The sequence below is a fragment of the Enoplosus armatus genome, chromosome 9, assembly GCF_043641665.1.
Source record: "Enoplosus armatus isolate fEnoArm2 chromosome 9, fEnoArm2.hap1, whole genome shotgun sequence".
Taxonomy (NCBI): Eukaryota; Metazoa; Chordata; class Actinopteri; order Centrarchiformes; family Enoplosidae; genus Enoplosus; species Enoplosus armatus.
The window spans coordinates 17,053,460-17,341,817 of NC_092188.1; the positions used below are offsets into that span (position 1 = coordinate 17,053,460).

At 40.3% G+C, this 288,358-nt stretch overlaps 5 protein-coding genes and 1 non-coding gene across 10 annotated transcripts in view; 4 read left to right on the forward strand and 2 right to left on the reverse strand.

Moving 5' to 3' along the window:
* Positions 1–2,935: 2,935 nt before the first annotated feature.
* trnae-cuc (transfer RNA glutamic acid (anticodon CUC)) lies at positions 2,936–3,007 on the reverse strand. The gene has a single exon. It is a non-coding gene; the product is annotated as a tRNA-Glu (tRNA).
* A 642-nt stretch (positions 3,008–3,649) lies between these two features.
* ice1 (KIAA0947-like (H. sapiens)) lies at positions 3,650–12,534 on the forward strand. The gene is given in 15 exon segments (XM_070911895.1): positions 3,650–3,740; positions 3,932–4,026; positions 4,420–4,531; positions 4,672–4,748; positions 4,846–4,883; positions 6,388–6,471; positions 6,554–6,912; positions 7,232–7,375; positions 8,492–9,763; positions 10,441–10,603; positions 10,799–10,959; positions 11,210–11,400; positions 11,572–11,672; positions 11,785–11,883; positions 12,270–12,534. Coding segments are annotated over 15 exon segments (3,168 nt in total). The 5' UTR covers position 3,650; the 3' UTR covers positions 12,452–12,534.
* A 1,617-nt stretch (positions 12,535–14,151) lies between these two features.
* LOC139290383 (terminal nucleotidyltransferase 4A-like) lies at positions 14,152–22,034 on the forward strand. Its single transcript, XM_070912152.1, has 12 exons — positions 14,152–14,855; positions 15,438–15,561; positions 17,764–17,810; positions 18,459–18,579; positions 18,731–18,838; positions 18,920–19,048; positions 19,529–19,742; positions 20,392–20,518; positions 20,611–20,714; positions 20,815–21,005; positions 21,250–21,387; positions 21,588–22,034. The coding sequence occupies exons 1-12, from the start codon at positions 14,158–14,160 to the stop codon at positions 22,032–22,034; spliced, it is 2,448 nt and encodes an 815-aa protein (XP_070768253.1). The 5' UTR covers positions 14,152–14,157.
* A 21,665-nt stretch (positions 22,035–43,699) lies between these two features.
* Positions 43,700–98,668, forward strand: adcy2a (adenylate cyclase 2a). Its single transcript, XM_070911314.1, has 25 exons — positions 43,700–43,948; positions 47,824–48,021; positions 62,975–63,136; positions 74,353–74,502; positions 77,127–77,275; positions 77,505–77,616; positions 78,195–78,322; positions 79,077–79,235; positions 79,422–79,554; positions 79,645–79,821; positions 79,919–79,962; positions 80,154–80,234; positions 80,523–80,592; positions 80,844–80,941; positions 81,181–81,265; positions 83,958–84,095; positions 85,210–85,329; positions 85,449–85,633; positions 90,915–90,999; positions 93,259–93,417; positions 94,545–94,691; positions 94,951–95,061; positions 95,211–95,325; positions 96,749–96,873; positions 98,262–98,668. The coding sequence occupies exons 1-25, from the start codon at positions 43,715–43,717 to the stop codon at positions 98,412–98,414; spliced, it is 3,318 nt and encodes a 1,105-aa protein (XP_070767415.1). The 5' UTR covers positions 43,700–43,714; the 3' UTR covers positions 98,415–98,668.
* A 1,976-nt stretch (positions 98,669–100,644) lies between these two features.
* On the reverse strand, positions 100,645–189,460 carry dnah5 (dynein, axonemal, heavy chain 5). 5 transcript variants are annotated; one of them, XM_070911247.1, is made up of 88 exons: positions 189,371–189,460; positions 180,271–180,405; positions 179,908–179,992; positions 179,486–179,649; positions 177,331–177,549; positions 176,697–176,834; positions 176,024–176,200; positions 175,704–175,817; positions 175,375–175,482; positions 174,775–174,897; positions 174,461–174,676; positions 174,247–174,273; positions 173,627–173,734; positions 173,091–173,176; positions 172,488–172,695; positions 172,268–172,381; positions 171,858–172,064; positions 171,449–171,529; positions 170,585–170,675; positions 170,201–170,346; positions 169,439–169,616; positions 168,806–169,060; positions 168,317–168,513; positions 168,146–168,239; positions 167,231–167,373; positions 166,815–166,891; positions 166,551–166,675; positions 166,124–166,359; positions 165,558–165,776; positions 164,855–164,917; positions 164,315–164,553; positions 163,058–163,205; positions 162,774–162,866; positions 162,020–162,219; positions 161,668–161,821; positions 161,417–161,580; positions 161,038–161,194; positions 160,512–160,724; positions 160,085–160,309; positions 158,908–159,080; positions 157,121–157,191; positions 156,757–156,864; positions 156,363–156,550; positions 155,172–155,366; positions 153,974–154,108; positions 153,735–153,842; positions 153,026–153,179; positions 152,643–152,789; positions 151,189–151,430; positions 150,625–150,801; positions 149,780–149,984; positions 149,379–149,521; positions 147,863–147,997; positions 147,488–147,610; positions 147,019–147,232; positions 146,418–146,641; positions 145,442–145,640; positions 145,162–145,334; positions 144,459–144,589; positions 142,110–142,263; positions 137,722–137,989; positions 136,741–136,864; positions 136,392–136,499; positions 135,471–135,585; positions 135,183–135,359; positions 131,562–131,765; positions 130,529–130,708; positions 128,051–128,188; positions 126,145–126,280; positions 125,556–125,737; positions 124,887–125,021; positions 123,597–123,752; positions 120,687–120,869; positions 118,640–118,744; positions 118,065–118,203; positions 117,563–117,677; positions 115,582–115,772; positions 114,660–114,781; positions 112,762–112,911; positions 111,765–112,010; positions 111,289–111,508; positions 109,644–109,849; positions 108,974–109,177; positions 106,165–106,380; positions 105,079–105,291; positions 103,900–104,052; positions 101,865–102,096; positions 100,645–100,796 (listed from the first exon to the last, which is right to left on the reverse strand). In XM_070911247.1, the coding sequence occupies exons 1-88, from the start codon at positions 189,458–189,460 to the stop codon at positions 100,645–100,647; spliced, it is 13,986 nt and encodes a 4,661-aa protein (XP_070767348.1). The 5 variants fall into 5 exon arrangements, with proteins under 5 accessions (XP_070767348.1, XP_070767350.1, XP_070767347.1 ...); XM_070911249.1 differs by having other exon boundaries at positions 168,806–169,064; positions 169,479–169,616; positions 179,486–179,652; XM_070911246.1 differs by having other exon boundaries at positions 179,486–179,652.
* A 12,314-nt stretch (positions 189,461–201,774) lies between these two features.
* Positions 201,775–288,358, forward strand: part of triob (trio Rho guanine nucleotide exchange factor b) — an 88,520-nt gene continuing 1,936 nt past the window's right edge. The window contains exons 1-56 of the mRNA XM_070911896.1: positions 201,775–201,796; positions 228,357–228,431; positions 229,397–229,511; positions 231,634–231,826; positions 232,855–232,959; positions 233,158–233,628; positions 234,665–234,787; positions 241,256–241,447; positions 242,985–243,116; positions 243,579–243,809; positions 245,102–245,224; positions 245,480–245,671; positions 247,894–248,063; positions 248,436–248,610; positions 253,671–253,866; positions 255,010–255,176; positions 257,654–257,773; positions 258,626–258,724; positions 258,805–258,897; positions 259,060–259,209; positions 259,359–259,473; positions 259,707–259,822; positions 261,245–261,367; positions 261,746–261,940; positions 262,425–262,540; positions 263,467–263,533; positions 263,925–264,034; positions 264,179–264,248; positions 264,509–264,598; positions 264,732–264,824; positions 264,992–265,103; positions 265,383–265,573; positions 265,840–265,941; positions 267,000–267,139; positions 267,440–267,539; positions 270,616–270,868; positions 279,533–279,819; positions 279,932–280,102; positions 281,189–281,284; positions 281,786–281,934; positions 282,113–282,179; positions 282,274–282,377; positions 282,566–282,635; positions 282,810–282,899; positions 283,007–283,099; positions 283,224–283,274; positions 283,446–283,523; positions 283,869–284,060; positions 284,295–284,472; positions 284,701–285,587; positions 286,598–286,848; positions 286,971–287,100; positions 287,216–287,243; positions 287,452–287,614; positions 287,972–288,112; positions 288,305–288,358. The exon at positions 288,305–288,358 is cut by the window's right edge and continues 6 nt beyond it. Coding sequence (XP_070767997.1) covers positions 228,377–228,431; positions 229,397–229,511; positions 231,634–231,826; positions 232,855–232,959; positions 233,158–233,628; positions 234,665–234,787; positions 241,256–241,447; positions 242,985–243,116; positions 243,579–243,809; positions 245,102–245,224; positions 245,480–245,671; positions 247,894–248,063; positions 248,436–248,610; positions 253,671–253,866; positions 255,010–255,176; positions 257,654–257,773; positions 258,626–258,724; positions 258,805–258,897; positions 259,060–259,209; positions 259,359–259,473; positions 259,707–259,822; positions 261,245–261,367; positions 261,746–261,940; positions 262,425–262,540; positions 263,467–263,533; positions 263,925–264,034; positions 264,179–264,248; positions 264,509–264,598; positions 264,732–264,824; positions 264,992–265,103; positions 265,383–265,573; positions 265,840–265,941; positions 267,000–267,139; positions 267,440–267,539; positions 270,616–270,868; positions 279,533–279,819; positions 279,932–280,102; positions 281,189–281,284; positions 281,786–281,934; positions 282,113–282,179; positions 282,274–282,377; positions 282,566–282,635; positions 282,810–282,899; positions 283,007–283,099; positions 283,224–283,274; positions 283,446–283,523; positions 283,869–284,060; positions 284,295–284,472; positions 284,701–285,587; positions 286,598–286,848; positions 286,971–287,100; positions 287,216–287,243; positions 287,452–287,614; positions 287,972–288,112; positions 288,305–288,358 — 8,375 coding nt within the window. The 5' untranslated portion in view covers positions 201,775–201,796; positions 228,357–228,376. The remainder of the gene's footprint in view (positions 201,797–228,356; positions 228,432–229,396; positions 229,512–231,633; positions 231,827–232,854; positions 232,960–233,157; positions 233,629–234,664; positions 234,788–241,255; positions 241,448–242,984; positions 243,117–243,578; positions 243,810–245,101; positions 245,225–245,479; positions 245,672–247,893; positions 248,064–248,435; positions 248,611–253,670; positions 253,867–255,009; positions 255,177–257,653; positions 257,774–258,625; positions 258,725–258,804; positions 258,898–259,059; positions 259,210–259,358; positions 259,474–259,706; positions 259,823–261,244; positions 261,368–261,745; positions 261,941–262,424; positions 262,541–263,466; positions 263,534–263,924; positions 264,035–264,178; positions 264,249–264,508; positions 264,599–264,731; positions 264,825–264,991; positions 265,104–265,382; positions 265,574–265,839; positions 265,942–266,999; positions 267,140–267,439; positions 267,540–270,615; positions 270,869–279,532; positions 279,820–279,931; positions 280,103–281,188; positions 281,285–281,785; positions 281,935–282,112; positions 282,180–282,273; positions 282,378–282,565; positions 282,636–282,809; positions 282,900–283,006; positions 283,100–283,223; positions 283,275–283,445; positions 283,524–283,868; positions 284,061–284,294; positions 284,473–284,700; positions 285,588–286,597; positions 286,849–286,970; positions 287,101–287,215; positions 287,244–287,451; positions 287,615–287,971; positions 288,113–288,304) is intronic.

Below are 288,358 nucleotides of genomic sequence, written 5' to 3' on the forward strand. Positions count from 1 at the left end.
AGGTGAACTTACTCTCATGCTCAGTGGTGCTACAACATTGTCTTCTGTCACCAAATCAATGTGAAGTCCTCAAGTTTCAGGAAAGAACAAATGAATTGTGTGACCCGTGTACAGTATTGTTTGTTTTATTTATTGGCTTTACAATACAGCATTGCTGGAAGACTGTATTCACAAGCAGTATAAATGTCCTTTTATTACTCTACCCTAAGCCCATTACCTTTATATTTTGTATCATGTTTCATAGGATTTCATGCTGACAAAATGCACCTTTTTCATTCAAAACATGTATCTTATTTTGAAAGAAAAAATATGTGATTTCAAAAGCCTAATTCAGCAATGTCAACGATTGGTGATGTCGAGAGGAAATAACAAAACGTATGAGCGTGCTGTTTGGAGAGTCACTGCTCCATTTCTCCATCACATTGCCCTACATTATTACACAAGTCATGTATTGCATGCATTGATATGGCACAAAAAGAACACATTATATGTTGGTTACAGTTTAAAAGCAATGACAGATGATGACTAATGCTATTTCAATGTGAGTTTTATAAGTGTAAATGAAATGAAACAATAAACAAATGTGTGTCATGTCAGCATCTCAGCTGTGGCATGAGCCCTGATTTAATTCTTTACAGCTGCCATGTGTTCTTGCAAAGAGGGGGAAAAAAGCTCAGGAAGGGAACTCACACTTTTTGGGCTGAAGTCCTCATCTGGGCATAATATTGTCAGCATGCCCTGACAAAGGATTTGTCTTTCAACAAACTGTGACTGGGGAACTTAATCTCCAATGCAAAATAGTTGAGCAGTTTAGGCTTGGTGCAGACTTAGCTAGATTGACCTCAGGCTTAGTCAATTGCTAGTTTTGAAATTGTTAAACCTGCATTAATTAAATTGTTTTGGCCACTTGGGGGCAGCGCAATTTTGACGTATGATCTTTAATTGATATTCATTCATTTGAAGCCCTTTAACTGTGTGGCTGATGCAACACCACCACACTACAGATTAGTATTATATATCATATTATAACATAATGAAACAAAAATAAATATGATTTGGTGTTTAAGAAATGATCTTGTAGCTTAATTCTAGGCTCTTGTCCTCAGTCTGAAATGGAGTGCTCCACATAAGCCAGCGCCCTGGCTAACAGTAATGCCAATTTTAAGCCATTTCAACACCTATGACATATTGTGTCTGGGCTTTACTCTTTAGTCATTTCTCAACAAGTCCAGGAGACCCAGATGCTCAAAACAAAATCCCCATTGTCACAATCCCCGTGGCACATCCCTGAGGCCTTCAGAGAGAGAGAGTGAAGGAGGAGAGAAGAAGAGTGCAAGAAGACAGAGAGAAATAAAGTAGAAAGAAAAAAGGGAGGAGGGAAGGCATCTATGTATTTGGTGCTGTCATAGAAAAATGCTGTGAGAAAAAGAGGGAGTGAGCCAGAGGGAGAAATGGGTAAAGAGAGAAAAGGGGTTTTCCTCCTTGTCAACCACCTCTCTGTAGTTGATTTATAGTTGGTCAGCTGTGGGCACTGTGTTACTGTGTCTCTGTGCGTTTGTGTGTGTAGACACTGTATTACTGAAAAGAATAAATGTAGGCCAGGGAAGCAGTGTGTTTTTTTCTGGGGAGGCAGGGGTGGTTCAGATGCAAAACTGTTTTATTAATTAATGCCAGTGTGCTGACAAAAGCAACACCACACACACACACACACACAGTCAGATTACTCTAACCCTCCGAGTTTCAGGAATGCACTGTCATCAGCCACTTTGCACCCCTGTCAAGTCAAAACTCAATCTTATGTTGAAGAGAGGAGAAGAGAAGAGACGCAAATAAAGTATAAAGTCTGTTCAAAATGTTTAAATCAATCAACTGAACCCTGACAACAATCAGTGGGTTTCACAAAGACAAAAAGAAGAGGAGGAAATCCAACCACACAAGAAGAAAGGGATTCAGAGGATTAAGGATTTTTGTTTATACAAAGATAGTGATCAGACGAAGGCTTCCTGTAGATAACAGAGGTGATCAAGACATATCTGGCAACATCCAAAGTGTTACCTAAACCCATGTCAGGTAACAGAGATTATCTGTCAGAGAGAGACAGGAAGAGAGAAATCATGCCCAACATTCCCCTTTCCACTTTAAAGAAACTATGCTATCTCATGCTGTATCTGTTCAGAGAGAGTTGGCTCTTTAGCCTCGAGGCTACACTCAGGAGGTTCATCTGAAGTTACAGGGTTATTATCTTTCCATCAGGATGCACCTACAGCAATCTCCCAGCACCTTTAATTGCTTCCTCTCAGCTATTGGAATCACCGGGCTGGAGACGACCTGCTGCCACAGTAATAAGGACCATTTGGAAGCAAAACAAACTAATCTCAAAAGAAGTCTCTGTTGATTTTTTATTTCTTTTAAAAGCTTTTCAAATTCAGATATAATGACCTCCAAAGTGTCAATTTGAGAACTGTCTCTCTTTTTGTAGAATCTCATTGATAACTGGACCTTGACTTTCTCAATTTATAAGTTTGTACTTTTCTTGTACTCCAGCGGAGTAGTTGTGCTGTGTGTGTGTGTGTGTGTGTGTGTGTGTGTGAGAAGGAGAGAGAGAGGAAAGCTATACTGTAGAAGAGGAACACTGTTGTCTGTACAATAGCACCCTCTGCTGAGTATATAGAAATTTAACAACACATTGAAGCAAAGTAATAAGAAAGGCTTGCTACAAATCCACTTCAAGCAATGGTCACACACTCTTGTATCACTGGCGTAGGACAGGTAATGTTGTTGGGATAGCTTACCTTGTCCATTTCAGCATTTTACATTTGGAGACGACAATCTGCAACGACTGACTGCTAAGTGGTAAGAGAAGTGAAGGTGAATACAGTTCCAGAGAACATATTCTTTTATTATATCAACATCACTTTCGAGATTCAAAAGCAAGTTCCCTGACCGGGAATCGAACCCGGGCCGCGGCGGTGAGAGCGCCGAATCCTAACCACTAGACCACCAGGGACTGCAAAACGAATTGTTACGTAATCCCCTAAATGCAGCGACTCAGACCTTAACATTGTGGTTGTGAATATACCGTCAGAAAGCTGGTTGGATCAATATTGAAATGTGTTTAACTCTCTGAGGTATGCTATGCCGACTACTTGCGGGGTTGCCCTATTAACAATAAAAAATCTAACTGTAAACTATCAGTGAGTCAGTGTAAACTAGACGGCCACACTCAAAGACATGTATAATCACACTACACCTACTGGCCGGTACATGCTGTAGCGCAGTTGTATCAGTAACACCCCCATATGCCTGAAGCAAAATCCTAATGACCGCAAACATCATATTTCGCCAGAAGAAAGAAATATACAAAGATAAAAATACAACTCAACTCTTATTTTATACATATTTAACTGAATACACACCAAACATGTTAATGTGCTTACAACAACAGCGAGAATTATTTAACTTTATGTGAACCGGCATTTCACGAGGCTTCCCTGTGGGGTCCTGGCTTGGGTCCTTGGTCAACGTGCGAGATGCGAAAATGTGAAGTTGTTTTGAACTTACCTGGAATTTGTGTCACCGGGACATGGTCGTCAATTAATGTTAGCGTTATATAAAATAAAGGCTGTAAGGGTCTCGGGATTTGTCTTACCATGATGCCAGGGGACAGTCAGTCCAAAACGGCAGCAATCGCCGCGGACGCGACGGTTGGAAACTGTCAAAACTGCTCTCTTTTGCACCAGGTCAGATCATCTTTCTATGACAGCAAAAATAAATTAAAATTTGATTTTCATTTTGGTAAACTGAATACAAATAGTCTCAAATGATTGTGCCACGATTCGTGTCTTTTTATCTTATCAGTACAAGTGAACTGTTGGTAATTATGAATTTCCCTGTTTGTTTTTGTTTTGTTTCTTTCCGTCTCTCATTACAGAGCCTGAACGAATATGTGTCGTCGTTCCTGGCATTGAAACAGAAGATAACGATTTCGGAGTGAGTGTTAACGAATGATAATTGCCATGGTGACGCGTCTCATCATAAATAAATACGGTTAGCTAGCCAAGACATTAAGTTGGACACTATCAATACTAAAAATTTGTCTTTTGAAATAACGTTATCTAACACCAGGCAGTATTCAGGAAACACATTTTGTAACGTCACTGAGATTTCTACGGAGTCCGGCCAGGTATCTGGTGTAAGCTAGCTAAGTTTAACACTAATAATTTGTGCGCCTAGCTAGCTAATTTATTAATTTTGTTCCCTAGCGTTAACGTTAACTAGGTGTTGTCTATGGGAATTTGTCCTGGTAAAACATTAAAAATTCATTGACATATGGGATAAACGCGAGTTTTAACAGTTGTTAAGTCTGTCTTGCATGCATGTGGTTTCAACACATTCATGTCCTAAACATGTTTTACACAGTGACACAATCAGGCTTCAACAACAGCTGGAAGAGCTGCAGATCAGATTGGTTTCTCTGGAGAAAAAGACAGAAGATTATGAATCTGTGCAAGCAGAACTGGAGGAAAAGAAGGTATGCCCTTTCTCTGTAGATCCCATTTGTTTCTTAATATGAGTACTACAACACAAAATCTACCCTTCGCTGAATAACCTTCCCCAACTTTTTGTTGTTTTCTGTTGTCATGCTGATATTCACACTTTATTTTGTTATAGGGTGCTCTTAAGGCCTATGGACAGATGTCTGAAGAGATGGAAAAACTGAAGCTGGAAAACAGCAAGACAACGGCAGAGTAAGGAATAGTTATGCCATAACTGTGACAGATAATGATATTATAGTGGTATTATCTCTGTGGTAAAATGTTAACTTGTCTTTTTCATACCCCTCAGGAATAAGAAGCTTGAAGACCAGCTGAAGGATGTGAAAGGTACTTTGCATTCACATGCTGTTACTTTTACCAGTGAAGTGTTGCATAATTTTTAAATAATTTGTTAAAAATGTGTGCACCCCTGATATTTTACAAAGTTGTCTTTCAAACTCTTAGAACTGACAGAAACACAGTCACTTGAAAATGCACAGCTGAAGAGGGAAAAGGCCGTAGTAGAAAATGATTTGCTGAAAACACAGGTAAGCAAAAAAGGTGCTCTCCAAATACACTTGGGTCATTTGAATTTGCTGTAACTCATAACAGACAAAGAATGGACCATTGTTCTCAGCAGCTTTATACATATCTGATAAAAATGTAGCTCAGGAAACTTCATAATCTTTGACAATTTAAATTTTCACCTGTTTAGACATCTTTGAAGAAATCTCAGGCACAAGCAGATCAAGTTGACAGATTGATTGAGGAGAACGCCAAGACAACAAGCATGTAAGAACTTACAGGTGCTTTAGAGATGTGGTTTCTTAAATTGGACATTAATGAGTGTAATGTCTTTCTCTCTCTTGGTGTGTCATTTGTGTAATTTGTTATGAGACTTGATTTGACTTTGTGCTACATTATGATTATTCATGGTTTGTTGTTTATGTTTTGTTTGTGAGAAAATCTTAAAACAAATTATACCAAAAGGTTCCATGTTGTTTTCTCATCAACAGAAAGGACAAACTTGACAATAAAGTTAGACTGCTCGAAGGTTGGTATTGAAAACTGGATTTCACACAATCTTGGAGCTGTGTTTATATGACATTTGTTTTGTGGTTTAGGGATACAAACAGTATTTTTGTCCTTATTTCAGACTCAGTTTGGAAACAGAATCATCAAATATCCCATCTGACCAAAGAGAAGATCACGCTTGAGAGAAATATTGATGACCTCCAGGTGCAGTAATGAGCTTTTATAAATGGCATGGTGAAATAACAATTGGTGAAAATGTTTTTTAATGCTATTGAATTGAAATTTTCTTTGTATTATATTTATAATTTCAATTCATTTGCAGGTGAGACTGAGGAAACTGGAAAGAGAAAGGAGTAAAGGTAAACAGCTCCATTTACAAATACAGTGTTACAATGAATTCTTATTCTGTCGTGGTCAGATCTTGTTTCTTCAAGAAGTTAGCTTTTCAATAAGCAAGAGAAATAGCTAAAATGACAAAACATATTTTTTTCATTGGGTTTCAGATGCCCAAATATAAAGGCTAAAATGTTTTACCACATAACCTAGTTCATTTGATCTATGAAATGTTTATTTTTTCCAATAACAGCAATGTCCTTTTCTGACTTGAAATTAAATTTAAACTTTAAGTTCAAATTTAAACAATATCAGTTATTTCTCAACAGAATATAGGAGCACATCAACTCAAGCAAGTGCACCCAAGGAGCATAAAGTTGACAAAGGTGTGCAGTTGGCTTCAATTATCATTAATTAAATTCATTTGACGACCTAATCACCTGCCTTAACCTTAAGCATGTGATTGTTTGTGTCTGGTTTTCAGAAAAGGTCCGGATGCTGCTAGAGAATATGTGGGCATGTGTCGAACCCCAGCAGCAGCACTCAGCAAACCTGTTGCACTTACCTGGTGAGGCATCATTAAGCCCTCTTGTATATCTGTGTATTATCACTGACATGACTCAACCTCTCTTTTATTCTTGTCATTTCAGAGTCCAGTTCCAAGCTAATTCTACCCGCCTCTCCACAAAACAGACTGCGCTCTCATCTGAGTAACACGACCCAGTCTGCTTCTCATAAGATCAGTGAATCTGACAGTTACCCCACGCAGACAAAAGCCACTTATGCACAGTTAAATCCCTCTCCTCATAAGCAGAAAGCCACCAAGCATCAGGCATCTCTGCAGTCAACAAGTGCCAAGAAGCAAACAGACACTCCCAGGAAGAGTAAGCGATTGTCCAAGGAACACAAAACTGAGGAGGCATCGGCTGACTTGGGCAAATCCGAAGTTGAGGAGATAATGGCATTGTTCAAACCAATGCTTCCCTGCATATCACCACTACTAGATTTGGTGAGAATCCAGTTATGTTTCATGCAAATGTGTTTTTTTAAAGCTTCCCCTGTTCTTATTTATGATGTTAAGATGCTGTGTTGCAATCTCTTTATATAAAATTCTTATTATAATCACAACGAATGAACAAGCAATTTAAAATGAAGTTAGAATGTAAAATAATTATCCAAAATATAGGTTTGTGTCAACTACTAGCTCAACTTAGTTTATCCTAAACTTATTTGATGGTATTTTTGAATTCAAAACTGAACAACATACTGGCCTGGTGGTTGTATCTTTCTGCAAAGGACATCCTTGTTTTCTTTTTTCTTACTCTCAGGACACAGAGATGGAATCCATGGAGACAGATGGTGGAGAAAAGGAAAATCATCCCAAACCCTCTGATGACTCTGTTCCTCTTCAACAAGAAGAGTCTTTAGTCATCACAACATCAGTGTCAAGCCACTGTCCAAAATCGTCTGCGGTACCAACAGAGGGTAATGTGGACTTACCAGTGGAAGTGGAACACATTTCTAATGAAAATTACTCCTTGGGACAAAATGAGTTGAGTGGCATTACTATAATGAAGGACAAAAGCAGGACAGATGGTGAAGAAATGCATCTTCAAAAAGACATGCAGACTGACCAGGAGCCAGCAACTCTGCATTTAGTATCTACGTCCTCATCATCTTCATCTTCCACATCAGACATAACAATTTTGGTTGAGGTTGTGTCGTTAACCACTGAAAGTCAAGAGCCATCCTGCAGTGTCAATCCTAATAGCAGTGGTGCCAATAGCATCTCTGAAACTGAAAATGTTTTAGGAAAGATGATGGAAGATCAGTCAGAGACTATTACAAAGATGGATGTAGACGCAAGCCCTAGTGATGTAACTGGTGCCAAAACAGTCACTCCGGATGGTGCAGAGTCACCCAGAAGAAGTGATACAACGGTAATCTCTGAGGAAGCAAGAGATGTACAGCTAGTTTCTTCCTCAACATTCATTGACTCTGTGAGAGACACTGAGGTTACAAATACAGAAGATGGTTCAGAAATGGGAAAACGTCATCAGGACTCTTGTGGTTTGGGACAGGGCAGTCAAGATGCCACAGTTTTTAAGCCCCAGGAGAACAAAGGGCGTCTTGGCGAGGACACAGACGTGCCAGAAGATAACCCCTGTTTGTCAAGCAGCAGTGATGACATCAGTTGTGTCTCAAATATAAATGTCGAAGAGAGGCTTGAAAATGATGCTTCCATAAAACTTCTTGGGCAGGCAGATGGGAATGAAGTTGTAACAGCGTCTCCCTCAGAGTCGAATGCTGATAATAGACTTCCATCTCCTCTTAAGTCTCCACTGTTGAAGATGGAAGATGACAAGTCACATGCTGACCGGGAATCTGGTCGAGCAAATGTTAAAACTCCTTCAAAAAAGAAGGTTGACATAGAGACATTGAACAATGGAATACCAGCTGATCATGGGCCTTCTCTTTCTAACTCCCAAGAGACAAAAACTGTTAACTGTGAATCTTTGAAAGAAAATACACATTCTCTGTGCAGGCAGTTGAGTCCTACATGTCTGTTTCCCACTGTAAACTTGCAGGCTTTGGAAACTCACCCAAACCCAGAAAAACTGAATGTAAGTGTTAACATTGAAAACATTTCAAAGACCCAAAAAACCCTACAGCCTGTGCCCAATTTAGAGGAAGAAGGTGTCATTGAAAAGGCCATTGGCAAAGAATTGCCTCAGGACAGCGTAGGCACAAGCAACCATAAAGTAAGCAAATGTAAATTGGGCACTGTTGGTTCTACTATCTCATTAAAGCAGAGTGTTGCTGCCACAAATGGACAAACTAAATGTTTAGCCTCACGTACAGACGTGCTTGAAAAACAAAGCCCACATATGATCAGAGAGGAAGAACCTAGCTCAGTGGCAGGTTCAACTGCAGCTCAACCACCAGAATGCATAGGCCAAGTTCGCTCTGAAATGGGCCCCCCACTTCCTCGTCTCCTAACCCCACTGAGCACACCTCCAAAGGCGGGCAAATCAATTAATCCAAGGCAGGCTATTGGGAAACTCTTATTTCCCTCGCCCTTGGCTTCGCCTACCACTCCTGTCCAGGCCCACTTGACACCCAACAGTCATCAGCTAAGTTCCTCATCTCTAAACAGTCCACTTCCAAACAGAGTCCCGTCATCACCACTTCAGTTCGGCTCTGCCACTCCAAAACATGCCTTGCCTGTCCCAGGCCGCCTGCCCTTGACAATAATGAATTCTTCCCCGTCGTCTTCCTCCAGTCCGTCTCAGGAAAACTCCATGAGGATTCTCGACACCATGTACCCAGAGCTCTCTGCCCACGCCCGAACTCTGAGCATTCTCAGAGGAAATGTGAGTCTCAGCATTTGTTCATCTGAGAGTGGAACGTTACCTACAACAACCGTCAGTCAGATGTCTGGCTTTAAAACCATTAACTCCACATCAACGGCCTTCACCAAGACTGAGAGGAGAGGAGAAAAAAGACTGGCTATCTGTTTGTCTCAACTTAAAAGCAGCAAATGTCTCAGGCTAGAAGACTGCTCTCCCACTGTCAGTCGCGAGCAGGTGCCTTCTTCCTCCTCAAACAGTGGAGAGGAGACCACCTCACCCCAGACTCTGATACTCAAACAGCTCAAAAATGAGGCAACCTCTCCCTCCATGGAAAGTGGAGAACCTGCTGAGCAAATTACACTGAACTTTTTAAAGAAAATTGAAAACCAGTGTTTTGATCTATTGCCTGTGATCCAGAGCCACCTGTATGTTGGTAACCTGCCCAAAAAGCCTGTCTTGAGAGACGAGGAGAAGGAGGTTATCTCTGAGATTTGCCACAGCAGCTTGGTGAGTATACTGCTTTATTGGATGTATTGTATTGAATTATTTCACCCTTGCCATTCATCTGCTGACCAAATTTGCATTGTTTTTTCAGTATGAGTAACAGTATATTCTTGAGAGAACCTTGCATCTTCAGATTTGGTACACGCCTGCTTTCAAATGTCATAATTCTTATCTGCATAACTGAATGAAACTAAAGGGGTGAACATATGTTCAACTACTGCAAATACTCTGGGTACTAAGGTAACTCATGGGTGTCTATCCAGATTCCTATTGATTCTTACTCAAATTATGACAGCATTTTGTATTCACCAGCCCTCAAAATTACAGGAATATGTTCATGCCATGTGAGAGAAGATCTTAACGTGCACATTGTATTGCAACAACAAATTTTTAGCTAAAACAAATTGTATTCTCATTAACAGAATTGGCTCTTTCCCATTAGTACTTTTGTTGTTGCAAAAGTGAATCCCTTCTCCCCCTCTTGGATAACTTGCTTATGGTTTAATAAAGAAAAAAAAAAGACCTAGATATCAGTATGCACAGTTTTTGTATGAAGTAAAAATAAAGCAAACAAGTGGTTCTTGTGTAGCTTCCTGACAACAAAAAAGTGGATATATGTAAAGACAAATACCTGTGTCCATGTGACGTGAACTTAAAGTCCTTGTTTGATTCCGCTTAAGGCAGATGATATGATTGTGGCCATCCTGAACAAACTGAAAGCAGAGAAAAGAGACCTCAGCAGAAACAGCATGCAGGCCCTCTGCAGAGTCTACACAGGGATCTGCAGACAGAAGAGAGACTGGGAGAAGGCTCACATCCTGGCCTACAGCATTCTCACAGAAGGTTAGCTATTTGTGTCATACTGCATTTCTTAAAGCTCTCACACAACCTTGATAGGGTCAAGTTCAGTTGTTTTTTATAGTGTGTTTGAATTTTAACTGGAAGCCATTGAACACTCTAAATACTGTTCTCTTAATGCCACATTAGGCACCATTTGATTAACGCTTTTTCTTTCTCTTTGTGTCTTCCCGACTGCAGATTTCCCAGACTCTGCTAAGCTAATTTTGTTCATGGTGACAACATGGCCCAATGTTCTTTCACACAGTAGTTCTCTGTGCCAGGCAATACATGCTGTCACCAAACTGAAAGCACAAGAAAACCTCCTCAGCTGCCTTTCAGCATTCCTTGGTTGGGAGAAGGTGAAGTATTTGTAGAGCTGGGGTTCTACGTTTGTCATGTCATTTGTCTGACATATATCCTCTGACTTTCGAATTGAATGACTTGAGTCACTTTTGAGGGCATTTTTGCTTTATACACTGTTTGATTTCTAACCCGAGTCAGTTAATTGTCTTTATCACATCATCTCTTCCTTCCCTGCTTTCCCATCTGTATCCTCTCAAATTAAGTAGAATGAGCCCTCTAAAACCTAATCTCCCTGTATTGCTGCAGAGCCCTCCCTGTGACATTGACAAGCTGATCTCCAGAACACTCTCCGATATTCGGTCAGGGTCAAGCCTGTCTTTCACGCAACACAGTCGGTACGGGGACGGCCTGGGGACGGAGGCTTGGGAACATGTCTTCACACTGAGCCTCCTTTGTATACACAGGAAGTGGAAATGGATCTATGAAAATGTATTGGGGTGTGTTCTTTTTTTCTGACTTGAACATACGCTTCATAATGATGTAATTTAATTCACAGTTGTCTTCCAAACAAATCATAAATGATCATGTACAACGTGGTTAAAGAAGTTATCAATTTTCTGAACAAGCACCCTGTGTTATCTGTTCATTTTGCTTTGCATTTTTGACAGCAAGGAGTTGTGGCCATTAATGAACACTTGGGTGGCACAGCCCAGAGATCAACAAGCACCCGTCTCTGATGTGACTGTCGCCACTGTACTCCGACTTATAGGTCCGTTGCTTTGTTAATATACCTGGGTATTAACCATAACCTGAAGTGGTGTGTAATTTAATGATCACCTGGGGACAGTTAAGAATTTCATTGTCTTTTTGTTTTTAAATAGGACGCCTCGGTCAACAGGGGATCAAAGAGAGGTGTGTTTCCTCTGTGGTAACTGTCGCCAACGTCATCAACACGTTTGGTAGGCACGGACAGACTGAAGGTATGAAATATGAGAAACCTTGGTGAATACAGAATGATTCAGTTTTCCTGTAACTAATACACAGCCTCTATTGTGTGCTGAGAGTGCTGCCAATTTCGCCCCACACCTGCCTTTCATTGATCAGGGTTGTTGAAACACAAATCTAATGATTATCTTTTCCACACAATTACTTACCTGTGTGTACTTGTGTGTGCAGATTCCAGTATTTGTATCTCACCCTGGTGTGTTAAAGTATATTTGCATGTTTGTATTTATTTGTCATAATTGTGCCAAATAAACTAAAAAAAATGTAGTGCTCTGATGTGAAAGCGAAAAAGGCCGTCCAGCGGATGTACTTGCGTTAAGAATTCTAATGTTGTAATGTTGTCATGTCATTCTCTCCCAAGGTGTGCCATGGGAGGTCCAGTTAGCAGCCATATACTGCATCTACGACCTGTCTCCCTGCAACCCCAAACATGCCCTGGATGCCCTTGCAGGATGGAGAGGAGAAACGTCTCGGAGCGTCCCCCCTGCTGTAACTAGCTGCATTAACCAGTTAGCCTCTGTCTGCAGACAGGTTAAGAGCTGAGAGAGACGCACATACTGTACAAAGCCACATAGACATGCATGTCAGTCTGTGCCTATTTTAAAGACAGTGAATGAAATTCCCACCATGCACCTCCAAGTTCATTTTAAGTTGCTGACTGGCAGCCTGTGATAGAGCTGCAAATGGGCTTGGTGCTTTTCCTAATACAGGGTGTCTGAAATTTATTATCAAAGACAGTTTCAGACAACATTTGTTTGTTTGTTTTGTTTGTTTTTTATGTGCACTTCTACTTTAAAATTAACATGTCATTTAAATGTAGCAAATGTTTCCTCAATTTTTTATGTTACAGACATGTAAAATTTGGTTTCCTAACATTTTTAACTGTCCACACCCTGTAATAAATATACTGGCATGACTCCCTGCCTATTTGCTGTACTCAGGTAATGTTCTAAAATATTGTAAAACTTGTACATGTGTGTTCTGGTTTAGCTGTGGCGCTGCTGTAAATGTTTCTTGTAGTGTTTTGTAAATATGAGGTATCAATGTTTGTATGAATGAAAAATAAGTTTGCCACAGTAAATATTTTGTACAGTTTAAAGTTTCAGAGGTTATTTAAGTTTTTCTAATTAAAATTTCTTCATATTGAACCAAATCATGTCTGTTTTGGTGCATTCTCACCTGCCTCAATGCAATATATTATAATGCCATGAAACTAACCTCTGGAAGTCATATAATGACCTATATGCGTCTTTCAGCTGTGTGAGAATAAGTAATTTAAATTTTGAATTCCTGAAAAAACACGGCTGTTTGCACCTTAACCTCACAGTTACTTCAACAGCCACAGAAAAAAATGGTGATAAGGGCGGTGACTAATGATCCAGGGAAATTACTACTACTATCACGTTGTATCTTGCCCGGTCTGATCTGTGTAAAGTGGTAAAACAGAAAAGCTACCATTTCCGGGGCTTGCCTTCAAAATAACAGGCCAGACCACATTTGAAACATTAAATTTTAAGTATTCTACCTAATAACAATGTCAAGAAAACATGTATTTTAAGATCATATTACTGAAATATAAGATCAAATAAAACGGGCATTATTTTGACTTCATAAACTAAGATTCTAAAGAGATCCTGAATAGGCAGAATCGGCATTCAGACAGAAGTTTGTACCAAATTATACGATGCCATATCATTAGTCGTTATTAGTGAGATGTTTGTAAAGATGCAGGAGGTAATCCCTGTTTATGGCAACAGTTTTACAAGTGGACATAAATTAACACACATTGAGAAAAATGTGCAAGAAATGTGGAAATAAATAAAAACTATTTATATTTTGTGACTAATGTAAGTATATTTGTACAAACATATTTGTAGTCCTTTGTAATTTTGCCTTTGGTGTGTTGTTTGATATTATTTTTCGGTAAAAAGGAAATCGTTTAGCTTCCGGTTTTTGTGAGTGGCTTGACGTATCTCGGTCCTGAGGGGTGTGTTCAAAGATTTAAATCCCTCGGACATGCGTAGACGCTGATCCGTGCTGCTGGGTGCGCCATATTGGCTTGCTTACATGGGGAGTGGAGTTAGGTAAGCCGCTTGAAAAACCAAACCAATTTCCAGACATGAAGCGTTTCGAGGATAACAAGTAAATCAACGCGGTAGGATTTGTTTGTTTCCTTGAGTGCAAAGTGTTTAATCTGCCAAATTGCTCGCCATTTTCCCGTGAAGAGGCTCTCGACGAACTCGAGTCCAATGGATCCCAGGACCGCTTGGATCCAGCCGGAGCAGAAGGGACCTGCCAATTCCCTGTGGATGCACATTTGGGAAACCTCTCTGGGATTTGGAGCAAACTCCGGCATCGACAACCACCTCCACCACCAACGCAACTTTGCAGCGCAAAATGCTAACTCCACGGTCTCAAACGGCGAGTATTGCAGAAATGTAGCGCCGCCGCCGGGGGGTGTGTTTGGGAAACTGCCGAAGCGAGACGGCGGCGGAGAGAGGGGAAGTGTCCGGAGGAAGGGCTCGTTGTCACCGTCTTCCTCCTCTCTGGACTCGGAGGCCGAGAGCTCCTCGCCTTCCGGCTCCTCTCTGCAAATCGACAATTTGAACGTCGCAGAAGAGGCCAGCCGGTTTTTACACTACGGCGAGCACGAGTTGAACGAGAACAATCTCAGACGGCAACATCCCCCTCCGCCGTTCCACACTGTTCAGCAACACTGTCGCAGCATGCAACAATCTGGCGGCCACACCCCCACTGGCATGAAAAATCAGCATGGGAACAAGCACCTCCACCATCAGTCACATTCATCCGGCCGCAGGAGGCATCTGAACAGGGCCAACACTTTCCACGGCATCAACCCGCTGCTGTCGTACGGCTGCAATGGACACTATGTAGACTCTTCCTGTAGCCTGTGGAAAACCAGGCGGTACAGCCCGGGTATTAATGGGTAAGGAGATGTGGACATTTTCTTTACCCTCATTGAAGGGTTCTCAAAGTGACCTCTGGAGTTCAGAAAGGAACTCCACCAGGTCACCCAACAAAATGAGCAGTGTTTAAAATACACTGTTTTGGGGGCTTATGTACAAAGTTAATGAAAAATATTCACAATTAAGCTTTTTCTCTCCACACATAAAAGTACATCTAGTTCTTAACAAGCAACAAAAAACTGCTAAAATGATCAGTTGTTGCCCCTCCAACTAAACCTATGGATGTATCTGACCTAATGAATCTACTTGGATTAATTTAATGTTCATGTCAGATTTACTTTTTTTTTTCTTCTTCACCAATTTAACATATTTGATGCACAACTCCATTTTGACAGTGTATTTTCAGGGCGTCAAACACTTCCTTTCATCTATTACCACCAGTATAGTCTTCGGTAGGCCCAGGCCTAATACTTATCACCTCCACCACCAACTATCAAATACATCCAGCATTACTGTCCATAGTCATACATTGCTCACCTTGTTTTCCCTCTTGTATAGCAGTCCATGATTCCAGGTGTCCTGTTTCCCTTCATTCCTTACAGTCTTCATGAAGAAATCGTGGACTTTTTCAACTTCATGTCACCACGACCAGAGGAAGAGGCCATGAGGAGAGATGTTGTGAACAGAATAGAAACTGTCATAAAGGACTTGTGGCCCACAGCGAGGGTGAGTGTCTGTAGGATAGACATGTGCCTGTGCAGAGGCTTGGAGAGGTAACTCAAACCTGTGATTCCTATCTGTGGGAGCTGTACTCCACTTAGGCCACCTGACCTGATTTTTCTAGTTGGGTACTTCAGGTGTCACACAATGCTCACTTCTTGAGGCCTTTGCCCTATTCAGTACCATTTCAAACAATCTCAGTAAGTTTCAGCTTCCTGCTGCATCAAGTATTTCACTTCTTTACAAAAGTCAGACATGGCTGAGGTCAATGATCACATCTTTAGACATATTTGACTGGGTCATGTGTCAAAGTCATGAGTTCTCTACAACAACACTAGTTCTCTTGAGTTTCTATTTCTGTTGATGTTGTGTCAGAGAGGTGATGATTCAACTCTGGTCACTTTTAGGTGGAGGTAAGTGGTGGCATTGCAGTGGACTGCTTTATGTTGATGTATGTGTCCATTTCAATACATGAGGGAGACAGAATATTAACATTGAGTTGAATTGCCACTTCTCTGACACACTGCCTAAACAGACTGAGCAGTACAAGCTTTAGAAAGAGTGGGACTCATTGCAGGGTTATTGGATTGGATTGCTTTAGATTGTACAGGTGTACCTGATAAACCGGCACCAAAGGAACATGGTGTGTAAATCCATTTCAAATAAAAAATGCACAGAGTTACCATTTTTTTTTAATAAGTGAGATTTTCCAGATTACCTCTGGGTTTGGCTTATATCAGATGTTTAAACTCCTTATGCGCCTGCGTGTACCAAGACACACATGAGCAGGCTTCTACTGCCTTGGTCCCCACCCAGGACTCACATTTTTGTGCCTGGAATACATTTCTATATCAGGATTTGTGATTATGTTTTATTTACTATTAGCATATTCTCTTTGATTTGTAGGTGTTTGTCATTATGTAACCTTGGTTTTTAATGACATTTTATTTCTTGTATCGACTATTGTTTATTGCTCTGCATATTACTTTGCCAAGCTGTTATATGCTGTGTAAATCAATGTTATTCTCTTATATACTTAGCAGTCAGTGTGTCTGGAGGTTTACTGCACTTTACATATCTTGTTTGGCCACACTGTAGGCAGTCAACAGCTTCGTTTACACTGCACATCCATACAGAGTTGGCCAGATGTAATCATTATTCAATGTCTCTTGCATTCCCAAAGTAACACTGGTGAATTATTTTCCATTGTATGTTGCCAACAGAATGTTAGACAGTGCACTTTGTCACAAATAGCTTCTTTTTTTTTTTTTTTTTATAAACATTTTGAGCTAATCATGGGCTGGAAGTCCCACTGGGCCTCACTGTGAGTTAGATTTTCTTTCCTCTTTCCACAGTATAATGTTCAATTTTTGTAGCAAGCTTATGGTCAGGAATGATAGCCAAATAATTCTTACACAGAAAATAAATAACACTACCTGTTTTCCTCAGATCAGTGTGTCATATTTGACCTAGCATTAGGCTTTTCAAAGTATTTCAGGGACTTCAAACTGACATGTACAGAATTAAATTCCACAGAAAGACTTGCACACCCATCCAAACTATGATGGACCATGGCAAAGTCAATTTTCAGTACAACATAAAAAATATGTTTAATTCATACGTTTCCCATGTTATGCCTCTTGTAGCCATCCGCAGTATTTAATCTGTAGATTTATATTCTATTTGTATATATTTTTAGAAGTATTTTAGGAAGTTGGTAACGGTTAGTTAGCCTAGTAACACCATCTCAAGCTATTTGCATAGTGCTAGCAAGCAAGGCAGTCCTGCTTTTTTTTCATTGGGCTAATCGTATGTGAGCACTTTTAGACATATTTTAGTAGAATGAATATTGGCTTTATTACTATGCAAGTGAAGTTTATCTGAACATGTTATACGCATGGTTAGCCTACAAGTTTTACAAGAATTATAGCATGAAAGGACAACTGAACACTTCAAATATTTGTGCTTTCTCATATCAAAGCAACAGGCCAGGAGAGAATGAAGGCAGCTAAACAGACTTTTTTTTAAAAATTTAACACAAATGTGTATCGGGAAACAAATTCAGGAGTGGAGCAGTATAGCCAAACCCTTAAGTGTCCAAACTGCCAACACACAAAGGTCAAACTTTCTAAAGACATGAGGTATCAAATTGGTTACAATGTGTACAGCATCGATCAGGCTTGTATTAATTTGTCTTGCACTCTGCAGGTGGAGATATTTGGAAGCTTCAGCACAGGACTTTATCTTCCAACAAGGTAATATTTGTTGTGTATCTTTTGTGTACATTTTGACCTTTACATGGGCCTCTTTTTGAAATGTTTTATTAACTTGTGAGTTTTTAGGAAGTGGGAGCACTATTTTCAGTAGGGTATGTTTTATGTTCATTTTTGTCAGAGAACTTCAGTAAAATGATACCATTCAGTATTGCTGGTCAGTAGCACAACTACATTGCTGGAAATTCAGACTGTACTTGGAACTTTTTTTTTGAATTGACATGTTAACATTTGTTGTGCAAATAAACAACAAAAAAAACCATAATTTATCAGTCTAGTAGTAATTACAGTGTTAGTCACCATTTCTTCTTTTTTATGGGTTATGGGTCAAATTGTTACACTGTGCTTGCACAACCACCACTGCCCCTGCACGCGCACACACACCCACACACACACACACACACACACACCCACACACCCCCCCCCCCCCCCCCCCCTTAGGACCAGTAGCATGGGCTCTGAGTATACAAAACAGGATTGCGCACTTTTCCAAACAACTCACCAGTGTTTCCTGTTTTAGGTGAACAGCATTTAAGTAGGCCCTGACGTTGTCTTTTCAATGACCTGTGTGTAGACAGAATACTTTGAACATTTTTTAAGGTACAAAGTACTTTGTGTTTTTGTTCTTAGTGACATTGACCTGGTGGTGTTTGGAAAGTGGGACCACCCCCCACTGCAGGAACTGGAACAAGCCCTCAAGAAACACAATGTGGCCGGCCCATATCCCATCAAGGTCCTCGACAAAGCTACAGTAAGTCACCAGGAGCTGAGTGTCTTTTTTGTTTTTTTTTGTTTTTTTTACTTTGGGGACCCACACAGTTTAAAAAAAAAAAAAAAAAAAAAGAGGTTGTATCAGTTAGTTCATTATGAATCATGAAATGTTGACTCTGACCTGTCCTCAGGTGCCCATCATCAAGCTTACTGACCATGAAACAGAAGTGAAAGTGGACATCAGCTTCAATGTAGAGACTGCTGTTAAAGCAGCACAGTTCATCAAGAGCTATCTTAAGGTAAGCCTTTTTAATATTTGACATTTTCAACACATGGCCTTATTTTGGGTTGTTTCTTATGTTTGTCTTTCTGTCTTGTAGAAGTACACTGTTCTGCCGCCTCTGATCTTCGTTCTGAAGCAGTTCCTACTGCAGAGGGATCTGAATGAAGTCTTCACTGGAGGCATCAGCTCTTACAGCCTCATATTAATGGCCATCAGCTTTCTGCAGGTACACACATGTATCCATGCTACTACAAAAAAATGCTTTCCTGTCTATTCAAAACGGATAAACTGAAAAGCTCTCAATTTTCGCAATGTGATACTTTGCCACCTCAATTTGTTGCTTCTGTGCACAAGATGAGAGGACAGTGTTCATAAGTTTATAAATGCAAGTTTGTACTTTAAATTGTATTGAAATCATCGTAATTAAAAAAAGCAGATAATAGACTTTGTGCTGTCTTGATATGTAAATATGCCTAACTAAACTAAACATTCCTGTAACATTTGTTGAGTTCATCTCGCACAGTATGAGTTGTTTATTTTTGTTGTTGCCAACATGTTGCTTAATACACGAGCAAAACATTGCATTAAAGTATAATATTTTCCTGCTGTGCTGTCCATCAGGGAACTGATTCAAACTGGTAGGATTTGGTTACAAACTCTGTTACAAAATGTTGGTAATGAGTTCTCCTTGTCCTGCTGATCACAGTTACACCCTCGGATCGACACACGGCGTGCCAACATCAACCTGGGCATCCTACTGATCGAGTTCTTTGAGCTGTACGGCCGCGACTTCAACTACATGAAGACCGGCATCAGGGTGAAAAATGGAGGGGCTTACCTGTCCAAGGAGGAAATGCTCAAAGCCATGGGGAGCGGAAACAGGCCATCCATGCTCTGCATAGAAGATCCAATACAGCCAGGTGAGGTTGGGATTTGAATTGATGAATAAATGGAGTGACATGATCAGTTAACCCATCCATATAGAGGGTATAGAGGTGACATCGGTGTAGTAGCAAACATTTAGCATCTGCCAGCTGTGCATTTACATGGGTAAAACATGACATGAATTGGTGTTATCAGTTGTAAAGAGCTGTTATTCAATCAACTGCAAAAACAAATTCAGACTAAACTAACTGGAAAAAAGAAGCAAATGGTTCGATAAACGGTTCTGGTTTCAAAACGTAGTTGGCAGTGTCAAGTAATTTACATTTGTGAGTAAAATTATACCTTTCAGTAACTTCAGTCATACAGAGTACAAGACTTCAAGATGAAGTCCTTGTGAAATTGATTTGGCGGGCAAACCCTCCTCCAGATAGGATCAGGCTCCTCTTATACCTACATAGCAAGTACTGTTACACATTTCATTGGATAGCAGACAGGAAACGGGGGAGAAAGAGGGGTACGACATGCAACAAAGGTCACCTGTGACGCTGCAGTGGCCATGCGACTTGCACTGTAACCATTCAGCTACCAAGGCGCACCATGTCACTGGAGTTTCGTGCGTGCGTGCGTGCGTGTGTGTGTGTGTGTTGTCCAAATCTGCTATTTTTCATTGCGTGATCTTCACAGGGAACGACGTGGGCAGGAGCTCATATGGCGTCCTGCAAGTCAAGCAGGTGTTTGACTTTGCCTACATGGTGCTGAGTCATGGTGTGTCTCCTCTTGCGCGTGCTTACCCAAACAAAGAGTATGACAGGTTGGTTTCCAAATCATGTCTTAACTTTTGAAATGTTTTTATCACTAGTTTTGAGTTTGTCCTGATGGCATTGTGGACTACCTATGTTGCAGTACTTTAGGACGCATCATCAAAGTCAGCCCTGAGGTGTTGGCCTACAGGGACTGGACAATCAAGAAGTGGGGGGCCAAGCAGTATGCCAAGCTGGAGAACCATGGTATGGCAACCTTTGGTTTGCATCTACTCAGATTTGTGCTGAATATACCTGATGAAACTGTAAAATCAGTTTTCAACAGTAGTGTTCTGTTTGGTCCTAGATGTAGAGACCTGTGAGCAGGACCTTGCCAGGCTGATGCTGGTTTCTCTGGAGGATCAGAGAGATACTTCTTCCCCTCTCAGTGCTGACTCCCCCTCACCCTCTCCGGTCTTCCTCCCCAGCCCTCAGCACCATTCTTCATCATCATCATCATCTGCATGCTCGCTGTCGTCCTCTTCCGGAAGTGACATAGTAAGACCAAAGGATATTTTGTCTGTTCAAACATTTACTAGATCAGTGAATCATTATTTCACAGGCAACGCATGGTGTTAAATCAGTAGCTGTGTATTGAATTTGTTTTCATGTATTTACAAAGATCATTGTCAAAACAATGTGATCATAGCAACAATAATACCCTCTGCCATCATGTGTCCATAGTTCAGCTGCTGAAGTTTTTTTTTGTGCCTTGTTTAACTGTGTGTACGTCTTTTTCCAGGAGTCTGATTCTCCCCCTAACAGTAATGCTGCTATCCAACTCCACCCCCTCACCCTGGCCTCAGTCCATTCAGTAATCCAGATGGCTACTGACCTGAGGGCCACACATCCAGCAGGCTTTATCCACGCCACGCCTCAGGTCATTTAACATTTTTTTCAGGTTTCAGAAAAAACACGATCCTCAACTAACATTTCTCAATGCAGGCTGTGTGAAGCCTATTAACCCTGTTCGATAATGTACTTGTTTTAATGTGTGTGTGTGTTTTTTTTAACAATGCAAAAGCTCACTCCTGGCAGATTTCTCATTGCATTTCTGCTTCTTTTTTTTTCTTTTCCTAGGTCCAGATGTCTCTCCCAGAAAACCTAACCATCCCCTCGCTCTCTGATTGCCAGTTCTACCATGAGAATCCACCTTCAATCAGTGTTGTGCACCGTCACACGTCACAAGCTGCACAAGTCTCCCAGCACACTAACTCCACGAGCCCTCTCCCCAGCCCCCTCCACCAGCTCCACCATCCTCAGGTAGGAGGGCAGCAGAGCCACACTTATGCCATGAGATCCAATTCCCATGGCTCACTTGAGCCGCACAAATTTGCCTTCAAGCACAACCAAGGTGGCAGCCTCCGAGGTCAAAATCACTCTCAAGGTAACTTCAGTCCCCAGCGGCGGTTTGTTCCCCAGGGTCATAACGCGGCACCAGGTTTCAGGAACCAGCAGCAGTATAACCGTAACACCTGGCGCCGCAGAAAGCGGGAAAATCTTCCTGCTCTTAACCAGAGCAGATGAAGGACAGAAGATGCATCACTTGACTTGACTGGCATTGATTTTTGAAGGCCTCACTTAGCCCATCATGAGTCTTGGTGTTGAAGTCCTACCCGTGCTCATTTTGTTACATTGGTCTGATGGTAGTCAGAAGCCCTTCCTCTAAATTTGATGCACACCAGCACATAATTTGAGTTGATTGAGGAATTACTGATTCCCAGACTGGGTCTTCTCACCAGTGTCGGCCACTAAAAACTGTTCGGTCAAGTATTGAGTCTCCATGCAACTTGGAACATCTTAGAAAGCAAAATTATGTGCCATAGTACTGAACTGGTGTATCAAACCTGGTGTTTCTTGAAGTTTTGACTCTTATCGAGCATTTTTCGATCAGGTTTTGGGCTCATTTGGTCTTCTGAATGCAACTCCCTATTGGCTACACTCTTGATTCAGAGCTCTTACAGCTTGGACTATCATCTACAAATTGTACTCTGAACTGAAGCGAAGCACTACCTTTCTACCTATGCAGCGCAACGCTGGCTTGATGTTTTTGGTGTGACGGCACAAACGGACCTTGTCTCAAGTGCTTAAACTGTGATGACTTGTTTGAATGTACCAAGTGTTTCTTTTTTTGTGTGTCGGTCATTATCTCTTGTTCTCCTGTTTTTGTCACTGAGGGATATTTTTCTTTTGGTCACTTTGGCACTATTATGTTGTGTTTTTGTATTGTAAACATTGCCACCTTTATTTTATGTTTGTTGCGTTTATGTGCAATACTGACTTGCTTTTATTTAATTTATTTCACATTTTAGTTTTATTTTAGGGGTTCTCCCCACTACAAGTTTTTTTTTTTTTTTATTTCTAGACTACATTGATCTGTGCAATAGATGGATTTAAGGGCCTTGAAGGAATGTGTTTGTGTGTGTGTATGTACAGCTTTCCAGCAGAAGGGGGAGCTATCGTATAGCAACATGAGAAATGTGCCAAAAATCCATGATGCCAACATTTTACTCCTGTTTAATTTACCATTGCATTACGATCACTTGAAATTTTGCCAACTGCCTGTCCAAATGTTTTTCCACCACTAGTTCTCATTTTAAACATATCACTCGATTTAGTAGTTTGACTTGTATTTGGGTGTATTTCCTCTTGATAGACTGTCGGCTATAGAAAAACATTGCTAAAGGAAATGCACCTTTTGCAGTGTTTACTCTTGTCATTTCAAAAATAGTTGGTGCTACTTATTACCAGCAAAGTGCTTGTGTTTTGCCTTATCTCCTTTGATTCTGTTACAGCAACAGGTTAACTGCCTTCTTAAATGACCAAATTTGCCCTTTTTCCTGTCCATAGCCAGCTTTCTGTATTACCCATTTGTTTTCTATAAGCACTGCCAGGTTTACTTGGCTTTTATTTTTACATGCAGCTTCTAGGTGTATGCTCCAGGAGTAGACTCCTACTGCAGTCGATGATTGTTAGCCTTAGCATCATGTCACACCATTTTTCTTTCTTAATTCAAGGGTGATGATTATGAACCAGTTGAGAAATAAGAGGTCCTTTCATCTAACAGGGATTTTCATCTCCCATATTTAAAGTCAAGACGAGGTGTCAAAGCTACAAGATTTACACAGCAATCCGTAAGAGGACTTGAGCTTGGGATGTCACAGATTCACCATTACAGTTTTAACAAAACCAAAATTTGGTGAAGTTGTATTTTTCAAAAGTCTGTGATTATTGGACCACCCCGGATGCCAAACTAATGGACTCCACATGATACTATTAGCATTATCCCCATGTTTTCAGTGCGGCTTTTATTTAGCCGCCCTGAGGATAATCGATGGGTTGTTATCATTTTGCCACGAACCAAATCCCCAGCTCATATGTGTGTAATTAAGGATGGGTTGTAATGTGTAAATGACTGACCATATAGATGTATACCTTGTTTTTTATGTAAGTTTTTCTATTTTTTTAATAAACATTTTAAAACTCCATTTCCAGTTTAGTATGTACATTTTGTGTATGTTTGATGTGTTGTGCTGAATGGTGAAAAGGATATTTTTATATGGTGAAATGCAAAAGAGGTATTGATATACCTCTTTTTTGAGATGGGAACTTTCTGCTTTTGATTATGGTTTCCAGTTGATTGTCTCTTACTAACTTGTTTACACCATGATAAGTTTTTCTTTTTAACTTTACCCTGGAGTAGTGCCATATAGTTACCCACATGGAGGACCTCCATTCTTAGTCATGATGTACATTTGGTTCAACACAGATGGTGACTCTGAGAAACACCCATCTGGTGTAATTCCTCATGATCTCTGATGGTGGCACTGGTGGATCATTGCTTGGTTTAGCCGTATCTAATCCATTACCTCTCAGATTGTCAGCAGGGTGCTGGGAAGTGGAACGTGACAGAGAAGAGGGCTTAAACAAAATCGCTCCTCTGAAGGTTCAATCATCGGAGGGTTAGTGGCCAGAACCATTGTCATTTTATTCCAATTAAAACCAAGGGAAAAAAGTGTACTCACTGAGACCCCTTTTACCCTTTCCTGACTCAAACTAGCTGACTAAGGTACTCTGAAATTAGATCCTGCTTCCTTGTCGTCATCCACTTTCTTGGATCGGTCTTAATTTATGATTAAATAGTAGTGATACTTTGGCACAGACTATAGTTCGTAATCTTGTTAAAAGCTGGCTCTTTGTTCCTGAGGGATATATTAATCAGATTAGATGGGCAGGGCTGCATTGATCCTGTAATGAAAATCTGCAGACACAAATGCGCATGTCACAGCATTGTCAGTGTTCAGATGAGCAATCCAGTTGCCTCTGTACAATCATTAGTGTTGCAACATGGTGTGCATGTCCATCTCCACTGGATGAAGCACACAGAGTCCTCGAGGTGGGGGCGGGGCTCTTGTCGAGATCTGTAGTTAATAAAGAGGACACTTCTCTGTACAAAATGCTCACATCAGGGCTTGGTTTGCGCCAGAAACGAAAAATCACAATCAAGTATTGAAAATGACACCATTTAAAAATCAGAACTTTTTATTGTGTTGTGAAGTATCCTCTCTTAAACAAGTCTCCCTGTAGTTTACTCTTCTCCTAACCAAGCTGCCGAGGGCCCAAATGTAAACGTTTTATATAACTTTTTTCCATGTGAATCGATACAATATAAGTGTGCGCGAACCAGAAATAAACAGAGAAAGTTCTTCAAAAGACCTTCCTTTCAAATCCCACTGGCATGAAAAATAAAGTTCTCCTAAGCAAAGGTCAGCACTTCTACCTTCAGGCTATTTGTGGCTGTCACTGTCTTGACAGTAGGAAATTTGCATCTCTGCATATTCAAGTCCCACGCACAGGCCCTCCACAGCGCGATGCGAATCGGTATGTGGATGTCATCGGTGTTTGCAAACAACATTGTTCAAATGACAGTCAGGGAATGCCAGGACAAAGGAGATTTCAGTGAAGTCTGAAGTGTCATGTTGTCAGGAGACTCAATTAATGCATTCAGACTGACACTCTCGTAAATAAATGTCATTTCTGAGTTTCTTCCTCAGGCCATGACAGGATTTGTCTGCAATAATTTAATTCTCTGGTATTTCTCAAGGTATATGTTAGTTTATGTTACCCCCAGAGTCCAACAATTAGTAGGTTTTTTTTTCTATTGTTACTGCACATATTGCAGTTCATTTAGCGCAGGATTTAGGAAAAACTTTTTTTTTTTCAAAATCTAACATTGTAACCTTTCCTTCTTTCTGCCAATTACTCTTCAGTTCTGCCTGTCGCTCTTGCTCTCCCTTGTGTCTTTCTCAAATACAGAAAGAGAGTAATGTGATCAAAGGCTCTGCCTTAACTACTGACAGGTTTTGTTTGTTGTGCTCTTAGGATGTATGGAAGAGACATTTCTCCTATTATGCTATTTACAGCATGGAGCCACCTAGAGACAGATGATGAGATCACAAAGTGTACAAAATGGAGGTGACAATGACAGGCATGCTTTTGGTATCAATAGAGTGAAGAGGCAAGAATCAATGATGTGATGGAAATAAAAGTAAAATACAGTCCAGGAATGGAAGAAAAAGTCTTCCTCACAATGTGATTCCAGTCTCATGGACATTTTCATCATCTATGTTCATACAGTACATGGAACATGTTCATTATTCTAACACCTACACATAGTATCACTGGTAACTCCTACACCCGTAAAATAATGAAGGCATCTGCAACATCTGTCACACTTATTCCATTTCTTTCTTTGGTGCCTCATAACAACATGCCTGTCAGGCTAATGATGTATGCTACCTGTCACATGTCATGCATCCTCTTGCTTTGCATGATCAAAGTAAATATCTAACCTCATGTCAAGTATGTAGACACAAACAATTATATATCAACATTATCTCTGATTTACTTTATGTCCATCAATCTACAAATAACACCTACAGGAGAGTACTCCTCAGAGGGCGATGTGACACATTATGCAGCATCCCTCCAACATTTCTGAAACAGATAAATAGGACATTTCACAGACTTTTTAAATTGGTGATTTGATTGGTACAATTTCTGACATGCACATGTCATTAGATGTAGGTTATGTTGATTTTATTCCACTTTAACACATTTTTACATCTGACCTACCTTAATATGTGACCAGTGTATCATCAGTGTAAGCCTGCATTTTAATTTGGCTTAGTGTAGTTCAGACCATTGATCTGTTTTTGAGACACCAGAGCTTAATGCTGAGCCCCTTGGATAAGCCAACCATCCTTCTCTTCTACTAAAATAAAACATAGACTGTAGGTCTAGCTAGCTTCCAATGTGTCCTCATGGAACCATGTTCATTCATGTTTCATCCACATTGCAATAATCATAAAGATTATCTCCCTTATTTGTCTCTGAAGTCAAAGCATATCACTCTGTTAGCTAAAATCCATAGCCTCTTGGCCTAGGTATCTTCACTTACCTTGATTTCATGCTCATTCACAGTTCGATCCAGAGTGTGTTCACTTGAGATATCCTTTCTTCTCTGACTCAAAGGGGCCTGATGGATTCTGTATTCTGTATTCGGCCTGGGAAAATAGCTCCATTCAGCCTCCCTCCAGTATAAAGATCACTAATAACCCATAGACACCAGTATTCAGGTGCTTCTCACAAAACCTATTTTTCTGTGAATAATGGCCCTCTCTCTTTCTGCAGCTTTAAGAAACATGCTTTGCCTCTAAAGACCCTTGCAGCAGAGTGGAGCACACACTGGTTACATCTGTATTTGCAGCTCATTACTTCCATTTTTGATATTTCTTCCAGTGGCTTGGTCTGAGGCAGTGTTTGCTTTTCATCTTTTACAGGGAAAATATGAACGCCATGGGTGTCAATAAACACTGTGTGAACAGAAAAACCACTGAGGCTTGACCGTCATCAACCAGCAACAACCTAAGCCCGCTTGGTGACGGATGTTGGTCAAGAATTTTCGAAGGGGGTTAGTAACAGAAATATTTAGTTAATTCACAACTTGAATCTATATAAGATGTCATTTGGCTTCAGATCTTGTAAGATTTGATTTTCAAGAAAAAAATATCTGTAAGTGCTCAGCTGAACTGTTAATAAATAAAAGACTCACTTAAATCAGCTACAGAAACCCCTATAAAAGTAATACTTTTGTAATCAGTTAATTTTACCCAGCATAAATATTGTGACCTTGTGTGTGGAAGAAGCTGCAAACACATGTTATCAGCTTATAAAGTTGCTAAGGCAAACATGTTTGCAAACAGCTGCCCATACACTCATCCAGCAGACATGGAGCAACATTAGCATTCATTTGGAGTTGTGGAATCCAATATTCACTCTCCTTTTAGCTCTAAATGTTCTAAATGTCTATTTGCTGAGTGAACCAAAACAGTCTCTGTCGGAAAACCAAAACAATGCGCTGAAAGACACTAAAACATTCGGTAGAGTTCATGGGACCTGCAGAATAGGCTGATAATTCTTTGTGGGCTTATCACTATGAGCAACCCCTTTCACATTACACATAGTCATTTGATCTATTGTTAATTTGAACATGTTAATTTTTAAACATTTAAACATGTCACGTGTAAGTGAACTAGATCGTGAAAAACATAAACTAATGAATATTTTGCATAACATGAAGACAGCTGGAAGATGAAAAATATTTATTGAAGCTTCTGGTGCTTGTTACATTACAGACACAGTTACTTTGTGTTACTTTTCTTGCGCTTTGTGTGCTTTTGTTAGTTTGTGAATGTCAGAAGCTTCAATACACATTTTCTTTTTTTTTCATTCCACCTGTCTTCATGATGCTTCTTTTCTCAACATCTTTAGAAGCTGTTTTGATGTTTCTGTCATTAGTATGCATGACAATAAAGCCAACATACTTCATACAGGTATGTATATATCTCGTGCATGGGCCATACATTTCAGAGTGTGTGTATACACACATTTCACATCTCACCAACACTCCGCAACAGTCCCTGGTTCCTGACAAAACAAATAAATGGCAGGGGGCTCGGTTTTGTATGAATAAACTTTATAAATATATTGACTTTTTATTCAGACAGAAAAAAAATGTGTTTTCCCAAAGTGGGGTTCTTTGAAAGTTAACACTGGAAATAAACTTAGAGAGCAAGTGTGTGTTTCAGACTAGATTAAACGATGATAAGTGTATCCTTGGTGTATTCACTATTCCTCAATTTAGGGCTGTTCTTTAACAGCAGTATAGATTTAGAAACCCAAACACTTTTCAGTGTAGCTTGCACCCTGCCTAAGAGTAGCACTGGACTCACGTTGTTCATTTTTATCCAGGTCATTCAGCCTGTTACTGCTGACTCTATGTAGCTCTTCAAATGGAGACACCTTAGCTGCTTGTCCATTCAGTTTCATCGAACAGAATATACCTCTATTCAATTCTATTTCAACACTATCTTAATATTGTCCTTATATGTGAATAGGTCACAATAGTCAACAGCGTAAATACTTTGATCATTAGCATGTATAGATGTGTGTGAGTATGTGCATTTGTTTATGTTTGTGTGTTTGCTTCTATTGCTCCTCTTTGAAACTCATTGTACTTTGGTTGCAATGAAATGTTCTACACAAGTGAGACATGAGTGAGAAAAAACACATCCTACAATCACAGAGCGGTGATTGTTGCAGCTTAGCAAGTGCAAGGATGCACAAGCCCACCAAATTGAGCAAATGTTTTTTTTTTAATTGGCAGACATGCTAACATTGGCTGGCATCTGTCAAGTGACAGCTTACACTGACAACAAATGGCATACGCTCATATCTGGAGTGAATTAAAAGGCTGCTCATTATTCATGACTAAAACAACTATGTCGTCAACATTTTGTCAACATTGTGAACATTCATGCAGCAACAAGCTACAGGGGATGCTCTGGAACAGACTTCCATTGACACTTAACTTGTCAATGTCCACTCTGAGACTAAAGAGGTACCTCTGGACAGCCATGCTTAGATCAAAAAATGAAAAGATTGAAAGGAATTAAAGACACTAGTTTCTTTGGGCCACAGAAAACAGAAACATCATACTCCTATTTATTTGTGTCGATTGTTACAATTAAAACTGCTCTAATCAGTATTTTTATATTAACAATGGATCATATGACTGTGTATGTGACAGGGGTCGCTCATGGAAATATCACTCAGCTTTGCCACCTCAGCTCTACAGAGCGTTTTAGCATCTTTTAACTCCTTGTTTTGGTTTTGGTTCTCTCTCATCAGCAGCAGCTGGCAGCTGTTTTCAGCAAAAAAAAAACTTTACCAATGTACGCTACCAGCCCAGCATCAAATGGCATGCAAACTTAGCAACTAGCTGGTAGACTCAGTGGAGCATTTAGCAGCTAAAGACACACACATTTTCCTCCCAAAACGGAGCTAGAAGGAAAGTGAATATTGGACTTACATTCGCCAGGAGGCCAGAAACATGACTCCAAATGAATGCTATTGTTGCTCTGTATCTGCTGGATGTGTCCATAAGTCGTTGTTTGCTAGCACATATAGCAAATCAACTTTATAAGGTGATAAAATGTCAATGTTGTGTTTGCAGCTTATTGCCCTGCCCCCAAGTGGCCAGTAATCAATGAATGCAGATATAGTCATACTAAAAATGGGATTTATACTATAGCATTGTTGTACAGTGCACTCCACAATGGGTCATGTGTTGCCACCAAAGGAGTGCTGTTTCATTTTCATTTTGTGGCACAGAAGCAATCTGTATTCTTTTTCTGATATACACTGCACATGTATTAGAACTTTAATGGTCTTGCGGGCATATACCAGTGCTGTCCACATCAGCATTAAACTGTATAAACAATCAACTCAGATTTGTTTGTTGCAACTAGCTCCGACCTCATCTAAATGCAAGGTCTTGGATGAGATTAAAAGCATCATAGTGTGAAATAGAAGCAGTTCCGAGACGATATTTCAGTTTGACAACTGGATTGAATATAACCCGCAGTGTTGGGGTACTGGAAGAGAGTGACAGGTAAATTGACTGTTGGATGATTAATTTTCCCTGGCAAAGATCCAGATCTTCCTCAAGTGTCACTGGAAAGAAGGTTTTTTTGACAGCAGTGGAAGACTTTTAATTGCTTCATTTTCATCTCTGCCTCACTCACTACAAGGCAACAGATTAAAAGATAAAATAAATATATGGAAATGCTCATCAAACTACTGCACTGTGGATGGTAAGAGAGGGCAGTCTGGAGGACAACAGGGAAAAAAGTGATTAGGACTTTGTAAATCTTTTGGCACACAGCTTCACATTTAATACACCAATATTATGGTACAATAGCTGCAATTTTGTAGAAGGATTGAGTGTGTCATATAGACTAGGGTAACTGCGAAATTACATGTATTTTCCATTACTTGTGATAAGTTGCTGGCTCTAAATAAATTAGACAGAGATAGTGATTACAATGACTGTGTTACACATTAGCTAATGACCTATTATGGACACAGTTATATTTAGTATTCCACTGTTGGCTTCTTAAATATCTGTGTTTTTGAAAACAGATAAAATAGAACAGATTAAAACAAAAGATAGACATATTTATCTTAATCAACTTCAAAATTGTGTTATTTGAAGTGTTTAAAAGCTGGATTAGATGGATGGATGCCTGAAAAGTTGGACGAACAGATGGTCTCACCTAAACTCAATTTGTTCCCCCATTTCACTTCCTGCCGTCACGAGGGCTGGAGGCTTTTTCTGAACACCTCCTGAACATCTCCAGCCTGGTTGTCACGTCTATCAACATAAACCCGAGCCCCTTAAATGACGACCAGGCTTTAATTACAGACCTTGTTCATTAACACATTCCGCTTTCGCATGCTAGCCAGTCAGCTGTGGGAAGTATTTTAGGATATGTCAAATTGTGTGTGCGTGCGTCACTGCTCTGTCACACTCTCATTATTGCTGTGATCCACGTGGCATTGGAAGGTATGGTGTCATGCCACTCGCAGACGCGCACAGATGTTGAAGTAGAAGTGTGCCTCGCTATTTCACTGCTGCACGTTTATTGAATTTATTCAACATGGGGCTATACTGTATTGTAACTGCACTGATTATGCCTTTGACTAATCATTCATTTGTCTGTTTAAAGAGGTTTAATTCATTTTATTCCATTTTAATTTTGTATGATCCTTTTCTTTCTTTCTTTTTATGCCTTACGTAATGCATCTCTTTAAAAGGTGCTGTATAAATGAACTTGCCTTGCAAGTGTTTTCATTGATCTCCTGCTGTGTGTCTGCTTACAAGCAATCATGTGATATGAAGACTGTACTCAAGAGTCAGTTTGACCACATTAGACTCAATATTAATAGAGAGGTTAATAGACTGTGGTTGATTTTCCTCCTGACAGCAGGCTTAATTTCCATGTTGTTTGCTGTAATATGTTTGTATATGGAAAAGATAATCACCTTTACTTCTAAATCATAGTGGCATATGTGTTGCTATCTACAATTGGCTTGCCAGATACCACATCATGACTCACAAAGCCTGAACCCCTATTTTGAGGGAACATTCTTGTGTCTGAATGTATGATAACACATTTAATGCCCGTACCCTTTCCTTGAAATGTTAGCAATGGGCAACACAACATACCACAGCTCATCTCTGGCATTGTTAAATACAAGAAAAGCTCACAGCATAGAACTAGTTCATGGGTCCGAGCTTGGACTGGCATGAATCTGGTTAATGCGCCATTTTGGAGGTCATTCTATACTCTTTAATAATGTAGAAATGCCATGAAAGGCGTTTCATAAAGACCCTTGTTCTATTGTGTTTGTACTGGCTGTCAGTTTATAGCAAATAAAAAATGGTTGGGCTGCTGAGACATTGGGTCACAACTGTCAAACTGACATTGCAAGAAAATTGCTTTGAGCTGATGGTGGGAAAACAGTGATGTCAGAAAACGATGTTGCTATAGTGCCGCACTGTTCCTAAAAAATCTCTTTTTCATTATCTATTGTCTTTTCTTTTCATTATGCAAAACAATACAGCAACATTTTACTGTCACATTTATGAGAAAGGTGAGAAATATGAATAAATCTCAGTGGTAGACAATTTATTGCCTTGTCTGTGAGACATGGCATCTAGCCACAGCAGGTGGTGCGTAATTTAAGAAATATTTATTAGAATGGGTACTGCAATAATTGATATCTTTATGTTAACAATGGATCAAATGACTATGTGTAATGTAGAAAAGGTTGTTCATAGTGAGGATGAAAGGAGATTGAATATTGGACTTACATTTGGGTGGCCAGAAACATGATTAAATTAATGCTAATGTTGCTCCCTACCTGCTGGATGTGTTAATAGCAACTGTTTCATAACAAGTTTGTCATATCAACTTTATGATGAAATGTCAATGTTGTATTTACAGCTTGTTGCACTTCAATCAGAAATGAATCAGTGAAGGTTTAAATATACAAAAAGAAATGCTAGTAAGAAGACTGACTTTTTTTTTTTTTTTTAAAGAGAGACATGTATTGGAGAATGTATTAATTAACATGCAATTTGTTTTGTGACTTTCAAACTAGGTCTACTAAATGACGCTGAAAGCATTATTACAGCTTTTACATTTTCTTCACCCTCCAGAGCAGATTTAATGTGGAAAATATTACTAATGGAGGACTGTTTTGATTTACATTTCCCTATTATCCACTCTAATGGTTTTGCTGTTGAAACTGATTTACAATTCAAACATGGCTATAATTTAACTCCGTGAAGGAACATTTCATGGCTTCAGAATATTCTGTGGGGGAAATGTAGTTCAGGTATACATTTAAAAAGACCCTAATAAAATGCAACATACTCTACTTGATAGAAAAACTAAAAAAGCCTTGATCATTCCTGGCTAATTCTGCTATACAGATGTTGAAAAGCACACATTGAGTTGGGGCCTTTCTCAGGCAAGGCCAGGGTGCACATTACAATGAGCAGTACAGATCGTGTACAGATACTGATGTATTTAATTGAGTGGCAAGTTTTGTACCGCTTACATTGTCCATTGTAGTCTTCAGTCTATGAGTAAGCTTTGAAGGCAGAAATGTTGTGTCTAATGAGCCTCTCAATTAAATGCAACTGTATCTGTAGCCTTCCTTATGTGTATCATGGAAAGTGCCTTTTATGTCTACATTAAACATTGATAGAGTTGATTTCCTGCTACCTTCTTGTGCTCACGTGTGTGCAGTCACATACTCAAGAGGATGCATCTATGTGAGAAGAAGGCTACTTGAGAGGAGTTTTTACTCTCATGCCAGAGGGCACACGTTGGATATTTTGGTAAGAAAGGACAACTGGGAAGAGACACTAAAAAGGCTCATAAGTTTGACATGGTGAATTTGCTATAGTCACAGAGTGTACATATACCCTGCCACACATACTTAAGGCCTTTGATGGAAAACAGGCCCTTTGAGCCTTTTAACACCGTATTGTTGACCTAATGAGTCCGATTCTTTACAAATGTGATTTCTATGCTGATTGGATTCTCATGTTGTTTTGTCCATTCCCCTGAGTGTACCTCCTGCAGGACCTTCAGTTGTATTCATTGACGTTGCTTAGATTCAAACAAGAACACCTGACGTTTGATTTTCTGCACATGTTGACACGTGTTTCTTGCCCTGCAAGGTGGTCATGTAGCAAAAACATCAAATACTATAAATAAACGTTGCCAAGGTAACTTGCATATCAGGGGTGAGAGGCATATTGTATGTGTGCACTGCTAAGCGTTGCCTATAAACAAGCCTTTTTTTTTCTTATGAAGAAGCTTTCGACTTTGAGTCGTAGTTAATTTTCTGTTAGCAACAGAGGAAGAGAAGGTGAGAAAGAGGCAGTACAAAATACTGTAAAGGGCAGCAGCTGATTGCCTCTCCCTTTGTGCAATGTAATGCAGTAAAAAGAAGATGGGAGGAGTGAAAGAGAAAGATAAGCCCCATGACCACACTCCAGCTGTGCTCATTCTGTCAAGGCACACATACACACAGTGGAGCAGGTACTTCAGGCTGTCACATCACCCTCTTCCCATTTCAAAGAGTGACAAAGACAATGAAGCGCACACATTCCTTTTGAATTTCACACACTCACTCTATATTTTTACCCATATTCATTAATGTTACACATTTGTGTTTAATGATTGATGTCAATGCTGCGTGTTTAACTTGCCACAATGCGGTAGTGTAATTAGTTCTCAGGGGGACTGAATTGGTAGAAAATTGAGCCCCTGATTAGCTGTATATTAGAGAATAAAAGGTGGATCAAGGTTAAGTCAGAATGTGTCACACTGTGAATGAAGGCCTTTGTTGGTTGTTGGTTGTTTCTCTTCAGTGCATTCATGCACTTCGTGCTCTTCAAGTGCATCTTGTTGCATGAGGACACTTATGGTAATACTTTTAAACCATGGAGTGGGGATAGTTTTGGAAGATAATGACATTTTATCAGGTCTTCGCTTCTTCAAAGAGCTGTTTGACGGTAAGTTTGAGTTTAGTGTAATGGTTAAGGTAAGGGTTGGGGTCAGGTGCGTAGTTGTGATAGTAAAAGTAAGTATAGAAGTATATATACTGTATGTGTACGTGCAGAGCAACATAGGCAGAGCTGATTCTTCACCCAGAGCCTCGAAGGAAGAATGCTGAATTAAAAAGGGCAGGGGCTGCCCTGTGCATGTGGGTATGTGTGTGTGCATGAATGCTTGCATTGCTGATGCTTGGGCTAGTTCAGAGTCTCCAGTCTACCTGAATCCATAGGACCAGTAATTAAACAAAAACCTTTTTGATTAAACATATAAAATTCAAATAATTTCACTATCCATTGTGGCCTTTCATTCATTTCATCCTCACAGATAATTATGTTTATGTATGCAAAAATAACAGGTTAAAGTACAGTAATACAGAAATTTAATTTCTACCCAGAGACAGTCAAGGTTAAAAAAAAACAGCAGTTAGTTTTCAATTAGACACACTGACAGGTTAAAGTGGTACACTTCTGTGCACGGATAATGAAGGGGTTAAAAGTATCTACTGTAGACACTGAAAATAGTCTATTTTAAGATCTAGGTTATGCCAGATGAGAATTGGAGACAGCCAGAAAGAGAATTAGATAAGGCTCTGTAGACCATAGTATGTTGTGGGATACAAGTGAGATGTATCACATTGATTGAATTAAATTATTATGACAACAGGTGAAAATTATTCCAAATCTTTTTTTTTTCTCTTCAAAATACTATTTCATGGGATTTCTGCTTGGACATAGTTGGTTCTATTCTGCCAATTCTGAGCTTATTCTTTCAGTCAGTATCAAGTGTTACACATCATGTCATTCAGGGGAACTTACCCTTTCTTTCTGGTGCAGTGTAAAGTCACCATCATGCATTACATTTGTGTGAGCTTACCATATCTGACATAAAAAAGAAACGCCCAGTGAAAGAACTTTGTGTTTTGTTGAATAACTCCATAGTCATCAAGGAATTTTTGTTTTTTCAATGTGAACCGTTTGGATCTGTTTTGGAAGTTTGGTGCAAAACCTTTTCCTCAGTGGGTCACAGCCATTTATTGGTTATTGTCCTGGGCGTTTTTTTTTAAACAGACAATGTATACATTATACATTTTGGTCAATATCACCTCTGAGAGTAAATATCAGTGTTATATATCATTGGAAAATAGACAACCTAATCTGTCGATATATGGAAGACTGCAATCGTTCTTTTTCAAAAATAACATTTTTATTGCTGACTGCAAACACTTAAAACTCTATTGACACTAACTTTAACACTATTGTTGGTGTTCAGAGATCTGATGCATGCTCCACTACTACACGACCCTTCTTATCTTGCCAATCTGTGAAGCAGCTTCGGTGTGCCACCAGGCACAACACAATGTCACAGTGTCACAGCCACAATATGTGCATGGCCTGGTGCAGCACAGGTTATGTAATGCATTACAGTACCCTCCTTTTTCTAACAAGATTCCCCGAACAAACCTTGTTAACTGATGCGTTCACAATATAGCATTTCACAAATGCAAGTGCACATTTTTAGTCATACTTCAACACTCTTCAAAGGCACAAGCCCACACATGTATTTTCTGAAGGGAAGCGTAGCCCACAAGCTGGGGCATGCGAGCCCTCTGTTGGACAGCTCTGGACGAACGTCTGTCAACCAGAAGACAAAAACATACGTTTGGTTTAAAGTCCGGGTTTACACCTCCTAATGTGCATTCACGTGTCTCAAGAAAAGACAGCTTATTGCTAAGTTTTCAAGACAGTAGTTTCGGTGTATAATATCCAAAAGTATTGGCCGGAAAAACGTGAATTGGTCTTAGACGTTTGTGTCGGTCGTGGCGTTAGCGCAGTGGGAAGCTAATTACCGTAGCTAGCTCCGCGGCGCGAGTTTCAGCGCTGTGTTGCAATGTGGTTTGGAGAGGGACCCCGCGGTAAGGATGATTACAGGAAAAGCTACACAGGGTCGCTCTTGTCGTTTCTCTTTGTCAAGGTAAGATGGTTTACAATTGAAATGAAAGATGGTGCTGTGCTTCACTTAACAGCCCTATGTGTGGTATATGTTATGTGCGTTTAGTCATTGCTTTGACTAAAAACGCCCACAAACATTATTTATGTTTGTTTATTTGTGTAATGGGCTGTGATGACATGCTGATAACTGTCTTGTGATTGGTTGTTTACATGCTAGGGCATTGCATATGAAAATTGATTCAGAGCCTGAGGCTTCGTGATCAGACATGTTTTAATGTTGAGGAAGGGTTGTGAGTCACTTTGGCTAATTGTTGCTGGGTGTACTTGGTTAGTTAACTACAGTAAAACAGGCTAAATGTTAAGTGCTGAAGCTATGTCTATTCATCACTTTCATTGAAATAATACAAACATCATTATTGCTGTTCACTGCTTCATGAACATTAAAAAACAACAATTACAAGTCTCTGCAGATTTCCTCATAATATACCTCATACCTCAAGTGTTGTTTCATTTGTGTATTTAACTGTAGACCGCAACATGGATGATACTGTATGAATGAGATGAACTGGAAGTCTAGTGTTTTCTATTTATGACAGTTTCCACTGTCATGGTCATATGACTGGAATGCACTTTGGCTGAACTTGTGAGATGGCTCTGTAAACTTTAATTCAGTGTGAGCCTCAGTGCTGGATTCAGAATATTGGCATCAGTTAAATCTTAAACTGAAACAAGCATCTGGATTCTTAAAATTCTTGGAAACCTGTCCTGCCCTCAGGCTGCAATGGCATCAAAGAGATTTACTGATAAATAACAAAAGACTAAACTAACTCATTTATTTGGTCTTTGAATGATTGCAGTTCCTAAAGCACAGAGTAAAGCAGTTAGAAAACGTGCTCAGCTCGCATGCACAGAAAAAAAACAGACTAAATGCCATAGCTTCCGGTGGTCTGTCTCCTTTCATGGCAGAAGCCTCAATAATTTGGTGACAGACTTTGTTGATGGAGTACCTTTTTGTTTTTAAAGCAAAGGCTCCCTGAGACACCAGCATTACCACTCACTCACAGTGCTCACGTTTGAACCAGCCCGGGTCTTAGTGTTCTAGTTTTGGCTAATATCGATTAGCGTAACACTGCAATCATTACTATCACTCGCAGCTGACATGAATGCTCATCAGTGAGAACAATGGGACCGAGGAAATATAAGCCATAAAGCAGTTTATGCCACTGTAAACATAAAACTAGTGCAAGAAATTGTGTCTCTCAGGTAAAGGAGTTAGGAAATCAAGGACTGAAGAATCACCTCTACCAGCTCTTACCGTGGCCAGCACTTAGATACATCTGGGGCCGTCAACTCATGTAGGAAACTCCCCAATCATCCTGATTGTACCCCCTGTCCATAAACAACTGCTGACTTGGGAGGTTTTTCTCAAAAGGGGAAGTGTCCCTCTTACCTTCTTGGTAATGAGAGAATCATTAGCATGATGTTGCTGAAGGGGTTCCTTGAAGTCCTCGGCAGAGGAAAGGCTAAAGAGAGAGATACAGTGACCATGCCCACTATCCTGCCTCTATCTTGAATTAGTCTACAATGCAGGGACCACTTTAGGCTCTTTAGGAAGAAGTGAAGTGAACAAACACTGCACATAGGACAAAGTGGGACTTAAAGTAATGGCCACATTGGTGAATGCAACTGAATTTTCTGCATCTTTGTATTCTCCCATTAGCTTACCTTACCTATGGATTTCTTAGAATACAGCAGAGGGACAGTGGTCAGCCATTGACAACTGGAAGCTGTTTCACAATAAATCAGGAGCAATCATTGCAAGTGCTACTGGAATATTTGTGTGTGTATGAGCATACATGTATATATGTGGGAGGTGTGCATAAAAACACACAGACTCTCTGTTGACAGTCTGTTTTTCTTGACTGCCACTTAACCCTGAATAGGTCAATATCTGCCAGCTGCTTCACTACCTCTTGTGTGCGAATGTGTTTGCATTAATCTCGATGCCTTCTGCCACCCCCACACTCTATTTTGGACGCTGCTTTTGTCACCTTAACAAACAACGCCACACATTTTTCTCACTCCACAAAGTAATGAGAATTTAGCGGTCACGAGAGACAAATGTGACGTCATAATTGTCAAAAACACATATATTCATGCAAATTATATTTCATACTGTATGCCAATGGGATCTGTTTATCCAATGTGATAAATCTCTCATAATTGAAGCCCCCCCTAAACAAAACAAACAAACATGCAACAGTCTCACTGACATTGGCTCACCTGTTTTTTTTACCTTGAGTGAACACCTTGAGAAAAATATCTAAATGTCATTTTTCTCGCCAAAATAGCGACAGTTATTTTCTGTAAATTAACCCTTATGGCTGTTTTTGTGGTCTACATAGTTTAAACAAAATATCTTTGCACAAGCATAATCATATGTTAACAACCAGATATAATGACGCAGTTGGTTGTTGTTGAAGCTGCAATGTTTCTTTTGTTCAAAAAAGTCAACTTGTAAGTAAATTAGTTACTTTTTTAAATAGAAAAACCAACCAATATAACTCATATTTAGTAAGCTATTTCATCTGTTTCAGCATAACGTTCAAATATAATCAAGACTTGACTGCATGAGTTTCATGTGGTTTGACCAGCTCATGGAATAATTGGCTATTAGCTACAGCTGAGTATATTTGCTGCTGAAGGTAGGCTTTTTTTTTTACAGCAGACATTTTGACTTGGCATAGAAGGAAAAGCACAGGTGTTACTAATAACATTAACGATGGCTTTGTTCTATTCAAGCATCTACATCAAGCCGTGACAGTGAGCCAGCATGCACAATACCAAGACCTTGAAAATGCGCAGTTCAGCCATCATCAATTTCATTGTTTATACCCGTGCTTTTCCTACTGTGACATGTAAAAATGGCATCTGTGAAAAAGGCCTGTTATTATGTAAGTTATAATTAAATCTGCAGCTCTTACAATTTGAATATTGCACTTTTTCAAATTGCTATTTTTGAATGATTAATAATTTAACCCTACCTGTTTCTTTATCTAAAGGCACAGGTCACCCTATTATATGGATGAATCATAGCAAGTGTAATTCTCCAAACAAATTAAGACAAGTGCTGGAGTTGGCATTAAGTACTGTTGGGAAAGTTTACCAGTGATATTGTACTGTACATTCTTGTTTCTCGTCGCAATGTACTGTACATATGGAATGTATATTTTGACAACAACATTGCATAGCATAAGATAACTAGCACAATTACACGTTTATTAGGAACAGTTTAAGAAATTAAATGAAAAACAAGATACACTGTATTCTCAGTGTCCAACTCCCTCATCTCATGTAACATTGTGTCTCTTAATCTGAACCACTGTTACCACTTATTGGCAAAGAGAAAAGCCTGATTGAGCAAACACATAACAAAATGTTGGTATTTGTAAAGCTTATTACAACAGTGGCATTTCTGAATGAGTTTACAAATGTATATCATATTTCCCAGTTTTTATTATTGGCCTTGACATCGTTCCCCCAGACATGCTGAATTATGTCAGACAAGAAAGCCGATTATGTTGGCAATTATGAGAGAGCAGAGATAAGACTGATTTGAGTCTGTGTAATGAAACAATAGTTAACTAGTTATGTTTCATTCAAGAGTCACACAATGTCACAATCACAATCAGGTCTAATTGTAATTGTGGTGGATTGCTAGACTGTATGAATAGTTTCCCAGCAACATTAGTCATTATTTATAGTCAGTTTTTTTTGCAGAATGAGTAGGATTAGTCGGTTGCGGTTTGTAAGCACAACATTCAAAATTGGCCTCCTAGCTTCCTCTTGAAAGCATGCTTAAGATCTGGTACCTGGTTGCTACGTTTTTATAGAGTCCCTCCCTCACACCCTGGGCGCTGTTATTGGCGGGGGGCTACACACTCACAGACCAAAGGTTGACGACCAGAAACGTCCCGAACACAGCAAAATAAGAAAATGCAGGTAGAGGGCACTGCCACACACTTCTAGTGGGTCATAAATGATGATTGAGAGGGAATATTTATGCGTCTATACATAGTTTTTTTTAGGAAAATCCTACTCATTCTGCCTTTAATACACAGAATGAGTTCTTGAGTCAATATTCACAAATATGCCTTTATGCTACTATCTTAAGAGATGTGTCTGCATGACTGCAATTTTTGTGACAAAGTGACAAAAAAATCATTGCAGAAACCCTATCAACAACGTTGAGGCTCCGGAGATGCGATGGGAGAAAGAAGAAGGTAGTAGGAAGTAGGTCGAGATGGAATGAGCTTTCCAATATAGAAAATGAGAGGAGGGTGAAGGAAGAAAGGAGGGGGGGATGGGGAAATGGAAAGGAAAGGAATGGAAAGGAACCTGAGGACCAGAGATGGAAAATGGTTTAAGGGGAAAATATTAGAGGAGGTAAGGAATACAGTAGTTTAGGTTTAGGAAGTGCAGGCAGATGTTGAAGGCCTGAATGTAGGAGAGGGAAGAGGATTTTGAAGGAGAAAGTGAAATGTTGGATTTTAGAGAGGATGAGGACAGAGTGAAGGGTGTAAGGATCAGACGGGGAAGATGAGGATTGTAATGCAAAAGCAGAGGAAGGATACTGGTGGAAAATCATAGGGAAAAGGCTTGGGAAAATGAGGATGAAATAAGAGGTGAAGGGAAAGGAGAAATATAAGAGAAAGGAGGTGAAAAAAAGGTCACAATGCCGTGCAGGGAGTGATGAAGATGAGGAATGAGAGAAAACGACATTGTGCTGGAAAAGCTAGGTACATTATTATTATTATTATTATTATTAACCACTGCTCACTAGTGCTTGTAACCACTCCCATTATCTCCAACATCAACTGCATTTGAAGGGAATCAATACAATGTCTTTAAAGTTATTTACTGTGTCATGCTTTGACAGTTGCTGGTAATAAAATCTACAAAAGAATTAAATCGTGCTGCTCAAGCTAATAATGAACCCCGTGGGGAAATGGGGTCTTTGTAGGAGCAGAGAAAAGGATATAGATAAGACCAGAGCCAGAGTATGAAAGATAACAAAATAATTACAGCTGAATACATTGAGATAACAATTAATTGATTGAGTGATTGTTTTTTACACATCTGCAGTGAACTGAAGATGGTTTGCCATTTGTACAAAAAGTCTACTATACTATTTTGTGTTTGTTTTCAGCTATTTTGCCTTCATTAGAGTGGTTGCCTTCAAAGGACTGACAAAGTTTTGTGCTTTTGACCAAACTTATTTGAAGACAGAGCACAAATGTTAGTTTTTAGAATAATGTTTGGAAGTAGTCGCAGGTTCCAAAAAGAAAGAATTAAAACTGTCTTTACTTCCATAAACAAATCACAGGCCTGTTTGTCTGTGTCTGTGGTGTTAAGGTATGTTGCAATAGAAAACAGTACAAACACATTCTCAGCCTCTTAACCATCCTGGCACATAACACAGTTGATGGATCTGTAGTTGCAGCTTGTAAGTGACTGTCTTCCCACTTAATTACGTGAATGAAGGTTGCAAAATAAATGTAGTGGCCCAGCATGAACTCACTCAAGTGAAAACCCTAACAAGCCTTTATATATTCCTTATGAATATTAATATGCACAATTATGATTTATTGCTTTGTGCAGTAATAGTTAGACAATTTAAACTATTAGAGGGATCTGGAAGTCATCATTTATTCGTCTTTATGAAAGCAGCATTTTGGCCAGCACCATTTCATCATGTTTTGGGTGGCCCCTGTGTGTGAAGTGTCTGTGCATCTTTGTGTGTATGCGTACAGGATTTGAGCAAATGCTACGTGTGCTTTTGTTTGTTTATTCTTAAACATAAACAACATTCTATTTAATATTCTATTCTATTTTTCACATGTAACTGGCCCATTTCTTTTAACTGGCCACTACTGGTGGATAGTTCCTTTTTCTTCTGTATTTTTGAGCAACTGCCACCACCACCACCTTCCACTATTGAGAACAGTTTCAACAAATCTGACATGAAGGCAATATGCTGTCTGACTGTATGGAGAGAGCAGGAGAGAGGGAAAGGGACAAATGAAAAACATAAGGTGTGAAATCATCATCCTCTCCAGGATTGAGCTCAAGTGATTACATTGCATTAATACATTACTACATTGCATTTATGCATACTGCATAAATGTCAGTGTAGTAATGTTTCTCTCTATCTTGCTGACTTCTCCCTGCTGCTGCACCTTCTTTTCTTTTTTTCCTCCCCTCCCCCTTAGCCCTCTCTCCCTCCCCTTTCTCTTCACTTCCCTCCCACTTTTCTCTCTCACTCTAAAGAGCACTCAGTCTCTGCGTTCCCCTTCATTTCCCGCTCCAACATGTTGGCAGGAGGAGAAAGCAGAGGATGCTGCGCTCTACCCTCGATGCGTTCTTGCCACCTCTCCGGTCAGCACACGCTGCCTCAGACTCAGACTCAGCCTCAGCTTTCAGTTGTCTCCGCCTGAAGGACTTCAGAGAGGAGGTGGAAGAGGAACCGAAGGATACGCTGGAGATCAGGAGCTCTCACACCAGGGTCCCCAACAGGAACAACAACAGCAGGAGAGCAGAACAGAGCAACTGCTCCTCATCTGTGGTGGAAACTACTAATACCTCAGCAGTGACCAGCTCCTCTGCCTCCTCTAGTTTCCCTTCCTCCTCTTCCTCCTTCTCGGCTCCAAGATCCATGTGGCAAGAGGCAATAAGGAGGAAGCGATATCTCCTGGACCGGGCAGGAGAGTCTGGTGAAGGGGATAAAGGAGGAGGAGGAGGTCGTCAGGAGAAGAGGAACAGGTCCCCGGATTGGCTGTATGAGTCCTACTACTGTATGAGCCAGCAGCATCCTCTGATTGTGTTTCTGCTGCTTATAGTGATGGGAGCCTGCCTGGCTCTGCTGACTGTGTTCTTTGCTTCAGGACTGGTAAGCTGCTCATTCACAACATGCACAAACACGCACACACACAAACACAAATGCATTATGCAACTTAAAAAAGTATAAAAAAACAAATATCCAGGACCATACAAACATATGGATGGCATTATATTCCTGCATGATCTGTTGCATATCCCTATTGTGCGGGCTGTACATTACAGTGACAGCATGTGCAGGAAATTCATATCAGGTGTAAGATCTGTAAACAGTGTTAACAGGTACATCTAGGCACATGTGGTGCACACACACATGTCGTAGTGTCTCACTTTTTCTGCATGGCATGCATAGAAATAGGGTCACAAAAACTGGATTGCCCATCATGTGCTCACAAATGTGCATTTGTGCACACACATACTGACACATAAAAGCGTGCTTGTGTGCAACACCTATATGCACGCACACTAGCAGCACACGGACCTCAACGCAGCACTAATGTGAAGAGAAGGGTGAGATAAAAGTGAGGCTGGAATAAAGGGCTTAGTTATTGTCTGAGCTCATGGTTGACTGAACTACAGAAAGGAGATTTGTTTCCCTCTGTGACTATTTTGACAGGGTTATCTTTGCTTTAAAAACCTGAAAAATTCTCTACCGTGAAGGCAAGGCATTCTGTAAAATAAAAATAAAAAAGTACACGTTTTGACTGGCTGTGATTTAACTCTAAAATAACCTACGTGATTATATGCGTCTAAAAAAAAGGAAATAGTTTTTAGTACATAATGCTATATTAACACAATCTAATGATTGATTTTCGAGGATATACTAACATAACCTTATTATATCTCATCACATTTTGCATTAGGAGAGTGCCTCTCCCATTCCCTGTCTCTGTTGAGTCTGCTATTAAGAAGGGATTAGTCTAAAACACACTGAGAGAGTGAGACAGCGAGGGCACTGACACACACACACATCACCCTGCACATCACAAAATTCACCAGAACACAATTAATCACTGGGAACACTTATGTATTGTAGCTAAACATACAAAACAGAATAAAACGTTTTGCATGTTAAAGTTGTTTTCATGCTCAGTAACAGTGGTTGGTGAGACAGCCGTTGCATTTCCATGCAATAAAGACAACCAGTCAAGACAGAACGGAGTCCCTTATGCCCAATTAGTCATCAAATGAAATCCCTTATCTTAAAGACTAGAAGAAACAGCAGGCTTTTGATTCGTCATATTTAATCCAGCAACTTTTCTGATAGTTGATTGCATTTTAATAACCTCCTACACACTGCCGTAATTGTCAAATAGTGATTTTTTAGTCTTGCACATGTGGAGATATTTGAGTTGTAAATTGTCATTCATCATTCTTTTGACTCATTATCTTAGCCACAATTGGTGTTTGTTCCGATGAATTACGTAATTGATAATTTCCCTTTTTGGATTTATTATTTGATCCATCTTCCCGCTGGCAGTATTTGTGTTAAAGTGTGAAAGTATAAGTTAACCAGCAGCTTAAGTATTGTAATTGGAAGTATTAATGTAGAGTTAGAAACCAAGCTGAAATCCCCAGTTTTGAGGAAAATGTTTCCCTACAATTAGACACTAAGAATATAATTCTGCATATTCTGGTAGCAATGTGTGGGCTCACAATGAACAAGCATCTCAGTAAATGCCTGTCCCTGTCAGGCCACTGCTCAGTCTCTCTTTTCTCTATTCCCTGTCCTTGTGCTGGATAGGCATGACTTTTGCTACTCCCTTGTTTTTTTTTTTCCTCCATCATCCCCATTTCTCTACATTCTCGTGTCTGTGTCATATCTCACCTCCTCATATTGCTGTCTCCCTCTTTTATTTGTATCCTATCATCCCTCCATCCCGCTGGCTGGCTGACCTAAATCCTGTGCTGTTTTGGAGCTCTGCTCTAGGCGAGACAAACTCTCTGTGGCTCTCTGCAGCCACACATATCCTCTCCTGTCCCAGTGCATCGACTGTGTGCATGAGAAAGAGACAGAGGGAAGGTGGGGGTGGGGGGCTAAAGACGGAGAGAGAGAGAGAGAGAGATGGAGAGGAGGAGGACAAATGCAAAGAGAAGCATCGGGAGATAGTCTGACATAAAAAGATTTTGATGGTTAGGTCACTTCTGGAAACAACGATGGAATGAATAAGAATTTGTTCTAGTGATTAGTGACTGCAATGAATAAAAACAACACATTATTCCATTTTAATGTAACAGCATGCATGACAATATTTTAAAAGAGAACTTGAAAATAATGCATTCATTAATTTGAATTATGCAGTGTAATGTACACAGTAGATATTTGGAGTTTTTAAGGGTCAAAATTAAATGGGAGACCAAACAAAGCTCTGTCTTTATGGATATGGGATACTGTGTCACTAAGCAGTGAACAAGAGTCAGCAAATTACTAGCCCTGATGTTAAACTTAATAAAAAGTTGGAATCAGCATTCACTCATCGACAATACCACACAAGACTATTTGGGGTTGAATTCGAGTTGAAGTTTGATTGGTAGATATCAGTGTATTTCACAGATTCCTTTGCCTACACAGTGTGCCAGACATACCCGTGTCCTGACCCTTTTCCATCCCCCTGTCACACTACTGGAAAAGCAATGATGGGATGAAGCCTAGCCAAGGCAGGCAGCACAAACGACTCATTTCACTATCCTCCTACATCCACCTTGAAGAAACTCCTGAAATTTTTATTAGAACTTTCAGATCTAAGTGTGTTTCAGCAAGGCAGCAGCAAATCCATTATGGATGTGGCTTCAACTTTGCTACTGGTTAACACTGGGGGCTTTTTAGGGTTTTTCCTTACTCCATAGGATCTTCTCTCAGTATGAAAGATTCTTTTCACTTTTACAGTTATGTATTGGAAAGAGGATATGGATCCCTGGCTTGTACATTCAGCCATATTGAAATAAGTTTAACCTTAGGTTTGACCATACTATGCTAGAGTTTATACTTCTCTGGGTACAAACAAGAGTACTTCTATCGAGCCATGTATATGAATATTTTAAAATATACTGCAAAAAGAAAAGATACTAAAGGTGGAGTCCCAATGTGGCAGGTTTCTATAACATGGGATCTGATTAGTCTAAAGTATAAATCAATACACAAATAAATAATTGAGTTTAATTATTTAAATATAATCTTTCTTTTGCTTTCATTTTACCTTCCTATTTTTTTTAATCTTTTGCTGTTTTTTTTGTTTTTCACCCACTCACTTTTTCTGTGTTCTCAGTCTTAGTCCTATCCCCACCACAGTGTAACTCTATGGAGATGTCCAAGTAGGAGCTGTGCAACATTGTTCTCTGTAGGCTCAAGTCAATACGTTGTTTATAGAGATAATGTACAGTAACAGGACAGGTGGTATTTTTTCTTTTCTAGGATGACAGGCGAAGCACTCCATAGAATTTCCATACACAGTCTGTTCATGTTTAAATGATGTACTAAACAAACACTTAAGAAGACAAGCTTGAGCAACAATTATGCAATAACAAACAGCAATTATGTAATTAGAGAACATTGTTGGAAATTATACATGCATGCATGTCTAATTAAGAGCATTATTTTATTGCATATAAAGCTTAAAATATTTGATCTGGGTAAATCAGAAGACACATTTTTAAGCATTTATTTATTTGCCATTTTGTTTTTTCCCTTTTCGTCTTATTTCTTGTGGCTGAAACAGAAAATTAAAGCTACTGAAGAACTTATAACTGACTATTTTCTCAGATGGTTATTTTTAGTGACACCTTGTTGTGTTTAAAAAGCAATTTCATTAATTATTCCTCCTTTCTTTGATGAATTACATATCTCTCGCCTTCTCTCTTAAATGGTCTGTCCACGTGTCTCACTGTCTCTGTCTTATGCTCTTATTTTTCTATCCTGTCTTTTTTCAGAACATTGAGGACCATGTGGCCTTTGTAATCACTGTGCCCACAGCACTGGCTATCTTCCTGGCTGTGTTTGTACTCGTCTGCATCGAGTCCATCTTCAAGAAGCTTCTACGTGTTTTCTCCCTGGTCATCTGGGCCTGCTTGGTTGCCATGGGTTACCTTTTTATGTTTTCTGGCGGGATAATTTGTCCGTGGGATCAGGTAAGACACAGAGATGTATATCGTGGTGAATTTATTTGTTACAGAGGAACATGTGGTACATTCTGTGATTTATCCGGTTTGTTTCTCCTCTTTTATTGGGTAGTTTTAGGAGAAAGTTAGTGGCTTAAGGAAAAGCCAATACAACAGATTGGAAATTTGAATATACAAAGAAGGAATATCTCTTGAAAATGAAATGCTTCAACAAACTGAACATTGGTCAAATGTAAGCACATTAACACTAAGGGATAAGATAGAAATCTAGGCCAGTGGATTTTGACTGTTGCTGATACATGTTTCTTCTTTCCTTCCCTTGCTCTTATTTCTGTTAAACTCGGCTGACTTCTCCTGTCGGGAATCTGTGAGGATTTTGTTGGCTTTAGTAGTGCACATTTTGCTAAAGTTAACCAGATAACCTCAGCCATATGCATACTGTGATCATTTCCACTTGTCAGAGTGTCAGTGGACGTATTTATTTTTTCACACGTCTTACAAATATGACGCTTGTCCAAAAACCTTTCCCTGATTGCCAGAAAATAGCATGAAATCTGGTAGCAAGAGCAGCTAGAGATTTGACCTGGCTTTTATTCACTCGTTTTCTGTTCTGCTTGAGTTGCCTTGTACCTAATGCCTAAACATATATAGCTGCTCTTTAGACCAAATGTGGTTTTTGAGTCTATGATGAGAGAGTGTGGAGTGTAGATACTCTCCTGTCTGTAGTGTGCAGTGTAGTTATAACGAAAATGGATAAATGTGAAACAAGACTTGAGGATTCAGATGGCCTGGAAAAAAAAAAACTCCTTAAGCTTTTATTTCATCTCTTGTGATATCTGACCTACATTCTATAACAGGGTGTCTTTTAAGTTTGGCTTGATCACGCACAAGCTTGAGTGCTTCCTGACATGTCATCATGTTTTTTTTTGTCTTTTTCTTCCTCAATGAGTGTTTGTAAATAAATATAGAAGCTATTCGTCTTTTAAAAAAAAGAAAAAAGGTATATTAATAGGATAAAAACTGCATTATTGGAGTCTGGCCTTCTATTACTTAAAAAGAGAATTATACTATCCACAGCTACAGCTAATCCTGTCCAGTAAAACCCATTAAAGGACGTGGTCTTCACCAATATTAATCATTTATTTATCAAAGAATAATTGATTATCGTCATTTAAAGAATCCCTCCTGCCAACTGTCACGGGCATATAAAATGATATTGTCCTGGATAGGTTAAAGTGTTCCTGACTCACCTAGACCCTAACCAGCCATGGTTCAAATTGTGTGTTTTGTTTAGCACTTTCCTCTAAATTTAAATTCTAAAATTCTAAAATCCATAAATCATAAAATTATACACTATCGAAAACAAATGAGAAAAACTGAAAATAAGCTGAAAAACGAACCAGGTCATTAAAACACTGTTTATATTTAATATTTTTGCTGTCAGAAAGGAAAAACAAAGGATTTATGTCTAACGCCTGGGCGTAGAATAACATTCAGTGTAGTAGAGTATTGAAAAGGGATTCTTCCCTTTTCAATACTCTACTACACAGCAAAGATGACATTTGAGGTTCGGTTATTTGCAGGATTAAGTGAGAGGTCTTACAATGGTTTACTGTTTTCTGTAATATGTTTTGTCACATTTTGTCAATAATCCAAACTCCCTTGCAGAATTGTTCATGTATACATTACAGTGACTACTTTGGCAACTGTTGGTGTTATGCCACATACTTTCTTTGTTGATTTTGGTCCTTTGCTGCATTGTTATAATTCTGAGAGGGATACAACGGATGGTACAAACTATACAAACTGTATGTCAAAGGTCATGAATGTTGGGATGGCAAGGACCCACCATAGAACCTTCCATATTATTATTCTTTTTTTTCATGCTTGCTATTCGAACTGCTGAAGTTAAAGTATAGCATTTGCCTTGATGGCTACCGAGGCATGTGAGAGCTGATTACATAGTCAGCAAAACATGAACATGGATGAATGTAGCCACATGGAATATTACTGTTTGATTAGAAAGCCACAAACCGATCATACATCAGAGTCACACTGTTACAGTCAGCTGATATGAAGAAAGCCTGGCAGATGTGTTGTGTGTGACACTGCTGTAAATCAACTTGTGTAAATCAATACACATTTTTTTGTCCGTGCATTTATCAAGCTTCTTAGGGCGCTACTACAGGCTCGCTGACTATGTCCCATGTGGCCCTCTCAATACCATGCAGCAGCATATAAGTCAGAATGCATAAAAAATACTGTTGATCTGAGACCAGTTTGCCCATAAAGTTTGTATGGACTATTTCTGTGTGTTGCAGCAGTAGCACAGGAGATAGGATTTATAGTATAAAGCATAACTATGCATCTGTGTAGCTATATTAGAAATGACAGATGTTTATGTAGTTTATATATACATATATATATATAATAAATGCAGGCTAGCTTTTAACACAGACATTTGGACTTGTTTAACAATTACCAGGAGCTTTATACTATATACACATGCTATGTATATTACCTCATGTAACAACCTTTCATCTACAGTTAAATGTGGCAAGATGTGCAAACAGCAGCGCCTCCATTGCCACAGCCATATGCATCCTGCCACAAGGCTGATTGAAAACGGCACAGTACATTAGGTCATTTGAAAGTTGTACTCATTCAACATCACAAAGAGGTAGCTAAAGATGCGCTGATTCACAGGCCACTCCATTGATTCCTTTCTTCTGCTTACAAAAAATGTCAGGCCATTATGCCATTACCGCTGTCTGACTGCTTCATCTTAGCCATGTTAATTAACACTTATCTGAAGAGACTGGGACGGGGATTGCTGCCATATTATGGATTACGGAAATGACTCATTAGCGTTCTCACATTGCTCCACCTTAGTAGACAGTATGTTTAGTATACTTTATTATTTTAATTTACCCTTGGGGAGAACAGAGAGCCTTACTTCAGGTATCATCAGCGCAATGAATGTGAGTCATATCTCTTCATGCAGTCAGTAATGAAAAAGCTTTGAATAATATATATGTGCTGTTTGCCAATAACCCAAGATAAATGAAAAAGAGTATTAGTATTCTATTACTGTGCATGGGGAAAAATATCTTTTGATTCATATACCCAGTTTACAGAATCCCACAGTCATTTCTGCCTTATGTTTACTACTTACCATTAGCTGGCTGGGTAAATCTGTCCCCTTATTTTAACTAAGGAACCAAATTATATTTGAATTACCAAAATGCAATTCTCAAACTATTGACTTAGGCTGACCTGTAAATCATCAAAGCCAAATAAGAAGCAAATGTACTAATGAGCAGCCATTCACTTTCAGCACATCTTGGCACTTAAGATTTGTATTTTTTGTCAGATGAGTTATTGATGATGAGATTGACTACAATTATCAGACATACTTCCAGGCATGAAGTATGTTGATGGCTGTTGGGCAGAGTGCCATGACTTTGACGTGATGACAATTGCCAATAAAAGGTAGACTGGATCTAATCTGTAAATCTGCAGGAGGGACAGCCAAGACAGATCATTTTAATCTTCCATGAATTTGTAGAAATGAAATGCCATTGATTTCTCAGTCCATTCGAACAGCTTTACTGATGCTGTTGGTGTCTGTCAACAACAGTGTGCCCATGCCAATAACACTCAGTGCTACAGCCGCCACGCTTTAGAGAAGAGAAGTATGCAAGTATTAGAGTCTGCATTGAGGTGCTCTTGAAAGAAAAAGAAAAAGAAAACAAACTATATTTATTATACTATATTTACTGTCTACTGTTTTATTTGAGTGCCCTCAAATTCCCACAGTGTAACAAAAAAGTAGTGTCTGTGCCACGCATGCTTCACATTTTATAGATTTGAAAATTCACAGTTGTGTGACTCTACACCTTTTAGTGGAGCCGCAAAGTGAAGTACTGCTTTGTATAGAGTAAACTATTGGTTGTCTGTTATGCAGGGACTAGTAAATGAGTGAATGTGGGAGTGATTTTGGGAGTGATTTTGGACCCCGTTACTTGTATCTCTGAAAATTAACTCAATTGTCAAACAAATTGTGAATTGTTTCTGCCATTTTTCAAGCACAAATGCTAAACATTTGCTTGTTCCACTTCACAAATGTGAGGATTTGCTGCTTTTCCTTGTCTTATATGATAGTAAATAAAATGTTGTTGGGTTTTGGGCTGTTGGTCAGACAAATTTTGATGGGCATTTTTCACAATGTTTACATTTAATAGACCAAACGATTAATCGATTGATTGAGAAAATAATCTGCAGATTAATCGATAATAATATTAATCGTTAGTTGCAGCCGTTAATTCAGGTCGTTAATGCTTTGATTTAAATGGACGTTAATCTTAAAGTTACACTAGTTTAAGATGAATACGTTTATTTTTACATATTAATGAATGGCAGGGTTTTTGATTCATGGATTAAATCCACAAACTATTTTGGATCTGAGCCTTGAAGACATTGTCCTGCTTGCTGACACTTCTTCCACTTGTAATCCTGGACTTGGAGCATACTAAGAATTAGTTTATCAGCCAATTATATTCATAGCCAAGTCTTTGAATCTGTGGTCGCCCTGTTGTTACTGTGCAGTTGCTAAGTGGATGTCTGCTTGAGAAAAGAAACGGAGGGAGGCGAAGTAAAAGTCGGAGTTAATTAAATGCTCTCTGTGCTGTAGCGAGGAGGTAACCATGAGAAGTAGGGGAATGAAACGGTGATTAGAGGGAGGGCGTCATGCTCTCCCACCGCCTCACCTGTCATATATTGCCCTAAGCTCATTAAGGATGATGGCTTTTGTCCGATGTCATTCATACAATGTTACTGTTGCTGGTCAGTGGACGAAAATGTTGCTGCCCATAGTCACCATGTAATATTCCATATTTAACGTGAGCAAAACAAGAATAAACACAATAGTAATAACTAAAGGACTTGTAGATAAGTTACTAAGATACTGTAATGCACTTTAAATAACTGACTTGTCTGAATAATTAACATTGTGGCCTGTCCTATTTGGGAAAAAAAGTGGTTTGAAATGTAGCAAGTGGAGAGAGCAAAAGAAAAATGGGACACACAGGGAGATGGAGGAGGATGAATTCATAAATCTAAAGATCTCTCTGTATCAGAGCATTCATTTTTTATAGCTTCCATGCTGATATGCAGTGATGGGATTGTGGTTCAGTTGAAGTGGATCATTTTAATGGAATGTACTAGAAACATTACAGATGAATTTTCCCGCTCTCATCTTTGTGTGTTAGAACATTTAGATATACACATTTACACACTCGCAGACAAGTGTGTAGTCACAACAGTACTTGCTATGCAATGGATTATCAAACAAGGGACTAATCTTAAGTATAATCTATTTCGTACCAAAATCAATCAGTGAATCGCCTATAGTGATGAACTCTGAGAATTATCACCCAAATCTGCTGCTTCCCTCGGCCTTGTTGAGCTTTATAGTGAGTTCCAGCTTACTTAGCTGTCCAGCCTGCAACTTTACTCTTCTGGTTCACTCTCAACGCTCTCATAGCATTGTTTTACGGCCGCAGTGGGCAGCTGTTTTCTGCGTAAAAGCTTTAAAAACTCACTGTACATTAACCTCTCAATAACGGCAGACGGACACAATTAGTCACTAACTGGTGAACACGGTGGAGCATTTAGCTGCTAAAGAACCAGATGTTTCCCTCAGGAGTTGATAGAGACCAAAAACAGAGCAAAAAGAGAGTGAACGTTGGACTTACAGTCATCAGGTGGCCAGAAATACTACTCCAAGACCAAATGAAAGATAATGCTGCTCTGTAACTGCTGGATGTGTAAATAACCTGTTAGCTAACAAGTTCACCATATCAACTTAATGGTTGTAATGATAGGTAAAATAATCAGTCATTGCAGATTTTAAGTGCAAATTTGTGCTGCTGACCAACTACACTATCTTGAAATGGGAAGTTGGTATCAAATTTGTTGCACCATCCAATTTTATTTAACTCTGCTCTGCTGGATTATAAATGGCTCCACAAAAGAGATGTGGCATGGTTTGTAGTCAGTCATGAGACAGAAGTGGATGGTACAAATATGTTCAATTGGATCAACTGTGTTAACGTCCTGTTAGCATCACCTATTTTGCAAGGGCATATGATTAATATTTGTTAATTTGAGACAGAATTTGATAGACTGTGGAAAAGAAGTCACGAACATCCTATGAAAACCTTGTTGAGATGGCCAACAAGAGCTATTTCTACCAAAGTGGCAGTAGTTGCCATGTAGGGTTTCTGCACGACATAAAGGCATGAATGATAATGACATACTTCAAGAAGAAAATGAGAAGACAAAAAATGTATTGAAAGCTTTCTCTTTTATTTTCAGTTTCAGTTGTATAACTAAAGTCATTTTTTTGTTTTGTTGTCATGGCCTTGTGTTTCTGGGATTATTATTTCCATAGTCAGTTGTCTTTAACAGGGACTTCTGAATGTCACTGTTAATGAATGCTGTCAAATATAATCCCCAATAGCACACAAAGCATCTGTCACAATCTATTGCTTCCCTTCTTTGAAATGCAACACATCAGTAAACAGTAAAATATAACAGCATTATGTTGAATAGTAAATACACTATATTGCCAAAAGTATTCACTCACCCATCCAAATAATTGAAATCAGGTGTTCTAATCACTTCCATGGCCACAGGTGTATAAAATCATGCACCAAGGCATGCAGACTGTTTCTACAAACATTTGTGAAAGAATGGGTCGCTCTCAGGAGCTCAGTGAATTCCAGCGTGGTACTGTGATAGGATGCCACCTGTGCAACAAGTCCAGTCGTGAAATTTCCTCGCTCCTAAATATTCCACAGTCAACTGTCAGTGGTATTATAACAAAGTGGAAGCGATTGGGAACGACAGCAACTCAGCCACGAAGTGGTAGGCCACGTAAAATGACGGAGCGGGGTCAGCGGATGCTGAGGCGCATAGTGCGCAGAGGTCGCCAACTTTCTGCAGAGTCAATCGCTACAGACCTCTAAACTTCATGTGGCCTTCAGATTAGCTCAAGAACAGTGCGTAGAGAGCTTCATGGAATGGGTTTCCATGGCCGAGCAGCTGCATCCAAGCCATACATCACCAAGTGCAATGCAAAGCGTCGGATGCAGTGGTGTAAAGCACGCCGCCACTGGACTCTAGAGCAGTGGAGACGCGTTCTCTGGAGTGACGAATCGCGCTTCACCATCTGGCGATCTGATGGACGAGTCTGGGTTTGGCGGTTGCCAGGAGAACGGTACTTGTCTGGCTGCATTGTGCCAATTGTAAAGTTTGGTGGAGGGGGGATTATGGTGTGGGGTTGTTTTTCAGGAGCTGGGCTTGGCCCCTTAGTTCCAGTGAAAGGAACTCTGAATGCTTCAGCATACCAAGAGATTTTGGACAATTCCATGCTCCCAACTTTGTGGGAACAGTTTGGGGATGGCCCCTTCCTGTTCCAACATGGCTGTGCACCAGTGCACAAAGCAAGGTCCATAAAGACATGGATGAGAGAGTTTGGTGTGGATAAACTTGACTGGCCTGCACAGAGTCCTGACCTCAACCTGATAGAACACCTTTGGGATGAATTAGAGCGGAGACTGAGAGCCAGGCCTTCTCGTCCAACATCAGTGTGTGACCTCAGAAATGCGCTTCTGGAAGAATGGTTCCCATAAACACACTCCTAAACCTTGTGGAAAGCCTTCCCAGAAGAGTTGAAGCTGTTATAGCTGCCAAGGGTGGACTGATGTCATATTAAACCCTATGGATTAAGAATGGGATGTCACTTAAGTTCATATGCGAGTCAAGGCAGGTGAGCCAATACTTTTGGCAATATAGTGTATGTAAATTATCCTGCAGAATATAACAACACATGTTGCATGTTGCATTCATAAATCTGAGGAAGAGAATAGGCTGGAAGAGGAGTTGCGGTATGGCAGAGTTAGAGGGAAAGGCAGTGATATAAAAGAGGATTACTACTGAAGCACCATGGCATGGGTCAGTGCTACAGTTGGGAAAACATCACAGTACATATTGAAGTGTAGATTATGCTGTAATTGGTATAATGGTTGTCAAGTGGTATAGAAGGTTAATTCTAAAAGTGTCCAGTGTTCTTGTGTACAGCTAAAAGCACAGCAGTGTCTCACAGTGATAACTAGTCATTAATGAATTCACCTAAAATTACACCAAAATACATGTAGAGAGTAGCAGACCACATATGGCCTAATAAAACACGTTCTTGGCTTTAAGAAGAAGGCAAGGTGAGGTCAGTGATATGCAGTGTGATGTGGAGGCTCAGTGCTGCCACTGCTTTAATAAGCTCGCCTTACATATTGCCCTTTTCTTTCCTCTGCAGCATTGTTGAATTTTACCACCCTGGACAGGCTTATGTGCATTCTTTACAGATCTATGTTATCAAGTTAGCATTCCCAAAATTGTTGTAGTTTTTTTTTACATGAAAGTTATTACTGTACCCTTGGCTAAAAACACAAACTGTACAGTTTCCTCCTACTTAGCCAAACTCAAATTCTACTGCAGGGTCTTTCTACTCGAGGTATCCCTCCCCTCCTTTATTCTTTTTATGTCGGTGCGTATTAGTTTCCACAGAGCCCTTGCACGCTAACAAGCTAACTGGACTAATTCACTGCAGGAAGTACCATGACTTGTGTAGCTTAAACTACTTGATATATTTCAATTACATTTCTGCTCTGTTTAGAGAATCTAGATTATTTCTCTATTGTCCTTCATGTGTTTTTATACTCCAGTGGCATGAAGCATCTTCTCCACACAGGGGACATGGTAAGTTGTCAAAATAACTATATTATTTGTGTTGACATCCTCGATAGAGAGACAGGGAGACAGTAAGAGAACAAGAGATATATACATTACAAACTGCACTGTCAGTACAGTACACTGTCAGGAAAATGAAATAGCACCGAGGCTCCAAACATTCCCTCAGCTGTGTTGTGCTCGCCGTCCCCACTCTCCCAGTTAGTTTGTATACAGTACACTTTCCATTTTCAAACCTGAAATCAATTGGATGCTTATCCTCTCCCCACAAAGCCCTCTGTGTTTGCTGACAGTGGGGAGATAGGCTTATCTGTGTGGTCCAGCCTCTACCCCTCACTGAGAGATGTCTGGACCCTGCCTCATCGCCTCCTTTCCTCTTCTCTCGTGTGTCTCTCACTGCCTCCCGTCTCTCAGTCACACACATGCACAGATGCACTCACACGCTCCTCTTTGAGTATACATCCCATCCTCATTAGGCTTTAGGACAGAAGAAGTGGGGAAAGGGGGGTTGGGTTGAAGGAAGAGGCCTGCCTGGTTGGAATAGTAAAGAAGGGGGTAGATGGCAAAAATAGGACAGGAACCACTGATATAAAAGAGGGAAATAAAGGGGGTGATTCAAGGGAGGGAGGCAGAGAGAGACATGGAGAGATACAGCATATTATGTAAAGAGGAGGTGTTATTAAGCCATTATTTTGATTTTAGGGAAATTGAAAATAATATATTTTTTGCGCTAAACACCTTGATTTATCTCAGGGATCAAGATGATTGTGGAAATAACAACCCAATCACTTTGGCTAATGTTTCTCTTCTACTGCATTTAATTCTGCAACTTCACTATAAATCAATGAAGGCGTCTTTTTAGTCAGATTTAGTGAGTAGAGCTAGAAATGAAAAGAGCATATCTATCTTTGTTTAAGGTTAAATAGCAGACACACAGCAAATGCTCACATAGACAGACACACACACACACACATGTTCCACATTGTAAATCCAGCCCGTAAAACTAATCTCTGCCAAAGACTGTAGACTAAAAGCCTGATGTAATCTGACACTCCATCTCTATAATTTGTTTTATGAGCCCTCCTCAGTGTCATTATCAAGGAATTGATTCATGGGGCAGAAGCAAAGTTGACTGTACCATGATGGACCACAAAAAAGCCTTGTCCACTTAATTGTCAGAGAGAGTGTGTGCTTAGCTTGACCTTGACCATACTGAAGGAAGCTCCTGACTGTTGTGTTGTTGCATCAAGAATACAGGAGAACTCAGCAGACGTCCTTACCCCTGCAGCTTCTCCATTATCCTTGGTACAGTTTCATGAATCAGTAGCCGTATTGGATTTCAGAGCATTCATTTAGAAAAAAGGCTTCCAGGACTCTAAGCAAATTATGTTGTTGTGCTAAACGATATTTGCCAGAAATTAGCCACTGTCTTTTGAATTAGGAAGTAAGTTAATACTCTCTTATTCCTCACTTGACATAGTGAATAAGTAACCCTTTTCTTAATCATCCACAGAGGAGAAAAATCTAAGTGGTCTTATGCTTTTAGGTTCACATTCACTGAATTGTTTACCAGATTCCTTCCCTTTGAGTCCTTACATGGGTGGCTTTTTTAGTTTTTGCACTCTGCATCTGATTCAGCACTAACATCTATTTATTTTAAGATTCTGTATGTGTAATGTGTTTCATTGCATTTCTGGCTCTGCAGGGATTTGACAAGGTAAAATCAAGGAGCTGGCTGAAGAAAACTGCCGCCACCCTAATACATTTGCCATACTGCAAAAACTCCACAGCCACCCTAGTAATTATATTCATGATTAGAATCAGGAATACTGCAACCACGACTGTGTTTGCATCGTCTCTCACCACTCTCACGTCTCTTTCATTCCTTACGTGGTGAGTTTTCTCACCTCTGCAAGTTACCTTGGTACAGCTGTTTTGTCATTTGCTTCCCACTATAAATAGATGACTAGTCACCCCACTTTTTTGCCAGATTGTTAATGTTGGTACATGACAACTGCTTTCCTGCCTATGTTTCTGTTCCTGCAACCCCTTCTCAGTAAACTGCCTCCAAAACTTTTGCATTTATGTTTGGATCCTAACTCCTGTTGCCAGCATTACTGAACCATGACATTGTAAGAATAAAATAAGACTGTGCCCAATTAAAGCTCGGTCAGGCAGTGGTACAGAGAGATTAGAAACAGTTCCTTCCTAGCTTGCGGTTATGCACTTCCAATTCTTCAGGGACCAACACACAGAAACACAGACAGGAAGAGTGCAAATTAATTAAATTTAATATTTACTTTTGCTTTCGCAGCCATAGTCCACTGAAACACTGTTGTTTCGTATTACTGTTCTCGTAGTTTGTCCTTCAGCTTCTGAACAGTTAGAAGGTTAGTTGCCTCTAAACTTAGACCAGCAGCAAGTGTTAGAGGGGTTAGAAAAGAGGGTTAGAAAAAAAAGAAAGCCACTCACTGGTTCACTAGACTGCTCTTCACCTCACTTCTGAAGGATTGAGTACATTGGCCGTTCTTGCAGGTGCAAAGCTTGCAAGAGGTGCAAGTGCAGTACCATTTTTGTTGGGCTCAAATCTTTTGCACCACCCCTGCTTGGTTTAAAAAAACAGATCAGACCCATTTCTCTGGATACTCAAAAATAATATTTTCTGTCACGCAGAAGGGATTATTATGGGGGAGCCATTGGTTTATGCAGTCATGTAAACAGCTTAAATAGAAGTGAAAATGGAAATGCCAGACTGCAGATCTGTAAAGATAAGCTCCACTGAATGTGAAAAAGAGATAGTTGTTGCGAAGGTTGGGCTGAGGGGCTGTACATTTGGTGGTCAAATGTCATGACCAATAAGAGAAATTGCCTGGCCAGAGAGACCAGTCATTACAGACTTTAGGAAGAAATGGTCAGATATTCAAGCCAACAAAAAGAAGCGGGATCCTGTGTGCTGGATAATCATTGTGTGCTTGTGTCCAGGGTCAGGGGACATCAGCGGTTACTCCCCTTGACAAGTGGTTGGCTTCTATAATTAGAGGCTGTCTCATTAATACTGTTCCACAGAGGAGGCACAGACCCATCAATGAAAAGAGCCATTACAGGTGTTCCACCAAGCTAGCCATTAGTGTCTTGTGTGCAAGAAACAAAGCATACACTCCATGGCCTACTTCATGGCTCTTAAATCCTTTATATGTCTTAGGGTGATGGATATATTTATTAGGTGGCTGTATAATTTCAGATTAAGGGAAATTATGTAAAAGGGGTCACTCAAACATTAGGATCTGTTTTACTGTTCAGTCATCAGTGTTTCATTGTCCGCTAGCGTTCAAATGCATTGTTTCCATTGATTTGAGTTGTTTATATAAATACAAACTTTTGCACTATGATTAGTTTTGCCTGTTTTTCAATCCCCTGTTTTGGGGGTCTCATGTGTCATACCTCTGTCTAATTTTTTTAGTGCACAAACGTTAAACATATTTATGCTTGTCATTTAAGACATTCAGCATGAGTCATGGACTTCCTGTATACATGTCCAGGTTACAATATGTGTTTAAATCCTTCTTGTTGACTTCTGTCTGTATCTGGGGCTCTGTATTGACTAAGCTCTGAGCCGTAATTGGTAGCTCTCTGAGACTTTGAAACACAATGGGCTTAAAGCTTTTGCATCTTCACTCCTGACTGTTACAAAGACTTAATTCAATTCAGGCGGCACGTAGAGAAGGTATGTTTATGTGGTCTGTTTTTAGAGGCACAATCATAGACCTAGATCATGCGTAATTGTATCTATCATGCAGTATAATAATACCCCAAGCAGTTTTTTGCAATTAAACCATATATGATTGAAAGAAATAGCAAAGAAAGCAAGGTCACTTTGGGGTGTTGCTGCTTTTTTTGTAGCTGTTGAGACACATTGAGACACTGCATCATTCCTGCAGAAGTGGAAAGGAAATACACAGAATGTATCACTAAGCATTATGTATACTGTACATGTTAATGTTTTCTAATTTACTTCATTTAAAATCTTTATTATTGAAGCTGTGGAACAAAAAAGAAAATATTACCCCCCACAGTAGATTCAGTGCCTTATGATGTCGTTGATACAAAGTACCTTACTCAACTGAGTGTCGAGTATTAATATTTAGATTGTGCTCAATGTATCAAGAAAACAATTTAAATTTGAATAAATGGCTGGTACCATCTTCTCCATTTCAGCCAATTTACACTTTAAATAATCTTAAAAATAATGGCTTATGTTTTGAGTGGCCTTTTCTTGTAGTTGCTTTGTTCAAAAACTTGAAAGATGGACCAATTGTATGAGGGCATGCCAAAAACAATCTTTGTTGAAAGGGAATCTTTTTGTTCTGATTCCTTCTTTGTCCCCACGGTGCAAAGGATTGCACTTATTCTCCAGTGTCAGTCATGCAGGGAATTATAGTTGGAGTGATATGTCGGGTTGTCAATATGTAAAAGGCGCTACTGGCATTTTATGAAAAGTTCATACGATACCGGCCAGTGAGTGACATCCACCTTCAGCATGATGGATGTGATATAGCTTGAATGATGCCACATATAAATCGTATTATGATCAATAGAACATTAAATGTGACCTTTAAGGTATATAAAGAATATAAACATGTCAATGATTCTGAGGATGATGATGCTGACTGCTATTGAGAAAACGTTAATTTCATACTGTATAGCTTGAAAAGTAAAAACAAATTATTTTGCTCATTTATATTTTATAATAATTCATTATGCTGGCTGAATCTTAAGCTTTGTGGCTGGTGGGTCGCCTCAGGTGCATCCTCTATTGACTGGTTGCAGCTGGTTTATGTACATGTTTTGGTATTTAAATAATAAACATTCTTTTTACAAGAGAAAATGACAGTCATCAGCTGAATCTGCTGTTTTCAACTTGAAGCGATAACTTTTCTGGTGCATCATGCTGACCTCCACATGTTGCTGTCACTTGACTCTTCTGTTCTTGGGAGACCAGCAATCCCAATCTGCTTCCCTGCTGATCACACTATTATATAACAGCCGTTTTAACATGTCCACCATTGTTTAACCATTGTTTAGAAAATAAGGAGTCTGCAAGAGATGATCATGATTAAGCTAATTAGTAAATATGTCCTACTTTTATCTGTAGTGAAGCAGCAGGAGGCAAATGCACAAGACATAGTACCCATTTGAGTGAATTTGAATTTTAACATGAATAAAGCATTTCCTTAAATGCAACAGACCATCCTTTGATATTTGCTACTATTTGCATTCACTACCATAGTTAGCCATGAAGAAAGTAGCAGTGTAGAATGGTATGTTAGTCACCCAAGCTTAAACAGACGAGGTACTGTTTTTTTTGCTTTAGTCGCTCTCCCTCGTGCTTTTCTTTCCTCTTTCCATCTCACAGCCCCCTACACCCTAACCCTGCTTTCCCGCAAATAACCCAAGAAAGGTTAACTGGCACCTGGCTGTAGCCTGTGAGAACACTGGCCTCTTTCTATCCATACACGACAGCAGATGAGCTGCTTTAACCCTGCAGCAGAAGTGTGTGTGTGTGTGTGTGTGTGTGTGTGTGTGTGTGTGTGTGTGTGTGTGTGTGTGTGTGTGTGTGTGTGTGTGTGTGTGTGTGTGTGTGTGTGTGTGTGTGTGTGTGTGTGTGTGTGTGTGTGTGGAGTTTGGGTAAAAAGGGAAGCACTCTACATGTTACATTACAGCTGTCAGGTTTGAAGTGTGAGAGCTGATTGTCCCCTTTTCTGGCAATCATGGGAGCTTAGGTAAGCGGAAGACGCAAAGAATGTTATAATGGATCGACTGTTTAGCATAGAAGGATGTGTAATGGCACAAATATATGTTCCTTCCTCCTTTTTCCTTCTGTAATTTATGTTCTAGCTTACCTCCCCGAGCATGCATGTTAATATTCTTCATACATTTTTTTGATGCCACTGATGTAGCTGAACATAAATAAGCTTTACTTTAGCACTTGGTGGGTCATGCTCTTTCTTTCCCCACAGGACTGTCAACACTGATATTTGATTTCCGTCCGTATTTTCTTTTCTTGCGCATCCATCCCTCTCGCTCTCTTTCTCATTCTCTCTTTTTCGCTCTCCTCTGCAGGTGTGTCATAAGTGTGTCTCTTTCTCCACAGGTGTCATTCTTCCTGTTCATTGTGTTTGTGGTTTACACCATGCTGCCGTTCTCTATGCGGGACGCCATCATCGCCAGTGTCCTGACCTCCGCCTCTCACACCATTGTGTTGAGTGTCTGCCTGTCCGCCACAGCTGATCACATGGAACCAGTAGTGTGGCAGGTAAGGTGATCAAATGTAAAGTGTGGGTTAATGGTAGGAGACACATTGATATACAATAGAACAGAGACCATCCACCAAATACGCACGCACCACTGTGTATTTGAACTCAATACGATTCATTTATGTATTAATCAGTATCAGTAAAGGAGTAAAGTTTAAAGGAATAGTTTAACATTTTGGGAGTATGCTTTCTTGCCGAGAGTTAGATGAGAAGATTCTTACCACTCTCTTGTCTGTCCGGTAGCTGGAGCCAGCAGCCAGTTAGCTTAGCTTAGCATAAAGACTGATAACCGGGAAACGGCTAGCCTGGCTCTGTGCAAAGGTATCAAATTCCATCTAGCAGCACCTCTGAAGCACACAAATTGTCAGGTTTTATCATATATGTTTAAGTCATACAAACATTGAAACGTGAAAATGTCAATTCGCCCTGTTGGTGGTGGGTTATGTGCTGGACTATTTCCTAGTGGGACTTTCTGGAGTTGGTAACTGGTCCCAGTCAAGAAGTCGTTTTCTCTGATTCACTAACATTCAGTGGACCTGTATTGTCTACTAGTCATTAATCTTTAAGAAAACAACAAATAGATAAAGAATGCTTAAATAATCATTTTGGATATTTCCAACCTGGGTTTTATCTTCCTAGTTTTTGCCATATATTGCCATAATCAGTTGTACTCAAAGTTGTGTCGCACTTCCCTGTAGAGGTTTATGTACCTCCAGTTCACAGGGAGCACTGCTTTCCAATACACACTGGCCCACTTGTACTTAAAGCAAACAAACACACATGAAGCTGTTTTATACTCTCCAAACAGGCACCCTGCTGCCAACAACAGAGGACGTAAGTCGAGTTTTCTATCAGTATCACATATTGTTTTACTATTGTTTTAGTATTGTCTATTGTTTCTAGTATTGTTTTAGTAACTATGGCATATTGTCATAGTTACACTATATCCTGCCCTATCCATACTTCATGGGATGTGTAACCACTGTTGTTTTGTTTTGTTTTATTTTATTATCCAGATGGAATCTTCATGGAATTATTTTTCCTTTCCAGACATTTAATGTTTCCCCATCCTTCTCACAAAATGAGCATTTCTGGTCATTTTAACCACACAGTCTGTATTTTTAGCAAACAAACAAATGTGACCTTTTTAAACTAAAACTAATTTAGCATAGCAGGTGAGCGATAGAAATTCTAATGTGCTTTTTTATACTTTATTAAAAGGTCACCCTCTTTCCAGCTGTATTGCTGTTTCAAGCACAAAATGTTCAGGCAGTTGGCATATGGTGAGAAAGACAAACAAATAACAATATAAGGAAACCGATTCCAAATGTCAGTGTTTGCCACTACACCTTTGGCTAATTCCAACTAATGCATAAAGGAAACAAGGAAATTAATTTGACAAGCATGTCACAAAAGCTACATCTCACTTGTTATCATAGATTTCAAAGACCAGGATGCAATGTAACATTTCAGATCCAAATCACAAAGGGCATTTCTAGCATACAAAAAGGTCCTGTAATTATTATTTTACCATGTCTTCATGTCAGTGACCTCCTACATGTAAATTGCACTTCTCTACACCTTTTCTGCGTGTGTTTCTGTTTGACAGCCCTGTTGCTTAATCTTAGACTAACTGAAGTAAGAATTTATCATAAATGCTTATTCATCTTAATGGTACATTTTATAATCATACAATGTGACTGGCGCTCTGAGGTTCTTTGCAGGCATCACTAAAGGTTTGATACCCGTGTTCAGCAGTCCAGCCTTTGGTAAAATTGCTGGTTGATCTCTCTTGAATAAATAAAAATGACCATTTATAGTCTAATCATAAGACATATTGTCCTTCAGATAACAGGAAAACATCTTCATTTCCTCTCCTTTTTTTTTTTTTTAGAAGAATTGTTCATAGACTCACAAAATAATTCACATAATGACAATAAGTATAGACTGCTTGTGCAGCTACAGCTCTATCATAGCACTCGGAAGGTGATTCTTGTGCCTGTATCTTCATGTCTCTTTGTATTCCCTACTCTTAAACCTTCACAAATGTTCTCTATTGCCTCTGTGAACTCTGCTGTGATGGCCTGTTATTTGGTCTTAGCCTACTTTTCTTTCATGTGTAATACTGGGAATACTGGCATCTGGGCAGCCTCGGGCTGTAAGCTGCATGGTCACTATCTGCCAGCTCCTCTTGTGCATCAGGTCAGTTTGCCCGACAGCACATATCCAGTGGAAAATCAGCCAGAGAGGGGTGCCCTTTAAGTCCTTTATCCTTTATCTCCCTTGTAAAAATATTGGATGGTGTCAGTCAAGTGAAAAGCAAAAAAGGATGTTTGGAAATAGGAATTGCTTCCAAATTGAATTATATAGAAATTAATTATGCCATTTCTATAATTCAAATATTTCTTGGCAAAACAAAATAGCTAAATTGGCCAGTGTTGTTGTCTGTTGTCCGTGACAAGTGAATAACAGAAAGGCAAAACATTCAAAAAGTGTGATGGACAACTGTGACAGACATGCTCAGAATGGAAGAGAACAAAAGAAATATGGAAGGACAAGGGTCAATGGAAATGACAAAACATAAATAAAAAAAAAGAAAGATGACCAAAGGAAAGGAACAGACAACATGCCTGAACATGAAAGGGAAAGGTCAGGGCACTTGCTCTTTCTTTTCCTTGTCTTGTGCTCCTAAAATAATGTATATTTATCTGGATTTTAATTAGAGTTGTAGAAATGCTCAAGCGTGATAGGTAGTTTGAAGTTGGAATATCTGATCTCTGAGACTGAATGACTGGCAAGTAGAGCGGAGGAGAAAACCCAAAACACTGAAATAAAGTGTGTGCTGTTTTACCTGAGACGTTACCTGAGACTATGACAAACATATTAGGAAGGCAGTCCTAATATTTTGTACAGTCTTTGTGTGTGTCAAGTTACAAAGGCATTGTTGGAAGGAGACAGATTGCTGCTCAATCAGCAGTCAAGATGGCATGCAGGGCTAGACGTGACATTGCCAAGGAACGAATTGCCTGCTAGTAAACACAGACTCAGCCAAATCCTGGCGGGTCTGTATTTCGTTATAAGTATTTTTTTTGTTGTCAGTGACAGTGATGTTGTTTTCTCTCTGTTTGTTGACTATGCTTATGGCCAAGTCTGTATTTGTGGTTATGATGATGGCAGGGTATGAATTAAGCATAATTTATTATGGTACAAATACAGTATGTGTGTGCAGTATGTGGAGTCAAGTGCATCAGTGCCTTCACACGTGGCCACATTTTGTTTTTGAAATCACCAGTTTAGTTTAGAAATGGTTGCATTTTTGGATTTTGTATATTTTTTAAGTGTCAGTAGTTTAAGGCCACTTGGCACAATGTTCCAAAAACAGCCCCTTTTGTAGGAAGTGGAAGACTGTCCCATGTGTGTCCTGCCTGCAGCCTGCACATATACATAAGTATATAAGTCAGAGAATTACGGCATTTAAACTTTTCAAAGCTCAATAAATTGCATTTTTCTACAGTTTGACAGTGGTGATACTTCCTTCTACACAGGATGTTCAAAGGTACAATTATTAAATTATTCAAATTCTTGCAACTGTCACTGGTGCTATGTAACTCCCATCGTTGTGTTCTGTTCTTCATGGACGCACACTCTGTGTGCCATGGAAACAGCACCTGAGTGGCTTGTTCTTCTTTCAGGGGAATATTGGATCCAATAACCTGATGCTTACTCGCTTCAACACTGGTAGTAGTGGGGTGCTGGTTCTCATTATAGAGTGACATTTGCCGATAGCAGCTGGGAGGATCAAATAAAAGGCAGATTGCTAGATTTAGGTTGTTCAGTCACTGCAGGCCTTGGAATCAACATTTTTCGCATCACCAGCCAAAATTACTACCAGATATTAATGATACTGGTCACTCAGAATTTCTGTGATGTAACCAGATTATAGTATAATGTCGTTACATCATGGAAATTTGTGTAATATATGATAATAAACAATTTCACTGGTATCCATAAGCCACAACTATGGCTCATTGTTTTAGTTTTTTATTTTTCAAAAACAAATGAATAACTATCAGTGTTCGGACAGGTGAAAATCAGTCAACAATACTAAAATCACTATGAAAAAAAACAAAAAAACATTTCCACTGCAAAAACGTTTATTAAAACCTTTTTTAACTTAATATATGCGCATGATCAGCAGCTCAATTGCATTTTCCCATTCCCATTTTTCTTCACATTCCATTTGTGAAAAAAAAATGTACAGGCAAACTTTCCAGAACTTTCAACCATATCCCACAGCCTTCTTCAGTGATTGAACTGGGTCTAAAAATGAGCCAAAAAAAGCTGTCATTTTATTTAATATTATAATTTATCTCCCCTCTTTTTTTTCATTTTTAATCCACATAGTCTTGTCCTTCTTCTTCTCCTGATTTTATTATAACTTGCCTTACTGAGAGAACAGTAATCAGTATTAATGTTGGGATAATAATCAGTCTGAAAAATCTAATGCAAGCTCCCGACCATGCAGTGTTTCTATTACACATCATAACACTCCATACAGTATCTTTAAGTCACCTTTACCCATCCAAAATTACATTCATTAATGTAAATAAAATTAAACCAACTGAAATGCAATAGCCCAGGTGAGGTATCAGTAGAGAACAGCATTGTATTGTCTAATGGGACAAAACTACGGTCAGTCATCCTAACTAACTGCTAATGTACAAAGGCATCTAAGTAATCTACCACTAATCATTTTATGTATCCTGATTTGATCTGTTTTTTGAGATTAGGCCTTGTATTTCCATTCTGTTGCAGGCCAAATTTGATCAAAAGCCACTTTCTTTGTGTGTTGACATGGAGCCGGGCAGTGGTGAATTGTGTATTTCTATTATGTGTGCTGCTTTGTGAGTGAGTGAGAGAGCTACAGTCCATAGAAACAAACATACTATCCATGTGTCCCTCTTTCCATAAGGAAAACGTTGGATATCCTTGTGATTGCTTGCCATTTTTAACATGTACAGTGAGGCACAATCAGCATGTAAACTATGTGTGTTGTTGCACGTGTGTCATACCGTTTTTACCATACTAGTGATAAATTGAATCAGTGGTTGTATTAGGTCAATGTGGGCAGTGCTGCAAAACAATGAGCTGGACGGCTTTGTTGCAATATTGGATTTTTATATTTTATTTATATACTTTCAATTGTTCAATTATTCAATTTGCTGAATTTGCCAAAAACAGACATTTCTCAGTTGTTTTTCTAGAAAATGACCTATATTATGATATGGCCCAATATTATGATTTGAAACTACATGTACTGTGGAAGAGGATTTTATCCATTTTGTCAACTCCTTGTGTATAGTATGTGTGCCTACTGTATATCTGTGCTTTTGTGTGTGACTTAAGTGTGTGTCAGCTGGAGAGAGTGCATGCATGCATTTTCCTCTTCTGTGTTTCTCTGGCAATATAATGTCAGTCCAACCCTTTGTGTCGGGACAGGCTCAGGCATACATCCTCCTTTTTAGATAAGATCGGTGAGGTTGGGTGACAGGATGCTCTAAGTCTAATGTGTCGGATGGTAACTACGGGACAGCAGCTATAAAAACCTCTCCAGCTTTCTATGTAGCTTTTGCAGGATGAGGTTGACGGATTTGTGGTACTACAACATGCTGTTCAATCAGATGGCAAATTGACTAACATGCTATTTGACTTTATTACACTATCTGACATTTTTGGCCTTCCCTAATAATTACTTCTGGTTGGACACTGAATGGAAGATTTTTTTCTGACGCTGTAATTTGTTCATAGAGTGTGAGCAGTAGCAAAATCACCCTGTTATTTTGTGGTGTCGAGGGAAAAACTATATCTAAATAATTTAGCCCTTAAAATGTCACAAATAATGAGAAATGTCCATCACATGTTACCAGAGCCCAAGCTGCCTTTAAATTGCTTATTTTGTCTGTCCAACAGGTCAGAAACCCACAGGTAAATCCGGTCATTTGAGTAGCTGACCTGTTGTTTTGACTTCACTTCGACTAGAAATGTGAATACAATGTCTCTCTGAAAGCATTTTTCATGGGTTGCTTACAGAGTTGGGGATGTAAAAGTCACTGGTTCACACACTGTAATCTGCTGGGAAGAAGTCGGTGAAGAAGATTAATGAGAAATTCTGTTCTGTCAATGAAACAACTGCTGTTGTTTAGAGGCACTAACATCTTGAAGACTGCAACACAAAGGCCAGTTGGTTTTGTCTTAGTTATCCTACCAACTGTTCTCAGAATGATGATTCCCTGCCTAACATTTTACAGCTCAAGACTGTATTTGTACCTTTTAGGTGATCTTTAATCATGCCAACGACAACAAAAAATGTTGCCTTTGTCTGCGTGCTTGGCAAAGAAATAAAAACAGCTAAATAAACCACCTGTGGACAATAAATAATGCAATAGTTTGACATTTTTGGAAATAGGATTGGTCCGGTCAAACTGTTCCCTCAGAATCACACACGTGCGTGTACACAGGCACGTGCACACACATATTCACATTCAGTAAGCGTGCATTAGTGGAATGTTGGATTTTTAATTTACTTTAGTTTCAGATAATTTTAATATTTCAGACTCACTCAGCAATTTGTAGAGAAAAAACACCAGCCTATCCTACCAGAGATTTGTAAATGGCAGCTATTAAATGTCCACACTTTTGTGCATTGTTCTAGTGTGCATACAAGCTGCCCAGGGGTTATTAAGTGAGAAGGAGCCATGCTGACATCTCCACTTTGTCAAGTCCATTGAACTTTACAGTGCTGGCTCATTGGAGCCTTAATGAACCAGCTACTTTTATTAAAGAGGTGAAAGCCCCCTGTTGGGTCCAGATTTATGTACATGTAACATTTAGAAATGTTTAGAGTGTGTGCAACAGTGATGCATAGTTATGTTATTTTATTGGTATGTCAGGATTTAGGTTTCCCTCTACACTTCTCTCTTGAGAATTGTTTATTTTATTTTTTGGTTGTTTCAGTTTCTCTTCAAATAAGTATGTTTGTACAATGCTCAGTTTGTACCTATGGTAATTTCCATTTGAGGGATCTTGAAAGCACATCTGCTGGATGTCTGTTGCCAACAGGTCATTAAAACAAGATTCACCTTCACACTGATCTTAGATAGTTGTCTTCCTCTACACATGGTAGTCTCATAATAGCCTGCATAGGGCTTAGCTCTCTGATTTAGATAATCCCAGAATTCACCAGCTCAAAGCCCTTTAGAGGCCATCCTCACCTGACCCCGGTGTTATCTGTAATTGGGTACCAGTGAGGTACGGATGATTCGCACAGCCAGCCGTTTCACACAGCTGACCTTTTGAGATGGTCTGGATCGCTGTCAGTGTCTTGTCTAACAGATGTCAGCTAATAGAGTAGCACCCAGGTCTACCTCAGTGTAATCTGTTGAGCAGTTCCAAAACTTTATACAAAAAGGCAACCATTTACAACTTTTGTTTTTGTGATTTGATGACCCACTGGATGAGGGGTAGGTTTAATATGTTTATGCTTTTTGCTGCATGTTGGAGAAATATCAGACTCCAGTTTTTGCTGCCTAAATAGACAAATGCATCCATCCATCTTTGCATTCTGGTGTCGCATTTAGAGGAACTCGTATATTTTGACAGGAAGCAGCAGTGAATCAATCATTGTGAACTTGCTTCTTAAAAGCAAGGACTAAGTTGTCAATCTACAGAGAGCTAGACTCCTTTTCACCACCTCCACCAGCTACAGAAAAGTAGTAATTTACAGCTAATGTAGGTTTTGAGGACTACAAAATTGCAAACAGGTACTTCTAGCTGATGATTATTATGATTTGGGTTGTCTGGTGAAACTCATTTTTAATTGACAGGCTCACAAAGAGAGAATGAATGGGTAGCTGAATGGATTTTCAATTAAATATGATGATGCTTTAGTTATTTAAAGTGAGATATATTGCATACAATGTATGGGCTGCGGAAAACCCTTTTATATAGCAGCTTACAAAGGCCCCAGTAAATCTTCTTGTGCCTGCTTTCAGTCATCCAGTGAGCTTGTCTGAACCCTATTCTCTGAACACTATTCTGTAGCACAAAGTTCAGGCTATTTTGTCGGACTTTCTATGGAAAATAAACAGTCATGAACTGAGCCAGGCTGGTAAATATGTAATGCCTTTAATTTGGAAAATGTGTGTCTTCTTTCAGGGTTTGGAAATGTGCAGAGAGGAGATAATACAATCAGTGGACAGCAAGAGGGACGTCTGTCCCAAATACAGTGAATAAATGTGAACATAAACCCAGCCAGCAGAGCACACTCATGCACATGGCCTCTGCACCTGATGTTTGCTTTTGTCAAATATAAAGGAGAGACAGGTACATTGCTCACATTCATCTGATTTATATTTAGAACAGCATGTGTGTCTGAACATACAAATCAGATCCTGTTTTCTCAGTACTGAGACATCTGTACTTTTAATAATGAGTTTGTTATTGGTTGTGAATTGTTTTATAAGTATTGCACGCTCTAGGTCCTGGTAATGAAACAGTTAATGAGCTGTGCTGATGAGTAATGGTTGTCTTGTTATTAAAGATTAGCAGGAAGTGTCATGTCTCTACTGATAGCAAAAGGAAACTGTTAGCTCTGCCAGCAGAATTGGAAGACATAGCTTGCAACCATATGTGAAAATTTGTGCAGATCATCTGTGGATTACGTGCGTGTGTGTGTGTGTGTGTATTTGTACCTGCATTTGTCTGGCCTGCAGCTCTAGAATAGATAGACTTTTAACACAATATACAACTACCCTGATTAACTACTGTCAGTCGACTGATAGGAGTACATAAACTACATAAACTAAACAATTCCCATATTGTTTTATGAGCTGAAAAATACATGATGTGGGCTCTCTGTTGTTACTAGAATAAAATGTTTGTTCCTGTGCAGAAGGTCAAAGGCTTATTCTCCTGGTGCTGTAATGTAAATCTGTGGGGCACATTTACATCAGAAAAGAAACCAAATTGCCAGTGGTCAGTGTGACAACAAGGTCGCCATTATGCTGGAAAGAAAGACGGAGACTGCAAGTGAAAGTGAAATTTGTGAGAATGAGACAAGGCCGGCACACGAAAGAGTAGGAATGGGACTGTGTATGAAAGAGTGTGACAGAGAAAACATTTTTTTTTTTTTAAATGCGATGGCAGAGAACCATTAAATTGTCCTTTTGCTTTAAATTGCAAAATATTGAGCTCAAGGTTATTACGTCTTCTGGGTCTTTATACATTCACCTATCATCACTGGGCCACATCCTATCATAATAGTTCCTCTAATGGAGCTTCCTGTGTAGTGCTGCCATGAGGGATGCATGAAATGTAAATGGAAATAAACAGAATAGAATGCACTTCTCACAAATTGCAATTTGCACTCTGTGGGTATAGTGAAGCGCTTTGGTTGGAGTAAACATTTATCCTTATGCGTCATATTTAACGGAACAGTTTGTTGTTTTGTTTTCTCTGCTGTTATAGTGGGATATTGACTGAAAAGAGGGGGAAGTGTACTTGATGAGTTCCACACATGCAGGAGCAATACAATTGCTGCTCTTTATGTTGTCCTTGGACGTTAGCTTTTTCTATTCATCCATTTCTTTCACTAAGCCAATGAACACAGGATCACTTGTATTGTAAGCATTACGTACGGTATGTATTATTGACATTATTGATTCTCCTTTCATCTTTTGAAAAGAGCTAGGCCAGAGCCCGACGATGTGAATACAAGACAGAAAGTATACAGCAATGCTTGTGGCCCAGTGAGGCTGTCATGCTATCTACACAGAAAATAGTTGAATGGATGAAAAATGTAGACATCTTTACTAATATTCTAGACACTTACAACTAGTGGGGCAGAAAATGTTTGACCTGAGGGTAATGTCAGAGAAAATGCCAAGTTAGCAAAATCAAAAGGAGTGATCTCCCTCTTTAAAGTTTTGATCTTAGGACAGGCTCAGCTTACATCTGTCTAATACAGGGTGCACAAATGGGCGAGTGGGCAATGAAGCATGTGCAAGAGAGTTAGAAATTGGATTGAAAATCATGCATAGAAATTAGGACTTATTTTATGTAATTTAGTTATGTGTAATTCTGTGTTTTGCGTTCATGTGCTAACATTAACAGGTTAGCATGTTATGTGAGTGTCAAGCTAAAAAAGCTAATAAAGCTGAGGCTATCTAGTGGTCATCTTATTAATGAGTTTCAGATTTCAAACTTTAGCGCTAGATATTCTTTATTAAACTCAGTTTGGATTTATTAACACAGTGGGTCGGGAAATGTTGGCTACTCATTAGTAAAAATGACATGACATTAAATACAATCAATTAGGATTTATTGTAGTTAAGATGATCTATATCATTAGTGATCCTTACACAGGTGCCACTATGATTAACAGCAGCTTTGTCACTTACGCCATGCCATGGTCAAATAGAGCCTGTAGTGGGATGTGGTATTTGCCGTAATAGCACTAATTAAGAAACAGACAGGCTTCCTTGTGTGCAGTGAACCTGAACTCAAGGGAAAGTCTATTTATATAGATGAGAAGTGTGGACACATCATTAGGCTCTGGGTTTATTTATGATTTAGTTTTAATTTCTTTTCCTTTTTTTGTTCATTTCTTCAGCTGGGTAGAAGGACGTTTGGTGTGGGGAATACATGATGCTATTTTTAGGCAATAAACAACTCAGAAGGGGCAGCATAGAGGGCATCTAATTCCCTTATCTTACAATTGTACTATATTTCTCGACCTCTGAGGTCATCTTCCTTTAAATAACCGGTTCACAAGAAAATGAATGAAGCTGTGTTGTTTATGAATGCCACATTGCCCTTAAATACAGTGTGGATGTCGGTATCAACCTTAAGTAAAAGCCTTTGTCCTATTTCTGACACTTTGGAGGTTTTTTTTAAGCCTTGGTTCCACGTCATAAAGACCCATTGCCTCCTCAGAATTTAGAATGACTAAAGCATATCCACAGCTCTTCTATGATGTGATCCATTTCTGATTTCATTTCACACAACAAACCAACAGACACTATTGTTGAATGTATTCCCTTTTACAGCTCTGTTTCTGCTCTTTCAAATAAATACCCATTAATATATTAAACTTAAAGATTATTTTTGTCTGATATATATCTAATACCAGCGTTGTCTGTTCTCTGTTCCTGTACAGATTTTGGCCAACATTATCATTTTCATGTGTGGCAACATGGCGGGGGCGTACCACAAGCATCTGATGGAGTTGGCACTTAAACAGACTTATCAGGACACCTGCAACTGTATCAAGTCCCCAATTAAACTGGAGTTTGAGAAGAGACAACAGGTAAAGTGGTCAATAAGTCTTAATGACCAGTGAGCCAGCGAGAGTCAGGCAGGCAGTGAGTGATTGAGTGCATGTAGTAGTGTTGATGATGGCGTTGATAATGATGGGGAGTGAAAATATTTACGAATGAGGAATGGATTACGTAAGATGAATGAGGACACTGTGGCAATGATGATTATGATGATGATCACGACGACAATATCGACAAATGAGAGAGTAAATCAATTAAAACAACATTATGGAATAATAATGTTTGATTCGGAGAAAAATAACTGATGTTAATCCAAAAAGGGTTTTTGTTGCACTTTCCTTTTTTGTAGAATATTTTTTTCATCAGCCTGTTAATCCTACCCTTGAGTGAAATTGTTTTATACTTAAAACTGCACTGCTGTCAGACATTCTTTTGCCATTTATCTCCTAGCTGTGCTTGCAGAATTTTACTTAACATGTGTGAGTCATATAATTTATTTGACTCTGCTTATAGCTGTCAGTGTTTGATTGCTGTGGTTTTGGAAAGGGAAGGAGACCATAGAGTTGTGTTTTACAGAATGTGGTAATTGTTCTGTGGTAAAAGCTCTTTTTGCATCCCATAACTGCTGGGTGAAATCTTTACAGTCGATTAACAAGATATAAGAGTATCTGCTATACATTTTCATCTGCAGCAAAGGGGCCCCTTTACAATGAGTCTGTGGACCATCTGATCTGCTCAGGTCCATCTGTACATCCAGCCACTGGTACTTTTTTGCGTGTGTGTTTGTCCTGTGCAGCATTTTAGATGACAGTGATTGGGTGTTGATACAGCTTCAGGCAATTCATCCGTTCATCCATTAAGACATTTTCAGAATGACATTGTTTAATGCAAGGGGTCCCTACAACATTTGTTTAATGTACTGTTGGTCACTTACACTATCTCAAATAATGCCAAAAGGAGACATCTCCCATTTTCCTTTTTCTACTGTGCACAGTTGAGAAATACAAAGTAATATTTTGTAGTTATTGTCCCACTCAATCTGCCTTTCTACATAAGTCTGTTGGATTCCTTTTTAAAATACATGTCTTTGCTACCTCATTTTCATAACCCCTTTGAAATTCAAAGAACTTGTTTGAATGCTGATTGTGTGCAGATGCCATTTCCAAAAATACATTCTCCTATTAATGATATGCAGCCAATCAGCAACATTGTATGTGTGTGTGTGTGTGTATATGCATTTGTGCTTTTCTCCTCATGCTGTGTGTAAAGTTGAAACAGGTTTATACAATTAATTCAGGTGAATTTGGTGCTGCTGCGTACAAGCAGCGTGGCGTCCTGTGACAAATTAACAAGGTGCTGAATAAAGCTTGCTGCTGTGCAAGCCTGGGATGTAGCTGGCTTTTTACTAGAGCTGCTGCCGTTGTAGCTTATGGGTAGATATTCAGTCAGATCAGGGCCATACCAGCTGTTGTGAAAGCCCAGGCTTGGGGTGGAGCTGGTTATCCCTATGGTGAATACAGCTTGTGTTACAACTGCCATGAGTGAAACTGAAAATGCCTTGGGTGGAAAGTTTTGCAACAGCCCTGGAGTGCTGCTGCTGCCTGCGACAGCTGGCAGTAACTGTGCTGAGACACATTTCTCTCGGGCACTCATAATATATGCTGTTTGCTGCATGCTTTTATCCAAAGTGCCCTGCGGTACAGCGAATGCATACATTTTTGGTATGAGTGGTCCAAGGGGGATTATGTGAATTCATCTTGAACCCAGAGCCCTGGCAGAGTTTGTTAGCAGCCACCATGTACAGCTCCTTCACGTAGAACCCTCTGAGCCTCAGCAGCGGTGCAGGGAGATGATCAGTGGTGTAGAAAACTTGTCAAGTTGGAGGTGACATTGGCTTAATTAGGTATTTTCTCCAAATTGAACTTCTCCTTACCCTAAGAGGAGTTTTATCTACTAATTTCTGGGCAGGTTGGATTAGAGTAATACCTACAGTAGCCTCAGAGAAAAACAGAGAGAGAGAGAGGGTTAAGCTACCACTAAAGGAAAGAAAAGTTGTGAGGCGAATAATGGTGGAGTCTCTCTTCTGGTGGCTGGCAGTAAAATAATGAGCATGAAACTGTTTTTTTTTACATTTATCATTACTTTGAGTTCGAGGAAGTTAACCAGACTCAGTGTCGTGCCAAATTAACCTTCACTTAGCTCATGAAGCTTTGATTGAGGCCAGCATAATAATAGTGACAGCTTTTTGTCTCCTCTTGTCATCAAAGGTTAATGCTTCAGAATTAAATTAGGACTGAATTCAATTAAATGTCAATTTGCTGAAAATTTGAAACTTTTTCAGTGACAAGTCAAGGTCCCTGTTGATTTATACTTTTACTTATTATTATACTCTGAAGCTAAAACAAATTACCTGTTGGGTGTCTTTTTGCATGCATCTGCGTTAGATTTTTGCGATACTGTAATACTTCATCACACACATTTAAGTGGTTGTTTATCAGAAATGACATGTTTTCCTATACGAAACCGTGTTATATTTATTACAGATGTTGATTGTTTAAAAATGTAATGCTGTGCATATTTCTATCACTTTTCTGTGATTTTCCTGACCCTTCCTGTACTACTACAACTTCTTTCTTTGTGTTACTGCCATTAGGAGCGTCTCCTGTTGTCTCTGCTGCCAGCTCACATTGCCCGGGTGATGAAAGCGGAGATCATCCAGAGACTGAAGGGCCCGAACTTCGGCCAGATGGAGAACACAAACAATTTTCACAACCTCTATGTCCAGAGACACACTAATGTCAGGCATGTATTATTTATTGGTATTTACCACTTATATGACCCAGCAGTACTGTTCAGTACATGTAAGGTGGTATGTATGTGACACATACTGTATATGCGTCTTAGAGTACAGATTTACATTATAGAGCAAATGTATATTTGTGGCTTCTTCTTGAAAACTTATAAAACCATTATGTTATAGTATATTGATTTATATATATATATATATATATATATTTGTTTCCATCTCTAGTATACTGTATGCTGATATAGTGGGATTCACACGGCTGGCCAGTGACTGCTCACCTGGAGAGCTGGTGCACATGCTGAATGAGCTGTTTGGAAAATTTGATCAAATTGCCAAGGTAAACATTTCATTATGGACTCTGTTAGGATGTGTTACTTGGTGACAAAGTGCTAATTTTGCTACTTCACTGGAGTCTAAACGATTAAACCCATATCTATCTCACAGTCACATCTTGTGAAGGGTAAAATCCACTCCAAATGCTTTTGCTGATGTATCTTGCATTTATGGTCACTTTCCATTGCTTCATGATAAATGGTAAATTGCAACATGTACTAACCTATTTTTCCTCCAGCAATCTTAACTATAACTGGTACATACTGTATCAGGATTTGATATCAGCCTCTGAAAATCAAAGAGCAAGAGCTTGTTTCTTCACTAGAGTTTTCGCTGATATTCGTTTATGTTCATAAAGAATATAGGGACTCCCATTTCTCTGCTCACAGTGACATTAATAGAGAATAACAGTGTGGCTATAAGGCATGTTGAATGTAAAATCTGAAGGTGGGTTTTCAATTCATGTCCCTGAAAGGGTTATTATGTGATTCAATTAAAAATTTTCCTGTACTGTGTGTCAGTGGGACCTTTATCTGACCCCGTGTGTCTGAGTTTGTGTCTGTTCCACGTTTTTATATGCAGGAAAATGAATGTATGCGGATCAAAATCCTGGGCGACTGTTACTACTGTGTGTCCGGCCTGCCGGAGTCTCTGCCGAACCATGCTAAGAACTGTGTGAAAATGGGTCTGGACATGTGTGAGGCCATCAAGTAAGTGCCAGTTACATAACAGTGCTGCTAAAGAACGACAGTCTGTGCAGTATGTCTTAGGTAATCATACAAGCATCCCCTGATCTTTGAAATCAGTAAAAATATCTGACCTGAAATTGAATGGATGTAAATGATGAAGAAACATGCACAGCAGCGGCTCATTCATCATACTGCAACCACATGAAAACTGAATGCACAAATTAAATAACAATTAAAACATTAAAAAACAAAACGCTTCATGCTGATTCTTACGTGTGTTAACTCAGCTACGCCCCAAAGACTCTCAAGAGTCTCATTACACTTCTGGAAATTTTAGATACCTTTTAACACTTGCTTTTTGAGCTACATGTATTGAAACACCCCTACCCTGCTGATAAGTACTTGCTAACCATTAGCTCAGATGTAGAGACTTTTTCTTGATCGCCAATTTAGCCTCATCAAACGTGTAGTGGTAAGTTTGAGGTCCCAAGCTCACCTCTAGGCATTAATCCGAGGGAAGGGGGAAGGGACTGGGACAGAATTAATGGAGAGAGAGAAAGACATTAAATAACAGTTTTCATTGAAGAAATTTTGAAATCAGGATTAGCATATTTGTTAACAGACGTGGTGTACTCTGAAAATGTGAATATGGCAGGTTTCCATCTTTTTTCCCCAGTGTTTCAATTCTCTTCCTACACCATAAAGGTCACAGAGTGAGGCATTTCCTCTCTTTTCTAACAAGATAAATGGTATGGTTGTTTTTGGTGGATGACAGGAAAGTGCGAGATGCCACAGGGGTTGACATCAACATGCGTGTCGGCGTGCATTCTGGGAATGTCCTGTGTGGTGTGATTGGACTCCAGAAATGGCAGTATGATGTTTGGTCACATGATGTCACGCTGGCCAATCATATGGAGGCAGGAGGTGTACCAGGGTGAGTGATCTGGAAGTAAAACAGAAGCACTTGCTTTTCCATTTGCATAATATTGTGGGACAATTTTCAGAAATTCTTCATCTGGTTGGTTACTGTCAGTCCTTGCTGAAGGATACAAGAAGAATACCCAGATCCATTCTTAATATTCAAAGAAAACCATTCATTGATTGAAATGTTCATCGCCAGGCGAGTCCACATCACCTCAGTGACACTGGAGCACCTGAATGGTGCCTATAAGGTGGAAGATGGGGATGGACAAGAAAGAGACCCCTACCTCAAAGAACATGGAGTCATCACTTATCTGGTCATCAACCCAAAGGTATCGCAGCGCGTACGTCACATAGAGTGAAATGAATATTGGACATTGAATAAAATGCAATAAAATGACACTGTCTCCATGTTTGTCCAGGCGGAGCGTCGAAGCCCACAGCATCATTACCGCTCCAGACACACTATAGATGGAGCAAAGATGAGAGCCTCAGTCAGGATGACCCGCTACCTGGAGTCCTGGGGAGCAGCCAAGCCCTTTGCCAACCTGCACCACAGAGACAGCATGACTAATGAGAATGGGAAGATCAACACTGCTGTGTGTAAATCTTTGCTACACATGTGTTGTGATTTAGGTGATGGGGAAGTTCAGCTGTAGCTTGTAACTCATCTCTCTCCTCTTGCTCTGTGTCTAGGATGTGCCGATGGGGCAGTATCACTTCCAGAGGAGATCAGAAAGGCAAGCTGCTCATTTTACAGCTCCAGCACAATTTTCTTTGGCAGGATTATCCCCATCCCTTAACAGTACAGAGACAGACGACAAGATGGTTAATAAGACTAGGCTTCTGCTCGAGGCTTTGATGTGTGTGACTAACATTATGTGAACTTGAAAGATATTCTGTCTCTTTTTCTTCTTGTTACCCATTAAAGGACAAAGTCTCAGAAGAAACGGTTTGAGGAGGAACTTAACGAGAGGATGATCAGGACCTTTGATGGGATAAATTCACAAAAGTGAGGTCATTTTAAAAAACAAACATTAATCATTTGAGTATTTTGCAAAAACTATATGCAAAAAGTTTAGGAAATAATACTAATAAGATGTGCTGTCTTCTGCAACTGCAACTGATGGCATGTACTGTATCTTAATGTAGTGGAAATTGGGTTATATCCCTATTGAACATTCTGAACAAATACATGAATTTCAATCCTCAATATTTTATATAAACACATGGTTTACCCTTAATAGTACCTGTATTCTCTCTTTTTATCTGGTCTATAACTACGTCTTTATGCTTCTAGACAATGGCTCAAGTCCGAGGACATCCAAAGAATATCGTTATTCTTCCACAACAAATCCTTGGAGAAGGAGGTAAGAGGCAGTACAAGTAAATTGGCATCATTCACCCCTCAGTGGATATATTGGAGTAGCAGTTTCAAAGAGAATTACAGAACATATTGTTACTGCTTGTTCCTTTGCCTACATTTAGCTTACCCTGAAATCTTGTAAATTACAGGGAGAGTTGTGGTGTCTGAGTGCACAGTTGAGGAGCCTTTGAAGTAGCTTTTATATCAGTTTTAAAAGCCTTTTGCTAAAACTTGACCTTCTTTTTATCCTTTTAGTACAGAGCAACAACCTTGCCGGCCTTCAAATACTATGTCACCTGCGCCTGTTTGATCTTTTTCTGCATTTTTATTGTGCAGATTCTCGTCCTCCCAAAGTATGTGTGATTTATTTATTACTAACATTACTGTAACAGTAACATAACAGTGTTTTACTCTGGGTGGAATATGCATATATGCACACACATTTGACTATCATATGCAATATACATTACTCAACAAAACTTTGCTTATGTTTCTGTGCCTTGACAAGTAATTTTGAGCTAAGGGTAGTGCTAATGACATTTTGCACAATGACAGTGACAACTTGGTTAACTTGAATTGTTGTTTTTTATAGGACCACTGTCTTGGGAATATCCTTTGGAATGGCTTTTCTTGTCCTTTCCTTGATCCTCTTCATATGTTTCATTGGACACTTTTTGGTAGGTAAATCCATTAACTACAAACATCGTTTTAGAAGTGTCCTTCTATATTAAAGCCTGTATTTAACCAGGATATGACCGCTGTCCAGTGGTGCATTTGTGTGCTTAATGTTTGTCTGAAAGTCCAAACATTGTGTACATTTGATTCGGTTAGTTTTGGTTTCACATTGCAATTATGCAAGGGCACTGCGTCTCCCTATACTTGCAATTGATTAGTTTATAGACGGGCGTGCGGAATGAGATAAATGAATGAACAGATTCATTTTGTTGCCACTAAAATAATAATTATATTGAATAATTTAGTCCCCTCCTCTCCTCATGTGCTTCCGCGGCTCATTTTGTTTTGTTGCATTGTTTTTTCGCTTTTCCGGGTTCTGATGATAGCCTGCCAGAACTTTCTGTATTTGGTCCGAATGTTTTCAAACTAGAAATGAATTGAACCATGGCTCAATTTGATCCGTTCGGATCAAACTGAAAAGTCAGTCTGGACCAAACGAGGTAGGTGTGAAAGGGCCCTTAATGTCATACCAAAGGCACATGAGTTCCCCTCTGGTCAGCTTGATGGCCCATTAAGTGCCCTTGTTGTTGCCCTCAGTGCCCCTCAGGTTAACACAAGTGCCACTCTGGTGTGACCAGACCCTGACCAGGTTTTCCTTCTTCATTTCCCCTTAGAGCGCCTGTGCATATCGCTGCTTTGGTACATGCTGCAGGAGACTATTAGCAACAACATAGACATGCATAGACCCATTACTGAAATGTCATTCTACAAATCTTTATCTTCATTTTTTGTCTTGGAGATATTTGTTTCCCCACATAGCAAACACCCTGTGCTGGGCAGCAGTCTCTACTGGAGATTTACAGCATACTCCATACTGTATATTTGCATTATAATTATCATTCAGAGTTAATTTTTAGTTTGTCAATGATACATAGGTCTAACAATGGAATTGTCATCAATGTTCTTACATGCCCCTTTGAAAGACACGTCTGTGGATATTGCCACTGCAGTTATATCTAGCCACTGGAAGATAGTCTGGCGCTTCAAACGCCACTTCAACTCTCTTCTGTGATACTCCCTGTCTAGTCAAAATAAATGGAAGACCAGAAAAAGGAAAGGGTATGAGGGGAAAAAAGAAATGACTATTAAAACATTAAAGGTGATATGAAATCCCATAAGCCGCAGGCCTATGCAACCCTTTCTACCCAGTGTCTGATCTTTAGTCCTTTGCAAGGGAGAATCTGCTGCTTGGCTCTGAACTGTGCTCCCCGTGGATGTTGCCCAAGGCTAAAAAACAAAACACAACACTTGATAGCTTAAGTCAAGAAGCCTCCTGCTGCCTTTTGTCAACGTTATTTGGCATTGCTGGGTCTTTGCTTTAGTTCATGTCATTGTCTACTTTTTGTGGAATTTTCAGACACCATCACAGCTTATTCTTGGGCTGCTGTGAAATAATTCAGAATCAGTCTGGAGTTCATGGATCCTTTGTGAATAGGAACATTAGACTCCATAATTAAGATGCATGCATTTTACTTTGCCCAGTGTAGCAGAAGAGTGTCTTTCAGTTTCAAGAGCACATTCAGTTCTTTTGTCCCAGCCTCATGTCACAAGAGAAGATTAACTTGAATCTACCCTGGCAGATGTCTTTTAATTCTCATTGATATGCTTCTTTCAAGTCATACGTATTATTTGAATGGCTGGTCGAGAGGTGAGAATTGCGTTCAAATGCCTCATTTGCGAAACAAAATGATGTGTCCCACTAGCTCTACATTTCCGGTAATCCTGCTGGTGCGTAATACAGTCTGCCATCTTTACTTTATTGTATTGTAATGTACATCCCTGAGCTATTCAAATGTCACATCCACTCAGCCCCAGTGATGCTCAGATATTGCTCTGTTCGATGTTCGAGCAAATCGCTGTCATTGTCTCGCAATGAAACACTCAGAGACATTCAGCTGGAGCAGCACTAAAAAGAGGAAACGTAAACTGTAGCAGGCACAACCAGCATTTGCTGTAACCTGGCAAGATTTTATTTTTGCATCAATGAAAATGTGGTAAACATATTTAATGCATAAGGCTGTAGTGTGTGGCCTGTCAGGTGATATTGCTGGGTTAAAATCAAGAGCATGATTGCTCTTAAAAACATACAAACTCTGCCCTCATGATGACTTGATTAGTGAAGCAGGAGGTGGAAGCTAGTTAACAACCCCTTGAGCTTTAGCTTTGATTGAAATTATCATTGCAGTCTGAATGGTTTGTTGGAAGCTATATGTTTGCTTACAACATTTTATACATGATGGGATCACTTGTAGTCATCATCTTGTAGCCTGGTTACTGCATGTAGTTTGAACCATATTGCAGCATGCACCATTAAGTTGATAGCACCCCTCTTTTCATAATTGTATGCCTCTTGAACTTGTTGATTGGCATTGCTGAGGCAATTAGGAGTTAATCAGTAATAGGTGCCCTAGTGTGTGAACTCTTTATGTATAGTTTAATTGTGCTTACCCAACAGGAATAATTAATTTGTTATTGTCTGTTCATAACCATAAGCATAAGCGCGTTATTTACTTATTTTAATTAGCTCACATGTGCTTGTTTTCCTTGGTGCTTCTTCTGTGTGTGTTTGAATGTGTCTGCGATCTTTAATATCTCAGCTCATACATTCTTGTATCTGTGTATGTTTCCCCGCAGCACTGCAGTAAAAGCGCCTCCACTTCTTGGATGTGGCTGCTGAGGTCATCAGTCATAATTGCCAACAAGCCATGGCCCCGCATCACTCTCACCATGACAACTACAGCTCTAATACTCACAATGGCAGTCTTCAACATGGTAAGCGTGTATGTACAGCAGTAAGGGAGGGGTAACACCAATTAGACTTCTCTAGGAATGAAGTATCACAACCCTTTCAGATGGTACTCCCCTTATTTGAGGCTGCAGCGTAATTAGGAGGTATATAAGAGGTATTTGTGTGACAATAAGTTGTCACACAAATACCACTTGTGATGTAAATTAATAGGAACCAGGGATGTTTAGACTTTTTGCAAAATTATATTCATATTTGTTAAACAAACTTACATTAATACTGCTGTCTTACTGAGTTTACTCAAATCTTTATTTCTTGCAACAGTAAGAAAGGATGAGATACCACAGCAGGAAATATTTCTCCGTCGTCATGGTTAGGGGCTGTGGATGCGCTAGCATTTTAATGTAGTATTTATCTCAATGCTTTCCATTTCGTGTGTTTATTAAACCTCAAACAAACTGTAGATTTCACCACACAATCAACTACAGAAAAATATCTTATTTGCATTGTTTTCAAACATGAAGATTAAGGTTTGTCTGCATAACTGTTCCAACACCATTTGCATGTAGTGATAATGCAATACTGTATATAACATTTTACATTTTTATTGTGCTCTCCATCAGTTTTCAGATTTATCTGTTTAGTCCTGTAGAGAGGAAAAAAAGACTAAAATAAAAAGGCTTGGTTAAAGGTGAAATGGTAGCCCAAGGCTTGTGGGGAAGTTGCGTGATAAAGCTCGGTGTCAGGAACCTGGTTTAGACCTTCACACAAATCGATTCAGGAGATTATAATCTTGTTTTGCGCCTGACGTGGGTCAGTCGCTCTGGGCGGATGAACCAAATTAACTTGGCTTTGCTCAGTGGGGCAGCCAATCCTCATCTTATCCTGCAGGTTCACTTTAAAGGACATTATTGAATGGTTGTCACTATTGGCCTCTTATCTAACAAGACTCTGTTTTTCTCCTGCAAGTACAAGGTAGACTAGTTTGTCTTTTCTCATGCTGATGTTCAAGGCAAGCAGGCAGGGAAAGAGTGTTTGTAATTTGCATGTCAAATGAGTGTTTAGATGGAAAGATTTTTTTAGCACTGCCCAAAGATGAGACAGACCCTTAATTTCTGTTGACTTTCTGTTTTTTTCTAGTTCTTTTTGGAAGACAATTTGTTGCCTCCTGTTCCTGTTTACAATTCATCCAATGAAACACTGTTTTACCCAAATGGACAACTAATCGCTTTCACTGGAAAAAACAATTTCTACCTTCCTGTAAGTGAAGATGAACATTATCATTATCATGATTCTCTATAAATTCAGTATTGTCTTTGATAACTTTTGGATAAATAAACCCATCTGTCTGTCTCTTTTCTGTCTGTCTTTCTGTCTAGTATTTAATTTACAGTTGTATACTGGGCCTCATCTCTTGCTCGGTGTTCCTGAGGATAAACTACGAGCTGAAGATGATTATCATGTTGACAGCTGTGGTGGTTTACAACGTCATTATTCTACAAACACATGCCTCTCTGCTGGATGAATATAGCAGGTTTCTGTACAGGACTGAAAGCCTGGACAGGTAGGTGCACATTGACAAACAGATGCTGTTTGATATAGAGAGCCAGAGAGAGTGTTGAGGTAGCCACAGAAGAGAAAAGGCAGTTATGTTGAGATGATGGTCATCTGCTATTAATACTGTGGGATTCTGAGTAATTGGAAAACCATAGTGATATGAAGTGATAAAATATGGGAAGGTAAAAGGAGAGAAAGAAGGTCTACCTCAAGGTCTTCTTCCAGTCAGTCCTTTGCAAGTGCCAGAACCACTTAAACTGCCTTCTCTCAATGTCAATATCTTCTTTGTTTCTTCCACAATCTCATTGATAGCTTGGAGCACCTTAACACAGGCCAGCTTCACATTGGATCAGATTACCTGCTGTAGTCAAGCTTTTTCCTGTAGTGCTGATATACAGTGTTATGTTACGGTATGATGAAAGTAGATGTTAATGTAAGTATAGAAGGCCAGTCCTCATTGAATTTCCCTGGCTATGGTAAATAATACAGGGTTCTAATTAATAATCATTTTGAAGAGACCCACCCAGTTGGTAACTGTCTAGCATAGTCATTCCTGTTCTTTTTCAATGCAGCAATTGTTGTGGAGGATATAAATAAATATATATATAATAAATACTTAATAAAATCTAATTAATTTGATTTAATTTAATCTCCATTCTTGGGCTTGATGAGCAACCAAAAACAACTGACTTCTGTAGTCCTGACTTACAAACAAACTAGGGATGTTCCGAGCTGATCCTAAGATCATCATCTAATCAGCTGTCACCAGTTAATGCTAATTTCGTTGACAGAAAATAAAACGTGATGACGAGACAACATGGAACTTGTCAGGTTTGTGTGCTCTCTGCAAGTCTGTACCGGACCGAAGATCCTTTGTGAGGGAAGATCCACCACTCTGTAATATCAGAGTGGACTATTTAGTTCCAACAACTCCAACAACAAATCTAGCGGTTCTCATCACATCAATTCAATAGTTTTGAACCAGGACCTCCAGTATTTGGATCAAGTAGCTCAGGAAAAGGCGTGCATAACATAGTAGTCTACAGCGGTTATATATTTCAGTGTCTCAGATACATATTTAATCAACATTTAGGTAAATAGAAATATTGGATCAGACTCTGTATCAGCAAATAAACAATATCAAAGGTCTTGGATTGGGATCAGGGCCAAAAAAACTTGACTAACTCAAATAGAAACTAATAAGTTAAACCTGAATGAACTTCAACCATTAACTTTGGGAAAAAAAAGATTCCCTTTAAGTACTTTAATTACTTTGATTAATTAAACACAAGTATTAAGTAGTAAAGCTTGAGTAACTGAATAAATGTAGGTCAAAAGTTTAAACACAAGAGTGAGTAAATATAGTAAATAAAAGTCCAATCAATCGCCACCTGAATCATTCAGTCAATCTTGGAGGTGTAATCCACACACAGACTATAGCCTGCATAATTTCAACTACCTGCTTTGTGGCCACAGCCACAATTGACATAGCTATATACTGCGTCACTAATCATATTCCTAACAACCAACTCATACCAGCTAATTTATAAAAAGTTTTTATTGTCTCTATTTAACCACCTGATGACAGCAAAAATCAAGATGAGTTAAACGTTACAATAATGACTAATAATGATAATACTAGTAAGAGACATATACACGAAATGTAAACAATTGGTTTTCAATACTTGGTTTGGTGTTGGCCAGTTTGTCCTGCCTCGGAGTACAGGGCAACAAAGTAACTGACCTTGTCTGGTCCTCTCAACATTGTTGCCTCATAACATCATTTTCTAGTCCTCTCACTTCTACTTTTACATATGGTGAGGTCAGTTAAAGGTGTTGCTTGCAATAACAAATTTTGACTATATCTAGTAACATCTGATTAAACTGATTAAACCAAAAAGCAACCCATTCATAATCCCATAAATTTACTCTCTCAGCAGTGTGGTCCAATCACGTTGCATCAGCTCAGTGTTTTCCCCACAGCTTTAGCGGAAAGAGAGAACACTACTTTTCTATAAGGTCAATGAAATGTCAACGTCATGTCAGAGTGTGCACTGAATGATGATGAGGTTTGTGTAGCTGAAATAATGGAGTCACAAAATGCAAGTCCATGTTAGTTACAGCCAGAGTCAGGTTTTATGATCTCAAGTCCTAGTGAAGTCTCGAGTGTGTGAGTGAGTGTGTGAGTCTCCATAATGATTCAGATTGATGATACAGTATGGCTATTTATAGAAATTTCACTTATTGAAGTTATTGAACAAGCCTGTAAACAAACATTCACTTTACAAACAGTAAAGTGCACTGCTAACTTCAGTTTGCAGGCCAGATAGCTGATTAGCTGCTCAGCTGCTGCACATTAAACAGCATGTAAACATACCTGCAGATGTCACTTGGGTCTGGTTAGATGCTGGTGTGGTCCTGACTCTTCAATACCACCAACAACACGCTGTCTGCCCGTGACATGCACGTTTATTTACTTTGTCAATCATTCCCTACGGTGTAACACTGACGCTCTGGCAGCCTGCCAGCTGCTGTCAATCAAACACAGACACTGACACGCCCCTCCTGTCGGCTGAGATGACAAAGAGCATTTCTGATATTTCCCCAGACCTTTTTTCTTCTGTTTAGTGTTAAAAACTATTTACAATACACGTAAAAAACATGTTGGCATTATTTTTGACTACAGAAAGGCATGACTAAATGTGATTTCAGTCGGGCTTATTACATCTTGGTAGTTTTTAGTCCCCGCATGCTACTGTCATTCACCCACACTGACCTAACCTAACCTAACCTAAGGGTGCTCCCCTCTTAGTGCATTGACTTCATTTTATATTCCACACCACATTCCCACACAGCTCATGATATTAGATGCTTAATAAGCATGAACAGCATAATGAGGTAATAAGGAATGAAACCGGTTTCTTTGAGACATTGTAACAGACGTCTTTCCCGTGAATATGTTACACATTACATGCCGTGCAGAGCAGTAACATATGCTTGATAGAAAGCAGTCCTCAGAGCCTACGTGATCAATGTGCTCTTTTGTTTCGTGAGATGATTTGACAGCAGTGCATCACGGAGAGTTGGACTGCTATGAAGACTGCCCAATGGAAATAGGGAGTGGAGAATGAAACAAGATGCTGATGTAAGGCTGGATGGTTGGTGTCTTACAAAGTTGGCTTACCATTGGTTACTGTCCATAGTTAACTCATATTAGCCTCTGCTATTGTAATAAATACTCGTTGACCCCCTACATTATTATAAATTGTATAAAGTAGAACTCACAGAATAGTAGAATAGTAGTCTAATTTCCCCCCAGGCATCAATAAAGTATTTCTGATTCTGATTCTGATTAGTACAACAGATTACAGTGGTCTTAAAAAAAGACCCCTTAGGTTTTTTCAATCCTGTGCCTGAAATATCCACACGTGAAGTCCATGCATTTTATATGGCATTCAGGAAAGAAAATTTACCTTTTTATACAGTATCCAGAACCTCCTGGGGTTTCTTGACAGGTGCATCATCAGTGTGCAAACCTGGCCTTCCTGTTGTCAGACGCTGTATGCTGTTACTGCACCCAGAGTTCAACAGCTCCAAAGCCTAACCGCTCTTCAAGAGAGATAACATGTACATGAGACAGCTTCGTAGTTTTTTTTGGAATGCATATATTTTCACTTTTCACAAAACGAGGCTTCTGTCAGTATTAAAGCAATGCTAGACTGACCTACAGTATCTCTGTACTGGATACACAGAGACCAAATCAGTCTCATGTGACGTTGGGTAAGAAATATGTCCCAAAATATTGGTTGGATGCCTCTCTTTAATTCTTTATAATTATATTCTTATAATCTAAAAAAGATTCTTTCTCCTTAAACTGAGCAGCCAAGAGAGACTGTAGTTATGACGCCATGTTGGAGTTGCTCCATAGACAGCAAATAATGGAAAAGGACTTTGGATGTTATGACAGTAGACATTGCGGTTATACTGGAAAATGTGATTTTCTGATTAATTGCTGGAAGCCCAATTGCAAATAAAAAACAAAACAAAACTTCTTGGAGCCCACAGCAACCATCAATGATTTATTGTCGGTTGACAAACTCCAAAAGTGTCATTGGATGGTCAATTCCTCAATTCAAGTCCAAGCTGTCTGATTTCCAGAGGAAGGCAGTTGTCTTTTTGGTAATCAACTCTCCCGTCCAAATCAATTGAAATAGCAGAATGTGATTTTTAAGGAGTTTTCCTTCCTGCTAAGCCAACAAGTTTCACATGGCTTTGGTCAGCAGTAATACAGAATGGTAAAGTGAAACACTTGGTCCTTTCTGTAGATCTATCACTTTAAAGAGTTTTCATCAGAAACAAAATGAAATCATGCTTTCTGCCCATCTCCGATTTGTCTCCATGTGAAACTGTCTGTCCTCAGTCATTGCCATTGATTCTGTATAAAGAATTGATTAGATAATGAAGCAGGCGAGTGCAGAACTCACAGGCTGTTTTCTCTGTTGTCTGCTGAGCTCTGCCCTAGATAAGAGTAAGAGTCCATTAATATGCAAAATGTGCTCGCAGAAATTAGGATGCAACAGTCCTGTTTGAGTCTTCACACATTCTGAACTCAAATAGGGACGACCAGACGTCACTGGTATGAAGAAAAAACAGTTTCAATGTAGATTTAAACAATATAATAGGTGCATTTTTTTTCTATTTTTAACATCGCATCCTCTTATGTGTTTGAGCATGTAAAGATTTTGCCAGATTTGAATATATGCATGCACGGTACATACACACAATAGCTGTAGCTTGGTTGGTTGCCTAATTCTGCCCTGGACAGATGTCCTATATTTAGGGTTATGATGGTGGAAACAGCTTGAAGTGTATTTATAGTGCTGACTCTTTGCAGACCGTGAACGCTATCTCGTTGTTTATTGCTTCTTGAAAAAACGGCTCTTGTGAATGCACCCCAGCAGGGAAGCTCAGCCACCGGAATGCAAATAGTAAACAAGCTTGTCACAGCAAAGCAGAAGTGACAGTCTTAACCGAGTGACATCTTGGAATAAAATGGTCTGTTAACCAATCATGTGACACATGGCACAGGCTACTGATTGCAATCTGAATTTTTAATTGAATGTTCTTACTCGCCTCATTCTGTCTTTAACTTTTTCACCCCCTCCTTTACTTTGATCTTTCTTTTGTTTTGTCACTTTTCACTCTTTATCTCTGTCTTTATCTTCTCCTGTCTTGTTTCTCTTTCTTCATACACAAACACATCCTTCTTTTTTTCTCTGCTCTTCAAGACCAGGAGTTCTCAAAGACCTGAAGACTATGGGCTCTATCTCCCTCTTTATCTTCTTCATCACTCTGCTTGTGCTTGCCAGACAGGTAAGTCCACACTGTAATAGTTTGAATGACGTTATCGTCTGTTTTGTGCACACCCTCACCTCCTCAGCTCTGCCAGAATTCAGTTTTCAGCTTTGCTACTGCCACTGCACTCTTAAGTTTTTTCCCCATGTATTTGCTGTTGTTGTTTCATCTACTGCACCTTCTTGATTCAACGTTGTTTTCTCTCAGTTTGGAATGGCTATTTAGGTGTAGACTGCATTGTGGGAAGCTCGTGCTATTTCTTTGACATACTTCTCACGCCCCTCCTGTTGAGGGATTCCACAATCCCGTGGTCTCGTTTACCCTTAATGGTCTCCCATGCATGAACACGATTGGATTTAATGTACTGCCCGGCTTTAATGTACGAGTAGCAGTGCTGCTGGGGATTGCACCCGGGTCAGTGGGTCATTGGCGAGTATGTTTAATGTAAATGCAGACAAAATTGGACTCCTGACAATACTGTTTCTGTCTCTTTCTATATATGTACCTTTATTACCTCAGAGCTTAGCTGCTCCCATTCATCTTCTAGGAGATCAACTCTGCACAGCTGATAAACTCAAGTAGAGACAGCAAAGCCTTTCGGTCGCTGTACCACACTGTGCAAGAGGGGCGCCATGAGACCAGTTTGTCTGGCCTCCGTTCAGCCACTCTGGGACAATGATTTACATCAGCAAGTCTGAAGTTACTCAGGTGGACTTTGGGATTTACCAGCCAGGAGATGCAGGGACCAGATACTGGTCATTCTGGAGAGTTGTGAGCTTCTTAGTCCGGCTATTTTGGGGTTATGCTACCCTGCAGTGTACTTACTGTGCTTTGGAGTGATCCAGAAGTCGGGCACTACTGTGCTTTGGAGCTATGTTACAGTCTTAGCTCGTAACATCAACGGCATATATTTAAAGTAACAGTAACCAACACGCTTTACATTTTTATTACACAGATATTTAAATGGTAACATACATGCAGTGTGTGACTGTGCATGCATACTTTATCTGTATGGATTAGAATAGTGTCCACCTTCTCTCTGTCAGTGAGAGATGACATGGGCAGAACAATGTTTCTGTTTTCTATCAGAGCTTATCATTAAATAGGATGCAGCTGATCCCCTGGGCCCTTCTGTGTACTCAAATTACAGCATGGTTGCTACAGACTTTTTATTCCCTGTGGGGACTGATCTGAGTCCACCAAAAGCACACTGACTACATGAGCGGATATACAGGTGTAAGTCAAAGTACCACCTTTTATTACATGACATCATGTGCCACCACTAAACTCATGCTACACCCACAATTAAATGAATTGGACATTTCAAGTGTGGTGACATGACAGTACACTGTATGTGCTCTGTGGTTTATTTAGTGTGATTTAAATAGATATGAAAGGGTTATTTTCCACAACTGTTGACACACTTTAAATTCCCATTGGGAACTTCTGTTTCTGTGAATGTTTTAGGCCGACTGTCTCACAAAATGTGTTAATACGCTTCCTGCAATAAGTGATGGATTTTGATATAGAGCCACAAATCTAGGCATGAATATTAAGTAGATTGAGTTTGAGTGGATAATAAATGTATTTGCTGAGGACAAATTACTGATGTCCCCAGCTCAATGAAAAGGCACCAGGTGCATCCGTCTGTACAGCAAAAAGAACAGATGCCATTTATTAATATCTGCTCAGCCCCCCCACCTTTGTCTCTCTGACTGTAACAAGTAATTATATTTCTAATATCGAATCATATCACTTTCTCTGCTTGATCATTTTTCCATCAGATCATCTTCCACACATTTCTCCTCGGTTGCTGCATCCTCTTTATTTAAGCCTGTTCCTGAGCAGTACATGATGAACTGATATGATAGTCATCATCATAGAGGTCCTGAGCTGTGAGCGCTTCATATAACATGGAAGAAAATGACATGTCACGTTAAAAATTTGTAGCTACAATTTTCTCTCTAAAGAAAGTCACTCCTCACCTTTCCTGAAACTTTTTACTGTCTTGTTTCGCTGTGTTCTTCTTGTGCTCGTAAAGTAAGCTTTTATGTGATTTAACCAAAGCTGCATACATCACTGTATTCCTGTCTTTCTTGATGGACGTTTAACAGCATTGTAGCCCATTTTTCTTTCAATGTTACGTTTTCTTTTCTGTCTTTAAGCCTCGGTGGAATCCACACTTTGTAGCTGTGTCTATTTTTCTGTGTGACTTGATGGAAGCAAGCTGTACAGCTGTACCTTCAGTCTCTTCACCTCTGTGTCCTCTTGTAACAGAATGAATATTACTGTAGGTTAGACTTTCTGTGGAAGAACAAGTTCAAGAAGGAGTGCGAGGAGATCGAGACGATGGAGAACCTCAACCGTGTTCTGCTGGAGAATGTCTTGCCAGCACACGTTGCAGAACATTTCCTGGCACGCAACTGGAAGAATGAGGTAGGCATTTCCTCTGTTTTCTTCTCATTAGAAATATGAAGGATTGTGTAAGCTGTGTTTTGACAAACAGCTGCAGGACTGATGTATTGTGGTTTCACAGAGGTCTTGCAGTGCCAGTGGCTATGTGCCAAGATCCATTACATTCATTCATTAGCTCTAATGAGGCATTGCAAAAGCAGCTTACCTCAGATGATCTGTGTTTCAAGTCAATACAACAGATCTGAATTATGTACATATATTACTTATTTGTTACTGATTATGTTGATATTTAATCAACTTAAAAAACAGAATGTGTATTGATATTATAAGACATACATTGGGTATTTTGGTAAGGTTTTATATTTAGCCAATGAGATGTATAATTCATGACTTTATGCAGAAAATGTGAAGCATCCAAGAATGTACAATAGAGTATTAAAGTTGTAAAAAGTGCTGAATGGTGAATGGAAAGTGCTGTAAATTAAGTCATTGGTTGCTTTTGGGATAGTCAGTGCTAAAATTAAAACTTTTTAAATGGAAGTCTTGTACTGTAGTATGATTAATTACCTATAATGATGACAAAACATTGGGAGACTCAGTGTGGGTGAATCTGCTGACTTGCCTGTGAGATTTTCTCATTCGTCATTCTGAATCCTGTTATATCCCCTGAGTGCCTCTCAGTGTGAGCTGTGAAAAGTAAAGTTAGAGGATGCAGTGTCTTGGAGGTCATGGGACTTCAGAATTTTTGCAGCAAAAGCAACATTCTTGGTTAAATAGTCAACAAATGACTTTTCCAGCACTTGAACAGGATCCAGGAACAAGTTGCTGTGAAATGAATTTTAGAATCACTGTTATTTGGATGGTGGTTTGAGTGATTTGCCTACTTTGATTTGTGTTGTTTATCACTTGTGTTTTGTGTTTTCCCTCTGAAATTTAAGAATACTGTCAAGTACTTTTAAGCTTAAATATACACAGAAAACAACTCTTACGTGAAATCTGACATTCGTTTATCATGAAATAATACATCAGAATCTTGTCATCTGTATTTCATCCATGTAAAGAAGTCTGTGCTTTATCAATTTTAGAACATTGTTTTGCAGCTGTCCGAGCTAACGTCTGTACTTTGTCCTCTGCTTTTTGTCGTGCAGGATCTGTACCACCAGTCCTATGACCTGGTGTGTGTCATGTTTGCCTCCATCCCAGACTTTAAAGAGTTCTACACCGAGTCTGACGTCAACAAAGAAGGATTAGAGTGCCTCCGACTCCTCAACGAAATCATTGCTGATTTTGATGAGGTAAATAACCCTCACTCTTGTAACCTTCACAGCATCCTACACATGCGCCATGAACACTAGATACAAATCGGGATGATCCTTTCCAGTTGGTTTCAGTGATTTTCTAGTATTATGTGATTGGATTCTCATGTGCAAGCTACAACCTCTTGTAATAGTATATGGATGAACCTGCATCCTCTAAAACGTACAGCTATCACTTCTGCCATAAAAGATGTCTCATTTGTTTCAGTTGTTTTGTGGGTTGTGTTTGTGTGTGTAGCTGCTGTCCAAACCTAAATTCAGCGGTGTAGAAAAGATCAAGACCATTGGCAGCACCTACATGGCTGCCACTGGGCTGAATGCATCACCTGGGCCTGAGTACACATCACAGGTAGGCATACCTTAATCATTTTTGTTGAGAGATTCAAACACATCACATCTAATTCCCTAAGTCTGTGACATCACCGCTCAAAACCTTTGTGTGAATGCAGCAAAATCACATTTAACTAGAAATGAATGTGTTTCTGGTTGTTTCTGCAGGAGCATGACAGACAGTACATGCACATAGGGACCATGTTAGAGTTTGCATTTGCCTTGGTGGGGAAGCTGGATGTTATCAACAAACACTCCTTCAATGACTTCAAACTCAGAGTTGGTGAGTTGCACACGAAAGTCAAATTAAAAAGCAAAGTGCTGTGAGAGCAAGAAACTTCTTACCCACAGTTAAACTGCATTTTGCCTGTCATACCATAACATTTTCAAAAAGTGACTGCACTGTCAATTCACCATCATTTTACCTGCTGGTTTGTCAAAGGGAGAGTGGAAAATATAAAGTGCTCTAAATGTAATAGAATTCAGCATGAGTTGCAACCCTTACGGACTAGAAATCATATCTTGTCATTATGCTGCTTAGAATCACACAACTGGAGTTTTGGTGTATAGAACAGGATTTACTTAAATTAATCAGCTTGAATGTAGACTAACTGTATGCGTGGTTAAAATGTTATTTACTGACTTGGACATGTAGCCTTTATGCATCCATTTTTTCTATTTTTAGAGCACCAGTATGCTGTGGGGGTAATTTCATTACCTGGATAGAAACAGAGAGGGAGATGCGGTACATGTCTAAATAACAAGAAAATAAAACTGGTGTTTGCAGCAAGACATAGGTATAGTCATGGCAACATAACAGCAAAGAGAGACTGACTAAAGAGTTGAGGGAGAGTTGAGGAGGAAAGCAGGCGGGCAGGTCTCAGCTCCCTGTGTGCGGTAAGAGTCAGAGTTCAATACCTTCAACCTGTCTGTGAAGACCACAGCATGGGATGCTCCATTAACTCAGCAGTGTGCGTGTGTGTGACTGTACATCCCTGCTGCTTCCAGACGGGCCTAAAACGCTCCATCAGAGAGGGATACAAGTCCCCACCCACTGGGACTGGACAAAACCAGTGGCTGTGTGCCTGCGTGTGCTGCCCGCACACTTCTATAGATTGCAATTTCCAGCAATCTGGAAATATGACTCAGAAGTCACAGTGAAGAGAAGCTGGTGTCATCTCAGTGCTGTGAAAAGCTCCAGAGGCTGCTTAGCAGAGGTGCTGAGTGTTGAGGATCCAGAGTTCAGCTACATTTAGTTTCCCACTTCATCTCATGTTCTGATGAAATCCTGTGAAAAGCTTTGTTTGTTCTGAAATCTGCGGGTCTTGTACTCACAGCTTTTTTGAGCTGCTCTCTGGCTGCCCTCAATAATTAATCAGCTATATCAAAAATTTATTTTAATACATTCCCAACATCATTGTACAGGGATGACATCAGAAATAGAAACAAAAGACTATTTTTTTTACAATGTGTTTGCCGTTTCCTGACGTAGTTACACCTAATTTAAAAAAAAGTGTCTATTCTTAACACGTTTTTTGTGTTACATGTGTAAGAAAATATATAGACAAGGTGATACATGTGCACCAAATACTACTATGTCATGTGAACTGTAATTTCCCTTTCAAAAAACAAGAATCTGACAATGTAGTGACTGAGTAAATATGGTACATCTGAAATGTTCACTGATTGCTTGGTGTCTTTGTCAGGTATTAATCACGGTCCAGTGATAGCTGGAGTCATTGGAGCCCAGAAGCCACAATATGACATCTGGGGGAACACAGTGAATGTAGCCAGCAGAATGGACAGCACTGGAGTCCTGGGAAAAATACAGGTAATTAAGGGACATGTCCACAGATATTCTATATTTTTAACACATCCCATGAAAAGCCCAACACCAACAATGTATTGATCCTAAAAACAAGTATCATCTGTGTAGCCAAAGCCTGGTGAAGTGTTTTCCTCTGTGCCATAGAGCTAAAAACATCAATGTCCATTACCATTGGGCACTGTACTTTACTCAATCCCACATACACCGTCCTGCTGCTGTATATATACTCAGTAGTCTCTGTTCATCCACAGCTGAAAATTGTTCCCAACAAAGGCTTTTTTGAATAATGTTTGCCTGAAACTACAGTGCCCAGCTGTTCCAGGAAATTACTCTGGTTTATTTAAGAACACATAATACAAATACAGAATAACTCCAACTTTGACCATCGTCTGTGATGCATTCAAGAAGGATTCAGTTTGAGGAGCCTCTCATTCTCTGCATCTGTCAAACATCACATTGTGTTTGACTGTTTCTTTCAAAGCAGAAGCACAGCTCCATTTGTTATGTAGACATTTGAAATGTCAGTGCGGATGTTTAAAAGATAAAAGTCTTCTTCCCTCTGCTCGAGCTGTTTACGACAGCAAGGACATCACATCATCTCAACATCATGTGACATCTTCAAATCTTACAGTGGCTCCCTGCCTGAGCTCTGATAAGACATAATGGTTTTTCACCTGCATGGCATGTGGCTGTGGGAATCATTCAGTCTTCAGAGGGCTGTGTTGCACTTCACAGCCTGAACACATTTGATAGAGCCATCTGCTTTCAATTGCATTGCAAGATTGCTTGTTAAGATTTTCAGATATGCAGCGGCAACCATTAAGAAATGTTGAGTTTGTCAGAAATACTTTATTGATCCCCGGGGGGAAATTACACATTCCAAGGAAGCACACACATATTATTTTACTGACGTTTCCTAATTTTAAAACCCACAGATGACGGTGTTGTTTATAAATACAGCTTGAAGTTCTACTTTGCAGTACTGCTATTTTGCGGTTTTCTATTTACAAATTGAATTTTCTGCATAAGCTGTGATGATTGATGTGCCCTTTATCTCTTACAATCCTTAATGGTAGGAATAAAAAATACAGTGGAGGCACTTGTGATTGCAGCTCTACTTGACACATATTTTTGCAATCTTGTGTGAAATGATTCTGAAGGTTAGAGTTTAGACAACACTTTATATCCAACTTAAATTAAATCTGTGAAAATACTAAAGAGGTCTGGTGAAGCAGAATGCCAAGAATACAACTCGTGTTAATGGTCAGGGGATTTTTCCTCAGCTCCTGGAAATGTATTCCTTTGGAGAGTCGAATATGCTTGCCAGCAGGAATTGAATTCAGTCGTGTAAGTTAAGCAAAATGGACGTTACCGTCTGGTTCTCCCTGTAGGTGACGGAGGAGACGAGTCGCATCCTTCATACCCTGGGCTACATGTGTTCTTGTAGAGGCATCATCAACGTCAAGGGCAAAGGAGAGCTCAAGACCTACTTTGTGCACACAGAGATGACCCGCTCACTGTCCCAAGGGAATGTAATGCCGTAAGACTGGTTCAGAATACGCTGCATTTACACCGGCACAAAGAACAGACGATCACTTCAGATGGAGGAGGAGATCTGATCTTCTCATTGCTGTTGTAACTGAAAGAAAGTGTGAGGCACGAAAGAATCTGATCTGCGCTGCCAAGAGGAGCAAAATCTGATTTCAATGTTGCATTGCAAGTTACCTCTGCCACAGCTGTAGTATACATTTTGTCACTTATGTAACTGTAAGTGTAGCATGTACAGCAAGTAGGCAATAACCCCTGAAATACACTGTCATTTGAATGTTGGATCTAGAAGAGCCACAGTGGCACAAATTCAGCCAGAGAGAAGAATCTGAAACGGTCTGAATTAGTATTCTGACTCAGTTCTGGGAGGCTTGTTGCGGACTCTTTCAGCCAGGTACATCAAAAACAGGATCTATATTCTGTTCACTTAACAGGACAGTACATTCAGGATGTCAAACGATGTACAGTAAGATGAAGGGAAACTAAGTGCATGGCAACTATGTACACATCAAGGGCTCTTGAAGAGCAATACAGTGGACAATGGTAATATATAACAGACATGCCGGTGTTACGGATTTAGGGAAGTTTGTGTGTCCCCAACTTAACCAACTTTTTGAGTGTGATACAAAAGGCCACAGATGGAAGATCTGACATTAGAATGAAAGCAAAGGACGAATGTTACGAGGGAAAACTGCATGACCACTGTTGCAAAGGGGAAGCTGGTCCTGTTTAAAAAACGCTGCCAGCCAACAAGGAGACACACATATGTGTACATAACTCCATCGACCTTGTTAGAAGCACGAAGTCTTGGATGTATTTTACAGGCGGTCCATACAAGGAAAAGCATACAAAGAATCTATGAATATATTGTGATATTCATGCAGGGCCAAGTTTCCCCACAGCTGTCTTTGCACTTTAATCATCTTGTCTTCACTGACTGACAAAACTAACAATATCACAAGTCTTTATGGCATAGGTCAGATTTATCAATGTCTGCAAATCAGGTGTTAGTTGCTGTTCAGATCACATCTGAGCCACACAGATTTAAAAGTCAGGTTAGAGTAAAACTACTGGATAACAAAAGGGATAAAGATGATTTCAGTGCCAAGATTTGAATTTGGGAAAGCCAAGCCTGATCTGTGTACAGGGTAGCTTTAGAGTGCGTATGGTACGGTGGTTTTGTAACAAAAGAAAATACTACCAAAAAAGTGTTTTGATGTTTTGATGATGATATTGTTTTTTGTAAAAACTTCATTAAAATTTCTATGTATTTCAGTTTTACCGAGTGTTATTATTAATCGCCTGCAAGGTTCTTAATGATCACAGCATATTAGCATGTGCTGTGATGTGCACGGGATGATGAAAATATCCCTGCACACTGGATTGATGCTCTCTTTTTCTACCTAAACTGGTCTGTGTGAGGCTGTTACATCACAGCAATCGAATAAGTTGATGACATCAGTCCAATATGTGGATCCCAACTAGAATCAGTCCTCTTTGATTCAACATTTGCCTCTAAAATGAGTACGTACTTGACATTGGGCAATATGCCTGGTGAGCAGATGGACAGATACAATATGTCTAGACTTATCAGGGCGAGGTTGAATCATTCAGTGAAGCAGCACAGTTTGTTTACACTGCTGTTTCCATTTTAAGAGACTTTTACAATTAAAAGTACAAATAGATACAACCAGAGTAGTAGGCGCACTCAGTATGGTGATTAGACGACTACTGACTACTGTAATGTGAATAGAAGGGTCCTATGATCAGTCGTTTGCGTATTTGCTCTTATCTGTATGACGTAAACAAAATTTAAAAAAAACTCAGACTGCCATTTTCATCCTGATCTAGACATATTTTCTGTCAGGGAGTCTAGGGAGTTCAGACGTTTACAGCTACAGCTGACCTTCAGTGATTACACTACAGCTGTCCGTGTCCCCGGTGACCTCAAGCAAAACCAACAACACTGACCTGATGTTTCAAATTTGGAAATTCCTGTTTTTACCTTTTGACCACGGTAATATGAACGGCATGTTTCACCACTGGTGTCCCTTCTCTGTCACAATGTCCTACTTTGTGGTAGACTGCTGAGTCTTAAAAAAACCCTAACATATAGTGGTAAGCATGGTAACAGCTGCTTATCTAGCCATTATTAATTTCCCATCAGTCTCATGTCCAGTGTCCTAACCTACCAGATGTGTGTCAGCGTTTCTCAACATGAAGCAATCACTTGACGTCACAGAGGAGTGCCACGCCCCTTAGGATCCAGTATTCTGGAGGAAGTGAAGTCTTCAGGTCTACAGCTGCGATGTAATTAATGTCGGTCCTCACTGGCTTCTTGTAGATTGGACAGGAGTAGAGGCGGGAATCCTTCACACCTGCAACACAGAAAAGTGTCACTTGATGCGCACTGCTGAAGAAGAAAATCAAAAACGGCAACTCATTTTTGATGTAAACTGAAAGAAAACAGAGCAACAGCTGGCACAATTGTTTCATAATTAAATCTTTATACCAAGAATGATTTCAAGTGAACAAAATATTTTAAATCAGTGAGGAGATGCCATTGGGACACAGAGCTGTGTTCAACAAAACATCTGTTTTTATGATGTCAAAGTCTGCTCAAATCAATCAGTAACTCAGATTGGAAGAACATGGTTATTTCCCACTGCTCCCACAGCACCACCTTACAGGTCAGCTTGGTAGCTGGTTAGTTGTTAGCCTCTCAACACACTGGAGTGCTACTTGAGTCAGTATTCAGAGCTGATATATACAGAGATCAGACTAATCTCTGTGAAGGGAGTCACGTTTAAGTAGAAAGGTTTTCAGACTCTCACATGTACCTAAACACACATGCATGTGACACATACTCATAGATGCTCTTGCAACCACTTGTCTTCACATCAACATCCTTTGCACTGAGACACACACACACACACACACACACACACACACACACACACACACACACACACACACACACACACACACTCAAACCTAGCAAGCAGCTTTCTTGAGGGAAAAGCTGGGAGGGGACATACTGTAAACAAACCGCATTACGCGTATCATTGGATCATTAATTAATTTCCCAGGCAGCCTTGCTCGCAGGCATCCAGTGGGGCCTGTATCTCTGCTGCCCGCCTGAATATAGTCTGGTCTTATCCAGAACAAACACTGTGCCACATACTGCTGGTAATCTATTCCCAGACAAAATTAATAGCACTTAGTCCGCTTGACATTTAAATGTTACATCCATCCATTCTGAGTGACTGCGTGGGATGCAAATATTGAGGAGGAGAGAAGAGAGATAGACCGACAAAGACTAGAGGGATTGATGCTGATAAGAAAAGATAGGATTAAAGCTTTTCCATTGTAAGAGTAGCGTTTTCAATTCAGACACATCATCAAAATCCACTCTCCATCTAATGCTCCCAGATAGTAAATCTCACCATTATTCTCAGCGTACATCCTGATCACAGGCATCATCTCGAAGAGGACTTTGGGCTTGGAGTCGATGAGTTTGCAGCTGCGGCGGTCCCAGCCGGCCCCCTCCAGGTACAGGCCGTAGACATACACTCCCTCTGCGGGGGGCTGGGTGACGTCGTCCTTCATCCACCTGGTCACCTCGTTACACAGCACCATGCGGTCCAGTGCCCAGCCCTTGTTGGCCCGGGTGATCTCCTGCAAGTGTGGGGACAAATCCACAGGTTTAGGGCTGTGACATGGGCAGTGTGATACGGCAGTGCACGTGCATGACAGAGCTGACATTTGTTTCCCCACCAAAAAATCAATTTTGATAACAGGGCTGTAATAGGGGTACAATAAAAAAAAGCAATGAGTCGGGCAGAGAAGTGCACTCCATCGATGGCGTTGTTTTGCGACATGCGGTGCCAACAGAAAGAAAATGAATCCAATACAACTTAAAAAGAGCAGAGTGCACAATAAATAAATGAAATGTGAGTATTGGATCCCCTCAGTCATTTTTCCTCATTTTCAAGTAGAAAAGAAACCTTGTTGGGCAAAATTTATCAAATAGGGACTGATAACAAATATAACACAGACAGACAGACACACAGACAACGGAGGCACATGTTCCACAGAATCAGAGCACTCTGCAGATAGTTTGCGATACCACTGGTCCAACAAACGCTGCAGTGTCTCTCCTGAGAAGGCAGTGTACTGTACAAGCTCAGGGAGAGGAAATGATGGCTATATTTGGGAACTAACACAGTAGTCCAACAAATCCCTGCTCAGTAAAATACAACAGACATCCACATCCATAACATTTTCTCTGAGCATGCAACTGGGATTTTTCTACAGAGTGGAATAAATAAAATGAGAAGGCAGTCCGATGTGCAAACCTGACACCAATGCTAAATGATTTCCTATTCCTACTACTACTTCAACTGCACAGTAAATTGATTTGTTGGCACTGAAAACATACCTCAGCCCTCAGGTCTCTGTCTCAGCTCATTTTCAGTGTTACTGCATGTGTTAACCAGACCTCAGATCTGGATCACCGCCAAATTCAGTTAAAAAGATTCAATGACTCAAGGCCACGGATCATCATGGAAATCTGTTCAAGTTTTGAAGCTATTCTGCTGACAAACAAAAACACTATCAGGGATAAAAAAAAAAAAAGGAGTAAATAACCTCCCTGGTGGAGTCAATAACAGACGTGCTAAAGACAGATATATTTCAAACTACAAGCTTTAACAAATACTGTAGGTTTCATGATAAAAGCAAGGGTGGAAGCCTACTAACTAACTAACTGAACTAAGTTCATGTTCTTGAGTTAATTAGATGCCTGATGTCGGAAGGGTAACATAATCCTTTGTCATCAAAGCTTCATCAGTTTCCATTTTGGCTTTTTTTTCCCCCAACCAAAACCACCCCAAGATTTATTGAAAGGTAGCACATCAGTTTAACTGAATTTTAAAAGTTGTCATATTTCCTGCAGCATCAGTTTACAGCAAGGACAGCTCAGAAAATGTTTCCAGTGAAAAACAAATGCAAATGCACTTGCGGAGCCTCAGTTACATACAGTATAAATATATTATAACATATAAATTGTTAACTAAAGCATGCTTGCTCTGAAATGCATATTATTATCATCCAATCTTCACTTGTTTTTTTAATCTTCAATATAAATCTAGATACATTTCTGGATTTTATAACATATAATAAAGACTAGTGAGCGCTAACAACACAGACATGACTTGAGATCTGAATCAAGTAGGGTTAAACATTCAGTTAACATCCCTCTGTAGTATTCAGTCCCACTACATTAATACAAATTGGAATTAATTAGAAAACAAAGAGAAATGTGTGTGTACTTGCTTGCCTGCCACTGTGTGTGTGTGTGTGTGTGTGTGTGTGTGTGTGTGTGAGAATGTGGCCGTGTGCCTGCTTCTCCCTCTGCGTGCCATCTGGTCTCCTCCCCGGTGGTGCGTAAGTAGGTAGGTAGCCTGATGCTGTGCGTACCTGTCTCATGGCTGTCAGGAAGCCCTGCGGGTTGAAGAAGCCTGTCATCCAGAAGCAGTTGGGCCGCCCTTCAAAGATCCAAGCCTGGAACTGCCGGTTCCGCTCAAGCAACTCTGTGAACCAGAACCCCAGGGTGCTGGAGGCCCACGACGCCTAAAAAATAGACAGCAACACGAACAAAATATTACAACAAAACACAAGAAACCGCCATCCAGACGGATCAGAGGAGCAGGCGACAGGGAGACGTGAAAAAATGGATTGTGAATCACCGCGTGGCAAGAGAAAAAGCAAGAGTTCTGCATGATAGAACAAAAAGATGAGAAAACAACAAAACACAATAGAGTGGAGCTGAAAGAAGATAGCACTGCAGGTAGAACAACTCTGAATCCCAGCCAGGAAGCCATTCAAGTTTGAATTATTCTAATGATGCAATGTTTGTGAGAGCACGGCTTGAATGCCAACAGAGCAATTCCAATATAAGACAGAAGAAAAGTCACGCCGAGTCATACTTCTTTGTTGTTTTCTCTTGCTACCACTCTCTCAATATTAATATTCCAGCAATTTCTTCAACTCAGTTTGTTATAAGAAGAGTCATTTTCATTCATCATGGAAATGGATTTGTGTGCTGCGGATCAAATTTGAAAATAAAGTAGCTCCATAAATAAAGGTAAGGAGCATCAGTGTGGGCTAGATTAGAGGCTGACCGATGATGATGAGCTCCCTTTTAGCTAGCAAGACATTCTCTGATGTTATCCGAAGCAAACAAGTAAACCTTTGATTTACATGAGGACAATGAATAACATTAGAGAAATGATCCCTGCACTGTAATAAAAAGATCTTTGAGATATTAAATTGCGCCACGAGGCTCCCTAAAGTGGCTTGTTAGCATTCTCTATTGAAAGCAATGGACATTAATAGCTTTCAGTGGAATTAAAAGATGACTGTTCCTGTTAGGAAGGTTCATTTTGCATTTTGTGAAGCAGACAACTAAAAAGCTAAAATAATGACAAAAGTAACCTAAGACTTCTTTATTTTCACATTCGGTCAGTGCAGGAGATTAAGAGCGTCAATCTGCTTTTGTTGTGATGTGTTTGAAACCAAAGAAGTTTAAGTTTACAATTGAATTGCTATGAGTGATATCACTTTCAGGGCACAATGACTTCAGTTCTCTCAACCAACCTTCTTCCAACGTGCAGGAATGCGCGCGTCGTACATACAGTCCAGGGCATCCCGCAGATTCTCGCTCATGATGATGGTTCCATCAATGGCCAACTTGAGGTCTGTCAGGGTGTTTCGGACCAGAACTATGACCCTCTTCATCCGGTCAATCTCCTGACGCAGGAAGATGTTCATGGGCTGGAAGGGACCCATCTTCTGGAGGCGCTCCCTTACCTGGTTACGTTTTATTGGATCGAATAAGAAGATGAAACTTTAATGAATCTCCTGACAAATTTATAATGCATGGAGTGAAGACGCATGAGCACACACAGACCTGCTATGTAGATACAGACAGACATGTTCATGAGCTGGAGTCACTACAGTTACGTTTACATGTAACCTTCCTAAAATGAAGATTTGTTTGATCCATCTGCAACTTCTGAAGCGTTGCATAAGCTTTTCTCTTTCTTATCTGGATAATAAAGGAAGAAAAAAAGACTGTTTACATGCTTCAGGGACAAACTGAGCACAGGAAGTGAGGTTTCTATAGTTACTACTGATTGTAAGGAACAGAAAAGAATTTGTGAGATGGATTCATCTGTTATTTCAATATGTTTTCCAAGGTAGATCTTTTATTACAAATGTGGTTATTTCTATGTTACCATTTCTGTATTTCCCTTCATTCTGTTGGGCACCTGAACTCTGTATTGTCCCTTTTTTTGAAATACATTTATGGGGCTAATCTAGTTTTTGCTGCTTTGACATACTGTATAGACAGATAGATGGAAGTGAATGTGGCAGACGCAGGGTGTGGTGTGCAGTGACAAGTTATCCATGACGAGCTTTGAAAAGTCACACTCTCTCCTCACTCTCTTAAGTCACAAAAAAGAGAGAAAACCCAAAATAAAATGAAGATAGCAAGATTCAGCTGCATTCACACCCTCTCTATTTCTGGTCGCCTTCTCTCTCCGTCTGTCACTGTCTCAGACACACACACACAACCTTCCATCACCTCACCAACACACACCCCACTTCTCTGACTGTAACACACCAGCCACACATGGTGCTTCACTCACCTCGGGCTGTTCATGGTGCACACACACTTACTTCAAAAGGTACGTAGTCAGGAGGCAGTTTCTCCAGCATGTCGTCAGCCAGCCTGGACACCACAGCCTCTCTGGTCTCCCCCCCGCCTGATGAGCTGTCTTTCGGCTGAATACTGAGGATGGTGTCCAGTACGTCCTTCGCCAGCTTGCTCTGGTAGGTTATGTCTGCGTTTGGGTGGAGACCAAACACCTCTGGAGTGTCATAGGCTGGGAGGCCCTGTGAAAGAAAAACAGCAAAAGTTATTGAACCAGAGATCACTTTGGCTCACAGAGCATTTATGAAAGTATTTTCAGAAAGAAATAGCCAAGATGAATTCTCTGTACTCTCACTACAAGTGCTGTGAGAGGGCCCTAGTGCCCCATGGAGCAGCTTATCACCTCAAACGTAGCTAGCAGAAACAGGCTGACAGAGCTCATGGGTGAAACAGGCTCCAACAACATGGAATAGATTGTTATGTGCTGCCTTTTCTTTGTTTTGAGGGTTGGTTGCCCCTTTCCTCCACAGTTTCATATACATATTTCACTGCATAGCAGCATGGTTTGTCACTGCTAAGCCACTGTTGGCCAAGTGTCTCCTCTGATACACACAGTGTCACCAGCTGCTTCTTTTCACCCTCCAGCAAAAGCCTTCACTGTGATGGTGTAACACGTGGGAGGTTCACGCTATCCCTCCCAGTCCAATGGAGCACGTATCTGACAACCTAGTATGAAATGCTAGTGCAGTGACGGCATCACTCCCCGGCTCCCCACCTACAAACAAGGTTAATTGTGCTTAGTGGACCTAAGACCAAGCCAAAGGTCCTGCTGCTGGGAATTGAAATCACGTGGCTGTACCACCAATGTGGCCGCATGTGATGTTTTTTAGGGACAGATGCTTTGTTGTGCATTCATAGGAAATGTGTGTTGTGAATCCTTACCTTGAATCACAGAGACTGACTTATGTATAGTGTTACTGGCTGCACCAATTACCGGGAACCTTTGTTGCATCTCTCTCTCTGCCTCATTTTCTGTCATCTCTCCACTGTAACTACCTAATAAAAACGATGCAGCAAACAACTTGATATCATGTTAGCTTTTCTCTGCTGAGCAAATAAGTTCACCCAGTGACTCTGTGCTCTCTGACAGGAGCTCTGTAGCAGTCAATACCAATTTTCCAGTTGGTCACAAAGGGATAAACAATGGGGAGGTATGCCCTCACTCATATCATGATTGATTATGAGTTCAGGTGGCATGAAAATCTACAGAAAAAAAAACTGAATACACAGCATATAAACTGGCTCACCAATATGGTTTATTTATACTGAGCCAGTGCTTACATACGGCCATCACTGATGACATTCTAAATGGAGTAAAATCTGTTATTGGATTAAAATCAGGGCCAAAGTTATTCTAATAAGGACATTTAGATTTTAAAAGTAACTCAAGAAGTGAGCTGAATCTGCCTATCAAAGGTGCAGAGTTGCTTTAATTGGTTCAAAGACATCTTGCAGTTAGTGTCTTTCTCAACTGACAGGACAAAGGACCATCTGTTACTGCAGTGTGATTAATGAGGTTCCTTATAAAACTGGAAAATTCAAACAAACGCACTATATAATGGCTGCACAAAGCTTTATTATGATCAATGATGTCATGTAAGCAAAGCCACTCAAAAGCAAAGACTGATCTGATATGTTGTATGCTTTGTTTAATTTTCATGAATCCTCTAATCGCCTCGAACACATCAAGAATGGTGTAAAGGCGTGAAACTGCAATTAGCACATAGGCATGACGACTGAAAGTAGAGTTTTGTATTTGCATGTTGATGGAGGACAGCTCAGAGTTTGTGTTTCAGAAATAAAGATGCTTGTGATTTGTCGTCATCGGCTCGCACATCCATCACAGTGCACATTCAAATAGAGTCAAACATCAGGAGGGAGGAGCCTGGCCAACATACAGAGACAAATGGGAGGTGATGAAGAAAGAGTCACACTGGGTGCTGGACAGAATAGCCTTTATCCCTCGCTGTGGTCATTTATTTTCTCTTAGGGAATTTTAGCTGTCTGCCTGCATTTAATTTAAATACACAGACGCGTGGACACGCACGCAGGGACACATTGTGCTCTGTTGTGTATTTTGTCTATGTAGATAAAGTGTGAACGTGTGTGTATTTGTGTGTATGCACTATGTGTGTGTTTGAATGCTGTGCCTATGTACGTTTATGCCCGTGTGTGTGTGTGTTCTCCAAGGCTGTGTTTGTCATTCTCTATTTGAGAGGCGGTGCAGAGGAATAAGCTTGCTGAGCCTGGCAGCCCTGAGCATCCATCATAATGAAACTATCTTTAATGAAACTAGCTCAGGAACTGCCCCCCAGACACACACACATGCACAAACCCACCAGTTAAGCACACAAGCACACTAATAAATCATACATAATCTGTAATAAAATGAGCATGCTTGCATTTTATCTAAAATCACACGTGGCAGCGTGTATCTGGATGTGACAAGAGTGCAGTGTGTCAGCATCCTGCAGAAACCTCATCTCGTCAGTGTTGCTCTTTTCACTGTTTGTGATGTCACTGAAAGCTGACAGCGTAGAAAAAAACTGAAACAAACTGCCATGTCACACGACAAGTGCAGAATTTGAACAAAAAAGTAGAAAGATAGGGCTTAAATGTCCAAACATACATGAAATCCTCAAGACTGCGGCGCCTTATCAGAGACTGACAGTGACGTCTTTGCAGCCACATGTCCAGTCATACAAATGGCTTTAAATCTGTATTATTTGTAGAAGCCAGATACAGTCAACCATCATCCATCTGGATGTGACTCACCTGAATGTACGTCAGATACTGGTCAACACTGGAGCATTTCGGGATGCTGTAGCTCTTGTAAAAGTTGAAGGCAGGTCCGAACATGTCCTCACTGAACCACACCTTGGCAAAGGTGTTGAGGAGGCGCTTGTCACAGTCGTCAGTCACACGGCCGCCATACTGAATCTCTCCGATCATGTATCGCACTGTGTTCCATGACACACCCTGAGGAGATATTAAATAGTTATTTATTATAATAAAAAATAAATAGTGACACAAGATGACATTTTTTTTTTAACAGGTGTTGACCAAAACCATGGCAAAGGAGTTGATGAATGTGTATTGTGAGGAGACCGGATATGGAAAATGTAGACTATACTTTCTCATGTTGTGCACATCTTTAATGGTGTGGTCATAAGTTCTGTTTGGCATGTTCATGAAAGTTGGATGAGACACTTTTCTGCTAATAAAACATTTCCTGAAACAAATTTATGTCACATCTGATGACAATGTTGACCAACTCCTCAGAGACGACTTTTCTGTATGACGGAGACTGAAGATAAAGGAATGGTTATTTTGTTGTTTTTGCATATTTCATGAATCTGATACAGCGCACTACAGTATATCAGACTATTTGCTTATTTACATTGCATGATTTATTTATTATGCACACATCTATCAATCTATCTACCTTTTTAATATCCATGTCATCGAGGTGGTTCTGAACAAACTGGACAGTGGCGTTGAAGTCAGCCTGGTTGAACTCGTAGGGGATGTTCCATCCCAGAGGCCCGTACTTTCTCCTCTCCTGTACTGTGCTGTGGAGAAATGCCACTCCATACAGCATTGGCTTCCACTGCACCATGTTACTGACATCCAAAAGGTCTTGGTTTATGCCTGGTGAGGGATACATGAATGAACACATGATCAGTCCCCTTCAATAGGAGGCTAAAAGTAAAATGCACAGAAAATCATTGTGGTGGCTTTTCAGGAGCTGTGATCCAAAGCCTTCCAGCTACAGAAGGTTTGTTACTTCTACTATAGCAGACTTGGAAGGCATTAATACATTAGGAACAAATACAAGAATCCCCTTTCAAAGACAAAATAAAAAAGCAATATAAGACAAAAAAAAAGCTCTAAGCTAAGTGAATTTTGATCAAATGTTACATACATATTTGCTATTTATTTGGTTTAAAATAGATGTAGATTGTAGAAATTTCTGGTATACTCTAGGTATGACACACATACAGTTCTGTATGCACACTTTTAACTTAGCATAATGTATGTTGGCAATTCTCTTTTGGGAAATCTCTGACTCATATTGGATTTCCAAAATGTTCAATTATGGAAAAAATATGGAAAATATCTCTGCGATATCCACCTAATAGCTTCTCCTATGTGAGGTTTGCCTTCTCCCTAATCCAGGTGGTTCAGCCTTATGTCGTTTGGGAATTGTAACACGTAAAGGTCGAGAGAAATTAGCAAAACAAGCTCTGCTTTGAAGGAATATAGGAAAAATTAGCACGCCACGAGAATGGAGTTTAATATTCTGAATGCACTACCCACAACAAGTGTGATCTCCTCTCTGATTCTCTTCTCCTAATAAGATGAATAAATGCAATGTTTTAATTGCAGCTAGGATTCAAGAGCTGAAGATAAGCGTGTACCCAGACTCTCAATTGCCCTTCAGGAACCTCACATATCCCTTTTCCATATGAACCAGGCAAAGACAGCTGGTTTATGCATATTAAATATTCTCCTCTTTCTCCCTTTTTAAGGCTTGAATAAAAACTCAAACTACGTGTTTCAACTTGTTTAAAATTTCATGAACCTTACAGGCTTTTGGTACTTGGGTGTAAAATACACTGAATTACGCAGCAAACAGTTGCTCATCATCTTTTCTCCTGCTGACTTTTCCCTAGGATACATACACATCCCTTTAGTTATTGATTATGTGGCTTATAGAAGGTCTGTATGTGTGTGTGGGTGGATATGTGTGTGCAAGCAAATTAGTTGTTTACACATGTACACATCAAGAATAACAAGACACCCTACTCTGCATCATTGTGTTACTTCCTCTATCTTGCTCGCACAAACACATCTGATCCCCCTATAATGATGAACTAAGGATCAATCTGTTGATGTTTTACTTTATTTCCATGATATTTATGCCTAGCAATGTTCTCAGGCTGGAGCATTGTATTGATGGAGGGCAGGGTGTGAGCATCTGTATTCCTATTACAGCCTTACCACTCTAACCTTGCTCTGAAATTCTGGACTTTTGAGTAATCATGTTTTGCTTCAAGCTGAACTAAACTGAACCAAACTGGTCCCACCTCCATAGGTCCTTTTAAGCCCCGCCTTGAGGCCCTGTGGTGGCTCGTTGGTGAACTTGATTGACATCTGTAGAAGGGTGATGGGGAAGTGTCTGTGGACCTCTGTGGTTATCCAAAGGCGGAAGCTGTCGTGGACAAAGTCTGTCTCTGTCACCGTGTCCATTAGCTCGTCCATGAAGTCCAGACCCAGGTGGCAGTTCTGGAGTAAGGCCCAGCCACCCTGGGGGACAAATGACAAGAGTAATGGTTATCCACCATATCAAGGATTGCAAAGTGATAATGTAGTCAAAAAAAAAAAGATCTGTGTGTTAGATTAACTCTGAAAAGGTTGGTCTGTCTATAAAAATACATTTTAAAAACACATTTTTCAGCGGCAGAGCACCTTGCTGTCTAGTTCAACAAATTGCATGAAACAGCCGTTCTGCTGCTACATCAAATGATGTAAAAATAGCAGTAACCTCACACCCCTGACTCACATTAGCCATGGTCTGCTGCAGGAGCTTGCGGGCGTGGACCTCTTGCCCTTGTCCCATGGAGACATATCGGGTCTCAATCTTCAGCCTCTTCCCCAGCGCAATGATGGAGTCGGTTGGATCCGAGCCCATCGACAGGAAGCAGATGAGAGGCGTTCGTGGGTCTGATTCCTCCCACATCTTCTCCAAGTCGAGAATCGCCCCTTCAGTGTACTTCTCACCCATTGCATCCATAATGTATTTACGGGCCTAGAGGAGAAAGAGAAAGAAATATGGCAGAGTGGATTTGTTTGTTTCCTGCTTCATAATGCAAAACGGTAAAAACGCAAGGGAAAATACTTGTTCAGCTATGCAGGCTGAATTAAAACTAAATATTGAAATACATTTACTTTCTGGAAGGCTGGGAATAGTTCAAAGGATTTTTTATTTTTACGGGTTACTCTTAGTCAACTGTAAAGACTGCTGCCGTAGGACAGACGAAGACAACTGCAGGACTGTTTGTGAGTGCAACAAAATAAATTCCACTCCAGGCTCGTTTGCAGTGGACCAAAACACTACCCATCAGTAAGAAGTGAACGTCCATTAGCCATTGAAGATATTCAGGCTCAGTAAGCTTCAGAGAGAGAGAGCTGTTTTACTAAATGTATTCCACTTTTCCCTTCAAGGAAAGGCTTGGCCCAGGGAGATATCACTGTGGAAGACTTTTTTACTGAACCCAGTCTCATTAAGACAAGTGTATTTTTTAAATAAACCAGCATCTCTTTTCCAGCCCTGACCCATCAATTAATTAAGAATATGTTGCTATAGACTAACTTAAGTTTATGTTACGGTATGACTGCATCATACTGCAAATGCATCATGATGAGACCTAACAACTGTGGGAATCGGATTTACACAACCTCTACTGTTCATTATGAAAGTGGAAACAAATGTATTGTGATGAAGCTCCTTGTATCTGGACATTGTAACCAGACACACACACAGACTTGTCTTTTCTGACCTGTGCTATGGTTCTGTCGGGACACCAGCAGCGTATGAGGAGCAGGCGTCTAAAACAGTCGAGAGCCTGGTCGTAGGAGTTTGGGACCACCTCCTCCTCTGGTGCGTCCTTATCAAACCATGACTTCCACTGTTTCTCGTCACGACTTATCTGTAAGAAACGTGTAAAACAGATGTGACAAGAGAACACAGATAAAAATAAGAAAACCTTTCATTGTTTCTCATTACATCAAATCTTGACAGAATGAGGGGTGGGAAAAAATGTCAATACAGGCTGCAGGCATATACATTTAGACACACATTGATAGTCAAAGCATCCCCAGAATTAAATGCATCACTCGCGAAAATAAAAGCAAAAAGAAAGAAAAAAGATCAAAAAGAAGTCCCTTAAATGGAAGATCCTCCTAATTATTTAACAACAAACACAGAATGACACACATCATGTAACACATCACGTAACCCGGATATAAACATGAGGTCCTGAATTGACACTTTTTGACACTGCAGTTTGCATTGAATCCATGTAGACACCATGAGCTTTCAAGAAGTCATATGAATGCTTGATAGCACAACATATGCAAATATACTGTGACATAACATGCTGCTAATCACAGTGTTTATATGTACGCAGGAAACCGTGTTACTGGGAGAAATCAGGTTAAAGCCGGAAATCAGAGATCACGTTTACAGTACATGCACTCCAATAACCTGGTAACTGCATAAGCGGTATTAACATGCAGCTGGTCTGTAATCAGATTTAACCTTGACCACATGTTTTAACCCTGGCATATATTAAGTGTATTAGTGATATGTGATGCAGCCTGAAGTGTTTGCATTTGGACAGAGAGCAGACCTTGTAGGGAAAGAGCACATGACCAACATTTTGGACATATTCATTTTGGGAGTTGGTTTTGGATTTAAAGACACACCGCAACGAGTAATGTTTCCTTTCAACTCTCCGCTGATGTCACAGCTATACATTCCCTGTCTGAAGTCTCTGTCATGAACATGTGCATTTACAACATCATTCTACGACTAAAGGACATGATATCAACTTTACTTCAAATAGAAGTTGTATTATAAAGAGGTTGAATGACAAAAGTTGAATGTGGGTCATTTTGGAAATCAAGTGTGTCTTCTTTAATGAATACTGTACTGTGGCAATTACTGAATCCAGGAAAGTGACGCAACCACCCATTTTACATTCATACATTCATACTGTATAGCTGAACACACTCACTACTGAGAGCTGCTTGTCTTTGTCTATTAGCCACTGAGCAGCGCTACTTAAGAATATAAGGGTTTCAGTGTTTTGCTGAAGAGGACATTGTTAGATGAGAGAGTGTTACACATTCGTGTCTCGCACACACATTTCTGACCCAGTCTAAGGATTTGAGTGAACACAATCCTGTCCTCGCCTTGCTCTTCAACTGATTTCATTAAACAAAGAACTGTTAATCCACCTCTCCCAGTTAATCATTCACAGTAAAATACACGTGTGTTTGTGTGTGGGAAGGAAAACAAGGGTGCACACACGTACACATTTGTACGTCCGCGCAAATGCTCAGCCAAAAAGTAATTGATTGGAAGTTTCTCCAAACTAAGCTCATTTCACAGAGCACTGAGCTTGTCCCTCCATGAGAGCCACCAGGCTGTCACTCACCCACAAGGGTGTGTGTATTTGTGCGTGAGTGACAGTCCGTTGTGATGAGTGTGTGCGTCTGTGTTTGGATGTGTATAAAAGAGAGCGATGAAGCGAGACATGATGAGACTGATATTGACATGCTTACTGGAGCAAAGGAGAGCTGTGAAAAATATTTAATAAGCACCTAGAGATCACTGCTAAATCTGTGTGTGTGTGTGTGTGTTTGTGTGAGTGAGTGTGTGTGTTTGTTGTACCTGATCCAGTATATCAGAGAACTGCCACAGTTTGCTGAGCTCTACGAGGTTGAGCCAGGTCATGTCAAGGATCCATTTAGCTGGTTTCTGAGGGCAGGCCTTTAGGTCCAGGGATGCACCTCCTGGAAGATAAACACACATACACATATCCATAAACACACATGTGCACGTGTATAATACATACACAATAATGTACAAAATATATCAAAATGCAAAAATACACAATGATAAATGCTTCAAATACACACAAACACAACCTTTACAAACATACACAAAAGTCATACTGAGTCCATATTCAGCAGGTTGGAGGTGACAGATGGTGAAGCTGCATGCATGAAGCCGACTGTCTTTTCTGGCCTTGCCAGTTGCTATAGCTGGCTTTTATCCCTGCGGTGAGGAGCACTCCACATTTCTGATGCAGTGAACTGCTACAATACCGGCATGTTTGAAATGTGTGTGAACGTTGAGATGAGCTTTAAAAATATATATATTGCCGCAAAGTAAATAATGAATACAGAATAAAAAAACAGCAAACTGAAAATAGGAAATGGCAATTTCAGTCTTTATCAAAAGGGCCTGGAGGCTGTTTTGAGGTGAGTCATAGCTGTACACTTTTGTGTACACACTTGTAGCGTCTCTTCTTTTTATGTTGCGATTTGAATGCAGTCTCAGTGGAGGCAGGTGTCTGGTACGCCAGTGTACGTACGTCTTTCTTTGGCTCAAATCATATCCAATACATATTCTAGATACTGACACAATAAGGACAAAGAAACACTTTCTTCCTGGAAACTTTTCCAATATTACTGCTGATTTTTACTGCAGCTCAATTCTTTGGTAAATACTGAAGTCTAAAATATACAGTGCTTGATTTTGTTCCAAATAACAAAAAAAACCCTGCACATTGTTCACATTTTCCTCTTACCTTTAATGAGTGTGAGAAACTCCTCATGTTTGACCCTGTTGCTCTGCATGTCGATCTTCAGTGTCAGCAGCAAAGTGAAGAGGAACTTGTGCTCCTCATACAGGCCTCGTGCAGCGTACTTGTGCACCTCGAAGGTCATAAACTCTATGATGTTGGCGATTCGTTTGCTGGTGATGGGGCTTTTGGAGGACCTGTTTGAGTAGAATTTCATAGCAGATACCACATATAAAGTTTCATCAAATTTGCAGCTTACAGCCCCCTGCTATAATGTCACACAGTTCAAATTTAATATTAACTCCTACAAATGTAGACAGAGATCACAGTTTGGTCTGACGGCTTAACCTAATGAGAACAGAACAGTCTGTTTTTGGTTTATTGACTTGTGTATAAACAGTACTGACTGAGAGGCTCAGGATGTCTGTAGCTTAGAAACAGTGAATTATCTGAAAGCTTCTTCCAGCTATTAAGCATATTGGGAACATTGACATAATTAGTTGTATGGTTTGACAAGACATTATTGGAGCTGGCAAATCAATGTGTAGCTGGTTAAAATAGTCTGTCACTGTATTTGATATTTGCCTCAGGCATTCAGACTTTGCACTATGCATAAGCAGCAATCGACAAGTGGTACTTTCGACAACAAAACATCATAATTAAAGTATCAATGACTCAGTAGCTTCCACCTTTAACATAACAAGCTGAAAACGATTCCCTTTAGTTTTCAGCTGCATATGTAGTAGAGGCTACAAGACAACAATAAAATCTCTCCACATACATATCTCACATATGTAGCAAGTAAGGAGCAATATGAGATATATTGACAGGACAACTTCTTTCGAGATAATTATAAAACAGACGTTTATGATGAGGATTAGGCTTTAATTTTCCTAATTTGAACATGAGGAACCTAATTTATATGCAAGAAGTGGACACAGTAAATTGAACACCTGTTAAATTTTAAACAATTCAATCCAATTGCTCAGCAACAAAAACTACCTTCTGATGGTGATAATAGATTTGAGGTTTATAGACACAACTCTATGGTGATGCTTCAGGCCATCTTTGTAGCATTGTTATATTGACTCTCTTTATTGTTTGGTGTTTGTGTTATTTTTAGGATTTCAAAAGATAATAATGAAGTCCCTCTTTACCTCATTATCTCCTTCAACCACAAAGTACTATTTGATCTACAGAGATCTAGTACAAGAGTCACCTTCTCCATATAACACTGAAAGCTCCAAATTATGAATGTCACAATCACAGCTTGTCACATATAGATGGTCAGAAACTACAATGAGTGAAATAATATAAACCCTGTAACAAAGGTAGCTTTCTTTTCTAATTCGGAAGGTACATTTCATAACACTTCTTTTTGTTATGAAGGCGTGATGAAAGGGAGTATATTGTAATCAATGGCTAGAAGTTAGAGCTTGGCAATTATGTGCAATCTGACTTTCCCTTTTGTATTCACCAATTTATCATGCTGTTGTGCTCCATGTACAATTATAACATTTCTGACAACATATGGCAGCATCTCTTTCCTGCTGTAGAAAGATGATGGAGAGATAATGAGGTAGGTTTTGGACCACAAATTAGAACAGTATGAGCTGTCTAAAGTAAATTCAAAATTGTTTAGCTAATTTTGGAAATCAGTATTTTGGTAAAGGCTTTACAGATGTCTGCATTCTAATCAGATTCAGTCGCCTAGAAAGTGTACCAAGTGCTCCAACAGACGATGCTAATAGCCCAAACAAATCCCCCACTGAGACTGAGATCCCAATGAGATGAGCAAGATATGGGGCCCAGCTCTGTAAGACAAAGGCTGACATGGAGTTGCACAGGATCACTTGCTGTATAGCAAGCATAAAAACGGTGTGTGTGTTTCAACCAAGACAATGATGTAATTTAATTTATGAGTAAACTCCACGCTTAGAAAAGAAACCAATTCATTACAGAGAGCAGCAAATGCCAGTATTCTTACCTAGCCAGAGAAATGTCAAAGAGTCCCAGGAACTGTCTCAGAGAGGTCTGATACATGACGTTCACCATACTCATTTCTGTGATCAGGAAGTACAGGATACTGCCCCTGGTGGCCACTTAAAACACACACAAACACAAAAATTGCAACAGCGATGGCAAAATAAGTGTGGTTGGATCAATGGATCAAAAAATGTCTCTTTACATTAAGTCCTGTCACACACATTTATAAAAATATTCCCCCAAAAAAACTGGTGTCTGTTGTCAACTTTAAAATATGTAGCACAGATTGACACTGAGAACTAAATCTGTTTTCAAAGGGATGTGTGTGGTGAGCAAATTTTCTCTTGGACAGTGTTTATGTTTGTCATAGCTTGAGCTGAATTATAAACTGAAAATGAATCAGTTTTGTGCGATTGAACCTGAACTTGGCAGGCACACTGTAACCGAGAGTAAATTACCAAAAAAGTGTCAATTCTGTCTCTGGGTCAGTTGCCATGACCTACCAGGTCGGTACTCCTCTCTGGCAGCATTGATCTGGATTTCGGTCTCTGCAGCAATCTGTAGTTTCTGAGTGACCTCTTCAGCTGTGCGCTTGGTGTTGCCAAGGACAAGAATCAGACTCTCATCATCCACTAGCGAACCCTACAAAGACACATGTTTGTGATATTATATAAAGAGTGCGTCACAAAATGAATGAAAATGGAAAGATTATCCCTTGGAATAACTATAGTAATGGAGTACAGAATAGAGACATGGCTGTAACAGATGCATGTTTTTCTATTATTCTTCCATTGGGTGACCTCATTTATGCAACTTTCTTTCCTAGGAACAAATGTAATGGCCAACGTTTTAATGTACTCCAGATGAGCATATTTGCCAGCAGATATCACCAATAGTCTATTTTTCAAAACTGTTCTTTAATAAAGCAAAGAAGCACCAGGAAAATAAGAGTGTCCAAAGGTTGCTCTCGACACTGCTACAGTATCCACACCGATGACTATCATATGCCCAATTCCATAATTGCAATGTTGTTCACTTTAAAACGTTATATATGACAGTTTTAGATGTATTTCCTTGCCTGTGTGCTGGTGAGTCGGTACAGGAGGTTGTCCTCTAGTTCCTTCATCTTTCTCTTGTTAGATGTCACATCTTCCAAGAGGTCTGTCCTCTCCTTCTCCAGTTCCTGGTGTAATAAAAACATTGATAACACACACACACACACACACACACACACACACACACACACACACACACACACACATAGGTTATAAAGCTGTAGCTGGGATTATTCAAATCAAAAGGTTGATCAGCAAATTATATGCCTTTTAGATTATGAGCTCCTGGAAGTTGACATTAGCCTGCGAGTGGGCAAGATGAAAGTTAAGTACATGTAGCATGTCTTGTCACGCAGACCAGTTTTCATGGCAGTCTGGTCATTAGTAGACAGACGGACCAACTGATATCCTTTACATGCTGTTAGCAGAGTACAGACAGTCACAAGTTACCACTACTGTCAGCCTGACAGACAGACCAATTATATTGCTGCTGTGATTGAAGATTAAAAAGGACCTTTTCTTTCATAAGGAAGGTTTTATGAGCTTGGGTCTAATGCTCTTCATATGGTTTTTTGCAAAGAAAAAAAACAAACAAACTCTCTATGAACAGGACAATATGATTTTAGTGCCCTTGAACCCACTGAATACTGAGGAAATAACAAAAAGTGAGCAGAGAAAATACTACATCTTGCGTCAGAAATCAGGTGACAGAGTAAAACACCACAGTAACATGCAGTAATAAGTGCCACTGCCCTGAGGGTCTGTACTCCAGTAGCATGGAGTGTCAGACTGTCCCTTTAATACATGAACCAAAACCTCACTCACCCACAGTAAACCCATGATGGGAAATGTAAGCCTCTTTGAAACTGTGTGTTTGATTTCAACTCTTAGGTATAGTTACACTGTGAAGATTGATATGGTGGTGCTCATAAGTCTGTCTGTCTGTCTGTGGATTTTGTCAATGCGATGGAGTCACACCCATGCAAGACACAGTTACAAAACTTACTACAGGTGTGTAGTTGAGATCAATATGAAGGCCAAGTTTGAAGATGGGTGTGGTCCGAGCAAGGGCGCCGGTAGAAGGGGAAGTAGGGAAGGGCCCCTGGCCCGCATTAGTTTTAAGTCGTGGATCACTGTACGGATCAGAGTACTGAGTACTTGTGTAATAATGTAGTAATGTAATGACTACTGAGTATTCATGTAATCATGTAGTAATAACTACTGAGTACTCATGGGTCGGAACGTCAACATGTTGACGGCGTTGTGGGTGATGTTATCCCATTGTTTATATTGTTTGTTCATTTTTTTTGTCTTTGATGGCTTTAAGGCCCATGAAAGGTTTCTTGACGGGACCCTTTGAATGAGTGCTGTCATTCATATTACTGCAAATTAATTATTTTCAAATAAAGTGAAAGAAATTGAACAATGATGTTGAGCTTCTAAATACTGCATTAACTGCAAAGATGCAGGCTTTAGCTTCAGCTCCCATTATGATTAAATCCATATTTACTATACAGATAACAAGCAACTTTTCCTATCCAGCATGAATCCTTCATCTCATGAACAGCCATTACTATGTGACAAAGGCCTTCTACCAATCTCTGCACAGCCACAATCAATGTGTCCTCTGCATTGGGTGCATTTATAATGAATTTCTATTGCCCTGCATGATTGAATCATGTCCCTGACACTTTAGATTTGTGTGTCTTTGTATGCATATTTGGTATTGGTGCATATGTACACTCTTTCGGTTATGTGGTTGATTCTTCACACAATCTGTGTCTAAGGGCCATAATGATTGTCTTGTTCTATATTCAAAGGATGATAATAACCTCCCAGTTATATTGTCACATAGTGTGTGCTTGCTAGAGAGAGAAAACAAGGTACACAGTAGGGGAAGGTGTTGGAAGCCTGCATTTAAATAGTCTCCGAGGGCTATAAGGATCTACGCACTTTTCATCATTGCATAATTGGCAACGATGCAATAATGCAGCATACATTAATTTAAACATGCAGCTAAAATATATACACAGTGGCTATAATGGCTATAATGTTTGAGAGCAACTCTACCTGTTTTTCTGAGAGGATGACTCTGCCCAGCAGCTGGTCCTCCAGTCCTCTCATGGTGACGGTGAAGTCGATGATGGAGGTGCGGGCACTGATCTCAGGGGTGTAAACTGGGTTAGGCAGCTTGGTGGTCACATACAGCCTGAAGCCCTTCATCACATCGACCTCTTTGTCACCTACTTTCACCTGCAAAAAGCAAGATAGAGAGAGGGAAGACCCATCCTTATTATCCATCAACATATTAACATATCAACATATTAATTGTATTATCAATGCAATAATAACAAAGGCATCCTGGTGTCAGCGAACAAATGCTTTGCAGATACAGCTTCTCAGAAACATTTCCTGTGTGTTTACATGTTTGTATAATTGCGTACATGTGGCATGGATTTGTGTTTGCTCTGATCAGCATTTTGATTTCTTATGGCAGTATAACTTCTAATTATCCATCTGCCGATTTGTCCCTGGAGCTGTCAGCCGCAGACACCTTCACTTCCTCCTCACCAGGATATTAATAGAAATTAAAACTTTTCAGGAGAGGGTGGGAGGGACAGTGTAAAAACCACTAAACAGGTTTCTCGTTAGGTAGCCGAAAGCCCTCTGGTTGAATGTGTTGTCTGCATGTAACACGTGCTTACTTGCAATCACCATAGGGTGCAAGTGTGAGTGGATGCATGTGTCTTTGTTCGATGCATGTGTGAGACAGAGGGAGGCAGCTGCAGTGTCAGCTGCTGAATAACCAGCATCAGCCGGGGCCAGGAGTTGAGAGGCGATAATGAGAGAGAGAGAAATGCCTTGAAGCAGACTTTCGCTCTCCCTCTTTCTCGCAACCTCTTACATTCTGTGCGATTTAGTTTTCTGAGTGTGTACGTGTGTGTGAGAAGGACCCCAATGGCAACTTTTAAAAATCCATTCTTGTTGTGATGCACAGTCCAATATCTGAATGGTTATCTGTATGAGAAAAGTTCACAAACAGAATGCATTTCCACTTGTATTTTGTGGAAATGATTGCTCAAATCTTTACAAGCAACACAGAAAAGACACATTTATGTGTGCAAAAAGATGTATGTGTTCTTTTTTGAAAGTTCAAACCAATTTATTGGCAGAGAGACCAATTTAGAGTGCTTCCTTGTCATGCACAATTCTATATTTCCTTTATTACCCAGAACGCACATTCACAGCTTGATTCTGGGCTGTCATTTTGGCTAATAAAATGCAGGCAAAACAACAACCATTCGAACCATGCTCTGCAATTTTCAAAATTAAAAACATGTAACTTCAACAGTATACTACAGGAAATTAGGATGCTGAGACAGAGTCATCTATTTTTCACCATTCAGCCACAAATGAAAAGGACAAAAGCAAAAGATAAAGCAGGAAGGAGGCATAACCAATCCTGGTTATACAATATTGGATTTCACTTCCCATCAACAGGAAATGTAGTTTCTTGAAGCCAGTGAGACTCTCTATACAAGTACACTAATTGTGTTTAATGGGATAGACTCTCATTATGAACTCATTCATTAGACTTGCCATGGTTGAAATGATTTTGAGTGTGGTTAGATATTAAATGCAGGATCATCATGTTTGTGCATTAGATTTCATTTGAAATTACTGTAAGTGCTAATTAAATGACCTCACTAATGCCAAGTGCTTGCTCTGTGAGTAATATAATAAAGAGTACGGTATAGACCTGCTCTATATGAAAAGTGCCCTGAGGTAACTTCTGTTGATTGATGATTTGGCGCTACATAAATGCCTGTAACAAGTCTGATTTTTTACAATCTCAATGTAAGAGACAAAAGTAAATCCTTGAGTCACCTGGTTATGTTGGAAAGCGAGCATCTAAAGTGATAGTAACAATTCTCCCCAAACAAAGGAAACAGATGTAAAAAAGAAGCCAATTTTTCAATGCAAAAGATTTACGTATACCTACAGCACACAGAGTCACAGAGGCCACAACTTTCTATAAGCTAATACATTTTTACAAGAGCTGGCGATGCTGAACTCTATTATCACGAACAAACTTGAGAAGTGGAAATGCATGGTGCCATTGACCCAGAGAGAGAGGAAGAAATGACCTCTGCACACAATAAAACGCTCTCTCTTCGATGCCTCACTGAGCACACACACACTTTAATCTGTCCCAAGACAATTAACATGATTCGGGATAGGTGCTCCAGCCAGTTCTACCCATGCTGTGCAGTGACTGAGCTAATCAACCTGTGTCGGTACAGGTGTGACAGTTAACATGGCAAGGGGGGCTTGGCCAAGTCCCATCATGCCTCCCCCCAAGCGCTCGAAACACACCTGCCAATGTCACACTCTTCTAAGCAAATGATGTGTATTATTTGATACTAAACATAAAAGGAATCTTTTCATAAAATGATATACAGTACAAAGTTGTCACGTATGCAGTGTTCCAGGTGGATAACTAGCAGATGTTGGGGCCCCATACTGATAAGACTCATTATAGTTTGGGAGTCTCCCTTGGAATGTGGGAGTTATGCGATAGAGCTCTCTTTTCCTTGACCCCTAGACTGCTGTCCAAATAACTTGTATATCATAGGTTTTGGGGTACTGAGGGACCCTAGGGAAAGATAAGTTTATAGATTTATGAGTTATAATAGGACCCTATGTATGCCTAAATGTATAAAGGACGAGGTTGAACAGTGTTCGAGGCAGCAGTACTGATTCGGCTACGGGTGCTGTCCAGGTTAAGATGCGCATGCCTGTTGATCCTGATCTTTGATGCAAATAAAGAATATTATGTGAAAAGTCAGTATCAGCGGAGTCTCCTTCCATCATCAAATCATCGCCTACATCTGGGGAATGAAGAAGAAATTGACGACACAAGGTTTAAAAAAAATCTGGTACATGAGGGCCCCAGGAGGGTTATTTCTACCACGTTACCTTGTAAGTGGAGCCAGTTTTGATGAAGTTTTTTTCGAGGATACTGTCGAGTGCAGGGTCCAACTCCTCCTCTACATCCTCAATCAAAAGGGGGCGCCCAAGAGACAAACTGTCTTCCAGGTGGTTCTTGAAGTATTTGTGGTTCAGTGAGGTGATCTGGGATCAGAAGAAAATACTATGAATATACAGATATAAAGACATGGATATTGTGTAACATATGTACTGCAGTTGACAGCTGGAAGCATTCCCTTTTTGAATCAAGCTACTGTGTCAGTGGTCAGCTATGACAATGTCCCATGTCCACACTGGACATTTTTATTGTCTTTAAACAACAATCTGGTTTTAATGGGGGAAATGGTGTCAACCTTAAAAATCAAATATACGACAGACAATGAGAAGCATCTGATTCGGTCAAACGAAGGAGACACATGTTGACTTCTCTCTCATTCCTCCTAAAGCTACAAAGGCCAACCTCTGTCTGGGGAATGTGACTAGTCAAACTAATAACACATCACTTTTTAAGATGAGCCATTTTTAGAAAATCTTATAAAAAATAAATACAGTTGGTTTGATGAGGTCACTTGTGGAAAGGTTTAAACCCACTGCGTGGGGAAATGTGTCTACAGGACACTCATAATAGGATTGCAGAATGCATTCACTCGGCTCAGAGATTGCCCCTAACAGGGCCAGTGACCTTGGCTCGTCTTATTACGTCTGCAGAATTCTGCAGTACTTTTTTCAAGGCGCTGTACAAAAAGAAAAGCATGTTAGACAATGAAAAGCATTTGAGGGAAAAACACTGTAGAAGCTGAGCATCTAGAAGTATTATTTCAAGGGATGTGAAGATGTTAGAGGCTGCTAAACACCAAATTCTCACATTTCAAAAACTGGCACAGGAAATGGGGGAAAAGCTATGAAATTGTTTAATGCATATGGTGCTTAGAAATAGAGGCATAAAAAGTAAGGACACTGAAATACTGACATAAGGCAAGTGTAGTTTAGTTTAATCTGTTATTTATGAACCGCTGTTTTGTTTTAATTTTGGGCAATTATTAGATTGATAATGACCGAACAATGACAAATAAAAATATGAAAACAGACACGCTGCAGGCCATCAGTGGGCTTTGGATATTACATACGTTATACCTCTTTGACCCACCAGAACGTTGTTGTTGTTCTTCTTGTATGACGTTAGTAAATGGTACGCCCTCATCGTGCGTTACAAAATGTAGCAGCAAACACAGGTCACATATTTTACAGCAAAGGTACAGATGAAAACAAATTCCAAACCTGCAGCTCATTCCTGGCCTCTTTGTTCTTGATCCAGATTTTTCCCTGTGTCTGGGGGTCAATAAGTAGCGGGAAGCGGGCGGCTTTGGTGATAATGATGCCATTCTGAATTGACAGATCATCATTGGGGAGCCCCTGTTAGACGGAAGACAAATGACTGGTCAAAGCTCGGTCCTGATGTATATTTAAGCAGATGCCAGCTGATTTATCTATTTTTATTTTTAAAGTAATCTACTTCATTTAACTAATTCTGTTTTGCTATCCAGTATTTGAGTTAGTAGCAGCAAACATTTGAATGATACATACATTTATCCTGCAGAGAAGGATATTCCTTATTATTTATAATTAAATAATTACTACAGTCAGGCAACAGCAATACGAAGTCGTCATAAAAAATGAAAAAAACACTTCAGCTTCAGACATTTTTCAAGTAGTGTTTCTGGTGGTTGTGCTGATGTTTTATTTATTTTGTGAGATCAATATAAAAAGAAACAGTGCTTGTCCAGTTGGGTTGTGAAAAACTACATGCAAATCCGATCTACTAGTACCCGTCCTAGAAATGAGATAAACAGCATACATTATAGAATTATCACATACTGTACATATTGCATCAGCATGCATTAAAACGGCAGATTTGGTTGGCAGCAGTTACCAAAATAGATCACTGACCTGTAGGTTCCACTCGCTAACAGTAGGTGCATCAATGAGCAGCTCGGTCAGATTGAGGTTGTTGCCAAATGGGATGCGACGCTGCTTCAACTCCTGCTGCCAGTTGCTCAGTAGAAGATTACGAAACTCCTGATTGAAGGGGCCGGAGTAAGAGAGGAACGCTGTGGCCAGAAGAACGTCACCTGGAACAAGACGATAAAGGTGTTGTTACATGTACATGTAACACTTAAATACGGGCTTACTGTAATTGTTCCCAAATGTAAAAAAAAAAGCCTGGATGAGTAACACCAGCACAGTCAGAAAACAGCACATACTGTGGCCGGTATGTTAATGTGATAAAAAGTAAAAATGCTTAAAAAATAGTGGAGAAATTTTACTGTATATTAGGAATGAAATCACATTTTGATCACATTGTTGGTAATTAGAAGCATTAATATGCATTCATGTTATCATTCATTTAAGATAGTAATCCAAGAGTAACTTGTTGATTTGTTTAATCCTCCAACATAAATGGTTATTATCACCACATTGCAGAGACATCTCTCTGAGGCCATAGTTTTTCTGAATACCAGTTACGTTTTGAACCCACCAACGAGGCGTTTGGTTTGGGCAGCGAACTCTTTGCTCTGCTCCGTCCATCTCTCCTTCTCGCCAGCGAGACCGCTGATGAGACTGGACGCCGTCTGCATCTTGTGTCTGCAGCGCTCAGCATCCTCCAGCAGTGTCTGACGGGGAGGAAGGGCAGACAAACAGGTCAGTAGGTTGATGTAACTTTGTGGCCTCCCTGTCGGCCTGTCAAACCTTTTATTGTCTGTACGTCTGAGCATATTTACACCAATCTCAAGTATGTTCATGTTAGTATATTTGTGACATAATCAAGTCCTTTGTGACTTGAGGACTGAACATCGCTGGTATAAAGCTGATGACAAATATACTTTCACATCAGTGTGTGGGTTTATTTCAGGTGCCACAGTCCACAGTCATGCAGGTTAGGTTGATTGAAACTCTAAACTGCCATAAGTGTGAATGTTGTCTGTCTATATGTGTGAGCATGCATTAGGTGAAAGGCAGATGTCTATCACTGGGCTGGGTTAGGCTTGCATAGCCTCTGGATGCATTTGCATTTTCATGTCGGTATATTTAACCTATCTGACTGCCCAAACAGCACCTTTAATCACTTATTACAATTATCTTTTTATCAGCTGCTCACAGCTCACACATAATGCGGTTGTTTTCCCAATAGCAACAGAAATGTCTCTTTCATCAATAAAGACTGTCTGGTATAGGCTTTCTCTTAATTAAGAAGCATATCAAAGTCAACAGCAATTGTCTGAGCCTCAAACGCTTTTGCAGCAAGCCCTTCAATCTCGCTTTTAGCCCCTGGAGATGAACGGCTCTGCGTCTTAATCACAAAATTATAAAAAGAGTCAACTTGGGTTGTCCAGCTTTCCTAATCAGCGAGTGTTGATGCACATACTGTTCCATTTACATGCTGTTATTTCTCACAGAACAGAGAGTACTGATGACTACAAACACACACACACACAAACACCGCAGACATATTCACAAACCTGCACACACACTTAACAGTGTACCACTGGTGTTAGTTACATTAATTTAAAAAGTGGCACTTGCATAACTCAGGTTGAGTCATTTTCCATTTTTGTTGCAGGTTATCACAGGTTTTCAGGCTGTGCTTTAAAAAACAGCCCACCTCTGTGACTCCAGCTTATAGGCTTTGTCATCTACTTTAACAAAAGGGCAGCTCATTTGATAAAACATTAAAAAAATACTTTATTATGATAATAGTAATGTTAAAACATCAATAGGAAGTTAATACTTCCTACCCTACTTTCAAGAAGCACAGCCTGGTTATAAATAGCACATGTGGCACAACACAACAGCTTATCTTTTTTTAACAAATACGTAAAAATACTACTTTACTTAACTTAATTTAGCCAAAGTAAGGCCCTCCCACATATTTCATTTTCCATTCATGGACTAGATGCTTTAGCCTGTGTTTATGCATACACTATACTGTGCATGAAGAAACGTACTGCTGCTGTGAAAGGACAGGAGTGAGCTGAGATAGATAAATCTCACTATTAAATTATTAAATTATTAACTGAATCAATAAAGCACAAAGACAGCTGAGCTGGCCATATGAATTCAACTTGTCATATGGAACAGCAAGTTCATTAAGAAAGCAAATGGGATCACCAGTTCATCAGCTAACAGCCAATTGTATAATGTTACCTGATTTGTGCAAGGTAGCTGATGCCTCAAGTATTTGCCACATTTTTCAAATAAAAAGATAATGGCATGCGACTACAGATGTACAAGCAGCAGCGCACTTCAGAATCAATCTCACATCTGCTTTATACCACATGATCTAATTGTTGCTTCAGATGTCTTTTCAGCACACATGGCTTTTTTTGTGTGTGTGGTGAACTGATTTATATTTGTGTTTCAAGGAAGTAAGTAAAGCTATTGACCTGTTTCTCCATCATGGCCTTCTCATACTCCCCCTGTACCACATCCAGCTCTGCCTGCTTGGCATCCAGCTCAGCCTGAGCCTTCTGAAGGTCCACGTTAGCTATGGCCAGACGATTCTGCTGCACTGCCAAGTTAGCCTTGAAAAAGAAATGGAAGAGACAGAGGAAACTGTGATGCCTATATTGCACATAAACCGCCTACATGGGTCAGTTCTCTTGGGAGAGGGCAAAGAAGGAAAGAGGGACAGAGAAAAGACTAAAGAGAAGAAAGACCAGATGAGTTAAAGGCGGAAATGATTTGACAGAAATAGAGAGAGGAAATGTGGTACGAGTGAGTGTTTTATTGGGGAAAAGAATGGAGACCGTACTCCGTATTTTGGTGCAGATACAGGGACTCAAAACATCAAGAGTCAGACTGGAGATGCAAGAATAAATATTTGCGAGAGGAAATGAAAGAGATAGAGAGAAACAGGAAATAAACAGCGATGGAGGGGTGATGAGAAGGGCAAGGGAGGAGGAAAGGGAGTCTGAGGAAATGCAGAGAGGATATTTTCCGGGTAGAGCTGGGGCTGTGGAGAAAGCATTGCAAGAGGTTTAGAGACAGACATACTCACAACCTTTCTCTAAATCTCTAAGTGTGTGTGCAGCCGAGTGTGTTTGGGTGGCCTGGGGAAGAGGACGTCTGGAGCATTCATTTAATATTTATTGACATCTGAGAAGACCATCCCTGCCTGTCTTTCTGCCTGTCTGTCTGTCAGACTGTATCTCTGTCTGGCAGTCTGGCGGGCCAGCTTAAAGGGAAGCCACCACTGAGCTAGAAACCAGAAAATCAATTTGCCAGGCTGTGTTCCACGCTAAAGCAAAAGGTCAGGATGAAAGAGGAGAGGCAGGGAGTTCTCATGGAGGTTGTAGAGAATAAAAGAAAAACAGATTGTGTGTGTATGTGAGAGAGAGAGAGGAAATGAGAGAATGAGAAGGGAGAGGGAGGAAGTCAGGGAGAGAGGGGATAAGGGAAACTAGGAAAAGTAGGAAGGGAGAGAGAAAACGAAACCAGGGGTGAGCAGAGACATAAAGGTGCAGGCAAGATGGGGAAAATGAGATGTCAGGTAAAAAAGACCAACATGTTAACAGAAGGGAAAGCAGAGGTGATCATCAGTCGAAGCTTTTAAATGATCGTCACGCATCAGACATCCACAGACCGCACTGGCAGGAAGACAAAAAAAAAGGGTTAGAAAAAAAAGGGCTTTGGACATTTGCATGAAATCACTAGGTTTAGTGAGGGTGTGTGTGTGTGTGTGGTGCTGTGCCTTATTAATCAAGGATTTTGTGTACAGAATATTCAGCTCTGCAACCTTCTGCTGTGTGTATGGAATTAATCATTCCTTGGAGAAAGACTGACAGAAAAAAGACATGCTGGCGCAAAGAAGCAATGAATTAGTGGAGCTTGAATGCAAAAAAAACATACGTTAGTCACTAAGATGTAAACACAGCCCCTACTGTAGGCGAAATCAGTATGTCTCGTTTCATTTTGTTATAGAAAGGCAGAAGAGTTTTAAAAGTTCATTTATTTAAAATCTCTACATTGGTGTGACTTGAGACTTTATCTTGATGATACACAAGATATACAAGATGAGCAAACAATACATTCCAATGAACAAACAAAACACTGACCAAAGTATTAGAAAAATATGAATAAGTTATGATCTTAAAATAAGTCCTCTGATGTTCACTTTCACACACAGCCACCAAACTCTTATTTCACCCTAACAGAAGGTGATCTAAATTGCCAGATAATAATTCATATGTTCTCTCAGATTTGATCTTAATTCCACTCAGGACTCTACTTTTTGACTGGTACAATGAGTTTCATGAACGACCTGTCTGCCTGGGGAAATCCACATTTGAGTTTGTACTAACAGAATTAAATTCAAATAGGTCCTGGGAACTTGAGATGCATCCAATTTTATCATTGTTTTTTTTATTTTGTTATGCTCATGATCAATGGATAAAAGCCTAATTCTTTCTCCGTCTGAAATTTTGGGGCACATCTATTGGATGCACCATCAGCGGATTGTAGCTGCCAAAATGTGAGAATATGAATAAATCCTTTTCATATCAGAGACAGTTTGTGCTGTTTCTGTAGCCAGGGGCTTTTCTGCAGAAAAACAACCACTCTCCTCCACCGTAAGTGTTCCTTATTCATCAGAGTGGAAGAGTGGGAGGCCCAGGGAGTGTGTGTGCAAGTTCGTGTGTGTGTGTGTGTGTGCACTGCTGTTATATGTGCTTGTTGCGGTGATGATGACAGGTGCATCACAATATGTGTGACAATTGAAATTGTCTATGAGCCTACTCAGCCACAGAACAACTTCACACATATTTTTTGTCATTCTATTTTTAGTGTCACTGTCTTCAAACACTGTTTCACCTCTCTGTCGCACCAAGGAACCACTGTGCTAGATCTGCTAAACTGTATGTTACCTTCAATGGTAAGACCTCCTTGTTGATGGAGAAGAAGGAGGCCATAGCTTTTGTCCAAGATGCAAGGCCGGCCACATTGCCACAGACCCTCTTGGCTGTTTCAATGTTGTAGTCGGCCATGTCAAAATAAGGCAGCAGCAGCTCCACCATTTCCTCATTAATGGTGTCTTTGGGGAATTGCTGCAAGGTGGGAAAGACAGAGGGGGAGTGAGGAGGGATGATTTGAATGAAAGAAAATAAGGCTTGTTTTAGTCAGTACACAAACAATATAAATATTTACCACACATGTAACTTTATGTAATGTAAAAAGCATTCTGCCTCTGTTACTTAAAAAACAGAGAACGGAAAACTATATGAAATTAGATATGAAAAATAGAGGGAGAAAATTGTGAATGGAGCTGTGGTGATTGAGGAAAACAAAGACAGAAAGCAGAGCAGGTAGTAAAAGCTGCAGAGGAAATTATAGGAGAAAAGGAAAGACGGGTGGGGTGAGAGACCCAGACAAAAAAGACAAGGCAGAGCAGCTCCAAAGCAGAAATAGGGGACAGATGATTCTAGCAGGAACAAGGCACAACAGAGGAGGGGGGAAAAATTGTACAAGAGAGGGTGAAAAAGAAAGAGAAGGACAGAAAAAGGAAAGGAAGCAAAAAGATAAAAGATACAGAACATACAGAAGGTGCAGAAGGTAAGATAAAAGACCTGATGTAGTGGCGTTGGGTGACAAGAGAGATGAGACAGAAAGAACAGAAAAGAACGGTGAGAGAGATGGGTAGACAGAAAAATGTAACAATGAGGGGGAGGAAAAGTGGAATAAGTGGAGGCAAAACTAAGAAAGTTGTTGTGGATTCAAATTCGAGGTCTGAAATCCAAGACCATTAGATGTCCTCACACTGATTATCCTGATAGGCCATATTGGCTTCAAATTACTGCAAATTTAATTGAATCCAAATAAGGCATTAAAAATTGATTGGCTTGAACCTGTATTTCTGTACAGGAGCATACACTTGTCACCTTAAAAAATTAGCGAGCGTACCTGCAGGCTGCCCAGGAAGTTTCCGGCTGTCATGAGTTTTAGGGACTCCTGCCAGGACGGCGTGTTGCAGTTCTTCTCTGGGTCGATCTTCACGGTGTTGACCCGCCTCTGGAAGAGCAGCAGCACGCAGTCCATGATCCGCATGATGAGGTGAGGGGGACGGCCAAGTGTTCGTACAGTGGCGATGTCAGATGGCTTGATTGTCTGAGTGGGTACAGAGAAAGGACATATGGGGGAAAGGAATTTTGACTATGACTGAATATTAAATGACGTTGGATAGCTTGTTGTTGTGAACTGAAAATAAGGACAACATGGGTTAACATTAGTCATGTTTTCAAGTAAATTTTACAAGAAAGTCAGAACACTACAACCAGTAAAACAAGTGAAGCAATTACACTTGCCTATCATCATGACCCTATTGTCAGGATGACATTTAAGGTGTTGTGATCTGGCAGATTTATGTTGTAATTACTTTTTGTGCCCATCTGTACACATGGGAAGACAGGAAATGAGCAGGAGGGGGAGGTAAATAGATAAAGAGGATTTTAATAGGCAAACATATTGGATGTACATAGGGTATGATCTAAAGGTGAGTGGAGAGATAATTAACTGAGACGAGAACAAACAATAAAGTAGTTTATTTTTCATTACATCTTTCTATGACAGGACATATAAAGGAAATTGTACAAAATGCTGCAGTTTGAGAATATAAAGCAGAGGACGTGTACAGAGGAAATACAATCAGAGACGAGGAGAGATATAAAGAAATAAAGAGAGCATGACGACTGTAAGTATAAACTCCAACAGAATGATGGGAGTCCTGCAGAGAGGGGCAGATAATTACTTCAAGGGACTGATTAAAATGAGAGAGTCGGCAGGAGAGTAAAGAAAATGTCCCAGTCAGAGTTGTTTGGCTGCTTCATCAGGGCCCCTGCCCGCTTGTCTCATCTCTTCTCCTTTCTGCACTTTCCCTCATCTCTACCTTCTCCTCCCTGCTCCATTTCCACTCTGTTTTATCAGCAGTGCAGTGTGAACCTCCCAGAGAGGCTGCCCGCAGACAGTCTGGTTCATCTCCTACTTCCACTAACTCCTTTCTTCTCCCCTCTTCTCCTCTCCTCTGCTTTTTATGAAAATGTCTCAATAAGGTAACCCCAAATTCACAATTTCAATTTAGCTTAACAAAATCCTAAGTAAACAAAAATATATTTGTATTATTGTGGGTCTTCTTGCTTGATCACAAATAGCCAATCAGCTTTGTGCAGGTTCTTTTGCATGAAGGCCACTATTGAAACTAGAATGTTTTCATTACCAAATTGTTAATTTCTTGATCTATTCCTTAATGTCCTACCTTTGATTTTTTTTTTATATTGCACACAATTTTACACAAGTGTTTTGTTTTACTGTTAGAATCACAGTTGTACAGTATGTTAAGCATATGATCCAAAGGGGTTATGCTGCTTTTTGTTAACCATATATTAGTCACTGTATTTTAACATGAAAGTAAACCATTTAATACTGTGTCACGCAACAGCATTAATCTTTGGTCTCTGAGCTTAGTTAACTAATGTCATGGCATTACTATTCTAGCAATATATCTTACCTGGTCCTTTAGACAAGCCAAAACTGGACATACAGTATGTAAACCTGATAACCATTGCATACAATCATATAAATGACGAATCGTCCGACTTTTTATATACAATCAAACAAAAACAAGATGACTGCGAGCAATCCAAATTGCACTATGTGCATCCTAAATCCAACAAGACAAGACAGGCTAAGGTGAGATGTGCTGCAGTCTTTGACTTGAATTAATTGGTTGTAATTATGTTTTGAAGGAGATGAAGTTTATTTTTCAAGGGGAACTTGATTAATTACACCATCTCTGGCTCAAGTCCACAGACCAGCTGTAACTAGCAGTAAGAGGGTCAACTATAGAAAATGCACTAGTAAACAAAACTGCACACTGACTGTGTAGCTTCATATATCCAGGTACATCCAGGTATGTCAAGATGAAAGTGACTTTAATGATTCTCATTTTACATTGTGGTGTGAATGACCCACTGAAGGTAAATAGTAGTAGTAAACGCCTTAACCTCTAAACCTCAACCAGAAGAAGTGAAGAAGCCTCTTGAACGAGTGGCACGATGTCTTTGGATCTAGTTGTGTGCACCACATCTCTATTTAAAACCCCCTACAGCGCTTGAAAAATACATGGTCAAAATGCATGATCATCATTCCAAACGTATTGCCCAAGGGTTGCCGGTTTGGAAATATAATATATCCATCCGCAGCAGCAAGAGGAAAAATCTAATCAGGGACCTGCCATAGGAGATCGGTATGCAACCATCTACCCAGGAGGACAGCTTTAATTACAACGCAGCTCCAAGCCCCAGAGCACCATGCTAACTTTAGACACACCCGCTGTTGCACACATACACACACCAGGGTGGGAAGGCTGTAGGCAAAACATTCATGCAGCTACACACAGCAAGCCGCAGACTCCTCTAAGTGGCACCCTGAAGCAACACAAAGTGAGAGAGCAAGAGAAATATTGGTGGGGGAGACATTAAACCACACAGAGGAGCACAATAAACTGCTCAAGCACATGGTTTACTGACAATTTCTAACCCTCAGGCTATCTTTTAGGGCAAACTTATGCTTGGACAAACAGCATAGGGGTAGTAGAGAATGTCATGAGGAGCAGCACTGCATGATATAGTGGGCTTGAATGAAGTTGGTCAGCAGAACATAAAAATACAACCATACAAATAACTATATTCATACTGTTCATAGGAATTTGACAATACTGTGTACAGTTAATATATATTTAAAATAAAATCAATATTTTAAAAAATACTCTCTTGATGATTTGGCTCACTCCTACATTGAGGAGTCCTTGCATATTCAAAGCATATGTATTTTGTGAAGAACACGTCATGTTTTGCCATCAAAAACATTTTCAACATCAACATCAATAAAGCTTTTTGGCTCTTGACTTGTAATCTTGCATCTGTCACAAGTCAAGTGATGGACAGAGATAAAAATATATGAAGCAGAAAACCAAGAAAAAGTGCATTCAACCAAAAGTCATACTCCCGCCAGCATGCATATTGTTAGGACAATAAATCATCTTATCTTAAAGATATCAATGGACTGGGATAATCAATTATACAGATGGAAAGAGCAGCATGATTTTGGTGCAGCTACTGATAAACCTCTGTCATGATACCTTTTTCTTCTATCAGGGGCCATACAGACCTTGGGTGTCTAACTGTGTAGTATTGGGATTGCACCAAGAGCCTGCAGTGCTTTGTAGACAAACAGTGGTATTTTAAAGTCAACTCTCCAACTAACTGGGAACCAGTAAAGTGACGCAGGAACTGAGGTAACAACAGTCTTGTTAATAGAAGCATTCTGGACCAGGTGAAGGCAAGATGAAGGCGCAGCCGTTGTACCAAAGTATAGAGAGTTACAGCAGTCGTGATGAGAAGATATAAATTGGTATAAATACTTTGTGTGAGCAGTCATTCATTAACTCGTGTTTTTACTTACAAAACACATATGAACTGTCCACCTGAGGGAAATAGAGAAAGAAATGTTGAATTTATGGTCCCATACCTGCAGTGCAGCCTCTGCTTCCTGAAGAGCTGGCCGGGCAGCTTCAAGTTTCTCCTCAGCGATGGCTTTGTCAGCTGAGATGCTGTCTACAATGGCCTGGGCCTTGTCCTTCACTTTCTGCACCTCCACTTTCACTCGCTCTGCTGCCTGGGCTTTTACTGTCACCTCCTTCAATACCTGAGTATACGCACAAAAAATAAACATGGCCATGAATCAATGCAATCATCCAATTTTTTAGCCGTTCTTTAATATCTACAAAACAAAAACACTCTCCTGCCTGAAACGTACCATATCAGCCTTGTCATTAGCAACCTGTAGCTCCTTCTCTTTCACCTCCAGCTCCTTGCTTAGTGCTGCCACAGACTCAGATGCCTCCTTCAGCTTCTGGAGACCAGTGTTCATCCTGAACAGGAGAAATATTAAACATAACTTTCCAGTGGAACTTAATAACATTCTGACAGGATGTGTGGGTCACGGGGCACCAGATGGTGAAAATACTTGCACATTATGTAACAGGGAAACAGATTTTCATCCCTGGTTGGCTTGTAGTCTGCATGTGTCTGATCAAATTTCTAAATGTCATGATATCTACAGCTGCCAATAAATCTCTGGAGGCTCAGGGATCGCTGATAAGCAGACATGAGTTCAAAATCAGGAAAAAGGAGCATAGAAATCATATGTTGTTAAGAGATCTGTGATGTCTTTTAATGCTGTTCTCTCAAAAAATGACTCATAACTGATGGTTCTGGATTGGCCCTGTTGATGACAGCTTACTTTATTAGGATGTGTCCTGATCATCCATCACTGACTGCACCATTAGGAAGTCGATAACTATTGACCAAGACTGGGTTCAATCTGTGACACAGTTCTTTCAAAATGTACATATGAAAACTGCAGTTCATTTTCAGGAAATGCACTATTTAAGCCCATTTATTGATGCCTCACTTATGACCACAGATTTAAGATCATCATTTATTAAACACAAAACCTATACAACCCAACCTTAACTAATTGTAAAAGATGTAGACAATATGCAGTGTATGCAGCAGCTGAGGTGCTGATTCTGAGCTGGAATGAAAGCCATCTTAAGATAAGCCTTTACTGATCCCCAGAGGGGAAATTCAGGATTAAATTGAGCGAAGGCTAAAAACATTAACATTATAATTACAAGTATAACAAATACTTAACTTAATCCTTTAATCTATTTACCTGTTGGCCAGGGTCTGGACTTCAGACCTCTTCTCCTTATAGATGCTCTTGTAGCCCTGAATGAAGGACAGGTAGGACTTGGGAGTGACGTGGGTAGACCGTCTGTATCTAGATTCAAATTAGATTACATGAGGTTAATTTCATGTCATATTAAAAAGTAGGACAATCATTTGCACAATGTTTTAACCTTTAATCCACATTTAGTGGAACCTTTATTTACCCAATTACTCTTACTCAATATCAATTTTGTGCTGAAAGAGTTTCTAAAAAAAAATCCTCTGGTGGGTCTTGAATAACGAAACATTATGGCCTACTGGTGGCCTACTGGTTAGGGCTTTGACTACTGTACCTCTGGAAGTAGTCCACACACTTCTCTGCCACGCCATCCTGGAAGGAACCCATGCACTGGACCACCTCACTTTTAACCTGGGGTGAGCAGTCGATGTCATAGACTGACAGGAAGTGCTCCGAAACTGAAGGAGAGAAAGATGGAGGAGGAGGAATGAGAGAAAGCAGAATTAAGTGAGGAAATACAGTAGTGGAGAGCAGACATTGGTTACAGAAACCAGATTGCCAATTGTAAACACAAGTATATCCAAGCTTCTTTACTGCTCTTTAATACTCTTACAACATGACATGCTGTAAGATATTTGAATTGATTGTTTTCCAAGCATGAATGACGGGGTAATTGCATGGGACATTATGGATTATTGGTTACATGTATTACTACAACATCTGTGTCATTCTTCTGACTCATCCAACAAAATATGGAATAATCATTTAGAAACAGAAGGGAAGAGCAGGGGATAATTGTATAATATCGACATTTTCACAATTCATTTTCTGAGATTCTAACAATGGATGTGCTGCAAGAGATTGTTTTTCGGGACAAAATGAGCAGCGCATGTTCAAAATACTTATTATATTTGTAGCATTAGGAAAAATCGAATTACAATCTATATCAGCATAGTTGAATGCATTAAACGACAACATTCATAATCAACGTCCATGAGATTAATAATAGACATCAATAATAGACAAATTATAGAAAACCTTAGTCATGCTGCTGGGATTTACTGCTGCCATTTCCTCATCTAATAAAGACAATTTGAAAAGTTCTAATTTTGTTTCAGTAATTAGAAAGCTCAAGGGGCATACTTACAAGCTGACTGAGTGATAAATAAGTGTTGTAATATCTCAGTGTAATCTGATTTTACAGCACTGAGAAAGCATACAGCATAGCAGATAGAGTACAGGGATTTATTACATACTGGGAAACAAATGCTACCATTCATATGAATACAGAATTTAAATTGCCTGTGACATGTACCTGCAACAAGTGCATCTTTGGGCCACCTGCTGAACCAGTCCATGGTGCAGCCAGATATCAGTGCAGGAAACTTTAACGCCCGGTTGCGGAACTTTTCCCCAACAGGCGAGAAGCACAGAACAACATGGAGATTATGCCGGACCCGTGACATGAAGTACTCGTACAGGTTTTCATTGGTCGGTGGTCGCCTGGGAAACTCCCGCTTCATGACAGGGATGAGGTCATTGAGGATCTCGTCAATCTCATCACGAGCAAACAAGTTGGATACCTGAGGACAGAAACACACCCATTAGTGTCGAATAATATTATTATATATCCATCTTTATATCTGTTTTCAGTTTGTTAGTCCTAAAATTCCTAGTTGGACTGCATCAATTAAGAGGACACAGTAAACTCCATATTTAGTATCAGGTCAGGTTTATTAATAAGCATAATAATAATAATAATAATAATAATAATAATAATAATAATAAACTTTATTTATATAGCACTTTTCTTAACGTTACAAAGTGCTATAAAACCAGACAAGGTAGATAAAAAGAAAAATGAGGACAATATACTAAAAACATCAAATAAATGGGAATAATAACAATATAAATAAAAACATATATCAAATATTTCCAAAAGCTTTAACAAAGAGAAAAGTAAGGAGTTTAGGAGTAAATATTTTTGATTGTTTAACTCTATCCCTTTAAACTATTTCAACAGCCTTTTAAGTTTTTGTTTCTGCGTACAAGAAATGAAATGCATTTTTAATTTTTAACCATTTTAGGACATCTCTTTTCTCTTTAATGTACACTTTGTAAGCAGTAATTGTGGTAGTAGTATTTCAACTCAACTTCAAATTACAAGAGATACAGATTGCCATAATGTAATTTCAGATTATCAGGTTATCTCTCAGCACACTAATCTAACAAAGGTACTGTGTGTTCAGGATGGAAAATTAGTGCTGAATTAGATCTGGGATTTCTCATGCAGAGCCTTTTTAGCCCAGATTTTCAAATATGAATCTGTACACATGGACACAATTAGTGACAAGAACACAAACAGAAATTCAGAGAAGCACAACCTGGAAGGCCACCCACAATATAAACAGTAACATGACGAGGTAATCATCTGTATTTTAGCAATGTTAAGTATTGATTGCTTATGAAATCGTAAAAACATATTTTTAATTAGACCCTTGAAATAGTCCCTATATAGATATAATAAACCCTTTTCCACATTAATACATGGCTGATGTAAAAAGAAAAAATACTTGTTAAGCAGCTGGTGAATAAGACTAATTTGTGTGTTTACAGTAAAGCAGCATATCTAATTTATACTCACTTACTTACTTTTGGACTACAGGTTAGGCACAGAGCAGCAAGTACTAAGTTTAAATCCTGCTCATACTCCCTATACTGCTTTAGCCTGTTGTAGAAAAATAAAAAAATCTGGAATAAAATCACCCACTTTGTCCAGGTTTGACATAGAGGATAGTGGAACTGCATCCTTTCACAATGCTTTTTACGCCTTTTCACTAAATCCCTAGTTACTGAGAGAGAGAGAGAGAGAGAGAGAGCAAGTGACAGAGAGGGGGGAGAGCATAAGAGAGTCTTGGGGGAGCATGTGGCGTTGTGGTTAGAAGCACCATGTCTCTAACCATCTGCTGGGTCACTCTCACATAAACAACAACCTCACACTAACAGCTCACTCTTCCTTTATATTCCTCATCTCTGCCACTGTCTCTCACATACAGCCATCCTAACACTTCTGCAACACAAACTTCTCTCTCTCTCCAACACACACAAACCTCTCACCTGCACACAAACAACACCCAGACACAAACTCTCCCCTGGTCCCCACCTCTATTTACCTCCCCTGGTAAAGCAGCTGCTGCGTAAATTGTTATTTAGGAAGGGAGGAAGAGGAAGGGGGGTGGAAGAGAGGGTGAATAAGGATGCCACCATAATGAGGCAGAGGGAGCAACAGAAAACAAAGGAAGATTAGAAAAGAGAACAAGCAGATGGGAATCGAGGAGGATAGAGGAAGAAAAGATGTCTTCCCATGTCTATCCATTTAAGTGCTTGCCAGTCATCATTGTGATAGCTATGCTGCATATCATTGCGGTTGAGGTGATGGGTCCCATATAAAACCAGAGGGAGAGGAGGATGGTGATGTGTGCAAGATGAGTGCTTAGCATAGGGCTGGTTTGGAGCACAGCAGCAATTATATCAAAGATTTCCTTTTTAAGAAAATAGTTTTCTCATCTGTAGTATGCCCTCTCCTGATCTTATTAAATTAGCCTATGCAGGACTAATTCTGAATGTTTCCTTGTTAGTGGTAAGTTATTTTATCATTTAAAAAACGTCACTCATGTTGCATCAAACAATGTTTTCACAGACAGCATCATAAAGTATAGAAGAAAAGAAAACATCAATAAAAACAAAATTATTTCACCATTACTTAATTAGATGTTGAGCTTCTTAAGATACCCTTTGCCTCCTACATGTAAGTAAGCAGTACAAATTTATCTGTGATCAGAGTCTTTAATTTAGAAAATGTAAGAAGATAGGTTGTTGCTGCTTAAATACCCCAACAGAAAATACACATCCAAGCAGCGGTAGCTGGGAAGAGGGCAGCAAGACTGCTGTGTCAGCACAGAGCAGCAGTAGGAGTAGCAGCCTGACGGAGAAGTAACTAGGGGCGACATACTGTATAATTTACATAGCTTGATATTAGGCATGTGTACACTAATAATTAGTTCTCTTGGTCCAATCAGTTTATACCAGGGCTTTTCCTGACTGATCTTGCTCAGTACTATTTCAACTTTCCACCTTTAAAGTTGCCATTCACAGGTGCCTTTTTAATTGTGCAGGCATTATGGCATTGTTGGTGATAAGGTTATTTGCTGTGGTGTTATTGTAGCACTGTCCTTAAATATGAAGGAAGACAGTTAGGAGGAAGGAGGAGAAAAGGGGGAAAAGAAGACAAAGATAAAGGAAGGCAGGGGGAGAACAGATTTGAAGAGCAAGCAAGGAACAGAAAGGATTATCTGAAGAGGGGGGTGTAAAGGAAACATGGATGGGGAGGAAGGAGCTTAGAGGCACATGAATAACCAGGAGAAAAAGGAAGGGTGATAGATGGGGAGAGGAAGTGGAGGAGACAAGGGTGACAACAATGATGAGTAGGACTAGGGAGTACAAACGGAAAAAGGAAAAGAAAGGGCAATAAGGGAAAATGGAGGGACAGAACAGGAGGAAAACCAGAGGGGAAAGAGAAAGAGGATGAGTGGGAACAGGAACAATAGGTGTGGAAAAGAGCATGAAAAGATGTAAGAGGAGAAGAGGAACAAGATGAAGGTAAAGAGGATAGTGAGTTTAGAGTGCAAAGAAAAGTGCTTTGAAAATGCTTTATTTTGCCCAGTTTCACTGCAGACACTGGATCCAGTACAGTGGAGGATTCTGGGACAGCAGCAAAGCAGAGAAATGTGCAAACAGAGGCACTTGACCTTGAAGTTACCTGCTGCTGTTGCTGCTGTTGCTGCTGTTGCTGCTGTTACAGAGTCATACAGGAATAAAAAGCCATTCTGCAGTATGGAGAAGACGTAGCTGTAGCTTCAATTCATTACATCCAAATCGATGAGAAAATAATTGTGAAATGCTATCGTACTGACAGGGAAAATGATATTTGCTTTTTAATTTGATTGGTTTGATTTGAACCCAGATAGAGACTGCATGCTTTTCCCTCATGGGTGAATGCCGGCTGTCAGTTTCAGCAGCACAACAAAAGCATAATTGAGGTTTTTGTGCTGGACAGACTAGATGATGTCAATGTAAGTGTCTGAGTCAGTGCAGCAGCTTTGTGTATCCACAGCAGGCTTTCCTCATAAAAACAGTATTAATGTTGATTATCAAAATTGCTGTAAAAACACAGTGCCAGAGCATTGATTAAAACTTAATAAATCAGAACCACATTAGTGCAAGGGTAGAAACAGATAATCCATATTTTTCGCCTGAGAACCACCTTATTAATATATTTAGCCAAAGATAGGAGCTGTTTTTCATCCACTCTACACATCCCTTGTTAATTTACACTGATTAGTAAGACAAGCATCTGCATGCCTTTTTAGTTTTGCAAATCCATTTTGCAGATACCTTTGTCCTGCCTGGCTGTGAAATGAACATTTGACTGCTAACATTTACGGCTACACATGGCCTTATACTGACCTAAACTGACCTACATGTTCACTGTGAGCCTGAATGCAGATTCCTGTGTTTGTTTCTACCTAACAGCACCAAACCAAGGGGAACCTTTTGCTGTAATGGCCCTTCAGTAATTGAACTCTGAGAATCTCAGGCCAGCAACATCAGCTGCTTTTAAATTTCTCATTGAATGTATTTTACCTCTCCAGAAGACAGGACGTTGTTCATGTACTCGAGGAAGGACTCGTCTTTGATTTCGTTGTCAGTAAAGATGAAGCTGATGCCTTTGCCATGCTGGCCAGCTGTTCTGTACAAACCCTTCAGGTCATCCATCAGGTTGGCTGTGTTGTATGAGCTGGCAAAGAACAGAATTAATAAAATAAATATGCACTTAAATGTGTTTTTCACTGTTTCTGCTATTGTCAGAGCAAACTAAATTGAAAGAGAGAAAGAGAAACTGTGTGTGGGGGTGTGTGTGAGTGTCACTGTTTGAATAAATTTGACTACATGAATGATGTTCTGTTTGAACTCAGCACCATCACAGTGTGCAATTGTAAATCACTTATTTTTTTTATAACAGCAGTAGCATTCACGTGGAAGGCAAAGTTCTGTGCATTTCTAAAATATACAGCGAAAAACGTGAAAATAAAGATCATTACACAAGACATCTCTAAATCTTCTGTGATTAAATTATTGGAACAGTTACTTGCAAACCTGGTGTTGAATAGGGATATACTGTATGGTGTGTTGCAATAAAAACTGTGAGAGGGCACAGCCTTGTAACAGAGCTGTGTGTTTGTGGCTATGTGTGTGCAAACATTGGAAGGTGTCATTTGGATTTTTTCAAGTTGTGGGTGCTTTTATCAGTGGAAGTGGCTAAAAAGTGTGAACAGACTGATTTATGGCTTGAAAGGTGGTGAAGAAGCAAGCAGTGTCCTCGTTGCTTGTTTTCGAATGTGCCTCCATCTGTTTTTGTGTGTTTGTGTATGAACTTGAATGAATTCTAGAGAGGGAGATGAAAAATAAGCGAGAGTGTGAAAGTGGAAGGTAAATGGCTGGAATTAATCGCATAAAAACATGGGTGGGAAACTGAATGCACACAAAAACAACTCTTGCAAGAGTAACACAGTTAGGATGACAGAGTTTAAGGGGATACTTTACATGAAAGCAATGAGAAAGTTTAAGGTGCAGAGAATGACAGTCGAATTGAGTCTGCACGAGAAAAAGAGACATAATTGAACTGGATGTGCATGTAAAAGGTAACTATCTGTCTGTGTAGACAGAGAAGAAAAAGAAGAGAAAAAAAAATTAAGGTGCCCATTTTCTCCAGAGAGGGCTGTGAAGCCAAGAGGAGAAACACAAGGATCATTCATATTAATACCAAGCACTTAAATCTGTTAGGAAAAGAGGAGACACGAAATGTGACTGGGGACTGAGGGAGAAAAACATTTGACAGGTTTGGAGAGCGAGTGAAAGGCCATAGTGAGACACAGAACAATGAGGCAGACAGAGTGTAAGACAGAGCAAGCTGAGACAAATGACACAGATGAAGCAAAGGAGAGTTTTTCTTATTCTGATGAATCAACTGCACTGAAAAGAGTCTCATAGGAGACAATTATATTGTTTCACAGAGACGACTCCATTGACGAGGGGCCAGAGCTGCCAAGATATCATACAATAAATATCAATCTGATTCCATTTCTTTCAGAACGTATCCTGTCCCGGCAATTAATTAATTCGGATTGCAGCTCCTGAAAGATCAATGATGAATCTTTCTCAAATGTCAGAACTGAGACAGAATATTCATACTATATACGAAATCATCTATAGTCTTTTTTCAGGGTGGATTTGTTTGGTTTCAGTTTTTTCTATGGTGATTAAATATTGGCAAAGAGACCAGGAGTGGCAGCCTCTTCAGTAAACATAACAATTAACAAGATGTAGAGTTTAACCAAATTCACATATATAACTATATGTTGTAGAAACAAAGATTCAATAAAGCATGATTCTTTCATTAATTGCATTGTTTATTTCTTGCCTCAAATACATTCAGAACCGATTCTGGTGGATAATTAAGGAGAAATGTGACTTTTCCAAAGCAGCTGGAATGTTTCTTACGTCTGAAAATCAAAAGAGTGACCATTGACAGCCCAGCAGAGAGCATGCGTGTGGGATGTGTTCATGCTGATGTCAGAGTGAAATAGAGCACTTGTCAATCATCCTTTTTACAGCCTACATTGAATGATGGCTGTACTGGGCATACTGCATGCCTTGCCAGACCGTAATGAGCATAAAGAACTGTGGGTTAGCATCACATTAGGTGTTCCTGCCATTCTACAATCTTTTTATGACAAGCTTTATGACTTGATCTTAGATATTTGATATTATTATCAGGTTATAATTAAGATTAAGCATGCAGAAATTATGCCTAAGGTAATGTTGTATGGATAAAGAATAACTGCTGTGTGCGTGCGTGTGTGTGTGTGTGTGTGTGTGTGTGTGTGTGTGTGTGTGTGTGCACATATACGCCCTATTGTGTGAGAGCATTACCGTGTGAGAGTGATCTGGAAGATCTTGTATCCAGCTATGAATGAGGCCAGTCTGGTGAGGCTCTGTTTGCCTGAACCCCCGACACCCACCAACAAGGCATTGCCTCCAGGTGTCCGGATTATCCTCGACACCTACGCACACAAAACCAAACACATACACACAAAACTAGGATTAATAAAGTATATATAGAGTGTATATATGTGACAAGATGCGAGTGAGAAAAGGAGGTTAAAAAAAAAGAAAAACAAGCAAGGAAAGAAAGGAAGTTTTGTGTGACCGCAAGTGCATGTGAGCAAGCACGCGTTTCAAAGCTCCACAAATTAAGTTCTACTGAAGTAAAACTGGCAGAATATTTTTGGGCTTGAAAGCTGTCTAAGAACAGGTGAGGGCTTTCAAATGTGAATAGCTTGACCATTCAATGATAGAAAGAACCAAACATTTGTTGGCGGGCCAGAGACACAACTCCAATGGCATGCCTGTTGTCTTTTTGTTTGTCTGAGTGTGCAACATTTCATTTTTCATGCATGTACACTTTAATTTGCCTACTATTAAAAATATATACTTACCCTTTCTCAATGGGTTTTGCTCTATTCTGTAATGTAAAAAGTTTGTGATATCTATTCTTGCTAATATTACCATTTCTTTACTTTTTCACACTAGTGTGGCTAAATGATAAAAAATCACAAAAGCATCTTTAAAATACCTTGACCAGATGTATCATAGCATCCTGAAAGAAGACCATGTCCATGCCAGTACCCCTGATGCTCTCATTGTAATGGCTCAGGAACATGTTCAGACGGTCCTTTAAACTCTCAAATGATTCAATAGCCTCGTACACCTTGGGCAAATCAAAGTCTGACCCTTCTGGCTCTTCCCCTGTGAGGAAAGCACATTTTACATTAAAAGTATCACAATACAAAAGCAACTGTAATTTCAAGAGAGAACAACAACACTGTTAAAATGTCTTTTTGATTGATCGGTACCTGTAGCTTCAGGCGCGTCTCGTAGAAAGTCGACAAAGTATCTGTCTACTCCATAGTCCACTATGATCTTGTGCTCCTTGCCAAGCTCCTCCTCTGCCAGCTTCGCCAAAGCCTGGTCAAACCACTCTACGTCCTCAGGCATGGTAAATCTGTCAGCTATTACACGTTTGCACTCGTGCCTCCACAATGCCAGCAGCACCTGGAAATCATGGTTTTGTGTTATTGCTCTCATTCAAGCTAGTGCGGTCAAAAACCTTTCGTTGGGGAAAGTCTCTCTTCAGTCTGTCAGCCAAAACAAGCAAAGCAGGTGAGTGTTGCTACTGTATTAGCCAAGTTAGCTCTATTGCATACAAAGATACAGAGAGCATAGCCAATATGACAAATAGCATTGATTAGGAGGAACTGTTCATTCTTTAATGGAATCACGGAAATACATGAAAATTCATCAAGCCAGCGGGAAAGTTTATTTATATTCTATACTCTGTATTCTGTTCAAGTGTTTTAGTTTATTCTAGTCCTGCCTGAGTAGTCTAAGTCTTCTGAGTTGAGCTGGCAGCCTCAGCAGGAATGTTGAGCATGTTTGCCGAGACTCTGGGCAGCCTGAGGTAGAAGATATATTTCATTGTATTCAATTATTCAGTGAGGCCACAAACCAACAAGGAGTTGGCCACCTCAGCAAGAATTGAGTTTGCAATGCTAGAATTTTCTATTCTTCCCTTCCAACAAACTATTCTGTCTCTTTCCAATACTATACATATCTTATTATATCATGTTGTCACACAGTACTTAAACGCACACCAGACGACTGGGAGAAATCATGTTAAGGTCCTGCAGTAACCTGGTTACGTGTTTTTGAAGTCGAACTTTACAGATACTGTCCCGGATTACATGGTCAAGAAATCCGTTTTAACCAGCAGAAATCTTGCCACATCAAAACAACACCCTGTTAATTAAGTGCACACTTAAATCTTCTCACCTGGACTGAGTTGACCACCTCAGCGTTGGTATTGAGCATGCCTTGCCAGACCGTGGACAAATCCCTCAGGTTGAAGATGTAGTGGAACTTGGCAGGAGTTGGAAGCATCTTGACCTTGGTCAACTGCCAGAGACGACGGGTCAGAGACACCAAGAGGTGTACGGTGCTCCGAACCCCATTGGCAAAACCGCGACGTGCACAGAAGTGACCCTCACCAATCACACCTATATCATAGGGTAGATGGTGGGGTAGTTGTCAAACTGAAGGTTGGAAAGTGACCAACGGATATCATTTTTTTTTCTCAAAAGAATAAAGACACAGTGCATATATGCATCATGAAATTCAATATTGAGATAACATTTATCAATCCATTACAGTAGCAACAAATACTAACATATAAGGAAGAACAATTAATTACTTAAATGCAAGGAAAATATACTTTTTATTCATTATTAGTGTCCTTTTCTCACTTCAGTATTAGTGGTATTTTAATAAGTTGGCACTGTAGTATCAGTGTTGATAAAACATTTCTTAACATTAATCAAATGTTTTGATTCAATACATACATCAATAAGGAATCCACTGCACTCTTTTTACTCACCAAATATCTTGTCAATGGAAGCATTGGAAGGCAGGGTACAGTTAAAGATGGAGAACTGCCTCTTCAGTCTCTGTGGGACGTCATTACGGCCTCCTCCTGGATGGATCATAGCTGCCAAAAACTGAACGTCCACAATATTGGTGAACTCTCCCGGTTTCTCCAGATTGAAGAACCCATTTTGCTCCATCAGCTGCCTGACAATCTCATTAGTCACCTATGATGAAGAGCAAAAAAGTAAGCTTAAATCAAAAAGAGATTTATTTGCCGTTAGTTCATGTTAGCATTCTTCTTTGCCAGTATCATCAGTTCATTTAACTGTATCATCTAATTAGTCTAAAACCAACTCAAAATGGCTTGAAATGAAATTATCTTTCATGGGAGTCCAGAACAAAAAGGGCACAACTAGAAATGTATCATTAATTATTATACTATAATTAGTGAGTTTTTAGTATTTAAAATGATCTCTAACCTGGTCTCCCCATTCGTTGATGACAGGCATGTTGATATCATCAATAAAAATTGACATTTTCTTCCCAGCAGGGGGTCCATAAGTGGTCCCCATCCTCTTATCCACATAGCTCTCTACTGTCCTCTAAAAGAGAAACAGGGAGAACAAGAACAAAATAAGACAACACATACGGTGACAAAAAAGACAAAAAAGTTCCACTCAGACATAATCCATAGTAACAGCGTGATCAATGTGCAGCTTAGCCAGGGACAGGGATAAGACAGCAGTCCTTCCTCCAGCCTGTACATTATTTATCAGGCCAGACATCCCTCAATATTACTTCACAAGTTCATGATAATACATGACAAGTCAACACAGATGTAGGGCATGCTTTACCTGGAACATGAGTGGTGTGGTAGCGGAAGAGAAGTTGAGACTCTTGCCCATGTGGGTCTCAGGATCATACTTTGACATGTAGCCCTTGATGATAACAGTCTTGGCAGTTCCTTGCTCTCCAATCAGCAACACAGCCTAGAAAAATGTATTATGTTTTTTTCATGTCAACATGACTAATAAATTGCACCCAGCCATGGCAGTTAATTATTCTGTTGAGCGTGAGATTGAAATTGTTCACTGAATCTATGTTTGTTGTGTCCCGATCTCCAATTTACTGAGCACCTCCCAACCATTAAAGACAAATTATTCATGGCTGTGGAATAACACAGAAAAAATGCACTCAAAAGTCAATACAGACACCTCGGGAAAGAAGATTAGACTGAGAGAAACTGGATAAGAAATAGACAATTGTCAGCACATTGTGCTTTTTTGAATATATCGATAACTGATTAGTAATCATTCTTAATTGTTCATAATGACAACCACAAATTATTGTTTTTTATGGATTCATTTGTTAAAATAATGCGTACCTATGACACAGTCTTCTAGCTGGAAGTTAAAGCCTCTTCAAGGAAGATGAGTAACTCTATAATATGTAGACCTTCAATCTAAGATCAGAGTTTGATAGCATCACCTGAGCAAATAGTTGTTAATGGTAAAGCCTGTGGTAACAGATAAAACAGATGGAGCTAATCAAAAATAATGCTGCATGAGCTGCACGGATTGTCTGTGTACCAGCCATATAAACTATTGTTATCATGATTATGATATTACATTTTTTTTTTTTAGATCAGCTTATTTTTGTTCACCAATCTCCTCCATCAGCCTCTGGAAAAAAGGCTATTCACATTTACCCAAGAAATGTGAATGGAATTGAAGGAGAATCCAAAATGAATGAAAGTAAATTAAATCTCACCCTCACACAAACCACTTTTACAAACACACCAACATACAGAAGCTCCTCACTCTCCTCTCGTGGCATTATGAATGTGAATGACTCTTTACACACATGCATACACACAAATACACACACACACTGGCGCTATGATGAGTGCCACGCGGTGGAGCATTTGATGGGCTTTTAAGTAAAGTATTGACCACAGCATTTTAATCTGTTTTTTTTTTTTTTTTTTTGCTGCCTCCAGCCATGCTGCCATGTTATCGATCTGAAGCGTGTGCATGAGTGTGTCTACTCAGCTGTATCCAGGAATAAATTAAGCTTTATACACTGAATAGACAGTAGATTAAACGACCCTCTCTAAAACCCTCATCATAAGCCTTAAAGATGCTATGAAGAGGGACGTGTATATACTAAATGTTCCTGTTCCTGAGTTCCTTTTTAGGTCACGTGTCACCTGAAACATGAGTCAATGTTACAATCAATAAAAACATATGTCATATCAACACATCAAGCTGACACACGTGACACATATGTTTTATATTGTACACAGGCAGGGTACATAGTCGTTCAGGACATAGATATACACTACTTTTGTTTTATTTTAGCAACCCTCACCTTGCCCTGCTTGGCGATGGTCTGAATTAGGAAGTCTGTTCTAACATTGTCCACATTGGGGACCAGGATGGAGCTGTACTCTGGGGTGAATTCAGAGGGATAAACGTACTCCTCCACTCTGGTGCTCCAGTGGACCCACTGACCTGGAAGAAGAATAAACGTGCATGCATTAAAATGGTAAACCGTGGTGTAGAGATTAGCACAGTGGCACTTCCAAGTTGTCTTCCTATTGAAGAAATACTGTATGTCCATATTTTCCAATGTGATTTGATAAACAAGCACCTGCTGCCAAAATAAAATGCAGCATGAGGCATAATGCCTCTGCTTGTCAAGAAACAGCTTCGATATTCCCTGACATCTAATCTACAGGTAATAACATCTGTTTATCAGTGCAAGCATACCATCTTCTGTGACATGATAGTCAAACATGGTGTCGTCACTGTCAAGAGGAATGTCTGGCAAGTTTAGACAGATGCTGTCGTTCCTTCTGAGCCAGATCTCCATCTTTCTCCGGTCATCCAGTTCAAGTAAGGCTCCAGTGCTCCACATCAGGGCAAAGACATACAGCCGCTCCAAGTACTCTCTGGATAACTCACCACACTGCTCCTGTAGAGAGAACACCTATTTTAGATCAAGGACTTTGTTCAAACAACCAAACTTAAGAGAGGAGGGTTAAAATAGATATATTATATATATATAGTTCTCACTTTTTACAGAGATTTATTGGTTTAAACACAAAAAACTGATCGGTTCCAGCCTATATTGCTTGTAACAAAGTGTATAAAACATCTGTCAATGTCACAATAGATGCCTACAAGACCAAAAAAATTACACAAAGTGGGCATAATTATGGCTTTTACAGCTCCGTTGGTGGTGTCAATTTAGCTTCTTTCAATTACGAACTCATTTTTCAATCTGTGTGATTGAAAACTGGGCATTCTTTCACTTCTCTATGCAGTACTGAGCTTACATCTGTTTAAGTTTCACAACCTGTAAGTAATACAAGTATTTGATAGATTAGAAATCTACTACTCAAGTGTATCCATTAGCTTCCAACTGTTTCAGGCTTTTCTTAGCACAGCAAATTATTCCAAATGCCTTCTATCTATAAGAATTTCCGCTTATACAGCGGCAGTCATGTTGTTTTGGCAGTATGAATTAACCTCTTGATCATTGAAGTATACAGCAAGTGCTGTCTGAGTGCAGTCTGTCCCCTGGATGGGAATTCAAACAGTTGTAACCTTACCCTTGGTGGTATTAGTCCCTGCAGCATGTTGATGCACTGCATGATGACAAAGGCCTCTAGCATGTCCATCTTGAACTCTAGTGACTGCACACTGAAGCGGTAGAGCTCAGAGAAGGAGGAAGAGAAGAGTTCCCTCAGCACCTCTGCTTCCTGGGGGGAGCGTTTCTTCAACCAGCCCTGAGAACAACCATGTTGGAAATTGTGTTGTGTTACTATCAATAGACAACCGTGAGTTGTCCTGTCATTGGCTGTGGCATAACTGCATATTAAACTGTTTTTAAGACTGTGATTTTGATATTTCTCGTTTTTTTCTTCTGCTGAGATATGTTTGAAAACGTAACATAAAACGTAATTAATGTAAATGTCACCAATTGTATAATGTGATAAATTGTTAAAAAATAAAAAGGAACAATGATATGATAAATCTTGCAGCACCCACTTTGGGAGCACTGAATTAGATGTCATTTAGCCGGTACATGCTGTAATATACAAGTGCCACAGTTTTCAATGTTTGTGTAGGGAAACAAAAATATATAAAATCACTTTTTCATTAAGTTGATTCACCTCCAGTATAGGGCTCCAGTTGAGCACGGAGGAGCTCATGAACACCATGCCATTGCGTGAGACGGTGGCTGGAGAGGCGTTGTCGATGTTATGTGGCTCAAAAACCACTTTACAGTTGGGAGCCATGGGTATACGGTCTCCATTTGCCAGTGTAAGAGTTCTGTTGTCGTCCAAAACTGAGTTTAGGTTCTCAATCCAGATGGCATCAACTGGTCCATCCAGGACTATCCAGATGTGCTCTCCTGTGAGAGAGAGAAAACAGTGTTTTTGTTTGTTTGCATGGATATGAATATGATATGATGTATGGCCAAGTGCTTTCACCCAGCAGGATAAAATTGCTGTGGCTGCTCAGTAGGGAGTTCAAAATGCTGCCTTAGTCTTATGGTCTGGCTCTACAATATAGACAATATAACAATCTTTCAGTTTAACAATTACCAGTATGCAAAGAACACCAGAACTGAAATTCATCAGTAAAACCAGATCCAGAAATCGAAATTCAAATAGATCAGTCTGGTGATGCTGTTGATCTGTTGAATCATAATGTAAGTATTCTCTATTTTCACAAGGCATTTCCTTTTTAGAATACTTCACTCTGGAGCCCTGTCACAACTCAACATCATCTATTCTTCTATACTGGATTCATGTCTGTTCAAAGCAACAAGCAGCACGAGCTGGAAGGTATGAACAGCAAGCGGCTGCACAAAGGCAATCCACAAACATATGGAATGCAGCCTGCTTAAAGATATGCATAACATCATCAGAACATATACCGAATACATCAGATGCATATTCTAACACATAAAAGCAAACATACGTAATGTATATTCATACCAATGCACACATACATTTTTAATGAAATGTGTAGGATTAAGCCTGAGTAGAAAGATAAAACAGCTGTTGGTACTGCTTTGAACTATGGATGCAAGCATGTCCCAAGATATTTTAACTTCTCTGTGATGTAATAACATACTGGTTTTCCCAAAGTTCCCAAAGACAGAAAGAAAAGAAAACCCTAGATTACCAGGAGTAGTAATGAATCATTTGAATCATAACTAAGCAGGAATTCCTCTCATCTTTTCTGTCTGCTTCCTATAGTAGTTTTTTAAGAGATGATGCTGTTATAAAACCATGCTTCCTTATTTGCCAATTAAATAGTTATTACAGCTTGTGCTAGGCTTCCTCCAGACCACATCTGTGGTATTTGAAGATATTCAGGTTAATCCCAAAGCATGTCTAATGGGCACCATTTCTCAATATTAGGGTTTAGCCAATAAAATGGAAAAGATAACCAGACGTCTGTAAAGATGAAATATATTCTCTAATTTACACATAATATCATTTCATTTACATGAGTTTTAACTTTTTAAACTTATACTATAAACTATACTTAATCTATATCAGCTCATTTCACCTCCAAGTGTGGAATCAATGTTGAGTAAGCAACTTTTTCTGACCTTTCTTTGCTCTCAGTGTTTTCCTCCAAAGTGTCGAGAAGATGCCGTCAGTCCAGTCATTCGTGGCCACATCCAATCGACCAAACATCTGAGGTGCTGTGATGGCTTTGGGGTTCATGCGCATCTCTTTGTGAGGCTGACCACACTCTGAGAGAAGAAAGACATTGACAGAGACATTAACTTCTACATTCGTATGGTAAGCGTATTTAACACACTAAATGCATTAAAACAAAAACATGCACAAGAAACAACAAATTGCACAATGATTTGTGAGATGTAACTTCAAGTTTGAAAGGAGAAATGATGATTCTCGAGACACACAAGTTTCAACTTCAGCCAAGTTTGTGTCTTTCATCCAAAAGAAAACATGCACTAAATCCTACCTGTCATAGCTCTCATCAGCGTGTGAATACAAGTTGTCTTTCCGGCCCCACTGGGCCCCAGGGCCATCATGCCATGTCGGACCCGCTGAGTCTCAAACAGCTGGATGACCTTCAGCTTCCAGGGAGGGTGACTGATCAGACCTGCGTCCTCAACCTGAAAGAGCACAATTATATTGTGCACATCTGCAGTTCTACTATATTTACCATACAAAGAATAAGAGTATACAAAGTAGTATGGCATTTTCTAGGTGATACTGTAAGGACACTATATTGTACTATGTTGACAGAATCACATACAGGTTGACACACATTTAAATAAGATACATGCAGAGATATAACGGCAAGCGTATATTAATGTAGGGATGGAGGCATTTAATGCACCAAAGACACATAGGACAGGCTGCAATTTATAAATCTAACATTTTACTGTATCTCTTACTTTCTATTTTCTCTGCACTGTGTTTTCTTAGGTTAGGTCCTTAACAAATGGTAAATGACACCATTTGTGTCCCTTTGAGTTCGATATCTTGAGGTGTTTAAGAGTGATATGAAAGACATAGCGGTTTCACAGTGTTTTGCCTTATTTTACACAGCTTCTTCACTCTCTCTTCCTCTATTCCTCCATTTCACTATCCGACTGTATTTCTCTGCCATTTCACTCTCCCTTGCACACATACAGCAGACAAACTCATCGCTCACTCCCTCCTACCTGTCTGTCGATAGCAGCCTCTAGCTCCGGGTAGCCTGCTTTATCAAGTTGGATGCCTGGGAAGAGGTCCTCAATCAAGCTCAGGAAGAGCGGCTCATCCTCGTCGATCTAACAAATACCCACGTTTACACATGGACACAAGTAGGCGATCTTAATGTTCTATTCTTCAATTTTTGTTTTACAATTTTAAGATTATCTATCAGATGCTCTATTACATTTTAATTATATTCTAGACTGACCAGTTTAGATAAGTTCATGTCCCTGAGGACCCTCATGACAATGGTGGACTCTGTGTCACTGGGGTTGGCTCGCTTAGCTGCTCCCAGTGTTCGCAGCACTGACAGGATGTTCCGTAGGCCAAAGTCATAGTGAACCTGGACAATCACAGATAGCATTTTAGATTTACAATCATTCATCATGAGATGTTTGCAGACAGCTGTGTAAAACCGGCTATTTATGTATTGTCCCACTGTTTCCAGCCTTTGTACCAAGTATTCACAAATGTTCCAATGTCTTCACAGCAAATTCAATAACAATGTAGATGACAGCCTACAAATAATTTGACTCTAAAATCGTGAACTAACTTGTAGATGAAACAAAGTCTTGAGTCAGAGCTCACTACATTGTGATGCATTAAGCTTTAAGCACTAATCGTGACAGTGCATAGTGAGAATTTAAGCACCAACAGATAAAAGAAGGCCCTGCACACGAAGCAAGTATTTAATTATAATGCCAAGGAGTTCCTCATTAGACTTTCATAAAGAAGAAGAAGAAGCGTTATTTAGCAAATTCTGTATCTGTGATGAAGTTGCTTTTCTATCTATCAGGGAACTAAGCTTGATGTATTGATCTTCTGATGGTGTGGTCACTTTTGGTCTGCCTGATCGTGCTTTGGATACAACTGATCCCGTTTCTGTGTTTTAGAGTTCCATGCACAGCCCCCTTAGAAACCTTTAGTCTAGCCAAGAATTGACACTGAGAAAGCCCCTCTTTGCTCAGAACAGTTTGACGTCTGACACTTTCACTTAGTTCGGATGCCATGTTTCCCACTATCACAATGCTACTTATTAAGCAATGATCTGCTGGAAACACTGGCTGCAAGCTGAGTTACTTGAACGAGCCTCTGGTTAATAGATCAAATCCGCCTGAGTGTCATCTGAACGCATGCTTCAATGGAAGGGATACAACTCAAAGTAATATGACCTTTTGTACGAAGGAGTTAAGTTGGTCAATGCCACAAATGTGCTTAAATTTGATTGCTGACCTAAAAATAGAGCAGAATGAAAATAATAACCCTTCTTGGGTTTTTAAATGTTTCTGAATCCTCAAACTTTGTAATTATTTCCAGGTTTATGTGAAAATATTTGAGATTTTCAATGTGGTCTCATACCACTGGACCCCACTGTATGTATCACATATACATTTCTTTTTTTTTACCTGTTTGGAGAGTTGCTCCTCGCACAGTTTGTAAAGAGTGAAGAACTTGCGGGCCAACTCCATGTTGTCTATAAACCCACAACTGGCCAGTTTTACCCTAATGATGATCTGACGGTCAGGGACCATCATGGCCACAGAGCGGAAGTTGATTTTCAGGTTCTCAGGAAGCTCCTGGCGACCTGCATAACCTGGATTCTGATTATACAGATAATTATAAGGAAATGTAATATTAGTTTTACATAGAACATTTACATCTCAGATTATACAGTTACAAAACCATACATCAAATAAATACAAAAAAAGAACCACACCAGATACAGAAAATCATACAGCTGGTTGATTAAAAGAAGCCATTTTCTGCAAGTTGTACATATATGTGCATACCCCCTGCAGAGAGTTAACACTGGAACATCATTAAAGTTCATAGCAAGCGCTATCCTTCAGCTAGTTACATCCTTATAGTCACAGCTTTGGCCCTCCTCTCCACAGTCTGCCTTTGATTACTGTCTCTATACACACGTGTACATGTACATGCACGCGTGTGTGCACACACACACCGAGTGAAAACAAAAACGAGAATGATCTCTGACCTCTCTCCCCACATGGGAGAATTATTCCACTATTCTCTGTTTAATGACTTGCCTTGGGATAGCAACGGTGCCGAGGAGATAAAATGATCTAACTATTACTGTAAGAGTATGATAATGAACACTGGCTAATATTATTAATAAAAGGCAGACCCTCATGTTTAATAGCATACAAACTGGCTTGTAAAATAAGACATGGTCCAGGTCGATTCCATTTAAGCTTCACTCATTAAATCCTAAACATGTATTATTTGTGATTTATTGCATGATCTCTAAATAACAAGACCAAGTTTTTAGCTTGGAATAAAATGTTCAGCAGCTAAAACTGGAGGTTCTTGTGATATCCAGGTAGCTCCGTGCACACAGGTGCATGTTCGGTACCCAGGTGCATCAGCCAGATTGTATCTTAACTTTCTACAACAGACAACCTAACACTGCACAGCAGTACATTATGACTAACATTCACTTCCATCAACTGAGTATGTGGATTTTTTTCCCTGCTAACCAGGCAAAAAAACAAAACGATTATGAAGACTATATCAGTACAACGTGAACAGTAGTGTCTATCTAACTTTTGAAATAATGGCACTGCTGTGTCACTGACCATGGTAAGGAAGATGCCAAACTCTGGGTTCATATCCACATTGTCTCCATCAGTGAAGACAAAATTTCTGCGACGTTCCTTTTTGCAGGTGAGAACTATTGCGATCTGCTGGGCCGCCACCGACAAAACTGGGAGGTCAATGCGGTTGAACTCGTCAAAACAGCCCCACGAACCAGACTGAGCCAGACCTGGAAATCAGACACATGCAACTCGAAAATATTTAATAAACCCACTTGTCTCTTCATTGTCTAGATATGATTCATTTACAGCTACTTGTGGTCCTTATCACTCCCAAGCCCCTTAAGCTGTGCACAAAACTTTTAGCCTTTTTAGGGCTTATCAATATACTTTTTCCAGTGCCGCTTTATTTGCAATAATATAATGTGCGTCTAACCTTTGAATATTCTTCCCAAGCCTCTGAAGTCCATCTGGTCAGAACAGTTGAAGACCACAACATACTTTCCCAAGCAGCGGCCCATGTCTTTTGTGGTCTCTGTCTTACCTAATAACCACAGACAGATTTGTCATAAGTGCAAAAAATTTTTTGCTGGCAGACACCAAATGAATTCTCCAACCAGAACACCTGCTAAAACTCTCTCTCTCTAATCAAGTGGGTCCCAGCCTTTTTGGTTTGTGATCCCTTTTCTTACCTACATATATATATATACATATATATGTATATATATACTGTCAGGGGTATATACATATATATATATGTAAATTATTATTTCATAGACGCATTAAAACCTCAGTCTTACCTGTTCCTGCAGGACCAGCAGGGGCTCCACCCATACTCATACCAAGAGCCTGGGCTAGGGTGATGTAGCACCTGACCAAAAACAGAGTTAAATTTCAAAGGCATTGTAAGGTTAAGAATTTGCTCCCTCATAAAGCAGTTTTTATTTCCCCTCACATTCAATTAATCGCACTATAAAACTAATATGATGTGATTCTCCACAGGGAGGTTGGAGGTCGGGCACAGCTAGAGAACGCAGCCCCTGAAGCTTTTGGGGATTCAATGTCTTGCTAAAGGACACTTCAGCAGAGTGGATGAATGACACCGGGACCTGACCCAGGCCTTCTGAATAAACGCTGTTCTCCCTTTTCACTGCATGGCTGGCCTCTCAACAAATATCATAGCATGCAACAAAATTTTGTGTCCTTCAGAGAATGTAGGACAAATCAGACCACTGCTATAAAGAAGAATCTCCAAATCTGATTTTTTTCTTATCGTCATTGTCCCTTTGGCTTCCATGTGATACAAGTTCCGCCTTTAATTATTTTGAAACCTGACGCAGTGACAGAGAGGATGAAGGACAGTGAGTGATAGAAAGGAAAGCAGCAAAGCACATTCTAAGCAAAGAGAAGGAATCAGATTGTTGATTGATGTTTCAGGCAGGGAAAGAAGGCAGTGAGAAAATCAGGTCTGTCTTGGCGCCTTCGGCCATAAGGCCAGCATGCCACTTCTTTGGAGAGCTGCTGTTTGATGTCTGCTGGTAGCTCCCTCCCTGCTGCCGTCTCTTCCCATCTCTTTCTCATTGTCCCTCATCTTTTTTCTCTCTGTCTCTTCTCATACTTCTCTCTCTATGTCTGTTAGTCTGACACTGGCTGTTGCCAGTAGGTGCCTACTTCCCTCTGTCTGATTCTCTTCCTCTCTCTCTCTGTCAGTCATATCTTATGTCAGTAACAGCGGTGATGTGAAAGGGTGCCTACTCCTCCTCCTCACTAATTTCTTCTCTTCCCATTCCACTGACCTCTCCCTGTACCTCTTCTCCTGGAGTCCAGTCATTAGTCAGCCATAGAAACTGTAACCCATTAAATATGAACTGATGTTATAATGGAAATTTCTACTACATCACAGAGAAAACTGTTACCAGTATGTATCTTGAGTAGTTTTAAAAAAAATACCTTGTTGTTGCTGTAAGCAATTGCCTCTTTTCTTCTGATCTATGAAAAACTAAAGACTAGTGTTGCCTATATCAGGACAAAGAACATGTAACTGAATCCCTGTCACTCATTCAGATTATTGTTATTGACTTAGTTACAAACTAAGGTCACATTTTCTGTGAGACTGTGCAATTATTTCCAATACAATTGGTGGTGTGTTTCTCAAGATTTTAAACCTAAACCTTTAGATGCTTTCCTTGTTGATAATAACTAAGAGAAGTAACTCTTTTGAAAGTGAGGTGCACTTTTGACTAATAGTCCAGACGCCTGGGTGGATGTGCCTGGATTGGTGATGAGGGCATTTCAGACGACAGGGTTTCAGAAGCTGTTAGATGATCTGACAAGCACTTTGTTTGAAGCATACTGAAGCTAGCTTTGTTTTAACCATTACAACCATGCTAAAACATACATACACACTGTCTAACAGTGTTTAGGCTGTTGGCTACTTTTTAAAATGTTAAAAATATTGATGTGTGTATCTGTTTATCATTTCACAGTACATGCTGGTCAGCACAATTTAAAGTACATTCTTACCATTTTAATTCTGCCTTTATGAGAGTGCGTATGTGTGTGTGTTTCTTCATTGGTGGCCCTCTACCTGTCAGTCAACGGCGTAATGACAAGCCTTTCAGTGCAGCCCAAGAACTCATTCTGATAGACAAAGCCCACGTCTGTGATGTTGATGATCATCTTGTCAGAGTCCTCATTGAAGTAGAAACGACACTGCTTCAGCCACTCAAAGTCGTTGGGGCTTTTGACATGGAGCCGGCACTGGAGGGAGAAAGGGTGAGGATAATGGGGGAGGAGGAGGGACAAAGAGAAGAGAATAGAAGAGCGACAGAGAGAAAGGGGAGAGAGAAGATGGCAAGTTTGAAGGGCACCATTCAGGAGGTTACGCAAGGTGAGAGATAAAAGCAGGAAGACAAAGGGAGGGAGGGGTGGAAGGACAGGATGTATGAGGGGGGCATGAGGTGACAGGAATGTTACATTAAAAAGGTGGAAAGAAGGGTAGAGGCAGGTAAAGAGAAGATGAAAGAAAAGAAGTGAGAGGCCATGAGATGAAAATGAGGCGGAAGGAAGGTAAAGGAGAGGGGGGAAGGATAGCAGGAAAGAGGTAAGTCAAGGAGGTGGGTAAAATGAGTATATGAAGTACAGTGAAAAGAGGTGGCAGAATAAGGAGTGTGATGAGTAGAGAGATGAAATACAAAGAGATAAAAAGTGTATGGAGGGAAAAGAGGGTATGATAGAAGAGGGGCAACAGTTAGAAGATATTATAAGAGAGGGCAGTGAGGTGAAGAGGACGGCAAAAGGACGTTTGGAAAAAAATGGGTAGGACAATGAATACAGGTATGAGGGGATTAAAAAATAATGATGAAAAACATTTCCAAATAAAGTTACCAGTTACTTTACACCTGTGCTATTCACCTTGGAGACCAGCCAGGCAATTTACTGTGCCTGGAAGGGAGACTTCAAAGACAGTCCTTTCTCTAGGTCTAAATATCACTTGGCTGCCAATGAAAATGCTTTGAAGACTTTTGTCAGATATAATTGACTCTTTGCAGCCAACATCATTTGGTATTCCAACACCCCGACCCTAGGGTATCTGCACATCAAGTGCAGTCTTACATAAGTATAGCTATCTTGAGCTGAGGATTCTGATTGGATAAACATGAACAGAAACTGTAAAGAGCTTGTTTGTATGGTCCAATGTACTTCAGTATACTGAGCCATCGCACAAAAGGTTAGTGCTACTAAATGATCAACAGCATATTCACCAAGTCATCAAATATGTCCCTCTGGTGGACATGGATGGTGATGAGGGTCTCGTACTTGGTCCTTTCCACAGCGCCCAGGTCTCTTGTGGTCATGTCAATCAGTGTGTTGAGCAGATCCAGGAAGAGCTGGTTGGTTTTGGCCATTATGCGGCGATCATATCGGGCATTGGTCAGAGCCTCCTCAGAGTCCCTTGTCCATATCATCTGAATACCTAGCAAGCCCACCTGGATCAAGGACAAGGATATTTGGTAATCACATCATTGTGTGATGGTCAAATGTACTGAAAAACGTTTTGTATTGTAATATAAATATAATATAATCATTACTTTGTTAAGAATTTATGTTTATCACATAGATCTTCTGCAGAATCACACAGAAATGTTAAAATATTACTGGATTGGTTCTTTGAATCCAACTATGATCTACCTGAGCAGGGAAGGAGTTGAGGAAGTCGATGAGCTGGAAGCCAGAGTCCTGGATGGTCAGGGCAGCCTGTCGGATCACCAGGTGCAAAGACCTCTGGGACTCCTTCAGTAGAGCATTAAGCCAAACCTCTACATTCCCCTCTGCTGTGACAGGACGCTCCAGCTCCACAGTCTCCCCTTCCCGTGATGATATAGCCAGAATGCGGTCGTATACCTGAGCAAGATGACATTTTTATAGATTAGAATAACAGATTGATTCTATTTCACTTTCACACAATTGTGATTAGTCAATTAAGTTTCACGTCAGCTGGGATCGTCTCCAGTCCCCCGCAACCCTTTAAGGATAAGCAGATATATAGATAATGGAATTCAACTCTATGGTGTTTGATTGTATTTTATTCTATCTGTTGCAATTGTTTTTTCTCCCAGACCTTCAGTTTTACAAGAAATCTCTTGTCAGAGGATTTGACACTGTCAGGAAGCCAAGTGTGTAATACAAACAATAAGGGGCTCCATGAAAAATTCACCTTGTCATGAAATCGGACACATTTGATGTTGTCGAAGACGTTGAGAAGGTGGGCCTGGATGGTGTGAGAGTCAGAGGCCTGGCCCAGGATCTCCAGCAGGGCAGGGTCAGAGACAAAGAAGAAACGAGGAAACAGCAGACGCTTCTTCTCCAAATAGCTGTTTGACAGCATGATAAAAAAAATAGTCTTTCTCAAAGCAACTTATGTTTGAAAACACAACAAACCAGACACATGCACAATAGTTGGCAGCAAACCACTAACAACGTAACAGTAAAAAAAGTACCACTGTCCTCCCTTTAAATAATGCTTCAACCACTCACACTTCAAACCTGAGGTTCTGAGGTGTGAGTCGATTACGATTTTAGTCCTTTGTACTCACCCTGTAAGTGACTTCTGGCAGATCTCCAGCTGTTCGAGGAGGTGAGGAAGCAGCTGTCCCATAGTTTCATCTCCCACACACGACTGTATCACATTGGGCATCTCGTGGGCTCGCATCATGATCTTCACCCATGATTTGTCGATGTTAGAGAAACGCTTTGCTTCCTAAAAGAAGTTGAGTCAGTTAGTCATCTGATTATCTGAGGTTGTATTATTACATACAACATGACTATTTCACTGTGCGTAATCTACCTTAGGCAGCTGTTTAGCGATGTCTCCACCCACAAACACCGCCTCCAAGTAGATCCAGAGGTTCTGGACGGTCATCCAGTTTTCTATGATATCAGTGGTGTTGGAAAGATTTTGAACCCACTTCTGAATCTGGCCTTTAAATGGGGTGTTGTACCTGCGAAATAAGTTACATCAGCATGTAAGCCTTATATTATACCACACACAGTGACAGCTTGTATGGTTGCTGTGAAGTCCGCCCATAGGGGCAGAAGAAGTCCCCACACAGGAAGTGTTGTGATGCACTTTAATTTAATGGCCCTCATCAAAATCCCAATCCCAATATTGATGATTACGAGAATCAACATTGACATGCCTGTTGCTCATTAGAGACCCCAATATCATCAAGCTGTCCTCCATGCTGGCAATGATCTCTGATGTGCTGTCTCCTCTCAGTAGAAGTTCTCCACGGGTCTTAAAGTTGGCAAATGTAAAAGTCTTGTTGTCCCACTCAGCGATCACCTGCTTCAGCTTCTGCTCAATATCCCGCTCTTTCACCGCACTGATACAGATATCCTGTGGAAAATTTGTTAAAACATTAGCACCATACCAATGCTAGTGGCAAAAGAGTTAGAAACAAATAAATGTTTTCACTATCCCTGCCAGGATATTAGTACATACTAGTACATATCTGGTATATACAGTACATACGAAAACACTTATTCATTTTTGGAACCGATGACTACAACAAATTTCAAGTAGAAAGGGAATTAATTCATTAAATAAATAAATAAATAAATAATAGTTATTAGGTTTAAAGTATCAAACCTTTTATCAACATAATCATCATCAATCATCATCAATATTGATATTATCACTAACATCTTTTTTAATTTACGCCATCACCATTATTGTCAACAATTTTTTGAAGCTCCAAATACTTTGACTAAATAAATAAAAAATACAAACACATTCTCCATAAAGACGTCTGCTAGACTTTTATTATCAGAGAAAATAATAATATTGTTATTGTGTTTGACAGCTGATTTAATGGCCTGTATGGATGATGATGCTAGAGCTTAAAAACATCACATTAAACAACTGAAAGGACTTGCACTATTAATTCTTACCTCAATCTCCTCTTTATACTTGAGCAGAGGAGCCTCCATGATGTTGCGTAGCTTGAATGTATCAGTTTCCACCTCAAAAGTATGCCCAGTCACCTAAGCACAAAAACAGATAGATGTGTTGGTCAAAGTGTGGAAATTAGAGTGTCTATTCATGCCAAATGTCAAGACAACAGCTACCATCATTATTATTACATAATTATAACTATAGGTGTTGATGATGGCTCTCTTTTAAGTGAAAATAACAGGCAATTGCAGTGGTATGTTGGCAGCCTTGTATCACTCACCTCAGTGATTCTCTTCCAGTGGCGAGTCATCATAGCCTTGTTAGTCATGAGTTCCAGTAGGGGGCAGCACTCACTGAATTCATCAATTGTCTTCTTCAGGTCGAGGAAAGCCTGCCACTCCTTCAGAGCACGAGGCAGCTTGCGACACCTGGTAATTAAAGGATACAGTAGTCAACAAACTCATAGGTAATACCTGTCTTCCAAACTAGAACTGCACGAAACAAAGTCCAAAAGGTGTATACGTGTATCCTTTTGAGACACACATGCACTTGCACTTTTGAGTACCCAGCCCAAAGTAACACTTCTAAAACTGATGGTCAGCACATATTCCCCTTGTGACCGTTTACAACCTTCAACTAGTTTCACACTGTCAGGAGAACACAAAAGTGTATTATATTAAAGTGTATCATATTAAAAACTATTTTTTCCTCTAGATGGAATGCCTTTAACTTGTATTCTGTGAGCCTCTTTTCCCTTCAATTTCCCCGCACAATGAATAAACCCTTGTAGAGGACAGAGTGCAAAGATAAACGTGGATGGAAATGGTGAAATTGAAATCCTTCGGAGCATTCATGCAGTGCCTAGTGAAAAACATTTTATAGGATAATTCCAGGGGAAGGACCTTTTTCTTTATATGGTAGAGATCGAATTTGGTCACTCACTTCCAGCAGCAACCTTACAAACTGATTACTATGTGCAAAAAGCCACTAAAACACCTTATCAGCTGACATAGTGTCTCGCTGTCCCTTTCACTTCCAGTTTAGTTCAGGTCAGCACAACTCGGGTTAAAATGGTACGAAACTGATCAATTAGATTGACTTAAAGATAAAGTTTTCTTGTAAACAGACAAAAGTTAAGTTTATATGTTACTCACCAAAACACATTGTGTGTGTCCTTGACGTCTAACAAACGTGCCGAGTGAATTCCCTTCCTCATCAACAAAGCTGTTTACTAGTATTTTAAATCCAGCATTGCTTACATCTATGTTTACTAACTTGCAGTATTCTTCTTCACTGCTCTTTGCTGGCGCACTGCAGCATATCTTGGCCTGTTACTACCAACTGTTTGTGGATTAGTGTGACACCATTTGTAGGACCGTGTATTGTGTCACCAGCGTGTGTGCGCATGCATGAGATGAACAAAATGGGGACCCACACAGAATAATAGCTCCATAGCGCTGCTAGAGATCTAAAACTCCACACTGAACCTGTTCTGCGGAGTATTGAGATTAATGCCACAGTAAATAAACTGTCTAACCTTGTCTGAAAGTCCAGTAGCTCATTATTGATCTTCTCGATGTGTATGTCAGCCCAGAGGATATCATAGTAACCATTGACTGTTTCGATGACATTGTTGTAAAGGCCATACAACTTCTGCAGCAGAGCCAGCTGCTTCCTAATGTCCAACAACTGGGGATGCTGGGTAACAGGAAGTCCAAACAGCTCCTCTCCACCAGTGTACGTGATGTACTTCCTGAACAGGTTGTCAAATCGATTCTAAAGAGGAGAAGAATGGCAACAAAAGATCCCAAATCAGTACAGTACTACATAATAAAATATATATATCTCCATGTATACATTTTACACACAGTAAAAAAAAAAAAAAGCAAGCACAGTTCTTTCATTTGCAGTGAATGAAAAAGAAGTTGAAAAAATGTCTTTGAACATAATTATCATGTCTCTGGCTTTGTGGGGAACCAGGTCAATTTCTACACCTAAATTACAAACGCACTAATTGATTGACAGACTAAATAATTAACTTAATTATCATGCCCAGCTCAGATCGTCTGTAACAAACCTGGAACATGATGAGTCTGTCACTGGCATCCTGAGGAGCTAGCCCCACCACCATGGGGCCATCCTGAAACAGAGAGGGAAAAGTAAGTGTATGGGTACATCCTGACTCCCTTAAATGCATCTCCATGTTGCAATCTTAGTCCCTCCACTGAAGATGTGAAATTAGGTGTCCTTTCCTCTAAACTGATGACGATGGTCCAGCTGTCAGTCAGCTTTAACAGCTCTGTAGCGACTTTTGATGGTTTGTATTTGCACATATATACACTGTCTACTAATAATAAGGGCGCAGAGTTACCTCCGCAGTAGTGTTTTTTCTGTCTCTCTGTATGTTTCCCTTACAATTAACTGTTTAACAAACAACGAACTGTATTCTGCATTTCAACTGAATATTTATTATGTGTTAGTTAATAATCCATGTTATGATGGTATAGTTGTATAAATTGCAGAAACTTTATTTTACCAAATGTTTTAGGGAAAGGGGAATATTATATTATTATCTCACATCAAAATAGTTTCTACCCGACACACAGGGATTTTCAGCCTCACATGTGACTGCATGGAAATTATACCAATAGCTAATTAAAATGTGTTTATTGCTGAAAGACAACAGATTTCCAATAAAAGGGGTGTGTTGGTCCAGTAAAAGACCTGAGCCTTTGAGTTTGTACAGAAACGTGCGCTTGTGTCTTGCATCTCCTTTTTACCTTCCCATAATCCTGGTAAAAATGTTGACAGTCTTCCAGGAAGGTCTCCACATTGCTAACCAGCTCTCCTCTGAAGTTGGGCTGCAGGGCCACCAGCTCGTTCTGTACCTCTGTGCTCCGGGAAAGCAGCTTCTCCCAGGTGTAACGCAGCGTATCCACCTTATCAGCCTCCTCTTTTGCCACTGACAGCTCATATTTATGAAGCATGGCATAGGACTCCTGTGAGGAAGAAAAAAAGAAGTCTTTCACCTGACATATATATATATATATATATATATATATATATATATACAAATATTGGCAAATCATACATCATAATTTTGGTAATTAAACATTTACATAAACATTTGAGAGTTTCAATTCCTGCATTTCTCCTGCATTGCCATTAAACTTCTGAGACAGGACTCAACATAAATGCTTTCATAAACATTACTCAAATGCTTTGTGTTCATATACACTACAGTAACCTTCGTGCACACACTTTGCTATTGAAAACCAAAGAAAGCATCTAGTTTTGTTCCAACTGTGTGCAACTCCCATGCTGTATAAAAGTACTAATGCTTTACCTCTATGGGACCAACTTGAAAATCAATAGATATTTGGTGCTCCCTGATCTCCTTAAGTGCTGCCATGGCGATGCGAATGTCATCTAGGTCTTTGATCTGCCGATTCAGTTTCTTCCCTGCTTCATCAACAAAAGCAAAGATCTGCTCCATCTCTGAGCGATATTTCCTGTTACAGTACAGTCCGTAGTCCACCATCCAGTTCTTGGTTTCAGCAGTGAGGGACATCTTCAGGTCCGCTGGTAAAAAGAAACACGTGAGCATGCAGATGGATGGGCTGGAAGTCAATTTTATATTTCATGTTGGTATCAAGTTTTCTTTAGACTCCTTATCAGTAATGAAGTGTTTGATTTTATCGAAGCAAGGTAGTGATGATGTACCAAAGACAGCTAGTCACAGTTCCAGTAAAGTAACTAATATTGAATCTAACCTGTGAATAGAGCCAAAGCTCCTACAGTAATGTACTCTGTTTCAGAGTTTATTTCCATCTCTAGATCTCGATAGAAAAGAATCTGGCTCTCAAACTCGGATAGCAAGGGACTGCCCTGGGTGAATCTGTAAAAAAACAAACCAAAACAAGCATTGATGTGATGGTTTGTACTGTTTTCACTGGCAGTAACTTGATGCATAGAAATAGAATATGTTCTCAGTGGTAAATGTCAGATTTGAATATCAGTCATTCAGTTAATCATACTTCCGCATGGTGTCTTCACGGTCCTTTCTCCAGATGTGATGGTAACGGCTGAAACGGTCTAGAGCAGTCATCACCTCCTGCACAATAATATAAAACAAGAGCTACATTTAGATTTTGGATAAGATGAAAAGGTAATTTCTCTGTATGGGAGGTCATGGAGATTAAAATACAGAAAGTTACAGTCATTGCCTTTGTTCATTTACAGTGGACAAACGTGTCATTGTTGAAGCAGACAGGATTTAATAAATGTAAAAAACATATAATAGCTATTTAAAAGACAAACAGAAACAGTATAGTTTAGGTTGTAATCAATTGTTGCATTCTTCTTTAATTTGTTTCTCCTTGTTCTGTACAGGTTTGGCCCATTCTATGATTGCTTCAATGAAATGTTCTTGTTGAAATTAAAAGGAATATACCTTTTTGGTGGAGCTGATGGAGGTGCTGAGAACAGACACTAGCTTGACTATCTCCTTGTTCTCAGACACACTCTTGTAGTAGTTTCTAGCTTGGAATGGGATAGCCTGGATCACAGATGCTGAAATGTCCGAGGTGCTGCCGTCTGGAAAGTACAGAGTTTGGAGGACAGAATCTATGTTGCGATAAAATGTACACATTGTGGGTGGACAGGATGGATCTAAACATCATAAACGGCTTGGCTTTTGCTTAGAATCCTTTGTTTATAATTATAAATCAATACTGGATTGTTCAGGCAGTTGGAGTCTTATAACAAGAGTTTATGATGACGTTGAGTCTTGCAGCTTCAGGTGTGGACATTGGGAAATTATACTTCAAATATAAAATCCCCTTTTGTTGTTTTTTTATCCTGTAATATCACATATGTTACCTAAAATCATTACCACTTTAACGTTAGGGTCTTCATTGAATTGATTACTGGAAAGGTTTTATATAAACAATTTTCTGATTCTAAAAGGTGCATTTAGAACACTATCATATCCAACTTTTCAACTCAAAGGTTGTGTTCCTTTCAGCAAATCAATCCCCCTGCAACTTTATCATTCACTATCATGTGGAGTTTCACACCATTGCCTCCATGTTAGCCAGGGTGCAATGTGACTGAAAGGGCTGCTCTATGTGAGTGAGATTTTAAAATGTCTTTTGTTTAAGTGTCTTCCTTCCAAAGCAACTGACATATTAATTTAGTCATTTCCATCAACATGTCTCTATCTGAGCTGTGAAATAAGGAGATCTGATAACCAAGTGTACTGTGGTGCAGTAGCTAATGATCAGTGTTCTGGTCTGCATGTTGGAGACAATATGGATAAATCACTCTGAAGTCAAAATAGGCAAACAGGTCTTGTGTCCTCTCATACCAGCCAGGCTCCTGTATGTTGTTGCTCCATCCTCTGATTCACTCTCAGAACTGTCCTGTTTCAGAGCCGCCATCCGCCTTTCATTCATTTTTCTCTGCAAAAGGGAAAACAGACATAAGGAAAGACCTCAGGGTTTGCTTGGTAGACTACAGGACATTAGACCAAACCCACTTTGGAGATCCTTTCTTTGCTCCACTGGCTGACCCCTTTGCTGACACTGACTACACACTCTACAGCCCGGTTTAGAGCCTGCTGGACCTCCTCCAGAGCTGGAACCATGGCGATGTTAGGGATGGAGAGGGTCACATTGACTCTGAAGATTGCCTGCTGGCCGCTGCTTTTGCCACGACTGGGTGAGTCACTCTCAGCTAAAGGGGGAGAGAAGCGTAGCTCTAATACAATATGATGTGATTCAAAGATCGACATTTTATGAGCTCAGTAGACATAACAGGCAATGTATACTACCTATTATAGCTGACATGGAGAATGTGGTCAAACTGCTGTGACACAACTTGCTTTCAACGGGATCTCCATTTATCCTGACTTCAGTGCAACTTTTACTAATAATCCTGACTTTGAATATACTTGTACAGATGTGGAGTTTAGAGATTGGAAGGTTCCTGGCATCATGAAACCACAAAATGGTTACACAAGACTCACCCAAGAAATGCATGAGCGAGGAGGCGTGGATGCGCTTGCGTAGCATCTCCAGGGTGTTGCGTGTCAATCTGAGCAAAGCATCCACGTTGCGGTGGTTGAAGTAGGAGAGCAGCTCCTGGGCTTCCTCCTCCATCACTTCCATCAGGTCCCTCTTCTTCTTCCTCCTCACCAAGGGAGAGGAAGGGCCAACGCTGGCAGCAGGGAGCAAGGTGTTTCTAGAGAAGAGACGGCCCTCTGAGCGGCCCTCATCTTCACCTGACATGCAAGAGGTGACACATTTCCAGTAAACAACTACAGTTCTCCTTGACTCATGAGGAATTGCAAATTTGAAGTAACCCTCTTAACACCGTAAATGCAAACAGAAACTTATTATACAGTAACTGTTTTATCAGTGGACAGGTTTGTGGTTGTCTTGCACATACTCTCGAGACTCAAGACATTAATGTAAACGAATAAGGTTATAACAAATTGTGGCCTTATTACTTATGCCCTTTCTATTCTTTCATGAATCCATTCTGATATGGTGCTATATATGCGACTTGACATTAACCTTCTCTCTTCTAGTATGTTCCATAGCACCTTATCATATCCTATTCTATTCTATTTGATCTCAAAAGGAAAATGTTAGTATACCTTCACTGTCAATGTGGTCAATGGTCTTGCTCTCAGCGCAGCTTTCTTCCTCAACCTTGTCCACCTCATCTCTCTGATTGTGGTCAAACTCCAGCAGCATGTTGATCAGTTCATTAGCAGCCTCTTCCACTAGTGAGCTCTTAGTGTGGAGACTCTGGGCTTGTCTTATGCACAGATCCTATACACACACACACACACACACACACATAAATATATGACATGGACATTAAATATGCCATATATGGGTACACTGGAGCACAGCACACTATCAAAGTTACCTGGACACAAAATCAAATTATGTCAGCTTCAATTAGTGTTCGTGATTTCTACACAGTATTGGACATAGCATGGCATGGGTAGGGATCATTGTAATGAACAGTGTACTACTTTGTCTGCAGTGAGTGCCTGTAGCCTTGACCGCTAATGAGACACTTTGTGCTTCTCCACAAGCAGTGTCACAAGAAGTATATAAGCAACAGCCTTAATGAAGAGTATACTAATATATATATACTGTATATATATATATATATGTTCTACAATCTTCACAGTTGTGTAATTAATAATAATTAAATTAATTCCCTTTTGGAAACAAAAACTATTGTTTGAAAAGCATTGGAAAGTGAGAAGTGTATTGAAGTCCCTGTGCATGTAATGTAATTTCTATGTAATCATAACATCTTTCTAATTATAGTACAGGAATGGGAGGGTTTAGATAGGGTTAGTAAAACTATATCTACAGATTAGCACAGTTATTTTACTTACCCTGGTAGTCTGAACAAACTCCTCACAGGTAACTGGTTCATCCTCTGGCAAAACACACAGGGTGGATCCGCTCATCTCCTGCAGTACTGCATCTATCCTAAACTCCACCAAGTCGTTCACCCTGTCCATCAACAGCTCCAGGTCAACTGGAGAGACAAGAAAACAAGAAAAAGAGAGGGACACAGAACAGAAGTGGAGGGAAATAAGATGACAAGTATTAGAGGAAGGGAAGGGGGTGAGAGGGGTGGAACAGGCAGCAAAGAGTTACTTATGAGAACAATGAATTCATGAATGTAAATGTTATCAGATGCTGCCAGTGCTGAGTTGCAAGATGTCTTATGTGTCAGCATGTGGGACATTGATCTCGCTGGATTGTTTGCTTACCCAAAGCCTTGTCGATGCGGCTGAGGTACTTGTCTATGTTCAGAGATGTCCAGTTGAGGGAGGTCAAACCCGGCTGTATAGCCTCATCCACCTGTCAGTGATGTATGATGATGCACTTTGTATAGTATCTGCTGCGCAAAGTCAGTCTCATTTTGTCAAAATTCACTGAAATGAAGTTATTAATGTACACCACCTGATGCAGGAGTGGAGATTGACAGTTTGACAACATTATCAGTTTCAGAAGCGTTTTTCACGGTAGGCTATGTTACCATAACATTTATCATTTGGAAAGGATTCATTTTCAAACGTGATTAATCCAGTGGACCCTAGTTAACGCAAGCGTTGCTAGTTGCTAACCTCTTTATTCTGAATGGTGTTTTACCCAGTAAAAAAATACAGCCGAGGGTAATATTGGCAACACAATACCCAGCCTATGTTAGCATACACACAACCTTAGTTGCCAGGCCCTATGTACGCGCGAGACTGACACACACCTCCTGTCCTTCAAACTGAATTCAAATGAGCACATGTAATAATAACCTACCTTCTGTAGCGGATTAAATCTCTATAATATTATAATCACTTTTAAAATTTGGAGACCGGAAATGTTCTGTGTTCAATACATAATAATAATATAATTCGTATTAAATATAATGTACAAATAAATAAATTAACAAATTAACACTGAAATAATGTAATATTGTATAATTGATTACAATTTAGATCTTGGACAGTTATTTTTAATGTTGTTAGAATTATTTTAATCATCAATTTATGAATACAACTATCCAAAATACAAATAACATGCAGGATATGGGCTATAGTTTAAAATGCAGCTTAAATTACATCATAACCATGTCTTACCTTAGCTACATGCGGCACGGCCAGCTGTTCAAATGCACTCTGAATCTTTGCCCGCACTCTCGTGTTCTCACTCAACATTAACTGGAAGGGGAAAGATATTAATACAGTTTTTACAGTATTAATACAACAATGTTGAACTGAGTTGCTCAGTGGAGTAAAAAAAAAGTAAAATGCTGCACGTAAAATTGAAATGACCTCCTTAGCATGACAATACTTTTTACAATAGGCCCTGTTGTCTATTTTTTACTGTGACCTGCAATGTTTCTCAATATCAACCACACTTTTTATATGCATTTTTGTGGGGCTTTCTAACACAAATATGACATAAGTGTATCAACTTCTGGCCCCTCCCATTGCGTCTTTAAGTTGTGAGTATTTGCAGATGTGTACAACTGTGTGTAATATCCACCTGTAGTTTGTTGTAGTTCTTTTTGAGAGTATCCTGTTTCTGCTGCAACAGAGCAGCAAAGGGTGGGATCTCCAAGTTCATCCTTGTCATGCAGTTTGCCTCCCTGATCTGGGTCAGAATCTCTGGGTCAAAGTTTACAAACAGCTCCCCTGTCTCTGGAGACCTGACCAGCAGAGAGGCCTGCAGGCCCACCCGGGCATCCTCCATCTGGGTAGGAGGTGTGTTGGGTAGTTTAGTGACACTCACATATGTGCATGTGCATGTTGTATATGATGAGACATAAACACCCATATTTTATATGCGTGCTCCTGTTCCAAAAATGTAATTTCTGTTGCATATTATGTTATTATTCTAATAAGTTTATGCTTTTTTTCTCTCCATTCTACATCATGTTTCCTCTCTCTGTTTACCTTTTTCATCCAGCTGTGATGGTAGAGCATTTCAAACTCCAACAGGACCCTTGCTACTCTGTTAAAGTTCCTGATGATCCTCTTGGCCTCTGGTGTGGAAAGAACTCCTGTATGCTAGATAAGTACAGAATGGTGCAGTATAAGCTAAAACGAAAAATGCACTGACAGTTCTACTGTAAATCAACACAAACAACACCTAGGCGCAGCCAGATTTCATTACCTGTTGAAAGAGATCCATAGGACCCTGGATCCTGCTGGACAGCTGTCTAGCCCACATGATACGGCCTGCCACAAGGGGCAAGTCCCTGCCAATGGGGGGGTCGAGTTTCTGCTTCATATAGATACGGGAGACCATTTCAATGTCCCGGCCGTAGTTCTGCAGAATGCGCTGATACTTCTCTTCAATGCCAAGGTCTGGGATGCCAAGTCTGTTGTCAGTGAGTCGGAAAATACAAGTAGTTTAATTTCATCAGAATTCAAAAAGAATAAGAAAGAAAGAAATATGATGTGAATAGAATAAGCTGTAATAGGGTATTCCAGCGATCAGACATCTTTTTATAAAAAATTTTAGGCCAAGGTCTATTACAGTCACTTGGAAAGTGACAGTCATGGCACGATATTTTAACTTCATAGCAGGAAACACACTAATAACATCAACAATGGGATCATTCCATTTGGATGTGACAGTAAATCAGTGTCAGTATGCACAAAAAAGGACCCTGGAACTGGCAAACCTATTGGAATGTAGCAGTTATGCTAATTAGCTGGTAGGAACAAGAATTACCAGTGTGCTGATGGCAAGAAGTGCTAAAGAATGGGTTACCTTTCAAATTTCTTCAGCACATTTAGAGCTCTCTCTGTATTTTGAATTTTCTCAAAGGTGCTATCCATGAAACTCTTCAGCTGATTCTGGAAGCACAAAGACCAAGGACAAAAAAAATGTACAAAACAGACAGTGGAGTGGAACTTTTAAATACAAATGACCCCCCAAATGGCTCATACTGGGTTATACCAACAGTAAAACGAGGTAAGCCACAGGTATTTTCACTTACTGCCTGATTACACCTTCACTCAGCATAGTGTGGGTGTGTACAGACTAAACTTCACTGGCACGTTAGTTTGTTGTACAATCAATCAATCAATCACTCAAGTTTATTTGTCACATCATATTAGGTGCAATCACAGTGAAATGTAATGGACTATAATGACCTTACATAAATCCCAGTATTGCTCCACCCAATGTCAACCTGAGGTCTAATCAGCCATAATAACTGAAAACACCAATGTGCTTTCAGTTAATTGTACTCTACAATACAGAGGAAGCAAACAAATTAGTTGTGTCTGTAATATTTAACTTACATGAAGCTCAGCTGTGCTTTTGCAGAATTCCTCATAGTCAACGTCAAAGTCAGTTCTTCTCTGGTCTAGGAAACTGTAATGCTTTTTCTTCATGTTCAGCACAATAGCCTACCACACACACAAACACAAAGGCATACAAACATATCTGTACATGCATGTATAGACATCACACTGATGTTGCCAACATATCATCTTAGTCTGGGAGTTAATCTGGGTTTTAGAATAGCAAAGTATAAATAATGATAATGGAAACGTAACAAGCTTACCATAAATTATGTATATACTGCAGAGTCAACTGTCAGATTCTACAAAAGGAGAGGTCTGCAATCTATTTTAATCCAGCTCTGTCTGGTTATTTGGGCCATGAAAGGACTGATGGAATTACAGCAGATAAACTGGACAGCGAGCAAAACATTTGCTAGTAAATTACTGGAGAAAATAACTGAACAGCACAAATCAATGGAGCAACTAATATGAACAACTAATTCAGAGTTCCATGCGGTTAGTGTTGTCATATTGTTATTAAGTGAGATGTACAGTGGAATTTTCCCACTGCATGCTATCAACGATGAAAATGGGCCATGCATTGCTAAAAGTTGAAAACTGTGTTGAGACATTACCTCCCATTTTCCCTGCATTTCTGCAGTCTGTACATCCAAGGAAGCAGAAACAAACAGATGGTCCGCATCAATACACTCTCAAGGGAAAACATCTACACACCAATTAGTCAATTCAAGTGCTGTTTTCAATGACCCAAAGCGGTACAATCAGACTACTTCCCACAACAAGAAACCAAGGAAAATTATAGTAATCTGGCACTAACAATATACCCACTTGAAACCTGGTGGCCACGGTCTCCAGTCCTTCTATCTTCGAGTCCTGCAGGGCAGAGTAGGTGGAAATGGTGCTGAACATTTCCAGGATCTTGTTGAGTCGTCGCTGGAATGTGTCAAACTTCCCAAAAATGTACATCTCACTGAAGTCAAACTGTCTCTCTGAGGGAGTCTGTTCCAGCTTCTCCTTGGTTTTATGGAAATACCGCTGGTACTCCTACAAAGAAACCACATTTGATAAGAACATAAACATAAAAATTAGGAGAAAGAAAGGATTATAAATGACATATTCCAGCAATAAGCAGTATCCTGTACCTGGTTTAGGTGGATGGCAGCTTTGATTTTGTCAGCTACAACTTGCTGAGGCTGGTCCCATATTGAATTAGAGCCATTATTAGTGATGTAGGCCTTGCAGGCTGTGATCATCTGGTTTGTCACCTGTAGATATTGATGAGTATGGTGAAATGAAGATATACGTTTGAATTCTTTGTGGACCCAAAGAACTTTTGAGTGTAAATGTAGCTAAAGTGGCTAAATATTAGTGCACACATTATCATGAGCAAGGACACCAAAAGGTCAAAGAGACATTTTGTTTGAGTGCTGTAATATCGTCCGTGAAACATTTATATTCTGTTCACATTTATTCTTTCATAATTCGAGCCAGTAATTTGTACACTGGGATGTTAGAAATGGAAATGTTCCAAATCCTTTTGTGCATGATTCTTGTTTTTTACTCTGGGTTAATGTAATGCAACAATTTTATTCATCCATAAAAAAATGAAAAAGACAGATCTCGAGGTTCAAAAGAAGACAATACCCAGACTGTAGGCAAACAGCTTTGCTGAATCCCATTGTTGATTACAATATAATCCTCTCTATCACTGTTGCATTGTGTGGAATAGCAGCCACCCTTACCTTAACAAAAAGTGATGTAATCTTTTCTGATGTGTTGTAGTAGCGAGAAATACTGTGAATCATCCTGATGGCATTGATCAGACCTGGGATGGCATCCACCATCGACACCTGGGGTGAAACAGAAATTATGGTTTGTGAGTGTTTGTGCAACTTGTAATTGCATGCACTTGGACACATGGGGCATTGAAACAGTGCAGTACAAACAGTATTTGTGAAACATGCCGTTTTTATAACTTAAGGACAGTTCAACATGGGTACAGTACATTTGGTTTGCTTTTAATACAGTAGACAACACTTCATCTTTAAAGAGATTAAAGCATTTTTCTTACAGGGTCACTGTTGTAGAGAGGGTCACAAAACTTCTCGAGGCTGTAGAGATACTTGACATTGTCTTTGGCCTCGTTGGCTGCATCAGTGATCCTAGTATCCAGTTCCCGCCACGACTAGACAGAACAAACCCTTATTGCATTTAATGTAAGACTGTCTTTAACATTTTACATGAAAGACTTACACCTTGAAGAAAAACAAGAATGAAACACTGACATGATGGACAGAAGAGATTGGCAGAATCAAAATTGTGTCCTACGATGCAGGACATGTGGTACATATAGTCACTAAACCCTAGCAGTAACTGACAGTCAGTTCTGACCTTTATGAGTTTAGATTTGGCCATCAACAGCACACCCAGTACAGCCTTGACATCAGGGCTCTTAAGCTGGTCCAGAAGGTAGTTGAAGCGGGACATTCGTTTCTTCCAGTGGTCCAGCTCAGCCCGAGGGCCAAGGTCATCAGCCTCCTTTCTTAGCTGGTCACTCTCAGCTAGAACCTGGAGAACAGAGGTACTTAATATCTTCTCAATGTTTAAGCATCATTCCTGCGGTTTATCCTACGCTTTCCCTGAATTTCACGTATTCCAGTTGTTCATTTTATTGTGGTAGTTTTGTATCCCTCCCCAATGGACCTTGAATTAATCTGGATCATCAAATGTTTGAGTTGTGAGAAACAACTATAAAAACATTAAGTAAAAAAATGATGTAACAAACTAACATTTTAACATAATAGTGTGTTTGTGTGCTGCCAAAATACATGCATGGATGAACATGCATTTTAAGAATGTGTTGCTCCAGCTTCATGAAATATTTAGCACATATCCAGTCAAATATTTGTTGTACACTTAACCTGTTCAGCTTCACCTGATACATGGCACATTCAAAGACATTTCAAGCAAACTTGGACCTGAGAATAAATTCTGTTTCAAAATCTGTCAACAAGGTACTCTGCACAACATTACCATTTTTGAAAGTTTGGGGGTAACTTCTTACCTGTTCTATCTGTTTGATCCAGACTTTCATGCAGGCCTCTATCTTTTCTGTGGTCTCTGTGCTGTTGGCTGCTGCCATGTAGTCTGATGGGCCTTTCAGCACCCTCAGGTCAAATGTGTCACACTCTTTCAAGGTAACCTAGACGCAAGCCATGAAAAGGTTTATTTTTGATGCGTGGGTCTATAATTTATTTTGTTTGTGGATGTGCCTGTGTGTGCTTACACGAGCTTATGCATAATATTAATTTAAAAGAAGAGGAAGGTTGTCTACAGTTATTTTAGATGCAAGCCTTGTTAGGTTGCGGAGCTCTAAACGTCTTTAAGTGTCGTACTGCTTTAATGAAAAACACTACTGTCATGAAAAAGGTTCACTGATGTCTTTATTTGTCTGTATTAATTCAAATCAGTTTGTAATTTTCTGTGTTTTTGCTAAGCAGCATAGAGATTCTTAAGTTCTGGCATGGATGTGATATTACATTATTAGTGCATAAATATTCAAATTAGCTTTTTCTTAAGTACGGCATTGGTTAAATCACAGGTGTTTCTTCATTTGGGTATTTCATAGCTGTTCTGAAAGAAATTCATTCATTAACAATCAAACGTATCCTTAATGTGTAACAGTATCTGTTTCTTACCTTTTCTTGTAGGCTCTCCTGTGCTCCAGTCAAAACAGACACAAAGCTTTCCAATGACGATATAAAGTCCTGTTTGACAGCCTGGGCCTGGGGACTGGCCAGCTCCCCCCAGCCGTGGTTCATCTTCCTCAGCGTGGGGATGAAGATCTCGGAGAGCAACTGCTCCACACTTTTTAACAGGCCCACCTCTGTTGTGTCCAACATATTGAAATTTACATCCTAGAAAGAGATAAAAGTGCACACATATCCAAACATAAAAAAACACACAAAATAAATGCGACATTTTACTGAATCTAAAAACGTAAGGTTCCAAGTGTAACCCCAGTTCTCTGATAGCACGAATAAGAATGTCACTATGTGTCATCCCCCCGTGTAGCCCTCAGAAGCTCCTATTTCATTACACCAATCATAATTGGCTGGTAGTTTTGATGCTGGTGTCCAGAGGAAGGACATCACCTCATACATAAAGGGAGTCACTGAGTCATTCTAGTAAGTCTACCTCTTCCTTGCCATTGATGAGGAGATTTACTGGACCAATTCCAAATCTTTTGGTAACTGTTACTCATTTAGACACCAAAATTTTTTTAGGACCCAGGTTTAGAAATACCGTAACAAGGAAGAAGTAGACTCATTAGAATGGCTCAGGAATGGTGGGCTGGTGAGATACCTCACTCATACTATCAGAGAAGAAGTTCTCTTTCAAGCATTCACTCGATATCTCACTATGGGGATATACGGACTCCCGTATTGCCAGATAAGCTTAATTCAAAGGCTGACAGCTATTCACTTCTGTGTAGAAGGTCCCTCAAGGGAGACTGCACTCAAAACTTCATGTGTCAGTATTGGTGCAGTAACGTCCAAGGCCAAACTTGTAGCTGAACATATATCCTGGAGAGAAATGCCGTTGAATAGCGCCCAGGACGCTGCCATGTCTCAAATGGAGCTCTTCTGGGCAGACATAGTTTGAGGGCCATCGCTTCCTTCTATTTTTCTTCACATCGTTTCTGCATTGTGGGCACCGCTGATCCAAAGTGGCCCTTGGGATTGACTGGCTCATCCAGGATGTCACGCTTCTCTTTGTCTGACAGACTTGGGAGGTTAAGCTATCTTGCTGTTTCTTGGGTGACCATGACACCCAGAACTATGGTGAAGACACCGGGATATGATTACAACCTGAGTCATTGTTACCTTCGTCGGCAGACCTGGAGCTAAACACCGAGGTATGCAATCGTATCAAGGAGCATTCTGGGCGAAGGCAACAAGAGTTTCTAGAATGACTCAGTGAAGCAGTGTCTGCCCTGTATGTAGGGGGAGGATGTTGTGATTTTTAGTGTAATTACATCCTCATTTTGTATACCATACATTAACCACTCGCACACTATCCACGACAAAGAACAAACTCCATAGAGCAATATATGACATGATCATCATCAAATTTTTCTTTTTTGTTATCATTATTGATTTACTTTATTTAAATTGATAGAAAACAATACTGTGGTATTTTTAGGCTGCTCTCCTGTACAGAAGGTACTCACATAATGGGGATGTATACAAGCTCTCTCTCACACACAAACGCACACATACACACACCAAAGTTGTCCTTCCTCCCTCTCTTGCTGTGAGTGTCTTGTAGCAAGCATGCCTTGTTATCAGTGGTGGTGATTAGCTTTGCTGCTGACAGCAGGTGATCAGCAAGAATCAATAGCCAGAACTGCCCACAGTATCAGAGTGCTATTGCTGAACCCCCTATTGTCTTCACCAGCCCTGGATGAAAAGAAGCTGTCTTAGTTAAAGGAAGCTATTTATCACACGAATGGGCCCACAGAGAAATCACTGCCTAAGTCATTGAAAACTTTCATCTTCTGTTACATTAAAATAATTGAACTGCATAACAGAAGGCCCCACAGTAAAATGTTTCTTTCAACTTAAATTTTTTATTGCATATGGTTTATATTATTCCCACATTTGGCTACTGTGCAGTATGTTTGGATAAAAGTTGACAAGATTGTCCAAAAATTCCCATATCAAAAGGTGTAATGATGGTTCGATTGGTTTCACAGTTTTTATTTTATATCCTTAACCAACCTTTACTCATGCTGAAAGTCATGACTTCATGCTCACATTTCCATTTCCAAAACGGTACAAAGGGACTCACTCTGTGTATGTTCTCAGAGGTGATTGTCTTGGAAGTGTTGGCTCTGGTGAAGAAGACACACACTCCAGTCAGTGCCACATCTCTCCCGTCTGTCACAAACACTTTAGGCTTCTTGCTGCGACCAGGCTGCTGGGCAACAAGCTGGGAGGGCGCAGAGGATGCTGCTGCTGTAACAAAGAATTGGACCCAGAAACAACACAAGGTATCATCACAACTAGCTTGATTTCTCACGGTGATCCTGATACCGGGGAAATTAATTGAATATATATAATTAATAATTAATATAATTGATTTTGGAGACCTTATCAATTACGATTCTGCCGTAACTGCTGTCACAGGGTCAGAACCTCAACTTGATGTGTTGCCAGCAATTAGACATAGTCTACAGATTTCATTCATCAGCATATATTTTCACATGTTACCTGCTTCAATTGGCTCAGTGTCCTGATAATAGAACATGAGGTGTGGAAGACCCTCAGCCACAAAGAATTGCTCCATGCGGTCAATCTGAGAAAGATGAAAAGAAAACTTTCAGCACAGTCAGACATGCACAGTGTAACCATGATCAAACTCTAAACTAATATAATTACAGTAACCTTAACCCAAATAAATTACTCCAAGCCAATCCTTAATCCCCCAAAACTGAAATAACTAAAATAAAATAGATGTGGTATCAATGACAACATAAATTCAGAATGTCTTGCAAATTCTGTTTTAGTTTTAAGGCTGTGGTTTTCTACAAAAAAACTAAAATGTCTGTGTGAACATGTATAAACACAGGGTACCTGATTCCCCTCCAGTGTGGCATCTTCCACATCAGCTTTCTCCAGTCCCAGGCATGAAGCCACAATGCTGAGGACGTAGTCATGTCTTCCATCCAGCTGGGCCCGCTTAGCCTCACGTTCCTCCTTCAGCTTTTGCTAAACAAAATGTATAGACAATTTTAATTAATATTAGGATGGGGTGTCGAGTTACTTTTAAATTGAAGAGAAATTCAACATATATCCATTGGTTTGTGCAGAGTGCAAGAGAACCCCAAAAACTGATTTCTCTATCTCTTATTATTTCTAAATGTAGCACTTGAAGTAGTTCAGCATATTTGATGAAGTTGTCCTTGCACGATTCTTGCAATTTTTGGGTTGTATCCACATGGTTGATTGCACTTATCGTAAGTTACTTTGGATAAAAGCGTAAGCTAAATAAATGTAATGTAAAAAGATGCTTTTTAAAGAAAATTTACATTCTGAATTGCTAAAAATAAAGCTGAATTCAGCTCAAGTGTGGTTCACCAACAATAAAAAAAGAAAACACTCTAAAGAATTGCAATTGTTCCATGAGAGGTGCACATAAGGAATCGAGCAATCACATGACCAAACAGAGCACAAAGCCATTAAACCACATTTCACATACTTGGTGTTGGAAATAACTGTTGGTGTTACACTTTTTCTCGGACATCATGTAAATACAAAGTCCACTCAAAGAGCCATAGTTAGGTACAGTTTCAATGAATGAGCTGCAGAATGTCAAAAAACAGTTAACAAATAATCCTTCGGTATTTCGTATATAGCTCCACACGAGAATGTCCAAAACAGATGTCGGTATTCCCTCAAGATTTTCAAATGTACATCTCCGTTGTCATCCTCGTACTTTTGAGAAGTGCTTTCATTTCTCTCCTATAACTGTCTTAGCACCCATCCAAAGTCCACAAAATTCAGGTTCCTTAGAATAGATTAAACAACAAACGCAGCCAGTTTACAACAGGCCATGGCTTGCATTTAGGATGGTGGGACAGTAACATCAACCACAATAGGTTGCCAGGTTACGCTGCTTAGTAACACAGGAACAAGGTCAGCCAATAAATTACATGAAACCTGGTGTTTCATGGTGTGCCAGCTGCAGGGTGCATGTACATGCTCTCATTTACCCTTCCTTTCGTCTGTCTAGAATTTAAACAGGATGACAGGAATAGTTCTTTCCAGATTAAAATATTTTTTGCATTGATGTCACCATGATCAGACCATCTTTTAAAAGTCCCTCTTCTACAACAAAGCAGGAAACATCCTTCTGTGACTTGCTATGCCAAACATAGAACACTTGGGTGCTAGCTCTTGTATATACCAATCTATTTAGACAATTGTTAACAACTGGATTAAACGTTTAACACTGAGGATGACACATTATGTGATCAGGTGTCTCTCTCATCATGCTCTCCCTCTCTCTCCTCTCTCTTTACCTTGTATAAAACAGTGATTTCACTGTTGTGTAGCCTTATCCTTAAACTAACTGAAACTGACTGCTAAAGTCTGTAGAATCCACTGGAGCACAGGACATGCTGAACATGCAAGTACCCTGGGTGAGTCCCCATGGATTGTATCGGGAATCAGATTGGAGAGAATAGATGTGATAGGATTTGAGGGATAGATCTGATAGAGCCCTGAATAAAGCCTTGAAAAGGAACATAAAGAAGAAAGATGCCAAATCCAAAAGATGGTAAGGATGATTTGACAGACATGAACCACTCGAGGAAAAAAGAGCTGAATACATGGGCAAAAGGGTATACATGGGACGTAGGGAGCTGAGGAAAAGAGTGAAACTGACTGAATCCCATTATACCAGGTCATGATTTGAGGACAAGAAAGGAGAGGAAGAGGCATAGACTTGGATATAAAGAGAGAAGGGACAATTCTATTACAAATCAGAACGGTTAGGAGTCAAGGTATTGATTCTTGTTAGTTAGAGCCTGGGGGGTCGGCCATGTGAAGCCAGAGTGAGGTGGAGCATGCTAACAACCTCACAAGCTGTGTGTGTGTTAACAAGCTAAGTGAGAGCAGTAACACATTAGCCCGTTAGCAGTTTTAACAGAGATCATTGACATTCAAGTTTGTATTATGAAACAAGGCAAATAACATTTTTCTAAAGAACCCAAATAGTGTCCACCTGCAGCGTACCTGCACCACCCACAACATCTGCTGAATTATTAACTCTCTCAAATATCAAGGTAATGTTTGCCAAGCAAACCAACAAACCACTCTCAGAAACAGTGGCTGCAAGTCACAGGTCACTTCAACACATAACAGGATGGTTGCACAACAAAATTGCTGGCTTGAAAGTTACTCTCACTGCACACAGTTCAGTCATTTCACACATGTACATTTTTTTATTGATACTTAACAGACTTTGTATTTGTATCAGAGCTCTGTCATGTTTCACTCCTATAAAGCATATCTTAAATGTGAGAACAGACCTTTTGTAACCACCCATATGGAACATGAACACGGCTCACACATCATTTAAAAAATTCACCCTATCATACGTTGCAAAATACATATTTCAAATAAGTTTAAATAAACCACAACAGCACTCTGACAATGAATCACACCAACCTTGTTAAAGTCTCAGGAGACACACACACACACACACACACACACACACACACACACACACACACACACACACACGCAAACACTCACATCACAGGTCAACCATAAAAAAAGCATGCCAAGCCATCAGTTGCTGGGCGACCAGGCATTTCACACCTTCTCTCTGCTTTTATTCCAAACTGTGTGAACAGCCGTCAACCCAGAGACAAACAATACAGACACAATGCAGTGTAGTGCAGATTATTCACCCAAGCACACTAAGTCACCACTGAATGCAACACACAAGCTCACAAAATACACTAACCAACAATAACAAGCTCCAACAATGACAGACAGGCACACACACACACACACACACAGGCACATTTAGTTATTCCCATAACACAGACACAGAATCCAGCACTGACACATGTAATACGTTACAATGTAAACAGCATTCAGATGCAAACAAAGCCCCGTCCCGAGATAAACTATGGTGAGACTGACAATCCCTAAACAAACTATGTAACAAAACATGTGCAGCAGGGCTATTTGGCAGGAGCATAGTGTGAAAATGTATCTAATATTTAAAAAATCAATTCAAAATGTTTTCAGTTCACTGCCAAACCTCAAATAAACACAGAAAATGATTTACTAAATTTTAATCCAAATCTTCTGGGGAATAGAAATACCACACACTGTCAAAGTCAACAAAGTAGTTTTGCAGCTAGTTTTGTCCATTTAATTTCAAATCACACAGGTGGTAAACGACAGAAGCCTTTCGAGCCAGTACTTGGCATCCTACATGAGAATTCTGTGGGTGGATAAACTAAAGTGGGAGATAACCCTCAAATGACACCACAACAAACACAACAACAGTGCTACATGATTTCCCTTACCTGGATGACCTTGGAAACTGTTTGTTTCCAGAGCTGCTTTCTAAACACCCGCGACATGACAGCTCCTCGCCCATCTGCACTCAAACCCTTCTATATCTTCTCTATAACCTGCTATCACTTTCTCATCTACATGTACTCAGGGGAGCTGTATACTCTCACCCTCGCAGCGATTATCCCTATCAAGTAGTCAGTGGTGACCAGGTGAGCTGAAGCTATGCCTGCTTTATGTTTAATGGTCATTCCTGTGAACAGTGTATGAGTTCTCAGAGCCAACTGTGGTCAGGATAGACATGATGCCCTATTAAGTGTTCAAACAAAAACTGAAAGATATGGGCAGTTTGTGAGGTATATGCACTGGTGCATCACATGCTTGTGAATTAACACATACACAGTTGAATACACACAGAAACACGTGAAGAAAGCAACAGTGGCAGCTCTGTATGCAAACCCTTTGCAGACACACAATGGGCACAGATGTCAGGTATCACTGCTCTCACAGGATAGAGTAGCAAGCCAGAACATAGCTGTCAATTTTCAGTGGAAGTGAAAAACTATGGACGCCCACTTTGTCACCCGATCACAATCTAGATAAATGTTCATTAAAGATCAGTAGCTGTGAACTAAACTGTAATAGTCAAAATGCAGGCACATTTCACACATTTCCATTGATCTGATCTACAAAACCAAGTCATAGAATTGTCTAACCTAAAGACCATAACAACAACAACATGTCTGTTTATTCAATAATATTGAGCTCGTTTTTCCATTTTAAAACAATAGTAGCAAAAATCCAAAATTCATTCACATTCAGTTCTCTCGTGACAAAGCTGTGATTCAATCTACAGTATTTTTTGTGAATGATTGAGAAACTTGGTCCTTATTTTAAGCACTTAAGTGAGTAAGTACTTGCAGTCATTTTCAAAACATTTAGATCTGCATTAGCAGCAGTCTCACAGCTCTTCTAATTTTTGTCTTCTGTATTTTCTGACATTTGATGGTACAGTATGACAAGAGCAAACCCCCCCCCCCCAAATTCCAGAAAAGCAGGAAAACACTGATCTGACCTCACCTTGTCATCTCTACCTATTATTTAGCACACAAATTCTCGAATCTGTAATTGTCAGTTTATTGTGTGTTAAATTCTGTTTGGATGATAACAGAAATGTTAAAATACAAATTAAATCATATCATGACTTACATTTTAACTGTCTAAGAATTTGATGAATACAAAATACAGAAAGCAGGTCTGATGTTATTTTTATAAAAGAACTTGCACTTTAATTTATCTATATAAACATATAACAGATATTTCAAATCACTTTTCTTTAGTAGTCTATTGCACAAAGTACATTCAGGAAAAAGTTCTTCACTGGCTGCCGTATCTTTCTCTGATAAATAGTAGACTGAGGCTGTTGTCAGATAAAATCAGCTGTTATTCCTTCATGTGAGAAGTCTGCATAACCTGCAGCACACTAAAACATTTTCAAATAGGCTTTCATACATAAATAAAACCTGTTTCTCTAAGCTTTTCCCTCGCCCTCTAGACCTTTTCCACCAGCCACAGTTTGATACAAACAGATCAGCTGTTTACTGAATCCTAACACATTAATGATGAATTGCATTTGGCCTAAGTAGATAGCCACGAAGCCAAGTAACTTCAGAGCTCTTGGGTCACCTTACCTTGTTTTGATAGTCTGGTTTAAAATGCAGCATCGTCGTCTGCCTTTCAGTCTGACACTTCTTTTGAGGTCATTCCACCCTCTTAATTGGCTTTGCTTTTCATGACATTAGAGAATTACAGCTTCCAACAAAGAAGTCAAGACGGAGAACAAGTGGCTTTGCTGCAGTATGTGAGCAATCAGCCTTCTTATTTGCCATGTGAGAAAGGTTACTGCCCTGAAATTATGAGAGTGTTGCTCCTAAAAGGGGACCGCAAGCTAGATAATGCGGTGTTGGATGACCATCTGTCTGCAAAGTAATTATCAAGGCTGCTCTCACCTTACAAGTCTAATACAACAATGGGATGGAGAGACGGGGATGCGGGTGATGGGGGGTGGTGGAAAGGTTGTTGATAAATTGGAATACAGTGCTGGCAGGTAACATTAAACACACACACACACACACACACACACACACACACACACACACACACACACACAAATGAACAGATAAAACATATAGTGTCTCAGTGTAGTATGAATTTTAAAAATGTAACCATATAACATGACATTAAAGGTCACCAGGTTTCACAAACTAAACACTCCCTTGGATACTGTATGCATTACCATTGTATGCTAACTGTGAATGTGGTAACAGAATAAAATGATGACATTTGCAGGGGTGGAATGTAACTAAGTACATTTACTCAAGTACAATTTGAGGTATTTTACTTGAGTATTTTCTTTTCACTTTACTAGTTACTTTGCAGATTAAGATTTTTACATACAAAACATATGAGTTTGTGATGATTTGTTAAATGTTGATGAAATGTTATAAATGAAACTAACAATTGCCGGAAAATTGTTAACTATTCTGAAAATAGTTTAAGTCATTGTTTATGTAAAAATGGCAAACATTTCATGGTTCCAGCTTCTCTAATGTAAGGATTTACTTATTTTAACTACTTTTTCCTTTTATATTTTGGCTATTGGTTGGACAAAACAAACATTGTGAAAGTGTCACTATTTTCTGAAATTTTACAAACCAAACAATCATTATTGATTACTCGAGAAAATATACTCAAGTAATTAGTTGCAGCCCTATATAAAATAGTTAAACATTAGCTCCACCTTAACCAGCTACAACAGTGAAATGCTGTTCAGACATTAATGCTTCAGTAATGATAATCTAATGATATAAAAGCACAATGTAACATGTCATAACCTAGTTTCTCCTCACTTTTTGTCTAAAAATAATTTTGTAATATGAAAAAAAAAAAAAGAAATTAAAACAAGAATAAAGTAAGACTTGGCTTCATGCATATTGCAAAAATAGTTAATGGGTGTAATGAAAAATAATCATTGGTTGCAGCTCCAGTGGGGAGGCCCCAATCATTCACCCAATGATCACACACACACACACACACACACACACACACACACACACCTCCCACCAATTAATATCAGATTCCATTAGCTTTTAATGTGGCGTCCAGCAGATGAGAAGCACAGCTCTCTTCGCAAGGATTCGACTGACGGTTTGATATTGAAGAAATGATTGTGAAGCTTTGCATTTAAAAGCAGTTGGGCCATCAATTTTTCATGATGCCATGACTGATTTTTCTAAGTTGAAGCTACCATGAAACAGGAGAGTGACTGTAAATTATAAATGAGGGGATGGTGAGATCTGAAAGAGAAAGACATGGAGTGTCCAAGACAGAGAAAGGTCCACTGTTCTCCAAGAGGACAGCGAGCTAAACAAATCTGTTTTATAACTACACCTGGTTGTAGCACATCATGTCTCAGCAGCCAAGACAGCTCTTAGGTCTGGCATTTTGACTTTCACTGTTTCTCCTTTAATGGACTTTGCTGTCTATTTGGTTCAAACCTTCTGGGAGCAATTACTAAATGAAATCTAATAAATGATCATAGTTTTATATTGCCTTTATTGACTGAGTTTATTTTACTTTATCTAAATCTACACTAAAACAAAATGGACATAAGGAGGACAAGCAGTTATGGTAGCTGATCCACAAAGTGCAGGATCGGCTGTGCTAATCTGGATCCATCCCATATGGAAAGTAGTTGACACCAAGTCTTCTCTTGTCAGCTCACATGTCATCAAAAGCAGGCCTGTGCATACTGTATTCATCACAGAAGAGGAGACACATCTCCAGGTACAAAATGCCACCAGTTTCTGTAAAACACTAAACTTTCACACCAAGCACAGCTGACTTTCCACCAGGGGCGCTTTGAGACGTTGACCTTTTCACACCGACAACTGACTGTTCAGTGAAAGAATGTCATTGATTATTTGTCCAGATAGTGATAGACCAGGATTATATATTTATTTATGTTTTCTTTAGACAATTCACATTCACCTTTAATACTAACGGCTTAAAAGAATGCATAAATAAGAAGGAGGTGTTTACTCAACCACAAGTTGTCGCCATATCACTTGTCATAGTAAAATTAACTGCATGAGCACCTTGAAGAAATTTTTTTCTCTTTCATTTTGGGCAGTATTAAAATGAGTGTGGAAAAACATTTGTCATTTGCCACATATGTAGTCAATGGAGCAGATCCACAGAGTCAGACAGTGGCTTCTAGTTACTGCAGAGTTGTTGTATATCACAGTAGCCTATATAGTGCAGTATTTATCAATTAAACCAAGGAATATGTCTTTATAATCTGTGTGAAAGGATGGACAAAATGTTAAAAAAGAGAAGAAGCATAAATTGCATAACTCACAAACAAAACAAATAAATAACACCTTTTTTGCAGTTACTTCTGTTTTATCCTGACCTTTATGGAGGTGGAATTGGTTTATTTCTTGGTTTTAACCCTGTAATAGCCTGCCACAGATAAAAACCTGATAACCTGATCCTGATAACAGTGACTACTTTGATTATGACACAGAGCGCTGGATGTAAAACACAACTTTGTGGATTATCCAGCCTTCTGACGCTCATCTAACATTACTGCAGTTATACACTACCATCTAGTGGACTGAGGCTCATAATACAACCAGCACATGGTACAGTAGGTTGTGCTACAGCTATTTTTGATTACAGCCGAGAGCCGAGTGAGTTTAATAGTGTAGTGGTTCTCGGAGCAATAATCAAAAGGGCTTGGGGGGTTCTTAAGTTGAATATGAAGTGCAGATTAATTTCATCACTCTCTTTTTCACATGAGAAGGCATTTCTGATGTAAGGTTTCACTCACAACTCATATTATCGTACTGAGTTAACTAAACCTAGCTGTGCTAAATAACTACCTGTGGTAATTGATCTGCGGCCAATGTTAGATAAACAAACAAATTAATTGAAAAATATTTAGAACCTCTTGTGCAGCCCAGTGATAGACGAAAGCATGCCATTTGGATCACTTGAGAAGAAAACCCACCTGGTCTTTAAATATGTCTGTAACTTGTGATTCATTGCATTCAAAGTTTTGTGTTTTGTGCAAAGGCTTGTTTTGAGATGCACAAAGATAAAATGTAAAAATCTGATTGGGTAGAGACATATGTGACCTTTTACATTACAATTTGACAAAATACTAAAATAATTGATTGTTTTAGATGATCATTATCAAACAAGACAAAAAGTATACCTGCCAGAACAGAGAAAGGAAGATCTGCATTTGCATGTATGACTTCATATGTGCCATCTGAATGAAAACAAAACTGTTTAAATTAAGTTGGGCAACTGTGCACACCTATATTATCAAAACATTCCTAACCCAGTGATATTAGTGATATTTTACAGATATCAAAACAATCATAATCACAGTCACAGTATACCGATATGAGGATTCTTTACACAGTCCTATTAAGAACCGAACCAAAGAATAATATTAAACCACAATATTAAGAACATAAAAGAAGAAAAGTCCCCACAGATAGACCTACATTTAAGTGTTACGCTGTCGTGATTATCTCTCATCTGTTGTAAGCATTTGGGTTCAAACCTGCATCTCTTTGAGTGACTCCGCTGGGGCAGAAGGCTGGGTGGGTCTGTTCCTGTAGCTGACTTTGGCGAGCCGAGAGCTGAAGGACATGGCTCAAACGTTCCTTCACAGAAATGCCTCCTCTACAGCCAGGCTTTAGATCCGCAGCTCCATCCGTGTCAAGTAAGCAGTTTTTCTCCGTTGTTTATTTCCGCTACAGTTTTCTGAGATTTGTCTTCGCGGTTGGAGCACCTAGCCATCCACAAAACACGTGATTGTGTGTGTTGTTGGTGGTTTCCAAGGTAACGAGGCATTTGTGGAAGGGGCAAAGGGGTGGTGGGCTGGTCCCGAAAGAAATGTAGATCAAGGTAATAGGCAGATGCCAGTCACCTAGTCTTTCAAATGTCATTGTATAAGCCTAATTGTTGGAGGTAAGTCGTTCCAGTATCGAAACTTTAAACCCCCATTTGTTTTTACCTATGTTTTTGTATGTTAAGAGTTAAGTTAGTTACTCCAAGAGAGGACGGAAGCATATTGTCCTAAGATTTCCGCTTTACTTTAAACCCATCGCCATGAGCAGCTAGAAGCGTTAGCAAACAGCTAACTAACAGATAGCTGGCCTGCCAGGTGTTCCTGCTGACTGCTCAGCTGCGTCACTCAGACTAAAGATGTCACGTGCCTAAAGTGTGTAAAGTAAAACGTCAATCTAATTATACAGATACGTGTACTTATTTACTTATTTCAAATTCTTCAACTGTGCTCCTTGTTTGATTATTCAGGCCTGTATATCATTGGAATAAAGGACGCAAACTGAAGTCAATGTTGTGTTGCACATCACTGTGCAAAGTTTGCAGACCTTCTCAGAGCAATTAGTGAAGGCTACCCCTAGATGGCAGCAGTGCACTGTCCCCAGTTAAAAGGACTGAGCTGCAGCTGTCAGGGAGAACTGGGTTAGATTTGTGGGGCAAATGACCTCATACTGTAGCATCATCTTCATCACTAGGAGATGAAGAGAGAATTAAATAATCCCTCTCACTCGTCGTCATTTTCTCCCTCTTATCCACTCTGACCACGATTGGTCATTACTGGCAAAAGAAATATTACTGAACAGCTTGCAATCATACAGTGGGTCATAACTGTTAGGAAACTAAATAATGCAACACCACAACTCAGTGACCTCATGGGAATATTAAACTCGCGTTTCCGCAAGAATTCAGCTACACGGGCCTATTTAATAGGCTAAATATGAGAAGGACTGCCACACTACTACTACTACACGTGTAAGAAAAAAGCAGGGACCTCCATGATGTTTGTCGTTAAGACATCTCCCATAACATCTGGGCTTGAGCTATTAAGGCATAACATCGTGAAGAATGACTCCCACGCAGCCCGCATCAGCACCGCAGTGAGTGACGCTGGGGGCTGCTGATGTGCTGTGGCGCACACTAAATTTGGGTGGCGCACAATGCACCAAAACCCCCCGAAACGGAATCCCAGGATATCCCACCCCCCACCTACCACTCGAAACGGAATAGCCCTCCTCCCTCAGTCCTCCTCCCCTCCTCTTTTACCTCCGCCTTCTCTCACTATCACCCCCCTTCCCCCTCCTCCTCTCCCTCACGTCCCAACTCGGGAGCGCCGCCGATCGGTCGCCAGGATTTTCCCTTCTCGGCCAAAATGGAGGAGGAGGTCTCTCGCTTAATGAAGGGAGCACAGATTGTGTGACCGGATCTGCTTCAATGAAAGGCGTTAGGATCCGCTTTTGCTGATAAATAATTGTTGCAACAATAAAACACCCTTTGAGGATATCTTGCGCTATTTCCGCACAAGCGACCACAGCCATGAGCGCAGGAGAGGGACTAGATGAGGCTGCGAAGGACGCGGCAGACATAGCGGCGTTTTTCAAATCCGGTAAGTCGGGAAGGGGCGAGTCCGGCTCTGGGAGAGCTACAGTAGAGCTGTCGGTGTGATCCCTGGTGGTCTGCCACATTATTGCCAAAAATGACAAAAAACACACACGGCTTTCATGGGCGAGATGCGTAGTCTACTGCGCGTCCGACGTGCTGGAGAGATGCGCACAGCTTGTAGTTTTTTAACCACATTTTAGTCCACTGACATGTCATTCCACAGCCTTAGATGACAACACCTCCAATAACACCTCCTGAAATATGTGCTTTTGATTATTAGGCAGTGACCCCATTTTGGGTTGGACCAAGCAGGCTACAAGGTGTGGATGGTTACAGCTCGACCACAGTCTCTTTGGGCTGTAGGAGTATTTCGACATTACAGGCTGTATCCATCACGAACCCCTTGGATGTGGGTCGAACATTTTTTCACTTAATTTTTTTGTCTTCAGACGCGTGAAGATTGAACGGTCTTGCAAGCGAACGTGTGATCGTGCATCACTCTTAATCCAGGTCTCTCAGATCTGAAGCACGGATAGAGGCTAGGCCATGGACGCATGTATGGGCAATAGGTTGCACTCTACGCGCTGGGCCTGTCTGATATGATGGCATCAACCTATCAAATAAGGATAGGCCTGCCTACCTTATCACTCTGCATCCAAAACATAAACACCTTTTATAGATGGCAGGGGGCTGCACTGTCAGCTAAATAATAACACAGGGGCACTTTACTATGCACTTTGTTGTGGTAGTGCTTGTGAGAAACATTATTATCTGAGGTATACTTGTAGGTGCCAGGTGTAATTTACATTTAGTGGGCATTCTTACGCTAGTTGAAATGATTCGGTATAGTCACATACTGACTTTGTAATATTATAGTGTATATGCCATTCCTATAGGAAGGTATGTTTTTGCCGTGCTATTGGTATATCTTCCGAAGGTATATCCCAACGTGTTTCTTCATAGACATGAGCTTTATTTTGGCTTTTTAAACCTATAAAACAGGCATTTCTATTTATATCTATATTCTAGCTGCCCCCCTCTTGAATATTATCCCGCAATCAAGCCTCCATTTGCTCTAACTTTATAAAATATGTCTTTAACCCAATCTGACACAGGCATTAGAAGGCCATGGAATGCTATTACAGCTTTTGGAAGGAACACGTTAAAGCAGAGGTCCAGTGTTGGGAAAGGTGTCGCCACCATTACAGCGGGACCACCTCTGATACACACCAGAAGAAGCAGCTGTCTCTCTCTCTCTCTCAGCTGTTTCTCTATGTGACACCTGGTGCCTTGGGGTCTGCTGTTAACCATCTCCACAGATTGCACACATGCAGGAACACACACACGTAAACACACGCACACACAGACAGCATTCGCACACGTCCACCTAAGTGCATATGAATCAATAAAGGCAGCAGACGTGCTTGCATGTGCGTGCACACACAAATATACTTCATACTTTTTTTAACAGTGTATAAAGCACATACTTTCTCCTAGAAATTGCCTCTGCCAGTCAGACGGTTAGGAATGTTGTCAAAATGGATTGTATTCAAATGCTACAGTCTCTCTTACGGTTGGTTGGATGCCTGCCAATGTATTTTCCTATAGCTGTGTTGTATCAGGCTGGAAAGTTGGCTCACGGTGAAGTTGGACTGCTTGGATGTTTATATAGCAGCAAATGCAGTTCATACAGTATTCATGATGGAGACAGAAATAGGTTATGGCCTCAGGAAACTTTTATAAGAGACTATTATGAAGAGAAAGTATGGAGAAAAAAAAAAGTTTCTGGGCTGTTAAAAGGGAGAATAGCACTAAATGCTGAGTGAATGTCAAATAGCTGCATTTCTGTTGTTGAGATTAGAGCTGATTGTTTACAAAGTTCCGAGTTATCTTGTTGAATGTGTTATCTTTCATGCAACTGTAATGGCACACAAAGATGGACATATTGGAAAGATGAAGGAAATACAAATCAATACATGTCAATGACTTCATTCATTCACTGCGATTTATGTGCTTTTAATGGGACTATACCCCTCGTCGTCATTCATTTAGCAAACTTTATTATTTCCATTATGTCCATTTATTTATAATCTCATTCAGTTTATCAATCTAACATGGAAAACGTCTGTCATTTATTTCTTTACTTGTTTTAAGAATTATCAGTCACATATACACATCTGCAATTCGTCCAAACATTGTATGATGTCAGTCGTTCATTTGTTCATACATGCATACTATGTATCCCAGTCTTTCTTGTGGTTTAACTGTGAGGGACCAGTAGTAATGGCCATCCCGCTCCCTGCAGCCTCTCCAGCAGGCTCCCTAATTGCTGCCAGCTTGTTGCATGTTGAAATCTTGGCACACAGCTGCTCATCCTAGTTGATCCCAAGCACTTTATTTCTGGGGCTCTGTGTATGTGTGAGTGTATTTTGTTTTTCTGGGGCTCTGGATGCACTTTGGTGCCCTACTTAGTCAGTGAGGGCTAAAATATGGCAGATTCTTCTACGGGTGATCTGAGCGTCTCGATCACTGGCTAAGAGGCTGACTTAGTGAGAGACTAACTCAGAGTGTGTAGCTACAAAGCTGGCTGACTGTTGACTGAGATTTCCATCAGAGCACCAGGTGTTTTAAAGTCCTAGTTTTTGATCCTGCACTAGTTTTTGATTTCTTCACCTGAATGGATGATATTATCATTGGCCCTTGAAAATACTTGACGTTCGTCTCTGCTTGATTATTTTCAGTGGGCAGATGGAGCTCCATCTCTGAGTCCCACACTGATGCTGTGGATCACAGCTCAGCCGCTGAGTCACTCTCCCAGGTTGCTCATGCCGTGACTTAAAGTCCAATCCCCAAATTCTTGCAGCTGGTCAAAGATGGAAAATATTAAACTGCTTTCTTGAACATTTTGAAGTTTTTAACTATTTTCATCCTGTCATGCTCAGCTATCCAGGCAGATATCACTCAAGCTTTGCAAGTGTTTGCAAAGCAAACCTTTTAAAGCATGAGAATACATAGCTATATTTAGTTGTTTTTATAGCACAATCAGTTCACTGACCAAAATAACCAATTCTGTTTTGAAGATGGTTGATGACAGTTCCCCTTTGTTTCCCGTTTGGATTGCGGATTTGGACTTTAATCAAGCATTCTTCAAAGTGAGGCATCACAGCCCAATAACATACTGCTGATTGCTGCACGCCCACGCAAGCTTAGCAGCATGTCCCCTGTGAACTAGAAATATTGGGTGATTTGTTATCAAGGCAAGTTGCTCATCACTAGAGGTTTGCCAAGTTGTGGAACAGTCAAGAATGGTATTAGGATGAGTCTGGAAGTTGTGGTATATTGTTGTCAAATATCTTCCAGCAGCAACCATGAACAGTGTAAATTCAAGTAGCTGTCTGGAATATTTGGTTGATCTGTTGACAATGTTGTATGTCTAGGTTTGAAATTACTAGTATTTTGTTATTTATTATGAGTTAGGAGTAGGTGAGTGAGGATAGCTCTCTCCTTGTCATTCTAAACATCCACATGCATTTCCCCTCTAAATATTAGTTATAAAATAAAAATGTGCATAGATTGATCAGAAATTATAGTGTAAAATATTACAAAATAATCATTTTGAGCCTTGCCTTTATCTTTTATCTGGCTACACTTTTAGCCTATACATACCAATTTTGCATGCATGACCAAGAAATATTATGGTATGCTGATCAGGGTCTGTCCCCTGGAACAACCTCTTACGCATGACAGTCCTATGCTGTCAAATTGTGTGTTCAAAATGGCCAATGACATAACACTTCTGTCACTAGCAATGTGAAGTACTCAATACATCAAACAGGGCAAAACTTGACTTGACCACCAAAACCAGATCAAGCCCTCTGGTGTCTTTATAGGTTGAAAAGCGTATTAGAAAAATGAATGGCTTCCATGCAGTATTGAGTGTTCAGCATACCTCAATGTGCGGTAAACTTGCCAGCTCCTCTTGCCGTGTCTTTCTTATCATCTTCATGCGAGAGCCATTAGCTCCACATGAACTAAAATAATGCTGCCACTGGTAACACCTAAGTGATGCATCACATTTTTATATTAACCACTGTCAAATAAATTGGAGCACTATGGAGAGAGCCATCTTGGCTGAAACCAAAAATAACATTTGCATGATAGTTTACTTTTACGAGGTATTAATTCATAGATAGTCTCTTGAGTGACACGTAATGAAGTTACTGGGCCTGTGCAATAGCATTATTGTACAGAACTGCACTGTGAAACTCAATTGACATAAAAGCAACCAGATGTGCTGTATGCTGGAATAAGATTAAATAACTGTCAAAACAACTTGCGCAAGAGCTGTATCCCCAGTCATAACTACACTGGTCATAAGACAGTGGTCATCAGTCATAACACTCCTGGAGTATGGGGCTTAGGGTTGTTGCAAAGATCTGCTGTTTACTGTGTGAACCCGGCTTCTATTCTATTCATTACTAATGCAGACAGGCTTTCAACTATGCATGTATGAGTGTCTTTGCAGCCTGCGCTGTTAAATAATGGATTTTTTATACCAGGAGAATAATTGATAGGCAGTAGCATAAGTGATTACCTCTGCTTTGTCATTGTAGTTCTGTTGAGAGTAATAATGAAAGACTTCTATTGCATAGGCAGGTTGGAAAACCCCTATGCTTTTTTTCAAATTTGACTTTGTAGTTGGCCTGAAAAGCTTAATTAAGTCTGAAAGCAAATTGAAGAGGGAAAAAAAACACTAAATAAACACCAATAATGTTTGCTGCACCTCTTAATGCATGTTGTATTGAGGGTAGAAATAAGACATCAGCGTCAACAATGGCAGTATCAGTATTGACAACGCAGTGAGCCATTTCCCTCTGTCCCCAAAACGAACCCAGTGACCTGTGCCAGTGCAGTCTGTAATGAGAGCCAAATCACTGAGCAGTGATTCTTCATTTTCTTCTAGCACAGTCATAGTCGATGAAAGCATAATGACCTAATGTTATCTTGCATACTCAAGCAGAAATCTTATATAATCATGTAGATGAGGTAGAGGACTTCAACAGGCCAGTGTGCATCTCAGAGCGTATAATGTATGATAAACAGTACTGATAAAGAGAGAGAGAGTTTGGATGGGAAGGCAAAGACAAATGTGTACTGAGAGATCAGAAAGGCAGAGTAAAGACAGGGAAAGTAAATGAAAATATGGGATTGAGGGAAAAGAGAGTGAGATTCAGAAAGAGGGGACATTACATACTTAGAGGGACAAACAAGCCTTCACTCATCAAATTATAGAGCTGAGGCTTGGGTGGAGCACGCCCTGCAAAATGTAGGCTACTCTGCTCTCCATGAGGCTGAAACCTTTCAGTCGCATCCAGGGGCAGCCTAATTGGCAGTTGGTCAGAGTTAAAGACTATAAGCTTAGATTGGCATTGCCTGCACTGCTAAATCGCCTGGGCCCGCATGCCCAGAAGGCTATCTCAACTGAAGGAGAAAGAGAGGACTAGTTCGAAAGACACAGAAATCTATATAGTCATTGTAAAAAAAATAATTACAACATTTATGTTTAGACAGGTACAGTACAAAATAATGAACTCTTGCATAGCAAATTCTGCATTAGCAACCAAGCTAAACCAAAAGAGCCATCAACAATGAGGCCATGGAGCAATGTGTGAAAAGTTACTCTAAAGCAAAAGGTTCCAAAACTCTGCAAAGCCAACAAAAAATACCTAGATGTCATCATGGTACTCATTGGCCACAACTGAGAGCCAGGAAGTGGTTTGCCTTCAAAATAAGAGTGCTTGTTTTTAAATTGTTGTAACTCTGACCTATGGCACTGCACCTTTTTCCTTTTTGTAAATAATGGATATATACCTTCACGCCCAGCCTCATTTTTGATTTAACAAACCACATCAAATATTGTGCCAATAAACAGTAAATTAATATCAGGGTACTGGTGCGTATGTGCCTGAACTGATTCCAGGCCAGTGTACTGTATGTGAGTGAGAAGAGGCAGTTTTCTCCTCCTCTCCTGAGTTTATATAAAATGCCTACTGTATGCTGGTCCCAATAAGGACCAGATGTTGGGAAGCTTGTTATAGCCCGTTCCTCTCTTAGTGTTTATTGGAGAGTTTTATGGAGAAGACAATCAAGACGGTAGCACAGCGAGGCAATTACCTATTTTACAGCCAGTTGCTGATCGATCTCATCAGAGACTCTCGACCTTTTCGAGAGAGTCGTAATACACTCTACGGACATGTAAGCCCTCTCCATACCAAATTATTGATTGTTGTAAAATGTCATGTACATCTATGCCAGGGGTCACTGTGAAGACACAGACAAGGACCACCAGGCCTTTCTTTTCTTTTACAGAGAGGAAATGTGCATATCTCAAATGAAGCTGGTCAAATGTTTTAGCTTGTCACTGATTCTTTTGGACATTTTGAAAAACAAAATCTCGTGACAAAGTGATGAACATAAAATTTATGCAGGGTTCTTAACTATATAATGTAAAACTAACCAAAATAGTAAAATGATGCTGCCATTGCCATTATAGTAAACATTTGAATGCTCCTCCATAAGCATGAAAGATATTGGCTGATAGCCTTATGTCGATAATCAGGAATACCAATAGGTTGGTAATGTGTTTGTAGGAGGCTAAGTGTAGCCTTTGGGACAGTGTCATTACTTCACACACACACATGCACAGAGGTATAAATCACTACATCCCACCCACGTCGCCTGAGGCACTGGAAGCAAGGAAGAGGGGGATGGAGGAATGGAGTGAATGAACGACGGATGGAGGCATAGGAGGATTGCGGGTCATAAAAATAGGCTGTGGGCTGGTCTGTGTGTTTCCTGCAAATCCCCCATCTGATAAGAGAGAACCCTCTGTCAGTCAACTGCAGACTCCCACTCATTCTATCCTTTTTCATTCCTTTCATCGCCTCCTCCACTCCTCTCCCACACGGCCTTCCATCATTACCTCATACCTTGCCTCTGCTCAGGGTTGTCATGTATTCAAATAATGATTTTGTTTTGTAATATCTGGTCTCCTGTTTGTGATTCCCACCATGATGCATGTCTTCCTTCTCTGGTACCTTTTAGTAAATGAGACATCCAAACAAAGGTTTTCAAATTTGACTGACTAACAAAGAGACATGCGTCACATGAAAGGAAAATAAAACAACATTAAGTGCCTTAGGTGTTTGGCCCGCACAATGCTTTGGTATAGATCCTAAAAGGAGGGTGCCAAGCATTTTCACAGTATTATGTCAACTTTTGGAATAAGAGATATTTTATTGTTTCAATAAATGAAGCAGGGAGCAGCAATGACTGGAGACCATTGCATAAACCAAATGTTTGCTGGGATTCCTCCACATTCCTAATTCTTCCTTCCTCGACCTCTCTCCTCCCTCCTTATGCCCCGACAGCAGATGTTTCAATCCTCCCCACCTTTCACAGTTCCTCTCCTATCTCTTGTCCCTTTCCCTACAGCTTAAACCAAGGAAGCATCTGGATCTGGTATCTGAAGTTGCAGGCCTCTCACAATGCTTTGTGCCTCCTTTTTTTTTCCTTCAAGAATAGCACTTTGAAAAAGCAGCCACAGACTCATGAGGCCATGCCCCCCTTGAGTTCTGAGACACCACAGTTTTTTCCTCTTGAGAGAGCGGCGTCAGTAAGTCAATGTCAGGATGTGTGTCATTTTTTCATTCATAAAATCAGTTAGTGCGTGAGCCAGTTTCTCTCTTTGTGTAGAGTGCGTAAGAATGGGCCACCGGACTTCTTTGTCAGCTGTGTGTTGGTTTCATACTTTTGGATTAGAGTAATATGCTGTAAATGTTGTATGAGGCTGATAGTGTAGCAATAACTTTCAATACGTTATATTCTCTCACGCACAGTAGCACACTTGCACATGTCCAACTGCATCCTTGAAACTTCAGATACTTCACTGCACTTATATGCGCTAATGGCATGTTTTACTTTTAAGCCAAGGTTTTACTATAGTCAGTATGAAAACAAACAAAAAAGAATAAAGCAGAATATGGATTTTGGTCAAAACAAAGCACAGCCAGCAGTGTGTGTTTGCATACATGTGTTGGCTCGTGTGCTGCCTGAGACTTGCTTGTCTTCTGTCAACAGCTGTGCACAGTCTGTCCAACAGGAACTGTGTAGTCTCTCTTTCTCTCACAAACACACACACACACACTGTAACATTCCCTCTTGCTTTGAAGACAGCAGCAGGCTCTGATCCCTGTCGCGTGAACAGTGCCAGCCCAGTGCTCCTCTGGCTTAGGAAGGCTAAACTGCCGCTTGGCCTCTCTGGCTTCGGATAAAACAGGTTGAGCATCAAACTTAACATCCCATCCTACTGTATTGGCTTGCAGAAGCAACTAGTGTTAAATTGGTGCTTTTTAAGAAGAAATACGGCCAATTGTGTTGCACTGTTGTAGCTTAGATGTTTATTTTGTTGGTGTAGCATTCACACATAGAGGTCAGGCTAAAAGCTGTTGCCAATAGAACGCTGAAGGTTCAAAGAAATCGTCAAAGAAAATGTAATGAATTTGATATTTCACACATCACTACTGTAAGAGGAACCTGTGAAGCAAACTTTACAATTTCACTTCATTTTGAAGTCTCTTCTTCCTGATAAAAACCTGCCCCAGGTTTTAACATCCTTCCAAATCATCCTGCCTAAAAGGGCATTCCACTGTTTTCCAGTTATGAACTCTAGATTCCTGTATACAAGCTGCAAGAACAATTTTTTGCAGGTTTTTATCAGTTGTTTAAATAAGATAGAAAACTGAGTTATTTACCCTCATAATGTAGATAGAGTTCAGATGAGGAGATTTTGGAGAATGCTCAGCAGTTAATGTTTCCTATCAAACTTTCTTACAGCTTCAAGTGAAAGCTCCGTCTTTGACCTAGTGGTTTCTTTCTTTTATCCTATTTGGTAGAAGATTACTTCTGCCTTCTGTCCTTCACTGACTCCCTCCAATCCCTATGACCATGTTGCCACCTAACCCCTGCCTGGCAGCATATGTTGAAATGCATCACTAAAGATTCCACCACTCCATAAAGATATTTTATCACTGAAAATTGTGTTCAGAGTATCGGAACATTCAATATAGTTCAATTTGTAATGTCTTTCACGTACTTTTCCTGAGATTCAAGCACACCTTGCAAACAAGAAATAGATGCCAAACACATGTAAGTCCTTGAAAACACTCTTCACTGGACCAAACACTGCACTGTACAAAATTAAACATACAGTGAGTGAACAGGTGCTTACTGTAATCCTTGTTAGGCAGCAGCATATGCCAGGCTGTTCTTTCAGAAAGGCAGCCAGGAGAAGTCAGGGCGAAGAAGGGCTAAGCTGCCCCTGTCCCTCATTCCCCGCCTCTCCTCTCTGTTATCTCGTGCCACTATAGCATCCTACTGATGAGTGACCCAGAAAGGAAGTTTGTCAGTCTGCTGCCAGTTACAAGAGGCTTGTCAGTCCAAATAAATAAATCCAGTGCGTCTTTGGAGTCGGGCCATGATTACTATTCATTTTCAGGGTTAATTTCATCGGCATGGAACATTTCTCACATCAGTTCAAGAAAAAAGGAGAAATGCAGTCATATTTCCTTATTTATTTATGCCGGAATTTAGCTGAAAATAAGATTTGAGTTGTGCATTAGCAGAACGTACGTACTGAATCAGTCGTTAATTAATTAATCAGTCCTGAATTGATCGTGATGCCGAAACTGACGTCACTGATTCCAGCACTGCAGTTCATGCAGGACCCAATTTTGTCTCCATTCTAATTATACAAGCTCAGAATACCAAGCAGCAGACACACTGCTATGCTTTTTCACAGGTGTGGTTGAATATTCTTAACATTTCATCTCCCTGAAGATGATTCCTCAGGCATTAGAGATACAGACATCTACTTTACTTGGTCTCCTTAAATGATTCATTCGCTTATCAGCTGGTGTGCTGAGAGTCACCGTGAGTCTGTATGTGTGTGTGTGTGTGTGTGTCTCAGGGTGTGTGTTTGTGAGAACATAGGGTGAAGAATAGGGAACACAAGGATCTATAGTCTTGATCTGTACACATTTTGACTGAGATGATGAGTATACAGTATGTTCACTTCACCAGCTCATCGACAGCATGCACTATATGTGCATTTATACAAGCATGTGAATGCACATCTACAGTATGTGTGTGTGTGTGTGTGTGTGTGTGTGTGTGTGTGTGTGTGTGTGTGTGCACATGCATCTGCGTGCAGCATGCGTAATAATCTCAGGAAGGGACTATCCAGATACTCGGATCAAAGAGCCGAGACACAGTTGCTCACTCTCTCATTTGTACTCTTTAATCACAAAGCTCTAACTTCTGACACTAAAACATGGTGAAGGTTGAGGTACTGCTCTAGTGGGTCGCAGAACAGTCCCTTATTAAACTTTCTTTCTCTAATTGTTTTTATCTCTCTGTTTGTTTTTAGATTGCTCTCTTCCAAAATGTGAATCCAAACTGGATGGCCCAGGTCAAACCTCAGGTAGGTCTGATTGTGGCACTGTCACGGGGAACCAGTTAGAAATGTCCTTCCAGAGCAGGACGTATGCCCGTGTCTTGCCAGTCAAATTGAATTCCAATTGAAAGTGGGAATTTTCATGTTTAGGGAAGCGTCAGAGCTCCATGAACTGTGTTTTGGGGGAAAAGCAAGTCTGATGCTCGAAACGCTCACTGTGGACAAGACAAGATGTAGATTATATACTGTATGTATTTGTGTGAGTGAGAGGGAAGCAGAGCTGAAACATCAAGAACACCATGTACCCATGCCCGCTTTGAGTAAAATGTTGTGTTCCATCAAAGCTACTACGTCGAATCCCATTAGACTCAAGCTCCTCTGTGGCATCAGCTAGTAACCATGACCTTGTGGGTTCACATCCTTAATACTCCGGGACATACATACATACTGAAAATACACCAAGTCGCTCTCTCCAGGGTGAATTGTTTTTGGGTATAAACAGGGCTGTTAAGTGGCCTATATTAGGTTATGCACATATATTATCCCAAATGAAAGTGGGACTGGTTCCCTCGTCATAGATTATTCAGTTTTGTCTCTTTTGCACTGAAATGCATTGTAAGTGTTTGGAGCTTTTCCATAGAAAGTCTGATTTACATTGAAAGGCATGGTGTAATCTGTGTCAGGAAAGCTGGCATACAGTGGCATACATACACATTTGAGTTGTAAAGCCAAGAGTGAACACATAAAAAACATTTGTGCATGTTGTGTAAGTGTTACAGTATTAGGCTGTAGCAAGGGTAGAGTGTCAGGGATGGATGGCACACATAAAGCACTTCTCTCAACAGATCTCTCAACAAACATCAGTAGATTGTGTTCTATTTAGCTCTGTGAGCCCCATGTGTTTGACACAGTTTTGACCTGATGTTTTCCAATTGGGTCATTCAGGGATGAACATTTTACAAGACTGCTTTCAATTGACAGCTTGGCCTATTATTCCCACTTGCCAGAATTTGAATGGGTGTTAATGGGAAATGATTGGGACATGCTAGCCAAATCCTGCACATAGGCCTTTTGCCCAAAAACCATTGAACTCCATCCCTGAGGCTGACTCACAAAAATGAGAGCTGCAGTGGTGTCTTTGTGTATTTTTGTTGGAATCGGGCAGAAATTCATGAGCTGCTCACTGTGAATCAGAGGTAATCAGGTTGTTCTGGCCATTTATGGCTGATTGTTCATTGTTCATTTTCAATTACTCTGAACAAAATTAACTTGCTGTTGAATTAAGGGTCGATTTAGCAAATTGCCCGAGGCATTCCGTTGCACTGTTACATTAAATTGCAGGTGTGCAAAGTCCTCTTGGAAAAATGAAGACTAATACATCTTTCACTTACTTATTAGCTGATCTGGCACATTCTAAACATGAACTGTGCTGAAGGCCACACCAGAACATTTATTATTTGTCCTCATGCACGCGTGTGTAAAGGACATACTATATGTGTGTGGTCATGTGTGTTTCTGCGTTAGTGGAAGAGTGTACCCTCTCACCAAGGCTGACTAAACATTCAAATATATACACAGATTTTCTGGCTATTTTGATCTTGAGGTGGGAAAGTATTTATTATTTTTGTTTGCCTCCACCCGGCTGCCATGTACTGTATGCCTTTTTGAGAGTTTTCTTTTCCTTTTTCAGCAATAGCTACATGTGCTCATCCACATTGTTGTGAATTTTGGTCTTGCCTCCATGTGATGTGCTAGTTTTAGATTCTTTGTAGCTTCCTTTCAAAGGAGTTGACAAAACCTCAATCGGGTATTTCCTGTTTTTTAATCTAAACTTGGCTTGTTTGGCCAACATGTTTTGAGAAACATTGGTCTTTTCAGGGTTTAGACTTGTTTTGTTGATAATTTTGTGTACTGGTGGGAGCTCAAAGCTATACAGAGAGAACGCCTTGTCTATGTGGGTTGATAAGTTAGCAATAATGTATGACAAAAACAATGATAATACATACAGTAAACCATTTCTAATAAAACAACAACAATTTTTTCATTCATTAGTGGATAGATATAGCTGAAAAAAGGAAAGATGAGTGAATCATTACGATCAGTGGTCCCAGACTAATGATGTAAGTTTGTCATGTTTGGTGAAAGTACAAAAGAGTTCATGCACAGCATTGGTAGCCTGTAGGCCTTGCTTTAGTGCTGAGTAGTGTCTGTGCATCTCTAGACTCTAGACTTAAACCTCAACCTTTCTACCAACATCAAGCTGCCTCTCTTGTCTGATCTGTCAGCACTCATCTGTTCTGCTCATATCATGTTGTGCCACACAAGATCCTACATCTGAACGTGGGCACTTTGATTTTACACAGACACACACACACACACACACACACACACACACACACACACACACACACACTGTCTTAGTTAGTTATTCTTTCACTCAATCAGTTTGTTTGGTTTTGATTATTAGCATATTTGTGTAGTAATACTTAACACAGTGTATTATATTGTGATGAATATGCATTAATTTGAAGTTTCACTAGTTTAACTACAACTGGATTAACTATGGACATGTTTACACACATTTTATGCAGTATGTAAGTAATGTGTTTCAAAGGGGAAAATGAAAAAAGCCTACAATCTGGATGAGTTAACCACAAAATCACAAGTGTCCCACAAAGACTGTTGGCCTGCATATGGATTTACAGACTAAGCGTGCTTAGAGTAAATAGTTGGACTGTTCCCCAGATATGCTCTGGCTCTCGGTCCGAGATAATCTGCAACATTAGCCAACTGCCTGTTCTGTCAGGATGATTCTGATCTCTTGCTGCACTGATAATATTTAGCATGCATAGTATGGTGAAGAAGATGAGAACGATTTGCAGTCCTTGTCTTGCTGGCTGGAATGAAAATTTGAACATGGACAGAGAGAGAGAGGTGTCCTCTCCTCTCCTCTCTTCTCCTCCATATGTTTCTGTTCAGTTTAATTCAGCTGTGAACTCAATCTCTCATCTCTACCCATACTGAGCTCACTGTGTGGTTCCTATTGAATTGGGCTTTGAATGCTAACCATGTGCTCTGCGGGTAGACGAGCAGGCAGGCATGCTCACTCAGTCCTACACACACACACACACACACACACACACACACACACACACACACACACACACACACACACACACACACTTCTAAGCAGTGGAGGAAGTGGTTTTCTCTGGAGTTCATTGGATTTTTGTTTTTTCATTCTCCCCTGCAGAGGCCAGGGTGGGGAAGACTAAACTCCATTTGGTGTGTTTGTGGATGTGGTCGTGTGTGTGTTTGAGTGATTGTTTACTAACTCTCTATTTCCCTCTTTTCTCTCTTTTTTTCTCTTGCTCCGTTGCTTTCTTTCCTCCTTTTTCCTGTTATATCTTTCAAAAGGTGGTCTGCAATTACACTTCAGTTTTTTATTATTGCTTAATTTGTGATTAACATCGGCCCGTATGTACAAACATGTGTGCAGAGAAATATATAATGAGCCAAATGGGTGCCACAAGAGCTCCTAACAACACTGAAAACTGGCAGAAGGTCTAGGAAAGAAAGAACTATATACAGTATATAACTATAATGTAGGCTACAGTTTCATGTCCATACATCTACAGTACACCAGATGTGTGTTTAATATCACAGCTCAACCAAGAGGTTGGCTGAACTTCACTTGAACTTGGCTCTCATAAAAGCACATAATTAGACAAGGTGCTGTCACCTAAATTGCATGCATGTACGTGATTGGACAAGTAGCAACCATGACTTGCATTATGTACAAGCACTGACTATCCACCTAGTACAAAACAACTGATAGCTCTCAGTGAAGCTTGCACTGTGGGGGCAAAGGAGAGTTTGCATAGTAGTGTGGGGTTGGCACCAGGTCTTATAACAGGCCAAGTTAAGGCATGGTTAAGGTTTAGCGTGGCAGGTAAACCATGAGATCACATTGCAAAGTGTCCCCTGGAATGTCCAATTATATGACAGCCTCTCAATATTATCTTGTTTTGATGTTTTTCATTTCTTTAATTTCTAATTGGATTGCAACATTTCCTATTAGTCTGGAAAGTTATTAGTTTCAAAGTGATAAAAAGACCAAATTCTTCATGACAGCTGCAATTTTGGAAATATTTCCTTTGGGTAAAGCTGCTGGGAGACTCTCTCTCTCTCTTTCTGACTCTCTCTCTCTCTCTCACACTCACACACACACACACACACACACACACACACTCACACACACAGAGGAGATGGGATGAAAGAGAGGAAAGTCAGTTAGACGCCCTGTGGTGTCTTACACGGAGACAGCTGGACTCTGTACTGAGTGTATTTGTGTCATGTTTGTGTGCACCTTTGTGTGTCTCTGCGTATGCAGTTCATTCAGATGTGCACGTGGATGTGTGCATCCTGATCTCTCTGTGTGCCTTTTGCCTAATTTGTGTGTATGTGTGTGTGTGTGTGTGTGTTTGTGTAGATGGCCTTAATTGGATCATGCTGTGGAACACTGGCTGTGTTAGTTTTAGAAAGAGCACAGCTTGCATCCTCCTGTCACAGGATATCAACATAATGATATCTGTTTGGCCAAGCAACATTTCCTGTGGCCACAAATAACAAGACAATCAAATCCAAAAAGGGTTGGTGGAGAAAAATCTGAAAACATTCATTCTCCAAATACCAACTAAGTTAGTTTAACTGGAGCTTATTAATCAAATTTATTAACTAACATGCACATTGTTGAATGGGTTTTTTTATGTCACCGAATAATGATCATTGGACACAGCTTTAAATTTCTATGTTACTACATATAAAAAGGTTTGGACTATTTTATTGCAGTTATTAATTACTGAATTATAAACAGTGTCATGTAATCAGAATTTTCTGATTAAAGTTATTCTGATAAAAAAATATGTGAAATGGGTTTCCTGTCAACTTTAATAAGTTTTGTCTCAGAGCCCAAAATTCCACAATGCATGCAATCATTTATCTCTGCAATATCTTTAATTGCTTATGAAACAATGGCAAAATGTAAAAGAAAAAGCATCTACTGGTCAAGGAGGCAGTGATTATTGATTATTCAAAGACATCAAATAACTACACAAAATAAGTAAGAAATGACACATGATCTAGAATAAGGCCTTAGGCAGACACAGTAATACACACGTTATACACACTTGCACAGACAAACACCTTCAGTGATACATCAGCACCAACACCAACTCACTGATCAGCTTCACCGATAATGATTGTCCTTATCCTGCCCTCCGTATACAAACACACACACATTAAATACATAAATACACCACCATGCTGTATGCTAATAGGCTCCATCTGTTGTAAACTGCATTTTCCCTGAAGTCAACACAGCGTGTTCCTCTGCACATCGGATTCACTGTAATTTCCATCAGAGTCTTTTCTCTCTGCAAGACTTGATGTTAATAGTAATAAAAGTAATAATCTCTTATGGATGTTATACGTGGACAGCGTTTGGATTGCATAGATGAGCAGTGTAATGTAGCTCATTGTCAACCTCCCTCTTTATGTCTTTTTCCTCTCCTCCTCATCTCTCCCCCCTCCTCTCTTCTTCATTTACACCCCCCCCCCCCCCCCCAGCCATCCCATCATATCATTCCTATTTCCCACATCATCATCTTTGTCCTCTCTCTCTCTCTCTCTCTCTCTCTCTCTCTCTCTCTCTCTCTCTCTCTCTCTCCAACCCCGGCCTTTTCCTGGAGAGCACTGATGCATAGGAAAGCAAGGTTCCGCTCCATCACCCGTCCAATCGCTGTCAACCTCTCCCCCGCACATCAGCCAATCGCTCGCGAGAGATGGCCTACGGGGGAGGGGCTAGGCATGAAGGGTGGGGCGAGAGGGGTGTCGTGTGTGTGCGTGCAGGTCGCTCCTTGACTCGAGGGACATAAAGGATGCTTGGCTGCTCCAGGGACAGGGACCACAATGCCCTCTCCATCCTCTTCGATGGATGTATTTTCAGTATTGGATGGTTGTGCTGCAAATTTATACTAAAGAAATTATGCTAGAATGCTTTTCAATCATTCATTCAAAAGAGGAATAGACCGTGATGTTGGATCGTGTGATAGGATCATCATATCTGTGCCAATACAGTAATGATTTAGATAATTTTCATGCTAAAATACTGTAGGCAAATGTTTGATCCATAACAGCAATGTGGCAGTGTGACTGCTGTAGTGACACCACTGGCAGAAACTTGATATTTATGTACATGCAGTGGAACTGATTTTTTTCTTCAGAATTTGATCGATCAGTACCCTGTGGTTTTATGTTGCAGTGGACATAATATCAGTGTGACAATGACTGCCATTGACAAAAGGTGACACCAAATGAAGGTGTTTACTTGAATGATGGAGAAGAACGCAGGGGGTAAAGGCTGTGAACCGGCAACACTTTAGAGGGGGAGGCTATACCATCTCTTGTCCTTTGGAAGCTCATATATGGATGGAAACCCCCGTGCTGTCATGCTGCTTGCTTTATTGGTCAGTTGACTGGTTCGAGTGCAGAGGGAGCAGAGACAAGCTGAAGACATGTCCACCCAGATCCTGTCTGCTGAACCTTGTAAGTATTATATGATTTACAAGGCAAGACTGAATTATTTAACATTCGTGGGAGGACAAAGTGACACAGCAACAGTGAGGCAAAGCCACACTTTTTTAAATTACTCTGAAATGTTGTAAATGTTTCTGAGTGTCTCTGCGTGTGTGTGTAATCAGAACCACATACTAAATACATACATTAATGTGTGTCGTGTTTCACTACTACCCGCAACATGATAATGCATTTATCATATTGTCATATTGGTGAAACATACATGGTGCAATGACAGCATTTTCGTCCCCCTAAACTGTGCTCTATACTTAGAGCTATTTCTCGACAGCATCACAACTCTCTATTTTTGGTCTGCAAGCTAACTAATGAATGCATGTGAGTCATGTGGTCTCACTTCGCCTCCTGCAAAGGTTTGTGTTTACATGGAGGAGGATGTAACCACCGGAGGAGTGGAACAGAAGAGCTGTCATTGGCTTGGGTAGCATCACATTGCCAGTGGTTCTCAACATGAAAGACGAATACATCTCAGTTTAGTAATTGACATATTTTGCTGTATCCTTGAGCTGAGAGCCCTCTCAGAGCCATAGATCAAAGAGTGAAGACCTGAACCTTTGATGACACTGTTTAAATGAATAGCCTTTGCTAAGCAACAGCCACTGTGGCCATAAGTGACCCTTACAGGATAAATGCCAAAACACTGTTTAACAGTAGCACAAGTAGAGAAGAGTTGTAATGTTAGTTAAATGACTCAGTAATGTCAGTTACGCAACAATATTTATCTAAAGTTTGCTAACATGAGCCATCATAAGCTACTCATGCCAGACCAAGTTAGACTTTACCAGCATAACCCCTGAATGTATTCAACTGAGCAAGAGAGCGTTTTAATTCTAATGAATTCCATTTGTCATTTGAAAGAGGAAGAACGTGTTATTTCTCCTTTCCAAAGTTACATCGTATTTTTTAAGCCATGCTAATTTGAGTATATAACAATTCTTAACAATATAATAGTAATATAATAATATAATAGAAGCACTTAATGACTCATCTGCTTCCCTTGCACCTTTTTTGCTCTTCTCTCTCTACTGTTATATATTTAATAAGGTTAAATGATTAAAGGACAACACCATGTACCTGACAAGCAAGTAAACACATATAATATTGTGTACATTCATACAACCACAAATTTAGTTTTCCTTTCTTTGTCTCTGAAATAGCTCAGAAGAGGGTAGTTCATTTTCACAAATAATGATGATAATGTCTCATTAGGCTATATAATCTAAAATAACTCTCAAATCCACTGTTATTGTTCTTCATTTAATAAAATTCCAAGGCACATTTAATCTGATCACACATGGAGGCATATACAATCATACAAGATGCTCACAAGGATAATTTGATTATAAACAGATTAAGTTACATTACATTTAGAAATTGCAATATTCAAATGTGACATTTTGCTCAGAAGGATTCCCCTAATATTGAGTCACGAAGAGTCTAAAATGTCACCTATCCTCTCCCCTTATCCCTGATAATGTCATTTGACATGTGAACAATGTTTTGTAATCAATCTTGATTGCCGTTATTGGCCATTGAATTGGTTAAAGTAATAATTGTATTATGAAATGTAAATTAAGCACCATTTGTGGCTTGTTTGTTTGCCCTATTATACAGTGTGTGTGCGTCAGCAGACTGCAAAGAATTAATGAGAATAATTGAACAAAGAAGTTTGAAGTAAAGCACTGTTTGTAAAGAATCAAACTTCCCACCACTTGTTCCCAAGCTTCTTTCTCCAGCACTTCATAACCTTCACTTCTTCACCCTCAGTTTGACTGAGTAATGGGCTTATTCATTTTGTCCTCGGTTGGTCAATTTGGTGTTAGTTTGAGTGTTGGAGCTGACATGGCCTTGCTTATATCATGACGTTCACTTTGCCCCTCTCTCTAGGTGTGTGGCCTGAGGATTGTGGTCAAATGGGGCCTGTTTAAACCAGGACAAAAGCTAAATATGTAGCAAAAAAAGTCTGTTTATACTGTGTATTTGAAACTTTAGTCAGCTGCTAATTTTATAGAGAAGACGATATGAAGGAAACAAGAAGAAAATACAGTTTCAGAGAGAGAATATTTGGTGCTATGGACAGATACATCTGGCTGGCCTTGTGTAACCTTGTAGTGGAAACAATTGAATTCACTTGAGTAGCTTTATCTGTCAAGATTTGCAGCAGAAGCTCTTGATGATGTTGTTTCCATGACCCTTACATAAGGTGTTTTTAATAAGAAGTTAATAAGAGTATCCCACGTCAAGTGCCAGCGCTGTTTCAAGCTGTCTATTGTACAAACTGTTTGTTATTCTATCCCTCCAACTCTAGACCTGCATCCTGGGTCCTGAGCATGATTTAAGTGAGAAAATAATCCCGTTTGCTCTCTCCTTCCCATTGACACCCTAAACACTTCCCTCGTGCGGACAGAGAGAGATGAGCCACTTGGCTGTGAAAAAAAGTGTAGTGACCCAGAAGCATTTAATATTTAAGCAGCCCGTCAATATGGATCCATCTGCAGCTGGATGATGGGAATATGGGGGTCAGGAATGTTGGGAATGCTCCCTTTATTTGGATTCCTATTACTCGTCTCTCATTCTACTATTTGGTATGAAGGTGATGATGAGGTTTAAGATAACGTTGGTGTAACTACACTTTAAAATGCCTGATTCTCGAAGCAGATGCACTATTAATAATGCTATTTTCTTTTCCCTCTCAAGTGTTTGACGTTGATGCAAGTAAGATGTGGCAGATCAATGAGTCGTCAGTGTTCTCAACTTGATTTGCTAAACCAGATACAAGTGCAACACAAATGTGTTTTTTGACTAATGTCCAGAAAGTAACCACTGCAGCGGAATGCTAAAGCTAATGTGTCAATGTCAGTGTTTTTCCTTCAAGTCCCTATGTTTTGAATTGCTATTTTTATGTCTTGTAATGCAAAAACTTTGAAATGATTTGTCGGCTGAAAGAGTACTATATTTGGGAGTGGATTTGCTGGACTCCATCAAACTGCAAAATGTTCCTCCAGAAGCCTATTGATGATGTCACAGACGCTACATTTATGTTTTTCTCCAGTTTAAGATTTTATCTTCCCATGAACAACAGTTTTACTGATGAGAGTGTGTAGTGACCCCTACTGTGTGACACAAAGAGTGCAGGGAGGTAGTATGTAGGTCTCTCTCTCCATTCCTCTCTCCTCAGAATAATAATAATGTCACTCTGCTGTTTGTGATTTATTTGCATTTTATATACAGTGCATAGGTATCTCATTTATTTGTATTTCCCATCGTAAAATCCTACAGATAAAAACAGAGAGCATGACATGACTATGTATGGTATCCTATCTATATGCAGTCAGGGTGGAGTCCGGATTCATATGTGGTTCTGTGTTGTTTGCTTGGAGTTCAGGCCCCAAAGACATAAAAAGACCTACAATTAAATGGCTTGAGGAGAGCATCCTAAATCGGGAGCAGACACAAACCAGTCTGAAGTAATGTTTTCTTCTCTCTTTTTCGCTGTTCCTTCCCTATTTTTCATTTTTCTCACCTCTATATGTTTCCCTGTCTCTCTCTCAGCCTTAGTGCGCCCCCCCCCTTTCCTCTTGGAGGATGGTTAGAAACTGAGACACTCGGGAGCCTCAACAAAATATGAAAATAACTAGATGAGATTAGATTTGGAACTGATCAACAGTCTAAATTGGTGTGAAATATTTCCCTCTGTAGAAACGCTGTTGTAAATCATCTGGCAAGTTGCAAACATACTCCCACCAGTCAGCAAAGTAAATAAGCTTATTTACTTCTTTATGTTATTATTTTGGCTCTGCAAAACTACATTTTTGTGCAGTGTTTTACATTCGGCACTTCTCCAGAGCAAGTAAGGTTTCAGTTGGTGAAACTGGTTTGGGGGGTGGGTGGGGGGAGGGGGGGGTGTTTGTGTGTGTATCCATGCATGTAAGTCAGATATTCCATCCGAGAGTCCCGTTGCTCCCTGTTTGCATAAGGCAGTTGTTTTCAGGGCTGTAATAACAGTGGATAGCCATGGGATCCACCAGCCGCCTCCTGGCCATGGAGCCATAGCCTGTAGTTCCCTGTCTGCTGTGTGTGTACTCAACAGGACATTGTCTGGTCTTTGTTGAGGACAAGTCTAGTGAAAACCTATTCACAGAGGAATGGAGTGACAGGGAGGCAGGCAGAGAGGAGAGATGAGGAGAGATGACGAGATGGAGGGTAGGATTGGGAATGACCTGAGAGGAATGTCGGAGAGGGCAAGGGGGAGTAAGAAACAAAGGAATAGAGCAGATGAGTGGACGACATGGATGAGGAGAATATGAGAATGAGGGAAGGAGGAAGGATAACAGAGAATAGAGTTAGAGGGATAGGAAAATGACTAGAGAGGAGCACAGGATGACAGGACAGGAGAAAATTATGCATACGTACACCAGCAACAATCCACACAAACCCTCTCTGGACACATGCATGCACACCCACACCCACACCCACACACACACATACGTAATATAACAATAATGTACAGAACTGCCAAAGGTCTGTACATGTGTGTGTCTTTGTGTGTCTTCCTCTGGGAACTGGCTCTGACTGCTGAGCTTGTAAACAGGAACTATCCTGCTTTTAGCAAGCTGGAAGCCCTGCAGGTGCACACACACACGCGCATGCATGCACACGCATGCGCACACACAGTCACACTAAAGACAATTGGATTCAGTTATAATAGTTTTGGTCTGTTTGCTGGATTTGAGACAGAAACCACAGTTTGATTCTCTGTTTATCATCCAACGCTCTGTTAGAGGCATTCATTACAGATACTGTTTGAAAAAGAAATAACAAAAACACAGCAAGGTTGCTCAGCAGCATTTTTGCAATTCTGAATGAATTTGCGCTCATGAATTTGAGGTTTTGTTTTTCTTTCCTTTTTCTTCCAACAGCGACTGACACAGGACAGATCAGACACTAAATCACTGCTGGATTATTTTAAGTATCCCTCGTACTTTTCTGTTGTTTACCATAGGTATGCTTTACAGAGCCTCCTGTTTGCTGCATTATCTCCAACAAACATTTCTAAAGTGCAGATTCCAGCGTCATCCCCAACACTTGTGTTAATGACTGCTTTTCAAGTTAATCATGTATAAATTTTAAGGTTTGTCCCTGAGGTTTGCAGGAGTAAATAATCCTATTATCAGAGCTCAGCTGTTAGTGCTGCTGTCAACTGAGGTCATGGTTTGGCTGAACCGACAGTTCTGCTGTGAAATGGGGTGATGCTCCTTTATGTTTTGTCCCACACAAGAACGCACTTATTGGATACTGTGCGTATGCAGTATGGTTATTGTGAGCTCTCTCTGTCTTTAAGTGAATTTTGGGTAAAATATAATGTGAATCAGTGCATGTTTCCACCAACGACCTTTATGTAAATAAAAGCAGTTGGTGTGACAAGATTACATATCTATTTGTTCACCAGTCACACTTAAAACATCATGGCATTTATTGCTGCTGTCCACATAAGATGGCATGTGTTTGTTTTTAACGTCTATTCACTATGTTGATAGAGAGGGGGTGACATGCATTAAGGGCCCCTTGCCTTGACACTCTTTATTTGTTTTTTTATTTGTTGGGCTTTCTGGTGGCATGGAGGCACGTGATGGTGAGTGGCAGTATGACATGAAAGCTTTGTCTACCGTATAAGCACACACCTCAGTGTCAAGGTTTATTTGAAAAAAAATCGTTTTCTATTCTTTTACCTGGCTACATTTTGGCCTCAGCCAAGCATAAAAACCTTTTGTGGTATAGTCTTTGTTTATTGGCGTTGTCACTGTGGTGTTTATTTATGTGCAAAATTGAAAATGCTCACACAAACAGGCGGATGGAAACATATCTTGCCTCTCTCTTTCTCTCGTCATCTCTCTCCCCAGCTGTCTGACGTCACCAGTTCAAGTCCCATCTGCTTTGGGCCACAACTGTCTAAAATGAATGAAGGACAGCTGACATGGTGTCGTCTCAAGCACTTTCTCTCCTTCCTCTTTCCTTCTCTGTCCCCTTTTCTTCTGAGGCAGTTACTGTGTTAGTCCACACAGTGGACCACAGAAGCACGCACTCTCCCCTCTCTCTCTCGCTTTCTCTTCAGCACCCTGCCTGTCAAGTGTTATTTGGTGCACTGTGGTTTATTGGCTTGGTTTTGTTGCGCGGCGGGACAATTGGAGCTCGGTTTGGATAGAGGAAGCTGATGAATGGTGTTCCCTGAGCCGTGCAAAGCGTCCTCCTCTCTACTTCATTGATGTGTTGATGCGACTCAGCTGGCTGCCCAGTGAGTTTGTACTGTATACTGTTGTGGGCTCACAAGCAGACAGATGCACATGGACGCTCAGCGCTGAAAAGGGCTTTTATGCTTTTTTATAGTGCCGATCCCTCTCACACTCACTACTTCTCTCGTGGTCTTTCTGCGCTCTCTCTGCTACAGTGACTGTGCAACATGCAACAGTAAGACAGTGGATGTCACAGAGACAGGCTTCTCTTAAGGCCACAGTGTTTTAGTGAAAAGAAAATGACTAGATATGAGGTATAGAATATAAAATAAAAGGTAACAGAAAAGGTCAACAGGCCTTGGTAACATGGGGGTAAACGACCGAAGATTACAGTAGTTCGCAGGGTAACCCCCTCCCCAACATACCTCAACATCTTTGTAATTTTTACTGTATTCCTAGAATATGAAGAGGCTATCTATGTCTAGAGGTTATTATAACACAGATGTTATATGTTATGCTGTTGCAAAATAAACAAACAAGGCATCTACTGCTGCAAAAACCTGACCTACTACACACTCACTCATCTGTTTGTATATCCCTGTTACAGCTGACCCACTTCCCCCCAAACGCATGCCTTTTTCTCAGAGGTGACAATCCCTCTCAGTTATTTATTCCAACAGGATTATTCAGATATGTGATCTGGCCCGCTTGCGTACACAGACAGCAGGACAGTCATTACTTTCTACTCACAGAGACAAGAGAAGGCTGTCAACTCTCACACACTGAGACAAGACATGAACACCACACACACACACACAGTTAGCTCTCAGCTTCTTTGTGCTTGAATAATAGCGAATTAATCCACTTTTGAAAACCGTCTCGGGGATCTAAATTCTTTAGGAGTTACAGTGTATAACCCGCAGGATTGCCGCTTTTGGAAGCTCCTTTGTGTGACACTTTGGATTGTTATCTGTGACACAGAACATGGCCAGTCTGACCATGTGGTTCTGTTTCCACTCCATGGGCTTTTTCAGGGACAGGAAAGGTCGGCTGACTGTGGAACCATGTCAGACAGCTAACAAAGTTGGTAGGTGATCCCAGAGGGAAGAGGGAATGTGAGAAAATGTGATTGGAAATGTGTGTGTTAATGTTTTTCAGACATTTTCTGAGTGGAGTTTGTTTGCTGCAGTTTGATGCCTGTTAATTACAGGAGTTTTAGTTGCTGGATCATGACTTCTTTTGGCCTTTGCTTTTGAGCTCCATGTCTCGTAAATCCATTTTCAGAGCTTATCGGAGCTTTCCTCAAAATTTGGAAAAATAACGGTAATCCCCCCTTAACTTTCCCTTTGAGAGACAACAAAGGAGCTTAATTTCTCTCAAGGAGTAAACAGTGAATGTTTTCCTCAGTTCAAAAGGTGTTGGCTCCCAATCAAGCAACTGTTTTATGAAAGTGGATATGCATTATTTGGATCAAATTTAGCCACACTCATAAAAGAGGGGAAACACTTAGATGATTTGGTCTCAATGAATTTACACACAGATGAAGATGTTGTTTGAGTATTTTTGAGTTTTATTGACATCAAGATGATTTAAAGGGTCAAATACAAAAGCTTTACATGCGATTATAAATGAATGAGCGATTCAAAAAATCCTGTGTCAGAAGGCTAATAATTCAAGACTTGTTGCGATTCATGTGACAAACTTCTGTTACATATTTGAAGAAAACAGGATGAATGTACTGATGAATGGACATTTTCAGTGTGTGTCTCATAAGGTAGGTAAATACTCACTATGCTCATGATAAATACACTTGTAAAGATGATAACATTATTAACATTAAGGGTCTTTAGGTGCCCCCGTGCAAAAGCTCACAGTCTAAGTCAAAGTATTAGTCAGAGAGAAGATTACAACCAATCATTATTAAAGCCTATTTCACCCGCAAATCCAGTAGCAACAACTGTTGGCTGTTGGCTGGCTTAACTTTTTTTCCCTGTGAGTAGCTAGCCCGGCACACAGGGGAGAAGCTGTTTAATGCAAAGCAGCACTTGTTACTAAATCTTGTTTTGGGGAGGGGTTAGTGACATGGGGGGGAATGGCGAAAAAAGCCAGTTGGTGAAGGCAAAAAAGAGCTGGCAGTGCCTTTGGCTTTCTACAGCTCAGTGGGTGGCAGGGCGTTGGTCAATATATGGCAGGGCTGTTGTTCAGTTGCCTCCTCACCGTACAACACTGGTACGGTTAGAAAGCTAGAACTGGTAGGGTGATAACCACTGTAGACTGGTGTAGGGTGTAGTGTAGGCTTAGATTGATTGGGACGGTTTGATGCTGGATTTGGTTTACAATGGCAGTGCTGGATAACCACAGCTGGCAGTTCGCCCAGGCCGGAAAAACCCTGATCAGACTCTCAGGTAGAGTATTCTCTATCATAAATGTATTCTGAATCTTATTTATCCAGAATCCTGTTTATTTTGATTCCTCACAGTCGAAGTACTAAGACGGAGTCCACTCAAGTGCACAACTAAAATGTCAAAAAACATGCTTATATTAAGTTTGGAAGAGGGATATTTAAGATTCTCAATCTCTCTCTAAAGATTTAATGTGAATGATCAACAACCTCATTACACCTCATAATGTTTTATTTGTGCTGATATTTTAGATTTTTGTGTTTTTTCAATCCATGTGACCTCAGCACAAATAGGACCTTAAGTAATGAGATGTTATAAATGAAAACGTAGCGGTATCTTCATCACTTTGTATTATATTTTGTTTCAAATGAGACACGTGAAAGTGATTACAAACACTATTTATAATGCAAATTAGAAAAATATCTCCTTAGTAGAACAGTTAAGATTAGAATACTAGGTTCTATTGCCTCAGTTTTGCATTGACTGGTATTTGTTAAGCATTTGTGTATGTTTGTATGTTTGAATTTGTTATGCATGTGTAGAAACCACAACTGTGTAACAGTGATGGAGTCTTGCACATTTTAAGGAAAATGATGCAACATTTTACTATTTTCATGTGTGATGACTTTGCCAGTTTATCAGCAATCCTTGGGCCAACAAACTCGGCACTTGGCACTGACACTAGTTAATAACAATAGTATGTCTATAGCCCCTGTCTGAGAATAGATAGGGGAGTGAATGATTGGATGACTGAATAATAGACTGCACCTAACCCTCTGCATATATGCTTGTGTTATTTCCTGGACACAAAGTAGTATGGAGAACACATACTACTGTATGCTTTCACATACACATACTGCTGTATGCTTTCCACTGTTGCAAGAAAGCCCTACTTTTAAAATGCCTGGTGCAATGCAGCTGCATTATAGCAATTCCCAGGAGGACAAAATAACAGCAACACCTCACAATGCAAACCAATACAAAAGCCTTGCAGTAAATAATACTGTTGTGAGGCATATAATGATAATTTTTCACTAAGGCTGTGTAAGTGACATTGACTGCAACAGTCAGATCTCTGTAAAAGCTGACACATATTGCTGATTTATGCCTGTGTGTGTGTCTTATGTTTGAGAGAACTTAGGGGATGGTGATGGGTTATTGTCTTTTTATACACTTAACCGCCACCCCTCATGCTTAAGGTGCCCTGTTTTCAGTTTAGTATATGGGTCATTGTGCTCAGCTTGTGCTGTGCTAGATAGACAAAACTGTTGTAGTTACAATAGAATATAAATAGAAAACAAAGTTACTTGGGGCATACAGTACAGCTTATGTTGAGGCTATACCATGGCTAAGCTTGCACAGCTACAGCCTGGTAGCCACCTGTGCCAGGTGTTGAAGCAGGTCAACCAAGACAGTTGGCCTACACCTTAAGCACATGACAGAAGTTAAACTATTAGACAAGTTCAGTACATAACATCAAACTTGGCTTTTACCTCCCAAAATGCTCTCATCAGGTAGCTAGAAGACGCTACGGTCATCACTCTCAATAAAAATGGAAATGTTCTTTTTCATCCCCCCTTGTTCAATCACCGAGACCTGGTGCCTGCAGGGGTAATGAATGCAGATGTCTGAGGAGATGACTGCTCTGAGGCGATTAGGAGAAACAGTGCTATTTGTCATGAGGAGAGCACTGCAGAATGAGATCACAACAAGGCACGCTGAGGGAGGATTTATAAAGGTTCTGACACAGTTTCATTTAAAATGCGTATCCCAAGACCTGGGACAAACTTGAAGTCATGGGTCCAACTTACTACTTGTGATGATGACTGTGAATTCAATTGATCAATCTTTTCACTTCACAGGAGGACCTTTTGACCTTCTACAGGGCCTTTTCACTTTTATAGTAAGATCAATAGAAAAGTTCTTTGTCAGACCCTGTAAAAGCTAAAGTATCAATGCACAATGCTTTCATAATGTCCCCAATAATCACTGAGCAGGTAAACCAGTAGATGACCCATCAAACTTTGTTGCAGACTTTTAAAACTTAGTCTTCATACACATACAGACACTGTAGATGTCCCATTTTTATGCACCCCGGGAGGAATTGGTACGACAGTCTTCTTTCTGTTTAAAAGCTGGACAGATACAGAATGGAGTTGCGGCAAGTTGATAATAACAAGACAAGTGCTTCCATTCAAAGGCTGCTGCTTCAGTCCTCTGTTCCTGACACTGACAATGCCCACAAGGGCTTGCGCCTGTCAAACTTACTGACTGTTGATGTAGCATTGATTCCCATGTTCTCATCCTTTTCAAATGGAGCTGTGTTGCAGTGTGTGGACACAAAACCCCATAAAAAAAAGACAGCATTAAGTACTGGCAAGTGACACAGAGGGTTGCCAATAGTGAGGCCTAGGGGAACACTAAGTATGTCAGAAGTCAATAGAGTCAACAGAGGTAGGGGAGAAGACCGGGAGAGAGAGAGAGACAGACAGTGTGGTAGGACGTCACATGAGAGATGAGAAACAAATAAAAAAAGGAGAATAGAGGAGATTTGTAAATTGTACACGGAGGTGAGGTTGTTATCCAGGCTCACTGAGGTGTGAAAGGAATAGAGAAACAGCTGTAGCACCATAAAAAGAACACATACAGTATTTATATTCTGTCAAGGCTTATTACAACCTTAACCAGATTACAAATGAAACAACTACACACACAAACAGACAGTTGTTTTCTTTCAGGTTGTGTGTGGTTTTTGTGTGTGCATTTCATCTTCTACAGTATATTATTGCTACTGCATTTACTACGCATGCATGTTGCAGCACTAAAAGTGTCAGAAATGTGCATGGTGTTGTGTGCAGGACTGCAGTAATGTGAGAGCACAGATGTGAGCACAGTAGTTCATTATACAGCATTGAAACTGCTCTGATTGTGCCCTTTTTACTGGTCTCACAAGCAGCTCAGTGAAATAGCCTTCATATGCACACTCACTGGCTGCTGACCATTGTTTATCTTAGCATTGCCCCTTAGCTGCCCACACACGGCACTAAATTGGAGTTATATTTAGGGTGTGAGTTAGATTTGTTGTACTGAATGGTGTGGACATGATTTACAGAGCTTTCTGTTCTCTCTGCTCTGTGTGAGTTGTTCATTCAGAGAGCTCTGAATCTGTGGGATATATTTAGGTGAAGATGTCTTACTAGTCGACAGAAAATGAATCAACAACGATTTTGATTATCAATTAATAATTTAAGTCATGCAAAAATACCATTCTCTAGTTCTGATTTCTCCGCTGCTTTTGTTGGTCAGACAAAACAAACTATTTGAAGACATTAGCTTGTGCCGTGGGAATAATAATTAGTTTAAAAAACCAACAGATTAATGCAATTATGAAAGCCACGGCCTTAAGCTATGAAAAGTGTTTGAAGCTGGTAAGTCCATATACTGCTGCTTAGGTTAAACAAATGGAAGGAAGAAACACAACAGTCCTTCAGTGGAGGAACGGCATTGTTTTATCTGAAGGCACCACAGATTACAGTTACAGATTGAACATTTGAGCGCAGTGCCAGAGCTGTACCATGACATTACTTTGTGTTTCCTACCCTTCCCATTTGTTATGACTTATTCATACCCTTTTTTGCAGTGCTTTGGGGTTATATCCAGGTCGAGGGGTTGCGGTAGGAGCAAAGTGTTATTTTTACTGTAAGCCACACTGTAACAACAATATGAGAAACCTGATGAAAGTTGAGCTCACCACAGTCCCCAGGCCCCCTGCCAGCTCCGGCTGAAGGTCACAGAACTGGAGTAGAGTAGAGGCTGCTAGAAGTGGCTTAGTATCTGAGGGAGGGATAGAAAGACTGTGTGTGAGAGAAAGATAGGAAAATAAACAAATGAAAAGGATATACAGTTGAAGAGAAAGAAAGATACAGAGATGGAGCGAGAGGCAGAACAAGGGGAAGATAAAGCTCTTAGCTCTTCATCTTGCCACCCTGTTGCACCAGGACAACGTACGCTTGCTGTTATTCTAGTCGGGGTTGTCACACAGGGGACGTGACAAACAACCTGCTTGTATCAGCCCATCATGCAGATGAGCTAAGCACTCATATTGCTCACATCAACTTGTAGGGCAATGGCAGCCTGATATCCCTACACACTGGGGGGTTAAACAGAAATAGTACACACCATAGCATCTTCATATGGCAGATACATGATGAGAGTAGATAAAAACAAGTTGTGGTTACAGAGCTAAAAGCTGAATTGTTCATTTAAGTCCCTTGGGTGAAATGTCTATGGAATGCCAATTTTAGATCAACATCAAACTGTGAAAGTCAGCAGTTTATTAAGTTCAGGTTGAGTGTTCTAGACCGCTCAGTATTTTTATGTTTGACCTTTACGTGCAACTCAAAGTGCTGGTATTGGCTTGTTTCGAACTCCCCTGTGATTTGGATATTTGTAAGAGAATCAGCTCGACCCCAAAAAGCTGAAATATTGTGTGAATTACCACTTCTGTCAAACTAAGTTGGTTTTAAAATGTTGAAGATCAAAACTCAAACTTTAACAACACCACAAAACAGAAGAACTCGCTGGTATTACTGCTGACGCCGGCTGTAGACTCTGTGCCATTGGTGGGAGACATTCAGGGCAAGAAGTTTCCTGGAAGACACTGATGTTACTTTTCTCAGAGTGAGAAATCAATTTTGTGTTGTGCTGAAGTGAAATCCCTCGAGCATCTACAGTGGCCTGTGCTCTGCTTTCTGCCTGGGTTCTGTCAAGTTTTACCTAGTCTGACTCACAGGAAGTAGGCTGTGGGTATAAGCCCGCCACTATTTCAGTCGGAATTCTCCTCCCCTTCCGCTATCCGCATGTTAGCATTTTGCTAGGACACTGTTGCTGCATCCTGGGCTTAGATCGTGATTGATTAAAAAGAAATACAAACAAGCCAGATCGTTACCCCTTATACCAACCCTCGGGTCAGGGGTTAAAGTTCTTCTTCTTCTCTTTTGTTGTTTAGAGGCAGTTGGCAGACTGCTTTTAAGTGCATTACTGCCTCCTTCTGGATTGGGGGGTTAAATGGGCATATGGGCCACATAGTGTCACTCCTACACTGCCGCGTTAAATGCCGCAACCGCCAGATTTGATCTGAATGCAGCCTAATAAGTTTTAACCAAAAAGCTGATAAAGTGGCACATCCCTCTCTCCAAGGGAGCTCTATTCTTAGAGTCCTGCAAAGGGTGTCAGTCATACTGCTGCACAGTGAAACACAGGTCAGAACACAGGCGCACATACACACACACACACACACACACACACACACCTAAGCTGGCATACACATGTTACAAACGTGTGCATGCAAAGACACATGCGTGTATAGACATACACACACATCCACATACAGTAAGACCAATGCACACACCCTCTAACTCTGGTACAGCAATGACTAAACCAATCCGCTCCCACACTTCCTCTGTTTCTGCGCTGTTCCCAAAAGCTCCCCGCATTCTAAGCCAGTCCAAGTCGGGCCAAACTGAGCCAAACCAGGCTGAGCGGTGTGACAAATGCCTCCCAGTTGTCTCTTTTCACTCAGACTCATAGTAAGGTTCACATTCTGGGCTCTGACCCAGAAATGAAGTATGAAAGAGCCATCTGAAATCCATCACAGTCACATGCACTGTAAATCTTTGTATATAGCAGACACTAAATTCTAAAAGACCTTACATTTATACAGCTGTGATTACAAATAAATAATGAGAATCAATTTGTTGCATCTGTACCATGACATATTGCTGAATGTTCAAGTGCTGGGTGCACATTATTGGTATAAAATGCATTTCATAGTGTCTACTGCTCTGAATCTTTGGATCTTACCACACTTATCCTCCCTGGCAGCAGGAATGTGTGTTGTCAGGCTCATGCTGAGGCGGTCAGCACAACAGCCAGGGAGTTATACTGTAGTATTTCTGCAGTATTAAGTAGCAGGCCTGGTTGGTTCTGCTGCACTGCACACACAGCCTAGTTTGTAATTGCTGCGAGTTTGAGGTTACGAGGTTATGAGCCAGAGGATTGGCATCATGCGGCGTGCCAGGCTGTGCAGATGCACCATGCACAGTCTAGCCTGTGGTCTAAAAGACTGGAAGCAAAGGGATTGGCACTGTGCGCGGAGGCCGTCTGTTCCGTCATGCTGTGGAAAGACGACACGAATATGCAGTTGTGTTCATTTTGGGTTTATGAGTTGGGGTTATGGTGCTTGTAGGTGAAGAAATTGGTTGTGTTTATCCCTGCACATGTAACAATTTTGGTCAGGGGTTTATAACCTGTTTCCATTCTGATCTAAACTTGGTTCCCCATTCCCCATTACGTCTCATTAAAACCCTCTAGATGCAAGTCTGTAACCCAACCGTGGATCCTAAAGGATGTAGGATGTTTTCAGTCTGTGGTGTGAAGAATTGGTACAAGGCACAAACACAATCTGTTCTGTAGTAGTGGAAGGAGGAAATGGATTGGCACACTTTCTGTGTGTTGCCTCTGCTCAACAGAAATGTGAATTTAAGGATTTAGGGCACAATCCTTGTGGAGAGACAAGATGAAGGGCTGAGCAGAGTGAATCTGTGTCGCTGCCTCTTGCTCTCTGTCTGTTTGCTTTCTAAATTCATGCAGAGCAACAGGAGTGAAAATGCAGCGTACTCACGTCTCTAGCTGCATGTGAAATTTTTTCACAGTGACTTTGGAATCAAAGACTGAGAAATTGTTTAAAAACCGAGCATGGAACCGTTCAGTCACATGTAGAGGCTCAGTCATTCTGTCTTCAAGTTAAATGTAAGCTACAATTTTGTGTCTTCACCTCTGTATTCTGTGGTTGTGTGTTGTGTGTTACTAGAATATCACTGCTAAACCAAAAGGGTTGGCTGACCTTTGAGCTACGTAAAAGCACACAATTAGATGACTTGCTGCCATCACTGAGCAGGCAAAGTTTGCGTTAGTACAAAATTGGGCAAACTGTAACTGTAATTTGCATGCAAGCATGACCCTGACTGAGTGCCCATGAGTGAATTATGAATGATAGCCAGTGGTGGCAGTTTTGCACAGTTGTGGGAAAAAATAGTTTCATTTGTCTCTGTGTTCTAAGTTTCCCTTGGCAACACAAGAGGAGAAAAATACTTTTACCTTATGGCTTTTTCTTGCAATGTTCCACTCGTTTGTACACTGAACTGTTATTGCATATTTATTAAATGGAAAAGAGCGACAGTAAGTTAACAAATAATTTGAGAACATCACCAACTGCCTAAATATGTAGTGGAAATGCAAATTACCAACATGACAAATAGTGATACATGAAGGTGCATTATTGTATATCATGCATTATGTGTTGTCAAGCCAGCCTGAGCACAAAAATACTCCTCATGACATAATATCATTGTCCCTTTGAAGAATGTATGCACAGCATGTCTCCATTACTAAATCTGCTGAGAGAAAGAGAGCGTAAGTGCACATATGCCTGCCCATAGTTGTGTGTGTGTTTCTGCTGGTGTGCATGTGTGTCATGAATCCGCCACTCCTGCTTATGTCTAAATGATCCACTACCTGTCATGTGTGCAGTTGATCTTCTCATCTCGCGGTCATCACCTTGTATTTCCTGTTACTATGTAGATATGCAAGGACAGATGTGTCACAGTGAGCACAGAAAAAAAGATTTTCTTCTCTATTCATTTTCCTGCTTTGAATTCTAGATTAAAAAAATTATCATTACAAAAAAGCTCACTGTAAAATCCTCATTTCTTGGATGAACACTTTGCATTTCGCCTCTTTTTACAGGGCACAGAGTGCAGGCTGCCAGTAAAATGGATTGCTCTCATTATGAGTGTGTTATGAACAAGCAGTCTGTGATTGAAAAGCTTTATTTCATGCTCGGCAGACTTGTAAATGAGGGGTTGTGTGTAGTGAAGAGAGGAGATTGCCTGTGTGTTCTGGTGTGTTAGTGTGTGTAGCGAGAGGCGATGATGGAATTTCATGAATCACAGTGTGTAGGGTGATACTTTATTTCTGTGGGATATTGTTTGGGTTATTGCTGCATATAAACACGGTGAAAATTAGGAAAGGCTCCATGGTTGTATGTGTACTTACGGCATTGTGCCTATTTTACTGTGTTGCATCTATCATACAGTGGAAGCAATATACTCTTCACCAACAGCTGTTTATATTTTGCTGCTCTTCATTTTTTTATGACCATACAACACTTTATATGGAATTTTCCAACCTGATCTTACAAATCCAGTGTTGCAGCCTTCTACATAAACCCAGAGTGCATGTACTGCATGCCCAGTCTTCTGCCAGACTTAGTCTGTTGTGGTATTCAAAAAAGGTGACGGACTGCAGTTTTAGCAGGACTGCAGCAGGATAACGGAGGTCAGTGTTGGCTGTGTGCCAGCGCCAGTGTTTTACATAAACCACCACAGTGAGGAATGTGTCTAGGCACACTTCACAGGAAACACACACACATGTGCTAACACACAAAGTACAAGAGGAGTGTTTTTTTTCTTTCTGCTTGGGCCCTGTAGTGCTGATGTTCAATGCACCCATACACACACACTGAAGACACATTAGAAATCTACGTCTCTGTTTTCAACATTGCCACGCTGAGTCTTCTTATGTTGTCTGAGTGTGAGAGACCGATAGAGGGGGACTGGATGAGAAACAGGTGCAGCAGGTTATAAAGAGACAGTCAGCTACAGAGAGGGAGATCATAAAAATCATGACTGTGGATTGCGAGGGACTCACTCAGCTACTTGGCCTCTCTCTCTCTCTCTCTCTCTCTCTCTCTCTCCTCTCGCCAGCCGTGGAAAGACAATGAAACCATTATTGCTACCTCAGTCTCATCTTGTCTCAGCTGGTCGTGACATTATCAGTGAGTCAGGTTATGTCCAGTCCGGCCACTTCCCACAGTGAGCTAATGTGCTGTCATCCAGGCCTGACTGCTGCTCCTAACTCCCTCAGACCGTGGATGAAATCGATATTACAGGAGCCATTAAAACATGTAGGAGTTATTCGGCTGTCTCCTCCTGCAGTCTCCTCTGTCTGTATTATTATCTGTCTCGCTGTACACTGCAGTTTTGTCTGTCCCCATATTCTCTTCTTCCCTGTCTCGCTTGAATCATTATCAGCCCGTGCTTCTCTGCTCCTGTCATTTCATACCACACACTTTGTCTTTGTCCCTCTCCATTTCAGTCTGCCTTTGATCCATTTATCTTTTTATCTATCTATCCATCCATTTATGAAGCTTTCTGCCATTCCCTCTGTCTGTACTTTGCATTCTGTCACATCTCTTTTTTTTTTCTGCTTCACATCTTCAGGTTGTAACTCATTTTCAACCTGCAAGAAGCAGTCACAGGATTAATGATACTCGTGTTGAAAAATGTCTTAATTTTACTGTTTTGCTCCCTGCTTGCATCAAGCTGTCGGCTGAAAAGTATTCAAATTGTGAGAGCAAATACTCAACTTTGAGTATTCACTGGCTTCTTGAAATTATGGCTTTACTGTATAGTTTGAAATTAATTTAGAATCATGACTGACTTTTATTTGAGGGTTATTTGTTGTGTATGAGCGCATGATTCAGCACTCAGCAGTCTAGCCACTATCTAATTAGCTCATTTCCATTCGTAGTCAGTGGGATTAAATGTTTATATTATAACTGTCAAAGCAGCACAGTGTTTATGTAAAGTTGTTAGCCCTTTCCTCTACAGTGTTTGTCTCCCTTTTTGACCCCTAAGATCTGTTTACCAAAACAGAGCTTAGAAATATTTCTCATATTTTCATGTTGTTCTTCCCCAGATTGCATTCTCATCCTATTTTGTCATTTTTATAGACACATAAGCAGAAATACAAGTACTGCATCTAACTAGTTTGTGAGTCTGCTACAGCATACATATCTGCTCTGTGAATCACATGTCCTGTCTTCTCCTTTGAGAAAAAACTGTTTCCATTTTCTCTTTTTTTTGGTTTCATAATGGCGCCCCCTCATTTCAGTTGGAGCTCATAAAATACTTCAATTCTAGTTTGCAAAACAGCCCTATGGGCTTCTCTTCTCTGATTTTATTCGGTTTATTACTTGAGGTACAATATAGTGTAGTGTATCTCAAGGTAAAGTAAGCAGTTGTTGCAGCTTTTTTGAGCTTGTGAGCTTGTCGTGTCATTTTTGGTATTCGTCTGTGCCACCAATCAGAAGAAAGTGACTTGCATATACTTATATATTCAGTGGTCAAAGCTGTCAATGTCATGGCGACATCATAGCTTTCTGCTATAGATGATTGTGCTTTCCAGTGCATAAAGTTGTTCGTTGTGGCAGTGATAGAGAATCTGTAATGTTAACCAAATGAGAATGCACTGTATTTGAATGTAAGCCCTTACACCATGGAAATTAATAAAATATGCTATGATATTTGACTATATTACACATCCTTCCAGTATTCTGTTTAGTGGACCATCTGAATCAGTTGTCTTCATGACTGACTGCTCTGACACACCAAAGAGATAAAAGTCAGTCAGTTGGTGTGAGCGTGTTTCTGTGTGCATGAGTGTGCGTATGTTAAATTGCTCCATCTTGCTTCCTGGTATTAACCAGTGTGCCATCTGTTGAGGAGGCGAGGCAAAAAAGTTGACATTTGAAGAACATACCAAAACAGAGCAGGCGAGACCATGGTGGATGGTGGAAAACCTAAGCATACCAGGCGAGGCTAAACATATAGGGCTGCAACAATGTGCTTACTAATTATCATCCAAATGGATCAGTTAGTCTACAGAATTTCAAACGTCTTGCAATTTTTGAAATTCCGTAGCAATGGTGAAACTATAAAAAGATAGATGATTAAAACAAAACTTGTTGTTACTTTGATGTGCAAACAGACTAATTGCTTTCTAACAAATGACAATACCATTGCTTGACTTGCCATGGTTATAACCAGACCCATAAAGTCCCTCATATGTGTTCCTCACTTTGGTCCATTGATGTCAACAGACTAATTGAATTCACTACATGTAAGTGACATTTTTGGGAAATGCAGCTGAACAGAATGGTGTACGTCCATGCTTGCTGTATAATGATGGTGCCTTTTATACAGTATGTCAAAGAAAGTGGACACTGACCAACTCAGAGCATGCTAAATGTATCACACTGGCTACATTGGTGTGAAAATAAAAACTGTTGTCACTCTGCTGATTAACTGGCTGTGTCCGTTTGTCTTTGTCTTTGTCTATTTAAGGATTTGGGGATTTTGGTTGTTTCCCGCCTGACATCTCTGTTTTTCTCTGTTTCAGGGTTTCATCGCAATGAAGATATGAAGGCCATTGATGTGCTTCCCATCCTCAAGGAGAAGGTCGCCTTTCTCTCAGGTCAGATATATGTAGTTACAATGTGTATCATTATTTTATATGATTGTAATTATACTTTTTTTTCAATGAAGAGGAGTCATAATCAAACCAGAGTCGTACGTTTGCATTGTTGCCCCTCAACCAGTCATTCCATATTGGATTGTGTCTTTGTGAGACTTGAGTGCTTTTAAAAATAAAATGTCTCATGTTTCAAGTGGAGAATATATCAAACTCTATTGTATCCCTATATTGCTGCAGAGACCTGGGTTTTGTAAAGTCATACTCTTTATCACAATAAGAACAAAATCAATACAGTTACTTGAAAGACATGATCATTTCAAATGGGAACAGATACTGTATGTCCCTTAAACAATACAACATGGCAGCTGGGTATCATTCTGTTGAAAATTCAAGCTTCAATTCTTTCCTTGTCCTTCCCTACTTGTTAGATTATTTAAGTGCACTCACTTATTTCTCTGAACTGTTTCTGACTCGTCATGGTGCTGACCTGACCTTTACGCCATTAGTGTTAACTGCATGGGCATTGCCATAATTGTAAGTGAGTTGGAGAGAGTGTTTTTCCCTCTTCATTAATAGTCAGTGTTGTTTGTTACTGCAGTCTGACTGAAAGGCTATTACTAGTCTTGTCATTGTGAGACTAATTTGACCCCTGACTCTTCAGTTTGACTCACTTTAGTCATGACTAACTGCAGAAATATTCACAGATGGCACGCATACAAATTAGCTGCTGTCATCTCAGAGAACTACTGCGTTCACTTTACATCTTTTTTGGGCAGTATTCTATAGGTCATATAGTCCAATGTGAATTCAGTAGCATCAGACTAACTGGAGGAACATTTTTTTTATTGACACCACCCTTCTCTCACCTTTTGCTTGAGTTAGCCGTGCTACAGTATATGAGCATTATCTACATGGGAAGTAGCAGTTGTTTAATGACCCTTTTGTCGTCTGATTTCTACCTAAAGGTGGCAGAGACAGACGCGGAGGTCCCGTTCTGACCTTTCCAGCACGAAGCAACCACGACAGAATACGTCCCGAAGACCTGCGCAGACTCATAGCCTACCTGGCTACTATTCCCAGGTAGGAAATGTACAAACACACATACACAGGGTTTCAGTGGAGGATTCATACTTTTTCAAACTGTGAACATGCAAACTTATAGATCCTATTCTTGATCCTGTGTTAATTTGAAACAGGCACCTCTTGGCCTCTTCTGCAGTCACACTCGCACACATCTCATCGCTTTCTTTGTGACTTTCCCACCTTGCTTGGATTTAAAAGGCTGAAGCATAGCCTGAGGCTGCAAAGAGCTTGGATGGTTTTATTTTGAATTCTCTGTGAAGGTTCAACCCCCCCCCCCCCCCTCTCATTTCCTCCTAACTCTCTAGAAATTACTCCTTTATGTAGGTTACCACTATTCAGTAACACTCCCACTCTGCTATTGATAATGTCTAGTTAGAGTGGATCAGTTCTAATTAAACAAAGTGTCATGTAGATTGCCACTTTTTTCTTTCAGCCTGTTGGCTTTTCTTTCCTGTTACCTGTGCTCTGTAGTTGTGTACAGACTGGAGCACCTTTCCTTCACATTTGACGCTCCAGGCTGCTCTGTTTGGAGTCGGTTGTGATTAGCCTGGAGGGAAGCTTGCTCTCTTCTGTTCTGCTGCTTCTGATCTCCATTGTGCTGCGCTTTCTAGTGCTTTGCAGGTCTAGTGCTTTAAGTCTTTTTCACAGTAGTGTTTGGAGATTTGTCTTGAGGCGAGAGGTGGTCCAGATCAATCACTGCAAAAATTGGGTCCAGGCTTCTTCAGGGCTCCATGAGGGCGTTCTGGGATGTCCAAGGCAAAATCAAAGATACTCATTGTCTGCGTATATTTCATAGTCAGCACTAGTCAGTATGATGCAAATGTTTGTATAGTGTAGATACTTTGCAATTTTGTATTAAAGTCCAAGAACAAGCTATCTTTTCAGAGGTGCATAAAAACTCAAAAAAGGGGTCCGATCAAGTCTGAACGGTGCAACTGACAGATTGTGATGTTTTGCTGTTCATTGTGCTTTTGTCTTCCTCTTTTAGTAGTGTTAGTTGGTGTGCAGTTTGAAGTGCAGACTAAGCTAAAACAGTTTCATGTTAAAAATGTATTCTTTATCTTGAGAGAGACCACCTACATTTTGTCAAATGCTTTCCTTCCTCTGTCCCACTAATAGAATTTGTTAAAACTATATTCAAAAATGTTATATTCAGTGCGTTTCTCTGAAAGTATTATGTGGCGTAGCAGTAAACGACAAGTAGCGAGGTTGCAGTTGGTGTACAAAGACTTCCAGACCTCCAAAAGGCTGAAACTCTTTAGGAACTGTGTTAAGTGGTAAGACTAGAGAGGAGACTAGATCTGTCAGAGTTGGCCAGCCGTCCAGTTTAAGGCTCAGAAGGAACCAAGTATCACTTACTCCGAAGGAGGTCAGCTTCTTCTCCTCAGCTTGATTTCTCTTTCTCCTGTCTCAAGCTTTCTTCTGTCTTTGTTACATCTGCCTCTCTCTCTCTCTCTCTCTCTCCCTCACCCTCTCCCTCTCTCTCTCTCTCTCCCTCCTCTACACTCTGTTTTTCTCTACCCATTTGGCTGCTGATCTGTTTTCAGAGAGTGAGGTCAGAGTGAGTTAGAGCAGGAGGGCCTGCGTCTGTTTCTGTCTCCTAGCTAGACACATTCAGATTAAAGCCTTTAACACTGAGAAACAACCTTTTATGGACTTCTACAGCAGCAGGACTCCTGGTAAGCAGCAGTGGAAATTTCAACGGTTGAATGTTTTAACTATTTTTTTTCCCTCCCCAGATGCTCTGGAGATTTGCATGGGATCTTTTGACTTTAAATCTTGTTGGCATGTTTGCAGTTATAACAGACCTTTTACAAAATGTACAATGAGTCTTTTTTGCTTTTTGTCTTGATAGTTTCTCTGTTTCTGTTACATGGGCAGTGACAGTGCTGTGACTCAGTAGTTTGACATTGCTTATTTTTAGCTCGTTTGTTCAGTCTTAAATCAATCACAGTGGATTGATTTTGTCCTTTTGTTGTCACTTGATTATACTCTCCCCTGGGCTGACCTAATGGTTTCATGTTAGCATAATACATTCATTTGAAAGTAATATATATTCTCATGTATTAATTTGCTCTTTATCATAGCATCTGACCTCTTTTATTCATGTTTTCTGCAGTGAGGAGGTGGCCAGACATGGCTTCACAGTCATTGTGGACATGCGTGGTTCTAAGTGGGACAGCATCAAGCCTCTGCTGAAGATCCTCCAGGAGTCTTTCCCTTCTTGTATCCACGTCGCCCTCATCATCAAGCCGGACAACTTCTGGCAGAAGCAGAGGACCAACTTTGGCAGCTCCAAGTTTGAATTTGAGGTGGGTGACACTCTACATACTTTATCTACCTAACAAAAAGAACCAAAAACATTTCTAGCCTGGGTTTCAGTGTTGTGGATGTTGTACATGAACCATTAGTGTTATAGTCTCTTTTGAGCATACAGGTTTATGATCGTTTTATTGTTTTCTACAAGAGATGGAGATATTTGTAGTGCTCATTACATCAATACATTTTAAGATGAACAATTAGTTGTAAGCTATTAGACGTATTGTTAGCTTAGCATAGCCATCGGTCTTAATTTATCAACTCTAATTGGACTGTTGCTCAGTGACAGTGGCACTGTTCTTTCCCGTGTGGGCATGTGGTGCTGGTATATTTAGTCCTGACCCAGTTACTATGGAAACAGGATATATAGGACATGGCGAAGCATTTCATGTGTTTGCGTAGAACACAATGATAACCAGGAGGTCACTGGTTTGAGTGTCTGGCTCCAAAGTTCATACTTCTGTATGTGTATATTGGTTGCAGTTTAAAAGAACCTTACAAAATTTGTTATTAGTTATTATAGCACCTATACCGGAGAGTACTCAGGCAGACCCCAGGCCCAAATGTAACATGTGCATTTTCATTGTATTTCCCTTACTCTAGTGAATGTCAGCAATTTTTGTTTTTACTTCCTAAGAGTTTATACCCGTGTATTTCTATCTTATTAATGATAACATTAATGCTGCTTAAAATGTCTGGAATGTTTTTTCTTTTTGGTCACCCCACCTATCTAAACAGTAGACATGTGGAGCCACTGACTCTACACATTCTTTTCATAATCTAGGTTTAACAGTGGGAAATATTTTGACAAGTTAACGTTTGATTGGTTTGGAATATGGAGATGATGATGACTGTGATGATAATTAAATCGGGGTGGTCTGTCTCCCTCTTGTCCTCCCTTTGTCCATTCATAATCTTTTTCACTTTTTTTCTTTGCCCACATTCACCCCTCTTTCATCTCATCTGTCTCTTTATTGTCACTTTGGACTACATTTGTCCCACATACACCCACCTGCACCAGACGGTGATGGTCTCCTTAGAGGGTTTATCCAAGATTGTGGACCCATCCCAGCTGACAGCTGATTTTGAGGGCAGCTTAGAGTATAACCATGATGACTGGATTGAGGTTTGGATACTTTTGCTTTTCATTCTATCTTATTTTCTTCTTCTCTTTAAAAGTCATAAAAAAAGACACCTGCTTCTTTAATTAAGAAAACATCTCTGTTTTTCCTCAGCAGGACTTAATCAGCAAGTCTTTTACCAATACTTAATTACGTGAAATTCAGTAGTAGAGAGCAGTAGTCACTTTTAACTTTAATTTCAGGTGCGGCTGTCATTTGAGACCTTTGCCAGCGATGCAGCGCGGGCGCTGGCACGCCTCGAGGAGCTCCAGGACACCTTGTCCCAGCGTGATCTCCCACGGGACCTGGAGGGGGCTCGGAGGCTCATGGAAGAACATGCAGCGCTGAAGAAGAGGGCCACTAAGGCCTCGGTGGAGGAGCTGGATGCACAGGGACGAAGGCTGCTACAAAGGCTACAGTCACAAACTGCAGGAGGTGGAAGTAGTAGTGAAAGTGGGTACGGTAACCGCACTGGGGGAGCAAGTGGAGATTCCAACGACCATCATCATGGATTCCATACGCATGCGGACGCACACAACCTAGTAGCTAAAGTGACGGGTTTGTTGGATAAGCTGCATGGGACTCGCCAAAATCTCCAGCAGCTGTGGCACATGAGGAAGCTGAAGCTGGACCAGTGTTTCCAGCTGCGTCTGTTCGAACAGGATGCAGAGAAGGTCAGAGTGCTGTTCTTTTTCTATTCCATTCTATTCACCATGCAATTCACATGATGATTGAAACCATATAGAGGATGAGGTTAATTGGTTCCTCACTGCCTCCTCATGTTCTTGCCCCTTGGCGCTTTTCTGTTAATATGTGCCAATGTGCAGTTTATGTCTTGATACATACAGGTATTTCAGGGTGCACAGGAGCTAGTCTGATGCGTGAGCATGCATGCATGCCAGTCTTAGCTGGTTATTTGAAAACATTACATTAATCCAGACATTTAAGTCCTCAACTCTCATCCCCATGCCAGCCAGATTAATGAGGCTGTGTATGTATATAGTTGTAAAAGCTTAACAGATGAGGTGCATTGATGAAACGCTAAAACTACTGGCCAGTGTTAATATACAATATATCCTCATGATATAACTTATATTTTTGACTACCTGTGGATTAATAATCTTAAAAGCTTTCTTGGTCATTTAAGATTGACTTGTTTTCGTGTGTAATCAAGTCCTACTTTGCATCTTTGTCAAATATTATCTGAGCTGTGTGTTTGTGTGCATGGAAACAGAGTAAATGGATGTGTGTGAGTATGTGCCTGTATGTCATCAGTGTTTCAAGAGAGTGGGATGTTGTGTGTCTGGAGCTGGGAAATGTAGCTATATGACCTGTGTTGAGCTGGAGGCAAATGCAGAGGCCTATGGAAAGTGTTAGAGTTGTAAGCAAACACACCTTTTCCATACACCAAACACATAGAGAGAGGAACACGGAGAGAACACACTGCCACATAAATGAAGGGTAAAGCGCAGTGGACACAAACAGCTTGTTATTTTGTTCCTACTTATTACAGAGGAGCTTCTCTTGCCTCTAGAAGTCAGTGCAGTGATGAGTGATGAAAGGTTTTGGTTAATTACAAACACCAAACAACAGGCCCTCTCTTATTCTCACAGCTGTTGCTGTGAGTAAACACGAGATGGAAAGAACCTTTTCATTTATAGCGCATTCTGTAAAACCTAACTTTATTTTCTCCCCCTCTTCTGTGAATAGATGTTCGACTGGATAATGCACAACAAGGGGCTTTTTCTCACCAGCTACACAGAGATCGGAGGGAACCACCAGCATGCTGTCGAGCTGCAGACCCAGCACAACCACTTTGCTATGAACTGCATGGTAAGACTTTGTCTTTGTCTCTGTCGTGCACACACACATGCACAGAAACACACACAGGCGATGCCGTCGCAAACTATCATCATTATTGTCATTCAGAGTAAAAAGCTAAACCACCACACACACAAACATGCACCTCTTCTTTTTCACAGTCTTTATCCCAAACTATCCTCTCCCTTGGGCTGTGACTTGCTATAGACTGACATTTTTTGTCCTGCCACTGTCTCTCTCATATTATTCAGCATGTTTTCCACTCTGCCTCAACTCTGCCCCCTCTATCATGTCTTGTCACAGTGCTGTTCCCATAATTGACCCATATTGCCTTCCTGCCCCTCCCATAGCTGTGTGCTGCCCTCTGCTGCTCTGCTCCACAGCCCTCCCTGCCCTCCCATACCTTACTGCTAAAAGCATTGCTGAGGACATTATACTGTATCGACTCTGCAGTCTTCCACTGCCCTGCTAGTTCTTATCAAAACCTTGAACCCCTCATGATCTTGCTCACTCAAAACATACACCATCACTCCCCGGCTCTTCTTTCCTGTTTCACCAAAAACCATACACTTTCCTGATTTCCCGTACATGGTCACATTTTATTTTTTTATCACAATTCATCAGTGAGAGTCACATTGCATCGTAATGCTGTATGATCCCAGTCTGTCAGATATAACTAAGCATTTACTGTAAACCAAGATTGAACCAGTTGATATCTACCAAGGCTGTACAGGATGGACTTGTGTCAGCAGAGCAAAATTGTTTTGGACTGATTGGCTTCAAAACTATCAAACCTTTAGCCCATTACCTCTAATTTGGACAAAAACAACCTATCCTTTACACATGAAAATGTTTTAAATCACAGGTATTTCACTTTAACCATCAAGAGTAACTATTGTCAGTGTGACAAAGGTGTAGCCAAGGGAGAGTGGGGCCCATGGCCTAAATGCTCCCACTCACAGTTTCGCAAATCACTGGTCTTAGGAACCGCGTGCTATGACTGGTGTCAACATGGGGGCCCAGGGGCAGCTTCAGTGGCCACCCAAAGCCAGTTGTGTCAACACTGCAGGTTGAGATGAACCAATAACCCCTGAGACAACAGTAGTAGAAAAGACAGATGGAACTGTCGTATAAACTCACACATATATTCACACACACACACACACAGTCGGGTACACTCAGTGGCCCCTCCACCCATTCTTCCACAGGAAGTGGTGTTTCCCCTTCCTGTTGCCTGCATGGCTAAATGGAAATACATAGTGTCAGGGTGTGTGTGTGTTTTTGTGCGTTTATGTAGCGATACTGCCTGTGTCCACTAGTTTCTGTGTGTGTTCCAATATATGTGAAAATGTATTGGACAGTAAAAACAAGGATAAACAACACAATTACCAGTACATGTCTGCCAGTTTCCACTGATCATCACATTATCAATATTGCTTTTGCAATATGGTATTAGTGATCATTGCTACAGGCATGGAAATTCATGTTAACATCATCAGTTTTAAGTAAAAGTTTAAACTTAATGCTAATGGTGACTGTTTGCAATTATGTAAGTGATAATGTGGCATGCACAATACAATAGATGGAGTTATGTTACTGTTATGCCCCCTATGGGGGACACTTAACAAATGCAGTTTGGGAATGAAGGAGTTTTCTGTTATTTATTTGGAAGGTCACTTACCTTTGCTATTACAGTATAAATATGACATTGTTTTATACTGTACCCTTGAATTCTAATTGATAGTCTCTAATTTAACTGATAAATTCATATTTTAATGACAACATAAAATATATTGAAATGTAACTAACTGCCAACTTGTCACACCGCAATTATTCACAAAATCACAACATCCAGTTGTGTGTAGAAATGTCCAAACCTATTTTATAGCTCTGGCACTGCAAGAAAACCCACAGACAGTTTAATGTTTAACAGTTTAACATTCCAACAGAGGAGAAAGAGACAGAAAAACTCAAAAGTCGTGGCTTTGGAAAACATCTTTAAACTGGCCTGTATGGAGGGGGTCATGTGTGTATATATGGACAGCAGGAATAAAATGCAGTTACAGAACATAATATATCACTCTTGTAAAATAAATAGCACAAAATACACCCGAAAACATACTCTCAACAAATAATAAACAAATTATAACATGGTCATGGATGAACGAGACCTGAACAAGTGGTTTCCCCTTTACATTGTAGATGCGTTTCCAGATTGGCTGTCATCCCTGGTTAGTTGTGCCGGAGGGACAGTAGTGGAAACATCATTAATGTCTTCTAATGGGCTACTTGTGCAATTCCAGGAGAGCAGGACGCTGCATTTTCCATTTTCCAATAACTTGCGACCCAGATGGAATGAACCTCTTTTCATATACAACTGTGAAGGCAAATAAAGTTGTTAATTAAGATTGCACTGTTTTATACCACTTAACTTTTTAACACCGTACATATACGGGCATGTGTGCACACATGGACACACACAGACACACAAATCAGAAAATCTATTTCTCACCTCAAGCACTTCATAATTTAGTATGAACAGGTCATCATGGCTAGTTGAGCAATTATATTCTTCTGTGCTGGAAACATAGTATATTGATCTGGCGAAGTTGTTCAGATTGTCTGTAAATATGAACAACAGTTTAGTTTTACACAACTTTATTTCACTTTAATGGGACCGTTTGATCAAGGATTTGTGTTGTGTCTTTTCAGTGACCACTCACCTATTTCCTCTTTCAAGTCTTTGTTTTCCTTAAGTAGTTTGTCAAAACTTTCATTCTCTCTTGTACAAGTCTCAGACAATCTGTCATCTGTTATAAAAGAGATATAAACGTTTCTCAATGTTGCACAAGTAGCCAAGTAGAATACTCATTCACCATTCATGCATGCACATATATTGTTTAACCTTTTATCACCCACTGTTCCACCTGCTGGACACTAGCACTTTTGCTAGTGCGATTAAAGGGTACAGGAATATGAGCATGTAATTGAACTACCTATATATGTGCTGTAAGACTCATGGTCAAACTTCTGGTCATTCTGGTCATTTCTAAAAAGAAGTCCCTGTTGTACAATAATTCAGGTATGATCCCCAGCAGAGTGTACAACGGAAATTTTAAAAATCTCCCTATTTTCAAAGCAGTTTGGCAATCCTACAATGTAATGAATCCTTGAAAACGTTATGTCCAAATTTCAAAGGGTCTAAATAAATTAGGTGAATCTACTCCAAAAGGGAGTTGGGTGTTAAAGGGTTCCACTTCAATAAAACACGGTGCTATACATCAATACAGTGTAAAAATATATGCAGTACACTTTTTTCCAGATTTTGTCACATCTGGGGAAATGTATGCTGCAACTTTAAGTTGTGATTTCATAAAAGAAAGTTCAGACTCACAGGTGAAGCTCAGACCGAGCAGCCCTCCGATTAACAGAATACACAGCAACACCAGACACACTGTAGTACGCCTGAAGAAACCTAATCAGAAGATAATGTTATTGTAATTTACCATTGTGATATGCTAGTTTTTTTTGTGTCTGTATTTATATTATTTGAGTATGTACCTTACCTAATTGGGGTGGTTGCTTCATTCCTGGTCCTCTGTTTGGGTTCACTGGAGGGCGTCTGATAGTTATGTATCTCTCGGGTAGAGGGTGGATGGGGGGTTGTGCAGTGTTTGGGTTCGGGGTGTTTTGCAGTGGTCTCTGAGTTGCAACTCTCTCTTTTTTCAACTCTTCTTTTCTCTGTCCTCTTGAATCAGGGCCTGATTCACATCCTCTTGAATACTTTTTTCTTCCTAAATCCAGACCAAGTGTATCTCCGTTTTCATAGGTGTTGTTGTGTTCCGACCATTTTTCAGCATCAATTTCCATGTATTCATCATCAGCACTGTCTGCTGCTGCTGGCCCCTCCATTGTTGAATTGTGTCTCTGTCTGTATGTGACTGTGTGTTATGTAGGCATAATGACTTTGTAGGAAGGACTTGTTTAGTGGGAGGAACTTCATGAGATCAATTTGAATTTCTTTCATTGGAATTTTCAGACAGAACAGTCACCTGCCTAAGGCAGAGGCTCCAACTCTTACCAACCTCAACTTATTACATCTTGCATATCTGGATCACCAGGTGACAGAATAGAGATGCAGGTTCATCTCCTGGCAATGATGCCAGGTTTCATTATGTTCTATAATGGCTGAAGTCCCTGGCAGGTGTTGTTGTAATGATTAATAGAACATTACACTCTGTGTTGTATTACATATATAAAGCTTACAAAAGCAATCATGAAACTTTAATGGTCCTTGCGGGGGAACAGGGTAATTTCAGTAGCAAATAGTGATAGATCACAAAACTAACACAAATGCTAAATATGTGCACAATACAGGTTATATAAGTGATAATTTTAGCACGCCAATAGAATAAAAATAGAAAACACTGGAACAGTCCTGAAGGCATGAAGATGATTTGCCTTGAGTTTGTATACAGAAGATATTTTATACAGATTAGGAATAGTTCCAGTCAGCACTGGAGAACAAGGTGTTGTGAAATCGATAGATAGATAAGAAGTCTAACAGTGACACAGCAGTGAACCCTCCATTCTCAAAGCAACTCTTCCTGCCCTCATACATGGGCTACATTAAGTGAGTTGGTGATAAATACAGAAAGCAATTTGTTTTTATGCTATTTAGCCCTCAAAGTAAAGGGATTGGATTTTGAAAATAAAATAGGAAAAGAAAGTAGTCTGAAGGACAACAAACTCATGTATGTTAAGTTCTGCTGTTTGGACAGTTGTTCATATTGTTCTGTGGTTCATTCACAAAGCAAAAACTACTGTGGCCTTTTTGTCTGACTCTGTAGATTGATTGATCTCTGGGTCAACAGTGTTGTCCTCTTTTTCCTAGTCTCTCTTTCTGTCTTGCCTTTTCTCTTTTCCTCTCTCTCACTCTTAATACCTTCTCCCTATCTCTGCCCCCCCTTTCCATCCATCAGTTTTGGATTAAGACTTTACCACCCAGTGTGTTTGAGTACTCCAACCTCTGTTATTTAATCTAATCCATAGTGTCCTACAGATGGCTCAAAGGCCTTCAGGCTTATTGGTTGTGCCTGGGTGTGTGTTCTCCTGAAGTCTTTTTATGCATATGTCCAAAAATCATCATAGTTTCCCTGTGATATAATATCTCATAATTTTCCTGTTATATTTTATTTGTGTCTTTGTAAAATGTATAATAGGATTATTGTAGCTCTACTGTGCACTGCTGTTCTTTTGCGTATCACAACTTACCTACTGCTGTGCATTCGAGAGCAGTTAGACTCCCTTGATTTCTCATGTGAGCCATACTTCTAAGCACACCACTGTCTCTATTATCCTCGAGTCAACATCAGACTTAATCTAGTGCTTTTGATGTCCCAGTGTCAAGAATCTCCTGGATTTTGGACAGTGGGAAATGTGTCTACTTGCATATGTTTGCATGCAACAACTCCTAAAAGTAAAAGTAAAGCTATTGAAAACCACTTCTAAACCCTAATTTCAGAAAAAGATACCATCAGAAATCATCTCAAAGCCTTACAGGTTGAACAAATCAAAGCACCAATCCAAACTTAAATGAAAACGCATAATTTGTGTTGTCTTCCCAAGACCCTGCTTCTGTTTGAGGGCTGTAGCTGGTGTTAGGTTTGTTTTTCCTCCCCGTTGTGATTGAAACAAGCAAACTAATACCAACCATAGGGTTAGGGCTAACCCAACCATAATAGGCTCCAGGAGCAGTAATTGAATAGAATAATAACAGGCTGTTAACACAGTTGTTAATTAGCGTTTGCTGATCCGTGCCTATCTACACAAAACAGCTTGGAGCCCATATATTAAAAAAGACTGAAAGATTAAGAGGCAAATGGGTTTCTTTTCATTTTTCACATGAGGTATGCCTCCCAAGTGAATGACTTTTTAATGTCCACAATGTGTGTGTGTGTGTGTGTGTGTGTGTGTGTGTGTGTGTGTGTGTGTGTGTGTGTGTGTGTGAGTATGTGTGTGTGTGTGTGTGTGTGTGTGTGTGTGTGTGAAGGGGAGGGGTATCTTATGACCAGGGTGCACGTATTGACTTTCATTCTTTCTGATATTACTTACTGTGTATGTTAATGTAATTGTGGCTGCTATATTTCACAAACACGCTTTGATTGCTTTGCAGAAATACAGCCAATCTTGGATGTTTGAAGACATAGTTGCAGCTTCATGCATCATGGCACCCAAAATGAAACCACAATACTTTAATTGGCAGCCTGTTTGTTTACCTGGGCACAATGCCCAAATATCAACATTGTTTATATAAGTCAGTTGGGCCTCAGGTCAGCTCAGATTTGAACCACTGGACTTTGATTGTAACAACTGTTAGCACACATCAGTATTTACATTGTCTATTGAATTAAAGCCAATCAGTTTTGGGATGTATTTTAATCAGTGCCATCTTGCTTCTCTGTCTCTCCTAAAACACAGAATGTGTATGTCAACATCAATCGGATCATGTCAGTGGGGAACCGGCTCCTGGAGTCAGGCCACTACGCCTCGCAGCAGATCCAGCAGATCTCAGGACAGCTGGAGCAGGAGTGGAAGGCCTTCGCTGCAGCACTGGATGAACGCAGCACCCTGCTGGAGATGTCTGCCAGCTTCCACCAGAAAGCAGACCAGGTACAGACATGCAACACTGATAGACACACAGAAACTCCAGGACAGTTCTGATGATGAAAAGACTTCCACTGGAAAGCTGAGGCATCACTTACATGCGTGCGCCATGGGTTACCATAAGTGTGTATTTTTTGTTTGATTATATGCACAAAAACACATCTACATATCCACAAATGATCATCATGCACTCAAGCAAACATTTTTGGCTGAACTAAACAAACTGTTGGCAGCTCCACTGGAATGCTTCAAAGTATCTGCATATAAGTTTTTGGTTCCCACATGCATACATTACTTACTGTGTAAATAAGAGGTGGAATGGCGCATATTAGATCTATTTCAGAATGTTAGAGGCTGACAAGGTTTTCTGTCATTTGTGCTTTCCTGGATAGTTTAGTATCCAAACCATATATAAAGAAATATAGATTTAAAGAGAAGCACTGGGGTTGCTCTATCCGTGATAGACCTAAAAGATCATTTAAATGATCTATACTGCTTTGCATTGTTTTGCTTACGGTTGCAGTAACAATGCATTAGTTAGTTGTTGACACCTGTTGTTTGCTGATTAGCCCCTTTTGTGTACAGTCTTTAATGCTCAAGACTTCTTTGTAAGCTATTGATATTTTGTTGTCAATATTGGTGGACAGAGCAGTATGTTTTCATGTTATGTTTGTAGCAAAATAGTCTCTGCTCTTGGTTCACCGGGTTGCTGTGATAGAAAGCATGTTTTTCATTCAAAGCTAGAGCTAGAGTCAGACTCCAGAGACGTACATTTTCTCCATTTTCCCCTTCCCATAACAGAATATAACTTTTCAATCATGCATTTATCAAAGCTTTCCATAGAGCTCTCTGTTCTGCTGTCTCTTTTCAATTTGTTGAACTTGTCCTCACTCTTACTTCAATCTCTGTTTTTCTCTATCCGTGTCAGCCTTCCTGTTTCCAACCATAACAGTTTGGATGCCAAACCTTTTATGTAGAGCTAGTTTAGCTGACAGCCTCTCAGGAGCTTTTCTAATGCAGAGTCATTGTTTTTCTTTGTTTTCAATGGCTCATGGTAAGAGTGTTCAACAAGAAGCAAAACTGTCTCTGAACTCTTCATACATACCAATAGTATGGACTGTGTTAGTAATAACATGTGCAGTGTTAGTATGCAAATGTTGTGTGTGAAAAACACAAGCATGCGTACTCCATTAATGGTCAATTGTCACTACACAATCAAAACAAATTCTTTTCATTATCCAGTATGTACTGTAGTATGCTGTACATGTCTTATAAATGTTTCAGCAGAGAGAACAGATAAATCAAACACTTACATGTCATATCATTTCAAAATTTAACTGGTCTGTGGTTCAAGTCGCCGTCCACATCTCACTGCATTATGTGCATTTGTACATCTAGACAGAAACAGTGTTAATAACATGTATATGATATAGTGTTGTCTTTGTTAACACTGTATGAACATATATATCTAAGTCTGTGTTATGCAGTGTTTATTGTGTGGTGTATTGTCATTGTGTAATGTGTGTGTGTGTTCTCTCCCCAGTACATGAGTAAAGTGGAGCCGTGGTGTAAGGCATGTGGTGAAGGAGAGCTGCCTTCTGAACTCCAGGATCTGGAAGACACAATCCACCATCACCAGGGACTATATGAGCACATCACCACTGCATATGCCGAGGTCAGTACACACTTTCACACACGTGTTTTGTCCCCAAAAGGAACGTGAGTCTCTGTGTAGTGAGTAATACACGCACACATATACAGGCATGCAAAACGTAAATGCAAATATTAAGTCCAACTACAAAGAACGCATAATAGCACTGATAATTATCCAAATCATGTATTCAAAATAAACACCCATGCCTTCAATACAATACAAAACAAACTCGAGAATATAAACTTTCATGATCCATCCAAGTTCCATCCAAATGACATAAAACTAACTGAAATTGGAGTATGGGGAGAGGGAAATAATTACCAAAGGGTCTTATTTGTTGCTCCTTGAGAAATAATATAGAACAATATTCACACTGTCAAAGATATATATGACATGAAAAAAAATATATAATGTATAATTATATAATCAAGAAATACTTGATGAAGTTTTGCAGTATGTCAAACTACATGTCACCTTTTACAGGTAAGCCAGGATGGGAAGTCTCTTTTGGACAAACTGCAGCGACCTTTGACCCCGGGAAGTGCTGATTCATTGATGGCATCGGCTAACTACTCCAAGGCTGTGCACCACGTCCTAGACATCATCCACGAGGTTCTGCATCACCAGAGACAGCTGGAAAACATCTGGCAGCATCGCAAAGTCCGCCTGCACCAACGGCTGCAGCTGTGTGTCTTTCAGCAAGACGTACAGCAAGTAAGAGATGCATACACGCATACAGAGCAAAGTCCAACTATAACGAGACCTACAGCTCGGTGGGCTTCACATGCACACTCACACATACACAGCAAAGACTACAGTAGAGAGTGCTGTCCCATCTTGCCCCGATGTTTCAATTAACCACCCTGCACATTGAAGCTGTCTATAACTAGTCCATTAAGTAATGTGAAGCACCACCAATATACAGACCTATCCTTCCTAGCATTTCTACTGCTTTTTTTTGTGTCATCATGTGGCAGTTATACTAAATTCATATTGATGCTATTGACTCTGTAAAACATTTGTGTTTTCCAGTAGTTGAGTAAGGCTGTTATTGGGCAAACAGCAGGCCAAGTGAATAGCAACACATACCTTAAGTGTTGCTGTCTTACTGTTTTTGAATGGATATAAAGATCCAAGAAATCTTTGTTGTTTTGCAGAGGGATATTCTGCAAGCATTCCATACTGGATAGCAGAGGGTGTGATATTAAGATATAATGTAATCGGCTCCAGCTTCTTCAAAGCCTTTTATTCACTTCCTTCTGGGTTTTTCAGAGTGATAGTCTCTATCTCTCAGTACAACTGTCTGGGTGGCAGAGCTCTTAGATCAAAACTACTGAGTTGGTGTATAGTGTCGTCTCTGCGTTTCTACCCTTTGGGCATGAACTCTTTTCTGCCTCTCTGGCCCCTCCTTCCTTCTGTCTCTCTGTCTGTCTGCGCTTCTTCCTTTCCCCTCTTCCATCCGCTCTTTCATCACCCTTTTCTCTTGGTAGTGGTTTCCATGGTGATGCAATTTACTGTCACATAAAGTGTCGAGGGCATTGTGCACGTGTTCATATGTGTTTGTCCCATCAAGATATTCTCTCAGAGACCTTAAAAGCCTTTCATTACCCCACATAGAAACAGATGAAGTATGGCCATCTGTTTAATAGATAACAAGATAATTATGTACAAAGATTTATAGCTAATCTCATCCACAGTGGAAATGTTGACACTTTGCACTGCTCTGGATTTCCTATTAGGCAAAACCCAATTGTTCACATGCGTGTAATTTAAACATGACAGAAAGCGGGGATGAGCAGAGGGGGAGAGTGAGCAAGACAGAAGGGTGAGGGGAAGAGAGATGACATCTATAGACAACTGTAACTCTGTAATCTGGATACAGCCATTCCAGTCAATTGCACCCCCTACTGATCGAAAATGTATACTGCATTCTCAATTTAAGGTTACCCAGTGTAGTTGTGCATATATAAACTATGTACTTATACTGTATTTGTGTGTGTTTCAAGGTGCTGGACTGGATAGAAAACCATGGCGAGGCCTTCCTCAGTAAACACACTGGTGTAGGAAAGTCTTTGCACAGAGCCAGGGCTCTGCAGAAGAGACATGAAGACTTTGAAGAGGTTGCACAGGTGAGTTTTAAATGTTGTAAAGTGAAAGCAAATCTGCATCCTTTTTCCTCTAGGCATCAAATGTGCATTTTTACAAAAAAAAAATGTCTGAAAGTTGCATTCAGTTGTCTGAGAGATGCTTAATAAAATGATCTAGAGTTGACATTGCTGTATCATCCTAGACCAAAACAAAACTAACAAGATTTCAGTCCAGCTTTGAGAAACAGTCCAGTGTATGACATACTGTATTCATTATATTTAATGTTAACATTTCAGAACACCTACACCAATGCTGACAAGTTGCTAGAGGCAGCAGAGCAGCTGGCACAGACCGGGGAGTGTGACCCAGAGGAAATTTACCAGGCTGCCCACCAGCTAGAAGATCGCATCCAGGACTTTGTGCGACGTGTCGAGCAGCGCAAAGTCCTGCTGGACATGTCTGTTGCCTTCCACACACATGTCAAAGAGGTGTGTATTTTCTCTCCTCTCCTCTCCTCAACCCTAATTATCACTATTTACCACATTGGTTTGACTCCTCTGATTTGCCTAAAGCTAAAGCTTCTAATGCAACTAATAGCCGAGAAGGTAGAGAGTTATTGATGTATTTATCATACTCATACAGACATGTATCAGAATCAGAAATACTTTATTGATCCACGGGGGGAAATTACACAAAATACGAAGTTATGATGAAGGCATAAAGGAAAGAATAAAGAAAAAATAAGAAAACAGACAGGAGCCACTGTAACGGGCTGCATGCACAGTCGGCACATGCGCACTAATGTAGGAATGACAGTAAAAAGCTTTTTCATATGTTGTCCACAAGCAGCAACTCACTCATTAGCCATTTCTTTGCTGTTGCTTCTCGCACTCCACTATGGCAAAAGGATGGGAAATTTCTCTAATGGTTACTACTATGTTAGTACTTTTACAAGGACAATTTTAAGTGAGTCTCAGTCATGTCTATATGACTGAATACATTTATCATATTTCTGTATCGAAACCTATTGGTGAAATGCCATCGAATTAGCAGGATTGGTCACAATTTACTTTTGCATTTGTCATTTTAATGTAGCTACAATTGCTAACTGTGTTCAATTTTTATTGCAGTTTATGTCAAATGGGCCACATGTGTAGAAAACATTTTTTGCATATAGCACACACTTCAGGAGTTATGACCACCAAGTGCTTTACATATCCATATACCAAAAAGTTATTGCCTTCATTGTGAGAGAGAGATGTGTGTTTTGTGTCTAGCTGTGGATCACTTCTCAAAATGCTCCTGAATATGTTCCTGCCAATCATGACGTTCTCCCTGTGCAAACATCTGTGCTTTCCTTTCCTTCCGTAGTGCACTCGTGTTTACACAAATTAAAGGCAATCTGCCTCAATCTGCCCTCTCCTTCACTGTGATAATGACGATCATGCCTTTAATTTTCCTTATTATTGTTTACCTTATTCCCTAAAAAAAGAAATAAAGAGCACTCAAACTACACAGAGCAGGGCAGGAATCTGTGTGTGCTGTATGGATGTGGTGCTAGTCACTGCACCACTCCCTTAAATCCTCTCACAGTCTGATGGTAATATGAAAGTCATACACTGCACATCTTTGACTGTCAAAATGAACCTCTCCACACTAACATAGCACTGTGCTCTGCATGTGCTAACACTACATCCTGTTTACATAGACTCATAGAGACAGTCAGAGCCATGGTGTTATTAATGAAGCTAGTCTTTAATGTCCATATGGACTAATCTCCTTCATGCCATCTGTCAGCTCACACTGGTGCAGGTCACTCTGTGTGTGTGTGTGTGTGTGTGTGTGTGTGTGTGTGTGTGTGTGTGTGTGTGTGTGTGTGTGTGTATGTGTGAGCCTTCCTGTGTGCGTATGTGTGCACAAGTGAATGTTTCCAATCCTCCTGCCCATCACCTCTTCTAGTTCTGTAGAAGCCTTTTGGATGCAGTCCAGTATGTTGGAAGGCAACAAACAGTTTACTGTGGAGACAGAGCATGAACTACATTGGTAGAGAGGGGATTCATCTGCACTGATATCCATGAAGTACACAGATGAAGTCACTCTAGATAAAAGGCCTTATCTCAGCCTACTGGGATGCCTATTTGGCAAAAGGAGCTGTGACTCCCCTAATAATGTCCCTAATATTTTGTACAGAGTGTATACCATACAGCAGCTAGTCTAGTCTAATCTAAGGCTTTAATAAAAACTAGTGAATATGTATGTATAATGTGACATACTGTATTTTACTAAGAGCATGTGCAACAATGCCAAAGATAGATGTGTTTTTGCGTAGGCAGTGTGGGTGTTAGACAAACCATGGGTGCCAGGGTCACTCTCCTGCAGCCTGGATGGTGTGCCAGGGCTTTAGTTCGCTGAGCCAATTCACCCAGATGGCTAATCTGTTACAAAGATGACCATTCACAAAACACCAGCTTTGAGCAGGACTAGTTGGATTTGATTTCTGTCTCCCGTCTTCTGTCTGTCCATTTGGCAGCTTGTCTACAGATCCTTACATCTGTGTTTGACTCACAGCGCTCTGTGTATCTGCCCCACCCCCTTCAGCATGTGTATTCTCTTCACCACAGGGCTGTTCAGTTGCTTCTTGCTTTTTTTCTCTGTATACTACATGACACTGCTTTTTAACTGGCTTGCCTTTCATGTCAATCACTGTTAGCTGTGGACGTGGTTGGAGGAGCTTCAGAAGGAACTGCTGGACGATGTGTATGCAGAGTCGGTGGAAGCGGTGCAGGACCTGATCAAGCGTTTCGGCCAGCAGCAGCAGACCACCCTGCAGGCTACTGTCAACGTCATCAAGGAGGGGGAGGACCTCATACAACAGCTCAGGTGATAATTATTAATGCATGCTACACAAATATATGATATACACTAGGGTAAGCCACACTCATGTGGTACATTAACACATACAAACACACTCTCTTAACTTTTTTTTTTCAGTTTTATTCAGAAGAGTTTAGAGTGAACAATCATGAATTTCTGTATCACCAGGCCATAGTGATTTTTCTGTTATTATTGGACAATCATGTGGTAGTGAGGCAAAAGGAAAATAAATACGAAAGTTAAGGAGAAAGATTACAGGGATTTTCTTTAATATTTCTTTGACTTCCTCAGGGATGTCTCCACTAGAACTGGGAGCCATATCTCTGACCACAAATACACTGTAAATCTAACCCCCCCATGTTTAACCTCTCTCCACAGAGACTCTGCCATCTCCAGCAACAAGACCCCACACAACAGCTCCATGGCCCACATTGAGAGCGTCCTGCAGCAGCTGGACGAGGCCCAGGGCCAGATGGAGGAGCTGTTCCAGGAAAGGAAGATCAAGCTGGAGCTCTTTCTCCAGCTCCGCATCTTTGAGAGGGACGCCATCGACGTGAGTAGGCGGGAAGTGGAGGCTTAGTGTGTGATGAATGTATATTTTTGCTGCAATAAATCAGGCAAAAGTGAGAGTGAGAAAGACAGAAAGAGTAGAAGATGGGGTTTGAGGGGTGCACAGGGTTGGATGCAGCATATGGACTTCCACGTATGACATCTGAGGGGAAAATAGTTGGAAAAAGAGCTTCACTAATCATCATGAAAAATATCAGAGGTGGACTAGAATTTTTAAACTTAGAGACAGGAAGAAGGTGGTGGATGAAAGAGAGAAATCGAGGTGTAAAGCAGAGGGCAGAGGTGTTTATCCTTTTATAAGAGAGCAAGGCGAAAAAGTGGAGGTGAAAATAAAATTGCAGAGAATGGGATAAGTTGAGAAAAAGGGAATGACAGGTATGTACCATATTAAACCATTTGTTTTTTTGTCCTAGTGGCTTAGTAGTTTTTTTTCTTAAATGCAAAAAGATCAGTTACAGATCAGTTCCATGTGGCAAGGGACACGCTGGAAAACCAAAATGACTGTGACTCTGAGCTGATGGACCGTTACACTGTAAAAAGGGAGATTTAGTCCTGTAGCGAGGATTCCTGCTGCTTCAAAGCTTTGTTAAATTCACAGCGATACTCTTGCATGTGCTACATTAAAAAAGTATTTAGTTCCACTTGACGCATCTCATCCACTGACTCATTCCAATTTTGTTTCCCCCTCCCCAGCCAGCAATTGGCCACATTGTATCCGCTAATTCCTTCACGTCCCTCTGTGAGAGTGAATGCTCCTCTCAGCTGGTGCTCAGATATAACTGCTCTTTTGAAATATTATTTTATGTTTCTCGGGATGTTTATCATGGCTGTCGAATCAGATTTGTTGAGACGTACTATGTTGACAGATGAATTACGCTTTGGAAGCAAAAGCTTAGAGCAAAGATACAGGCTTATAATCATGAGGATACTGTAAGTAAAAAGAAGGTTTGTGGAAAGCAATCGTGACGGACATGATGAATGAAAGTGTCTGTGTAGGGAAATGGTTTTCAATGATAATTACATCACTTTAGCCATGCTAGCGGCACGGCTCTAGGGACTGCAGTGTTGGTGTATCCATGGTGCCCAGAGGATGAATCTTAATGGCTGACTTATTTCCTGCCTTTTTCTGTAGAGCCACCAGCAGGTCAAAGTTTTGACATATCCTGTCAAATATCTCTGCTGGATGGCACAAAATGGTTACCAGGGGATGAATTCTAATGAGTTTGGTCATCCCCTGATTTTTCCTGTAGCGCCATTATCTGCAGTTTGTGTTTAGTGCTAATTAGCAAATGTTACCATGCTAACACACTAATCTAAGATGACTGACTTACTGCCTAAATGCAGCCTCACAGAGCCGTCAGCATGGCTGTAGACTTTACTTGCTTATCTCCCTCTGCTCTGAAAAAATGTAGAATGTACTTATTACGTTTCATGACATGGATTTAAATTCACAAAATCCATGTCAGAATCAGTTCAATGTTGTAATGCCTGTCGAACCTGATTTTACAGACGTACGTAATTTTAGACCAAGCACCTTTTATGTTAATGATCAGATGGTTATGTAATTATTATTGTGTTGCTATGAATAACTATGAACAATTGCTTTACCTCTCCTGCTATTGTCAGCTGGACTTTCAAGACACAAACATGGTAAAGTTAAGCAGAAGAGTACTTGGGAAGACAAATCATCGTAAAAAAGAAAGAAAAAAAACTATCAAATCCATAAAGTGCACATTGCACATTGTGTGGAAGTATATGGTGTTTAATTCCATGTCTGCCCATGAATTCATTCTCCTCCACTGTGTGCTAATAGAAGTTCTGTGGTTGGTTTCAAGTCTTTTGTGTCTGTATTGCTAAGTCGAAAAGAACAGATAAGTCTCACATTAGCTCTGCGTGTCAAGTCAGGGAATGGTGGTGAATCTGATAATCTCTTGTGTTCAACACTGAAGTACGCCCACACACACACACACACACACACACTCGCATAGACAGAGGATTAATATGACACAGTGCTCAAGCATGAAGATGGGTGGACAAGGCGTTTGTTTCCCTCCACTCCCTGCCCACATGCACATGCACTGTGACACTCCCTCCTGGCTTGAATGGGGGTGTGTGTTTGAGGTGAGGGCATGTGTTGAGGTGAGACATACTGTTGTCTCACAATGCTTTCTCCTCTGACGATAAGCCTTGTATCGCTGCAGACCACTGAGGGGGAAAAAAAGACGTTGTCAAAGAGGAGACTTATCTCCTCCGTTCGTTAGTTTTCACAGCGTTGGTAGCTGAGGGAGATGGTCTTTTTGCACTCAGAAGGAATTTTACTCAACTGTAAGAGGAGAGGAGAGCAGAGTGCAAAAGAGTGGTTGGTAAGTTTCTACTTTGTTGCCAGATTTGTATAATTATCATGCTGGTTAGAGAGTATTATACTATTCTGCTATGAAAAGGCTTGATACGATTACTCTGTGTGCTAGCCTCTGTTTTTATACAGAGGAGATTTCATAGCAGGGGAATTTAGAGGGTCTAGGGCTTATCTGAACCCAGGTTTGAGGAGACAGGCCGTGGTCTGCCTGTGTTTAGGTATTTGTTTCTTGCTGCCTGTGACCTCCCTACTGTGCTATTTGAATATGTGGAAAGCAGCTGTCTCTGAGCATAAGGTGTCCTGCTATTGCATACTTAGCTCAGTGAAGAAGAGTAGGTACAAACTGAGCAGTAACACACTCTTTCACAGAGAAATTGGAAGAACATACAGTATATGATCCTGAGTTATTGGAATAGCTGGCATCTTGTTGATGTTTAGTACTGGTGTTAACATTCATAAGGTGAAAGAGGAGAGAGAAAGCAGGAGGTTGTATTCTGCTTTATAGAAAGATTTTGCAGCTTGATATGTGGATGTCCATGTAGTAAGTAGTCCATTAAACTATAACCACATTTTGCTACTCATATTGACATTTGTGTTCTACCGATCACAGTGACTGGTCACAGTGCCTACATGTACCAGTATACACTGCATTTCTTTTTATACTATTGCCATTCTGACACTAACCTACAGTTAGCAGCTATGCTAACCATTTTTGGCAAACCACATTAGCAGATATAATGCATTGCATGACTAAAAAGTATTAAATTCTAGAAATACTTAAAAGCCAAATGAGAATAAATCCATATTATGAGAGTTAGAGAGAAACAGTTTCTCCTGCTCAATGAAACCAAGTAGAAGAGAGAAATGATAAGAGACAGAGAAACCAAGATGAACTGAGATTTTGTAACATGGACTGACTGTTCCTAAATGTAGGGCTGTATTTACTGGTTACAGATTTCTCTGTTTGCATTCAATCTGTCTGAACTCTTGGAAGCAGTTGGCGGTGTTCCCTAAATGTTGCATATGAGAAATAGCATAATCATACACTCAGCCTGCAGTAAATTGTTTATGCTAAAATCCTCCAACGTCCTTTGCCAAATTTTAGCAGTATATACTGTTGCTGCGCTGTGACTCAAACCTCTATCTGTTCTAACATATATCAACAGGATTGTGTGGCCTGGGGGACCACGTTCTCATACATATATTAAGTTTCACTTTCGACATCTCTCTGACTGTGCGTATCACTGTTTGCTTTTGCTTTTTCTGTCCCACATTTAAAGTCCATCCACTTAATTTTCCCCATTGTTGGAGGTCTTCTAGGGAACAAGATAGCAGTCTCTGAAGAGGGCAGCTGCCAAAGCATCTCATTTTCATTTTCATTTATGCACACAGATTTAACCACCGTTATGAGCTACTGCATGACATATTCCCATTACTTACATGTAATTTTCATAGACGTCCAGTTGTCAGAGTGGTAACTCCACACGTTTCAATTTGAGACATTCTTTACATTAGCTTATAGGGTTACAGGACAGCTGAACCTAGGACAGACACTAAGTTCAAACCGTTCGAGAAACTTTAAACTTTTGCCCATGTCACTAAAGTAGCTGAGAGCATGAATGTTGAAATTTGATCAGTTTTGTCTGTCATAAATCATGTTATGGCCACTGTATTGAAAATGTCAATCCCAAAAGGCACAAATCTGACATTAAGATATGATTTTACACCATAACATGTCCCAAAGAAAAGCCAGTGGTGCCGTCTATGCGAACACATAGAGTCTAGTCCTAAATAAAGCCTCATACCTGTACTGTAGGCTCCTATGATAATCATCTTTTCCATAACATTATTTACATTACAACATAGTCATGCCATACAATTTGCTGCTCTTGACAATTTCACTTTTTACCAAAAATACTGTTCTCACTCACAAATGAACTCTGATTGAATCTGCTTCATTTAAGTTTGTTGCCTTTAATAACACTTCCTGCAGATGCCACAGCCTTTCGGGAAAGAGAGTGCTCAACAGCACACAGCAGTAGCAGTGAAGTTATTACGACAAACAAAGCAAATTAAGAAACGGATATTATTACATTTTACAGGACAATTATAATAAAAGATACTTACACAAAAGGGAAAATTGTAAATAAAACCTGTTTCTAGTAACAGTCTGTCTCTTCAGTTAAAGTAAATAAAGTCTCGGCCACTATTTGACAATTTACAGTAACTCCATATGCCCCAGAGCAAGTGGCGGGTAAATTCTCAAATTAAGTGTAGACTAGGCCTCCTGAGTTTGTAAAAAAAAAAAAAAAAAAACATTGACAGACAGAGCTGAATGGTGCCAGGATCAAGGTGCCCCTGGTATCATGATTCAGTCTGCGTGGGCAGTCAGGGACAAGCGCTGACATCTCGGTACATCTGCTTTACCAGCCGTGCATCACCAGTGTAATATGTTATCTGTTATTATGGCAGTCAGCTTAGGGTGTTGCAGTGATTAAACTGTCTGACTTGATAGTCAAACATTCTCTCAATCATAAAATGATATGGATAATGAAATGGCGTGTTGTTTTGCTGTGCTTTACAGTCCTTTGAATGATTGTGCTGGTGAATTGTTGTAAGGCATCTTGTTAATAATGTTGGAATAATTGTCTCACTCTCTCTGTCTCTGTCCCCTTTCCCCCTCTCAGATCATCTCAGACCTGGAGTCATGGAACGAGGAACTGTCCCAGCAGATGAGTGACTTTGACACAGAGGACCTGACGCTGGCTGAGCAGAGGCTACAGCATCATGCAGACAAGGCGCTTACAATGAACAACCTCACCTTTGACGTCATCCACCAGGGCCAGGAGTTGCTGCAATATGTCACAGAGGTCCAGGCATCTGGTGAGTGACGGAATAGAAATTCACTTCCTGAAGTATTTTTTCAAGCACAGACTAATTGCACCATGGATATACGCAGGGGACAGTGCTGAGATGAATCTGTTGGAAATACACTTTCATTTTAACTTGATTTGCAAACATCAGAGACATGTGGGAGTAATTAAGAGAGAGGAGGAGATAGATGCTGGATATATTGGGAGTGAATGAGTAAATACTTACTACTAGAGAGAATGAAAACAAAATTTAGGGAAAGAGGAGGAGGGATTGGGAGGCAGATCTGCTTTTACCAAGCAGATTTTACCTCTTAATCCGTAAGAGTCATGCTCAATGTGTGTTCAACACACACACACACACACACACACACACACACACACACACACACACTCACACACACACACAGAGAAATACATTTTTTTTGTTGACCAGGACTACGCCTGCTGTGTTGTTGTGATGTTTCACCTCAGAGATTGCCACAGTACAAATCTAGCTGACGTTATGCAAAAATCGGGCTCTGCAGTCAGCCAGCTAAACTGCTACAGCTAGCTACATGGTTACCTTAATGATAGTAGATATGCTAGAGCTACCTCTGAAGCTTGCCTCAGGACAACAATTATTTACCAGGGCCAGGCTTGCAGCTAGTATCACGACTGGCACACAATGCTGCTATGGAATGCAGGACTAAAATGTGAGTACAGATGATGCCAATGCTAAATTTGTCATAAATTGTTTGTGCAGAAAATGGCTTTCAGACATAATTTAGTCAGCTTCCACAAGATCAGCATTTCACTGTTTGCATGGCTTTATGTTATTAAAAATGTAAGCTGTCTATGCCATGCATGAATAATTTTTAATTGTGAAATCTGTAGCCTAGCCCGCTGTGGCTATTCTATAGATGCAGGTAACATTCATGAAATACATATTTTATACCTCTAACTTCCATGTACAGTGTGTGGATTCAGTATATGGCAGAGATGTGTGCAGAATAGCTAAATACCTCTTTATTCAATACCCATTTTCCCTGGTCAGTAACAGGAGGAGAGAAGGAGTAAAGTGATTATTGAGTGAATAAATAGAAAGAAAAAAGGACATATACAGATTTTAGAGAGATTTTTGTTGGTAACATAATAAGATGTCTTTTGTGTGCAGGTGTGGAGCTGTTATGTGACAGAGATGTGGACATGGCCACGCGGGTCCAGGACCTGTTGGAGTTCCTCCACGAGAAGCAGCAGGAGTTGGACTTGGCAGCAGAGCAGCACAGGAGACATCTGGAGCAGTGTGTCCAATTAAGGCATCTACAGGCTGAAGTCAAACAGGTACGGGCTTGAAGAAGAAAAGGACAAGAGAGCATAACAAGGAGAGACAATGATACGGCATAAAAGCGGTGATTGGAAGGTGTAGGTGGGATTTTGAAAGCACTTTGAAAAACAAGCTACAAACTAGGCGTTTTACTAGAATAATCCCTGTATCAAACTTACAAAGTCTGGTTTTTAAACAGCTGAAACATATACTTATAGCATATTTAATTTATGATAAACAAAGATAGATATTAGATATTAGAAGTGAAAATAGAGGTCACACATATGCTCATGTATGAATGCTCACGTGCTGTGTTTTTTCCTCCTAAGACTGAGGTCAAACTGATATGTGGAAAGCCATTCTGACAATTTATTGCTACAGCGTACAGTGCATGATGTTACAACAGAGTGTGTTGAAGTGCTAGGAGGCTACAGTATGTTCTGTCTATACATGACCATGGGTAGATGACTCATCCTGTGCCAACAATCTCCCTCGCTCCTAGTTCTTCCTCTCTCTCGCTGTCTATATCTCTCTCTGACTTCGGGGAATAGTTTGAGCGATACAGTATGGTGGGATGTTCAGCCAAGGTTTAAAGAGAGAGAGAGAGATGAATGGAAATTCAGGGCAAAAGAAGACAAATGGGCCAGACAGACTCTGACTTGATAGGGAGGGAAAGAGATAGAATTTCCTAGCTTATTGTTGTGTCAGTGAAGAGCATGTCAACCAGTGATTCTCTCCCAATATTCATTCAGTAGTTGAATACAATCACAGCAAGACAGTTGTGTGGAGTTTGCAATGCAGCCTACTGATATTTCAAAGCAAAACAAGAACAAACGGAGAGCCAGTTTTCATAACTAGGTCTGTTATCATAGTGATGCAGCGGAACAACAACAGGCTTTATGTTTCAACTTGAACAAAAGTGGTGGCTGATATGAAATCGAGACTAAAATAATCAAAATTATACCCAGAGAGTACTGCAGCAAAACATTTTAGAAAATGCCCAGCCATCGCATGCATTGAACAGATCTGACAGTATGACGATAGTGTGATGCCATTATGATGCTGGTATTATTTTTACTCATCTACCCACAGAGAGGCAGTGCTACGTATGCAGCTCGGAACTGTTACACAGAAATCTATGCATGTCTGAGCAGCTAATAGTTATTTATAAATCGGAATTGTTTTCAGTGGTGGCTTGTGGTTGTTAAGGTAGTACTTTTAAACCCCTTTGAACACACATCATAAACTACTGTACGATGTAGTTTTTAGTGTGGATTTCTCAGATTTCTGTGTAAAATACAGCTCAACTGCTTCTGCCTTCCTTTCCCCTTACAAAGCCTGGTTATTACACCCCCTGCACTGCATCCTGGGAAATCACTGCAACCCTGTTAGGCTAAAGTTGGACACAACCATAATCTGGTAATTGCAGCCTGTATATTTCTGCCACTGATGATATAAATATCACAGCCTTTCAATCCTGGCCAGAGATTACTACTGCACTACAGTTGCTGTTGTTAGAGTGTTTTCGTGTTTTTGGCTTCAAATGTCCCAAAGCGAGAGGCGGTTACTTGTTAAGACTGCTCTCTGTATGTCATTATGAAATGGCACATCTAAGAATAGGGATTATGGATAGAGCAAGGGTTATAACAAAGATAAAAGCATTGTAAGTACAGTGAAGTGGTGTCAGTTGTAGTGGTATGATGAAATATTAGAATATATTATGTAAATCTAATTGTATTCCATACCATACTAATGAATCATATATGTTCTCATTGTTGCTGATGTTGCTGCTGTTTGTTCATGCATTAGAGTTATGTCTCGTGTGCATACAGCTCCTCCGATATTCAGCAGCTAACACTCATGCCTGTACCACCCGGGACATTGCAAGTGCAATGGAAAACAGAGGCCCTGTGGAAGTTGCTGAAAAACAAGAGTCAGAGTTGTGCTGCATCACCACTTTTATAGCTTCAGTTCTGCCCATCACCCACACAGCAGGTGTGCTTGCTGAGTCAGAGCAAGAGAGAGAGAGAGAGGTGTCTTCGACAGACTTTGTTTAACATACCCTTTGGCTAGAACTAGGCCAACAAAACTATGAACAAATGGGATTTTGTGTGCATCCAGGAGTGTGTGTGTGAGGTGGGGTGTGTGGCCGTCAAGAGATTATGTACAAAGGGGAGAAAGGGCTTAGTAAAGGATGGAGTAGGTAGGAAGGGGAATGTGTGCAAGGTGACATTTGAAAGAGAGTCAAGGGATTGAAACAGAAACAGAGTGAGGATGCAACAGCAGCATATATGAGAAGAGAGAGAAGAGAGGGGCCACATGGAGAGAGGACAACTTCCACCTTTTTGCAAGTGATTGGTTCATTTTTGATTTTGATTGAATTTTTTTCAAGATGTTTTAATGCCATAAGTTGTGCACATAATTACAGTCTGTTTAAAAGTAAAGAGTTAATAATAACAAAACTCTTTGTGTGTCTGTGCTGTGTGTGGTTTAGGTGCTGGGTTGGATCCGTAATGGCGAGTCCATGCTGAACGCTGGTCTGATCACAGCCAGTTCGTTACAAGAAGCCGAACAGCTGCAGAAGGAACATGAACAATTCCAACATGCAATAGAGGTAAAATAAATAAAAAAAAGATATATATTTTTCCTCTTCTTGCTTCTTTCTAAAACTCTTCTCAGGTTCATATGTGTCTCCACCGCCCCCCCTTCTCGTCACAAGTCACACATGAAATGGAATTATAAATAACTAATATCTCTACCCCTCTCTTTCTTCTCTCTCTGCTTACCTTTCTTCTTTATTTCCTTTCTCCCTTTACCACTGATTATGCAGGGTGCATTTCCTTTGAACTCTATCGAGCCTGGCTCATTTTAATGCAGGCCTGTACCTGACCTACTTCTACAGAGCTCACACACACACACACACACAAAGATGCACACTGTGTTTATGATTATTGCTCATGTGAGACTTGAATTGTAACGCACATGCCATAACTAGTCCCTGATTCCTCAAATGGGTCCTGCGTGGTGAGAAAAGAGCAAGTGATATGGGACTGTCCTCCTTGACAGTACCCTGCAGGTGCTGCAGACATTATCAAAGGTGGCAGGAAATCCTTCATTCTTCCTTTATCTCCTTCTGTTTTCCATCCCACTAGTGCTCTGAGTCCAGCACAGAGCAGCAGCCTTATTCTCAGGCTACCCGCTATGACACAGAAATCACCAGATACTGTCCTTTTTTACCTCCCTATCTCATTTCCTCTCCAGAATGCTCACTCCAGGACAATCTTTAGGACACAGCTATAATCAGACACTGCTTTTATTTATTTAGCCTTTCCGCCATCCTCCACCTGCAGGGCGAACAGGAAGCTGGGGTCCTATTTTCAAAGCAATCATTGTGATATAGAGAATCATATAATACTTATATTTCATTGTTGTTGTTTTTTTAATCCCACCCTTATCTCCCACGCAGAAAACCCATCAGAGTGCGCTGCAGGTACAGCAGAAGGCGGAGGCCTTACTCCAAGCAAACCACTACGACATGGATATGATCAGAGACTGTGCGGAAAAGGTATGAAACATGAATAATAATGTAGGTGACGTGGTTGCTATTTTACAGCTGTAAACTAATTTGTTCTGTTTGACTTGAAGGTGGCAGACCACTGGCAGCAGCTGATGCTGAAGATGGAGGACCGACTCAAGCTGGTTAATGCTTCTGTGGCCTTCTACAAGACCTCTGAACAGGTACACTACACTTGGAAAGCTTGTGCCTGCAGTATCAGAGTATGATTAAAAACCTGCTCTTAAGGATGTACAGTTTCACAGGTTTGCAGGACAGTCTGGAGCAGGAGAAGGCCGGTGTTGCATTGTACAGGGGTTTTATGTACTGTATCATCTATGTCTCAGGTGTGCAGTGTGTTAGAAAGCCTGGAGCAGGAGTATAAGAGAGAGGAAGACTGGTGTGGTGGTGCTGATAAACTGGGCCCGAACAGTGAGTCAGACCACGTCACTCCCATGATCAGCAAACATCTGGAGCAGAAGGAGGCCTTCCTCAAGGTGAGAAAGATGAAGTTATTTTGTCGTCAAAAGACGTGTCATATCAGTTATTTGTGTGATTTCTAAGCTGATTTTCAATATTTTTTAGTCAGAAGGCTATTACTATTGACCCTGTAAGTGACCTCTGTTCTCATTCTGCACACTTACAGGCCTGTACATTAGCCAGACGTAATGCTGATGTCTTCCTGAAGTACCTGCACAGGAACAGTGTCAACATGCCCGGCATGTTGTCCCATGTCAAAGCTCCAGAGACTCAGGTTAAGAGTAAGTAGACAACTCAATAATCACCTTTATGTTTTATGTTTTTTTCTTTATTTGTATCTTATCATGACAAAGATCAAGTTGTTATTAGCTTATTTTATTTTTTCCATCCACCGTTTCTTAATTTGTTCACAGAATTATAAATTCAGGTTTTCAGTATGTTCCCGTGGAATACTGATGAGCAGTTTTACACATCTTGAATGCATTTGTCTTGTGTGCTTGTGTTCTTTCATCAGATATCTTGAATGAGTTGCTGCAGAGAGAGAACAGAGTGCTCCACTTCTGGACCATGAGGAAGCGGAGGCTGGACCAGTGCCAGCAATATGTAGTGTTTGAACGCAGCGCCAAACAGGTGTGTGCTTATGTTTGTGTGTGTACTGTATGTTTATGATATTTGTGCTTATTACAATAAGCAGATCAGCAGATCAGTACATTGTGTCATTCAATTCAGTACAGACATAGTAAGTAGAAATAAGCCTCCTCCCTGTTAGATGATTGGAACTAAATCAGTACAGCTGCAACTTCCATCTTGATTTGCCCTCTGGGTTTTCTTAGTAATGATACATTTCAAATATACTGGAAATGATGTAAGCTGGCAGACATTTGCAACAATGACAGATGGCTTAAAGATGGCTATCATTATGTGGCCCAGTAAATTTAAACACTATGTCTATTACAGAGCATTTTACCCCTCAGGCACTACTGAACATTTTAACCACTGTGATTTTTATTGTCAAGTTTTTCTGTGTTTTAAAAGAATAAAAGATGTGAGCTAGGATGGTAGGTCAAGTCACTAGAACACTCAATATTTTTTCAGTCAAACAAGTCAGCCATTGTTCAAAAATACAAGGACCTATGAGTTGGACCGAGTTTGAATAATACTGTTTTCAGTCGCAGCCAAGATCTCTTCACACTCCACAGACTGAGCTGACATCTGGGGTGTTTTATCTAAACATGACTTTGACTGCTGGAAACTCTACTTTATTTTCAAGAAGCCAAAGAAAGTTAAAATCTGTGGCCCTTAAGCTCTCAACTCTCTATCTTTGTGTACCAGTTCTAAGGCTGGTTCAATACAAGGCACTTTGCTCCCTCTTGTGGTGTTTGGGTAGCACAGCACAGGCTGACAGCAATGTGCTCAGCCAGTAAAATCAGATGACATCATAGATGTTTCTAGGACATGGCTATTCTAGGGCAATCCAGGTTTTATCCCCAGGGCCCAAAATGCTTTCTGGTCTCACAGTTTGACTGGACCAGTTCTGCCACTGCTGGTTATAAAATACACAGACATAGAAACAAAGTAGGACCTTTGGAAACTGAACGCTATAAATGTATGGATAAGTACATTCTTGATAGGTGGTAACAGGATGTATCTGCATGGTAAACTGGTGATATGTGTCATAAAGATCTAATTCCTGTATCATACTGTTGTTTCTGAAATGATATGGGTGTCAACTTTCCTAATCCTGAGTTTTCATGAATGTGATCAGGGGGCATTTTAAAGGGATTCTTAAAGTTGAACTATACAGTGGAAAATACTATACATGTCCAACCTTGATCAGTTCAAATTTAAACCAATGTCTCACTGGATAGGAGAGGATGAAGTGGGTGATGGTGAGTTTAATTTTACAAACTACCCCATGACTTTGTGGAGTTCCGAGTGTACCAACTTGTACCAGGTCTTCAGATTATCATAGTTAATAGAGACTGTGTCAAATTGTGGAACTGAAATCCCTGCAGTGTAAATGTACTCACTTGTGATTGGTTGTTTCCTCAGGCCCTGGAGTGGATCCATGACACTGGGGAGTTTTACCTGTCCACACACACATCCACCGGCTCCAGCATTCACCACACACAGGAGCTGCTGAAAGAGCACGAAGACTTCCAGATTACAGCAAAGGTACGCGTATGTGTGTTTATGTTTTTTTTTCTGAACCATTACTATGTAAAATACGGTGGGAAGGATAGAAACCATATGTGTGTATTTTCGTGCCTGTTGCTCTGCTCGTTGTGATGTGTGTGTGTTTGTACAGTCCTGCGCTCTGCTGTGAGGCCCATTCCCAGGGCAGTGTATTGTCCTCTTTCCTCTTTGGTGTGTCACTGTTATTGTGTTAGAGAACAAGCTATTGTGTCCATCAAGCAACACCCTGATTCCTAACTCTCTCTCTCGCTCCCTGTGTCTCTCTCTTATCTACCTTTCCTCCACCGGCACTGCCTCTTTGCGCCCATCTCTCTTCTCTCTCCACCCCCCTTCCCCTAAATGTCTCTCTATTGAAAGCAAACCAAAGAGCGGGTGAAGCTGTTGATCCAGCTGGCGGATGGGTTTTGTGACAAGGGCCACGCCCATGCCCTGGAGATAAAGAAATGGGTGTCCTCGGTGGACAAGCGCTACAGGGACTTCTCTCTCCGCATGGACAAATACCGAACCTGCCTGGAAACGGCACTCGGCATTTCTTCCGACTCCAACAAGGCTGTGAGTGCACACCATTGATAACAATCAAAAGAAGAATATATATATCAGCTCTGTTCTTTCTAATACGTTTTGACAAACTCTATTCATATGTTCAGGCTTAAACCTTGGGTTGATGCTGTATAATGAAAGACCATAGACGGATACAGTATATGTCTGGCACAGGTTATAGTAATATAGGATATAGGATATAACCTCGGCCTCTAGCCTTTCTAATATGAGATTAAAACTAAATCATGTTTTATGTGATGTATTAAATCATACAAACTACCTCTGGTTTTAATTTTATTGTAATTTCAAGTGTAGGACCTTGCACCAGGTGGTCAGATGTAGATAGGTCGAATTGCATCTTCTATCACTGCACATTCCTATTTAAACTCCATCTCCCACCTAAGAGAAAGCAAATACATCACACATTGGTGTGTTGTCTAGTGAATGACTGCCATGCTTGTTATGTGCAACATAAAAGCCACTGTCTCCTTTTCAGAGTAAAGAGCTGCAACTGGACATCATCCCAGCCAGTGCTCCGGGGTTAGAGGTCAAGTTGAGGGATGCCGCCCATGAACTCAACGAGGAGAAGAGGAAGTCAGCACGAAGGAAAGAGTAAGCGCAACAGACATTTTCCCCCGCACTCACACTCTCCTGATCACCACCTGATGTTCAGCATCACAGGTTTCCTACACAGGCCTGGAAAAATGCCTGGATGAATAATTCAGTAATTTAGTCCGATTAACATTTTATGGCTGCAGCCAGGCTTTCATTTCATTTCAAATTGTTAGGGTTAGTGATAATGTCGAGTTTAATGTCAAATTACCCAGAAAACATGAGCATGTCATAGTGAACACTGAAATCTTCGAATCCAATCAAGTGTGAAAACAAAAGGAGATGGAATTTATGGTGCATGTGAGAGGATGCAGAGCAGTGATGTGCCTTGTGAGCATTTATCTCAAAATGTTTCAGTGTTCCTGATGCTGTATAGAATATCTGTGGTAATAGTTTTAAATGGTTTATGGGGGAAAATTCATACAAGAGGAAACCCATAAACAGCCTGTAAATTACAGATGTTCACAAGCCATAAGTGAGCCATAAGGGGGTTATAATGCATCCACGTACAGCAACAGTGCTATATTTGTCTTAACTTTGTGCCTAGAAGACGTGTTGCAGTAGAAGAATTGATTGGGATGAATTTGGAGCGCTACCACACATTCTCTTTGCACTGTCAACTTAATATATTTGTCTGTGATATTAATACATAACACTTCCTGTTATGTGGATTGATTTGTTTAACTTGTTACATAATAAGACCAGTTCCCATTGTCTGTGTTTGAATGACACTTACCACAGAAGAACAAAGAATGTGGACACAGCAAAGCAGACTGCCATTCTTTATCTTTTAAATGCTTAGTATTTTTAGTTTTATTTTGTACATATTAGTCTTCACCACAGGTTTTCTTTATTCATATTTGGTCAACTACAGTGCCTGACCATGTTCACCAGTGTCTCCTCTCCCTATGTGCATGTCATTTCAGATTTATAATGGCTGAGCTGATTCAAACAGAGAAAGCCTATGTCAGAGACCTGCGGGAGTGTATGGATGTAAGTATTGTAGCAAACACATACACAGACACTCATTTACCTAAAAGGAAAATACATTTATGTTTTTTACACAATGAGGTGCTTCCTGACTTGTGGTGAATTGCCCCCGCTGTGATTATTAAATGTTGTCGTTATCTTTCGTCCTTATATTGCGTGGACATTTTCCCATCAGTTACATTTTACTTGTAGTTACACTTTTTCTCTGTACTCTTTTTTTAGATATTTCAGTAGGTTACTCACACAATAAATAAATGATTAATTAAAATATGTCATGTAATGATTAGATGCTCTCACATCAGATGTGTTGGCACAAATATATTTCAAGGTTTTTAATTAATTCTGCTCTGGTGTGTGTGTCTGTGTGTGTGTGTGTGTGTGTGTGTGTGTGCAGACATACCTGTGGGAGATGACCAGTGGTGTGGAGGAGATTCCTCCTGGTATTGTCAACAAGGAACACATCATCTTTGGGAACATGCAGGACCTCTACGAGTTTCATCACAAGTCAGTAGAGCAGTGATCCGCTACAATCTGTATTTTTTACCATCAACAATTTAGTTTACAATTATACTTTTCAAGTGGAAATCTTGTTTCAAATATACAAAATGTGTTCCTCTGCTTCCTTTAAATCTTCTCGTCTCTATACAGTATCTTCCTGAAGGAGTTGGAGAAGTATGAGCAGCTGCCAGAGGATGTCGGCCATTGTTTCGTGACTTGGGTAATAGATCTCCAAATTATGACTTTTATATTTCAGTTTCTATTTGTGCTCCTGAGTTGTTATTATACCTTCACCCTTCAAAAATTACAAATTTATACCATTGTTGTTGTCATTTGTCCATGGGTCCATAGGTCCATATTAAGTTTAAATACCAAAACATGTACAATGCACTAGGCCTATAGAGTATTGTTTAGTGTAATGTTTAGCATCCAACACTCCTGAGATCTTGTGAGTAAAGTACTGGTGTTTCTCGTGCTCAGGCTGATAAGTTCCAGATGTATGTGAACTACTGTAAGAACAAGCCCGACTCCACTCAGCTCATCCTGGAACATGCTGGACCCTACTTTGATGTAAGTAACTAACTTTGATGTGTAATAACTTGTGATATTAGAGTGAGGATTTTTTTCTGTCTGTACGTGAGTTAGAATAATGAAGACCATAGCTTCTGTAAGACGTGTGTCTGTTTCCCTTTTTCATTTACAGGAAATCCAGCAAAGACACCGCCTCGCCAACTCCATCTCCTCTTACCTGATCAAACCAGTCCAGAGAATCACTAAATACCAGCTCCTTCTCAAGGTAAACATGCCTTTAAAATGTAAAAAGAAGGATATCTGGTCTAGCATTATTCATTTTTTGCAGGAAAAAAAATACATACAGAAGGAACTTTTAACAAAATCATGAATGTGTTCTTTTCCTTTAAATGTCTGTGTGCGTATGTCTATGTTTGTGTGCTTCTGTTGTAGGAGCTGTTGACATGCTGCGAGGAGGGTAAAGGTGAGATTAAGGATGGTCTTGAAGTGATGCTTAGTGTCCCCAAGAAAGCCAATGATGCCATGCACCTCTCTATGATGGATGGTAGGTATACACACACACACACGCCTCTGCTATTAACAGTCACCTGCACAACTACTCACTGAGTGTCAGATGTTTCCTATTCAGTGAATTTTCACTTTGCTTATGTGAATGGAATCATGTCACTTTTAATTAACTCACCACAAACTACTCAGCTGTGAGTCATCAATAACTTCATCCAGCTTTCCTCTATTTGCTTCCCACAAACGTGTTTGTACATACTGTACACACATGCAAATACACCTAAATTGCTCTTTTCCTCCTCTCCTTCCACTACCTCAGGGTTCGATGGGAACATTGACTCCCAGGGAGAGTTGATACTCCAGGACTCCTTCCAGGTATGGGATCCCAAGACTTTGATCCGCAAAGGTCGCGACCGACACCTCTTCCTTTTCGAGATGTCCCTGGTCTTCAGCAAAGAAGTCAAAGACTCCAATGGGCGCAGCAAGTACCTGTATAAGAGCAAGCTCTTTGTAAGTAATGAACTGTTTTATCAGACTATATTGTTCATTCTTTTTCCTGCTGAGAAGTCCATTCTGATGTACTTTGAAACTTACTGAGGCTATCTTTGATTGATGCTAGGAACTTATGGATACATCGCTCATAATGTTTATAGCACAAACTATCACATGATGACACCAGAGTGTAGTTGTTATTGTATACCAGTTATTATAGTTGCACATTTCTGTTGTTGTTTATGCATCATGTGAATTTGCTGACATGTTATTTACCCCCTCAGACGTCAGAGCTTGGAGTGACAGAACACGTGGAGGGAGATCCTTGTAAGTTTGCCCTGTGGGTGGGCAGGACCCCGACCTCAGACAACAAGATAGTCCTCAAGGTATTTTGAATGAACATCTCTCATTGTTCTCTTTTAATCTGATATAAATCATCAAGTTAGAAATGAGAACCAAAGTATTTTTGCTTCCACTTCCGGCATTGTACTAAGTGTAAAGTAGATCCCCACATGATTCCCCTTCTTCAGGAGCGGTCAAGTTGTTCACACATAAAGAAGAAGAGTCACTCCATGTCTTAGTCCACCCCCACTAAATCCTACATAGTTCTCTCTGTTCAGCCAAGAAAGTTCACTCCCTGTAGGGGGTTAGAGTGTTACTTTCAGCTACTTATTTACTCATCACACAGAAACATTAGCATAGCAGTTGATAGGTCATAATCCAAACTCACAAGCAACTTGTTAGTTCTCACGCAGTGACTCAGAAGCAATGTTTTATGCAGGGTGTATGTGCAGATATGTGCGTGTTTTTGAGAGAAAGACAGAAACTTGTGGATCCCAGTGTATGTGTTACGGTGTGTGAACGTGTGCTGTACAGCTATCTGTCTTATTACATAACTTCTGATGACCATCCTAATCTGTGTCTTATGTAACGCGGTGCCACAGTAGCCTTGGTGCTGCTGGTTGCTAAGTGAAGGAGGAAGAGAAGACACCGACGAGGGTAGTCATATGCAAAATACACTGTCGCATTGGCTCAGTGACGTAAATAAACACAAGGCTGACAATACATGTCTGTAGTCTCTCTGTGGAACCTCAAGTGGAGTTCAGGAGACACTGTTGTCGTCATTTCACTTTGTGTCTGAATATGGACGTTTGACTCAAGTACAAGATTGCAGGGATCAAAGCACTCATGTGGGATCAGACAGAACTATATAATTGCTAAATTAAACCTGATACTGTGTTAATTAATTCCGGCCAAGTGAACAGTGCTTTTATTTTTCACCGCTGTTCACATCTCTTGTTGCTGATTTAATGTTCTGTCTGTGTCTGCATGTGAAAAAGCAGAGGAAAAAACACCAGGCTACAGTGGTCCACACATAACAGCTGTACGTACTAGATCCTGTAAATCTCACCTTTATCTGACCCAATCATGTGTTGTGTCCCAGGCTTCGAGTATTGAGAACAAGCAGGACTGGATCAAACACATTCGGGAGGTCATCCAGGAGCGAACTGTCCACCTGCGGGGAGCTCTGAAGGAGCCCATCCACATCCCTAAAGCCACCACAACTAAACTTAAAGGCAGACGGTGAGCTAACAGTGTTTTGCTCTGAACTTATGTTTTGTTAATGTTGTTAATAACTTTAAATATTAATCATGTTAGCCATCATAAAATTATAATACAGTAAATACATTTTGCATATGCAACAAATTGAAAATAGATACAGTAGTAAGTTTAAAAACCATTTCAATCATTAAAAAACAGAGTCCAGGTTGTTACAGTATGTCAACCCAATCACCAATGTTTCCAGTAATAGATCTATAAAAACATAATGATTATTAATAATAGTAATGATGGAATGACTGTAATGATAATGTCTGCCTGCAGGGACGGAGAGGAGCTGGACAGCCAGGGAGACGCCAGCAGCCAACCGGATACCATCTCCATCGCCTCACGTACATCCCAGAACACACTGGACAGTGATAAGGTAGAAACACACACACACACACACACACACACACATACACACATACACAATCTTCAGGCTTTCTTTATCCCCAAAATGTACCAGGCAGCACTTTAGAGATACACAAAATAGACCATTTTTCAGTTCAGTTTCAGTTCTGTCATTGGTCCACATCCATGTGCCATCACACAGTGACACGATCGTCAGAAGCTGCAAACTGGTTAGATGCAGGCAACTCTCCTCAAGTTGTTTCCTGTGAAAGTGTTTGATTGTGTAAGGAAGAAGAAACAGTCCATCTGACAGAGCTTTAAAACAGTGTGTGCAACCATGTCTCTGTTTGTTTACGTGTGTGTGTGTGTGTGTGTGTGTGTGTGTGTGTGTGTGTGTGTGAGAGAGAGAGAGAGAGAGAGAGAATCTTATCTTACGGGGAACAGGGACAGTCGGCCGTGGTTATATCTGGTAATAGCACCACAGAAGGCCTGTCCTCCTACGCTCAGTATGAGCAACTGTAAAGCTAACACACACACACACACCAGCACACATGGATAAAAAATCTTTCCATACTTTTATGTCATACTAATTATAAAATGTAGCGGTAGATGAGGTGATTCTTTTCACACTTGAATTGGACTTTCCCCAGCTTTGGCCTCATACGCTTGTGCTGTAATCAGGAAAGTAAGAAAATGAGCTTAGCGGGTTCACTGTGGTTGTTTAATTAACTGTCAGTTGTCAGCACAAAGCTCAGCTCTGTGGTTGTTTCATGTAACATAAAACCAAATTGTAAAGGTGAGGAGGTGAGCTGTGTGTGTGTGTGTGTGTGTCTGTGTGTGTGTGTGTGGCCACTTGTGTCAAAACTATCACAGACACTAAGTAATTAGTCATTGCTCCCTCAGTTAAGGACATACTCGTGCATAAACATTCAAAACACACAGTAACACGTGCAGATATGAACTGTGCATCTCAATCTCACTTTTTGAATGCTTCTCTCTCTCTCTGTGAGGACTCTCTGTGAGACCTCTCATTCAAGAGGCAGTGACAGTGGTGTGTGTGTGTGTGTGCCAGTGTTCCTGTGTGTGTGCTTCTGCTTTAGTGACTGACTAGTGTGTCGGCAGCTTCAGCCTCCCACACTCTCTTCACAGAGGATGCTCGTCTGTATGCCAGACAGGAGAGCACAGTTTTAAGTTCCCACAGCTATCGATCTCACACTTTGCTTCAAACATAGAAATATTCGGGCAGCCACTGTGATTTTTCCTCTAATTTTCTGGAGTGTTTTTCTTTTTTTTTTTGGTTGAGAAATGGACATTTCACATGTTTAAAGACAAGGATGGATTAACAGCTCCGCTCGGGGAAGAGACGCAGCAGGAAATCATTTAACCTTCAATAGTCTGATTGTAAGCACCTACAGAGGAGCGCTGTTGATGGCAGCAACTTTTCTTCCGGCCTTTGGATCTTCTAATGGATCAGGATTGTAATTATCTGAGGCTGCTTTTCCCAGAGGAAATATTCCGTAAAAAGTTAGATAAATTGTACTATTTTCTAGACAACTTATGCTTATCCAGTGAGCGTCTTCTCATTGTGATTTAGGACAATTTTAGTGGATTGCTGTAGAAATCAGACCGCTGTAGAGTTTTCTAGCTCTTTGGGACTTCTCTCGCAATGAGGGAGTGGAGAACAATGGAGAGGCTGGAGGACAGGAGCTCACATCCCGTTTCTCAGCTACTCAGCTCTCTGGCTTTACCACACTACCAGAGGGTATGTTACAATGTGCTTTGCGGTATTTGAATTAAAAAAGAGCTATTGTGACATTTACACAACAAACATATTTCAAATGATTAATGCAGTCTGTTATAGACACAAGGAACGTGCAACACTGTAAATTTCAACAATATGAATAAGGAGCACATGTCCAAGTTAAGCAGCAGTAAACCTTTGAAAGCAGGAAATGTGTGAATAATTTTACTCTGCTATGTAGGTGGCTATTATTAACTGTATGACCAATAGTAATAGACAAACTTATATAAAAGACTGTTCATCTGCCATCAAGTCTAATTTAATATAAATGCTCAAAAGATGAATATTTAAGGTTTCATGGCTCAGAATTTTTGTTGTTGTTTTTCTTAGAAAATTAACCATGGAGAACAGGAACTGAAAATGCTTTCTTATAATAAAAACACAGGGTTGCAAGTTGCGTAGCCTGCTGCTCACGATTAGTGAAAAATTAAGAACTTGAAAACTATAGCTATGTACAGCAGAGAGGACAAGCTACACATTTGTGGCATTCATTTGCATTTGTGTTCAATAAAGCCAATTCATGCTTACTATGTCCCAGACAATCACAAATTGTTTATGACCCTGTATTTCATATTTGTATGTAACAGAATTTGTGCACCCTCTGGTGTACTGTTACTGTTTGTCTTTCACCTGCAAGCATTAATAGCAATAAGCGGCTGCGCTTTCAGTCACGTGTTGAACGGAGAATACCTTTTGAAAATATCCAGTGAGCTAAATGACTAATTCCACCTTGTTCCACCTCCATCTGATATTGCTTTTCTTTTCTTAGACACTCAGATGGTCAGAGTCAGATCGTCAGAGTGACGTTTCGTTCAGTTGTGCTAGAATGAGTCACCAATCATCAGTGCATGTACATTTTTGCTAACAGTGCTGCTGGAGTACCTGTGCTGCTGGCAAAGGATGTTGAGTGGAAATATTGACTTTTTGTTCTGAGAGGCCATTAATTCCACTTGTCAGAAGTAATTTTACTGAATAACCATGCTTTTTGCCATCAGCTTATAGTACCAGGTACCTATACAGTAGTTTATTGACTTTTTTAAATATCTGTGGCAAGATTATTAAAATAATAGGAAATGTATTTACAATCTATAGTGGAGTTTTCCAAGAGGATTCTCATTCCTCTTTTGTCAATTTAGCAATAATCTAATTGCAGTTTATCACTACACACATGCATACTGACATAATTTCTCCTCACCAAGTGTCCCGTGGACAGAAATAAAATTAGCAAATATCAGCATTTGTTACATATACAGATAAACATCAATGGCTTTCATCAGACTTCAATTCGGTCCTCCTTCCCTTTCAGCTGTCCGGTGGCTGTGAGTTGACAGTGGTGATCCATGACTTTGTGGCCAGTAATGGAAGCAGCAGTGGGGAGCTGACGGTGCGCCGAGGTCAGACTGTGGAGGTTCTGGAGCGACTCCACGACAAACCAGACTGGTGCCTGGTGCGGACCACGGACCGCTCTCCAGCCCAGGAGGGCATCGTACCCTGCTCCATGCTCTGTATCGCCCACTCCAGGTCTTCCATGGAGATGGAGGGGCTCTTCAACCACAAAGGTAAGAAGATGTTTGCTTTGATTGTCATACCCACACCAGCCTAGTGGACTGGAAGTTAGTTTCTCATACTGAGGCACATCCGGAAACCTGAGAACACTAGGAAAAGCTAATTGGATGTATTTCATGTGTGGAAATAGCAATGGTGGCCAGCAGAATCTTCTTATCTCACCCAACAGCTGCTTGTCACATCCAAGCACATATGGACACTTGAAACATTAGGGGAAACTAATAGGATGTATTTCTTGTTTGCAAACATAGCTCGTAACCTGCAGAACCTTCACTTCTCATCAAACAGCTGCTTGGGGAAGCACGCACATGTATTTCTTGGTGTTGCTATGCAACTGTGGAATGCCCGCTTGAAGCACAGCTCTCTTTTAATTATCTTAAAATAATTTCAACCTCTGAATTCCCAGCAGTGTTAACATCCACAGATCTTATTGCTGTCAGAAACCCATATTTTGTCTTAAACACACAGCAGCATGCCCCTTTATTGTAGCAAACATAAAATATTAAATGACCTCGTGAGGGTTCAACGCTGGAAGATATGATGTCAAGATCTGCATCTGTTGTTATGCCCAAAGGGTCTTACTAAGACGAGTCAATAATGTGGTTCCCAAGGTTTTTTCCACAGTCTGTGTGTGTTAACATCACACCAGATGTGGTTACAGGAACAGTAATATTGTTGAATCATGTCCTGCCAGAAAATTAACTTTATCATAATTATCAACACAACAGATTATTGTTAGTGCTATCCAGCTCCATATTCTTGTGAACTGTTGTTAGATCTTCTACTGTGATGGTAACTGGTTCTTCATTGTTTTGCACCCTGAGCATCAGTTCATGGTATGATGCAATGACATCTGCTGTCTTACTGTTGACATCTCACTGAGCCGTGGCAGTCAGGGCAGATTGCAGTCTTTTCATGATATTTTATCTCATGTCTGCACCTGGGTGATATAAGGCATCTTAGTTGATCTCATCTCAAATTCTATATAGATTGATTAATATATACTATGTGTACTATATTGGCTGTACTATACATACATACTGAATATTTATATTTTTTGTGACCAAAAGCACTAAACAAAGAATAAATCTAGCTAACAGAAAGAAGTGAAAGGAAAGGACTCCTGACCCTCATTTGACACTTATGAGCTGCTGTCGTCATGCCTCGACAGAAGTTTCTGCTTGTTCCTTTCCCTCTTTAATGTGGAAGAGTGGGTGAGAGCTGTACTACTTGTTTCTATGGTAATATAGCATACAAATAGTATGCTGGCAAAATGAGAAAAGCATGCATTTGTCTTTAAAATTACAGGATGGTTGAACTGTACACAGGAACTCACAACTTTGGAATTAGCTGAATGATTTACTAGTAGAGCATAGGAAGAAGGGTAGAATTTCCCAGCTGCTTATTATACAATTTTAACTGCAGCTTCACTGTTTCTCAACTCTGTTTTGCTTACAGAGGCTCTTTTATCCGGCTTTTCTTGGCCCCTTGGTTGCGCCTAACCAGCCCTAACTACAGCCGTATCTGTGTATTTGTGTGGCCAGAGGGAGTGATGGAAATAAGCTGCAGGGGTTGCTGTGGTTGAAAAAAGGCCTTTGCTGAGGAGGAGGAAGGCGAGGATGACAAAAAACGTCTTTGCTACTTTGCCAGCCTTTTGTGTTTACTGACCAACCATAGACCATTTTGTCCAAAGTTATGGAAGGGTGACGAGTTAGGGGATTAGTGTTCTCCGGGAAATCTCCCCTTTTTCCTGCTGTGTCTCACAACCAGGAATAATTGACTGTTGGGGGCGAATGTCTGTGTCTGGAATAGCAGAATAGAATAGAATAGAATAGTTCACATTCAGTAGGATTAGCCTGCAAAGTGTATAACTGGCAGCTGGTTGTCTGCTCTGATTATAGGATGTTTTAGTGTGAAGTAACAGTGGTTCACTTCTATAGTATGTGTTCAGTGTTTGTGTGTGTGTGTGTGTGTTTTCTAAATGTTTAATGAAGTCCCGTGTTGTTCAACTAGCTGCTGAAACCTGTGCGACACTGCACATTCCTGTTAAATCGGGTTTAGAGCACTTTCATCTACATACTAGTCACATTTTCATTTTGATTACTTTAATTCCCCCTTTTACCAAAACATGCAGGTCGACTCCCACTGCCTCTTAGAATGAAATAAATACAAAGGTAAACACTTAATGACAGTGTTATTGATAAAAGGATTCTGTAAGGAGCAGAGAGTAAGTGCAGACGGTGTATGTACAAGTGTGTGCGTGTTCTTACAGGAAAGAGTGTTTTTAGAGCCCAGGGAGACACACAAACACACACTCACAATTAAACAGGGAGATCTTTGTGCATTTAGCCTGCGTAGCTACTCTAGACTGCACAGTGTGTCCGATGAAGTGAAGATGTAGGAATACAGAGTTAAGTGTTGAATATATATAGCAGTAGTTACAAAGCTCAGACTGAAAAAAACCCCAATGGAGATTCTGAATTCAAGAAAAGCCATCTGAAACCTGAATCCAACCACTGAATATGACACAGATTTTTTGCTGTTCACTTCTCATGGATTTCATAACCAAGTCTATATTTGTTCCGAGCATACTGCACAACTTGTATGCATCCTAATGCCTGTAAAATATGCACCCGCCCACACAAACTGAGTGGGCGCTTCTACAAAGGGTAATACGGTAGATGTGCTGCATGTTCACAGACATCCCCTTGGATCAGCAGAGGCACAGTGGAGGCTTGCCCAATATCCTCACAGCAGCCCACTCATGAGGGAGGGAGGGAAGGAGATACAAAGAGAAAGAGAGAAAACATCCTACTCTCTAATGCTGCATTTGACTTTTTCTTTTTGCTCACACTGGACTTCATGCTTTCTCCCCCTGGAATTTCAGCGACGTGGTTACTGCAGAATTATTTTTACTTTTAACTTCAGTTTAATTTAAAGTCAGTTGTCTTACCTGTGGAGATGCTCTGAGGGAATATTTCAATTCAGAATTTAAAAGGCTTGATATCTGACTGACATGGCTCGTGGAATCGAGTCCTTAGTATCTCTGAACCCTTTTTGCTCCATGGATCCAGCACAGGGTGGCCACTCTGACAACTGCAAGTTCTGGCTACTGGACCTGGGTAGGTGCCTCGATCATGTGTAACACGTGTGTAGGACACAAGTAATTCTCTTGCTCTTCTACTTATGTAAACATTCAATATTTCTATGTCAGGGTAGGTTCTGCTTGATAAAACGCTTGCTCTGTTTTTGGATTCTCTCTTCTGAAGAGTTTGATATGGAGATTGTAACATGAAATGCTGGATTTGCTTGTTTTGTGGAGAAAGCTGGAAAGCTGAGAAAGGGAAATTGAGAAGTGAGGAGTTGTCCTAGTTTACCAGTTTGGTATTATGGTTCGTTCATCTTGGCATGTTTAAGATGTAAAGAACATATGGTGATAAAATCTGAGTTAGGCTACGCTTGTGATTGTATCTCAAAGCATGCAGAGGTCTGTCTCCAGTGTGACAATGACACTATTATTGTACAAGTACTTACAGTTCTACAGTTCTACATCTTATTGTCCTTGTTTGTTGTAGATTCTACCTCGGCTGTTTTCAAATGGGCTTCATGCAGAGGGCATTCACTAATCAAGTGTGGATTATGTTGTAGCATTATGGCATTGGAAGTAATTTGGTGAATGCACCGTTATGTGATGAAAAATTAAATCCACTGAAATCCCATTGACAAGATTATATCTTTGTGCCTATCTGTAGCTCAGGCGGGTGCTGCACAGATGGGCAGAGGTTATTATTGTAGACCCCAGAGAGAGAAGAAAATAATGAGGTCATATAGAAAAGAACAGGAAAATGAGGAGCTTCTGACATTCGGAATCCTTTTTCTGTTTAATGTTATCACGGTTGCCTGCCGTGTGCAGTCTAATAAAGCCAAAATATCAGTTCAGTTTTGTCACAATGTGAAGCGGGTGGTCTCTAAACTCTCCTATATCTCCCATCCCAACTCCACGCCCTCCCTAACTATGGCTGTTGGTGGCAAGCCCTCTCTGGCATTGTCCACATTTTTACAGATCAGCTAGCCCCTGATGTTTGTGTGCGTTTGTATCACTTCTTCTCCCGGGGAAGATAAGACCACACGAAAGATGCTCCCCTGGTGACATCTCTGGAATCCCTGGCATGCTGCTGTAGAGCTGTGCAGACAGCCCCTCCCCTCCCTCCTATTCTGAGACACAGTCACACACACAAAGTTGTAAATCTAGCGTGTTCTTTGCAGTAGCAGGAATGAGCCATGACTGAATTATGATGGTGTGTCAGTAGCATACAGATAAATTAGCAAACATGTGAAGATGCAGTAGAGAGCATCTGGTGGACTCTTGGTGGGTCTCTTCTCAGGAATATCAGCCCACAGACTTAAACTGATCAGATTGTATTATTTGGAAGTCGAATACAAGTCTAAATTTGCCTTTGCATGTTCAGTATTAATGCTGACTTTTGTATGATTAAGCAGATGGTGGAGGCAGGTGCTAGATATTTTGATGTCTGAATATCTGTACATGCATGCACAGTATATGTTGCATGCATGTGCATATATTATATGTACACACATTTATTGTACCCTGTACCCTGTCCTTATGCTACTTGAAGATATGTAAGTGTATGACTCAAATGATCATCACAGTTGTCTCAGCAGTATGATGCTCTAATGAGTCTGCTGATGGATTAACCTGGAAGTGAACGAGCTGTTTTTGAAGCAAACTTTCTCCGGAGACAGAAGCGCCAGTTTACTTATTGAGTCAGGATAATCATTTTAGGAAAGATAAACAAACATTGCCACATGTTTTAAAGCCTGTCGTGGTAAAACTAGAGATTCTTGTGTGAATTCTGAAATTATTTTGAGAAACTGGTGTTGCCTATGACAAAGATGAAACATTTAAAGTACATGCGTACAGGAGATACTGACATAAATCATTCTAATAGGGTTTAAGTTTCTTGCAGCTACGGGGAAATGGCCAGCAATTAAAAATGTTTCTATGTCGTGTCAGCTTAGCAACAATATATGCCCCTAATGTATTTATTTTTTTACAATTGGGAATTCTGCATTTGTAATTACAAGCTTACCAGATGTCATTTCCAGTTGCCACCTTTGTTTTGGGCCCAGGAATGAAAATGCTATTTGTGAAATAGCTCAATTTCTATGACTGTAAACTGCAGGAAATACGGTAGTTTGTGTATCCAGGTAGTACAACATTAAGACAAACTGAATAATCCACTTAAGAACTGAAGAAGCCTCTTGAACTACCAGTGACACATCTTTAGCGGCAGGAGTGAAGAGTCTTAATCGTATCTTAATAAATGCAGTTTTTCTTCAAGTTAATCTTCAAACAGCACAGCTTATTTCCATGACTCAAATGTTAATTCCCCCCCAAAAAAGCTGATTATGTGAAGGGGACAAACTCTTTGCTAGAGTCACCCCTGCAAACAAACTATGTGTCCCCAGTTTTTGTTTCCCATGAGAGAGAGCCTGACCAGCTGTGTCTCCAGGAGGTGTCACAATGAAAGACACCCTGCAGGGCAAAGGGCAAAGATCATACCCTCTGTGTGTGTATGTGTGTCTCAAGGGTTATTTTCTACTGAGGAGGAATGTGTCAAGGCTGCTGACCCCATGTTTCACCCATTTACACCCCTGTTAGCACGACCACTCCAGTCTAATCTGAGCATGTGGATAGCACCAGATGCTAATCCAACTGTCACAGGGTGAACATTTTAGTCACATAAAGGACAGAAGGTAGATTTATTTGCTTTATTATGTTTTTTAGCCTAAAGCACCACAGTATCCATGGTTCCATTATTACTGAAGCTATATCTATTCACATTTCCCGGATTAATAGATACGTCATTAGCAAAGCTTATCCTCTGCTAATTTATAATATTCAAATTCATGGAATTCTAATTTTAATATTGGCAACTTATTGAGGCAGTATTCCCTTCTCTTACTGAGACCACAAAGTTTTACAGTTTTACATTTTGTGTTGATGTCATTAAACAACGTTTAAAGTAATTGTTTCTCACCAGAAACCCAATTGGTGTGAGCTGACAGTGTAAAATATTTGTCTGCTTAACTTCCCCCGAAGCCTCTGATGTAAAAGCTGAGAAGTACTTGCTAACAGTGTGGTTACATGTAAGGTTGTGACCCCAGCGTGTCTCTGTTTGCTCTACATGAGAGGTCATGAGTCCTGTATCTGTCTCCCTGGTTCGTTCCCTTTAACTTCCCTTTAACTGCCTGGTTTACTTTAGAAAACAACAGTTGATGCTTAAGTGTGTCCTTACAGTTATACTACTAGTAGTCTACTGAAGTAACAATATACAGAACTCATAAAGGGAAGCTTTAATGGACCTTGGAGACCGACAATAGTAAATGCTAAGGTATTCTGTGTCATCTGAATTACAGCCTTAAATAGGCTCAATGATTGTAGGCTACCCATGACTAAAACATTCCAGGGCAGTATCGTAACGAACAGTTGTGACTCTGGTTTTCATTTGGTATTGCAGGGAAGATGGTGGAGGCTGGGGTTGCAAGGAAAGATTTGTGCCAACAAAAGAGATTGTCTTCCATTAAAATTCCCTCAAGCAAGACGGACAACCCCTCCACACCTCCTATCCTCTTTAAATATGCCCTTTGGGAGGAATTTATAGATCTCCACAGCAGTTCAAACTACCCCTGCCCTGAGAGATGGAACAATATCTGTCAGACTTTCTGTCTGATAAAAAAATTAAATTGCAGGATGAAAACAGGATAAAAGGATGTGTTCTCGCCTGTTCTGCCTTGACATATTCACGTTATAGTTGAGTCATGGCTAAGAACATCTTGCACGAGGCAGCTTAAGCACTGCAGATTCGCTGAGAGATCATGACTATTATCGCTCAGGTTACGTTGAAGATATCTCCAAATGACCTGGGCCTTGTCAGAGTGGGAAGGTGAGAGGAGTCTCAGATAGGATGGTTTTAGAGTCTTCGTGGTGCCTGATGCGGGAGATGATTGTTATTCTGGGAACTGTGCTTTTCTTCCTCCCTTGCATGCCATGTGAAGAACACATGCTTCGTATCAGCCGAGCGCAGTAAAAATGAGTCTCCCAGAGGCTGAATGACTGACACGCATGTTCGCATGCAGATGCGTTCATACAGGTTGTGTGAAAGTGTCCGATGATTGAAGGCAGAATTCCCACACCTGCCATTCATAAGAGCTATTCAGCTTGGTCACATGGCTTAATCTGTAGCAGCTGCATCATTTTTAACCAGTTGAATAGCTAAATGATGAAGAGGCTGAAGGCTGAATCTCTCAAAAACCTTTTACTCTTCAATCAAGCTGCTGCACAGTATCATAAAATATAGATCATTTAGTCTTGTATTTAGACTTAAATCGATACAGCTCTCAAAAACATTAAAACGTTTAATTGTTTTCTTTTCTGCATTTACCTTTGAAGGGCAACAACTCAATATGTGATGCAATGAGAAGTGCGATGCACAATGAGAACATCATCTCCTGATAATTTTTTGATTTAGTTTAACTACAACTCTCATAAACTTTGCATTTAAAGTGAAAAAATCAGTTTAGAAGTGTATTCAGAGGCTTTGAAGTTCTTTGTCATATCTAGGGGGTTGTTTTTTTAACCTTACACAAAGAAATCCAACCTCAATATTATCACCCCAAGAGTCAGATTGCTTGTTGAGCCAGTCAAGACATTTTGTTTTCCTCTTTCAGTAGCATGCGGCAGCATTTCTGATGATGATAAAGAAAACCAATGTCAGGGCAATGGAGGAGAGAGGGGGTCAGGCTAAAGATGAATGAGCAGACAGGTGAGACAGACAGGTGGATGTATCTTTTGAAGTTTTCAGACAAAGCCTCAAGCATCCCTTTATGCTGTGTTATTTTTTCATCGCTCCGTTACTAGTCGAAGAAGAGCTTTCCTCCTACAGATTCCCAAAGGAACGGCCATCACTGTGAGGAGGAGGAGGCCGGTCTGCCCACTTCACATACAACACATACAAATCCTATACAAACAAACAAATGCACACATATTTTTATCATGCACCACGTCTTTCCACTATGTTCTCTCACTACTACAAACTCACATATGCATACATGGTGACTATAATGTTATTTATGCTTTGTTACACTTAAAACTACAAAACAAGTTGTAGCATACAGTAACTACTGATTGAGTATCTCGTTTAATATATAGATAGAGCTTCACTGCAGGAAGAAGACAAATCGTAATATTTATGACCAAATGAGGTATATTGAGGTGTATTCCTAATCAAAGAGTTTAATTTAGAGATGGAAAAATTGCATATTACACACTTCTAATAGACTTGCAAATATGTGATTGTTTTGCAACTGTGATTACAAGCGTTTGTGATGTAAACAAGCCTTTTTTAAGCCCCAGACAACATTAATCACATGGTTTAGTTGTTAGTTGTAGTATTAGCCACTGAATTAAAAGACCTGTCAATCAATGTAAGACTAATAGCAAGTCCCAATCTTGTGTTTAGATTTTTGATGAGAAAACCCTTTGGTCTACATCTGGAGACATCACAGATTATGTCTCTACACTTGTGTTAATATCATTATCAACCTCCCCTTTCTTTTCTCCCCCTCGCCCTTAGACACCTTGTCTGTATCCAGTAATGACGCCCTACAACCAGGCTCCAGCCAAACCCTGGGTCCTCACAGCTCACCAGGCCCCAAACGTCCTGGGAACACCTTAAGGAAATGGCTGACCAGCCCCGTACGGCGGCTCAGCTCCGGCAAAGCTGATGGTCACGTCAAGAAGCTCGCCCACAAGCACAAGAAGAACCGCGACGCCACAAGGAAGAACATGGACACAATGGTCGGCTCGCAGAAGGACTCAGACGACAGCGCCGCCACGCCACAGGATGAGACACTGGAGGAAGTAAGAACAGATGAAGCAGTGGATGACTGACCCTGTCAGAACAGTCAAAGATGAGTTTTGGTTCTGAACCACCTGCTGACAATCATTGTTCCCCTTGTCTCTCTCTCTGCAGCGTATGCGTAATGAGGGGCTGAGCAGTGGCACCTTGTCCAAGTCTTCCTCATCAGGCATGCAGAGCTGCGGCGAGGAGGAAGGAGAGGAGGGGGCAGATGCTGTCCCTCTACCCCCCCCTATGGCCATCCAGCAACACAGCCTGCTGCAGCCTGACTCCCAAGACGACAAGGTGGGTCACACAGGGCAACCTAAATGCATGTATGCACATACGTAATTATACATGGCCACAGACAATTGTATGCAGAAAACACAATGCACAACACCACCCAAGAAAATAAGGGTTGTGTTTTGCATTTAAGCGTAACTACAACAAAATAGATTTATGTGTTTTGTACTTTAAATGGGCCAAACATGCTTTTGCATCATCAGCAATATGGGGGCACAGATATATACAGATATCATGTGCATTAATTGCCAATTAATTGGGGGAAGAGTTCCATGTAGGTCCACACAGAGCTTACCACAACACAACTAAACTTTTACTTTGGCACTAATAACTTTTCTTTTTTTTTTTTTTTCTATTATTTTCTTGATGGCTGCATGTTCCTTCCTTCAGCATTACGTTGATTTCTGTTCTGCTTCTCTTCTTTCCCAGTTTCCCTATCTCTCCATGTAAAACCACTTCGTCATCTCCACTTTGGATCCTTGTTTAACTTTTTTATTGCCTTTTTGTTTTCTGTCTTTCACCAACTAAATGTCATTCCCTTGGATTGTAATTGTTCTACTGTCGCTGAAGTGAATGCTCCATTCACGTGTTGCTGCAGTGGCGAGGTGTTTGTGGGACTAAATGGTGAATTCCCATTGAGTCTGATTTTGAACAGGGGATCCATTTAAAACTGTGCCTGCCACTATGCCTCAGACTTGGGAGTATTAAGCAACACTGTTTGCTGTATATAAGTGGTTTGACCAATCATGGTGCTCATGCTTGAAGAGCAGCCCAATCCCAGAGCTTGCCCTTAACCTAAACCCACCTCATAACCCCGTTTCCCCCGAGACCAGCCTGTGATTGGCTCCATTTTGGCCCCCAATTAACCCTTTTATTAGGGAGATCACACCCACCAAGTCCTTATTTGGACATGTGGACTATCGGGGTCCAAACTCAACAATGGTGAGCCTGATCACATACACAGTAGTAGCCACTGAAAATGTATGACTCCTGTATGTGCATGCAGCACTGCCATGTTTTACATTTGTCATTTTTTACACCATAACCGTTAACTTTTTTTCTTTCTTCCATCATCTGTCTCTTTTTCAGTCCGCATCTCGTCTGTCCGCCCGTCCCAACAGTTCAGAGACACCCAGTGCTGCTGAACTGGTCAGTGCCATTGAAGAGCTGGTGAAGAGCAAGATGGTGAGATAGAAATCATAAACAAAACTCACAAGTACACGTAAATGTGGCATATTTGTACACAGAACAATTCTGATAGAGTTTTGATACAAGCACACACACACTTTTTTTTTTCTGGTGTTGTTGACAGAGAATGGCATCATGGCCTACTAGTCATCTGTCAGGACTGTGACTCACTATGCCAGCTGTCCACTGTTCCAACAAATGGGTTATTGCACTCTGGCCAATATCCCCAACACACACATGCCCATTGGCCTACATACAGTACGGACATGTACCAAAGTAAAGGCAGTACAGTTTCCTCTGGGCAGCTTTATTTTGATCAATGTTAAATAAATGAAACACTGAAAAGACACGATCACATACTGTAAATAATCTTTCAGCCTCTGTTTTTGCCACTCTGTGACAGTTCTTTCTTTCTACCTCTTCCTTCCTCCGTTTTCCCTCCTTCTCTCTCTCTTTCCCTTCCTCCTCTCCTTGCTTCTGTCCTCCTCATTCCTCCAGTCACTAGAGGATCGTCCCAGTTCTCTATCAGTAGAGCAGGGCGACAGCAGCTCTCCCTCCTTCAACCCCTCCGACAACTCCCTCCTCTCCTCCTCCTCACCCATCGATGAGGTGGAAGAGCGCAAGTCTGGCTTCCTCAAGAGAAGACAGTGAGTTATGAACCCGTGTCTTGTTAGTGTTTTGATAAACAAAAGCTGCTTGAGTTCAATCAGTTAATCACGTTTGTCTTCATTTGTGTGCTTATATGGAACATTTCTGATGTTCATCCACAGCTGAGTGCATTACATTTGTATTACACAGTGACAATTTCTGTTTTGTGTCTCTCAGTTATGTGCTTCTGGAGCTGGTGGAGACTGAGAGGGACTATGTCCGAGATCTGGGATCAGTGGTGGAGGTAAAAAAAAAGTATCTTAACATAAGCTTTCAGAGATTTTTTTGGTTAGTGTTTGCTGTGTGATTTACAAATGAGTCGATTTTCCTCCCCTCAGGGCTACATGAGCAGGATGAAAGAGGAAGGAGTTCCAGATGACATGCGAGGAAAAGACAAGATTGTCTTTGGAAACATCCATCAGATCTATGACTGGCACAAAGAGTATGCTAGCAGTATTCTTCTTCAGATAACATATCCTACAAATTCCACTGCAAATACAAAATGTTTTTAAAGTTGTATAACCTGCCCCAGCGCGAAGACAGGCAACATAACCTAAATTACAAAATCAGTCAGTACAATGTGCCTTGGCAGGTTAAATCATGTGTTTCTTTCTCTTGATTGGTCCACAGTTTTTTCCTGGGAGAGCTTGAGAAGTGTTTGGAGGATCCTGACAGACTGGCCCCTTTATTCGTCAAACAGGTGACAAACTTCTTCACATTTGTTTCGCATTTGCATTTTTTGCTGAATGGTTGATTATCAAGTAGATTTTATTGAATTTAAAAGAGAAAGTAAGGAAGTCATATTTTCTAGGCTGTCGTATTTTTTCTGCCTTCTAAAAGCTGCCTTTGTTTTCTGGTTTTGTTCCAATTGCAGGAGCGGAGGCTACACATGTACATCGTGTACTGCCAGAACAAACCTAAGTCTGAGCACATTGTGTCCGAGTACATTGACACTTACTTTGAAGTAAGATTGTTAAACCATTTTACACCTACACAAATCTACAGAATGTTCTCTATGTTGTATTGTCCAGGTGATTTCCTAGAGATAATAATATTGTCATCTTTCATCAGGACCTGAAGCAGCGATTGGGCCACAGATTGCAAATCACTGACCTGCTAATCAAACCCATCCAGCGTATAATGAAGTACCAGTTACTGCTGAAGGTAAATCCACCATGGTGTTTATTATTTTGCAGGCTGCACTCATGCTAAGGAAAAGTACTCTTCATATTGAATGTACAGTATCTGTCAACACAATCAAAATGTATACGTTGAAACTCGTTCACAGGATCTTTTCAAAGTTTCTAAGAAGGCTGGAGTGGATACGACAGAGCTGGAGGTAATGTGATGCCCAGCTCATACTTTCTTAAATTGATTATGTACAATAATCCATTGTGTATGCTACTATGTGACTACCTGAGCCACACGTGACTCACATTTCTTTTGTACTGGATTTTCATACAAGCAATTTGTCTTTTAAAGTTTGTTTTTCTGTCATGTTCTACTATAGAAAGCGGTAGAAGTGATGTGTGTGGTCCCCAAGCGCTGCAATGACATGATGAATGTTGGGCGCCTTCAAGGCTTCGAGGCAAGACTGCTCTTTATCCCCTCAGACATTTGTTCATGTCTATGTCTGTCTGTGTTTGTGCTTATACTAAATTAAAGAAGGTAACTAGTTTATGCCCTGCAAAAATCTATTTCTAATTTCAGTCAACTGCCACCAGGTGTCAGTGTGCACTAATTTTTTGTAGATATATTATATGTAGTGTAGGTAGCTTGTGTGTTGTATGGTATTAGATATTGCTTTTGTTTTAGTTTGTTTTTTCTCTTGCCTATTCCAAATTGAACTTATGAAAACTGGTGCTGAAAGAGCATTCTGTCCTCCATTGCCATCCTCTGATTTCCTTTCCTTCTGCACTCCCTCTTTCTTCAGGGTAAAATTGTGGCGCAGGGCAGATTGCTCCTCCAAGACACCTTCATGGTGTCAGACCAGGATGGAGGACTTCTGTCCAGGATGAAAGAGAGGAGAGTCTTCCTGTTTGAGCAGATCGTCATCTTCAGCGAGCCCCTAGACAAAAAGAAGGGTTTCTCCACTCCTGGCTACCTCTTCAAGAACAGCATCAAGGTTAGTGCCGCTCAATGAAACCACAGAAAGCTACTGCTAGAGCAAAATATCTGACACTATCTATGGATTTCATGTTCATGATATACATTGTACTGTGGCTTCTTAATCAAGAAGCCAATGTCAAACTACTTTTACAAATGTCAACATCTCCCCTTGCATTGTAACTTTGCCACTCTCTCTCCTTCCTCTCTCTTCCTTGTTCTTTCTCCCTCGTTACCTGCCTCAACACTTCAGGTGAGCTGGTTGGGTTTAGAAGAAAATGCAGACGACCCCTGCAAGTTCACACTAACCTCCAGATCATCCAGTGGCAACCTGGAGAGGTACACCCTCCATTCAATGAGCCCTGGAGTCAGTCAAGTCTGGATCCACCAGGTCAGCCAGATACTGGAGAACCAGCGCAATTTCCTCAATGGTAAGAGAATGATGTGCCTATTACTGTTTCTTGAAAGCTAAAATGATGCTGGACTTGGTCCTTTAGTGTAAATGTGCACAAGTAGCATTATAAGCATTAAGTTTTTTTAACCTCTTGGAACTAAATAATCTCTAGTTTTATTTAAGGTTTCTGTCTTGAATCATTAGTTTTTACGCAAATATAATTTTATGACATGAATGAAATCTTGTCCCTCATCCTCTCCCACAGCTCTGACATCCCCCATCGAGTACCAGAGGAACCACGTAGGTGGTGGTGGGCCAGGCGGTCCACCCAGCAGTAGCAGCAGTAGTACTGGAGGCCTGCCAGGAGGCAGCAGCTCCAACAGTACCTCCAACATGGGAGGGGGAGGCGGTGGCGGCGGCTCTGGAGGATCAGGGAGCAGCTCCTCCTCTCTGTGCGGCCCTCGTTCCCGACCCTCCCGCATCCCCCAGCCATCCTCACGCCTCCCCCAGCCCGTCCACCACCACCACCCCCCGGGCCCTGAGGGGCCCGACAGATCAGCAGGTATGTGGTCACCCTGCCACCCTCAGTCCCTTCCCTCTAACCCCTACTCAGACACCGCCACAAATGGAGAGCTGTTAGCCGCAGAGGTTCCTAAGATGAGGAGGCTGGATAGTCCTCATGGAAGTAACAGTAATAACAGTAACAGGCCATCAGACAGCATGGAGGGCAATGTCAGACCGGGTCTGGGGGGTTCTGAAGAAACCCAGAAACAACAAACAGCTGATATACCACAGATGGCTGTGGCTCCTCTGAATTTGCCTCTGAAAAGCCCTCGAGTTGGGACAGTTGCTCCTCTGATTTCACCTCAGTCCCCTGGAGGAGGTGGAAAGGAAGCATTTGTCCCCTCCAGCCCAGCTCATAAAGGCAACTCTTTCTGGGCTATGGTCCCTGCTATGCCTCCCTCTCCCGCCAGCCGGCCTGGCTCCTTCTCCTACCCCAGTGACAGTGGTGGTGGAGGGGACTCTTTGGGCAGAGGAAGCCATGGGACGGGCTCTCATCAACGCCACTCCACCCACAGTAAGGACATAGACCGCATGAGCACCTGCTCCTCCACCAGCGAGCAGTCCATACAGTCCACCCAGAGCAACGGGGTAAGATGCCAAGTCGAGGCCCAGGCAGTGAGGCCTAGAGCTACTCACCAGTCACTAACCCCGCCCTCACTGACTGGCTGTCAGTCAGTCACCCTGCCGCTGGCTCTGAGTATGGCTTGTATAACGACTACTACACTGGAGATTAACGGCTATCTGAGTGCACTAACTTCACCAACAGTGTGTGTGAGAGAGAATTTTCTGGCTCTTCCAGAATGTACTAACAGTGTGGATCTGACCCATAGAGCAACTGTTGTATCTGCTTTCTCAGACACTCTCTGAGCTTCAGTATGTTTGCTTCTCAACTCCAGCTAATAGACACTAACAGTCTTTTTTATTCATACTTCCACGGGAATATGCTCATGCGATAATCAATCAAAACTTTGTCACGGATGAGGAGCTCTTTCTCATATGACTATCCTTTTTTTCCTGTAAGCTGTTTAGTCTGAACTTTGCAATCGTTCAAATCAAAAGCCTTGAGACAACACCAGCTGCTGTTTGCTTCACCTCAACCCGCTCTGTCTCTCTTCAAGCTGATAGTGTGTCTTCTATATTTCTTACTGGAAATATTTTTTTTACCTCAACTTCACCCTGTCCTTGGAAACAAAGATCAAAGATCCGTATTTCAGCATCTCTGACCTGAAGATCATAACTTCTGCTTCACAACTTCTCAGAACATAACTTCTGCTATGTAGTGACTTGTCACTCACCACTGTAGTCGTAAACGATTGCTTAAACAATACCTATGCAAAAGCAATGCTTTCTTTGCTGCATGCATCAAGCATATAAGCAAGATCATTTGTGTGTTACCGTCAATCAAATCATGCATTTGATTGGTGTGAAGCTACTGAAACACTTCTGTACTACCTTTTTCAGGAATGTATGTGCATGTGTGTGTTTTAATGTGTGTGTATATGCAGATGTATTGCCTTGCGTGACTGTGCAGCCTCACATTGTTTAAACAGTGTTGTGTGTTTGAGTCTGAAGTTTCTTTTTATCTTCTTTTCTGACAGAGTGAAAGCAGTAGCAGCAGCAGTGTGTCCACCATGTTGGTGACCCAGGACTATGTGGCAGTGAAGGAGGATGAGATCAGTGTGGTGCAGGGTGAGGTGGTCCAAATGCTAGCCAGCAACCAGCAAAACATGTTCCTGGTGTACCGAGCGTCCAATGAGCACTGCCCTGCCGCTGAAGGCTGGATCCCTGGCTATGTATTAGGACATACCTCATCCTCCATCACACCAGAACTCCCTGAAGGAACCATCAAGTAAGAAAAAGAGACATTTCTTCTGTTCCTGAGGCAAAAACAAGCAAGTGTAAATGTCAGAATGTATCGTGATAATGCATTAAAAAGGGATAGAAACTGAGATTGTCCCTTCTCATCTTTAGAAAATCATTATCATGGCACACAGCGCTCCGTATTCGCAGAAAGTCTGAGAAAAGAGACAAGGAGGGCAGGAAGATGGAGAACGGCTACCGCAAGTCTCAGGACGGCCTGGCCAACAAAGTCTCTGTCAAGGTAGAGAGTGTGAAGAATCACTTTTACAAACTTAAAAATGAATTTGCTCTCTGTCCCCGCTTTACATTTTAATTTGTGCAAGAAATCTAATTGTGTCCTTACATTTTCATTACAGCTTCTAAATCCCAACTTCATCCATGATGGTACGTACACATTGTTGCATTTGACCAAGGAGTGGATGAGTGTCTTTGTGTGTGAAAATGATTTTCTTTAAAATTTCCCACATCTATCCCTTCCTGTCATGGGCTGTTAACTTTTACACTTGTAACTTTCAACATGTATAGAAATATGTTTCATGCTGATTTGTACCACTTCCTCGTATCATCTCTGACCTCTGTTCTTCCTCTCCAGCTCCTCCAGAGTTCCTTGTCCCTGTAAGCGATGTAGCATGTGAGAGCGGTGACAGTGTTACTCTGAGGTGCAAAGTGTGCGGTCGATCCCGAGCCACCGTCACCTGGCGGGGACCTGACAACAGCACTCTGAGCAACAACGGACACTACAGCATCACTTACAGGTGACGGCATATATCTTGGCTCAATTAGAAGTTTTTCTTTAAGCTGTAGCAAAACATCAGCAGTTTGTGTTTTTGAAGTAATAAAGAACTTGATCCATTAACTGATCCAAATGTGCTGTTAACAAAGAATGTGTATTGTAAAAACAAACACATTTAAAGACACAGCAAGTTTAGGGAGGGAGCCCAAGAAGCATCATTGTGGTTGTGACGGGAAGCATTAGGTTCATGGGATATGAAGCCTTAATTCTATATATTAATATGAAATGCTACTGTACATTTGGCATCATGTGCAATTCACAAAGTATCATCGAATGGAGAAAACCTCAGGCTAGCATGATGCTTTATTTCTTTTTACAGTGAGACAGAGGAGGCAGCTCTTCGTATCCTGGGAGTGTCTGTAGAGGACAGTGGTGTGTACACCTGTGTTGCCACAAATGTAGCAGGCTCTGTCACCTCCTCCGCCAGCCTCAGAGTCTCAGGTGAGAGTCCTGTGTCATGGTATAAACCCTTTAACTATTCATATCATATGCCAGTGAGCTACCTGGAATTTAGGGGTTGTGAACCGTTAAAAACTGTACACGTTAATTGAACTTCAAATGTTAGCGCTTGCTTGGAAAGTTTATAGTTATCGTTTAGTCTTCTTAACCCATTCTGTATACAATGTGTGTTCTCAGGAACCCCTGATGACAGTGAAGCCCTTTGGAAAAGCAGCTTTGAGTCCCACTACACAGAGATCACTGAACT

Bases quoted from the DNA above. Each gene is read 5' to 3' on its own strand.
- LOC139290383 (XM_070912152.1), top strand. From the start codon at position 14,158: ATGGATCCCAGGACCGCTTGGATCCAGCCGGAGCAGAAGGGACCTGCC. The intron at 15,562-17,763 runs GTGAGTGTCTGT...TGCACTCTGCAG, and splicing joins ACTTGTGGCCCACAGCGAGG to GTGGAGATATTTGGAAGCTT. The intron at 19,743-20,391 runs GTGAGGTTGGGA...TGATCTTCACAG, and splicing joins AGAAGATCCAATACAGCCAG to GGAACGACGTGGGCAGGAGC.
- adcy2a (XM_070911314.1), top strand. From the start codon at position 43,715: ATGTGGCAAGAGGCAATAAGGAGGAAGCGATATCTCCTGGACCGGGCA. The intron at 93,418-94,544 runs GTAGGCATTTCC...TTTGTCGTGCAG, and splicing joins CACGCAACTGGAAGAATGAG to GATCTGTACCACCAGTCCTA. The intron at 95,062-95,210 runs GTAGGCATACCT...TTGTTTCTGCAG, and splicing joins GGCCTGAGTACACATCACAG to GAGCATGACAGACAGTACAT.
- dnah5 (XM_070911246.1), bottom strand. From the start codon at position 189,460: ATGTCCTTCAGCTCTCGGCTCGCCAAAGTCAGCTACAGGAACAGACCC. The intron at 159,081-160,084 runs GTGAATATGCTG...TTCTCCCTCCAG, and splicing joins GGGACATATTTGATGACTTG to TGCCGGCTCCATGTCAAAAG. The intron at 104,053-105,078 runs GTTGGTTGAGAG...TCTATTTTTTAG, and splicing joins TTCCTGCACGTTGGAAGAAG to GCGTCGTGGGCCTCCAGCAC.